This window comes from Mus caroli, unplaced genomic scaffold (genome assembly GCF_978045245.1).
Source record: "Mus caroli unplaced genomic scaffold, Mus_caroli_1 scaffold_5, whole genome shotgun sequence".
NCBI classification, from domain to species: domain Eukaryota; kingdom Metazoa; phylum Chordata; class Mammalia; order Rodentia; family Muridae; genus Mus; species Mus caroli.
Genome location: NW_028227260.1, coordinates 97311761 through 97600118, shown reverse-complemented (window position 1 = coordinate 97600118; position 288358 = coordinate 97311761). Strand labels below are relative to the sequence as shown.

General features: G+C 41.6%; 3 protein-coding genes and 1 pseudogene across 12 annotated transcripts in view; 2 read left to right on the top strand and 2 right to left on the bottom strand.

Moving 5' to 3' along the window:
* Mtm1 (myotubularin 1) overlaps positions 1–88131 on the top strand; it is a 117689-nt gene extending 29558 nt beyond the window's left edge. For all 3 annotated transcript variants that reach the window (XM_021152885.2, XM_021152884.2, XM_021152886.3), the window contains exons 5-15: positions 23383–23493; positions 28452–28553; positions 53115–53198; positions 55675–55824; positions 61885–62073; positions 66282–66467; positions 72239–72445; positions 74395–74487; positions 75142–75255; positions 80516–80692; positions 86474–88131. In XM_021152885.2, the coding sequence (XP_021008544.1) occupies positions 23383–23493; positions 28452–28553; positions 53115–53198; positions 55675–55824; positions 61885–62073; positions 66282–66467; positions 72239–72445; positions 74395–74487; positions 75142–75255; positions 80516–80692; positions 86474–86641 (1581 nt within the window). In that variant the 3' untranslated portion in view covers positions 86642–88131. The remainder of the gene's footprint in view (positions 1–23382; positions 23494–28451; positions 28554–53114; positions 53199–55674; positions 55825–61884; positions 62074–66281; positions 66468–72238; positions 72446–74394; positions 74488–75141; positions 75256–80515; positions 80693–86473) is intronic.
* Positions 88132–136698: 48567 nt separating this feature from the next.
* On the top strand, positions 136699–196438 carry Mtmr1 (myotubularin related protein 1). 7 transcript variants are annotated; one of them, XM_029473180.2, is made up of 18 exons: positions 136699–136999; positions 141730–141835; positions 149576–149599; positions 150288–150314; positions 151700–151750; positions 155896–155971; positions 161786–161880; positions 162216–162323; positions 165276–165377; positions 166082–166165; positions 166965–167114; positions 167930–168118; positions 174519–174704; positions 175700–175906; positions 179469–179561; positions 187830–187943; positions 189294–189470; positions 193648–196438. In XM_029473180.2, the coding sequence occupies exons 1-18, from the start codon at positions 136842–136844 to the stop codon at positions 193810–193812; spliced, it is 2112 nt and encodes a 703-aa protein (XP_029329040.1). In that variant the 5' UTR covers positions 136699–136841; the 3' UTR covers positions 193813–196438. The 7 variants fall into 7 exon arrangements, with proteins under 7 accessions (XP_029329040.1, XP_029329041.1, XP_029329042.1 ...); XM_029473181.2 differs by lacking the exon at positions 150288–150314; XM_029473182.2 differs by lacking the exon at positions 151700–151750.
* Positions 196439–197165: 727 nt separating this feature from the next.
* On the bottom strand, positions 197166–271810 carry Cd99l2 (CD99 molecule like 2). 2 transcript variants are annotated; one of them, XM_021153588.2, is made up of 10 exons: positions 271495–271810; positions 227827–227889; positions 227124–227192; positions 217994–218065; positions 217444–217530; positions 215035–215100; positions 207291–207329; positions 206066–206185; positions 201076–201141; positions 197166–199828 (listed from the first exon to the last, which is right to left on the bottom strand). In XM_021153588.2, the coding sequence occupies exons 1-10, from the start codon at positions 271559–271561 to the stop codon at positions 199764–199766; spliced, it is 714 nt and encodes a 237-aa protein (XP_021009247.1). In that variant the 5' UTR covers positions 271562–271810; the 3' UTR covers positions 197166–199763. The 2 variants fall into 2 exon arrangements, with proteins under 2 accessions (XP_021009247.1, XP_021009248.1); XM_021153589.2 differs by lacking the exon at positions 227124–227192.
* Positions 271811–277096: 5286 nt separating this feature from the next.
* On the bottom strand, positions 277097–277401 carry LOC110287435 (large ribosomal subunit protein eL36 pseudogene; annotated as a pseudogene).
* Positions 277402–288358: the final 10957 nt, after the last annotated feature.

The following is a 288358-nucleotide window of genomic DNA, read 5'->3' as shown; positions in this document are numbered from 1 at the left end:
AGTCTAAACTAAACCAGCAATCATAGGTTCTGTTGCAAAATGGGAAAACTTTTTTGTATGTTTGAAAATGAATTGTCCTTTTATCATGCTTTTCAGTTAATACTTTTCACTGCTCTGAAACCTTTCACACCTGGCTTTGCTACACTTTTAATGTCCCTTTTCCATGGTTAGTTTTTCTCTTGAGTGCTGGTAACTATATTGCTTATATTTCTCTGGTTCATCTTGTTTATTGTTTATTGTTCAGTGATGTTCGTTCTGCTTCCAGAGTAGATCCTAGTGCATTGAAGATGCTTAATCAGTAGTGTTGAGTGAGTGAATTCTGTCTTACTTGCATATTGCTATGTCTATGACTTTAACAAACTTGGAATCCTTTTGATCCTCACTAGTGCAATAGGCAGAGGCAGCACACTGAGTAGGTAAACTCATGTGTTGTTCATGTTCCCTATAAGTTAAAGGCCTTGATACATGTCTTAGTGGTTTGATAACAGTATGTAGCCTACTAAATTGTGGCATCCTGAATACCATTGCCTCTGGAGTTCAGAAGTCCCATAGCCATCATCTGACCTTGAATGTACCAAGGAACTTGTCTTTGGTTAATATTGTGACCACAGCAGGAGCAACTCCATTTAAGCCTATAGACTTTCACAAAGAAGACTGATCCCAGATTGTAACCAGGAGCAAACTGGATTCAGATGCTATTGTGAATGAGAGAGGCAACTTGACCTATTCTTTGTTCAGGTTTTAGACCCAGAACCATTCTCTGTACACTATGGTGAATCTAAAATCATGTGGGTGAATTATTAATAATACAACATTCCTCACAGGATCCATAAATGGAGAAACTGGGAGAAATGTGACACAGTCCATGGCAGCACATGTAATGTTGTTACAGGGCAGAGGGCGATGAGTCATATTTGTTTATAAACTTGAACAGGAAGAATGGAAAGAGAAAAGTTTACTTGGCAAAGGGCTTCCAAATCCACATATTATACTTTCCTAAACCACTATATAGACATCTGTGCTGGGGACAATTGAATGATCTGTGAGAATTGGGCCACCAGCAACAGAGAGAGTAGAGGGGCTAGGAGGATATGTGGTTGGAATAAGAGGTAACCTCAGGATCAGAAGTAATAGTTCAGCAGTATATGTGTTATGTGAAGGGCCACACATCAGATGTGCATTTCTGAAAGAGAATACCAGCTGCAGCATGGACAGTGGGATAAGGGAGCATGAGACTGGAAGTAGGAAGACCCATTAGAAGGTTACTTTTGTTCTGCAGTAAGCAACAAAAGCCTAGTGACAATCATGGTGGACATGGGATGGAAGACACAGGCTGTGGGCAACTTCAGAGGATTTGGGTAGGCCATTATGAGAAGGGAGTTGGATAATCATCCACTCAAGAATGACTCCCACGATTTTCTGCTTGTGTAATCAAAGCTGCTCTTATTCATTGATATGTATCTCACTGGAGAAGGGAGTATCATATGGGTAAAGCTCCGTGGGAGGGATACAAGTAAGGTTTGTACTTAAAGTGTATAGCTGTAATGTGGAAACATGTCCAGTATAGTCGGACTTATATGTTAATACTGCACTGGAAGTGGTGAAAACCATCCAATCTGCGGGATTCCCCAGGAAGAGAGTGTGCCCTGACATGAATTACATGCTCAGTTGAGAAGCACCATGGGTGATAGGAACCTAATGGAAAAACTCTTAAATTCAGCCACTGCTAGAGATCTAGAAGAGAGCAGAATCTTGGGAGGGAGGGAAGGAGGGATGGATGGATGGACGGATGGATGGATGATTGGAGGGACAGACAGATGGATAGATGCTGGCCAAGGTAGGAAATGGTATCTCCATGAGGGACATAGTGTGAGAATAAGTCAGAAATGGATGCCCTGTGGAGTTCATAGGAGCCTCAGTGAGCGGAGATTGTATGAGCGGGGAGTCCTTTATAAAAGTTGGTGTGCTCATGGGGTCTCTTCACAACAGTAAAACAGAAGTTGATACCAGGGGCTGGGATATTGCTGTGATACACTTCCCCGTGGTTTTGTTTGGAGGAATGTAGACTTCAGGACTGTGAATCAGAAAAGCAGTTGAAAGCTTGAAAGCTTTAAGTGGAGCTTAATGGCCCATTCTAGTAGGAGCAAGGAAGACAGTGGTGCTGAGACAGATTTGAACTGTGGGAGCTCAAGAGGTTTCAGAGGAAAAAATTTTAGTATGTTCTAAAAAATTTCATTAGAAATTGTTCTTTTTAAAATTTTTTATTTTATTTTAATTTATTTTTTACACTCCATATTCCATTCCCTGCCCCCTATGTACCCTCTGTCTGCTCCACATCCTTCCCACCCCACCCCACCTGACTTCTAAACTCCCTGGGGCCTCCAGTCTCTTGAGGGTTAGGTGCATCATCTCTGAATGAACACAGACCCATAAGTCCTCTACCCTATGTGTGTTGGGGGCCTCATATCAGCTGGTGTATGCAGTCTGTTTGGTGGTCCAGTGTTTGCGATATCTCGGAGGTCCAGATTAATTGAGACTGCTGGTGTTCCTACAGGATTGCCCTTCTCCTCAGCTTCTTTCAGCCTTCCTAATTCAACAACAGGGATCAGCTGCTTCTGTCTATTAGTTGGGTGCAAATATCTGCATCTGACTCTTTCTTGTTGCTTGTTGGGTCTTTTGGAGGGCAATCATGATAGATCCCTTTTTGTGAGCTCTCCATAGCCTCAGAAATAGTGTCAGGCCTTGGGACCTCTCCTTGAGCTGAATTCCACTTTGGGCCTGTCGCTAGACCTTCTTTTCCTCAGGCTCCACTCCATTTCCATCCCTGTAATTCTTTCAGACAGGAACAATTATGAGTCAGAGTTTGACTGTGGTATGAGAACCCCATCCCTCACTTAATGTCCTATCTCCCTGCCAGAGATGGGCTCTATAAGTTCCCTCTCCCTACTGTCTGGAGGTTCATCTTTGACTCCTGAGAGTCTCTTACTGCCCAGGTTTCTGGTGCATTCTGGAGGGTTCCCCCACCTCCTATTTCCTGAGGTTGCCTGTTTCCATTCTTTCTGCTGGCCCTCAGGGCTTCAGTCCTTTTCTCTCAGCTAGTAACAGATCAGGTTCTCCTCCCCCTCCCTACCCTGCCCACTTTCCCTCCCAGATCCCTCCCTCCCTCCCCACTTCTGATTGCTTTCTTCTCTCTCCCAAGTGGGACTGAGGCATTATCACTTGGGCACTTCAGCTTTTTGACTAATTTGAGTTCTGTGGACTGTATCTTAGGTATCCTGTACTTTTTTTTTTTTTTTTTTGGCTAATCTCCACTTATTAGTGAGTACATATCATGAATGTCCTTTTGGGTCTGAGTTACCTTACTCAGGATGATATTTTCTATTCCATCCATTTGTCTGCAAAACTCAGGATGTCCTCATTCTTAATAGCTGAGTAGTACTCCATTGTGTAAATGAACCACATTTTCTGTATCCATTCTTCTCTTGTGGGACATCTGGGTTGTTTCCAGCTTCTGCCTATCACAAACAAGGGTGCTATGAACATAGTAAAACACGTGTCCCTGTGGCGTCGTGGGGCATCTGTTGGGTATATTCCCAAGAGTGGTATTGCTGAGTCTTCAGGTAGATCTATTTCCAACTTTCTGAAGAACCTTCAGATTGATTTCCAGAGTGGTTGTGCCAGTTTGCAATCCCACCAGCAATGGAGGAGTGTTCCTCTTTCTCCACATCCTCTCCTACATGTGCTGTCACCTGAGGTTTTGATCTTAGCCATTCTGATTGGTGTAAGGTGGAATCTCAGGGTCGATTTGATGCGCATTTCTCTGATTGCTAAGGACTTTGAGCATTTCTTTAGGTGCTTCTCAGCCATTCAAGATTCTTCAGTTGTGAAGTCTCGGTTTAGTTCTATACCCCATTTTTTTTATTGGGTTGTTTGGTTTTTTGGTGATTAACTTCTTGAGTTCTTTATACATTTTGGATATTAGCCTTCTATCAGATGTGGGGTTAGTGAAGATTTTTTTTCCAATCTGTAGGTTGCTGATTTGTCTTATTGACTATGTCCTTTGTCTTACAGAAGCTTTCCAGTTTCATGGGGTTCCATTTATCAATTGATCTTAGAGCATGAGCCATTGGAGTTCTGTTTAGGTAATTTCCCTCTGTGCCAATGAATTCATGGCTCTTTCCCACTTTCTCTTCTATTAGATTCAGTGTATCTGGTTTTATGTTGAGGAGAGATTTCCTATGCTTGTGGATTAGCAGAATTAACATAGTAAAAATGGCCATCCTACCAAAGGAAATCCCCATTTAACACAATCCCCATCAAAATCCCAATACAATCCTTCAAAGACATGGAAAGAGCAATTGTCAAATTCATCTGGAAAGGCAAAACACCCAGAATAGCGAAAACAATTCTTAACAATAAAAGAATAACTGGGGGAATCACCATCTCTGACCTCAAGCTTTACTACAGAGCAGCAGTGATAAAAACTGCATAGTATTGTACAGAGACAGACATGTTTATCAATGTAATAGAATTGAAGACCCAGAAATAAAACCTTACACTTATGGTCACTTGATCTTTGACAAAGACGCCGAAAATATACAATGGAGTAAAGAAAGCATCTTCAATAAATGATGCTGGTCTAACTGGCTTTCTGTATGTAGAAGAATGAAAATAGACTCATATTTGTCACCTTGTAGAAATTGTTCTTGTGATAATTTGATGAAGAATGTGGTGGCTTTTTGCCCTTGTCTGAACATCTGCCTGAGACTAAGGTGAAGGGATTTAGATTAATTGCATTGGCAAAAGAAATCTCAAAACAGCCTAGTATAGACTCTGTGCTACACTCTTATGAAGAGCTTTTTGATGAAATGTAGCAAGCTTAGAAAGGCAAAATACAAAATGTATGGTTCAAGGGTTAAAGGAGCGCCAGGAAGTAGAATGGAGCTGAATCCTATGTTGTGTTGGGAGGGGGGAGGACTTGCATGAGGGGTTTCTGTGAGGAGAGGAAGGGCTGATATTGGGTTGTAAAGTGAATACATAAATTGAATGAATGAATGAATGAATGAATGAGAAAGGAAGAAAGGAAGGAAGGAAAGAAGGAAGAAAGGATGAAATTTCCCTCTGTAGCTAAGGAAATTCATTGAGACCGGACACATGGCAGGGGTTTCCCTGCAAGGAGGTCCTGAGAGGCCATTGTGTGAAGCTGTAAAGGTGAAGCCTGGATTGCCCCAAGAGGTTAAAGATGCCAGAACCATGGGGTACCTGCCAAAGAAAGCTGCTAACAGGAGGGAACTAGCTGAAGAGAAAGAAGTATGTTGCAGTCAACAAAGCTGAAAGGAATAGAAATCTGAAGAGCATTGACATCACACATGGAGATGCAGAGTTTAGTTTGCCCAGCTGGTTTTTAGTCTTGCTTTGGTCCAGTATTTTCTCACTACGCTCCCTTTTCCCCCATTTGGAATGCTAACGTGTATCCAATGCCATTGTATGTTGGAAGTATGTGCTCTGTTTTCCTTTAATTAATTATTTAATTTATTTATATTCCAAATGTTGCCCCTCTTCCTGGTCTCCTCTCCTAAAGTTCTTCACTCCATTCGCCCCTCCACTTTGCCTCTGATAGGGTCCTCCCCCCATCCCACTTTCCTGGGGTATCAAGTTTCTATATGATCAGGTGCATCCTCTCCCACTAAGACCAGACAAGGCAGTCCTCTGCTACATATTTAGCAGAGGTCACAGACCAGCCCATATATGCTCTTTGGTGATGGCTTAGTCTCTGGGAGCTCCCAGGGGTCCAAGTTAGTTGATACTGTTGTTCTTCCTATGGGATTACCATCCCCTTCAGCTCCTTCAGTCCTTCCCTAACTCTTCCATAGGGGTCCCTGACTTCAGTCCAATTGTTAGATGTAAGTATCTGCATCTGTCTTCAGTCAGCTGCTGGTAGAGCCTCTCAGAGGACAGCCATGCTAGGCTCCTGTCTGTAAGCACATCATAGCATCTGTAATAGTGTCAGGGTTTGGTGTCTGTGCATAGGATGGATCCCAAGTTGGGGCAGTCACTAGCCATCCTTTCCTTCAATCTCTGCTCCATTTTTGTCTCTGTATTTCCTTTAGACAGGAACAATTCTGGGTCAGAAAAATTGAAGGGGACCCTATCCTTCCACTGGGGACCCTGTCTACACTGAAAGTGGTCTCTTTGATGTTCTATCTCCCCACTGTTGAGCATTTTAGCTGAGGTCATCCCCACTGAGTCCTGGAAGTCTCTCACAACCCAGATCTCTGGGACTTTCTAAAGGTTCCCTCACCTCCCACAGCTGCAGGTTTCCATTCATTCTCCTGGCCCTCTGGGCTTCTCTCCTGTCTCCCCCAATTCAATTCTCTTGTATTACCATAGCACCCATGTTTGCCTTTAATCAGGGATTCTCCTGCCTCCCCTCTACACTGGGATGATGGTCATTGTACATCACCATTCCCAACAGGAAATCTGTCTTTCCAGAATTACCCCCAAATCCTTGAATGTTGTTCTGTTCAGTTAGTCTCTTGTTGAGTTTTGGTAACAGGAGACTTTTACTCTGAAAGGAACTTTTGTGCAGGCCCAAGTCAATGTTATTGGTTTGTTTCCTCTTGAGTTTCCTTCTGATACAGAGATGGAGTGCAGAAAAGCCAAATGGGTATGCCATCTGCATGGTCTTCATAGCTGTGAAATGATCTTCAGATAGAGGCTGGGTATCAAGCGCTTCCTTCAAGACCATCACTGGAACTGGAAGCTCTGGCAACAGGAAGCAACAGGGTGGGGATTCAAAGTTTACTTGTATTGTGGCCATTTGAAAGCTAGACCCTGGAGAGAAAACTAAACAATTTCATTATAAACAAAAGCAAAAGGTGATTCTGTAAGTGATTCTTCTTTCCCTTACAAACGACATTGGAAGTTGTGCCCAACGAGCTTGTTACGCTCCACCATTTACTTGTCTGTTTGTTTAATTTTTATTTACTTATTTTTTTTGATATACTGTAGCCCAGACCACTGTGAAACTCACTATGTAGCCCCAGCTGGCAACTAACTTGCAGCAACTCTCCAGCCTCAGCCTCCCAAGTACTAAGATTATACATGTAAGACACTGTGCCTGCCTATGTCTTTTCTTTTTCAAGGAAATTATATAATGCTATTTGTGTATGGTCTAATAATGTAGAATGCTAACTGTAGGTTGAGTATCCCAACACAAGGATGTGAATGTTCTGAGAGCCAATATGATGCTCAAACTCTTCACATGTTGGGGATTTTCATGTTATAGATACTTAACCAATAAATTCCATATTCCAAATCCAAAGTATTACAAATCAAAAAAAAATCATTCAAGTCTAAAATGCATCTGATATAAGCATTTTGATAAAAGATAGTCAACATATTCAGGTGTTCTTTTTTCAGCCTTATGTCATCTACTTATATTGCTGCTACCAAATGAATCCTATTTTTAGGTTGAAAATACTCTTGGATTCAGAATATGGATCATATTGTCAAAATATCTGTAGAGGACTTGCATAGACTGCATGAAGACTTGGGCTTGATTCTCAAAACCACAGCAAACAAAAATTCTTCTTACTACCACCAGTTCTTTGTTCCATGTACCATGTACCATGTCAAAACCATGTCCAAAATAGGATGTATTGCCTAATCCTGGTATTGAAAGTTATATAACAGATTTACCTGATGATCCGCTTCAGCCCCCAAAATAAATCTGACTATTGCTTGGGCAGTTCTTTTAGTCTCAGATTGAATTCTTAGCACATCTCTATCAGTCATTTAAATGGCTACATATTTCATGGTTCATACTCCCTTTTTCTCCACTTTTCTTTGGTTTTGGTAGGGAGGTGTTAAGACCGGACGGATCCCTTAAACCTCAAGCTAAGAATGACCTTGAATTTTGCTTTTATAAGACCAGGTCTCATTTGTAATTGTGACTGACCTGGAACTTTCCATGTAGGCCATGCTGGCCATGAACACACAAAGACCCTGCTGTCTCTGTTCCCCTCTTCACTGCTAGAATTAAAGGCATGAGTCACCACACCTTTTCCAATCTTGAACTTCTGATCCTTCTGCCTCTATCTCCCAAGTGCTGGGATTACAGATGTATGCTTGTCATGTTCCATACACTAGCTGACTTTGTTGTTCTGTTGAAAAGATGTCATTGTCTCTGAGCTTCCATACATTACTCTCTCCTAGCCTTTCCTCCCTTCCTTCACACAGGAGAGTAACTACATGTCCACTTGGCCAAAGGGTATACCACTTCTAGAACTTTTCCCTACTTGTTCCTTCTACCTCCTTTGGAGCCTTAGCACTCATTTTGAGGGTAACAATTTTGGTTTTTGTCTTTTGCTTTTTCGAGACAGGGTTTCTCTGTGTAGTCCTGGCTGTCCTGGAACTCAACTCTGTAGACCAGGCTGGCCTCGAACTCAGAAATCTTCCTACCTCTGCTTCCCAAGTGCTGGGATTAAAGGTGTGTGCCACCACTGCCTGGCTTGGTTTTTATTTTTATATCTCTATACTGTGCACAACTGCTCAAGACTCTTTATTGGAAGTTATTTATTTACTTACTTACATGTGGGTATGTGTTTATGAGTATTTTGCCTGTATGTAGATATAAGCACCATGTGAGAGGCTGGTGCCCATGGAGGGGAGAAGAGGGCATTATATCCCCTGGAACTGAAGTCACAGATGGTGGTAAACCACAATTGTTTATTGGGAGCCATGCCTGGGTCCTCTCGAAGAGCATCCAGTCCTCTTAACCACTTAGCTGGCCCCAACAACTCCTCATCTTACTACCATCTTCTTTCCTCCCCTTCTTGAAATGCTGCTTCTACTTTGTGACAATTCAGTTTATTTTTTTTATTTTATCTCATCTTGTTTTATTAGATATTTTCTTTATTTACATTTCCAATGCTATCCCAAAAGTCCCCCACTCCCCTACCCACCCACTCCCACTTCTTGGCCCTGGCATTCCCCTGTACCGAGGCACATAAAGTTTGCAAGACCAACGGACCTCTCTTCCCAGTGATGGCCGACTAGGCCATCTTCTGCTACATATGCAGCTAGAGACATGAGCTCTGGGGGTACTGATTAGTTCATATTGTTGTTCCACCTATAGGGTTGCAGGGCCCTTTATCAAGCATCTGTTTTAACAAAACATCGAATGCCCTTTTTCCAGGCAACTTCCAGAAAGACACCACATATCTGCTTCAGCAAAACATCCTCTCATAAGACAGTCTCCAGAAAAACATCACATGACACAACTGAGTCTTCCAAAAAGCCAAAAATTTCCACTTCACACACTCATAATTTTTTCTTGTAACAAGAACACTAAGAAATTTTCAAGATTCTACTCATTCCCACTCCGGGCCCCATGTAGTACAGTGGCTCTTGAATGGATTCTTTGCCTCTGACTGGACTTTTGCATGCTTTTATCAGTAGCTTCTTGTGCACACCTGCATAGGTTTGGGTTTGCAGTGTTTAGTGTTGAAAAGCTTCTGAAAAGGTCAGCAGAAGACAGCTTTCTTTGTGCTTATATAGAAGTTGGTTCTGGTTGCTGTGTCACTGCAACTCATGAAGAGAACAGAATTGAATGTAATTGGACCAGAATAGTGGCCATCACAGTGACCTAAAGGAGTTTTTAGCAGAGTTGGAAAGATGTTGAGAGATCAAAATTGTTTTAAGAGATACACATGGAAGAATGAGTTAATGCTAGTTAAAACAAAATAAGAACATGTCAAAGATAAATATTTTTTAGCTGGACAGTATTGGCTACTAAGACAAGAAGCATGGGAAGAGGACAGCATTTAGTGTTTTCTACTGGATGTTCTGAATGTGAAGTATCTCTATATTGGTTAAAACTTATTATATTGTCAAATATAGTGTATCAAAAGTCTACTTTCTGCCCCCTCTTCCTCATCCCTATGTTTAGGATATCTTTTGACAGGGCCACCATGTTCCTTCTGAGATCTAGACCTAATTCAGAATCATCTTGGATTCCTACTCAGGCTGGTGATCTCCTCTGTTTTTCCTCTGTCGCCATCTACTTTCAGATCCCCCTGGCCCTACATGTGAACTCAAGCACTAGCTTACATGATGCAGAGAGCAGGGTGCATCGCTCTCCTTGCTAGTCCATCTGGTGCAGTCCTGCTGCCTGGATCTTCATGACATACCAGTTGATCCTGTGCTCTTCTTCTCAAAAAGCATTCTGTAGTTATCTCTCAGGTGAACTAGTCCTACCAGTGTTCCTTGGGGAATTCTGGGTGCTGGCTTGTAAATCCAGGCTACGTATATGATGTCTGGTCTTTCCTACATGGGTACCAGATGCAATCTGAGGAATTTCTGGACAGCCAATCTCTAATCATAGTTATTTCATCCTAAGGACATCATCACCAAAGAGCTTTGACAGAATCCAAGCAATAAGATACCAGCTTGCCCTTCTCTGACATCTCATTCAATTTTGGGTGGACTCTTCTGATGGCTTATGGCACTGACAAACTGGCACCTTGCTGTTTGTGTACCCATGTCTTACCTCCTAGATATGGCTGAGGCCCAAAATTCAGAAGGGCAATTCCATAACTTTACTTCACAGACCCCAGTGCCTAGAACAGTTCTTTGTTCTCTCTCACAAGAAAGGGTGACTACAGTATCTATGCTAGTTTATCATATTTCTTCTCAACTGGTTGAGAAACTTGGCCTAGCAAACACAGAAGTGGATGCTCACAGTCAGCTATTGGATGGATCACAGGGTTCCCAATGGAGGAGCTAAATAAAGTACCCAAGGAGCTAAAGGGGTCTGCAACCCTATAAGTGGAACAACAATATGAACTAACCAGTACCCCCTGGAGCTCGTGTCTCTAGCTGCATATGTATCAGAAGATGGCCTAGTCGGACATCACTGGAAAGAGAGGCCCATTGGGCTTGCAAACTTTATATGCCCCAGTACAGGGGAACGCCAGGGCCAAGAAGTGGGAGTGGGTGGGTGGGGGAGCGTGTGGGGGACTTTTGGGATAGCATTGGAAATGTAAATGAAATAAATTCCCAATTAAAAAAAAGAAACTTGAAGGAACAGAAAGAAGCATATGATTTTTAGTTAGATTGGACCTTTGACACTCTTCTAATATTTAATGATATTTAGATAGTGATGACTCAGGTTTCCTGAGACTTGGGCTAATTTTACTATTCCTGGATCTTCCTGTTTAGCCTGCTAAGTTATCAGACCTGAGCATACCATTCAGGAAGAGCATGGCCAATAGCCTCATTAGACTGGGCTTTCGGTAAGGAGCTGGCTGGTTCTCCTCATTGCCTTGTTTTCTGCTTTCTAGTGGACCAGGGCAGTCTGAGATCTAGAATTTTCTCTATATAATGATTAGAGAAGACCCATGTTGTGTCTCATAGCTGGGCATGGTGGCTCACATCTGTAATCCCAGCACTTGGGAGGTGGAGATAAGAGAATCACAATGAGTTTGATCCTAGAGTGATCTGCATAATGGGCTCCATGCTATTCTGAACTGTTTGATACTTAATGCAGTTCATAGACACTCATAAATCTCAGAATATGAAAGAATAATAGCACACTGCATGGAAATATGCCTTTTAGATAGACTGTAGTAGGAAGTAAATGTATTATAATGTATAGTTATTTATGTTACTAAGTCAGGGTTTTTTTCTCTTTGGGTGCTTTGCTTTCAGTCCTGCTGTAAAATGCATAGTATTTAATAGAATTGCATACAGAGGCTAGCCATGCCTCCTTACAGGTACAGAGACAAAACTCAGTCAGAATATACTGATTGGCTATGTGTACAGAGCACAGTCATGTCTTCTAAATTCTTTTTTTTCCCCAATTTTTTATTATGTATTTTCTTCATTTACGTTTCAAATGCTAACCCAAAAGTCCCCTATAACCTCGCCCCTCCCCTACCTACCCACTCCCACTTCTTGGTCCTGGTGTTCCCCTGTACTGGGGCATATAAAGTTTGCAAGACCAAGGGGCCTCTCTTCCCAGTGATGGCTGACCAGGCCATCTTCTGCTACATAAGCAGATAGAGACATGAGCTCTGGGGATACTGGTTAGTTCATATTGTTGTTCTACCTATAGGGTTGCAGACCCCTTCATTCAGCAACTTGGGTACTTTCTTTAGCTCCTCCATTGGGGGCCCTGTGTTCCATCCAATAGCTGACTGTGAGCATCCACTTCTGTATTTGTCAGGCACTGGCATAGCCTCACAAGAGACAGCTATATCAGGGTCCTTTCAGCAAAATCTTGCTAGCATATGCAATAGTGTCTGCATTTGGTGGCTGATTGTGGGGTGGATCCCCGGGTGTGGCAGACCCTGGATGGTCCATCCTTTTGTCTCAGCTCCAAACTTTGTCTCTATAACTCCTTCCATGGGTGTTTTGTTCCCAATTCTAAGAAGGTGGAAAGTGTCCACACTTTGGTCTTCGTCCTTCTTGAGTTTTATGTGTTTTGCAAATTGTATCTTGGGTATTCTAAGTTTCTGGGCTAATATTCACTTATCAGTGAGTACATATCATTTGAGTTCTTTTGTGATTGGGTTACCTCACTCAGGATGATACCCTTCAGATCCATTCATTTGCCTAGGAATTTCATAAATTCATTGCTTTTAATAACTGAGTAGTACTCCATTGTGTAAATGTACCACATTTTCTGTATCCATTCCTCTGTTGATGGATGTCTGGGTTCCTTCCAGCTTCTGGCTATTATAAATAAGGCTGCTATGAACATAGTGGAGCATGTGTCCTTACCGGTTGGGACATCTTCTGGATATATGCCCAGGAGAGGTATTGCTGGATCCTTCGGTAGTGCTATGTCCAATTTTCTGAGGAACCACCAGACTGATTTCCAGAGTGGTTGTACAAGCTTGCAATCCCACCAACAATAGAGGAGTGTTCCTCTTTCTCCACATCCTCTCCAGCATCTGCTGTCACCTGAATTTTTGATCTTAGCCATTCTGACTGGTGTGAGGTGGAATCTCAGGGTTGTTTTGATTTGCATTTCCCTGATGATTAAGGATGTTGAACATTTTTTCAGGTGCTTCTCAGCCATTCGATATTCCTCTGGTGAGAATTCTTTGTTTACTCCTGTACCCCTTTTAATGGGGTTATTTGATTTTCTGGACTCTACCTTCTTGAGTTCTTTGTATATATTGGATATTAGTCCTCTATCTGATTTAGGATAGGTAAAGATGCTTTCCCAATCTGTTGGTGGCCTTTTTGTCTTATTGACAGTGTCTTTTGCCTTACAGAAGCTTTGCGATTTTATGAGATCTCATTTGTCAATTCTCAATCTTACAGCACAAGCCATTGCTGTTCTATTCAGGAATTTTTCCTCTGTGCCCATATCTTTCAGGCTTTTCCCAACTATCTCCTCTATAAGTTTCAGAGTCTCTGGTTTTATGTGGAGTTCCTTGATCCACTTAGATTTGATCCTAGTACAAGGAGATAAGAATGGATCAACTCACATTCTTCTACATGATAATCACCAGTTGTGCCAGTACCATTTGTTGAAAATGCTGTCTTTTTTCCACTGGATGGTTTTAGCTCCCTTGTCAAAGATCAAGTGACCATAGGTGTGTGGGTTCATTTCTGGGTCTTCAATCCTATTCCATTGGTCTACCTGTCTGTCACTAAGCCAGTACCTTGCAGTTTTTATCATAATTGCTCTGGAGTATAGCTTTAGGTCCGGCATGGTGATTCCACCAGAGATTTTTTTATCCTTGAGAAGAGTTTTTGCTATCCTAGGTTTTTTGTTATTCCAGATGAATTTGCAAATTGCCCTTTCTAACTCAGTGAAGAATTGTGTTAGAATTTTGATGGGGATTGCATTGAATCTGTAGATTGATTTTGGCTAGATAGCTATTTTTACTATATTGATCCAGCCAATCCATGAGCATGGGAGATCTTTCCATCTTCTGAGATCTTTGATTTCTTTCTTCAGAGACTTGAAGTTCTTATTATACAGATCTTTCACTTCCTTAGAGTCACACCAAGGTATTTTATATTATTTGTGACTGTTTCTTCTAAATTCTAAGACACAGTTTAACATCATCAGAATGTTAACAAATACAATCCCCATTGTTTTCTGGTTATCATCAGTGGGCACTGTGCCAACTCCTTTACATCCATTATCACAAATAATCACTGTTGTACAGATAAATGTGACCTAGAGATAGCACTGACATGTCCACGTTCTCTAGCTAATAAATGTCAGGACTCATATTTGAACCACTTTTGTCCATGTTAATAGCTAGTGCTATTTATCTTCACATGATACTTGAACTTAAAGTTTTGAATTTTTATTTCCAAGTAACTACAAATACAAATGATTTTTACAAACAATCGAGAGGGTCTCATGTACCAATCTCCCAGCTGCCTCCAGTAGCTGTATTTGATCACCTAGAAAGTTGCTTAGTGGGTAGGAGTACTTGCTGTGCACCACGAGGGCCTGAATCTGAATCCCAGCCCTTCACCCAGCACTCATGGAAAAAGCCAAGTGTGACTGTGCACACATCTCTAACTCCAGAGCTGCAGGGATGAGGTGACAAGTGATAGAGCAGGAAACCTGAGCTAGAGAAAATACCCAAGGAGCTAAAGGGAACTGCAACCCCATAGGTGGATCATTATTATGAACTAACCAGTACCCCAGAGCTCTTGACTCTAGCTGCATTTGTATCAAAAGATGGCCTAGTAGGCCATCACTGGAAAGAGAGGCCCATTGGACTTGCCAACTTTATATGCCCCAGTACAGGGGAACGCCAGGGCCAAGGGGTGGGGGTGGGTGGGTGGGGGACTGGTGGGGGAGTGTATTGGGGACTTTTTGGATAGCATTGGAAATGTAATTGAGGAAATTACCTAATTAAAAAAAAGAAAGAAAGAAACAGAGGTTATTATGCTAACAACCTCTTTAAAGCATTTTTATGAAGAAGAAACAAATCAAATGACACACACACACACACAAGGAGGTGGGGAGAGAGAGAGAGAGAGAGAGAGAGAGAGAGAGAGAGAGAGAGAGAGAGAAGAAATAGAGTCTCTGTCCCATTATTGTACCTATCTTTGAAATTACACTTGCATGTTTTTACTGTATGCACATGTGTATGGAGGTCAGAGGGCAGCATGCAGGTATCAGGCCTCTCCTAGTACATAGATCCTGAGGAGCAAACTCAGACAGCCAAATTTTGTGACAGGTGCCTTTACCTGCTTAGCTACCTCACCCTCAATATTGTAGCTATTTTTGTTAGTCGCAAAAGTACAGATTAAATTCAAGAAGAAAAGCTAATGTGTTCCCATATTTTTATTTGTCCCAAACAATTGTCAATTTGACTGTGGACTTTCACGAGTAATAACTAATACATAATATTTTATGTTAGGTACATACACACACACTGAAACACACATGCACATGCATGCGCACACACACACACAGCCATTATGGAAAAAAAAAAGAGCAGGAAACCTGCTGTACTCCTGCAGCCTGTACAATAACATACCACTAACACACACACACACACACACACACACACACACACACACACACACACATGCAAACAAACATCCACACATAAAAATAAAAAAGGAAGAGAGGGTGGCAGTGAGAAAGGTACTCAGTGAGCCAGTACTTGAGTGTTGATAGATTAGTGAGTGTCTTTTGTACCTTCTGTGGCAATTGATACCAAGCAACCATCCTCAGTAATAAAGATATAAAGCTGTTAGATCAGCACAAAAGAATCATTCATACCTCTACTCTCTTATCCTCATCTCCTGGCAACCACTTTCATATCCTCAATCCCTGTTAGTCAGGCATGGTAGCACAGGCCCGTAACCTTAGCACTGGGAGGATACGGACAGAAGGATTAGAAGTTCAAGCCCAGCTTAGACTGCAAACCAACTTCAAAGAAAAAGAATGGTATGTAAATAGAAGCAGACAGCATTGTATAGTGAGATTAACTTTACTTATATGGCAGGGTGCTCTAATGGCCCTATACTTCCTAGAGGAACTGTAAGACACTAATGGCTGCTGGTAGTGGAAAAGTTATATTCCTCACTGGTGTAGTCACTGATAAGTTGTCTATGGTCCCATAAATTACCAACATATATACTCATGAAAGCAACCTTAACTAAATTCAGACGTCACAAAAAAAAAAGGGACGTGGAAGTGGGAGAGGGACTTCAAAAAGAAGTATTCGGTGTGAGGGAAGAAGGGCAGAAGAAAATTGATGAAAGTGTGTGCATGCATGCCTATGTGTGTGTACATGTGTAATTGTGAGAGAATGGATGTTAGTGGGTTTGTGGTCCTTTATACCTTCATCCGTTTGACCTCATATTTTTTTAATTGGGTATTTATTTCATTTACATTTCCAATGCTATCCCAAAAGTCCCCCACACGCTCCCCCACCCGCCCACTCCCACTTCTTGGCCTTGGCATTACCCTGTACTGAGGCATATAAAGGTTGCACAACCAATAGGCCTCTCTTTCCATTGATGGCCGAATAGGCCATCTTTTGATACATATGCAGCTAGAGTCAAGAGCTCTGGGGTACTGGCTAGTTCATAATGTTGTTCCAACAATAGGGTTGCAGATCCCTTTAGCTCCTTGGGTACTTTCTCTAGCTTCTCCATTGGGAGCCCTGTGATACATCCAATAGCTGACTGTGAACATCCACTCCTGTGTTTGCTAGGCCCCGGCATCGTCTCACAAGAGACAGCTATATCAGGATCCTTTCAGAAAATCTTGCTAGTGTATGCAATGGTGTCAACTTTTAGAAGCTGATTATGGAATACTTCCCCTGATATGTCAGTCTCTAGATGCTCCATCCTTTTGTCACAGCTCCAAACTTTGTCTCTGTAACTCCTTCCATGGGTGTTTTGTTCCCAATTCTAAGAAGGGGCAAAGTGTCCACACTTTGGTCTTGCTTCTTGTTGAGTTTCATGAATTTAGCAAATTGTATCTTATGTCTTGGGTATCCTACGTTTCTGGGCTAGTATCCACTTATCACTGAGTACATACTGTGTGAGTTCCTTTGTGATTGTGTTACTTCAATCAAGATGATGACCTCCAGGTTCATCCATTTGCCTAGGAATTTCATAAATTCATTCTTTTTAATACCTGAGTAGTACTCCATTGTGTAAATGTACCACATTTTCTGTATCAATTCCTCTGTTGAGGGGCATCTGAATTCTTTCCAGCTTCTGGCTATTATAAATAATGCTGCTATGAACATAGTGGAGCATGTGTCCTGTTACCGGTTGGAACACCTTCTGGATATATTCCCAGGAGAGGTATTGCAGTATCCTCCAGTAGTACTATGTCCAATTTTCTGAGGAACTGCCAGACTGATTTCCAGAGTGGTTGTACAAGCTTGCAATCCCACCAACAATGGAGGAGTGTTCCTCTTTCTCCACATCCTCGCCAGCATCTGCTGTCACCTGAATTTTTCATCTTAGCCATTCTGACTGGTGTGAGGTGGAATCTCAGGGTGGTTTTGATTTGCATTTCCTGATGATTAAGGATGTTGAACATTTTTTTCAGGTGCTTCTCAGCCATTCGGTATTCCTCAGGTGAGAATTCTTTGTTTAGCTCTGAGCCCCATTTTTTAATGGGGTTATTTGATTTTCTGGATTCCACCTTCTTGAGTTCTTTATATATATATATATTGGATATTAGTCCCCTAACTTATTTAGGATAGGTAAAGATCCTTGCCCAATCTGTTGGTGGTCATTTTGTCTTATTGATGGTGTCTTTGCCTTGCAGAAGCTTTGCAACTTTATGAGGTCCCATTTGTCGATTCTCAATCTTACAGCACAAGCCATTGCTGTTCTATTCAGGACTTTTCCCCCTGTAACCATATCTTCGAGGCTTTTCCCTACTTTCTCCTCTATAAGTTTCAGTGTCTCTAGTTTTATGTGGAGTTCCTTAATCCACTTAGATTTGACCTTAGTACAAGGAGATAGGAATGGATCAATTTGCATTCTTCTACATGATAACCGCCAGTTGTGCCAGCACCATTTGTTGAAAATGCTGTCTTTTTTCCACTGGATGGTTTTAGCTCCCTTGTCAAAGATCAAATGACCATAGGTGTGTGGGTTTATCTCTGGGTCTTCAATTCTATTCCATTGGTCTACTTGACTGTCGCTATACCAATACCATGCAGTTTTTATCACAATTGCTCTGTAGTAACGTTTTAGGTCCGGCATGGTGATTCCACCAGAGGTTCTTTTATCCTTGAGAAGAGTTTTTGCTATCCTAGGTTTTTTGTTATTCCAGATGAATCTGCTGATTGCCCTTTCTAATTCGTTGAAGAATTGAATTGGAATTTTGATGGGGATTGCATTGAATCTGTAGATTGCTTTTGGCAAGATAGCCATTTTTACTATATTGATCCTGCCAATCCATGAGCATGGGAGATCTTTCCATCTTCTGAGATCTTCTTTAATTTCTGTCTTCAGAGACTTGAGGTTCTTATCATACAGATCTTTCACTTCCTTAGTTAGAGTCACCCTAAGGTATTTTATATTATTTGTAACTATTGAGAAAGGTGTTGTTTCCCTAATTTCTTTCTCAGCCTGTTTATCCTTTGTGTACAGAAAGGCCATTGACTTGTCTGAGATAATTTTATATCTAGCTACTTCATTGAAGCTGTTTATCAGGCTTAGGAGTTCTCTGGTGGAATTTTTAGGGTCACTTATGTATACTATCATATCATCTGCAAAAAGTGATATTTTGACTTCTTCCTTTCCAATTTGTATCCCCTTGATCTCCTTTTGTTGTCAAATTGCTCTGGCTAGGACTTCAAGTACAATGTTGAATAGGTAGGGAGAGAGTGGGCAGTCTTGTCTAGTTCCTGATTTTAGTGGGATTGCTTCCAGCTTCTCGCCATTTACTTTGATTTTGGCTACTGGTTTGCTGTAATTTTCTTTTATCATGTTTAGGTATGGGCCTTGAATTCCTGATCTTTCCAAGACTTTTATCATGAATGGGTGTTGGATTTTGTCAAATGCTTTCTCTGCATCTAACGAGATGATCATGTGGTTTTTTGTCTTTGAGTTTGTTTATATAGTGGATTACCTTGATGGATTTCCGTGTATTGAACCATCCCTCCATCCCTGGGATGAAACCTACTTGGTCAGGATGGATGATTGTTTTGATGTGTTCTTGGATTCAGTTAGCAAGAACTTTATTGAGGATTTTTTGCATCGATATTCATAAGGGAAATTGGTCTGAAGTTCTCTATCTTTGTTGGGTCTTTTTGTGGTTTAGGTATCAGATTAATTGTGGCTTCATAGAATGAGTTGGGTAGAGTACCTTCTGTTTCTATTTTGTGGAATACTTTGTGAAGAACTGGGATTAGATCTTCTTTGAAGGTCTGATAGTACTCTGCACTAAACTCATCTGGTGCTGGGCTTTTTTTGGTTGGGAGACTGTTAATGACTGCTTCTATTTCTTCAGGGTATATAGGACTGTTTAGATCATTAATCTGATCTTGATTTAACTTTGGTACCTGGTAACTGTCTAGAAACTTGTCAATTTCATCCAGGTTCTCCAGTTTTGTTGAGTATAGCCTTTGGTAGAAGGATCTGATGGTGTTTTGGATTTCTTCAGGATCTGTTGTTATGTCTCCCTTTTCATTTCTGATTTTGTTAATTAGGATGCTTTCCCTGTGCCCTCTAGTGAGTCTGGCTAAGGGTTTATCTATCTTGTTGATTTTCTCAAAGAACCAGCTCCTTGATTGGTTGATTCTTTGAATAGTTTTTCTTGTTTCCACTTGGTTGATTTCGCCCCTGAGTTTGATTATTTCCTGCCGTCTACTCATCTTGGGTGAATTTGCTTCCTTTTGTTCTAGAGCTTTTAGGTGTGTTGTCAAGCTGCTAATGTGTGCTCTCTCTAGTTTATTTTTGGAGGCAATCAGAGCTATGAGTTTTCCTCTTAGAAATGCTTTCAATGTGACCATAAGTTTGGATATGTTGTGGCTTCATTTTCATTAAACCCCAAAACGTCCTTAATTTCTTTCTTTATTCCTTCCTTGACCAAGGTATCATTGAGAAGAGTGTTGTTCAGTTTCCACATGAATGTTGGCTTTCTATTATTTATTTTTGTTATTGAAGATCAGCCTTAGTCCATGGTGATCTGATAGGATGCATGGGACAATTTCAATATTTTTGTATATGTTGAGGCTTGTTTTGTGACCAATTATGTGGTCAATTTTGGAGAAGGTACCATGAGGTGGAGAAGAAGGTATATCCTTTTGTTTTAGGATAAAATGTTTTGTAGATATCTGTTAGATCCATTTGTTTCATAACTTCTGTTAGTTTCACTGTGTCCCTGTTTATTTTCTGTTTCCATGATCTGTCCATTGGTGAAAGTGGTGTGTTGAAGTCTCCCACTATTATTGTGTGAGGTGCAATGTGTCCTTTGAGCTTTACTAAAGTTTCTTTAATGGATGTGGCTGCCTTTGTATTTGGAGCATAGATATTCAGAATTGAGAGTTCCTCTTGGAGGATTTTACCTTTGATGAGTATGAAGTGCCCCTCATTGTCGTTGTTGATGACTTTGGGTTGGAAGTCGATTTTATTAGATATTAGAATGCCTACTCCAGCTTGTTTTTTCAGACCATTTGCTTGGAAAATTGTTTTCCAGATTTTCATTCTGAGGTAGTGTCTATCTTTTTCCCTGAGATGAGTTTCCTGTAAGCAGCAAAATGTTGGGTCCTGTTTGTGTAGCCAGTCTGTTAGTCTATGTCTTTTTATTGGGGAGTTGATTCCATTGATATTAAGAGATATTAAGGAAAAGTAATTGTTGCTTCCTATTATTTTTGTTGTTAAAGTTGGCATTCTGTTCTTGTGGCTGTCTTCTTTTAGGTTTATTGAGGGATTACCTTCTTGCTTTCTCTAGGATGTGGTTTCTCTTCTTGTATTGGTTTTTTTCTGTTATTATCCTTTGAAGGGCTGGATTCGTGGAAAAATAATGTGTGAAATTGGTTCTGTTGTGGAATACTTTCGTTTCTCCATCTAAGGTAATTGAAAATTTGGCTGGATATAGTAGCCTGGGCTGGCATTTGAGTTCTCTTAGTGTCTGTATAACATCTGTCCAGGTTCTTCTGGCTTTCATAGTCTCTGGTGAAAAATCTGGTGTAATTCTGATAGGCTTGCCTTTATATGTTACTTGACCTTTTCCCTTACTGCTTTTAATATTCTATCTTTATTTAGTGCATTTGTTGTTCTGATTATTATGTGTCAGTAGGAATTTCTTTTCTGGTCCAGTCTATTTGGAGTTCTGTAGGCTTCTTGTATGTTCATGGGCATCTCTTTCTTTAGGCTTGGGAAGTTTTCTTCTATAATTTTGTTGAAGATATTTGCTGGCCCTTTAAGTTGAAAATCTTCATTCTCATCTACTCCTATCATCCATAGGTTTGGTCTTCTCATTGTGTCCTGGATTTCCTGGATGTTTTGAGTTAGTATATTTTTGTATTTTCCATTTTCTTTGATTGTTGTGCCGATGTTCTCTATGAATTCTTCTGCACCTGAGATTCTCTCTTCCATCTCTTGTATTCTGTTGCTGATGCTCGCATCTATGGTTCCAGATTTCTTTCCTAGGGTTTCTATCTCCAGCGTTGCCTCACTTTGTGTTTTCTTTATTGTGTCTACTTCCCTTTTTAGGTCTTGGATGGTTTTATTCAATTCCGTCACCTGTTTGGTTGTGTTTTCCTGCAATTCTTTAAGGGATTTTTGTGCTTCCTCTTTAAGGTCTTCTACCTGTTTAGCAGTGTTCTCCTGTATTTCTTTAAGTGTGTTATTAAACTCTTTCTTGATGTCTTCTACCATCATCATGAGATATGCTTTTAAATCCGGGTCTAGCTTTTCGGTTGTGTTGGGGTGCCCTGGACCGGGCGAAGTGGGAGTGCTGGTTTCTGATGATGGTGAGTGGTCTTGGTTTCTGTTAATAAGATTCTTATGTTTACCTTTCGCCATCTGGTAATCTCTGGAGTTAGTTGTTATAGTTGTCTCTGTTTAGAGATTGTTCCTCTGGTAAATATGTTAGCCCCTATCAGCAGACATGGGAGACTAGCTCTCTCCTCTGAGTTTCAGTGGTCAGAGCACTCTCTGTAGGCAAGCTCTCCTCTTACAGGGAAGGTGCACCTATATCTGGCGTTAGGACCTCCCTCCTGGCGGAAGATGAAGGCCCAAAACAGGACCTGTCCCAGAAGCTATGTTGCTTTGGCCTGTCACAGAAGCTGTTAGCTTCTGTAGCCCACACTCTCACCTGTGCAGACTACTTTCTGCGGAGTCCTGGAACCAAGATGTTTCTAGCCGTTGCTGAGGCAAAGCCCTCCTAGGCCAGGCAGAGACATATCCTCTGTCCGGGAAGGTGCCCATATGTCTGGAACCCGAAAAGGGGGCTGCCTCAGAAGCTCTGTGGCTCCCGCCTGTCCTAGAAGCTGTTAGCTTCTGTAGTGCACACTCTCACCTGTGCAGACTACTTTCGGTGGAGTCCTGGATCCAAGATGGCTCCTGCTGATGCTCGACTACATATTTTCTGTTACTTCTTGCATGTTGCTCATTTCCCTTGCCTTAGTTGTCCAGATTTCTTAATTATCCTAATAGCTCCATACCTGACCCATTAGGTTGACCTCTGATCTCTCTGCTAGCCAACCTTTTTCTGGTTGAGCATCTTGATCTATATAGGCTTTTTTCCTCCTGTTGAATGATTGCTATAAATTCTTTATGATTACAGTGGTTGGGTCAAAGGATAGGATATTTGTATGGCTCTTCTTGATGTATATTTCCAGACTTTGGCTTGATCATCAACCCATGAAGCAGTCCTTGGGATCTAGTGAGGAAATCAATTCATGGTGAGAAGTCAGAGAAGCAGATGATATAGTAGGAATCTCTCTTAAGCCCTTCCTCAGAAGAAGAGCTTACTAGTTCTGCTTGATCTGGTTGAAAAAACAAGGCTTGTGGAGCCATAGCTATCAGAAGAAATTTAGTAGTTGGGAAAGATGGGTCATTCTAAGCAACAGGAGTACTTTTAGCAAAGTGCATTGTCCTAACTATAGAGGAAATGTCTGAAGAATAGGGAAAGGATTTGAGTTAGCTCTAGGTCAGAACCATGTAGGAAAGGGCATACAGAAACCACCTGTGAATGACTCCCTAGGCTCATGGAGTTATAGGCAGTTGCCTATTTTAATGATTGATCTTTCATGTTTGACCCATATCCTACTTACATTCTTACGTGGCTAATGCACCAAAGCAGGAAACAATACTTTGAAAGCTTATGATCATTTTTACATGTTTTTGATGTGTTTACTATATAGATATAAATACTGACTTTTGTAATTTTGTTCATTACAGGATTCTGCTCTAATACTTGATGTTCCTCTGGGAGTGATATCAAGAATTGAAAAAATGGGAGGCGCGACAAGTAGAGGAGAAAATTCCTATGGTCTAGATATTACTTGTAAAGTAAGAAATTTGATACTTTCTTACACAAAAGATACAATAGTATTGAATAGTAGAAAGTTTATATGGGCTTAAAAACTCAAAATCCTTTCCGGTGGTAGTGGTACACACCTTTAATCCCAGCATTGGAAGATAGAGGCAGGAAGATCTCTGTGAGTTTAAAATCATTAAAATCTCTTGTTAATCTAAAGTTGTAGACTTGGATCTTCCCCCTGTAGTCAAGTGAGACTTTCTCAAAGAAGTGGTCATCCTATTATCTTGCTGGATCAGAAGAAAAGTGTATAGATAACAGTTCTTAAACCTTCGTTTCACTCTCCACTTCTCAGGTAGGTAGTCAGGGCACTGTAATCATCACAATAGCATGCTGTCCTATGGAGCTGACTGATACTGTCCTCCTAGCTCCCTCTGACCCAATTGACCACCCTCATGTACATCATTTCCCTCCTTTTGAATGAGAGTTATAAGTTTTCCTGAGGAAAATGAGTGAGTTAAAGAGTAAGAGTGTTTTTATGGCACTTTATGGTACTACATGTCACCACCTAGACACCCTCATACTGTGAAAGGAAGGAGGCATAGAAGAGATTTTGCCCTTTGTGCACAGGATGCCTCCTTACCTATAACAACCATTTTCAGTGGCAGTGGCTTAGTATTTTATTTGGAATGGTAAGTGGGAAAATGAGTTGTGACAACATTTAGCCAGTTGTTGTAGGAAACATTTATTGAGCATCTGTGTTCACCCAAGCGTATACTAGGAACTTCACATTCTGTCATTAGCACAAACTTCCTAGACAGAATGCTATAAATGGAGAATTTGAGAAGAATTAGGGAGCTTTGCTGCTATGTTCCAATGAGCGCCAAAGCTGAACTCCAAATAGGAGGAAGTAACTTATCATTTTGTAAACAGCACAGTTAGGTCTTCTGGCAAAGTTACCTGCTTTCTACATACTGGTGCTACAATTTCTAAAAGCCAAACTTTTATACTTACATTTGCACTGGAAACTCAATACTCAGTTTTCTTTTCCAGTTAAAAGATCAACATGAGTATGAACAACCAGAACCTGAGTGGGTACTCTTGCTCTGAGTTTCTCTACTACTCGACATCTCAGCTGCTTTAGTTTCTATTGGAATCTAAGCTGTTTTTCATACTCTGTGTGCCATCCCAGTTACTGGCTAGCATGTGAAACCTAGATGTACGTAGATTTACTTTGAAGAAGGGTCTTTGCATTTTGTGTCAAAGGATTCATGAGGAATGTTATAGTAAACACTCAAGGCAGTGTGGTATAAATATTGGTGCTACTAAAGTGACTGTCTTACCAATAAGGTACTTGCTGCCTCATCAATAGGGGTGTTTATATTTAACTATTAAGCCTCCAAAAGGAATAAAACAAAGTATGCTCTGAAACAGGAAAAAAATTCTCAGATAATATACATCAAAATTTTGAATTGACTTGTACCCAAAATAAAGAAAACTTAGTATTCAATTTTCATATCTTTGGGAATAAAGGAATACATATTTCAATTGGTAAAAAAAAAAAAAAAAAGAAAAGAAAAGAAAACTTAGAGCAATGTTTCAATGTTTCAAAGGAAAAATTTTTGAGGCAGGGTCTTATGTCACTCATGCTGGTTTTGAAACCCTCTGTAGTCTAGGCCAGCTTTGAACTTCTCTTATTGTACCTCTGACACACTGAGACTACGGGCATATGTCACTTAACACAGCCATAGCATAACCTTCTAATAAAATTCCTTCCCAGAAACACTGATTCACAAAAGGTACAGCCCATTTTCTAAGTAGCAGATATAAGAGAAGTGTGCAGCAGCGGGATAAGCACTTGCCATCCTGTCTCCCAGATCACCTTGCACCCATTGTCAGTAATCAGAACATAACATTTCTCTCCCCAGCTAAGGAGCAATCCCTACACTTTGGGCTGCTTTAGATGTGCACATATGGGTTTGACTCAGCAGCAGCAGCAACAATCAATAGACTGGCTCTTGGTTCCAGAGGACCTTGTGTCGCCTGTTATAGACATGGGGTGTTACAGATATGGGAATCAGTACCCTGCAGGCCCTATACTACCACTAATAACAATTTAAAGTCTTTTTGTGAAAGTCAGGGCAAACAGTACTGCCAGAGAATCTTCCTTTTCTTCTCCCCTTTTCTACCTTCTGGGCTTTCTTTAATAATAGTGAAGCCATTGAGTATCACCCTAAGATCCAGCTGGTTAGCCTGTTAGTGTAACAGGGAGACTGTTACACCACAAGGCTCTTTCTCATCTTCCCTTCCTTGATGAGTCAAGCTTGGAGGAGACCATGTATGACTTAGAGTTAGTGTATGTTCCTATTTATGTTTCTGACTAGATGATCTGCTTTGAATCATGTGCCTTGTTCACTTCAGCTTTCTTATTGCAAGATTTTTTTTTACTGTTATTGCATCTGAATCAGATGGCAGAAGTGACTTGCGTCATTCATGCTTTGACATGTGAAAAGCTATTCCTCTGAGCCACTGGTGGATCACAATAAATATTGGTTTGGAAACAGTCTAATTTGGAGCACAGTGGTTTGAGAATGATGTTGTAGCATTACCAGTGCATTATGGCTGTTAGAAGGAAAGTTCCTCACAGGTCCCTGTGGCCTGACAGTGGCAGCTATCCAGTGTTAGGCCTGTGGCTGCTTGTTAACGTGTTGGATGTATCTCGTCCTATTGAGATGACTTTTCCTTTCATCTGATTGCCACAATATTACAACTAATATTGCAATATTTTGGGGGTGGTGAAATAAATTGGGTTTTGGAATTTTTTCAGTACCATGCTTTTAGTATGGGCCTGAAGTGTAGCTGGGTGGTAGAGTGTTCACCTGACATTCATGAAGCTCTACAGTCCATTCCCAGTGTTTTAAAAATCAAAAGAGGAAGCACGAGCTCCTGGAGCTGGCAAGGCTCATTAGATGCCATCTGTATTCAGAGTGATTGCTCTCAGATCATTTGTTAGTAGTCTTGGAGGCTTCTTCAAACCTTACTTGCCTTTTGGGATGTCTTGTATATAGCAAAGCCTTCGTTGGCCCTTTGGACTGAAAAATTGTGAAGCTTAAATTAGGTTGGAAATGGAGCATCCAGAGAAAGACCGCCCCACCGGGGAGTCCATCCCATAATCAGCTACTAAACGCAGACATTATTGCATATGCCAGCAAGATTTTGCTGAAAGGGCCCTGATATAGCTGTCTCTTGTGAGACTATGCCAGTGCCTGGCAAATACAGAAGTGGATGCTCACAGTCAGCTATTGGATGGATCACAGGGCCCCCAATGGAGGAGCTAGAGAAAGTACCCAAGGAGCTAAAGGGGTCTGCAACCCTATTGGTGGAACAACAATATGAACTAACCAGTACCCTGGAGCTCTTGACTCCAGCTGTATATGTATCAAAAGATGGCCTAGTCGGCCATCACTGGAAAGAGAGGCCCATTGGACTTGCCAACTTTATATGCCCCAGTACAGGGGAACGCCAGGGCCAAGAAGTGGGAGTGGGTGGGTAGGAGAGCAGGGCAGGGGAAGGGTATAGGGGACTTTTGGGATAGCATTTTAAACATAAATAAAGAAAATATCTAATAATTATTTTTTTAAATTAGGTTGGAAAGATGGCTCAGCTGTTACCAGTGCTTGCTGCTCTTGTAGAGGATCAGTTCAGTTGTTATACATACTGGGCTACCTATACCACCTCCTCTAAATCCATGGGATCTTATACCCACTTCCAGCCTTTGCAGATACATGTGCACATGTGCATATACCCATAAAAAAGTAAAATAAAGCTTTTGAACAATATTATTAATAAACAAAAAGCACCTATGCAAACTATGAATGTTGTATGTAAGACAGCAGGATCAGAGTCTAGCTCACTCCTTAGATAGTCCCAGACAACCTATAAAACACTCTCTTGGTTTTGGTTATTTTGAGACAGGGTTTCTCTGTGTAGCCCTGCTGGCTGTCCTGGAACTCACTCTGTAGACCAGGATGGCCTCGAACTCAGAAATCCGCCTGCCTCTGCCTCCCAAGTGCTGGGATTAAAGGCATGCACCACCACTGCCCGGGTAAAACACTCTTAAAAATAAGGTAGAATGTTGTGTTTACTACAAACAGATATTAGAGGACCCTATCATTTAGATTCAGTTTAAAAGCCTTTCTTGCCTATTAAAGAAATATGAATAGAGAGCTGCCATTAAAATCTGGTTTTGATCATTAACTTATAGTTCCCAAGGGTAAAATGATATCTAATGTGGAATACATTAATATGGTTAATATAGAACTCTCTGAAAGTAGAGTTGGTAGTAAAAGTTTATGACTTGTATGAGAACATAAAATGCCAATCATTTAGGGGGATAGTGTTTGTATTTTAATGACACATTTAACAATGTCAAAGTTATATTTATAGTAGGTATTCTTTTGAAACATTATATGACTTAACCACTGTTTAATAACTAAAAATTTCTTGCACCAGTCGGTGGTGGCGCATGCCTTTAATCCCAACACTTGGGAGGCAGAGGCAGGTGGATTTCTGAGTTTGAGGCCAGCCTGGTCTACAAAGTGAGTTCCAGGACAGCCAGGGCTACACAGAGAAACCATGACTCGAAAAAAACATAAAAAAATTTTTTTTCTTGCAAAGCAGTGTGCATAGAAGTAGGCAGTAAGCAGATGAAAAGCAAGCCAAGGTTCTTTCTTCCAGAATCGGTTTGCACTGTCTTAGCGTCAGCACTTTAGTTTAGAAACTGACTCACTCTGGTAAAGGGCTTTGTGTTTACTTTCTTGGCTACAGTGGAACTGTGTCCAGGTCTCCTTAAACTGTGTGTGTCAGGATAGCATATAAAAATATAGCTTAAAATAAATTACCCTTGTATGGGTAACTGAAAAAAAATTTTTTTTGCTAATTTTCACGATTTTTCTTAAAGACTCAACTCCACTTTCTCATTTGCCTCTAGGATTTGAGAAACCTGAGGTTTGCATTGAAGCAAGAAGGCCACAGCAGAAGAGATATGTTTGAGATCCTCGTAAAACATGCCTTTCCTCTGGCACACAATCTGGTAATGTCCAGGGCTTACCTAAACATTGGCATTCTCTAAAATGTCTCCTCTGGGAAAACTACCTGTTGGTTGGGCTTCTTTTTGCTTTGCATTTCCTGGTGTGACACATTTTACATATGATTGCTCGCTTCCAGAAGTGAATCCCTGCTAGTGTCCATGAGCCTGGGATCTCTTATGCTCTCCAGCCAGGAGTTTGTCCTTTCTGTGATAGAAAGAGAATAAGGTTGCTTAATACAGTACCGCTAAGTCTTCCCACAATTCATGGCTCCTCACTTTGGTGCTAACAAGGAATGGGAGTCAGACTTTTGTGTCACCAGTTCAAAATGGGAACCGATCCATTGATCCTAAAGATCATTTAAACAAATACCTCCACCTCTGTCTCTCCCTCCTCCTTCCCTTCTTCTCTCCCTCCCTTCCTCTCTCCTTCCCTCCTTCTTTTCTCTCCCCCTCTATGTCTGTCTGTCTGTCTTTTTCTCTGTCTCTGTCCCTCCCTCCCTCCCTCCCTCCCTCCCTCCCTCCCTCCCTCCCTCCCTCCTTCCCTCCCTTGAGACAGAGTTTCATGTATCTCAGGCTGGCCACAAACTCTATGAAGCCAAGGATTACCTTGAACTTGTGATACTCCTGCCTCATCCTCACTGGGCTTGCCAGCATGTACCACCATGACTGGGTGATGTGACGCTGGGCTGGAACCCAGGGCCTTATGCATGCCAAGTGAGCGCTTTACTGACTTAAGCTACATTTGCCTAGGCTAACCTGAAACTCATGATCCTGTTACCTCGACCTCCTGAATGACAAATGCATGTCGCCAGGCCTTGTGGACACCCTCGTACCCCTAGCTCTCAACAAACATAGAGGTGAACTCTCATTAATAGGAGGAAAAGGAAAAGATGTCATTGTTGAAAAATGTATAAATGGTTTTGAAACAGCTCAGGCTGGCCTAAAACTCATTATGTAGCTGAGAGTGACTTTGAATTTCTAATCAATCCTCCTACCTCCACCTCCCCACTGTTGGTCTTAGTGTTTGGTTTATGTGTCATTGAGGATCAAAGCCAGGGCTTAATGCAAGCTAGTGTTGTACTCTTCCAAATGAGCTACATCCCAAAATGGCCCCAGACTGAACAGACTGTGAGAAGGATCGTACCTGGAAACTATCCTGTATTTTCTCTCTCTGTGCTATTTTGGTCTTTTTGTCATGGTAGGTGGTTGTGGTTCTTATTCTTGTTTTAATAAGGAAGTGAGACGTTTTGGGGGGAGTAGGGTTTTTTTGTTTTTGTTTTTGTTTTTGTTTTTTTTTTTTTTACTTTACTCTCTCTGGATCTCACCCCCAGCAGTTGTTTGCCTTACAGGAAACACCCACCTGGTAGAAGGGAGAAGCCATTAGGAGGAGCTAATGAGTACATTATACCCTTACTGTACTGACACCAGATGGAATGTGTTTGGGAAACAACTCTACCAAAAGCTTCTATATTTCTGATCAAATAAGATTTTAAAAATGTTTCTTTATAAATATTTTCAACTTTATTAGGATGAAAGTTTATAGGAATATATCTTTTAAACTATTATAAAGATGAGACTAAAATTTGTTATGATTTAGTCAGGAATAGATCTTTTCAACTATTATGAAGGTGAGGCTGAAATTTATTGAGTTAGTCAGAAAACATGTTTTGCATCATGGTTTATGCATATTTACATCTGTATTATTAGAAATTGAAGCAAATGGATATATCTGGAGGATATCATCCTTAATTAGGTAACCCCATCACAAAAGAAGTCACTTGATATGCACTCACTGATAAGTGGATATTAGCCCAGAAACTTAGTATACCCAAGATACAATTTGCAAAACACAAGAAAATCAAGAAGGAGAAAGACCAACGTGTGGATAATTCATTTCTCCTTAGAATAGGGAACAAAATACCCATGAAAGGGGTTACAGAGACAAAGCTTGGAGCTAAGACGAAAGGTTGGAGTATCCAGAGACTACCCCTCCTGGGGATCCATCCCATAATCAGCCACCAAACTCAGACACTATTGCATACGCCAACAAGATTTTGCTGAAGGGAACCCTGATATAGCTGTCTCCTGTCAGGCTTTGCCAGCGCCTGGTAAATACAGAAGTGGATGCTCACAGTCATCTATAGGATGGAACACAGGGCCCCCAATTTAGGAGCTTGAGAAAGTACCCAAGGAGCTGAAGGGGTCTGCAACCCTATAGGTGGAGCAACAATATGAACTAACCAGTACCCCCAGAGCTCATGTCTCTAGCTGCATATGTATCAGAAGATGGTCTAGTCGGCCATCATTGGGAAGAGAGGCCCCTAGGTCTTGCAAACTTTATATGCTCCAGTACAGGGGAATGCCAGGGCCAAGAAGTGGGAGTGGGTGGGTAGGGGAGCAGGGCAGGGGGAGGGTATAGGGAACTTTAGGGATAGCATTTGAAATGTAAATAAAGAAAATATCTAATAAAATAATAATAATAATAAAAGAAATTGAAGAAGTGCCTCACAAGCATGTTTGAGAAAGCTAAGGTCTTATTCCATGATCCTTCAGTTTTGAGCTGTCAGCTTTTTCTTTTCTCTGGCATCCTCTGGGTCTTTTAAAGCTTATTCCCTTAGAAAAATAGTCAAGTATCAGGCCAGCTTTCTCTTAAACTACTCATCTCTGGAAAGAATTTTTCACTAACTTCACTAACTTGCTCCCTCATTTACTCATTCATTCACTCACCCACTCACTCACTCACTCACTCATTCATTCCTCTAGCTCATGCCAGAATCAAGCTGATATTGGTTAGTGTTGAATGTCAATGTGACAGGAAACAAACTGCTGGAAACATCTATGAGGGACTATGTAGACAAGTGCTTCTGAGGGATTTTTTAAAAATAATAATTATGTGTGCATGTGTGTGTCTGTGTGTGTGCATGCGTGCATTCATGAAGCTCTTCTATGGGAGACCATTTTTCCCACTCTGAACATTTCCTACTTACCCATAGCTCTTCCTTTAGGGTTGAGGCACTGTGAGCTTTCCTGTTTTCATGTTAATGTGATCATTGGTGTAATCCTTGGTCAGGTCTTTTTTGGACAGCCATGTTGATGGGACTTTATAGATTCTCTAGAGACCCAATTTTACAGTAAACTTCTGGTTCCTCTGGCTCTTATAATCTTTCTGCTTCTTCTTCCCAAATAAGCCCTGAGCTACAGGTACAGGCATTGTATTGTAGATGTATCAATTGGATCTGGGTACCACATAATTTCTTGCTGTCTGCATTTTACCAGTTGTGGTTTTCTGTAATATATCTGTTGCAAAGAGAAGTTCCTTTAACAAGGGGTGAAAACTAATCCTTATAGGTGGGTATAAGGATGAATAGTTAGAATATAGATATAAATGACATTGATTTTGAAAGTGGAAGTTCTAGGTTCTCCTCCAAGATCTGTGACCTCTCTGGCTCTGGGTTGTTGGTTCGGTTTCCAGTACCAGGCATGAGTTCTTTTTTGTTGAGCAGGTCTCAAGTCCAACCAGAGAGGTTTTGATTATCACCAAGGTATGTGTACATCATTGTGCCCTTAGGGTTATTATGCCTTGCTGGTGGTTGTTCTGGTTCATAGGTGTCAGAGTTGGATAGGCCTACTGTGTGCTTCCTTTGCTTGGAAGTTTGCATGTGTAAAGGATTATTTTGATCAGATGAATTGGAATTGTGATCTAAAAGTAGGCTGCACCATTCCTTGAGCTTGAGTTCTGGAGGGCACAAGGAGAAAGCTAGATGAGCTTATGCTTATTGTTCTCTGCTTTCTAACTGTGAATGTGATATGACCAGCTGTCTCTAGCTCCCACTGCTGTTACGCCCTGCAATGATGCAATGAACCAAAAAAATCTTTATCCCTTGAGTTGCTTTTGCCTGGATATTTTATCACAGTGTTAGAAAACTAAGTAATACAGAGCTCTTGACCTCTTAGTGGCCAAATCTATCACCTGATTTCCATGTGCATTTGATCAGTGGAATTGAGATCCTTCTTGTGACCTTTGCTCCCCAGTCAATACTGCCCTTGCCTTTTCCTTCACTGTGAATGTCTTGTCAGTGATCCACCCTCAGCGTTCAGTTCCCCTTATGTTCCCAGCTTTGCCATGGTGACTTCATTTATTCCCATAAATGGAGTTGTCACTACTGTGTACTTGGCTTGTAAGTCTAGCCCTTGTAAGTCAGGACATTGCCCTTGAGTGACTCAAACCTCACTAATCCTGCAGAACTCCTTTCCAGAAGACTTGTGCTTTCCAAGTTCATTGATATCCCAATCTCACTTGTCTCTGTAATGCTTGTCCTCCACAGTTATCCTCCACTTAGCATCTTGCTCAGTCTAAGTTGCTGTCCCATGTCATGTGTGGTTCACTTAAAGAACTGATCTTCTGTTTCATTGTTAGGTCTCTCTCGAGTACATACCACAGCTTCCTTGTGTGATAATTATGTTGTAATTTTCTTTACCAGCCCTTCCTGTCCATTATTCTTTGAGCTTATCAGGGCAGACATCACCATTTATCTCTCTAGCCCTAGTATAGTGACTTCTGTACAGGAAGGTTTTTGTTTTGTTTGGGGAAGTTCTGGCTGAGGATAGAACACAACTAATATAGACAGTCTACCACTGTGCTACATCACCAGCTCACACATGGGGGTGTTAAAGTGACAGGATTTTAATTAAACTGTTTCATGAGAAAGTCATGGGAAACATTGTTATATAGAAGTGAGTGGACTAGATCTTTCTGTCAGGACCTAGAATTCTGTGCATGTCTGAAGGAAGGTATCCACAGAGAATTGGATTATTCATGGTTGTGGTACTTGGCTAAATTTTTCATGCCTCCGCTGGAAATCCATGTTACCTTCCTTAGGACATCAGGAATGTAACTACTAAAAATTTCCCTTCAAAATATATAAATCTATCACTCAAACAATGCAATAAACAGATCCCCTGTTGGCACTGCTTCCCTAAGTTAAGTTTATTTCAATGTCCTATGGAGGCTAGCGTTGGGGAATAACCAGGTAAGTTAAGACAAGGTGCAATATGAATCTACTAGAAGTCTAGTAGAAGTGACATGGCAAAAGTGTGTGGTTCCAATATAGGGGAGAGGAATTCAGAAAAAATTCACAAGGCTCTCAGAAAGGAGGCTAGAAGAGCCTGTGTGCCATTGCTCCTGAAAAGATGAAGTTTGTTTTTAGTAGGCCAGGAAAATGGAGGAAGTGAGAATTCAGGCTATAGGCAAGACCTCTTAAATACAGAAGAAAAGCTGGCAACATTTCAAGGTGTTTGAGATGGATCTGGGACCAGCTCTGAAATCTAAGAGATCTGAGGTCATCTGGTGAAGGCTAATGCTAGTGTAGAGAGCCTGTGCTCCAGGGAGTAACAGAAACTTGCTGAAGGTTCTAAAGGAAATGATGATAGAATAAAGATGCACTCAGGCAGAACAGAACCAAAGGCCAGGACTAGAGAATTGCAGAGCCTAGACAAGGACCTGTAGGAAAGACTTCACTGACTTAAGCAGAAGTTTGGCCAGAAAGGGTAGAGACAAGGATGTGCTTACTTTGGTTCTCAAGTGTGAGTGATGGGAAGGATGGCACTTTGATGAGAAATAGCTGAAAGAGAAGGGCAGGGAGGGGAAGCCTCGTCTTATCCTCTATGCCCAGGGACTATCCTAATGCTGCCTTAACAGGTTGACTGTTGAAAGAGAGAGTGGTTTGTAAAAGAAAGAAAAAGGGAGGAGAGAGGAAAGGAGGAAGAGAAAGAGGGAGTCCCTTTCTAGACAAGGATCATCAGAAGGCAGAAGGTTAAGGGTTCAAGCCCCCATTTGTAAGGTGGACTTTAGAAAGGAAAGGGAGCAATTGTTCCTATGCGATGGGAGAGGAACAAAAGTTTCTAAACTGCCACAGAGGGGATGCGACTTCCTTGAAGCTTAATCTACTTATGATTGCATTGAACAATAAAAAGGCCCCCTGCACTACTTTGTATTTCTGAGACTGTTAAACTAGTATGGATGAGCTCAGTGGGTTTTGTCACTATTTGAAGTCTGAATTTGCCGATGAATGCAAGAAATGGTGTCTGGAGGCCAACAGACCTGGGCTACAAGGGCAGCCATGGGGTGAACACACTGTGAGTGGGCGTTCAGACCACCCCTTTAGCCCTTCTGAACCATTACTGTTTTCACCACTCAATGTGTGTAAGTCAGAACTTAAAAACTCATTTGAACTTGAGCTACTATAGCAGCAAAGAATCCACCCCAAGCCATTAACCTGATTGTCTCAGCTCAGTATTATGTGCATGGCTTTAGATGAGATTTTTCTGTTTCAGCCAAAATACTTCTTGTTTGATCCTTGCTTTTCAAACACCAGAAAGTCTCACAAATTTCATGTAGCTCAGCACAAGTTTTAGGTAAGTGATACAGCTTTGTAACAACTGCTGTAATCCTTCTGACACTGTGACAGAATATTTGAAGAGAGAAACCAGTCATGTACCTGTGTGCAAACGTAGCAACACTACAGAAAGCACAACAATGTCAAGATAACAACATATGGCCAATGGCAAAGCTCAGTCATTGATTTCCTTGACTGGTCATTTTATAATGAAATGTGGCAATCAGAAATAATATAATTTTAGATGAGAGTTTAGATGAAAACATCACTTCCAACGTATTAGTGAATCATAAATCAGTGTGTCTCTTTAAATGAAATAGAATAGAAACCATGGAGAACATGACAGAAAAGGGGTATAGTTTGCTAAGATGTTTCTTCTAAGGGTGTGTACATGTGGTGGCAGGGTGCTAGGTTCTTGGCGTTACAGTTAATTCCTTACTTAGAATCATGGCCCAGGAAGTTTGAAGCATAAGGGTCAGGTGCCAAGCTCACAGCAGCCACTGATGCAGAGATCTATGAGGGGACTTGACTTCAACTGCTAGCATAGGCCATGGATTCAGTGACCTTTGTCAGAGTGAGGCTCAGTGAACTTCCTGCTTAGAGACTTTGGAAGTCACATAATATTTATGTGTGTCAGTGTTCTCATCTACAACGGGGATAATAACAGCTCCTACCCCATAGAGTTTTTGTGAAGATTCAATGTAAAGTGCTTATAACACTGCCTGACACTCAGTAAGGGCCCAATAAATGCCAGCTGTTCTGTTATTAGCTCACTATTTTCCCAGCAGATGTAAGAAATAAGGATGACTACTACAACTCCCCACAGACTATTAATAAAGGGATTGTGATAGCGTGTGGGCAACATTAAGCCCTTTAAAAGAAAGATGCTGTATAAAGATTAGTGGTAGTATTATTAACAAAGCATGGGTTGTACTTTGATAAAGGACTCACTAGAAGTCTTCAGAGTATTAAATCAGAAAGCATCCCAACCTGCAGTGCACAATAGGAGAGGTGATGCTATGGAATGAAAGGAATCCTTCAGAGACCGCTTCCCATCCTTCTCTTTCCATCTTTTCAGCCCACACAGACTTAAATGCTTTTAGGGAAACATGGCTCAGATTTATGTTTGCACCTCCCATTTCTTGGGGACATTCTGGATTAAAGTTAAGAACTTCAGTATGAGCTGATGAGCAGTCATGAGGTGCACCCTTTGTTTTCATCTGCGAGCATGGCACATCTGACCTTATATCTATATGTCAAGGAAGGTAGGGGTAAGGGGACTTGCAGTGGCTTTTTCAAATTTCAGGAGCAAAGCAACTAACTGGCTTGCCTTTGCACTTTACATCGAATCCTTACAAAACTATGGGGTAGGAGCTGTTATTATCCCTGTTGTAGATGAGAACACTGACACACATAAATATTATGTGACTTCCAAAGTCTCTATGCAGGAAGTTCACTGAGCCTCACTCTGACAGAGATCATTGAACTCATGGCCTATGCTAGCAGTAGCACACTGGAAGAGCTCTTCACTGTGGCTGCTGTAGTACCTTATTGCTTCCAAAGGATGGGAACAATGCCTTTAAACAGCACTTGCTGGACACTGACAGGCATTGGCCACTACCTTTGGTTTTCATAGTATCTGTGGCTTGTTTCTTCTTGTTAGGCTTTTTCTAAGTATGTGTTTCTATTTTGAACTAACACATAGTAATGCATGTTCTTCTGGGCAGCAGTCAGACATTTTACTTCCCACATACAATGGGTAGGTAACAGGATATTTTGGTCTTTGTTGGGGCTGGGAGGTTCTGGTTTTGATAAGATCAAACCCTGCCATGTGACTTAAGCCTTGGGCCATTTTACTTGAGTTCCCTCCTATTCAACTCTAAATGTGCTTATGAGAATAATTATATAAGAATTAATTATGCGCTCTCTCTCTCTCTCTCTCTCTCTCTCTCTCTCTCTCTCTCTCTCTCTTAAAGACAGGGTTTCTCTGTGTAGCCTTGGCTGTCCTGGAACTCACTCTGTAGACCAGGATGGCCTCGAACTCAGAAATCCGCCTGCCTCTGCCTCTGCCTCCCAAGTGCTGGGATTAAAGGCGTGCGCCACCACGCTGGGCCACACACACTCTCTTGATCATTTGAAAAGTATAAATGAGCCTGTGAATAGAGAATCCATGGGGAGTTTTATTCTCTGTCTTTGTTATTCATCTCAGAAATAGAGAAATATTCTAAATTGTACTAAAATTTTAAATGAGACAAAGAGTTAGTGGACTCTTCTTTTTTAGGTTGATTATAGAATCCACAGATTAAAGGACATAGTGTTTTGAGATAGGAATTGAAATGAGAAGTGCCTGTACACATAGCCCTGTTTTTGGCTTCAAGATTGCTTAAAGACTATAAACTATGTCTTGAATTTTCTATTTCCTTTCTCCCCTTGAATTAGTACAATTAGCTAATTAAAGACCTGATCATGCTTTTCAATATTCTGCCTTGCCTTCTCAAAGTCTTAGCCCTTCATTTGATTTGATCTCTCCCTTCCACTGCTGTCTCTATTCAAAACCTTTGACTCTGCTTAGTTCTTCTCAGCACCATCCAGCTCCTGGAATCGTCTCATCCAGCTCCCCTCAACATCACTGCCTGCTTCCAAAGTGCTGCATTCCCTGGCTGCCTTTGCCTCATCAGGATCCACTCCAGCGTGCTTGTAGCCCTGCTATTTATTCAGAACTATTCTAAAAATGGCACTAGACCAGACACATTATAAAACCTGGGCTGGGCAGATGGTTTGCTCAGTAAAGCATGAGAATCTGAGTTCATCCTCAGAACCTACATGTATAAAACTGAGCATGGTCGTGGTGTGTGCTCACAATCCCATTGCTGAGGAGGTCTAAGGAGGTAGGTAGATCCCTGGAGCCTGGCCTAATTGGTGAACTCCAGGTCAGTAAGTGACTCTGTCTCAAAAAGCAGGGTGAGAGTGGGATGTGGGATTTTTAACTGTAGCTCAATAGTCAAGAGCATTTAGTGACATATATGATCTTTTATCTGTCAAGGCAGTCAAGGGTAAGGGGACTTCCACTGGCTGTCTCAAACTTGAGGAGCAAAGCCTTCACTGTGGCTGGTGTAGTAGCATATTGTACTTAAGGACTCTTAAGGAAGACCCGAGTTTAGTCCTCAGTACCCACATCAGATATCTCACAACTCCCTGTAAGGCTCACTCTGGGAAATCTCTTCTGGCTTCTGTGAGTACTGTGCCCACATACACACCTACACACACATACACACACACACAATTTAAAAAGAAATAATAAAAAAGGTGGATAGCAGCTGAGGAACAAGACCTTGGGCTGTCCTCTGTCACTCATGCGTGGGAGCACGCACCCGGACACTCCACAGCCCTTCCTCTCCAAGAAAATACATATAAAATATAGCCTTTCACACAGGTATACATCCTTTGATCCGGGATTCAGGCAGGGTAATTTCTTCCATTTTTTTCTTATACTTTAACTACCTCTACATTTGATTTGCTGGGCTTTTCTTTCCATTGTGTATGGGGAGTGGTGGGGTTGTTTTATTTCATTATTATGGAAGGTGGTTTTCATTTTGTTTCAAAGCTGTTTGGCCAATGTTTATAATCTCTCCCTCTCACATCTTCCATACCATTTTTATTTATTAATCATATTAAGTATAATTTATAGTGGTATCTGATTATTATAGTTCAAAGTCTCTGGATTTTGTACAAAAGGGCAGTCTTGAAGTCTGTTTCCTGCTGTATTTTCTGAATACTACCTGGAAACTTTCATTCTTTGGAATATTAGTTATGGAAATACTCTGAGCCTGGGATTGAAAGGGTACTGAATTTTTTCTTCCAAGCACCTCAAACAGCTTGAGAAGGTTATAAATTAATTCTCCTTTGATGTTTTGGGAGCCATTCAGTTTTTTATTATAGTACATGCTAGGCTGACCTGTGACTGGAGAGTCTCTGGGTAGACAGTGGTAGATATGAGTTGTCTTCTCTGTTCAGCATCAGTAATTCCAGCTTAGAAGCCAAAAGAGGTTATGTCCCACTTACTTCTGCTTATGTGGAAGTGTTGTGAAGTACAGTCTTTCTTTCTTTTTTTTAATATTTTTATGAGGTATTTTACTCATTTACATTTCTAATGCTATCCCAAAAGTCCCCCATACCCCCCCACTCCCCTACCCACCCATTCCCATTTTTTTGGCCCTGGCATTCCCCTGTACTGGGGCATATAAAGTTTGCAAGTCCAATGGGCCTCTCTTTCCAGTGATGGCCGACTAGGCCATCTTTTGATACATATGCAGCTAGAGTCAAGAGCTCCGGGGTACTGGTTAGTTCATATTGTTGTTCCACCTATAAGGGCTGCAGATCCCTTTAGCTCCTTGGATACTTTCTCTAGCTCCTCCATTGGGGGCCCTGTGATCCATCCAATACTTTCTTGAAAGAGGTTTCAAATATGACTCCATCTTGGATTGGCCTACAGCTTCATTTCCAAGCTCTTAATCAATCATTAAGTTCTTTGATCCTGTTGGTGGCTACTTCTGGACTTCTGGACATTGTTCCTCTCTCATAGGTTCATTGGTACATTAAAAAAAAAACCGTTTCTATTATATATAGTACTCTTTGGTGTGTTTAGCAAAAGTCACATGATCCCATTGTCTAAGCATGTCTGACCTGTGGCCTGTGCAGTGAACATGGCCAAGGATAGCTATAAATGTAGCCCAACACAAAATCATAAGCTTACTTAAACATGTTATAGAAAATTGGTTTTTGAGATTTTGTGGTTTGTGGCAACTCAATTGCACAGTTGTCAAGTATGAACTTTGTAAATTACAACATTGTTTTGCAGTGTCAAAGGGTCAGGCATGGCAGAGTATCACATTTCTAGATAATCCTTCTTGGATTGATGTTTAACTTTCCCTGTAGCTTCTGAGACCTAAGTCTCTTGTCCTCTCTTCCTCCTCCTGCCATTCATTTTTGGGGGTGGGAGAAGGGGGGGTTCTATACGTGAGTTTTCTAGAAAAGTCTGTTTTCTTCTCCAGCTTACTAGGCAAGCTTTCTCTTGTGACCACCAAAATGCATTCTGAGCAGGATTTAAATTTTATAGTGTCATATTTCTCCTTAGTTGACTTGTTTAAGATGACTCTCTCATATTTCCTCCCAATATACCCTCTGTATGCCTTAGACATTCCTGATGCCCTCTCTCCCTTCTTCCCCCTCCTGGTTCAAACTTAAAATCATAGACATTTTCTCTGCTGCTTAGTGGTTACTAAACCTAAATGCCTCTCATCCCCAGCCTGACTTGGTTGAAGACGTTATTCCCTCTGTAAGAAGTGGACTTTGGCTAGTTTTCCTACCTCGCAGCCAGTACGCATGCCTTCTGTGAGTCTGTGCTGTCAGGACACAGGCAGTCCTGGCTTTCTGGTATCCTTGCTCTGGAAATGGCCTCCTCTCTCTATCAGTTTTTATGCAAACCTCTGTCTCCTCCACAGCGTGGCCCATCTCAGTATTTTTGTTTGCTCTTCTACACTCCTGCAGACAGACTAAGTGGCCATGTATTATCTCTGGCCTTTCAGTGCTTCTGCCATTATTGTTTACTGTCTGTCAGACGTCACTACCATCCCCTAGGGAGGTCTGTCACGGAGTCACCCTGCTGTTACCCCTAAATGATCTACAACTGTGAGCCCTTCATCTCTCTCCTGTGGATAATTTCTAACTCCTTCCAGTGATATTGTCCTCCTTGTCATTTTTCCACTTCATACCTTGTTTACAGTGGGTCCTCAGAAACTACAAACCCAGTGAATGTCCTACCATAGACGCTAAATAGGAGTCACCATCAAGCAGCCCATCAGAATAGTCTGTTTATGTTTTTAAAAGAACATAGATGTGTAGGCCCAGTCCCTGGATGGGGCCAGAGGTTGACACTGTGCTGTTTCCCTGGATTGGGTCTCCATTACTTAGTACTTTGAGACAATGTCTCTCACTAAACCTGAGGCTCACCATCTCAGCTAGGCTGACTGCCAATGAACCCCAGACGTGTCTCTGTTTCTCCCAGTTCTTTGGTTATAGACACCTCTGTACCTGCTTTTTACATATATTTTGGGAATATGAACTCAAGTCCCACTGAGCCATTTACCTATCCTTCAATTTAACTCTAATGGTATCAGTATATATTTTCTGTATCTTGCTTTTTTGTTCTCCAATAGAGATTACATAATGATTGGGTTTCTTCTCTGTGTTTAGAACTACATAGTATTCTCTCAACTTTTAACTTTTATTATAATATATTAGTCTTTTCTTGATAGTTATTTAAAGACTTCCGTATTTGGCACAATATAAATACTATACTGAGTAGCCTTGCACATACATAATTTTGTATATATTCACATACATCTTGGGCTAACTGCTTTGAAGTAGAGTTACTGTTTTTGCCAAATTCTGCTTTATAGCAGATATCAGTATGCACTTCTGGTTAGAGTACAGGTTCTTAGCCTCTGCAATGTGTTAGTTTCCTATTATTGATATGTTATGATGGGCTAAATGTGTGTGTGTGTGTGTGTGTGTGTGTGTGTGTGTGTGTGTGTGTGTGTATGAGAGAGAGAGAGCGAGCGAGCGAGCGAGCGAGCGAGCACAGAGACACTACGCTGGATTTTGCTCCATGTCTCATGACCCCTTTGCTTCTATCACCACCTTTCCTACCTCTTCCAGATTAAATTCTAAATTCTTTTAGTAGTATATGAGGCTGTTACAGATAATCCAGGATATTTTCTCCCTGTTTTAAGGTCAGTTATTAGTTATCATCATTCCATCTGGAACATTAATTATTTGTTGTGTATGGTAACATAACAAAGGTTCCAAAGATTAGAACACAACCATTTGGGGACGGCACAACCTCCCCATATACCTACAATATATCAACTCAATGTGTCTTCTCACTTTTTTAACTTTGCAACCCTTTAGGCAAAACTATAGCTTCCCAGTTCTGCTTTGTAGCACATGAAATTGAATGCCCGTTGATATGTACCACTTGTGTTACGTCCTGTCTTCTGCTCTGTTTTCCTTTTTAGAGTATTGAGCACTTTATTTAATAGTTGACTTGTACTGTGAGTTGCAAGTGTTTGCTGCAATAGGACTTTGGACTGTGCTTATAGCTGTTTGCTATTGATAACTTTAAGACATTCATTTGGTAGAATTTCTTGACCATATGGTAGGGATCCCTAAGACCATCTTCAAGTGTATTGATTTCACTAGAAGAACTTGCAAGCCTCAACATTTATTTGTGTGTACAGGTGGGATTTATTACAATCAAAAGATATAGAATAGAACCAACAAATGGAAAAGCTACAGAGCCCATGTTGAAATACCATTTGTTGACTAGTAATAGGTAGGCAGTCTGTGGTGCAATGCATCAGTCATTAGAGCTCTGTACTAGTTATTCTTTGGTAATCTAGGGTCATGTGTATGCTGGGTACGTGCTCTACCTCTGAGCCACAGGAGCAGCCCAGCATTGTCTTAACAGTTGAAGGCATGAGCTTTTACCCCCTAGGGGAGAGAGAGGGCGGTGTTTCACCTAGCCTTGAATATGCTGTAGAACTGCAGCTGTCTATGAAGTTCTGATATTCTTTTTATTAATTGTTTTATTTATTTACATTCCAAATGGTTTCTCCCCTCCCCAGTCCCCCTGCCAAGAGTTCTTCACCCAATACCACCCCCGTTGTCTTTGAGAGGGTGCTGTGCCCCATCCCCTTTCTTTAATTTTAATTTTTTAAACCTTATATTTAATGATGGTTTTTAAATGTCTTAACCTCCCTTCTAGTCCACCACCCACTAGGGTGGACCTGTTTAGAAATGGTTCTTTGGAGCAACTGCCCCCTCTGTGTTGTCTGGAAATCGGCAGTACAGTTCATAAATTAGTGGCAGCAGCTCAATCCACTCACAAACACTTACCCGTATATCAGCAGTTCAGCTCAGTAGAGTCGGGATAGCAAACAAAAATCAGTAGTGGTGGCACTACCTAGCAGACAGCCAAGCCTCAGTCTCAGCACAAGTCAACAGGATGGACCAGGGCCAACAGGAACTCCAGGAAAAGATTTCAGGCTGTGCCTCTCTCAGGGAAGTGAAGATCAGAAAAGGCTCGAGACCAACAAACCTTGCACAGCTAGCTGTACTAGCAAGCCAAGCTCAGCCTCTCACTGTCTATCAAGTTCTATTTAAACATCTTCCAAACATCACATGTCCTCCATGGGTCTTGCCTCAGCACATGTCTTGCCTTAGCATGTGCGTCTGTCTCAGCTGACAACACTCTGCCAATCAGCCCAAGTCCACTGAAGCAGCAAGAAACTGCAGGACACCACCAGAAGTTTGTTGGTGCCTTTTCTCTCTATTAGAGTCCTGACAAATGCAGCTCAACCATACAGTGTAAGGTGGACCAATACATTTGTGTTGTTAGCAAAGAATCCTTTATTACATTTTCTTTCATGTACTTGCTTTATCAGAACATCCTCTCTCCATTTGTCTACTTCAGACAAATGTTCCTTCATGGGTCTGCCTTAGCCTTTCACCTGCGTCCACTTCAGCTAGATGTTTCTTCACGTTTGCCCTAGCCAAACACCATCAGACACAACTGACTTTCCAAAGAACCCTAAAGTTTCCACTTTACCCTTCCCTGGGACATCAAGGCTCTACAGGATTAGGTGCATGCTTTCCAACTCAGGCCAGACAAGGCAGTCCTCTGCTATATGTGTGCTCTTTGGTTGGTGGCTTAGTCTCTGGGAGCTCCCAAGGATTTGGATTAGTTGATACTATTGTTCTTCCTATGGGGTTGCAATCCCCTTCCCTTCCTTCAATCTTTCGCCTAACTCTTCCATAGGGGTTCTTGGGCTCAGTCCAATGGCTGGATGAAAGTATCTGCATCTGGCTCAGTCAGCTGCTGGTAGAGCCTCTCAGAGGACAGACGTGCTAGGCTCCTGTCTGCAAGCACAACATGGCAACAGTAATAGTGTCAGGGATTGGTGTCTGTGCATGGGATGGATCCCAATTTGGGCCGGTCACTGGATGGCCATTCTTCAGTCTCTGCTCCATTTTTGTCCCTGCATTTCCTTTAGACAGGAACAATTCCTGGGTCAGAAATGTGAAGGTAGGTTGATGACTCCATCCTTCCACTGGGGACCCTGTCTACACTGAAAGTGGTCTCTTCAGGTTCCATCTCCCCACTGTTGGGCATTTCTGCCGAGTTCATCTCCATTAAGTCCTGGGAGCCTCTCACAATCCAGGTTTCTGGGACTTTCTAGCGGTCCCCCCTCACCCCCCGCCAGCTGCATATTTCCATTCATACTCCTTGCCCCCTAGGCTTCCTTCTGTCTCCTCTCTTAGAGTTTTACTGCTGTGAACAGACATCATGACCACGGCAACTCTTTTAAGGACATTTAATTGGGGCAGGCTTACAGGTTCAGAGGTTCAGTCCCATATCATCAAGGTGGGAGCATGGCAGTACCTAGTAGGCATGTTGCAGGCTGAGCTGAGTTCTACATCTTCATCTGAAGGCTGCTATAAGGAGACTGACTTGCAGGCAGCTAGGATGAGGGTCTTAAAGTCCACACCTACAGTGACACACCTACTCCAACAAGTCCACACCATCTAATAGTGCCACTCCTTGGGCTGAGTATAAACAGACTATAACACCCCCATACCTAATTCTGCCCGCCTTTTCCCTTCCTTCTCCCCTTTCCCATCCAGTTCCCTCCTTCCCTCTGCTTCCAGTGATTATTTTCTTTCCTCTTCTAAGTGGGATTCAAGCATCCTCACATGGGCCTTCCTTCTTGTTATACTTCAGAGGGTCTGTGAGTTGTATCATGGGCATTCTGTACGTTTTGGCAAATATCCACTTATCAGTGAGTACATACCATGTACCTTTTGGGTCTGAGTTACTTCACTCAGTATGGTATTTTCTATCCATTTGCCCACAAAATTCATGATGCCCTTATTTCTAATAATTGATTATTCAGTATTTTGTTGTGTAAATAAAGCACATTTTCTATATCCATTCTTCTGTTGAGGGACATCTGTGTTGTTCCTAGCTTCTGGCTACTCTGAATAAGGCTTCTATGAACATGGTGGAGCACATGCCTCTGTGGCATGGTGGAGCATCTTTTGGATATATACCTAAGAGTGGAACTGCCAGACTGATTTCCAGAGTAGTTGTACCAGCTTGCAATGCCACCAGCAATGGAAGAGTGTTCCTCTTTCTCCACATTCTTGCCAGCATCTGCTCACCTGAGGTTTTTATCTTAGCCATTCTGATTGGTGTGAGATCGAATCTCAGGGTCATTTTGATTTGCATTTCCCTGATGATTAAGGATGTTGAACATTTCTTTAAGTGCTTCTCAGCCAGTTGAGATTATTCTATTGTGAATTATCTGTTTAACTCTGTACTCCATTTTAAAATTGGGTTATTTGGTTTTTGGAGACTAACTTGTTGAGTTCTTTATATATTTTGGATATTAACCCTCTGTTGCATGTAGGGTTAGTGAAGATCTTTTCCTAATTTGTGGGTTGCCATTTTGTCCTATTGCTATTGTCCTTCGTCTTACAGAAGCTTGGCAATTTTATGAAGTCCCATTTGTTAATTCTTGATCTTAGAGCCTGAACAATTGGTGTTCTTTCAAGGCTTTTAACTTTCATGAGGTCCCATTTGTTGATTCTTGATCTTACAGTACAAGCCATTGGTGTTCTGTTCAGGAATCTTTCTACTGTGCCCATATGCTTGAAGCTCTTCCCCACTTTCTCCTCTATAAGGTTTCAGTGTCTCTGGTTTTATGTGGAGTTCTTTGATCTACTTAGACTTCAGCTTTGTTCAAGGAGATAAGAATGGATCAATTTGCATTCTTCTACATGCTCACTGCCAGTTGAGCTAGCACCATTTGTTGAAAATGCTGTCTTTTCTGCTCCACCCGGGGATCCATCCCATTATCAGCCACCAAACCCAGACACTATTGCATATGCCAGCAAGATATTTTGCTGACAGGACCCTGATATAGCTCTCTCTCTTGTGAGGCTATGCCAGTGCCTGGCAAATACAGAAGGGGATGCTCATAGTAATCAATTGGATGGAACACAGGGCCCCTAATGAAGGAGCTAGAGAAAGTACCCAAGGAGCTAAAGGGGTTTAAACCCTATAGGAAAAACAACAATATGAACTAACCAGCACCCCCAGAGCTGTGTCTCTAGTTGCATATGTAGCAGAGGATGGCCTAGTCGGCCATCAATGGGAGGAGAGGCCCTTGGTCTTGTGAAGATTATATGCCCCAGTACAGGGGAATGCCAGGGCCAGGAAGCGGGAGTGGGTGGGTTGGGGAGCAGGGTGGGAGGGGTATAGAGGACTTTTGGGATAGCATTTGAAATGTAAGTGAAGAAAATATCTAATAAAAACATTTTAAAATCACAAAAAAAAAGAAAAGAAAAGAAAATGCTGTCTTTTTTCCACTGGATGTTTTTAGCTCCCTTTTCAAAGACCATAGGTTTGTGGGTTTGTTTCTGGGCCTTCAATTCTGTTCCATTGATCTACCTGTCTGTCACTGTACCAATACCATGCAGTTTTTATCACAATTGCTCTGTAGTACAGCTTGAGGGCAGGAATGGTGATTCCCCAGAAGTTTTTTTATTGTTGAGAATTGTTTTCACTTTCCTGGGTTTTTTGGTTTTAGTCCTAATATCCTTAGCTCTAACTCTCAAGTGCTAGAAGTAGAAGTATATGCCACCATGTCCAGCTCTTTACCTGCTCAGGATTCATAAGATGTTTGGCTATCTGGGAGAGCCAGCCTTCTTTTGTTCCTCTTCCTTTTTACCCCTTTCTCCTGTAAGCTTATCCACTCAGTGCCTTCTTTTGTGGTAGGGCCTGCAGACCTAAAACTGATCTCCACTGACTGCCTCCAGAACACCATTACCAGGATGGCGTAGACAAGCAGATACATAGAGTGCTTCATGAGATCTCATGGGGCTATTCCTAAAAGGCTTTCCTAGAAGAGGCGAATACTGAAAGATCAGCAGGGCACCAGTCAGGTTAAGCCTAACTAAAGGAGTGGTGTGCAATGTGAAGAAGCCAGATAGACTGCCAATGCAGGGGTGTGTTGCCTCGGGCTATAGTATATGTAAAAGGGTGCTAACCGGAGATAGTACTGGGGTAAAAGGCAAGCCAAAGCTTGCAGAACCTATCCAATCATTTTTCTTTTTAAAAGGTGTGTGTGCCCGTGCATGTGCATGTGTGTGTCTAGTTTTCATAGTACTGGAAGGTGGCATAATCTACCTGCTGCTGGAGGAGAAAAGCCATCATCAGCTCTCCCCAGCTATGACCCCTATGAGCTACAGTAACAACTGCCCTGACAAGGTTTGTCCATTGGAACAATGATGGCACAAATGTTATAGAGTTAACCAGCCATTTTCTGATTGAATCCAAAGTCTACTCCACAAGATAGAACCCATACCTACCACTACTATTGAGCCAGAAACCTGTGATTAGGTAGGTCATAGACCCTAAAGGAGAAACTAAGACTATATTTTGCTAAATGCATAGAGTTGTAGCAGAACAACTCCTAATGAGTTACTGCTAGACTGATAGATTAGTGCATCTTCCAACCCTCACCATAGAAGCTTCTTCCTTTTACAGTAGATGACATTTAACACAGGGACATGTCATTGGTCAACTTACAAAAAACAAAACACTGTCGTATGCTCAGCCCTAAATAGGATGTCTTGACCCTTACCCCTAGGCTCAGGGAGAAAGATTTTAAGAGGCAGAGGTGGTAGATAAACTGTGAGGAAACTGTTTTCCAGGTACAGTGGGACAGCTGCACATATGCACTCTGTGATTGGGATGACATGTAAAAACCCTGCAGAATGAGGCTTGGGATGTAGGCACTTCTAGCTGAGGATGTCTTGGCATTTAATTGCTGCTGGGTGACAGACTGAGGCCGACCTATATTCCAGGGCAGGCCCATACCCAAGAGTATTTGGGCAACACAATTGGTTGTGATGACTTAAAAAATAACAAGAAATTAGGGAGTAGAGAGGTGGGTGTGGATCTGGGAGGAGCTAAGGGGAAAGAATCAATATGATTAAAATACAGCATCTATTTTTTTTAATTCCTTAGACTGCTGTACCTCCTATGATTCTTTAAATTTGTGGGTTCTTCAGATTTTCAAGAAAACATTTTCTGAAATGAAGAAATCTTTTTTGTTAAGTATAATCTAAAAGGTACAAAATGAGGTGACTCTATATCCTAAAATGGTAGATTAGTCGTTTTTACAAAGGTCATCAGTTCAGAAGAATATCAGAAGTTAAAATAAGAACCAAAAGGTCCCTTAAACTCCTGTTAAACTAGTGTGTAGCCTAGGCATAGAGGCATGGACCTGTCATCTAAGTGCTTGAGAGGCTGAAGTAGGAGGCATACCAGGAGCTGAGGCCATTCTGTTCTACATAGAGAATTTCAGGCAAGGTTGGGTTTCAAAGTGTAACAATGTTTGTCTCAAAACAACAACAACAACATATAAATGTCAGAAAAGAACCAGTTAGTAAGTGGTTTCCTAGAGTCTTGATGTTAGATATTCAGAGAAATAAGTCTGTTTACTTTATCAAAAGAGATACTCTTCCTAAAACTCCATGAATATGTTGCTGTGGGATGGCGCTACCATTTGAAGAGACTTCTAAAGGTCCATAGTTCTTCCCTTTATTCCCTGGAATACTTGTTTTTCTCGTGCTAAGGATTTGTACGTAGGCTCTTATGCATGTTTGCAATCAGTCTTATTATCGCACGATACCCAGGCCCCCAAATACTAAAGATGTGATGTTAATGAAACTGTCTCCTTATTTGAGATGCTCCTGAGTCTTCATCAATCTAACTCTCAAACATCCAGTTCTGATAGGACACTACAGAACAACCCCACTCAGTTAGGAAACATTTATACGTCTCAATAAAGTTTTAAACACCCAGTCTAAAATTAAGATAAATGTAGTAAAATACCATAATGAAACCCATTACTTTATATGCTACATGCTAACTTAAAATGAGTTTAAAATTTTTTTATCTAATTCTTTAAGCAATTTTTTTATATATGTGCCATTTTAAAATAACATCTAAGTAAAAGCTAGAATCTGTTGTTATTTTGGAATTTTTCCCCCAAGACACAACAGTGCTAAATATAGCTAAATGAAAATGACAAGCTATATTCTGTATGTCCAAGCTGGTTTTTCCCCTGGTGCAAAATCAGAGATTTTCATTTCAACTTTGTCCTTTAACATTTTTCAAATGTTACATTGTGCTATTTTTAATGTGGAAAAATGTGCACACACTCTTTTTGTTAGTCTCCACAGCTTGACTAGTAGGTATTGAAACTGATGGAATGCCCAAATACCAATACAGAGTAAAACAAGAAAGTCTTGGACAGTTGTTAAATTCTGGGCTAGGTTTGGCTTTTCTAATATCTTGTGCCAGTCTTGACATTTTTCACTTACATAAGATGCTATTGAGAAAAACTGGCTGAAGGGGTACTTGGAATCCCCCTTATGTTCTCTGTAAATATGTGATCCCATAATTATAACTTTAAATACAAATCATTGCCCAAATACCTTGACTACAGATTCCTAAGCATTTTTCTCTAGTCTAGCTGTCCTTCTAGGACCAGTGCAGAAGGGAAGTTAGCTCCTAGAAAGCCTAGAGAGGTTCACTAGAGGTGAGTTAGGACATGGGTATCTTGAAATGGAACCTGCCAAACACCTCAGTTCTGAGGCAGAAGATGTGGCTGGGGAAGGACCAGACCCCAAAAGTAACCTATAAACAGCACACTGAGTAGTGACTCATCACCAATTCCTGGCAAAACATGTCACTGTTCTGACTTTGCTAGGTTAGGGATGAATTTGAGATTCATAGGCAAAAAAAATGGAACCAGTGCTTAATCAGTCAAGAGAGTGGTGGCGTCCTCACCTGGGCATGTGGCAAGTCAGAGTAGGTAGTGTCCTCACTAGATAGGCGAACAGTTCTGCTTGCTTGATGTCCTCTCAATGAGACTTCACTTCTAAGAGAGAGAGGCAAAAACAGGCCCACCCAAGGTTATGTTTGGGAATGTCAGTTCTCTAACAAAATTTAATGACCTGAATGTATTGTCTGAAATGTATTGTCTAGAGGAGAAAATAAAATGCCAGCTGAAACCCTCAGGACAGGTAAGCCATTAACTTCAGGTTACAATGTTTTTCAGCCAGGACCTTCAGTTAGGCTGGGAATAAGTTACCACTTGTGGGCAACTTTATACTTTTTAAGGATGTATGGTATATGGATTTTGTTAACTTTGCTTTGATTTCCTATTTAATATTTGTTTTGTTTTCTATGATTATCCACCTTTGTGTTATCTGGCAGTGAGCTTCCCTTGTAAAATTCTTGCTTCTTTCTCTTATCTAAATCTTTAAGGAAAAAAACAAAAATCCAAAAAACATCTAGAAAAAGTCCCGTTATGTTCTGCTTTGAAAGCTATAAACATCTGTTGCTCTAGAATGGTTGTTTCACTTGAGCCAAATGGTTTCCCTATAATTAAAAGCTAATTTGTTGGAATGGTGAAAATAATGGTTTAAGCTTCAAGCATTTTCCATTCTGCGCTCTGATACAGCATTGTACATGTTGCTATGTTATTTCCTTTTTTTTTTTTTTTTTTTTTTTGGTTTTTTCGAGACAGGGTTTCTCTGTATAGCCCTGGCTGTCCTGGCACTCACTTTGTAGACCAGGTTGGCCTCGAACTCAGAAATCCGCCTGCCTCTGCCTCCCAAGTGCTGGGACTAAAGGCGTGCGCCACCACGCCCGGCTGCTATGTTATTTCCTGAAGAGAAATTTTAGCAATTATGTGATTCAATTTTTTTCCCAAAAATATATGAACTATGAGTCTGGCTTTTAGCCTCAAGAGTGATCCAGGAGCTCTTCCTTTCACTAATTCTTTGCTTCCTTTGCAGGTGAGTGGGGGAATTTACACTGAGATATGATGTCACCTATAAATATGTTAACCAGTTTGAGAGCTATTATTGTAGGACACATGCACAAGCTGCAGGTTGGATGTACTGTGACCAGTTCACCATGTGAAGTGTCACTATGAAAGCAATTTTTTGAGAAAGTCCATCTGATAGTATCTAATGGAGACTTGGTCTTGTCTTTATACTTATGACAAAAAAAAATGTCATTGTCTGTACTTGATTTCTCATTAGTCTAAAGTGTTCAGAAGATGATGATGATTTAGACCATATAGCTTTAATCTTCTGATAATTTTTCAGTAATTTTCATATAAGATATATGAAGGAGTGCTCAAGGCAACAATTAAGTGTTACTATCAAGGATTGAGACATAGTAATGTGCCTAGAAAGTGTCGTTGGCCTTGAGCATTCCAAATCTGTAACCACACATCCTTAGCTCTCAAATTATGTGCTATCTACAACTCTGCTTATGTCATAGCATTTCCCCAGCCTAGGTACTGGTAGAATTAGATGGCCAGAGCAGTGATATATCCCAGATAGACTTTTTCTTTATTAGAGAAGTTACCAAAAGTGTGAGGTGAACATCAGTTAACAGACCTTAGTTCTTCACCTTCTTGACACCAAATAAGCATTAAGTCAGTGTCAGTCTAGGGCCTTGGTCAATTTCTTAGGTCCATGTGTGGCTAATGTGTTAGGCCTCAAGAGTGATGCTATCCACTGTTGAATATAGCATTTGAATCTGATGTCAGACTTGAGACCCACTGAGAGTGCTGTATGCACGCATGGAAAAATTCAGGAAAACAGCATTTTAGTGATCAGTTTTTTACCTTAACTTTCTTGCTATTCAAACATAGAAAACAGTTCCTGCAAAATGAGACTTTTCCAAAAATTCCATGTAATGTAGGGGAAGGGACACTGTCATTCAGTGTAGTATCAGAAGGAAATAGATAAGGAGGAGATAGATGACTGTTGAACAAGTGTCCATCCACAGCATCTCCAGGGTTTGCAGAGGTTTCAGGACTTCAACTGTACCATTTGGTCAAAAACAAAAACAAACAAAAAACCCTCTACGTTCTGGACCAAACTCCAATTTAGCTAATATGTATAGAGTATCTAGAAGTGTCCAGATGGCAGATGGCCATGTGGAGCATTAGACACACTTCAACTTTTGCTCTGAGCCAAATGGGAAGCCTTTTGGTGATTTTGACAGGGCAATGACTTGATCTAAATTAATATTGCAGCATTGTTGCTCTGACCTTAGAGATGTACAGTTGAAAATGGGAATAATCCAGTTACTTTGATAAGCCAAGTGAGAGACCAGAGGGTAAGCAGGTGGTACAAAGACTAGCAGTACAGTACTTGGCTTTTTTATGTATGAAAGCACCTAGGAGCATGGACTTCTTGTTGGGGAAACAGAGGAGACTGGAAAGAAACTGGACTGCTGGATAGAGCCAAGGGTTTGGTTTGTGGTGTTATCCTCAGAGACACCCCTGTCCCCACCTCATGCCTTTGATATACCTGTGGGGATTATGGAGTTAACACATAGCCATATTCAGAGCAAGGAGCTAGAATGGTCACTAGGGGACAGATGATTTTCCAATTTAGGAAATTCATCAATAGTGCCTTGAGAGGTCAGAGTCCTGTTATTTCAGAGGATGGAACATTGATTCAGAATTCACAGAGAGCAGTTAATTAAGTTTTCTAATGTTCTGCCTCTCTTTAAAGAGACAAACATTTCATGATACTCTCTTGAGACAGGTGCACTGTTTAATAATCATTCCTGAATTTCTTCTTTTTCTTAGTGACTTTTAACTAATCAGTTGATAATATTTAATATTCATAGGTACTTTGAGTCTAGAAATCTCGTGTGTGTGTGTGTGTGTAGCATTATTTTTTAAAAAGCACAAAGATGACATTTGTAGCCATAGAAAATCAAGGTTTTAAAAGTAATTATTCCTAAAGATAGAAGTTAATGTAAGGCTTGTCTTAATTTTCCACAGTTGTTTTCTGTTGTTGTTGTTGTTGTAGGTCTAAATGTGGGTTGCAGTTTCATAGTAAATGAATCTATAAAATCTATTGGTGAAAAATTAAAATATGAACTATTTATAGACTATCACTCCACATTGACATTTAAACTCCTGTTTCTGGCCTTTCCTAGCCATTATTTGCATTTGTAAATGAGGAGAAGTTTAACGTGGATGGGTGGACTGTTTATAATCCAGTTGAAGAATATAGAAGGCAGGTAAGTCAGTAAATGCAATTGTCTGGTGTGTGTTGAATTGCAAACATGTATTAGAAAATTATATTGTTGGTCATCTTCTCAAAATAAGTAACAGCCTTGCTTAGTTTGTGTTCATGGCTGTGGCATTATCCACATTTTCTATAATAAAACAATACCTTATTGTTTTCCTCTTGTAACTACCAAGCTCATTCTGTAGCCATATTCAGACTGATCTGAAAACTGAATGACTAAGTTCTGCTTCCTTTCCTAGATGAGGAACTTCCATTTTGTGGTGTTTATGAAATGAGTCAAATACTGAAGGTCTAGAAAAGTCAAACCTTTATATATTACTTTGTGTGTGTGTATGTAAGCTTAAATATTACTAATCTTTTTATTTAAGTTACATATGTTCTGAATTACAGATTCGAATGAGTTAGAACCTTTTTTACAGTTGATATATAATATCCACAAAGAGCTTTATTATTCTTTCACATGAACGTTATCTGCCTGTATGTTCCTTTGTGATGATAAGAGCATGAGGTTTGGAGTATGGGAATGTCTCAGAAGGTAAAGTGCTTGCAACATGAGGATCTGAGTTTGGACCCCCAGAAGCCATGTTAAAGACCAAGTGTGGTGGCCTATATCTGTAATCACATCACTCACTCCAGAGAAATACTAGGAGATCCCAGGGGCTCTCTGGCAAGCCAGTCTGGCCAGACATTAAACTCCCAAGTTCAGTGAGACCCCTGTTTCAAAAGATGAGGTAGAGAAGAATACAGAAGGAAACCTGACATCAGTATTTGGCTTTCACATGTGTGCATACAAGTATAAATATTTGCATATACACATCCATGTACACACACACACACACACACACATGCCATACATACCAAACTTACCCTCTACATAGCAAGAAAAAAGTCTAGAACTTGTACAAGGAATATCACAGGCAAGCATATTATGTAACAAAAACCACAACTTGACCTCTAATATAACAGCTAGGAGTTTTGCAATGGAATGTTTCATATTTCTTCTACAAGGCTTCTAAAATTATTTGGAAATGTTATGAAATGAGCTTTCGAGAATCAAGTTAAGGCCAATTGCTTCATATGAAAAGCAAGTGAACATAGAGTACAATTCCAGAACCTCAAGCTTGTAAAACAACTTCCTAGCTACCCCTTCCACCATCATGACCCCGGTTGACTTCAATTTTCAGTGTTGATCAGTGGTTTACACATTCATAAGCAGATTTTACCCTGGGGTTAGATGAAACACACTTATGATGGATCCTGTGAATCTGCTTTAGGCTACTGAATTTTCAAAGGGTGTGTACCTTTAATTTTAATGGCCTCTGTTGGAGACCTACTACTGAGATGAAAGAAAGGCCATTAGGACATTGTTCATGCTTTAGAAACCTCTCTGACATTATGTATGAAAGCATTTTATCTTGTCTTTAGTTGGCGTTGACAATACTAAGACTTTCCTTCAGTTTGAGCTTCTAGCTTGAAACAAAAACATTTCTTGTTTTTGTTTGTTCGTTTGTTTTGGTTTTTTTTAAGAATTGCATGCATAGATGAACTTTTTAGGTATTTTCTTCTAGACTGCCATTATATTCAATCTTTTTTTCTTGTAACTTTCTGATGGGACTTAAAAACTCTCTAATTGGACTCAGCATCAGACTCAGCATCTGGTTGGCCGTGGTACATAGGGCCAGTCCTAAAGAAAAGGTACAATGTCTATCCCCAAAGCAAACAGCCACCACGCTCACGTTCATGTGTGTGTTTGTGCATTTGTGAGAATGGGGAGAGAATATTCCACCACCTCTGGTTATTGTCCAAAGTGGATATAATTTTATGGGTGAATGATTGGTAGGGGTGGCCTCTGTGTCTCCCTATCCTACTAGCAGTCTGCTTAAAATACTGACTTCACTCCTCACACAATTTGCAGGATGATCCTGAGTCCCCAGGCTCTTGATTTAAATAACTTGTCGGAGGTGGCGAAATGAGCCTCCCCAAAAGGGTTCCCTCCCCCAACCCCCAGTGCCTCTTTCCATGTGGGAGCAGACTACATCATTCTCTCTGTCTGAAGCACGGAGAGGAAGTTGCTAGCTCTCTTGGAACCCTCAAGTAGACACAGGTTAACACTGCCCATGGCACTTTTCTTTGGAATGGAGGGGAAGGGGTGCATGGGTAGGAGATGAACTTGGGCTTATCTGTATTGCACAAAGAATAAAGAATACATCTACAAGAAACAAAATGTCAAATGCCAGAGAACCTATAGTTAGGAGAAATAGTTTAGTTATGGAAACCACTGGTGTTTTGTCCATGTGCTCCTATTGTCTGGATTGTTAATTTGACATCCTTATTGTAAATAGGTAGGCTGCCAATCACTCTGGTCAAAGAGGCATGTGTACATAATGGTAGAAGGAAGACAGAACCCAGATATTACAGATAAGAAGTCATTTCATGTGAACTTAATGCTTTTTTTTATCCTGCAGGGCCTGCCCAATCACCATTGGAGGATAAGTTTTATTAACAAGTGCTATGAGCTCTGTGAGACATACCCTGCTCTTTTGGTGGTTCCCTATCGGACCTCAGATGATGATCTTAGGAGGATCGCAACGTTTAGATCCCGAAATCGGCTTCCTGTGAGTATAGTGTCACATTTCCCTTTTCTTTCATAAGAGTAGTAGTCATGTAGTTGAGAGGAGCACTTGTTTTCTGGTGAGTAATTCCCAAGGACCTACTGCAAATGTAGCATCAGGTGAAATGGGAGAATAAGGAATAGCTGCCTTCTATGAGCTGCAAGTCCAGGGTGCAGAAGGAAGACAAGAAAGCTCTAATGAGAACATCAGTGAGAGGTCACAGCCCACCTCAGTGATGCACAAAAGAAAGGGCAGGCCCTTGGTTGCTGTCAGCATTCTGGTGCAATACCTGATGTTGCAGGCTCGGGCTAACTGTTGGTTAAACTGGGCAGCAAACAAAAGACTAGAATGTGAGAACATGTGTTTGTGGAGGCTTTTCTGCAGATGCTAGGGTGTGCTCATTGCCAGCCTGTTTGCAAGCTGCTTAATCCCCTTAATGAACTGGAGTCAAGTACAGACTATTCCAGTCTTTATGCTACCATGTCACTAAACCTAGCTCACAAAGCTCACAAAGTTCTCTGTTAGTCCTTAAATATTTATGCACATGTCATACTTTCTACTTGGTACATAAATTTTATTGACTAAAAACTTAAGAGATTGTTTTTTCTTCCTCTGTTAATTTTCAAGAGCTGTCGTAATAAGTACATTGGGTTTTGTTTCAAATTTGTAGACTTAAAAAAAAAAACAATGGTAGAAGAAATTAAGATTTAATGTCACTTTGCCTTTGATTTCTAACTGTAGACATTCTTGTCCTTAAAAGGATTTTTTGGAGAGGAAAATTTTGTATATTGTCATCCAATGAGTTCTAATTTTTAAAATCTCTAAGTTCTCTGATTACTGTCTGTTCATATCTTCCTGATAAAATTGTATTTGAAGGTATATTCTTTAGCTCAGTTTGCTAAAATGGAAAGTAGACTTAGACTTTCAGTCGTATGTTTTACTTGGACATGTTTTTCTGTGCTAGAGCCACAGATTACAGTACTATGACACTAGACACTGTTGTCGTGTGTGGCCTTGCTTTTAGCTACTGTGGTATATATCATGTGTTTGCATTACTGTCTGTTCAGCCTTCATTGAACATCTGCTGTATCAAAGATTGTGTGTGCATGTATGGGGGGGGGGGCTGGTGTGTAGCATATGGGACAAAAGCGAAAATGACACAGTTGTGCCTAAACCATTGACCTCAGTTCCTGTTGCTCTTCATGAGTGACAGTCCAATGTAGAAAAAAAATGTAACATGTTATTTAACATGTTTCTCATACTTTGTCAGGGTACCAACTTATTTTTTCTGAAAAAAAAATTAAGGCTAACTTGTCTTTTTATTTTTATAATGACATATATTAGGTATTATAAGCCTGGTAGTATGCTGATTCCAACATACCTTCTGATCATGGGACTCTTAACAATAGGTCACAGAACATTTGTCCAGAAAGTAGATATGCCAGTTATGTGAAAGATGACTAGTACCTAGTGCTTTAAGTTTTTAAATGTAAAAATATAAAAATAGTTGGTAAGAAATATCTCATTTAAACAAAAATCAGGTACACATTGTACTAAAATATCACTGCTTAGTGAACTCAAGCACATGCCTTATGTTTCTGTTCATAAATACACATTCCTTTTCTCAAACAAGCAGGCGTGTCTCCGTTTTATAGAAGGTATTAATGAAGAAGGAATATGTGCTCATTTGAGACATCTAGAAAACCCAGATGAGCAAACACTATTGAGAAGCCCCTATTGCGAAGCAGCACCACCATGCTGCACGCATCCTTCTGGACTTCCTCCTGCGCACTGAACTAACCTTTAATATGGATCCCAATATGCAGTTCTTCCCCAGCAGTGTATCTTAACCGTAACTGTTTGAGATGGGCAATGATTTAATAAGTGCTCTATCGTAAGACTTCTATATCCTTTTTGAATTTTTGCTTTTATAAACAATGCTTTGAGCAGGGAGATTATTCAGTGAATAAAGACTCTTGCTGCTAAACCCGACAGCCTGCATTTATCTCTGATACCAACTTGGTAGAAGGATAGAACTGATTCCCATAATGTATTCTCTGACCTCTGCATATCCTCTGTGAAATGTTCATGCCCAGTCATACACACACACACTAAGTAAATGAAAAATTTAAAAGTAGAACATAATGTTATTGATAAACATTTCTTAATTTTAATTATTTTTATTTTATGTGCATTGTTCTTTTTTTTTTTTTTTTTTTTTTTTTTTTTTTTTTTTTTTTTTTTTTTTTTGCCTGTATGCGTGTCTGTGTAAAAGTGTCAGATCCCATGGAAGTGGAGTTCCAGTTGTAAAGAGCTATGTGGGTGCTAAAAATTGAAAGGAGACTTTTTTTTTTTTAATGGTTTTTCGAGACAGGGTTTCTCTGTAAAGCCCTGGCTGTCCTGGAACTCACTTTGTAGACCAGGCTGGCCTTGAACTCAGAAATCCTCCTGCCTCTGCCTCCCGAGTGCTGGGATTAAAGGCGTGCGCCACCACGCCCGGCTTGAAAGGAGACTTTTAGGAGAGCATTTGAAATATAAATGAAGAAAATATCTAATAAAAAGATTTTTTAAAAAAGAGTTTAACATACTCTTACAGCAGAACAGGGTTCGATTCTTTTTTTTCCCCACATTTTTTATTAGATATTTTCTTCATTTACATTTCAAATGTTCTCACAAAAGTCTCCTATACCCTCCCTGCGCCCTGCTCCCCTACCAACTCACTCCCACTTCTTGGCCCTGGTATTCACCTGTACTGGGGCATATAAAGTTTGCAAGACCAAGGGGCCTCTCTTCCCAATGATGGCCAACTAGGCCATCTTCTGCTACATATGCAGCTTGAGACATGAGCTCTGGGGGTACTGATTAGTGGGGAAAACCCTCAAAGATATGGGCACAGGGGGAAAATTCCTGAACAGAACAGCAATGGCCTGTGCTGTAAGATCAAGAATCTACAAATGGGACCTCATAAAATTGCAAAGCTTCTGTAGAGCAAAAGATATTGTCAATAAGAAAAAGGCCACCAACAGATTGGATAGGAATTTTTACCAGTCCTAAATCTGATAGGGAACTAATATCCAATATATACAAAGAGCTCAAGAAGCTTAACTCCAGAAATTCAAATAACCCCATTAAAAATGGGGTACAGAGCTAAACAAAGAATTCTCACCTGAGGAATACCAAAGGGCTAAGAAGCACTTGAAAAAATGTTCAACATCCCTAATCATCAGAGAAATGCAAATTAAAACAACCCTGAGATTCCATCTCACACCAGTCAGAATGGCTAGGATCAAAAATTCAGGTGACAGCAGATGCTGGCGAGGATGTGGAGAAAGAGGAACACTCCTCCATTGCTGGTGGGATTGCAAGTTGGTACAACCACTCTGGAAGTCAGTCTGGCAGTTCCTCAAAAAACTGGACATCGTACTACCAGTAGATCCAGCAATACCTCTCCTGGGCATATACCAGGAAGATGTTCCAACTGGTAACAAGGACATATGCTCCACTGTGTTCATAGCAGCCCTATTTATAATAACCAGAAGCTGGAAAGAACCCAGATGTCCCTCAACAGAGGAATGGATACAGAAAATGTGGTACATTTACTCAACTATTAAAAACAATGAATTTATGAATTTCTTGGGCAACTGGATGTATCTAGAGGATATCATCCTTAGTGAGGTAACCTAATCACAAAAGAACTCACTTGATATGCACTCATTGATAAATGGATATTAGCCCAGAAACCTAGAATACCCAAGCTACAATTTCCAAAACACAAGAAAATCAAGAAGGAAGGCCAATGCGTGGATACTTCATTCCTCCCTAGAATAGGGAATAAAATATCCATGCAAGGAGTTGCAGAGACAAAGTTTGGAGCTAAGACAAAAGGATGGACCATCCAGAGACTGCCCCACCCGGGGGTCCATCCCATAATCAGCCACCAAACGCAGACACTATTGCATACGCCAGCAAGATTTTGCTGAAGGGAACCCTGATATAGCTGTCTCCTGTCAGACTTTGCCAGCGCCTGGTAAATACAGAAGTGGATGCTCACAGTCATCTATAGGATGGAACACAGGGCCCCCAATATAGGAGCTTGAGAATGTACCCAAGAGCTGAAGGGGTCTGCAACCCTACAGGTGAAACAATGACAGGGTTCAATTCTTAGCACCCGTGTGATGGCTCAGAATAATTTGTAACTTCAATTCCAGGGAATCAATGCCCTCTTCTGGGCTCTGAAGAAACCAGGCATGCATGTGAGTGCACAGACATACATGCAGGAAAAGCACACACACACACACACACACCAAACCACACCACATCACACACAAAATGCCAGAGTCCTTCCCCTACCCTCTCCAAAAATGTAGAATTTAAGAGGTAATACAGCTTTGTAAAGAGTGGCATTTCCTAAGATGACAGTGCAGAGAGAAGGCAGCATTTGCTTTTGGCCTGACTTAATTTTCAAGTCTCTTGCATGTGTAACATTTTGCTTTTTTAAAAGTGATCTTATGTTTGTCATCACTGTTGAAATAAGAGTCAGAGGAAGTGGATGGGCAGATCTGAGTCCACAATGTGGGTTAGAAGGTAAAGGGTTAATGTAGGCCAGTGGATTTCCCAGGACTTCCTAAAGATCTGAGCCTCCTTGGCATGGGCTACCATGTGTTTAACTGGTCTCTAGCATGACACAAGGATTCAGATATTTCTTCTGGGAACAAACACACATTCTTATTATGTGACAATTTCTCTCAGAAGGGAAACACTCATAGCATCATATTAAGCCTGCATGTTCTAAGCATTCATGTTTGTCATGTGCCATTACAGAGGAATAATCTCAAAATTATCAGAATATTTGATTTCCTATTAAGTGAGCCCAAATGGTTATGTTCTTTCATCCTTTTGCCTGTGGTTTATCCGTTTGGGAACTGATTTTGCTGGCTATGGAGCTTGCCTCTAGAAGGTAATGTGAGCTCACGTTTATTGCATACTTTATGGGCATTCTTCCTTTTGTCTTCCCAGCAGTCATCTGAGGTCATTATTATTCTTTCCATCTGACCAGGAAAGGCCATGAGTTCAATGCCTGAGGGTAGCGCTCCAGGAAAGCTGTTTGCTTTCTTCATTTCCTTCATATTCATAAACATTCACAGTTGACTTTTCAGTCCCACACTGTAGTTATGCATATATATATATACATATATATACATATATATATGTATATATATATGGCTCAGTGTACTATATCAGTATATGTATATAATACATACTTGCCAGAGCAAGCTACCTGGTGTATTCATCACCTCAGATAGTTATCATTGCTTTGCGTTAGGAGCACTCAATTCTATTAGCCATTTGAAGTATCAATTACATAGTTCTGTCCACTATAGTTATCCAACTATGCTAAGAAAGCACCTGCTGCATACAGCTCAGTAATTTTCAGGATATATGTTATCAGCAAACATTTATCTGCAGAATTTTTCATATGCTTTGAGAAGCTGAGAAGCTCAGCATCAACAGGCTTGCCAGTCAATTGAAGACTGGCTCTGAGGACAGGCCACATGTGCCCTTCTAGGCATTAGGGATGCAGATTTTACAGTAGAGAGTGTAGCTCTCTTAGCCACTGAAATCCTTCTTTGCTTCCTTTGTGTCTTCTTCCTCCTATGGTGCATTTAGAAAGGGGACTGTTGGGGAAAGAGCCTGTAGAGGTTACCTCCATGGGTAGGGCACTGATTGCTTAGCCCTTCATTTACTGTTCACGTTTTCATATAAGTCCAGTAAAAGCTACCAAATTCCAGTAACAGTATAAACTTTCTATAGGCTTTCAATAATTCAGCTTTGTTCTGGTAAGCATTAATTTATAGTGTTAATTTTAAAAGAAAGGCTGATAAACTGGTTGTTCTTTTTTTCTGAGCAATTGAAAGTGTTAAATGTGTATTCTGATGCAAATCACAAGCAGTGAAAATTACAAATGAGCAAGTATCTTGTTTCAGCACAGATTTGCTTCATCATGATTGTCAGTTTTAATGATTTCTAGAGACTTGCTAGATTAAACTTTCTGAACTACCATAGGTACTGTCGTGGATTCACCCAGAAAACAAAATGGTCATTATGCGCTGCAGTCAGCCTCTTGTCGGTATGAGTGGTAAAAGAAATAAAGATGACGAGAAATACCTGGATGTGATCAGGGAAACTAACAAACAAACTTCTAAGCTCATGATTTATGATGCACGACCCAGTGTAAATGCAGTCGCCAACAAGGTGAGTGTAATCAATGGAGACCTACCTTACATATGAACTACAATGTTCGCCATGAATTATTTTCCAGAATATATCAACCAATATGTGGATTTATTTTGAATTTTCATGTCCCATTTTTTAAGTCCCATTGGATTCTAATCCCAGCAATGGGAAGATGGAGGCAGGAGATAAAAAATTCAAGATCATCCTCAGTTATATAATGAGTTCTAGGCCAACTTGACTTACTTTAGACCTTGTCGAAAGAAAGAAAGAAAGAAAGAAAGAAAGAAAGAAAGAAAGAAAGAAAGAAAGAAAGAAAGAATAAATGAACAATAACAAAAGCCTAATGCGGTCATATATATCTGTAATACTAGTAATGCCAGCACCAAGGAGACAAGGAGACAGACACAGGAGGATCCCAGGTATTTAAGCCTAAAATCTCAGTATTTGAATGGCTAAGGCCAAAGAAAGACTTCCTTAAAAGGCATGTCTAGAACTGTAATGAAAGTGGGTTTTGTCTATAACCTTATGCAAAACATAGTCTTTGACACCCTTGCCACTATGTGTGACCACCCTTATTATGTGAAGTGGTGGGGCATCTTCAGGGACTTGTAGGAAACTGCTGCTATTTAATCTGAAGTTTATCATTTTATTTGAAGACTCCCTCATGCATACTATAAGATAGTTAAATATATAAGTAGGTCAACATATGGGTTTTATAATCATAGACATAGAAGTTGATTTTTGAAAAGCAAATTTCAATTGTCTTTTTACGTTTCTAAGCCTACCTTCCTGTGGGGGCTTTGTGGGGAAGAATTGTTTGCTATGTTTGCTTTGTGTTTTTGTTGGTCAGTTGGTTTTTAGGCAGGGTCTCATGTTTAGTCTAGGCCGTGTTGGAATCTGTTGCAGCCTTCCAGCCTCAGCCTCTCATGAACTGAGATTGTAGGTTTAAGCTACCTTGTATTTTTTGATTCTCTCATCAAAACCTGTGTGGTTTCCAAATGCTCACAAGCAAGCCTGTCCCAAGTTGCTCACTCCCAGATTCTGTCTTTTGGCTTTATTCTCTTCAGCTCCAGGCTTAAATTTCATCATCTTTAATGCTTTGCTCTTCCCAAGGTCATTTATCTGACATCTTTAATTATTCAGAACCCATCACAAGAACCTGAAAGCAAAGCAAGTCGTTGAGCAGTCCAGATAGATATAGCAATTTCCGAAATGGAATGTGTGTGAAGTCTGTCTCCCTTACCGTGTATTAGAGTATGGATGTATGTGGGGCTTAGCTCTTCACCATGTGTGTGTGGCTCAGCAGTCCTACACAGTTATTCCTAGGCTTCCCGCCCTGACCTCATGCATGCTGTAGATGAGCTATTTGTTAACACAGTTGGGGGTTATATAGAAATAATTTCAAACTTCTATGTAAAACAGTCATGAAGTTGAATTGGTAATTCAATTAAGAATTGTAAGTAAAGCATTTAGGAAATTAAATCTAAATATCTTCTTGGGTTATCCTTAATTTTGTATATTTTAAATTCCATTATCCTTCATATATAATTCAAGGTGAACACATGTATAAAATACAATATTTCCATGTACTTACTTAGCCTGAAATAGGTATTATATACCGTTAAAATAAAGTATTTAGAAAGAATACTTTAAAATATTAAAGTGTATGAAATGAATACCTTAGTTATATTAAATTCTAAAGCTCATTATAACAACACAATTCTTGAATGCCTTTTTAATGTTAGGGAAATAAGCCTCTGTTTCTAGTCTGCTTAGGAATGAAAAGAAGGAAAATATTAAGGGAAAAAACCAACCAAACCACCTAAGCCTTCAAGCACGCTAGGTCTGGGCTCTGTCTCTCCACTAGTTGTCTTATATCCATAGCAACGGGCCTCTGGCCCTTTATAGCATTCTAGGTAATTTGGGTTGTTCAGTTTTTTTGAAAAAAGAAAAACCAAAGGGAAGACTTCAAAAGTAACCAGAGATAGAGAATTTGAACTTTAGGGATCTCAGCCTGTGCTTGACTAATTGATTTTTACCCTTGCTGACTTCTGTTCCCTTTGCCCCTCATAATTGTTCCTCCCTTGTGAGTATTTAGATGTAATCGGCAACGTTGAGCACATTGTTTTCAATTAAACAAAACTCAGGGTTGGTAACATCTAGCACCACACGGCTTCTATTTTGGGGCAGAGCACTTTGTTGGGTTAAAGTTGGGCTATGTTAATGTCTTGTTTTGCCAGAAACTTTGGCAATAACTAAAACATGTATTTTTCCTTTTGCTTATTTTTTTTTACACTTCATGCTCAGTTATTTATGAAAGGAACTCCAGTGTCAAGCATCTCTGAAAACCCTAAAATTATGTATCAGCCACAGATGCAGAGGAGCAGACCTTCTGTCTGTGGAGAGCGAGCATGTCACTGCATTATATATAGGCTTGCCGAGGTAGCTAAAAGTAAACCAGCTCGTCCCAGGTCTCGGCCTGCAATTTGCAGAGATACTGCCAGGCAGATGCCAGTAACTCTGGCCATCAACAAAGCATCAACAGCCAGAAAGAGAGGAACATGATACATTTGTCTGCTGACTTACTGGCAAAAAAAGCTCTTTTTAAATGGCAAATATGCACTGGAGAGACTCTTTTGTGATTAAGAGCACTTACAACTCTTTCAAAGCACCCACAGCTACCTGTAGCTCCAGCTCCAGGAGATCTGACAGCATCTAGCTCCAGAATCCATGCCTAAGTATGTTTTCTCCTCGAGAGTGTTTGGAGACTGAGGTCTCTGGCCTTACATGGAGATGTCCAAGTTTGAAGTTCAAATGATAGTCTTATTCTACTACAAGAAACCTCTATAAGTAACCCTGGGGCACAGAGACACTCAGTTGGTTTTGCCTTTCCAACTCTGGCTCCAAGCTTATCTCCCTAACTTTGATATTGTGGGGATGGCACATTTGCCTACCATTTTCCTCTTCAGTCCCCAGTGCAAGTGTTTCCCTGTGCTCCTCCTGGAGGCACTCTAAAGTTGGTACCCTCTTCAAACTCTAAGAAGTGTTTCACTTTTTCCTTAAGGTCCCAACTTCATGTATCCCATGACATTTTAAAAATCTTTAATCGAAGTACAACTGTGTTTTTAAACAAAGCCATAATGTCTTTTTTCATCACTGTGGAAATGGATCCCTTTCACATTGTTGTGGTGGTGAGCACGATTAAGTACTATTGGGGTGCACTACGAAGTGTTTCAGTAATAGGCCACTTACCTAGCATGTACAGTGTCTTGAGTTCCATATGTAGCACTATAAGACAACAGCAGCAAGGTTTTGTGCTTGATACAGTAGGTGGTTGCCATCTTATCTCTCTTAGAACCTTGTGGGCCCACTATGTGCAGGTCTGTTCTTGCTGTTTATATAATGGAAAGATGGTGGGGATATTGTGGAAAGGGTTTCTATGTTGAAATCAAAGCAGACATAAATTCTGTGTATTAATTACATAATTTTGTAATGGATGAACCTCTTAGTTTCTGCTTCCCAATGTGCCAAATGTGGATAGTAACATCTGTTTTGTAGCATTCCTGTAAGAGGTAAAATTACAAAGTATGTCACAGAGTCTCATCAGAAGGTGGTTACTGTTAGCCATTGTATAAGAGTCTGGCTCTTTTCACTCTGTTAGAACTAGGTGGTGAACCCTATTTTACAAGACAGCACACTAGTGCTTTAAGTTTAGTGTCTGGCACTAGATCATTAGGTAAGGAGAGGCTGAAGCTAAGCTGTTGACCTGTGTCTAACTCCAAAAGCTGTTTTCCCCCTAACAGATTATAGCCTATGTGAATGTTCACAATGTTAGAGTGCCCACTGCCACACCAATATGGCTACATCTTCCCCAAACAGTACAATAATAACCATAAATTTTATGAAGGAGGACTTTTCAAAGCCTATTCTTGCTTTTCCAGGTCTAGAAAAGGCAATAATTACAGAACATTGTGAAGGGAATACAGCTGATGAATTCAATTGTCTGCCACTCCCCCCCCCCCCCCCCCCCGCATACACACACCAGGAAATTGCCAGCCTTCCATATTTTTCTCCAGCTCAAAGTACTCAGGTTGTTGAGGATTTGTGCATTAACTACTTAATGAGAGAGGTTTGGGATACAATTTTGAAAGTACATGAGATACTTTGGCTAAGAAGTTACTGACAAACTAAAAAACCTATGTGATTGTAATCTTGTTGTTTCTTAGGCAACAGGAGGAGGATATGAAAGTGATGACGCATATCAAAACTCAGAACTTTCTTTCTTAGACATTCATAATATTCATGTTATGCGAGAATCTTTAAAAAAAGTGAAAGATATTGTTTATCCCAACATAGAAGAATCTCATTGGTTGTCCAGTTTGGAGTCTACTCATTGGTTAGAACATATCAAGGCAAGTATACTTTAAAAATATTTGCAAGTATAGAAGAATTAATATTTTGAAGGTGATATTTTTCCTTAAAAATTTAAAAATTATATGCTCTGAGACTGTAGTAGAAGATTCTATATTTGATAGCTTTATGTTTCTTATAATTTGTTTAGCTAAATTGAAGATTTTACAGCATCATTATATCTTATTTTTAGAGTCTCTTCCAGTCTTGTCAGTCGTAAATAGTTTCATGTGGGTTTATTTAGGAATAGCCAATTTATTATTCAACCATTATTAGGTGTATCCCTCAGAGACCTAGACAGAGGTGCAGTTTCTTTGTCATTTTCCTTTTAACAATTTATTACTGATTAATTTTATAGACTAGGTTTTGCATTTTGATTGCATTCAGTCATTTTTCCCAATAGAAGCATAAAACTCCTCTTTTCAAAGTACAAGTGTTAGAAACTATGTTCGCAGACTGGCACTTTTGAAAAACATATAGTTTTCTAAATAACCAACTGAAAGTATATTTTAAGCAGGTAAATTATTAAGATACAGTGTTCTCTAATGAGATTTTAATTTTTATCTTGCATTTTTAATTTTTTCCTAACTTTTTTTAATTTATCATCCTCAAAAATTGGATTACAAAATAATTAATTGTGGCAACTAAATATAATGTAGTATCCTGAATGGGACTCTAGAAAAGAAAAGGGGCAGTAGGTTAAGAACTAAGGAATAACTAAAAAGGAATTGAAGACTCCCAGAGTCAACATTGGGCCTACAGATACACCTATACCCACATATACCTGCACACACAGGCTGACACTACCCCCCCCAACTCCCAAAAAGGGGTAGATAAAAGAGGAAGCAGTAAAGAGTCATATGATTTTAATAGAAGCTTTTAAGTCTTGGGATACTTCCGCCTGTTTTCAGACAAAGAACTTAGATGTTTTATTCAGGTACAAATCACAATTTTGAAAGTGTAGTAGATTAGAATTTTTATGTTCATAGAAAATCATCATAAATAACCTGACTGTAAAGGAAAAGTTACATATATATAATGAAGTGTTGTGCAGTCACAAAGTAAATCAAGTATTGTGGTTGCTAATAGCATGAGGAAATGCTCAGAAGCATTTCCAAGTAAAGAATCCAGGGGAATTTATAAATGTATTCCAACTTTTTCTTTCTTCATCCTTTCCACAAGGTAGGATATTTTCATGTCTTTTTTTTTCTTTAAGAGAAATAGGGGAAATAGAAAGGGAGAAGAAAGAGGGAGTGAAGAGCAAGAAGGCAGAGAGAATGAATACATGCATATAGACATGTATCAGAAACCTTAGGAAGCCAACCAAGAAAAGCCCAGGACCAGATGGGTTTAGTGCAGAGTTCTATCAAACCTTCAAAGAAGAACTAATCCCAGTTCTTCACAAACTATTCCACAAAATAGAATCAGAAGGTACTCTACCCAACTCATTCTATGAAGCCACAATTACTCTGATACCTAAACCACATAAAGACCCAACAAAAATAGAGGACTTCAGGCCAATTTCCCTTATGAATATTGATGCAAAAATCCTCGATAAAGTTCTAGCTAACCGAATTCAAGAACACATCAAAACAATCATCCATCCTGACCAAGTAGGATTCATCCCAGGGATGCAAGGATGGTTCAATATACGAAAATCCATCAATGTAATCCATTATATAAACAAACTCAAAGACAAAAACCACATGATCATCTCGTTATATGCTGAAAAAGCATTTGACAAAATCCAACACCCATTCATGATAAAAGTCTTGGAAAGATCAGGAATTCAAGGCCCATACCTAACCATGATAAAAGCAATATACAGTAAACCAGTAGCCAACATCAAAGTAAATGGTGAGAAGCTGGAAGCAATCCCACTAAAATCAGGGACTAGACAAGGCTGCCCACTCTCTCCCTACCTATTCAACATTGTACTTGAAGTCCTAGCCAGAGCAATTAGACAACAAAAGGAGATCAAGGGGATACAAATCGGAAAAGAAGAAGTCAAAATATCGCTTTTTGCAGATGATATGATAGTATACATAAGTGACCCTAAAAATTCCACCAGAGAACTCCTAAGCCTGATAAATAGCTTCGGTGAAGTAGCTGGATATAAAATTAACTCAAGCAAGTCAATGGCCTTTCTGTACACAAAGGATAAACAAGCAGAGAAGGAAATTAGGGAAACAACACCCTTCTCAATAGTCACAAACAATATAAAATACCTTGGCGTGACTCTAACTAAGGAAGTGAAAGATCTGTATGACAAGAACTTCAAGTCCCTGAAGAAAGAAATTAAATAAGATCTCAGAAGATGGAAAAACCTCCCATGCTCATGGATTGGCAGGATCAACATTGTAAAAATGGCTATCTTGCCAAAAGCAATCTACAGATTCAATGCAATCCCCATCAAAATTCCAACTCAATTCTTCAACGAATTGGAAAGGGCAATCTGCAAATTCATCTGGAACAACAAAAAACCTAGGATAGCAAAAACTCTTCTCAAGGATAAAAGAACCTCTGGAGGAATCACCATGCCTGACCTAAAGCTGTACTACAGAGCAATTGTGATAAAAACTGCATGGTACTGGTATAGTGACAGACAAATAGACCAATGGAATAGAATTGAAGACCCTGAGATCAACCCACATACCTATGGTCACTTGATCTTTGACAAGGGAGCAAAAACCATCCAGTGGAAAAAAGACAGCATTTTCAACAAATGGGGCTGGCACAACTGGCGGTTATCATGTAGAAGAATGCGAATTGATCCATTCCTATCTCCTTGTACCAAGGTCAAATCTAAGTGGATTAAGGAACTCCACATAAAACTAGAGACACTGAAACTTATAGAGGAGAAAGTAGGGAAAAGCCTCGAAGATATGGGTACAGGGAAAAAATTCCTGATTAGAACAGCAAAGGCTTGCGCTGTAAGATCGAGAATCGATAAATGGGACCTCATAAAGTTGCAAATCTTCTGCAAGGCAAAAGACACCGTCAATAAGACATAAAGACCACCAACAGATTGGGAAAGGATCTTTACCTATCCTAAATCAGATAGGGGACTAATATCCAATATATATAAGGAACTCAAAGAAGGTGGACTCCAGAAAATCAAATAACCCCGTTAAAAAATGGGGCTCAGAACTGAACAAAGAATTCTCACCTGAGGAATACTGAATGGCAGAGAAGCACCTGAAAAAATGTTCAATATCCTTAATCATCAGGGAAATGCAACTCAAAACAACCCTGAGATTCCACCTCACACCAGTCAGAATGGCTAAGATCAAAAATTCAGGTGACAGCAGATGCTGGCGAGGATGTGGAGAAAGAGGAACACTCCTTCATTGTTGGTGGGATTGCAAGCTGGTACAACCACTCTGGAAATCAGTGTGGCGGTTCCTCAGAAAATTGGACATAATACTACCAGAGGATCCAGCAATACCTCTCCTGGGCATATATCTAGAAGATGTTCCAACCGGTAAGAAGGACACATGCTCCACTATGTTCATAGCAGCCTTATTTATAATAGCCAGAAGCTGGAAAGAACCCAGATGCCCCTCAACAGAGGAATGGATACAGAAAATGTGGTACATTTACACAATGGAGTACTACTCAGCTATTAAAAGGAATGAATTTATGAAATTCCTAGGCAAGTGAATGGATCTGGAGGGCATCATTCTGAGTGAGGTAACATATTCACAAAAGAACTCACACAATATGTACTCACTGATAAGTGGATATTAGCTTAGGATACCCAAGATATAAGATACAATTTGTTAAACGCATGAAACTCAAGAAGAACGAAGACCAAAGTGTGGACACTGTGCCCCTTCTTGGAATTGGGAACAAAACACCCATGGAAAGAGTTACAGAGATAAAGTTTGGAGCTGTGAAGAAAGGATGGACCATCTAAAGACTGCCATATCCAGGGATCCATCCCATAATCAGCTTCCAAACGCTGACACCATTGCATACACTAGCAAAATTTTGCTGAAAGGACCCAGATATAGCTGTCTCTTGTGAGACAATGCCGGGGCCTAGCAAACACAGAAGTGGATGCTCACAGTCAGCTATTGGATGGTCACAGGGCCCCCAATGGAGGAGCTAGAGAAAGTACCCAAGGAGCTAAAGGGAACTGCAACCCCATAGGTGGATCATTATTATGAACTAACCAGTACCCCAGATCTCTTGTCTCTAGCTGCATTTGTATCAAAAGATGGCCTAGTAGGCCATCACTGGAAAGAGAGGCCCATTGGATTTGCCAACTTTATATGCCCCAGTACAGGGGAATGCCAGGGCCAAGGGGTGGGGGTGGGTGGGTGGGGGACTGGGGGGGGGAGTGTATTGGGGACTTTTTGGATAGCATTGGAAATGTAATTGAGGAAATTACCTAATTTAAAAAAAAAAAAAAAGAAACCTTAGGAAGGTGGGGAAAGCTCCTAACTGGCAGCAGAAAGAATACTGGTTGGAAGTCCAACTGGTCCCTTGTCTCAGGTGAGGGGGATTCAGAACCAACAGAAGAAATTGGGGCTGTTCTTTCACATGGCCATGCAAAACTCAGGTAACTGTGAGAAGCCCGAGGAGCCGGTGTGGGCATGTGCAAGGGCACACACCTCAGGGTTTCTCACAGCAGTTGAGGGGAGTAGAGCAGGTGCAGCACTTGGGCTATATTCATTCGTCTGGAAGCTCTGAGACATGTCATTTTTATCTCTTCTCAGCTTCTCAAGGCCTTTCAGGAGATTTCTTGTCTATTCCTTGTCTTCATTAGTAAGAACTACTGGCTAGAGCCTGCTGCTTTCTTTTTCATAAAAGTGCCAGATTACTTGTTTTCATGATGGAGTTTTAAGTAGACAATTACAATTGCTCCAAGTCAGAGTGTTTGTGGGAATACATAATCGAAAAGCATATGATATTTTCTAAAATAATTGTCTTTTTATTACAAGTGAGAGATTCATCTTGGGGAAAGCGCCTCTAGAGTGTTCTGGAACCCCAATTTTATTAAATTAGGCTCCAGGAATCTAGAATGTTGGTAATGCTTCTCAGAGGTAGTAGCACTTTCTACAGAAATGCCTCGGGTTAAAACTGCAAACAGAATTGCAAGGAGTAATTTCAGGGGCACTGACACATGTGCTTTTCATGGCCTGCCATCCATTGGTCCCCTAACTTTCTTGTTCACTTGTCTCTTGGGAATGTATATAAAATAACGACCTTTCATATTTTCTATTTGTCAGATGGTTCACATACTCCAATGTTTCTTTGAATAAGTTTCAGTATTTTTTTTCAGTTTCTTTGAATTAGTTAAAATAACCACAATGCATATCTGAGCATGCTGTTAGAATCCCAGGTGCTCCATGGAATACATCTTAAGGAAGCAGCTCAAGGGCCAACACGATGGCTCAGCAGCTAAAGTGATTGCCGTACAAGCCTGGCAACCAGAGTCCAGTCTCCGCAGCACATAGACAGGTGGAAGGAGTTAACAGACTCCATGGAGTTGTCCCTTGACCTCCACAAATGCACTATGGGATCATACCCACATGCACAAGAAGTTATGTACAAATATGCACACAACAATATGTTTTTAAAATCAACTCAAAATGACAAAAAATATGCAAGTAACTGTTAAGCACTTGAGAAGATAGAGCCTTCATACAAGATGGAACGTGAGGTGGTATAACTATTTTCCTTACAAATTTGAGTGTTATTCTACACATTGGAGTATCCATGCCACCTGCTGCTTCCTGCTGACTGGCATGTTTCTCTCTGCCAGCTTGTTCTGACCGGTGCCATTCAAGTGGCAGACCAAGTATCTTCAGGGAAGAGCTCGGTACTTGTGCACTGCAGTGACGGATGGGACAGGACCGCTCAGCTGACATCCTTGGCCATGCTGATGTTGGACAGCTTCTACAGAACTATTGAAGGCTTTGAGATATTGGTACAGAAAGAGTGGATAAGTTTCGGACATAAATTTGCATCTGTAAGTAAACACATTAAAAGCTGCCCTTTTAAATCAGTTGGGATTTTAAAAAATTGGTTTCTATACTGTATAAGAAATTACTGATCAAGGTGGTGCTTGCCTTTAATCCCAGCACTAAAGAGGCAGAGGAGTTCCAAGCTAGCCTGGTCTAAATAGCAAGTTCCAAGTTGGCCAGGGCCACACAGGCCTTGTCTCAAAAAAAAAAAAATCTGAAGAGTATAAATAAAACCACCTTCATGATTTCAAAACCTTGTAAGGCCTTAGGCTAAGATATGTGTTCGTCCATCTGTACTCTTGTAGTTAGACTCAAAAGCAGTATGATAAAGCCTGCAGCCGAGTATATACATTGAGACTCGGATGGCTGAGGCAGGAAGACTGCAGTTAGTTCAAACCAAGGCCACTCAGTAATTCCAGGCCTAGGCTGCAAAGCAAACTTGGTCTCAGAAAAAAGCAAGAAGAAATGTTTAAATTAAAATTTCACAAAAGAAAGAAGATAGGACAACAGTTTTTCTCTGAGCTAATATTACAACTCTCAGGAGCAAATGTACTTCACAGAATGGCAGCGTTTTTACATGAGGGTTTTTATTCTTGGACACACATTTTAAAAAAAATCAAGAGAAACTGTTCCAATTCAAATTCTTAAGTCTTATCAAGAGATCCCCTTTGAATGAGCATCTTTTTAGAAGACTTATTTATTGGTGGTAGGGCTGTCTACATGTTTGTGTACCACATGCATGCAGTGTTCTTTGAAGCCAGAAGGGAGCATCAGGTTTCCTAGGATCACAGTTATAGCTAGTTGTTAGGCACCCTGTGAATGCTGGGAATTGAACCTAGGTTCTCTGCAAGAGTAGCGAGCACTCTTAACTGCTAAATCATCACTTTGTTACCCAGCTCCATGGTGATTCTCAGAGGATGCATATATCATACTAATAAAAATACCACTTGGTCACCTGTTAGCCTTCATCCAAATTTCCCAAATGATATGAGTAGCATCTTCAGGTAGAAGCAGTCACTGTTTAGTAGAGACATTGTGAGGGTTTTGTTTGGGCTCTAGCAAAGGAAGACATTTTAATCATAGGAACTGTGCTTTGGGCATGATTTCAAACTTCCATGTTGCTTCTTACCTGAAAGATCTAATGAAGCTAGAACATACCATGCAGAGTAATCCAGTCACTTCTATCTGTAGTTTTCATTGTTTTGTGTTACAGTGTGGTATGTGGTGTGTGTGTGTGTGTGTTAGTATGTATGTAAATGCACATAGCTGTATGTACATAAGTATACACATAAATGTGGAGGCCAAAGATCAGCCTCAAGTGTCACTCCTCAAGATTTTCTTTTATTAAATAGGGTCTCTCAAAGGGACCTGGGACCTTTTGCTTGGGTTTGGATGACTGGCCAATGAGCCCCAGGGATCCTCCTGTTTGCATCGCCCCAGCTCCAGTGTTACACACCAGGGTTGTGGTTGGTTGGTTGGTTTTGCTATGACTTCTGGAAATTGAACTCAGGTCCTCATGCTTGCCTAGCTAGCAATTTTTTAACTAACTACCCCCACAGCCCCTCCCTCCCACTGAATTGTCACTATTCAGATGGTGAAATGACTCTGTTGTTAAAGGTACTTCTCACCAGGCCTGACAGCAAGAGTTCAATCCTGGTGGCTCACTTTCTAGGAGAGAATCAACCCTTGAAAGTTGGCTTCTGACTTCCAGACACATGTTGTAGGAATCAGGCACATGTGCAAACAAACACACACATACATGTAATTTTTTAAATTGCCATTATTATGAAATCATCTGTTGTTTCTCTGTATTTACATGGCAACATTCATAATTTACTGTCTGAGCTTGGCATTTAGAAGGCAGGTTGCTGAGTTACATTTTAACATTTTGTAAGTTATATCCTTTCTCTATTTTATATCCATGAATTAAATCATCTTCATCAATTTATTTCAGAGAATAGGTCATGGTGATAAAAACCATGCTGATGCTGATCGATCTCCTATTTTTCTTCAGTTTATTGACTGTGTGTGGCAGATGTCGAAACAGGTAAAAATGTATGGATGGATGTACATTCAATGTTTGCATAGTGTTATAACATCCGAAGTTTGTCTACAGAATAATGCAGCACATAAATAAAGATGACACAGGCCAGGCCATGAGTAAAATACTCATTGAATCCCAGCAGTGGGGACATAAGAAGTTATTTCTTTAATTACGACTGCTATGGATGTTTAGAATCCTACTCACTATGGTTTACAAAATTGGATTTTGACCTGGATTATTTGTTCCAGTGGACGGTTGGTCGGCAGCATGACCAGTTCCTTGGCATCTCTGTGGAAGCATGTCTGCTAACTTGTAATACTTTACAGAGTAAACTTGGCCACTTTTTCCTTTTTATTCCTTGACTTTACACTTATGTGTATAGTCTTATATTAAGTAAAAACAAACAGGGTCTGTGCAGACGGCAGCTCTGCTGGCATTCCCAGAGTTGGACTGTGGCAGCACTTAGTCACTCTTGCCATCGATGCAGGCATCTTTTCTTGCCGTGGTGTGCATATGTATTTGCATGTTTCTTTTAATGTAATGGCTTCCTCCTTTGACACTCACCAACCAACATGGTCTGGTAAAAACCATTCATTTTGTCTTCCTTGAGAGAATAGAACCGACTTTTCATGGTCTTCTTGCTTGTTTTGAATCTAGTTCCCCACAGCTTTTGAGTTCAATGAAGGCTTTTTGATTACCGTTTTGGATCATCTGTATAGCTGTCGATTTGGTACTTTCTTATTCAACTGTGACTCGGCTCGAGAAAGACAGGTGAGCAAAACACTACTGCTGATCTAAGATGAGGATTGGGGTTTGAGGCACCGGTTTCGCTCTCAACAAATAGGAGTGATTCTTAAAGTATACAAGTTCTCCCTTGTGAAAAACTATGTAGAGGGACTTTTAAAATGTATTGAGAATTGTATAGAGTATATTTTGATAACATTCTTTCCAATCCCCAGTCCCCCCTGGTTCTTACCTCACTTGAGACTTCCCCACCTGGGATCCATCCCATAGACAACCACCAAACCCAGACACTATTGCATATGCCAGCAAGAGCTTGCTGACATGATCCTGATATAGCTGTCTCCTGTGAAGCTATGCCAGTGCCTGGCGAATACAGAAGTGGATGCTCACAGTCAGCCATAGGATGGGACACAGGGCTCCCAATGGAGGAGCTAGAGAAAGTACCCAAGGAGCTGAAGGGGTCTGCAACCCTATAGGAGGAACAACAATATGAACTAACCAGTACCCCCTGGAACTCGTGTCTCTAGCTGCATATGTATCAGAAGATGGCCTAGTTGGCCTTCATTGGGATGAGAGGCCCTTGGTCTTACAAAGATTATATGCTCTAGTACAGGGGAATGCCAGGGCCAAGAAGCAGGTGTGGGTAGGTAGGGGAGCAGGGCTGGGGGAGGGTATAGGGGATTTTCAGAGAGGAAACTAGGAAAGGGAATAGCATTTGAAGTGTAAATAAAGAAAATATCTAATAAAAAAAAGAACACTCTGTTGAAGAAATTGATTTTCCCTCTCCCAGCAGCTATCACTTTAAAATAGCTTCTTGGTGAGGGCTGGGTCTTTGTATCCACTTCTCCACCTTTCTGGGATTTTGTCTGGAGTTTACTGTTTCCCAGATGTCAGTCACCAACTCTGGCTCTTACAGACTATCTCTCTAGGAGATGTAGAAGTGTTATGCAGATATGCACTGTTAAAGGGAATGGAAAACAATACAGTTTTAAAAGGGAAATATAGAATTAGCATCTAAGTTAGAAATTTCACTTCTTGGTTATGTATATATATATTTTTTAAACAATGAAGGGAGTCGGGGAGAGCCAGACGTGGTAGCTAAAGCCTATAATCCCAGCAGTTGGGAGGCTAAGGCACGAGTATCACAAGTTTCAGGCCAGATGAGTTACAGCCAGAGTTCCAGGGTAGGCTGGCCTGCATATTAAGACCTGTTTCCAAACAAAATAAATACAAAATACAAGCATATTAATGCATAGCCTAAAATTAAATTCAGTATATATGTATACGGCATATATAAAACATAATTTAATCCTATGCTTTGACGGGATTCCATCTCTACGATATCTCATTATCTGTATGCAAATATTCCAAAATCAGAAGAAAAATTCAAAAGGCAAATCCCTTCTGGTCCCAAGAATTTTGGGTATGGGATACTCATCAAGACAACTTGGGAATCTTCGCCGACAATATTGTACAGATGACTTTTAAGGGGAGAGTTTCAAGCTAGCCTTCTACAACTACCAAACGAACAACTCTCTTACAAAGATTATATGCTCCTTGAAAGGAGAACAGAGATCCTCTCAGACACACATAGTATAAATAATGACCTGACTCATGTGCTGAGGAGATAGCTCAGTTGGTAAAATGTTTACCATGTGAACATGAGGACCTGAGTTCAATTCCCAGAACCCACAAAAAACCCTAAGCAAAGGGGAACACACATGGAATCCCAGTACTATGCATGTGGAGTCAGGAGGACCCCTAGATCTAAGTAGCCATTCTAGCACAGTTGGTAAAGTCTAGGCTATTGAGAGAGCCCAAGCCAATGAGAGACCCTGTCTTTAAAGAGATGGACAGCACTTCTTAGAATAACACCTCTGATTGGTGACTACCCTGTACACACATACACATGTGTCTGTGCACCTGTATACACAAACACACATCTGAAAAAAAATGATCTACTTCCCTCATTGTACCCTCCTTGGGAAGTGGCCAAAATATGCACTCCATGAAAACAAAAAGTAAGGCTTCACAGAATCTTCAGTGAGGGCTCCAGCACAGCATTCCTCAACGAGAACTGACCACAAAGCACAGAACAACTTGTGTAGGTTGAAGCCCCTATGATAGAGAGAAGTTGGGGTCATCTGATGTGCTTAAGATTCTTTAGGGGCATGTGATACTCTAAGGAGAACTTGGCATTGAGTTAGTCAGTGCCAAGGAAAGTAAACAGACGGTTGTGAAATCAAGAGACAATCACTGAGTGCAGGAGAAGGAAAGCAATCCCAGGCTGGAGGCTGGAGACTGGAGAGCAAGAGAGAGTGCAGCTGCAAACAGCTGGTGCTTCGTCATCAGAACCAACCTGCTAAATGCTGAGCTAATCAGAGCTCTTCTGTGGATTGGGAATGTGTGGCAGAAAAAAAAAATCGAGTCTGTCCATGGGGCAGGATTGAGGGAAAGTCATTATGCCTGTGTCAGTAGTTAACACCTGCAACTGGATAGCTATGTGGTAGTAATAAAGGCATGCACTTGGGGGATAAGAAGACAAGTACCAGATAAATAAATTAGAAATCCAAGTTGGCTCAGGCTTTATGGAAGACAGTATGAAGATTCCTGAGGAAATTAAAAACAGAACTACTCTATGATCCAACAAGCCTGCTACTACTGGTTGGGTATCCAAAGGAAATCAAAGGCAGGCCTGGTATGTCAGGCCTGTGATCCCAGCTACTATGGTGACTGATGTAGGAGTATCATAAGTTAAAAGACTGGACTATAGAGCAAGATCAAGGCTGGCCTGGTGACTTGGTAAGAACTTGACCTATTTTTTTAAGTAATAGGGGACAGTGAGATGCCTTAGTGAATGGATAAAAGTGCTTTCCTCAGCTAGAGAAAGTATCCAAGGAGCTAGGGAGAGCTGCAACCCTGTAGGTGCAACAACATTATGAACTAACCAGTACCCCGGAGCTCTTGACTCTAGCTGCATATGTATCAAAAGATGGCCTAGTCGGCCATCACTGGAAAGAGAGACCCATTGGACTTGCAAACTTTATATGCCCCAGTACAGGGGAATGCCAGGGCCAAAAAGTGGGAATGGGTGGGTAGGGGAGTGGGGGGAGGGTATGGAGGACTTTTGGGATAGCATTGGAAATGTAATTGAGGAAAATACGTAATAAAAAAAAATATGAAAAAAAAAGTGCTTTCCTCAAAAGCTTGGTAACCTGAGTTCAATCCTGTCTTAGGGTTATTACTACAGCAATGAAACCATGACCAAAGCAAGTTGGGAGGAAAGAATTTATTTGGTTAACACTTCCACATCACTGTTCACCACTAAAGGAAGTCAGGACAGGAACTCACACAGGGCAGGAACCTATAGGCAGGAGCTGGTGCAGAGGCCATGGAGGGTTGCTGTTTACTGGTTTGATCAGCCTGCTTTCTTATAGAACTGAGGACTACCACTCACAAAGGGCTCATTCCTCCCCAATCAATCACTATAATTAAGAAAATGCACCCTGAGCTTATGGAGGTATTTTCTCAAATGAGTTTCCCTCCTCTCAGATGGCTCTAGCTTTTGTCAGGTTGACATGAAAACTAGCCAGCACAGTGGTAGAACCAGGTGATTTTAAGTGGACTGATGCCATGGATGATCAAAACTGTTTAGATGGCCACAAAAAAGAAAATGACCCACAGCCCAATCTTATGAGGCTTTTTCTTAATTGAGGCACCCTCCTCTCTGATGACCCTACACTTCAGCTATGGCATACCTGTGCCTGCACTCACACATTACACTAAGTCCTTTAAAAAAAATAAAGTAAAACACTCTTAAAGTGGACTGGTCCTATCTTTAAACTCCTGTAGCGCAAAAGGTAACAAGGACAGTCCCGCTGGAGTGTAGGAGAGATAAGTGCACTCATACTTACTCTCAGAAGCCAAGAGAGAGAATCTGGAGCCACCCTTCAAAACGAAATTCTGCCACCTGCAGTAACATGGGTGGAATTGGAGAGCTGTATGAGGTAAGCCAGCCGCAAAAACTTTGCAATAAGAGTTTGTATAAGTTGAACATACAATGGACAGTCAGCTGTGTCAGGATGATGGTAAAAAGATGCAAAACTTTGCTTAGAGTATGAAGAGCTCCTGGAAATATGCTAATGTTTGCTTGTGAAATGTTCCCTTATTGGTTCATATGCTGGAACCTTTTGGAAAGTGGAGCCTTACTGGAGGAAGTGGCCTTGTTTTTTTACTGCATGTATTTTCCACATTTTCACTATAAACTATGGAAAAGTCAAAGCTAAGAAATAAAAAAATTCAAGAAATAAATATACCAAAGTCAGAATCTGATTCTTCAATGATAAATCATGATTGTACCATTTGAACCCACCTTTTAAAGTTCATTTGTACTTTTCTTCTGGACAAACTCTGCACTGGGTTGTGCTTATTCTGCACATTTCTGGTTTATATACATAGTTTTAAAAGTCAAACAGTTTTACAGTTAGTTAGGAGAAAAAGCAGCCTCTCGCCCCCCCCCTCAGAAACTATGGTTTGACTTTTTAAAGCTAGTTTAAGATGTGACAACAAATGCAAACCTATGTATCTAAAACTATCATGATTTATCATTTCTATAAATGAATTAAACATGCTACAGGAATTTCCATTTACCTGTTAATGTTGGATTCTTTGTCTTCCTTTTTGAAGTCATTACTAGGAAGTGTCAAAGTTTAACTTTGGTAATTTCATTTTTTTGTGTGTTTTCTATTTCTCAGCTTTGGCTTTTCCATAGTTTATGATGAAATTTTGGTAAAATGTATGCATTATAAAAACTTGTAAATGTTTTATGAGAACATACCAGTTAAAATGGAAAACTTGATGCAATTATTTATCCAGAGTTTTTCAGATATCTGGATATGATTATGCTGCAGATTAAAAATATGGATGGTTGGTTAAAATAACTGTTGAAATACTGTTGTCAAGTAGATATAGGTTAAAATATTTCTAACAAATAGAAAAAGAATTGGAAACTAGGTATGGTCTCCTAATTTTTCTTTGAGTGGAATGAAAAAAGATGGTGTGGCCCATCTGCTCATAAGGAATTGTCTGTAGATCAATGGTACAGCATCCTGCTTCCCTGTATCCCAGCAGAAACAGTGAGTGAATGTAAGTCCTCAGTGATGGTTCTTCTTAGTTATGGAGGCTAATATAAGTAAGTGTGTCAGTGAAGCTAATCTTGAAATGGATTGCCACAGGCTTCAGGATACTTTGTTGAGTGTATTCACATTTCTGCTTTCCCTCCATGTAGAAACTTACAGAAAGAACAGTTTCTGTATGGTCGCTAATTAACAGCAATAAAGACAAATTCAAAAACCCCTTCTATACAAAAGAAATCAATCGGGTTTTGTATCCAGTTGCCAGCATGCGTCACTTGGAACTGTGGGTGAATTATTACATTCGATGGAATCCCAGGGTCAAGCAGCAAGTAAGTGAAGCAGCTCTCACTCTTGCAGGGCTGAATGAGTGGCTCCAGGCCGGCTTCTATGATGCTATTCTCTCACAGTTTGAGGACAAACACGGGAAAGACAATACTTGCTTTTCAACTAACCCTAATTTAAAATTGTTAGGAAATACTAAACCATAAATTTTGAAGTTAAAAATGTCTCTGTCCAGATGAATGCCATAATAATGTAAGTAATTTTAAAGCTCTAGAAAGTTTTAAAGTTTTCCTAGCTAGGGCTTTCCTGTAATCACTTGAAATGCTCAGGCCTCATTAGAAAGCTCTGTACGGATTTCCCTGGCATGGTGGGTCACTGTTGTATTTCTAACACTTAGGAAGTGAAAGGCAGGAGAATCAGAAGTTCAAAGCCAGCCTTTGCTACATAGAGAATTTGAGGCCTACATGAGACCCTGTCTCAAAAGAAAAAGTTCTTTGTACTGACTAGGCAGTCTTAAGTGATCTTTTCTATGCTCTGCTTGACATGTATATATGAGGTGAGCTGGCGTACTCCTTACTGAATATCTCTATATCTAAAATAAAGATACCAGTATACCAGTGGTTAGTAAATTTAGCTAGCCATTTATCAGTCAATATGAAGGCAGATTTTTGAAGTAATAATATGCATATTTTAATAAAGACATTTCCATGTGAGTTTCAAGCAGCCAGGACTAGACAGTGAGAGTCTATCTGAAAAAATAAAGAACAACACACACACACACACACGCACAGAGTGAACAGTGTTTGTCTTCTAAAATAAGCCCTTTCTATCTTTGTCTTTGAGCCATTGGGTGGGAGGAACCATTGGCAGTGTCTGTGTAGATTCTACAATTACATCTCCATTTATTCTTGTAGGAATTTGTGAAGTATAAGGAATTTTGAATTATTCATTTCTGACTATTAAAAGTAACAATGATTATTCGACAAATCATTTGGAACCTTGGTGATTGGTTTTGTTTCATTTGGCTGATAAGGAAAGTTTGAAGGGACATCACCATCATCGAACTTTAAAGTTCCAATGGCTAAGGGTTTAGCAAAATGGTACTTGTACAAATAGAAATGTTTGTCCTTTAGGGGAGCCTTTTACTTTCAAATATTAATTGCTCCATATCATGATCCATTGGCATCTATTCAAAACAGAAAATTACCTTCCCTTTGCAAATTTTTCTGACTTACAATATTCCTATATAAATTGATGTCACTGAGCATTTCACATTTTCTTCTACAAAATGTTGAGTATTCCTATATGTCCTGCAATGGAAGAACACAGGTATTAGAAAGACATGGTCTCTACCCACAAGACTCCCCAGGCTGGTGGAGGCAGCCAGGAACATAAGCTGATGATTGCAGTGCACAGGGACGAAGCTGATAATGAAGGTGTGAATTAAGTATGTGAGATGTCTTTAAAGATTTGCTTATGTAGAACATTATTTCATAAAGAGATTAAAGCCAAATCACATAGGACTTTCTAAATTATATAATGTATATAATGTAAAACTGAAAGAAAGTACTTAACTGCTTAAAAGTTAAGCAATTATTCATTTATGTGATCTAGAAAGCATTCAGTTGCTGGCCACCTACAGTATTCACAACACAATGATCTGCTACCTGTGCTGAAAGATAAAAGAACATACAGCCCCTCCCTATAATGAGCTCTTAGCCTTAATGAAGGCAAGGTGGCCTGTTCTTAAACGCAGACTTTGCCAGTCCTTGCTGTGATATCAAACTTCCTAACTGAAAGTTAACAGCAGGGCCGATGACATATAAACTAGCTGACATGTGTGGTATTTAAGTCATTTCTACGAGAAGGGTTAAAAGCCATATGAATGGAAGAAATCATTTGAGGCTTAAAATGCTTCCATGATGAGCTCTCCTGGGGTGTATATGGCATGCTGAGTTGGCACACACTTTAGCTCACAGCTTGTCGCCAGTCTTTCCATCCTATCAGAAATGGACTCCTCTGCTATATTCTTTAAGGTTTTTTGTGTATCTATAGGTTAATGACGTCTATGTATTTTAGACTCATTATTCCACTGATCTTTTCCATGTGTAAGTTTTTAATCTCTTTTATTGCTAATGGTTTAGAAAACTCACTCTAATCATATATTCATGCCACTGCAAAAAGATTGTTACTATGTCTGATTCCTTTTTCTTAAGTATATGTGCTGATTCTAGTATTCAAACTGACTAAAATTTAATATTCATATGGAAGATGATTTTTAAAATAACCTAAACAGTTTTGGAGAATATCAAGGAAGAACTTGCCCTCCTGTGTATATCAAGGGTTATATATGCTCCAGACTTAGCCATTGATAAGGTATCCACGTTCCTGTAAGCAACCCTAATTAAATTTATCAGGTCACCAGGAAAAGGGGGCAGGAAAGTGGGAAGCAATCTCAAAGCTAAAAAAAAAAAAAAGAAAAGAAAGTGGGAAGCAAAGAGAAAACAAATTAGTGGGAGTGGGGAGCAGACAGCTTTAAAGTACATTATCATGTGTATAAAAAGGTTATGATGAAACTATTTTGTATAATTAGTGCATAATAACATATAAAACAAAACTTGATATGACATAGGAACTGACCACTGTGGCTGTGGAGACTTGGTATAATAAGAACGTGGCATTATTTATTCTGTAAATAATGTCAGGATCCTAAATTAAACATCACACATCCAACCAGAACACCTAAGGCTGCTCTCCAGCTCCTCCTACTGTCATCTTCATTTCAGCTCAGGGCATCACCTCTAGTCACCCTATCAGAAAATCTAGAGTCATCTTTGATTCCTTCCTGTCTCTTCACCCCACGATCAGTGTGCCAAGAGAACCCATTTGACTGTCACAATACATAGGGCATGGGGAAGGAGGGCTGGAGAGATGCTTCAGTGTTTTAGAACACTTGCCGATCTCTCCCAGAGGACCTGGATTCAATTCCCAGGACCCACATGGCAGCTTGCAACTGTCTATAATTCTAGTCCTAGGGAATGTAAAGCCTTCTGCCTCTCTGTGTATACCAGGCTTATACATTGTGCATATGCATGCATGCAGAAAAATACCCATACACATAAAATTAATAGAACACACACACACTCGGTGTGCTTCTGCCACCACCACTTCAGGGTGTTTGATAGCAGTACACTTCTAAATGGACTCGTGGGGATACCCTTGCTTCCTCTGAATCTGTCCTCAGAATAGCAGCCAAAGCAGTCCTTGTAACGTAGACATCTGACTACAACACTTTTTCATACTGGCTAGGAAGTTGCTCACCTCATGCCAGACTCAAGGACTAAGTCTAACAGTGACTTTCTGAGGCCTTAGGTGACCTTGTCCCTTTTCTGTTTTCCCTGTCTCAACCCTTTGTGAACAGTTTTTAGCCATGGTGACCTCTGTTCTTCCTCTATTCCTCTCAAACTTTTCCTCTAAACTCACTTTCTTCTTTAGTGTTCTTCATTCCACAAATCCAAATTAGAGTCCCAGTGACAGCCCATCTGTCCATACTCTCCTAGCTTGTTCTGCTCTCTCCTATCAGTCTTCTTCATGGAATTGGTGTTTCTTGTTGGTCTGTCGCCCCCTGCTGGAAGATATACAGCAGACAGGAAATCAGGCTTTTTTGATCACTGAGCACCTAGACCAGCACCTGGCCCTATTTGAATACAGAGAAAATTAGGCAGAGGATATTTGTGAGCGGCACTGCATGAGTGTTGGTTGCTGCACCGGGTGTTCCTGCTTTCTTGAAGAGGGCACTTTGGTAAATCTGTGGACCCTGAACAAGCAATCCGTATGTTATCAAAAGTAGCATCCCTCCTAGAAACGTGGAGGTGGAACCATTCACAGCTCTATTCAGCTGATTCACTCTTTGGAAGCCTGCAATAGTTGAATGGCACCTGCTCTCTCCCCAAAGGAAGTATATATTCAAACACTACAAATGTGACTATTAGTTATTTTTCTTGTTGCTGTGACAAAACTACCTGACACAAACATCGTAAGGAGAAGGGTGTTTATTTTGGTTCACATGTGTGAACACAGTGCAGCATGTGGGAGCTTAAGGCATTGGGCCCACAGTCAGGAAGGAGAAGGATGAAGGAACACTGAGACCCGGCTCTCTTTCTCCTTTTAATTCATTTTATTCAGTCTGGTTCATACCCGCCGCCCCTCCCACACACACACAGCCTGCTGCCACTCCTATTCACAGTGTGTCCTCCCTCTTCAGTAAAACCTCTTGAATCTCCCAGAGACATACTGTGTGTATCCTAGGTGAGTCCAAATCCAGTCAAGTTGATGTAAAGATCAACCATTGCAGTTACTTCACATTTGCAGTTGTAACTGAGATTGCTTCTCAATCTGCTGATAAGCACTCTCCTGGGACAGGGGAGATTTGCAACATGGGTACAGAGGAGGGGAAAGAGCCATACAAAAGCAGATAGAGAGACCAGTGTGAAATTTTCGTGGGCCAAGGGGGTTAGCTGGAGCCACCAGAAACACAGTTAGAGCAAGGAAGGATTCTCTTCTAGTGCCTCCAAAGTGTGTGTGGCCCTGGTGATACATGACCAATGAGCTTTTACCTTGCAGAAACGAGGTGAATAACTTTCAGTTTTAAGCCACCAAAGTTTCTGTTCACTTGAGATAGTAGCCCCAAGAAACTAAGTCACAGTGTTACTTCTCAAGGCTCAGGCTTGCTGACCTTGAACCCTGGTCATATCAAGTACCTGGTGCTGGCAGGGACCATTCTCCTCAGCCTTTACCAGCAGTACCTGCTGCCGCAGCTTTGTTGGCACTTGGAGCTTGGCTTGACAGTTTAACATGGACAGTTCTGGGAGCCACTATATGTGCTAAAGGAAAACACTTTTATAGACTTTAGCTTTTATTTCTTCCTGTTTCATAGTCACTCCTTTCTCTAAAGCCATCTCTGATGGCTTAGGAACATGAGTCTCCTGCAGAGCTCTTGTCTTGTACATCTTGACTTGGGTGATGATTGCCTAAGTGTATACTTACATAGAGATTCACTGAGCTGGGCATTTTAGGATGTGTACAGTCTGATTTGTGTCTCAGAATAAAGATTTACAGAAATGAACATGCTGGCAAGGATCCCATTGTGGCTTTATCAATCCCCTGTTGACTGCTAAAAGAAATTACAGTGACACAGACTCATGGCACCCTCAGAACACACCTGGAAGGGTTGTGCTGGGCTTTGGACAGTTTGTACAGAGAGCTTGATAGAGACATGCAGAACCTGTTACACATCTGGGAAAGGGCAGAGTAAGAACTGATTCCCTGACCAGAGTTAAGAGCTTTGCTGCTCTCTGCTGTGCCTTCATTCAGGCAGTAAGCTCATGTGAAGATGGTCTTGCAGAGCAGTATGGGCACAGAATAGTAAGATACACCACATTATAGCCCTCAAGTCGGTACAAATTCTTATATCGGTGAGAATATGGAGCAGGAGGGAATGACAGGTGTCACTGCCATGGCCCCACGTTAAGGGCAATCTGATAGCATGTGTTGAAGTCAAAGAGATTGTGCTCTATTCTTCAGAGACCCCATGCCTAGGAACGGTCATCAGATATGTGCGTGAATACATGTGTAGGAAGACACTCATAGACCATTGCATATACCATAGAGGAGCCCTGGATATGAGCTCTGTATTTTAGGACTATGTCCACAGTGCAGTGTATAAGGAAAGTATGTGTGGTTGTCACTTCTTGGGAGCTTAATCTGAAGACAGTAGACAGATGGCATGGCTAACAGAAAAGATGACTTGTGCCTGTGATTCTTTATAGCAGCCCAACCCAGTGGAGCAGCGTTACATGGAGCTTTTGGCCTTGCGTGACGATTATATAAAGAGGCTCGAGGAGTTGCAGCTGGCCAACTCCGCCAAGCTTGCTGATGCCCCCACTTCGACTTCCAGTTCTTCACAGATGCTGCCCCATGTGCAAACTCACTTCTGAGGGGATCTCTGGCACTGCACTTGAACTCTAGATAAGTGAAATAGCTGACTTTCATTCTGGGCATGTGTACAAAGTAGATTTAAAGTATCTGCCTCCATTTAGAAGTTCAACTAACATCTTAGACTTTTGAGTATGTGCCTTCTGTAATACATATTACAAGAAATCGATGGTGTCTGTGTGGCAATCATAAGGAAGGAGTCAAGAGGGGGTTCTGGAAAATCCTCACACTTTTTTTTACAAAGCACTTTTGCAAAGATAAAAGTTAAAATTAATTTACCTCTATATAAATTCTACATATACAGTATGTATCTTGTGGGCTAATTGAAATATTATTTTAAATCCGGGGGGAGATTTGTTTGCAAAATGTATTTTCCTCCAGCTGCTTATAACAGTTGCTTTGGATTATCTAAAATTAATCCAAATATGAAAGATGGGTATTACTGCCAAAGCCAAATTGCACTCTGCTTCTTCAGCAAATTCCAAGAGCAAGGCGTTTAAATAATTGCCAATTTTTATTCTATCATAAGTGGTAAGGTAAAAAGAAAGATGAACATTTCATCATTTTGAATTTTTGAAAATAAAAGATTCTCCCATCATTTTTCAAGAGAAGCACATTTTTATATTAAGAAAAAGTGATAAGGTTTGGTTTTTTTTCCCTCAACATTCTCAGCTTTGCTTTCTAAATTATCCCATGATTTTGTCTAACACTGAGTCATACTCAGGTTGAAGGAAATCCATAAATAGCACTGTGCGAGGAGCTGGCTGGCTTCTGCTGCTTAGAGGAATATGTTCGCAAACATGCCTCTAGTCAATTTGCCTTATCTGCTGAAGTGTAGGGGCACCACCTTGAATGGATGAGCTATGGCTAGGGCATCTTTCTTTACAGGAATGCCCCAGGTGTATTCTGTTTATGTCTCTGTTTAAATGGTGTTGGGGCCCCACCCCGACGTGCGTGCATAAAAACTTGTTCTACACATTATTACTTGAAGTCCTGGGCAATTTGCTTTTTCAGGTTTTTTTTTTCATTTTGTTTTGTAGTATGAAATGAAAATTTAAATGCACAGTTCTATTTGATATCCGAACTAATTCATTTAGTAAATATATTTGTAAAAGCTAAAGTTAAATCAATTAATGTTTTACAGTGATTTGTAAAGGATTATTTATAGCTAATATTGTTTTGTTTTCAGTGAATTAAGAGAGATTACATTTATCTTTGTAAATTATTTTATGTCATAGCTTAATGGCCTACCAAATGAGACATCTCAAATATAATAGTATAATGTATGGATTTTGTAAGTATAAAAATTATTAGATATTCTTTTGCTTTTTGTAAACACTGTAAATATTTCATAAATTAAAATATGTCACTCCATAAGAAGAAAAAAACTAATACTAATAGTTCACAGGAATTGGTGAAATTTCATGAAAATATTTTCATGGCAATAAATATTAAAAGACCTGCTGTAATAAATATATTAACTAAAACCTAACAGTATTTCCAGGGTTATAACTGTGTGTTTAAGATGTGCACGGTGTCCATCTTACTTGCTTACTTGCTTTTTCTGGATCAACTTCACTTTGTTTGTCACAGTAACAATATCTGTTTTCTTTTGTTGTTGTTGTAATTGTTGTCTGACCTGAAGTCTCATATAGCCCAATTGTCATCCAGTGCACTGTGTCACCAAAGCTGACCTGGAAGCCCTGATCCTCCTGCATCTATCTCCTAGTCATGTACTACAGAGCCAGCTTATTTCCACTCTGACTAGTAACTGGTCAAAGGAATGTACTCTTCTTGATGGACAGACCTAGAAACCTTTAGGAAAGTGCACCCCAAGCATGCACAAGCCAGGAAAAGGAGGAGAGAAAACACCTCACCTTGACAAATCGGGCAAAAAAAAAAAAAAAAACAAAAAAAAAACGTAAGGAGTCTCAAGTTGCCAGGCTGTCCTCCATGTAGCTGAGCATGACCTTTGGCTTCTTGGTCCTCCTGTCTCTAGTTCCTAAACAGTAGAAGATGCTACCAGGCCCAGGTTTTATGCAATGCTGGAGGTTGAATGTAGAGACTCTACTGACTAAGCCACATCTCCTACCAACAAAGGACTTGCTAATCATGTACTTATGAGGCATAATAATTCATGGTGATTTAAAAATAACTGGCTATGAAGACAAACATCTAGAACTTGAAATCAGTTTACATTTATACCATAGTGAAGAGAAATAAGCCTGTAGAGTAGATAAATCCAGAAGTCTAATGTACAGCATTAGACTTATTATTTGAATTTTGTTCTTAGAGTAGTAGACTTAGAAGTCTTGTAAAAAAAAAAAAAGCAGGATAATTATGAGATTTTCTTGAATGTGATAACCATCTCATTATAAATCTGTCAAAAACCTACTGTGTGCCATAAATGTATAGTATAGAAGAAATTTCATAAAGACTCTGTTAAAAAGTCAAATGAACTCAAGCAAGCCTTTCATCAAGAGTTTACGTTGAAGCCACAGTGAGGCGCTCTGCCGCACCTTTTATCATAAGCCTTGCTTTGTTCCAGGAATCCACCCTAGGGCCGAGAACTACTTTACCACTGAGCCACAACCCAACTTTTTTTTTTTTTTTTTTTTTGGTTTTTCAAGACAGGGTTTCTCTGTGTAGCCCTGGCTGTCCTGGAACTTACTCTGTAGACCAGGCTGACCTTGAACTCAGAAATCCTCCTGCCTCTGCCTCCTGAGTGCTGGGATTAAAGGCGTGCGCCACCACACCCGACTGCAACTTTTTAATATTTTACTTTGAAATAAGATCTTACTAAGCTGCCTAAGTAAATTTGGGATTTTTATAATCTTTATGCCTCTGCCTCATAAATAACTGGATTATAGTCCCCCCACACCCTTGCCCCAGGCCTTGCCATCTTACAACCATTTAAAAGTCTACCAGTCAGAAGCATTGATGAGTAGGAGCTCTGGTGTAATACCTGGAAAACAGTTGGTATTACCTGATAAGTCAAATGGTTCCCTTTGACATAGTATTTCTACTTTTGAAGAATGAAAAAAGTCCATGCCATGTTTAGAGAAGCATTGTTTGGCATAGCCAGGAACAAGCTAAGAGTAAGAATCCACCTACAGTAGGCCACATAGGCTATGGCACACTCTTAACAACAAAATACTGCACACTAGGATAAAATTGCCATGTGGTAGTGGCCAAATATCATATAGATGCATTCCATAAGCATGGCAACTGAAAGAAACCAGCCACAGAGACTATAATATCATTTTCATCATGTAAGTTCAAAAATAATGCTCAAAAGTAGATGGATAGTAAAACAGAAGCAACTCATCACAAAACAAAGGACAGAGTAGAAGCACCTGGTACGTGAAAATTGACCTGCCTGGATTTCAGTGTGCCCAAGCCGGGCACAAAATGACAAAGAAGTAGCTGAGAAAGGCCATGTGAGAAAGGTGGATTTGAGGGCGCTGGGCTGAACATGAAAAGGTAGCTTGAGGCTACTGTGTATGGGAACTGAAGGTATATGAAGGCAGGTTACAGATTTTAGAAAAGCCTGTGAATAGAAAGATGAGATGGAGAAAAAACAGTGCAGCCTGAGGTCTCAGCTTTTCTAGGTTTGCAGAGTAAGAGTGCTCACTGTAGACTGGGATTTCAGTTTCCTTTCTGACACAGGGCATGTCAATAGTGAATCAACTTGTGGTAGTTCTAAGATGGGTTTGAGACTTTCTGTATTTGATGAAGTGTCTGGTACCTACTTAAATTTAAGTCAGGGCTCACAAAAGAAGAAAAACACATGGGGAAAAAAATCCAAAAATATGGAAAATTGTTCAGGTTGGATGCTAGGGGGTCCCTCACCGACATACTGGAAAGCAGTTTCATTGGGGCAGAAGTCAAATACAAGTCAGTTAAAAGATCAGGCTGTGGCTGTGCACACCTTTAATCCCAGTAGCCTGGGGGCAGAGGCAAGTAGATCTCAGTGTGTTCAAGGCCAGCCTGGTCTACAGAATGAGTTCCAGGACAGCCAGGGCTACACAGAGAAACCCTGTCTCAAGGATGGGAGGAAACCAAGAGGACTCAGAAGCAACTAAGGAGAACAAAACTGAGGGACCTTCAGATGGGAGAATTATTGCTTTCCCATCAGGAACCACATTAGCAACATTAAGACTAGAAGAAACTGAGGTAGCCCATGTTCTAGACTCTGGCAAGGAGCTGTGGTACTAAGGACAAAGAATTTAAAAAGAATTAACACAACTTCCTAAGTGTCATTCAGCAAGTGTCACCTTCCACAAAACTTTCCTTCCACTTGTAACTGGCCAGACTGTTAGTCACACATATCTCTTGCTTTCTATTTAAACCCTACCCTCATGTCAGGACCCCAAAGATAGACTTTGTGGGCATGGGCTCCTGGATGTCTTTGTCCCTATTGTAGTGTGGCCACTTTAAACATCTGCTTTTTCTGCTTTTCACTATGAATTTGGCTCTTTTGTTGGGGATGGGTAGCTGAAACTGACTTGTTGGGATACAGGCTGAGGCCCCTCAATCTGGTAACACCCTCTTTCTCATCTTAGATCTTCTACTCTAAGATCCACTCCCCTATGGTATATGCCATTCTCAATCGAAACTCTGTGCTGTGTGTCTTTCTTCCTCGGCTTCTTGGCTGTAATGCACAACAGGGTTTCTGACATGTGATTAGCATGCAGTCTATATTCATTTGAATCCATGCAAGGGGGAAAGGATGATCAGGAAATGTGAGAGTTGTAAAGAAAGGAGAAAGAATGGATAACTTGTGAGCAATTAGACCAGAAAACAGTGGGCTTTAGGGAGGGAAAGAAGCCCGTGGAGAACAAAGTCACCTATAGGAAAAGTGGGAGCTCATAAGACAAGGCTCCAGAGTGAGGCTGAGCTGCAGAGCACAGGCTGAGAATCAGCAGAATAGCTCAGCAGGCTTTCCCCACTTAAGCCAGTGCACAGGGAGAGGAGTGGAATTTGTTTAATTATTTTTTCTTTTATTGAAAATAGATTTTTTTCCACATAATATATTCTGATTGCCATTTACCCTCCCATCACTCCCCCAGAATTTTCTTCCCTCCCCTCTTATCCAGATCCATACCTTTTCTCTCTCTCATTAAAAACAAGCATGCTTCTAAGGGATAATAATAAAATAAAATAGAGTAAGATAGAACAAAACAAATACATAGAAATAAGACAAAACAAGCAAACAAGGAGAAGAACCCAAGTAAAGGCACAAAAATCAGATAAAGAGCTCTTGTCTCTAGCTGCATTTATATCAAAAGATGGCCTAGTAGGCCATCACTGGAAAGAGAGGCCCATTGGACTTGCCAACTTTATATGCCCCAGTACAGGGGAATGCCAGGGCCAAGGGGGGGGGGGGGGCTGGGGGGCGGAGTGTATTGGGAACTTTTTGGATAGCATTGGAAATGTAATTGAGGAAATTACCTAATAAATAAATAAATAAATAAATAAATAAAGACACAGAGATCCACTTCATCACACACTCGGGAATCCCATAAAAACAAAAATGCAGAAACCATTACATATACACAAAGAACCTGTAGGGTAAAATGAGAAAAAAATCAACAAAAATAACAGCAGCAAGAAATAAAGATTTAAAACAAAAAGACAAAGCTCTGATGTAGCAGTATGCAACAAGGAACCACCAAAGATGCTGCTGGGTTCATTGTCACTGGCATCTCCTGCTGGGCATGCTGTGTACCCTTAAGGGTAGTTTGTCTGCCCAGTGAGATGATGGTGGAGAAAACTAATTTTGATTTTTCCGTTGGACATAGTGTCTGGGTTAGGGATAGTAACATATGTCCACTTCTCCTTTCAGCTCTAGGATCCTATCTGCTTCAGGCCAGTGCAGGCCCTGTGCCTGCTGCCACAGTCTCTGTGAGGTCATGTGTGCCAACCCTGCTGTGTTTAGAAGGCATTGATCCATGGATATCCTCCATCCCCTCTGGCTCTTGTATCCCGTCCCGCGGGATTCAGTTATTTGTGGGTGAGAGGGGGACCGCGAACCTGGAAGGAAATGGGAGGAAAAGAAAGAGAGGCGGAGACCAAGTAGAATTGTACCTATCAAGGTCTCGTTTATTATGCTGAGGTGCCTTCTTTTTAAAGCATACATCGCGGAGAATATGGGAGGGGTCGAGGGAGAATTATACAAAGAACAACGAAGTGGGCATCTGCTGACATGGGGGCTGAGGTCAGGTGCCAAACTTGCGGGCACTCTGCATCTTATCTCTGGAACATAGATCCTCCTTGACAGCCTTGGGTGTCAGGCTGGGCTCAGGCGTAACTCATGTCCTTGAATGTCATGGGAACTCAGAAAGAGATAAGGAAGAGGAGACTATTATTCAACTTTACAGCCTTAGGTGTTAGGAAGGGAATAAGGAGGAAGGGGGGTGGCAACCAGCTCTTAGCACAAGGCCATTTGATTTGTTAAAGAGATTTGTGAAGGGATCACTTTCTCACGGGATGGTCTCTGACACTCTTGTTTTTTTTTTTTCTTTTTCTTTTTATTCTTCTCTCATATATTATCCCAGTTGCAATTTCCCTTCTCTCTCCTTCTCCCAGTCTCCTTCCCCAGATCCACCCTTCCTTCTCACAGAGAAGAGCAAGCCTTCCAGGGACATCAACCAACCATAGAATAATAAGCTACAATACAACCAGCCACATACCATCATGTCAAGGCTGGGCCAGGTAGTCCAGTAGGAGGATAGTGAAAGAGTCATCCCCACTGTTAGGATTTCCATAAGAACACCAACCTACTCAGCTATAACGTATATGCATAGGGCCTAGGTCACAGGCACCTGCAGGCTTTCTGATCTCTGAGAGATCACTTCAGTTCATCAGTTGATTCTGTGGGTTCTATTGTTCTGGTGTTCTTGACTTCTCTGGTGCTTTTCATCCTTCCTCCCTGCCTCTGCAGGACTTCCTGAGCTCCACCTGATGTTTGGCTATGGGACTCTGCATCCAGATGAAGTGTCTCTTGTCTCTTTGATGAGGATTCTGCTAGACATTAGCCAAAACACACTCTGCAGGCAGGACATACTGTAGGTCAAAGTTTTTTTGGCTCAGTTGGTGTCCCAATCACTCCATTTGAGCCCTTGTCTGGTTACAAAAGATGGAAGGTTTAGGCTGTGTCCTGCATTATTCGAAGTCTTTACTAGGGTTCCTATCATAGATTCCATGGATTTCGACTGCACTGGTTTTCCACCTCACTCCTGAAATGTCCCCAGTGCCAGTCGTTTCTCCCAGTATTTTCTCTCTCCCTCCCCCTGATCATATCTGTTCCCACCACCAACAGCCCCATAGTCCACCCATGAAATCTGTTACCCTTTCCCAGAGAGATCTTTTCGTTCTCTCATAAGCTTAACTTACTTAACTTCTTTAGGTCTGTAAATTGTAGCATGGTTGGTTATCCTGTACTTTATGACTAATATCCACTTATAAGTGAGTACATACCATGCATGAATGTCCTTTTGGGTCTGGGTTACCTTGCTAGGGATGGGTTGTGTTTGTTTGTTTGTTTGTTTGTTTGTTTGTTTGTTCTAGCTGCATCCACTTTCCTGAAAATTTTATGATGTCATTATTTTTAATAGCAGTAAATGTTCCACATTTTCTTTATTCTTTGGTTGAGGGACATCTAAGTTGTTTTCAGTTTCTGGCTATTATGAATAAAGCTGCTATGAACATAGTAGAGCAAGTGTCCTTGTAATAGAATGGACCACAGTTTTCTGAGGAACCACCATACTGACGTGCAAAGTGGTTGTTCAAGTATGCACTTCCACCAGCAGTGGAGGAGAGTTCCCCTTGCTCCACATCCTTACCAGCATGAGCTTTCACTTGCATTTTTTATCTTAGCCATCCTGGCAGGTATAAGATGAAATCTCAGTTGTTTTGATTTGGATTTCCTTGATTGCTAAGGATTGAAAGAACAATACTCAAGCTTTGCATGAAAAAAATAAAATTCCAAGATAACTAAAACAATCTAGAACAGTAATAGAACTTCTGGAGGTATCACCATCCCTAAATCTGTACTACAGAGCAAAAATGATTTTTTAAAAAAGCCTACATGGTATTGGCATAAAAATAGACAGGTTGATCATTGGAATTGAATTGAAGACTGAGAAATAAATACACAAATCTATGGACACTTGATTTTTTATCAAAACCAAGAAGCCAGAACCATACAATGGGGGGAAAAGACAGCATCTTCAACAAATGGAGTTGGTGTAACAGGATGTTTGCATGTAGAAGAATGCATATAGATACATATTTATCACCCTTCACAGAACTCAAGTCCAAGTGGATCAAAGACAACGTAAAACCAAATACATAGAAGAGAAAGTGGGGAATAGCCTTAAATGCATTGGCACAGGAGACAGCTTACTGAACAGTATAATAGCTCAAGCACTAAGACCGACAATTAATAAATGGGGCCTTATGAAACTAAAAAGGTTTTAAAAGTCAATAGGAAAAGACAGCAACCTACAGAATAGGAAAGATCTTCACCAATTCTATATCTAACAGGACTAATTTCTAAAATATCTAAAGAACTCAAGAAACTAGACAAAAACAAATCACATGACTCAATTTTAAAAGTGGAGTTCAGATCTAAACAGAGTAATCTCAAATGTCCAAGAAGCACTTAAAGAAATATTCAACACCCTCTGGCTCTTATACTCTTCTGCCTCTTCCTCAGGGTTCCCTGAGCCCTGAGAGAAGGGGTTTGATGGAAAGCATCACATTTAGGGCTGAGTGTTCCAAGGTCTCTGTATATTTTCTGTATATTATTATCTGTATATTGTCTGGATGTGGGGCTCTATATTTGTTCCTATCTGCTACAGGAAGAAGTTTCTTTGTTGATGGCTGAGGAAGACACTGATTTATGAGTATAACAGAATGTCATTAGGAGTCATTTTATTGCTATGTTCTTTAAGTAGAACAGTATTGTTTGGTTTCACCCTAGGTCTCTGCACAATCTAGTCTCGGACTCTTGGTCACCCAAGCAGGGTCAAGCATGGATTCCATCTCATGGAGTGGCCTTGAGTCAGATCAGATATTGGTTAGTTACCCCACAAGCTTTGTGCTGTCATTGCCCTAGCATATCCTTGAATGCAGGAAACCATTTTAAGTGGAAGGGTTTATAGGTGGGTTGGTGTTCATATTTCTCCTTTGGTAGTATGCAGAGTACCTTTTGGTACCAAGAACACTAGCATGTAGGGGTGAACGCTCTAGGTAGGCACCAGCCAGACTTCTCCATGTTTAGGCATTCAGTGGGTTATGTAGGTGTTATCTTCAGCCATGGGACCGTAGTGTCAGTTTGTGGAAAGCAACCTATTGTAGGCATATACATTTTGCAACCTACTTTGAATACGGATTCAACCTCTCCTCTACTCCACCACCCAACAGAGGTAGTGGAAGAGAAATGTTATTAGGATGTCAGGTAAGTGCACCTGTTCAGCAATAGTTCATTGAGGGCAAGCTTGATCTTCTTTGGCAGCAGTTTAGTCCCATAGCAAACACCAAATGTGACTCAGCAGTGGCAGACCAGTCCTCTAGGCAGGCAGACACCAGGCACAAAACAGCTTCAGTCCAGTCCTTTCAGCAGGCAAACAGTAGGCACGAAACAGCAGCCGTAGTTCAATCATGAAGAAACAGCCAGTCTCACCAACTGGCCTGAGGCAGCAAGCTGCTGCAGGAACCTGGAGAGCAGTACTCAGTTGAGTTTTTCTCAGTGACAGCATCATCACAAATTGAATTCACAATGCTATGTAAGGTAAACCAATACATACATGTCAGAAGCAAAAAAATGTGAGATGGAACAAATCAAAGCAAGACTCAGTGCTTGTCTCCCACTGTCTGTAGGGTCATATTCATGGTAATTGCTCAAACACTTGCTGCCATAGAGCAAGGCACCTCTCCTGATATTTGGCTATCCATGCTCAGGACTTGATTGGCATCTGAGCTCTCTGCTCTTACATTCCACGGATCTGCGGATCCATTGCACTGGAATGAGAGAAACTCAATGATCATTGATCAGCCCTTATACATCGCTGAGGTTTCCTCATTGCACGCGATGAGTTGAGCATGATTTCCCCACTAATTCATTTTTTGGCTGGCCTCTTTTGTAGAGTTCGCCCTAGGTCATTTAGCAGTTACTGTCACACAGTACTGCAGTATCCAAAGACGGGCAACTTTCCTCATGCACAGACCAACCTAAGGCACGGGCCCGGTGGCTATAGGGTTTTCCAACGACAGGTAAGGCTGTGATGTTAGAGGAACGACCTAAGACAAGGAGCCACAGTAGATGGACGTAACTGCATAGGCCTAGACCAGCCTTGTTTTATTATAACTAAAAGGGAGAAATGTGGGAAGCCGTGATAACATTTGCCGTCACTAGATGGTGCTAAAGCTCCATTGTGCGCATGTGCAGGAGCAAAGGTCCGCCAAAGTCACCAGTCCACTTCCCAAGACATTAGTCCATCCCCTGGGGCATTAACCAGTCCCTGGGGTGTATGAAACTGTGGGTGATGCTACCAGCCATAGTTTAGACACGTCACTTCAGAGATTATTTAAGCCACACACGTTTCTGAGCCTTCTTTGTTCTACCTCACGATTATGAATAAAGTGTAACCACGGAAAGGTCTTGTGTTCTGTACATGTTTTTCGCGGGCGAGAAACAAAAGTGCAGGACATTTCATCAAGCTTTCTTTCCTGTGTCTGCTCCAGCAAAACATCCTTTCACCATGTCTGCTTCAGGAAAACATTCTTTCACCTGTGTGCTCCAGCAAAACATCACTTGATGTAACTAATTTTCCAAAGAACTAGAAGTTTGCACTTCAACCTATAGTTTTGGCAGTAGCCTTGGCTATTTGGGGTTTCTCATGGGGCCTCTTTATTCAACAACTCAATTAGATGTAACCCATCCTGGTACTGAAATCTTTATTTGGTGACAGGAGATGTCACCCCTGCTATTTGGTGATTTCATTTAGATCGCCTTCATGTATGTATATATCTTAGGAAACTTCTACTGTATTAGGTTTGCATAAGATAGCACTTAGTTATGTCTCTTCCCATATTCCTCCCTCTTCCCTCTCTGCCCTTCCCCTACAGACTTGATCCTCCTGTTCCATTCCAGCACCCTGTCTCATGCACCCATAACTAAGTGCTCTATTTTCCTTTCTTAGGCAGATCCATTTGTCCTTCAACTAGTCCTTTAATTACACTAGAGAGCTGCTCATCTAAAAAAGGAGCAGATTCAGATCTTTCCAAAGCATTCTTCCCTCTTTAGTGTCTAGCCAGTTTATAATATATGGAAAAGGAGGAAGGACAAAGGTAGTTGGGAATTGTGGAGCTCAGGTAGTCAGCCACAGATCTGTGATATCCCATTGTTGCCATCCTTTGCATGCTTCTTTTTTATTAGATATTTTCTTTATTTACATTTCAAATGTTATCCCCTTTCCTCTTCTCCCTATGAGAGCCCCATATCCCATCCTCCTCCCCTTGCTCCCCCACCCACCTACCCACCCACTCCTGATTCCCTATCCTGGCATTTCCCTACACTGGAGCATTGAGCCTTCACAGGGCCAAGGGCCTCTCCTCCCAGTGATGTTCAACAAGAACATCCTCTGCCACATATGCAGCTGGAGTCACAAGTTCCACCACGTGTACTCTTTGGTTGGTGGTTTAGTCCCTGGGAGCTCTGGGCATACTGGTTGGTTCATATTGTTGTTCCTCCTGTGGGGCTGCAAACCCCTTCCGCTCCTTTGGATCCTTTCTCTAGCTCCTTCATTGGGGACCCTGTGCTCATTCCAATGTTTGCCCAAGAGCATTCACCTCTGTATTTGTCAGGTACTGGCAGTGCCTCTCAGGAGACAGCTATATCAGGCCCCTGTCAGCAAGCAGTTGTTGGCATCCACAATAGTGTCTGGGGTTGGTAACTGTATCTGGGATGGATCCTCAGGTGGGACAGTCTCTGGATGGCCTTTCCTTCAGTCTCTGCTCCACACTTTGTCTCTGTATCTCTTCCCAAGGGTATTTTGTTCTCCCTTCTAAGAAAGACGGAAGTATCCACACTTTGGTCTTCCTTCTTCTTGAGCTTCGTGTAGTCTGTGAATTGTGTCTTGGGTATTGCGAGCTTCTGGGCTAATATCCACTTATCAGTGAGTACATACCATGTGTGTTCTTTTGTGATTGGGTTACCTCACTCAGGATGATATCCTCCAGGTCCATCCATTTGCCTAAGAATTTCATAAATTCATTGTTTTTAATAGCTGAGTTGTGTAAATGTACCACATTTTTTGTATCTATTCCTCTGTTGAAGGACATCTGGGTTCTTTCCAGCTTCTGGCTATTATAAATATGGCTGCAATGAACATAGTGGAACATGTGTCCTTATTACATGTTGGAGCATCTTCTGGGTATATGCCCAGGAGTGGTATAGCTGGGTCCTCAGGTAGTACTATGTCCAATTTTCTGAGGAACTGCCAGACTGATTTCCAGAGTGCTATGTTCATAGCAGCCTTACATGCTTCTTATTCAGTGTTTTGGGGCTCAAGCTCTTGTTAAGATGATGAGTTGATTTAATTTCTGCTGTTGTCAGCCTTCTATTCCTCTAGGAGCATCTGAGCTGGGTGAGGGGGTTAATTCAGAACTAACAGTGTGTATACACTGACTCCTTTTCCCAATATGGAGTACGAGGATCTTAGTAATACAGAATATCAATGTGTTCCATCTGTCCCTTCTGTCCACTATCAGAACCATGGATAATGGCCATTTAGAAAAGCGGTTCAGATGAAGAAACATTTGTAGAGGGCTGTGTTAGGCATAAAATGGCTCCCCAAACATGTCTATACAAGTCTTAGTTTGGGTTTTACTGCTGTGAAGAGACATTATGACTGTGGCACTTAATTCATAAAGGAAAACATTTCATTGAAGCTAGTTTACAGTTTCAGAGGTTTAGTCCATTATCACCATGGTGGGAAGCATGGTAGCATGCAGGCAGACATGGTGCCAGAGAAAGGACTGAGATTTCTATGTCTTCAGCAAGCAGGAAGAGACTGAAACACACATAAGTCTGTGTGGGCCATTCCTATTCAAACCACCACAGGGTCCTAGTTTCCAGAACCTAGTGAGAAAATTGGGTTGCAGACAGAGTTAAAGTTGGTTTTATTTGTATCTAAACTCTCCCTACTCCCAACCTCAACCAACCTTGTTTGTGAAAGGCTTGGTCCTCAGTGCAGCATTGCTTAGAGATGGGGAATTGGAAGGTGATAAGACCATCAGGGCTCTGCCATCACCAAGGGATTTACTCTATTCTCAGATTCATGGCTGCATGGGCTACCAGGAGCTTGGGGGAACTTTGGAAGATGGGGGACATTGCAGGAAATAGGTCACTGCCCTCTCTTTTTCCTCCCTTCCTGCCCCCTGCCTCTTCCTCCTTTCTGTCCCTGCTGGCTGCCCTCTCACCATGAACTTTTGCTTCATCACAGGTCAAGATACCAGATACCATTGGGCCTAGTGAGCATGGATTGAACCATGGGCAGGATGAGCCTCAATAAATCATTTCTCCTTTAATTTCTCCAAGTATTTTGTCACAGCTCTGAAAAGCTAACCAAAGCTAATCAACCGACTTTGAGATGAGATTATTCTGCAAGTTTCAAGTGTCCTGACATAGCTGTGTTTTTAAAAGTATAAGAGGGAGACAGTCTGTGTCAATCTTGACACTTGAAAAAGCCTGGCCTGGCCTGTCTATGAGAATGGAAAGGGTGTAATCAGAAAGTTCAGTAGCATCTAGATGTTAGAAAAGGCCAGGGGACAGATTGCCTCTACTACTCCCAAAAGGAGTGTGGCTGTGTAGAATCCTTAACTTTATCTGAGTGGTGTATCTCCCTTCTGCCATCCAGAATACACCATGCTTATATTGCTATGGTGATTTGTTACAGCAACCACAAGTACAAAGCAGAGAGAAGATAGAAAAGGCTTCTGCCTGCTTTGTTCAGTGCTCCATGCACCCCCCCCCCCAAATCCAACTGCAATGTCAGAGGGCCTCAAAGAGATTTGCACTGGTTTAGAGCAGAGGTGGGGAACTTCACACTGTCCCTAGCAACCTCTGTGCTATACAGTTCAAATTTGTATCACCTCAGGCTCACAGTGACATAACATGTTCTTTAGGAAGTCCACCAGAACCTCAGGCTAGGAAAAACAAAAACAAAAACAAAAACAAAAAAACAAACAAACAAAAAGACGTGTCTTATATGTCTGAGACTATTACACAGAGATTGAAATTCCCCTCAACATACACATGAGTTTTGCTATGTAGCCCTTGTTGGCTAGCCCATAACTTGCCATGTGGACCAGGCTGGCCTTGAAGTTGTAACAATCCTCCTTCCTTTGCCTTCCATAAAGTGAGATTATAGGCATGTGCCATCATGTGTGACTTACAAAGAACACTGAAGAATCGAAAATAATCTAACCTGATTTATTTATTTATTCACTTTATGCCCCCAAATCAGCACCCCCCTCCTCCAAGTACCCCTCACACAGATCATCCCCTCATTCCCTCCTCTCCTTCTCCTCTGAGAAGGAGGAAGCCCTTACTCCCAACTTGGCACACCAAGTCACTACAAAACTAGGCACATCCTGTCCCACTGAGGCCAGAAAAGGCTGCCTAGCTAGGAGAATGGGGTCCACACACAGGCAACAGAGTTAGGGATAGCCCCCACTTCAGTTGTTGGGGAACCTGCATGAAGACTAAGAGGCATATCAACTACATATGTGCAGGAGGCCTAAGTCTAGCCTGTGCTTGCTCTTTGGTTTGTGCTTTAGTCTCAGGTTAGTGGATTCTCTTGGTCTTCCTGTAGAGTTCCTCTCCTTTTTGGGTCCTTCAATCCTTCCCCTAACTCTTCCACTAGACTCCCTGAGCTCCATCTAATATTTGACTGTATCTGTATCTGTTTCCCTTGACTTGGGTGGAGCCTCTCAGAGGACAGTTACACTAGACCTGTGTCTGCAAGCATAATAGAATATCATTAATAGTGTCAGGGAGTTGGCTCTCTCACATGAGATGTGTCTCAGGATGGGCCAGACATTGGTTGGTTATTCCCTCAGTCTCTGCTCTATATTTGTCCCTGTACATCTTATATTCAGGACACATTTTGGGTCGAAGGTTTTGTGTGTGGGTTGCTGTCCTTATTTCTCCACTGGGAGTCCTGCCTGGCTACAGGAAGTGGCCACTTCAGGAACCATATCCCCTACTGCCAGGAGTCTCAGAGTCACCTCCATAGGCTCCCCAAGGCCTTCCCTCCTTCTCAAGTCTCTGACCGGAGTTCCATCATAGATTTTAATGGGAGGTGAAAGTATTTCAGGAAGATCACCTGCTAATTATTAGCTTGTCCTATGATGGCTCCTGATAATAGGTCTTAGAGATGCCCTCTGCCCACCCACCGCCAAGTTCTATTCTCTCACCTGTTCTCCCCCCCCCCAGCTTCTCCCCCTTCCCTCTCCCACCCAGTTCCCTCCCTCCATCCACACTAGATATCTTTTTCCCCCCTTTCTGAGAAGGATTCAACCATCTTCCCTTTGACCCTTTTTGTTATCTGGCTTCTTTGGTTCTATGGATTGCAATCTGACTAACCTGATTTTTAAAGTGGAATAAAACAGGTAAAAGATTTGAATGGACACCTTACTAGTGCATGCACGCGTGGGCACACACACACACACACACACACACACATGAACGCAGGGTTGGGATTTATCTATGTCTACTATATATAACCTGTATATGTAATTTCCTAACATTGCAGGTAGAATATAATATACTCCACTCCAGATGCCATCAGGGAAATGAAAATACAATGATATACAGCAGAGCACCTACTAGAGTGAGCAACAGCAATCCTAGTGAGACTATGAAGCAATACCAACTTTGTTTTCATTGTTGCTGAGAAAAAACATGGTGTAAGCACTTGGAGAGACAGTTCAGTAATATCTTATGCAGCTGATCATAGCCTTGGCATATGGATCAGCAATCATACAGTTGGAAGATAACCAGATCTTATGCCCAGGCACAACCCTTACATAAATGTTTGAAGCAGCTGTCACATGTTTATCAGAGAGTTGCCACAATTCAGTTTAAAAAGTATAAGTGAGGAAATGTAAAAGAAACTGTGGTACATCCAGACAATGGAATATTATTCAGTGCTTAAAAGCAATGAGCTCTCTAGCCATGACAGCACATAAAATCCAAATTAGTGCTGCTCATGTGAACTGTTGGACTATCCACTGAAACATGATAAACTAGGGGCCATGCCCCCCATTAACACCACCAACTGCCAATAACTCTTCAACTAGGGGTGAAAGTTTACTCCCTCCCCCCTAACAGCCACCAACTGTCAATAACTCTTCAACTAGGGATGAGGGCTCCTTGCCCCTCCTCGATTCGTGCAGTAATTTTGACTGGCTTGATTGTGTGCAGTCTTGTGCAGGCAATCACAGTGCAGTGTACTTTCTACTCTGTTTTTTTTTTTCTGAAACATGAAACTGTTTAAAGACAAATTAATGATTTTTCTAAAAGGAATGTTATACGTTTAGTCTAAACTGATGTTTAGCAATGACTATTTCATATAATCTTGCTCAAGTTTTTAGTCCAAATGCATCCTTAGGTCAAGGTCACTGAATGGCCTCTGGTTTGGAATCAGTGTTTTAGTTTGCCATTTTCTGTTGTTATACAGACCATGACCAAAAACACGTTGGGGAGGAAAGATTTTGTTTGACTTACCCTTCCATGTAAAAGTCCATAACTGGGGAAAGCTAAGGCAGGAACCATAAAGGCTAGAGGCTGTAAAAAAAAAAAAAAAAAGCGCTTCTCACTGGTTTGCTCTTCAGAGCTTGCTCAGCCTGTTTTTGTATACCATCCATGACCATCTGCCCAGGGGAAGCACTGGCCCCAGTGACCTGGGTCTACCCACCAAACAACCGTTAATTTAAAAAAAAACAAAAAAACAAAAACAAACAAACAAAACAAACAAACGAAAAACCAAAAAACCCTACAGACTTGCCTACAGGCCAATCTGATAGAGGAGAATCTTCCTCTTTCCAGATGACCATGGCCTGTGTCAGGATGACCTGGGTATGGGACTAACTATCACAATCAGCTCCTTCTGCAAACCTTTTATTTGTGGAGTTTGGACAGAAGGACTTTTTATTTGTCCCTATACTTGTAAATGCAGTGCCTAAGAGAAGCAAGTCAGTCATCATGTGGGTTGGAAAATCAAAACATAAACATTTCAGTGTGGCTTCTAAAACCTCTACCTGTGTAAGTGATGCTACACCATGTAATTGCATCTCTTCTCCAAATGTACTTCTTTAAGCACTGTCAATGTTGAAGTAAGGCTTTGTGGTTCCTCTGCCTGACCAGACTCACAATGTAAATCCTTGTCAGTAGAGGGCACGGAAGGTACAATGGAGAAGATTTGTGCAGGGCTCTTCTGAGACAGAGTCTCATTATGTATGCAAACCAGGCTGGCCATAAACTGGTAATCCTCCTACCTTCCTTCCTCCACCTCTCAAGTGCTGGCATTACAGGCTTGAGTCGGGACACTTGGCTTGAACTGAGTTTTATGAGACTCTGATGTACCTCATTGGTTAGACTTCTGCAAAGCCAGTTTTCTCCAGTGCTAGGCTCCTATGAGCAAAGTTGTTGCACATAGAAACAGTGCTGCAGGCATCCCTCTTGTCATTTCCCTTCTCTTCCCATTTCTGGCCTTTTAAGACAGGGTCTTTCATTTTAGCTGACGTTGGCCTCAAACTCATGATCCTCCTGCCTCAGCCTTCAGAACACTGAGATTGCAGTAATTTTTCACTGTGCCTGCACATTATGTCCTTTAATTACTCTGTTCTGATTCCTTGATACCTTCAGCAAAACTCAGTGGGTGAGTGAAATTGCAAACTACATTAGTTACATACAATAAAATATTAATAACACAAAGGAGATGATCTACCAACTTATAGAAAAATATGGAGGAACCAAACTGAGTACTAAGTTTTCTGTAAATCTAAAAGTTCACCTGGGGGTCCATCCCATAAACAACCACCAAACCCAGACACTATTGCAGATGTCAACAAGATTTTGCGGACAGGACCCTGATATAGCTGTCTCCTGACAGGCTATGCCAGTGCCTGGCAAATACAGAAGTAGATACTCACAGTCATCTATTGGATGGATCACAGGGCCCCCAATGGAGGAGCTAGAGAAAGTACCCAAGGAGCTGAAGGGGTCTGCAACAATATAGGTGGAACAACAATGTGAACTAACCAGTAACCCCAGAGCTCCCAGGCACCAAACCACCAACCAAAGAATACACATGGTTGGACTCATGGCTCCAGCTGCATATGTAACAGAGAGAGGATGCCTAGTTGGCCATCAATGGGATGAGAGGCCCTTGGTCTTGCAAAGATTATATGCCGTAGTATAGGGGAATGCCAGAGCCAGGAAGCAGGAGTGGGTGGGTTGGGGAGCAGGGCAGGGGGAGGGTATAGGGGACTTTTGGAGAGAAAACTAGTAAAGGGGATAGCATTTGAAATGTAAATGAAGAAAATAATAAAATATATAAAAATAAATAGATAGATAGATAGATAGATAGATAAATAAATAAATAAATAAATAAAAGTTCACCATTAATGATCAGAGTGAATCTAGGGCTGGAGAGATGGCTTAGTGGTTAAGAGTACTCATTGCTCTTGCAGAGGACCAAAGTTCAACTCCCAGAACCCACATGGCAGGTCACAACTGTAACTCCAATGATCAGATGATCTCAGATGACTGTGTGCACTAGGCATGCACATGGTACACACACACACATGCATATACAGGATAATAAAATAAATCTAGAAAATTTAAACAAATCTAAACCCAAATTTCTTAGTAACTGAACAATTATACTCTTGCCTAGTAATCCCAGAGAACCAGCAACTGATGTTCACAAAAAGTCCTGTGTGTACCAAATGTCCTTCAGTAGTTAGAGAATAGACAAAACCCCATACACACCATCCCTGATCCCTGGGAATATTGCTCGGCAATAAAGAGAAACCAGCTCTTCTTTTATAATTTTATATGCACAGTAAGTCAGATAACCACCCTCACCCCCGTGTGTGTGTGTGTGTGTGTGTGTGTGTGTGTGTGTGTGTGTGAATTAAAATGTACCAGTAGCAAAGACATTACAACATCTGGTGGTCCCTATAAAATGAATAATATTTTTGAAATGACAGAAGTATGAAAATGAAAAACAGATCAAGGGCATGGAGGAGGTTGAGCAGGGTTTGTGGGCAGACTGCGGAGGGTGAGCAAGCAGACTGCAGAAGCAACACAGCTTCTGGGACAGACCACTTTCCAGGCTCCAGACATCCAGGTACCTTCCCCACCAGAGGAGAGTGTCTGAATGGTAGGACTCTGACTGCCGGGGCAGGTGAGGGAGCCATTTTGTGTCCGGGGTCCCTCGGAGACCAGTCTGCACAGGTTGGCTCACAGACTGCAGAGGGTGAGTGAGCAGACTGCAGAAGCAACACAGCTTCTGGGACAGACACCGTTTTGGGCTCCAGACATCCGGGCACCTTTCCCCACCAGAGGAGAGGTGGCCGCCTGGGAGGGCTCTGACCTCCAGAGCAGGTGAGAGAGCCATCTTGTGTCCCAGGTCCATCAGAGACCAGTCTGTGCAGGGGAGCTTGCAGACTGCAGAGGCAACACATCTTCTGGGACAGGCCCTGTTTCAGGCCTTGATCTTCAGCCAGGAGGCAAGTCTGAACTCCAGACCTCTGTGTACCTTCCCTGTAAGAGGAGAGCTTGCCTGCAGAGAGTACTCTGACCATTGGGACTCAGGAGAGAGCTGGACTCCCAGGACTGCTGACAGAGGTTAACAGAATCACAGGAGGAACAATCTCCAACCAGAGACAACTATAACAACTAACTCCAGAGATTACCAGATGGCAAAAGGCAAACGTAAGAATCTTACTAACAGAAACCAAGACCACTCGCCATCATCAGAACCCAGCACTCCCACCTCAGCCAGTCCTGGATACCCCAACACACCTGAATAGCAAGATTTGGATTTGAAATCATATCTCATGATGCTGGTAGAGGACTTTAAGAAGGGCATTAATAACTCACTTAAAGAAATACAGGAGAAAACTGCTAAAGAGGTAGAGGTCCTTAAAGAATTACAGGAAAACACAACCAAACAGATAATGGAATTGAACAAAGCCATCCAAGTCCTAAAAAGGGAAGTAGAAACAATAAAGAAAACCCAAAGTGAGACAACTCTGGAGATAGAAACAGTAGGAAAGAAATCAGGAACCATAGATGCAAGCATCAGCAACAGAATACAAGAGATGGAAGAGAGAATATCAGGTGCAGAAGATTCCATACAAAACATGGGCACAACAATCAAAGAAAATGCAAAATACAAAAATATTCTAACTCAAAGCATCCAGGAAATCCAGGACACGATGAGAAGACCAAACCTACAGATAATAGGTATAGATGAGAATGAAGATTTTCAACTTAAAGGGCCAGCAAATATGTTCAACAAAATTATAGAAGAAAACTTCCCAAACCTAAAGAAAGAGATGCCAATGAACATACAAGAAGCCTACAGAACTCCAAATAGACTGGACCAGAAAAGAAATTCCTCCTGACACATAATAATCAGAAAAACAAATGCACTAAACAAACATAGAATATTAAAAGCAGTAAGGGGAAAAGGTCAAGTAACATATAAAGGCAGGCCTATTAGAATTATACCAGATTTCTCACCAGAGACTATGAAAGGCAGAAGATCCTGGACAGATGTTATGCAGACCCTAAGAGAACACAAATGCCAGCCCAGGCTACTATACCCAGCAAAACTCTCAAATTTCCAAGCAAATGGTCCAAAGAAACAAGCTGGAGTAGCCATTCTAATATCAAATAAAATTGACTTCCAACCCAAAGTTATTAAAAAAGACAAAGACACTTTGCCCCTTCTTAAAATTGGGAACAAAACACCCATTGAAGGAGTTACAGAGACAAAGTTTGGAGCTGTGACAAAAGGATGGACCATCTAGAGACTGCCATATCAGGGGATCCATCCCATAATCAGCTTCCAAACGCTGACACCATTGCATACACTTACAAGATTTTGCTGAAAGGACCCAGATATAGCTGTCTCTTGTGAGACTATGCCGGGGCCTAGCAAACACAGAAGTGGATGCTCACAGTCAGCTATTGGATGGATCACAGGGCCCCCAATGGAGGAGCTAAAGAAAGTACCCAAGGAGCTGGGGGGATCTGCAACCCTATAGGTGGAACAACAATATCAACTAACCAGTACCCCGGAGCTCTTGACTCTAGCTGCATATGTATCAAAAGATGGCCTAGTCGGCCATCAATGGAAAGAGGCCCATTGGACTTGCAAACTTTATATGCCCAAGTACAGGGGAACGCAAGGGCCAAAAAGTGGGAGTGGGTGGGTAGGGGAGTGGGGGGGAGGGTATGGGGAACTTTTGGGATAGCATTGGAAATGTAAATGAGGAAAATACCTAATAAAAATATTTTAAAAAAAGACAAGGAGGGGAACTTCATATTCATCAAAGATAAAACCTACCAAGATGAACTCTCAATTCTGAATATCTATGCTTCAAATACAAGGGTAGCCACATTCATTAAAGAAACTTTAGTAAAGCTCAAAGCACACATTGCAACTCACACAATAATAGTTGGAGACTTCAACACCATACTCTCACCAATGGACAGATTCTGGAAACAAAAACTACAGAGACACATGGACACTAACAGAAGTTATGAAACATATGGATTTAATAGATATCTACAGAACATTTTATCCTAAAACAAAAAGATATACTTTCTTCTCAGCACCACATGGTACCTCCTCCAAAACTGACCTTATAATCGGTCAAAAAACAGGCCTCCACAGATACAAAAATATTGAAATTCAATTCATCCAATCAGATCACCACGGACAAAGGCTGATCTTCAATAACAGCATAAATAATAGAAAGCCAACATTCACGTGGAAACTGAATGGCACTCTACTAAATGATTCCTTGGTTAAGGATGAAATAAAGAAATTGAAGACTTTTTAGAGTTTAATGAAAATGAAGCAAAAAAATACCCAAACTATGGGACACAATGAAGGCATTTCTAAGAGGAAAACTCATAGCCATGAGTGCCTCCAAAAAGAAACTAGAGAGAGCATACACTAGCAGCTTGCCAGCACATCTAGAAGCTCTAGAACAAAAGGAAGCAAATTCAGGCAAGAGGAGTAGACAGCAGGAAATAATCAAACTTAGGGCTGGAATCAACCAAGTGGAAACAAAAAGAACTATTCAAAGAATCAGCCAAACCAGGAGCTGGTTCTTTGAGAAAATCAACAAGATAGATAAACCTTTAGCCAGACTCACTAGAGGGCAAAAGGACAGTATTCTAATTAACAAAATCAGAAGTGTAAAAGGAGACATAACAACAGAACCTATGGAAATCCTATACTCAAAACTGGAAAACCTGGATGGAATGGACAACTTCCTAGACAGATACCAGGTATCAAAGTTAAATTAGGATCAGATTAATGATCTAAACAGTCTCATTTCCCCTAAAGAAATAGAAGCAGTCATCAATAGTCTCCCAACCAAAAAAAAAAAAAAAAAAAAAAAAAGCCCAGGACCAGATGGGTTTAGTGCAGAGTTCTATCAGACCTTCAAAGAAGACCTAATTCCACCTCTCCTGAAAATATTCCACAAAATAGAAGCAGAAGGTACTCTACCCAATTCATTCTATGAAGCCACAATTACTCTGATACCTAAACCACAGAAAGACACAACAAAGATAGGAGAACTTCAAACCAATTTCCCTTATGAATATCGATGCAAAAAATACTCAATAAAATTCTCGCAAACCGAATCCAAGAACACATCAAAATGATCATCCATCATGATCAAGTAGGCTTCATCCCATCGATGCAGGGATGGTTTAATATATGGAAATCCATCAACGTAATCCACTATATAAACAAACTCAAACACAAAAACCACATGATCATCTCCTTAGATGCTGAGAAAGCATTTGACAAAATCCAGCACCCCTTCATGATAAAAGTTTTGGAAAGATCAGGAATTCAAGGGCCATACCTAAACATAATAAAAGCAATCTACAGCAAACCAGTAGCCAACATCAAACTAAATGGAGAGAAACTCGAAACAATCCCACTAAAATCAGGGACTAGACATGCCACCCACTTTCTCCCTACCTATTCAATATATTACTTGAAGTCCTAACCAGAGCAATTCGACAACAAAAGGAGATCAAGGGGATACAAATTAGAAAGGAAGAAGTCAAAATATCACTATTTGCAGATGATATGATAGTGTATATATATATATATATATATATATATATATATATATATATATACATATATATATTTATATATATATGTATATATTTATATATATGACCCTAAAAATTCCAACAGAGAACTCCTAAACCTGATAAACAGCTTCAGTGCAGTAGCTGGATATAAAAATAACTCTCAAACAAATCAATGGCCTTTCTCTACACAAAGGATAGATGGGCTGAGAAAGAAATTAGGGAAACAACACCCTTCACAGTACTCACAAATAATATAAAATACTTTGGCGTGACTCTAACTAAGGAAGTGAAAGATCTGTATGATAAGAACTTCAAGTCTCTGAAGAAAGAAATTGAAGAAGATCTCCGAAGATGGAAAGATCTCCCATGCTCATGGATTGGTAGGATTCATATAGTCAAAATGGCTATCCTGCTGAAAGCAACCTACATATTCAATGCAATCCCCACCAAATTCCAACTCAATTCTTCATTGAGTTAGAAAAGTCAATTTGCAAATTCATCTGGAAAAATAAAAAACCTAGGATAGCAAAAACTATTCTCAACAATAAAATAACCTCTGGTGGAATCACCATGTCTGACATTAAGCTGTACTACAGAACAATTGTGATTAAAAAAAAAAAAAAACTATGCAATCCCCATCAAAATTCCAACTCAATTCTTCAACGAATTAGAAAGTGCAATCTGCAAATTCATCTGGAATAACAAAAAACCTAGGATAAACTCTTCTCAAGGATAAAAGAACCTCTGGTGGAATCACCATGCCGGACCTAAAGCTTTACTACAGAGCAATTGTGATAAAAACTGCGTGGTACTGGTATAGTGACAGACAAGTAGACCAATGGAATAGAATTGAAGACCCAGAAATGAACCCACACACCTACGGTCACTTGATCTTCGACAAGGGAGCTAAAAACATCCAGTGGAAGAAAGACAGCATTTTCAACAAATGGTGCTGGCACAACTGATTGTTATCATGTAGAAGAATGCGAATCGATCCATTCCTATCTCCTTGTACTAAGGTCAAGTCTAAGTGGATCAAGGAACTTCACATAAAACCAGAGACACTGAAACTTATAGAGGAGAAAGTGGGGAAAAGCCTTGAAGATATGGGCACAGGGGAAAAATTCTTGAATAGAACAGCAATGGCTTGTGCTGTAAGATCGAGAATTGACAAGTGGGACCTCATGAAACTGCAAAGCTTCTGCAAGGCAAAAGACACCATCAATAAGACAAAAAAACCACCAACAGATTGGGAAAGGATCTTTACCTATCCTAAATCAGATAAGGGACTAATATCCAATATATATAAAGAACTCAAGAAGGTGGACTCCAGAAAATCAAATAACCCCATTAAAAAATGGGGCTCAGAACTAAACAAAGAACTCTCACCTGAGGAATACCGAATGGCAGAGAAGCACCTGAAAAAATGTTCAACATCCTTAATCATCAGGGAAATGCAAATCAAAACAACCCTGAGATTCCACCTCACACCAGTCAGAATGGCTAAGATCAAAAATTCAGGTGACAGCAGATGCTGGCGAGGATGTGGAGAAAGAGGAACACTCCTCCATTGTTGGTGGGATTGCAAGCTTGTACAACCACTCTGGAAATCAGGCTGGCGGTTCCTCAGAAAATTGGACATAGTACTACCGGAGGATCCAGCAATACCTCTCCTGGGCATATATCCAGAACATGTCCCAACCGGTAAGAAGGACACATGCTCCACTATGTTCATAGCAGCCTTATTTATAATAGCCAGAAGCTGGAAAGAACCCAGATGCCCCTCAACAGAGGAATGGATACAGAAATTTTATGGTACATTTACACAATGGAGTACTACTCAGCTATTAAAAAGAATGAATTTATGAAATTCCTAGCCAAATGGATGGACCTGGAGGGCATCATCTTGAGTGAGGTAACACAATCACAAAGGAACTCACACAATATGTACTCACTGATAAGTGGATACTAGCCCAAAACTTAGGATACCCAAGATACAAGATACAATTTGCTAAACGCATGAAACTCAAGAAGAATGAAGACCAAAGTGTGGACACTATGCCCCTTCTTAGAATTGGGAACAAAACACCCATGGAAGGAGTTACACAGACAAAATTTGGAGCTGTGATGAAAGGATGGACCATCTAGAGACTGCCATATCCAGGGATCCATCCCATAATCAGCTTCCAAACGCTGACACCATTGCATACACTAGCAAGATTTTGCTGAAAGGACCCAGATATAGCTGTCTCTTGTGAGACAATGCCGGGGCCTAGCAAACACAGAAGTGGATGCTCACAGTCAGCTATTGGATGGATCACAGGGCTCCCAATGGAGAAGCTAGAGAAAGTACCCAAGGAGTTAAAGGGATATGCAATCCTATAGGGGGAACAACATTCTGAACTAACCAGTACCCCGGAGCTCTTGTCTCTAGCTGCATATGTATCGAAAGATGGCCTAGTCGACCATCACTGGAAAGAGAGGCCCATTGGACTTGCAAACTTTATATGCCCCAATACAGGGGAATGCCAGGGCCAAAAGAATGGGAATGGGTGGGTAGGGAAGTGGGGGGGGGTATGGAGGACTTTTGGGATAGCATTGGAAATGTAATTGAGGAAAATACGTAATAAAAATTATTTTTAAAAAAACTGCATGGTACTGGTACAGTGACAGACAGGTAGATCAATGGAATACAAATGAAGACCCAGAAATGAACCCACACACCTATGGTCACTTGATCTTTGACAAGTGAGCTAAAACCATCCACTGGAAAAAAAGACAGCATTTTCAACAAATGGTGCTGGCACAACTGGCAGCTATCATGTAGAGGAATGAGAATTGATCCATTCCTATCTCCTTGTACAAACCTACGTCTAAGTGGATCAAAGACCTTCACATAAAACCAGAGACAGTGAAATTATTAGAGGAGAAAGTGGGGGAAAGCCTCGAAGATATGGGCACAGGGGGAAAATTCCTAAACAAGACAGCAATGACTTGTGTTGTAAGATCAAGCATTGACAAATGGGACCTCATAAAATTGCAAAGCTTCTGTAAGGCAAAAGACACTGTCAATAAGACAAAAATGCCACCAACAGATTGGGAAAAGATTTTTACCAATTCTAAATCTGATAGGGGACTAATATCCAATATATACAAAGAGCTCAAGAAGCTGGACTCCAGAAATTCAAATAACCCCATTAAAAATGGGGTACAGAGCTAAACAAAGAATTTTCACCTGAAGAATACCAAAAGGCTGAGAAGCACCTGAAAAAAATGTTCAACATCCTTAATCAACAGGGAAATGCAAATCAAAACAATCTTGAGATTTCACCTCACACCAGTCAGAATAGCTAAGATCAAAATTTTAGGTGACAGAAGATGCTGGCAAAGATGTAGTGAAAGAGGAACACGCCTCCATTGCTGGTGGGATTGAAAGCTTGTACAACCTCTCTGGAAGTCAGTCTGGCAGTTCCTCAGAAAATTGGACATATTACTACTGGAGAATCCCGCAATACCTCTCCTGGGTATATACCCAGAAGATGTTCCAACTGGTAATAAGAACACATGCTCCACTATGTTCATAGCAGCCTTATGTATAATAGCCAGAAGCTGGAAAGAACCTAGATGTCCCTCAACAGAAGAATGGATATAGAAAATGTGGTACATTTACAGAATGGAGTAATACTCAGATACTAAAACAATGAATTTATGAAATTCTTGGACAATTGGATGTATCTAGAGGATATCATCCTTAATGAGGTAACCCAATCACAAAAGAAGTCACTAGATATGCACTCACTGATAAGTGGATATTAGCCCAGAAACTTAGAATACCCAAGAAACAATTTGCAAAACACAAGAAAATCAAGAAGAGGGAAGACCAACGTGTGGATAATTCATTTCTCCTTAGAATAGGGAACAAAACACCCATGAAAGGAGTTAAAGAGACAAAGTTTGGAGCTAAGACGAAAGGATGCACCATCCAGAGACTACCCCACCTGGGGATCCATCCCATAATCAGCCACCAAACCCAGACACTATTGCATATGCCAGCAAGATTTTGCTGAAGGGACCCTGATATAACTCTCATGTGAGGCTATGCCAGTGCCTGGCAAATACAGAAGTGGATGCTCACTGTCATCTATTGGATGGAACACAGGGCCCCCAATGGAGAAGCTAGAGAAAGTACCCAAGGAGCTGAAGGGGTCTGCAACCCTATAGGTGGAACAACAATATGAACTAATCAGTACCCCCAGAGCTCGTGTCTCTAGCTACATATGTAGCAGAAGATGGCCTAGTCAGCCATCACCGAGAAGAGAGGCCCCTAGGTCTTGCAAACTTTATATGCCCCAGTACAGGGGAATGCCAGGGCCAAGAAGTGGGTGTGGGTGGGTAGGGGAGCTAGGCAGGGGGAGGGTATAGGGTACTTTCGGGATAGCATTTGAAATGTAATTAAAGAATGTATCTAATAAAATAAAATAAGATAAAATAAGATAAGATAAGGCAGTGTGAAAAATCCCTGTGGTAATAGAAATGTTCTCTACTTTGTGTCAAGGACAGTATCATAACTAATACTTTAAATATGTTTGCAAATCTTTCAGCTTATCATTGGTGAGAGGCATAGAAAATTTTATAAATGATCTTATGTTGGTTCTTTTTTGTTTGTTTGTTTGTAGAACATGATTTTAATATTTTCAACTGTTAATATTCAACAAACAGAATAATTATTTTATGATATATTTCATTGTTATGTCTCCCTTTTCATTTCTGATTTTGTTGATTAGGATACTGTCTATGTACCCTCTGATTAGTCTGGCTAAGGGTTTATCTATCTTGTTGATTTTCTCAAAGAACCAGCTCCTGATTTTGTTGATTCTTTGTATAGTTCCTTTTGTTTTTATTTGGTTGATTATTTTCTGCTGTCTACTCCTCTTGGGTGTATTGGCTTATTTTTGTTCTAGAGCTTTCAGGAATGCTGTCAAGCTGCTAGTGTAAGCTCTCTTCAGTTTCTTTTTTGAGACACTTAGAGCTTTGAATTTGCCTCTTAGCACTGCTTTCATTGTGTCCCATAAGTTTTGGTTTGATGTGCCTTTATTTTCATTGAATTCTAAAAAGTCTTTAATTTCTTAATTTCTTCCTTGACAAGCTATCATTGAGTAGAGCATTGTTCAGCTTCCGTGCGTATGTGATCTTTTCATTGTTTTTGTTTTTAATGAAGACCAGCCTTAGTCCATGATGATTTGATAGGGGCATGGGATTATTTCAATCTTCTTGTATCTGTTGAGGCCTGTTTTGTGATCAATTATACAGTCAGTTTTGGAGGAGGTACTGTGAGGTGCTGAGAAGAAGGTATATTCTTTTGCTTTTGGATGAAATGTTCTATAGATATCTGTTAAATACCTTTGTTTCATAACTTCTGTTAGTTTCACCATGTCTCTGTTTAATTTCTCTTTCCAGGATCTGTCCATTGCTGAGAGTGGGGTGTTGAGGTCTCCCACAATTATCGCATGGGGTGCAATATGTGCTTTGAGCTTTAGTAAAGTTTCTTTTATGAATGTGGGTGCCCTTGCATTTGGAGCATAGATGCTCAGAACCAAGAGTTCATCTTGGTAGATTTTTACTTTGGCAAGTATGAAGTGTCCTTCCTTATCTTTTTCGATAACTTTTGGTTGAAAGTTGATTTTATTTGATATTAGAATAGCTACTCCAGCTTGTTTTGTGGGACCATTTGCTTGGAAATTTGTTTTCCAACCTTTTATTCTGAGGTAATGTCTGTCTTTGTCACCGAGGTGTGTTTTCCTGTATGCAGCAAAATGCTGGGTCCTGTTTATGTATCCATTCTGTTAGTCTATGTCTATTTTGGGGAATTGAGTCCATTGATGTTAAGAGATATTAAGGAAAAGTGATTGTTACTTCCTGTTAGTTTTGTTGTTAGAGGTGGAATTTGGTTTGTGTGGCTATCTTCTTTTAGACTTGTTGAAAGATTACTTTCTTGCTTTTTCTAGGGTGTAGTTTCCCTCCATGTGTTGGTGTTTTCCAACTATTATCCTTTGTAGGGCTGGATTTGTGGAAAGATATTGTGTAAATTTGTTTTCATCATGGAATATCTTGGTTTCTCTGTCTAGGGTAATTGCTTATGTTGGTTCTTGATGTGAATATGCAAGTGTACTCCTCTCACTGCCTGCACCAAGGATAAAATTGACCACTTCTACTTCCACATTCTTGGAAGCCAGTTTCTCCTATGCAATTTGTCTTACCAAGAAAGTGGCCAAATCAGTGTTGGATATAGAACATCCAAATATTATTTTTGTGCTATTGGAGATGATAATAATAAGATGATGATCCTTCTGAGAGGCTTTCATTGCCTATGATTGTAGTGTTGGATGCAACAAATACAAAATGAGTGTCTTAGAAGCCATTATCCAGTGTATTGCTTTGGGGAAGGCTACTGCTGCGTATACAACTTCCCACCCCAGGGAGCTTCATGGTCCATGATGAACACACAGAAATAGCATCCTCTCTTTCCCCTGCGGAACACAATGTTCCAGTTGACATTTGGCTTCAGTTCCATGTCATCATCATCATCTTCATCATCTGCATCATCGTCATCATCATCATCCACTTAACATCCTGATCAGTATCCTACTTCCCAGTCACCCCCTTTCACAATCCTCCCTCATTCCCCCTTCCCTTCTCCTCTGAGAGGGTGGGCCCCCTTGGTATGCCCCACCCAAGCACATGAAGTCTCTGCCAGCCTAGGAGCATCTTCTCCCACTGAAGCCAGAAAAGGCAGTCCAACTAGAAGAACATATCCCACTAACAGGCAACAGATTTTGGGATAGCCCCTGCTCCAGTTGTTTGAGAGCTCCATGAAGACCAAGCTGTGCATCTGCTACATATGTGCAAGGGGGGGGGGGATGTCTAGGTCCAGCCTGTGCTCCCTCTTTGGTTGGTGGTTCAGACTTTGACAGCCCCAAGCGTCCAGATTAGGTGATTCTGTTGATCTTCATATCCCCTTCAGGGCCCATGATCCTTCCCCCAACTCTTCAATAAGAGTCCCCAAGCTCTATCCACTGTTTGATTGTGGGTGTCTGTATCTATTTCATTCATCTGCTGGGTGGAGCCTCTTAGAGGACAGGCTTGCTAGACTCCTATCTGCAAGCATAGCTAAGTATTATTAATAGTGTCAAGGATTGGTGTTTGCCCATGGTATTAGTTTCAAGTTGGGCCAGCTATTGGTTGCCCTTTCTTTCAGTCTCTGGTCCATCCCCTATCCCTGCATTTCTTTTAGACAGGACAAATTTGGGGTCAAAAGTTTTGTGAGTAAGTTGGTGTCCTTATCTGTCAACTGGTGTTCCTACCTTGCTACACGAAGTGGCTTCTTCAGGTTCCATATCCCCAATGCTGTGTGTCCTAGGTAAGTTCACACCCATTGACTCTCAGGTACCTTCCCTATCTCATGTCTCTGGTACGTCTTCAAGATGTCCCCCAACTCCCCAACCCTGCCAGTTGCAGATTTCCATTCTTTCTTATGGCCATCGCTCCTGGGCTCTTCAAGATCAGCTCCATGTCTTAACCTGACCCTTGTCAAACTGAGTAGACGGATTCAATTGGAACAATCATTCTGACCACTCTGCTGCACACATCCATGTCTCCCTCCTTTCCCACACACTTGTGCCTCCCCCCAAACACACACCATCAGAGAACACAGACGCAAATATTTACTTGTGGGCTTGATTTTATTTTTACCATGTTTGAATATTAGTTGGTGTAATAATTTACTTCATAGTTAACCAGATTTCTTTTTTAGTCTGACTTAGCCGAACTAGCTTTTTATCTACTTCTCCTACCACCCCCAGAGATGGTGGAGTCTTCCTCTGTCTCTTGGTTGTATAAGATTAATTTCTCTTCGAGTGTTGTTGGCTGGATTTTTGGGACCTTCCCCTCTTGGCTTTCGATGTACTTGTGATAGTTCTAGATGGAGGCTTCCTCTCTGATGTACATTTTGCCATTTCTCCTCTCTTCTTCTTTGTAGGATGACTAGATACATAGAAAGGCCACAGAGAGAAAACAGAAAGACTTAGGTTTTGAAGAATAAGAATAAGATGGAGGAGGCACAGAAGCAGGAACTTAATAGGAAATGAAGGGGTCAGGTCAATGTGTGTGTGTGTGTGTGTGTGTGTGTGTGTGTGTGTGTGTGTGTGCTGATCAGGTGAGGGCTAGAGAGAATATTTGAATATTTGATGGCAGGATTCAAAGGCAACAACAGAGAAGACTTGTGTAGCTCAGCTCACCTTAGATTTCTCATTCGGTTTGGTGCTGATCTTCCTTTTGTATGTATTATTTATTCTTCTTTGAGTGCCTGTGCTGTGCTGTCTGATTTCTGCATTTGGTGTTGTCATTTTAGACACTGCCTTCCCCATCTTTGCAGCTAACAGCAGACTACCTTAGCCTTCCTAAACTGACATATGTATACCCCTCCCCAGAAAATGAGTGACCATACCCTTACATTGTTAGGTCAGCAAGCCCAGGAGGGAGAGGTCTTAGAGGCACAGAATATCATCCCGACTACCCTGTGTGGATAAGGAAGATGTGTAGTCTTGTTGGAGAACTAGAAGATCTATTTAGCACTCTTAGAGTCTTCTTAACTAACACTTAACATGCTTCTTATGGTGCGCCATTGCAAGTGATACATTCTATTCACTCGAAATCTTACTCAGAGGCAGGGGGCACATCATCCATGGTGAAATGGCCATAATTAAATAAATCTCTGTGGAGATGTGAATTGTTCTACTTCTCCCTTAATCTTTTTTCTCACATACCTTAATATTGTCATGTCTTACTTACCAGTGGGAAACTTTCTCATACCAATCCTTTGCCCCTCACTCACTGAGGTTCCCTTGCCCTTGTTTCCAGTCTGAGTTGGCCTTTAAGGTGTCAGACTTTGCTGAATTGAGTTGACAGGTTGGAAAATCTAGTCCAGACTGCAATTTGAAGGGCTTGCTTACCTCAGTAAGCCCATCATTGAGGCTTGAGTAGTATGATAGTCACAAGGGAAAAGAGACAAGCTAGAAATCTGTGTGCCAGTTGTGCTGTCTGTTTCCATGCAGGAAATTACAACAGAAAGACTGTTGGGTTCACACTGTTGGGATGGGGTGTTTGACTAACAGTGTACTTACTTGGTAGCAGATGAAACAAGGAAAGAAAAAGGGCAAAGTCAAACTTCCCATAGTCCATGCAGACAACTATGTGACTCTAACAAAGAATACATCTCAAGATAACAATTGAACTCCATAAGAGTCACAAAAGATTAATATATATATATATATATATATATATATATATATATATATATATAGTTCTACTTTTATAGAGCAGCAATAAAACAATCTGAAATTGAAAGCAAAAGGGCCAAAATTTAAAAATGAGATTAAAAACATGATATGCTAAGGAATTGTCTTAGTTTTGTTTCCTGTTCCTATGATTAAACCCCTTAATAAAAGCAACCTAAAGGGGAAAGGGTTTCTTTGGGTTATAGTTCTAGGTTACAGTCCATCATTGTAGGGAAATCAAGGTGGCACAAACTTGAAGCAACTATTCACATAGCACCTACAGTCAAGAGCAGAGTGCAGTCAATTCATGTAGCCATACTCCTGTGCTACTAGATTTCTCCACTCTTACACCATCCAGAATCTCCAGCTCAGGAAATGACACCACCCATAGTGAGCATCTCTTCCCACCTTAATTAAAGTCATCAAGACAATCATTGTCACTTCAACAAGCCAACTTGGACTACAAAACGTTGCACTGAAATACCTTTTCTCATGATTCTTAATCTCAAGTCTACAGTAAACAAACACAGGGATAAACCTAATAAAATACTTAGAAACTCTGGGCATCATAGATTACAAAACATTGTGGAAATGAACTTATGAAGATCTAAATTAAAAGAGACGTGTGCCTCAATGAATTGTACCTCATTCTGTTGTCAGGAAAGTCACACATTCTCCTCATACATGAACCAAATTTAGTCCTAATCAAAATCTCAGAAGTATAAAACACACACAAACAGGAAATTGCAGAAGACAATGTTCACAAAAAGAGCATACCTTTTAAAGGGGACAAAGCTGAAGAAATTACAAAAGTTATTATCAAGTCACCATAATCAGGAGAGTGTGAAAATAACATAATAGAAATGTATCAATACAGTAGAGCCTTGAAATATACCTACATGTAACATATGTAATAGCATACATATGAAGAACTGATTATGAAAAAGATACAAAGGAATATTGCAAGAGAAAGATTAGACTTTGTATCAGCTGAGTCTATAGCTTCTGGGTATCCATATGCAAACTATAAATGTCAATACATACTTTTGATATATCAAAAATGCACTAGAGAAGTGTTTCAGGTTAAGAGCACATACTACTCTTACAGTTCCCAGAGTGGCTCACAGCTATCTATTACTCTAGCTCCAGATGATTCAATGCCCTGCTCAGGTTTCATAGATACATACACTGTACCCTAACTCACACACATGCATACACATATTATTATTATCATCATTATTATTTGTTAAATAACATATGTTTATTTAAGGGCTACATTATGACATGGGAGCACATGGAGAGAATAAGATAATTATTGTGAGGAAGCAGATGAACTGATCCATTTCAGATGGTTCTTTGTTGGGAGGATAGACAGTAGCAGCACACATTTCTTATTCAAACCTTCTACTGTAAGTCCATGTTTGTAGCTTTAGTCTTCTCCTGTTCATTGGCTCCCCAAATTTGGTCACTTCATGCATGTACATGATTTTTTTTTAACTTAAATAAAACTAAGTCTTTGAAAACAAAAGAGTGAGAATGGATCATGGACTCAGGTGACACACCACAACTGAAAGTATAAAGCAGATTTAAAAATGCACAGTAGAAATCTTTGCTTTATTTGGGTTATGTGGTAAGATTTTGAGGATCAGGGAAGAGACAGATCTGTGGAAGGCAGTAACATATAGTAAGCTTTACTTGAACAGCTTAGCTTGTATTAGATCAGAAAGTCCTCCCAGGAAGGCATGTTCCAGAGATAGTGGGACAAGGCTACCACCAAAAGAAGAATAGGCTGAGGGACCTTCCAGAAAAGAAAATGTCATGGATAATTTTTACTGCCACATTGATTTGATTAAGAACCATCAAACACAGTAATAAGGTAAATCTTTGGGTATGTTCATGAAGTTGTTAGAGAATGCTGTCCTCCAGTCACGGCATGACCATTGCCTTCTTGAATTATCAACAGATGTGATTGACTACAGGACCTGCACAAGATTGGGCCCATTTGCTTTCTATCATGAAAGGTGAGGATAGGTCCACAAGGCCCCAACCCCAAGAGATGTATAGGCAATTAGCAGGTGATAGAAGGAGGGACTCACCAGGCTTTCCTGGAGTTTCCTTCAGCTCCCAGCCTGTGAGTCATGATCCCCAAAAGACACTGGAAAACACAGATATCTAAATTATTATTTGTAGTAGTGACAAAATTATATGAAGTAACAACAAAAATAATTTTATGGTTGGGGTCACCATATGAGGAACTGTATTAAAGGGTCACAGCATTAGGAAGGTTGAGAATTGTGCACATTGTTCTAGACAGTTGACAGTTGTTGGAGGGAGGGGCTCATGAGCTCCCCTGTTCCTGAAAATATGTAGGCAGTTAACAGTTGCTAGGAGAGAGTGGGAGACATTTTTTAAACTGAGATAGCCACTCATAAGTCGCCCATAACCCCCATAAGTAATACCAACTAAATTCACTGGTCATTAAGTTAGGCATTATTGGAATCATTTCTCTGTCTGTCATTGGTGCTCTATCTGGGGTAAACAGACATTTGTTCATCTCTCTAGGAAAAGTTAACACAACACTTGGTCCCAAAACAGAGAAACCACAAGTCCATAGATGAGTCTTAAAGGAGTACTTGGATCATTTCTGTTGTGGGTGATGAGACATGTAATTAAAACTAAACTTAGCACATTCAGGAGCAATTGATCCCCATGTGATATAAACTGACATGCCTTACTGCTGCAGTAGGTGTTTGCATTGCCCTTGTAATGGATGAAAAGATTTGCTACTCGGACAACTCCATCTGAAAATGGGAGCGTCTGTTACAAAGAATTCTAGGATGTCTGCCATTGTCTACATGGTATGTGTTGGCTGTTCTTGCCACCTCAAGCTTCCCTGGACTCTTGTTGTAAACTTTATATGCTTTATAAACATTCAATGTAAGCAAGTGGCCAGGCCCTGCCTGAAGAGCTCCAGCAGCCAGGCCATAAAGGCTAAAACAGCTGTAATTACCAAGGCAGGAAAGTGACCTGGACCCATCCCCCAGATTTCTCTAAGGGCTGTAGTTGTCAGACCGCATAATCCCTCCAATCCCAGACCACTCTGGAAAGCTTTTCTCCTCAACCCCCAAGAAACCCTGTGTAAACCCTGTGCTCTGCCCAGTTCTTTGATTTTTTTTTTCTCCCAAGCAGAGGCAGCCATGGGGGGTCTCCTGAGTTTTTCCCTCCCAATAAACCTCTTGTGTAGCATTTGTTGTTCAGTGTGACTTTGTTGTATGCCTTGGCTCCTGACTGCTAAGATACATTTCCAAGCAGAGCTATAATGCTTTCACTGGGGAAACTTTCCCCTGCCTGAGCAGAGCTGTTACACTTGCAGGAGGGAAACTTTCCAGGCAGGTAGAAGACAACTTCTGTAGGGGAAGCCTTTCCCTTCAGGACTGCAACACTTACAGTATGGATGGCAGTCATCCTTGATGAATGGGGTCTGCCATATTAGTGTGGAATTGTCCCTAAAATGTCTAATAAACTAGAGAATATATCATATTCATAGAAACGAGTGTAAAATAGAATTGGAAGCAGGCTATGCCATTGGTTCCATGGCCTTTCAAGTAGCTAGCAAGACTTGCAACTGAGGCTGATGTCTGTCCAGAAAGAGTTTGCCTGAGCAAAGGCGGGGGGATTGCAAGGGAAAGGCATGTGGACGGTATCCTCCACACTACTAGTCTCTGGAGTGGCAGAAAACGTCAGAAAGACATAGTATGAGATGGAGTTTCTGGTCTGCTGTTTCATGCTAGTGGGGTCTGGAGAGCATAATAGAAAAGGGTACATAATAGAAAAGGGTACAATTTTGATCTGTGTCAAAAAGTCCCTCTTGAGATACTAAAACTAGGAACTCTTGGAGGAATCTGGCAATAGTGAGGAAGAGGGCGAGGTAGATGAGCTAGCCCTCAGATACAGCCTTTAGTAAACAGGGAAAGAACAACACCAAATGAGACATCCTATTACACTGTGGCTCATGAAACTGTGGGACATAGACGCAGATGGGTTCAGTCTGAGTGCTATACAAACAGATAAAATACAAACTACCCACCTACCCATACAACAAAGGTTGCGTGACCTTAAGCTATAGGAAGAAAACCAGTCTTTGATGCACTGGCTCATAACAGCCATTAGCAATACGTGCTTATCACCAATCAAAGTCTCCATGGATATGAGGGACTGAAGAACAATACAAGGGCAGGTATTATTACTGAGAGAACTGGAAATGAGAAAAGCAGTGTTTGATTCCCAGTTCACTGGACTGATCAGACTGTGTTCACAGGAGAGCTAAGATTGAGTGAGATACATTCAGTAGGGACCTTGGGACTGGTATAGGGCTTTAGTGGCTTTGCTAAGAATAACATAGGGGAATGTGATCCTTACAAAGTGGGAGAGGCTATGGCAGATATGGTAAAGACTATTTTCCATAGACTGATTTATAAGTCAAGTTTGTAAAGTACTAAGGCAATTAAGAGAATAAGAAAAGGCATGTAAAAAGATCTGTGTGGTCACTTGAAAGCAAATGTGTCCAAAATTTGTGATAAGTCAGAGCTCCAAGGGAAAGGCATCTACAGAAAAGCAAATTCAGTAATTGTGAGCCTCCAGGAGCCTCAAAACCCTAAGTGAACAGTTAATAATAAAACATTCATAATAAAGCAATGTAGGTGAAAAAGACTAAGCTTGTCCCAGAGGCGAATAGTCACCCTCCCCTTAAAGTGTACTAGGAGAAGAAATTGTTCACCAGTGGAGAAGAAGCTACAGCTCAGGTCCAGAGACTGTCAGATGCCTAGAAGCCTGTGAGGATACAAGAGGTCAGAGCATATCCATGTTCCCCCTTCACCCTATTTAAAAGTCTTAATCTCTGCACTGGCAGGATCTTGTTCAAAAAAAAAAATCTTGCCAATTGGTGGTGGCACACACCTTTAATCCCAGCACTTGGGAGGCAGGGGCAGGCGGATTTCTGAGTTCGAGGCCAGCCTGCTCTACTACAGAGTGAGTTTCAGGACAGCTGAACATATACAGAGAAACCCTGTCTCGAAAAACATCTTTCCAGTACAATGAGTTCAAGTCTATTCCTCACCTTCTCTTCTATTTTATTTAGTGTATCAGGTTTTATGCTGAGATCTTTGATCCAATTGGACTAAGGTTTTTGCAGGGTGATAAATTATGGATCTATTTTCATTCTTCTAGAAGCAGACATGCAGATCGACCATCACCATTTACTAAAGATGCTTCCTTTTTTCCATTGTACAGTCTTGGCTTCTTTGTCAAAAAAACCCCCAAGTGTTCATAAGTGTATGGGCATATTTCAGGGTCTTCAATTTGATTCCATTGATCATTATGTCTATTTTCATGCCAATACCATAGTTCTGTAATACGACTTAAGATCTGAGGTAATGCTACCTTCAGAAGTTATTGTATTATTTAGGATTACCTTTTATTTTTTGGGTGATATTTACCAGACGAACAAACCAACCAACCAACTATATACAGAAAACCAAAACAATTCTGAATAAATCCTGATTTTTGTTAAGAGTCAATTTCCCAAATATGGAAATAGAATTATTTTGGTTAAACATAGTTCTTTATAAACCCAGTTGTTTTGAATGTCACTGTGGGCAGTTCAAACTAATGTTAGAGATTTTTAAGATTTTTTCTTTTAAATGTTATTTTTGGTTTATGTTTTGGTTTTTTGGTTTTTTGTTTTTTGTTTTTGTTTTTTCTAGTTCAGTGTGAGTGCTCTGCTGCACATACATCTGCAGGCCAGAAGAGAGCATCAGATCCCCTAATAGATGGTTATGAGTCACCATGTAGTTGCTGGAAATTGAACTCAGGACCTGTGGAAGAGCTGTCAGTGCTCTTATCCACTGAGACAACTCAGCAGCCCCAACGTTAGAGATTCTAATAAACGTTACTTATCACACATGTCTTGTCTTTTAAGTTCCATCTTTTAGAAAACCCTGTGGGGCTTTTGCTTTCCTTCTATTGTATGCTTAAGCCTTTTCTAGTTTTGATCTTATCTTTCCTATTTAATCCTTATGACATATTTTGGCACAAAAAAAATCCTTCCTCTTCTTTTTAATTCCTTATATTCAAACATATTCCCATACTTGTATCTTTCTTCATATCTATCTACCACTCTTTCTTTTTTACTTTGTTTCCTTTCTTAGTATCATGAGATGTAGCAACAGAAACAAGTTCACTTTTTGACACTTGGGTGTTTTTAAAGGCTCGTTTAGAGGTTCCAGAGATAGCTCAGCGGTTAAGAGCACTGTTTGCTCTGACAGAAGGCCTGGGTTTGGTTCTCAGGGACCACATGGTGTCTCACAACCATCCATAACTCCTATACCAAGGGATCTGACACCTTCTTCTGACCTCCAGGCATGCTTGTGGTACACAGATACACATGCAAGGAAAACACATAAAATATTAATTTAAAATATGAAAAATAGGGGGCTGATGGGATGACTCAGCGGGTAAGAGCACTGACTGCTCTTCCAAAGGTCCTGAGTTCAAATCCCAACGACCACATGGTGGCTCACAACCATCTGTAGTGGGAACTAACTCCCTCTTCTGGTGTGTCTAGAGACAGCTACAGTGTACTTAACATGTAATAATAATAAATAAATGTTTGGGCCAGAGAGAGCGGGACCTAACTGAGCAGGGCCAGAGTGAGCAGAGGTCCTGAGTTCAATTCCCAGCAACGACATGATGGCTCACAACCATCTGTACAGCTACAGTGTACTCATATACATAAAATAAATAAAAAATATGAAAAATAAATAACTAATAAATAAAAATGCTCTTCTACATCCTCTCCCCTGCTACGCTTACAAGTTCTAGAGTTAGAGAATATACATTACAGCAAGAACCAACTGGGATACCAATGACTTGGAATACTGAATACTCTTTTGTAAACAAGGAAAGCAGTGTAGCAGGAAGGGGATTAACCAAACCCAGAAGGAACAGAGATCAACAAAAGGTAGAGAGCACTCATTGCTCCCCTCAAAATGGTCATCCCTCCAGAGAGGAGATACTTGGTTTTTGAAAGGACAGCCAGTGACATTTTTAAATTTCAAATCTTAAATTCAAATTTTCCAGAGATGAGCTGTCAGACATGACTAAGAGGGCATGAGTAAAGTAAGGTTCTCTCGCTCATGACATAGTAGTTGAGAGAAACTTGTTAGCTGGGTAATAGTGGCGCATGCCTTCAATCCCAGCACTTGGGGAGTAGAGGCAGGCAAATCTCTTGCGTTTGAGGCCAGCCTGGTCTACAGAACGAGTTCTAGGATAGCCAAGGCTACACAGAGAAACCCTGTCTCAAACAAGCAAACAAACTAATTAATTAATTAAAAGGAATTTTTTGGCTAAGGCCTTTGCAGATATTTCACTTTATGGTAATTTGGGGTGTGAAGGAGAGGGCCAGGTTACACAGAAGGACTGCAATCTGGAAGAAACTCCACAGGCTTTACTTCAACAGTTATGTGCTTACAGCTCATGTCTGGAGATGGCTGTCCAAGATACAGACATTAAAGACATTCCCTGGGCTCCTTGAGTCTATTTGATTTGATTGTTTGTTTGTTTGTTCACCATCACAGGGGCCTAAGCATTTAGAGGGCTTTGGAAATGATAGCATCCGAACCTCCTCCAGTAGTCTTAGTAGATGTTTTAAGGAGGTTATCTAAAATTCATTCAATTCCCATGAATAACATTATATTCATCTAGGATAAATCAAAGAACTGAATAAAACCCTGAAAACATCAATATGTGTACTGTTTAGGTCAGTCTCAGATCTTGTTAGGAAAAGGGAATGCTCAGCAGGGTAGGTTTCCAGTCTGAGAAGGAGGACATGACAAGCATACGGAGGGAATGGGGGGTGGGGGGATAAGAAAACCTTTTCTATTAGAAGGCTTGCTGCATCAGTAAAAGGCTACTACTGATATGGGAGGCTCTTAGGATATGAGCAGTAAGGCCCAGAAATGAGGTCTGCATATAACTTTTTTCTTACAAACAAATCTATTTATTCTCTTAATGTTTTGATTAATACTTCACGCTGGAATTTATTTATTTTTCTCCATCTTCCAGTTTATTTTCAGGCCAGGCTTGAATGCAGAAAAATAGCTAGTGGTTCTGTTTTATGGTTTGAGTGGTCAAATGGACTTCACTGACCTATAATACATCCTAAAGGTTCCTTGTTACCTATACGACAGAAAGAGACATGTTGGGATGACTCCTATCATCTTTTTGGCCTTTTACCAGAGCATCTTTTGGAATTCTCCTATCCCTCTCATCATAGATGACTAAGAGTGGAGGTGAAAATTAGGCCATCAGTTGCTCTCACTAACATGGCTATAATATCTGTCCTTTCCTCCCTCATTAGTGACCATGAGGAGATATAGAACTATGGGGTTAGTCACCCTCTTTGACATGATCCTAATGCCCCATGTTCTTGATTAATTCTTCTTACATTTTGCCTAGTTAACTCTATCCTGTCTGTACTAGAACCTATGAAAAATATCTCTGAAGCAAATATTGACACTTGTTATGTCAAGGGAGTCAGCTAACTTTTATTAATTATATGAATCGGCGAGATTCTTGTATCATTGTGTGTCAATCCTCCAATCTCCAACTTTTACCTTTCTTTGAACTTCTTTTCTCTCAAATTCATAATCTGGCAAATTCATATTATGTCCTTCAGTCTGGAAGAGGACACAAAGATAACAAGGCCTACGGTGAAATCCTCCGTTAAGGCTGCCTGGATCAAGAGAGATAGATTAGAATTTACCATACCTAACTTAATTTAAACCCCTATAATCTAGAGAAATACAAGGACAGAGAAAACAAAGATATCTCCAAAGGCCAGGAAGGAGATGATATACAAATGTCCTTTTTTCTTTAGCCTGTGTATGGCACAATAGCTGGAAAGCAGAAGTGAGGGTCAAAGCTTAGCAATGAAGAGGAAAATAAGATAAAGCAGGAAAGAAATAGATATGTGGTCTATGATACCCTTTTGTAACTGCTTTTCTTAGCCAATTCTCCAAAATTAAATGAGGCTTGGGAGTCAGAATGTTTAACAATGATGGACATTTTATTGTCCTGAATGGGCTTAAGCCAAGGACTAGGATTCTGGGTGTTTACAAGTCACCAAAATCTCCGTGGAGTCAGTGGCTCCTGGTCCTTTGTCTCAAAAACATGACCACAAATGAGGTCTTTAAACTATAAAGAGTTTAAAACTAATACAGAGGCAGATGCTTGAAGCCAACCATTGGACTGAGCATAGGATCCCCAATGTGGTACCCAATTGTGGAGTTAGAGAAAGGACTGAAGGAGCTGAAGGGGTTTGCAGCCCCATAGGAGGAACAATAATATGAACTAACCAGTATCCCCAGAGCTCCCTGGGACTAAACCACCAACAAAGGAGTACACATGGAGGGACCCATGGCTCCAGCTGCATATGTAGCAGAGGATGGCCTTATCTGGCATCAATGGAAGAAGAGGCCTTTGGTCCTGTGAAGGCTGGATATCCCAGTGTAGGGGAATTCGAGGGTAGGGAGGCAGGAGTGGGTGGGTTGGTGGGTGAACACTCTCATAGAATCAGGGGGAGGGTGATAGGATATGGGGTCTTTGGGAGGAGGGTAACCAGGAAAGCGGACATTTGAAATGTAAATAAAGAAAATATCCAATAATTTTTTTAAAAAAAAGGGAAAAAAGGGTGTGTCTAAGAAGTTTTGCTTCTACAAACTAATGCTGGCATTCATAGTGCTGGAAGGTATTATAAATGGTTTTGGAAAAGAAAAGTAACATGCCAGCAAGATAAACCCCTAAGTGCAATGGGAGTAACCAGCCACTTTTGAAATATTAGATTCAAGGCTCATTCTATGAAAGGGAACCCACACCTGGCACTGACAATAAGGCCTACCTAGTATCTGAGAACACGTAGGTCACAGACCTAGGGGAAAACCTAGTACTAGTTCTTATTTTGCTAAAGGAACACAGTCATAAAGTTACTCTAATGGCACATTGCTATACCCATAGAGCACAGCATTGCTCAGCTCTCATCAGAGAAGCTTCTTCCTGCACTAGATGAGAATTAACACTGAGATGCAGAGCTGGACAATGTGCATCAAGGGTGGTACAAGCACAGGCTTGAATGAAATGCTATACTGCTTGCCTTCCTCAGAGATTGGGGACTGATGTGGAAGAGGCTGCAGAGAGAATGTAAGAGCTAGATGTGGTTAAAAAAAAAAAAAAAAAAAAAAGGAAATAAGGAAACAGCATTTTCCAGACATAACAGGGCTGATCCAGTGGATCTACAATGGACTCACAGAGACTGACAGTAAGCACAAGACCTGAACAAGTTCAAACCAAACAAAGTCCCAAGAGAAGGTAAAGAGAGCACAAAGTCCTACCTAACTGAGAGGATATTTGTGATTTATAGCTTCTGAGAGAAGGAAATCATGTTTATTCAATGGGGTGATATTGTATATATCAACCACATTAAAGGTCAGGCCTCATGGTCAGGAGTAGTTGTCTGTAGTTTGTTTGTTTGGGTTTTTTTTAATGTATATTCCTGCTTTAGTTTGATTTGGTTTTTTTTTTAAGGTAGAAAAATAATAAGAAATTAGGTGAGTGGGTTTATCTGGGAGGAGTTGGGGAGGGGGAAAGAGTATGATCAAAATATATTGTACATATATTTTAAACTATAAAATCAATCATTGAAGAAAGTCAGGGTAGGAACACAAACAGGGCAGGAACATGGAGGCAGGAGCCAACCAACCAGACCTCCCAGAGCTCCCAGGGACTAAACCACCAACCAAAGAGTATACATGGAGGGAGCCATGGCTCCAACCGCATGTGTAGCAGAGGATGGCCTTGTTGGATATCAATGGGAGGAGAGGCCCTTGGTCCTGTTGATTCCCCAGTGTAGGGGAATGGCTGGAAAGGCACCATGAAAATTGCTGGCATACAAAAACCAGCAGCAGCTATATTGTTTTAGCTTCTTGTGTGATATCAACTCTATAAACATGACAAGCAAGATGCACCAGTTGGTCTAATAGTGACATGATTATTATTGGCACATAGACTGTTTTCTGTTGGAATTTGAGACCTGTTCCACAGTATGGAAATCACATCTTGTACTATAAGCCTAGTCAAAAGCCCATGGCAGGGGAGAACATGGGTCGGATTGGTAAACTTACTGTTTTACTGAATTGACATTATGTACCTGTTAAATTGTATTTCAAATATTTGTCTTCATACTCAAGATTATTTCTGCTATCTTTTGTCAGAAAAGCTTCCTGTTGCAATAAACAGAGACTCATAACTTGTCAAAGTACTGAGAATAAGTGACATTTTCTTGTAGGTTTTTGTTTGCTTGTTTTTTGAGACAGGGTTTCTAGGTGTAGCACTGGCTGTCCTATAACTTGCTCTGTAGACCAGGCTAGTGTAAAACTCACAGAGATTTTGAGTGCTCAGCCCTAAATGGGACATTCGTATCACTCCATTCAAAAGCCCAGAGAATACTGTGCAATGGCATGAGGGACTAAAACAGTAGAACTGGAGGAAGCGAGGGTACTGTGGAATGATCTCCTCCAAGCATGACATGGCTATGATGCCCATCAAGAGACTTCATAAGATTGAGCCCATTAACTGAAGTTAATGTGTGAGTTCACAAGGCTCCGACCCACCATCAAAATATATAGGAACTTATATAAGGGAGGGGTTTACTATACTTTCCTCACTCACATAGGTAGTTAACAGTTGCTAAGGGAGGATGTGAAACATTTTCCTCAGTGTTGCTGCTGTCTATAACGTGCCCATGCACCTCTAAGTAACCCTAATTAAATTCAATAAGCTTCAGAAAGTGAAATTTGAGCAGAATCATTTCTGCCACCAGCAGCACCCTGAATAGATATTTGTGGTTTTGCAAAGGTTGTGGTTAAGGATGAAAGACCCATCCTTCATGTGGGTGGCACAATTCCATGTGCTCGGCATCTCAGGCTGAATTAAGGAGAAAGCTGGATGAGCAGTGACATTCACCTCTGCTTCTAGACTGTTGAGACACTGGAACCAGTATCCTCACCATCTTAATACTATATCTACCTCCACAATATAGGTGCAATGTGTGCTTTGAGCCTTACTATAATTTCTCTAATGAATGTGGCTGCCCTTTTATTTGGAGAATAGATATTCAGAATTTAGAGTTCATCTTGGTAGATTTTTACCTTTGATGAGTATGAAGTGCCCCTCCTTATCTTTTTTGATAACTTTGAATTGGAAGTCGATTTTATTCGATATTAGAATGGCTACTCCAGCTTGTTTCTTTGGACCATTTGCTTGGAAAATTGTTTTCCAGCCTTTTACTCTGAGGTAGTGTCTGTCTTTGTCCCTGAGATGGGTTTCCTGTAAGCAGCAAAATATTGGGTCCTGTTTGTGTAGCCAGTCTGTTAGTCTATGTCTTTTTATTGGGGAATTGAGTCCATTGATATTAAGAGATATTAAGAAAATGTAATTGTTGCTTCCTGTTATTTTTGTTGTTAGAGTTGGGATTCTGTTCTTGCACCTATCTTCTTTTAGGTTTGTTGAAGGATTACTTTCTTGCTTTTTCTACGGCGTAATTTCCCTCCTTGTGTTGGTATTTTCCCTTTATTATCCTTTGAAGGGCTGGATTTGTGGAAAGATATTGTATGAATTTGGTTTTGTCATGGATTACTTTGGTTTCTCCATCTATGGTTCTTGCTCATGCCCTGGCTCGCCAGCAAAGCACGACGCTGCAACAGGATCCTTCTGCACACATTTATTGGGAGAGCTTGATTGCAGAGGAGAAGAGATCCCAAGCCCAGAACTGGTGCTGCTTATATAGGCCTAGGAGAGGCGTGTCTCACACCCGGATTGGTTGTGCTTGGGTTATGCTTATGACCTCATTTGCATGCCTACATCTGATTGGTTAACTTGTCTCTCATCTGATTGGTTATCTTGTCTCTCATCTGATTGGTTAATTTTGGTTAATTCTCAAAACCTCATCTTGGCAATAGAACCTTTACTGCCTATGTATGCGTGGTGGCCAGCAGAAGCCAGCGCCACCCTGCAATGGCACATGTGGCTTCCCACATATGGTAATTGAGCGTTTTCCTGGGTATAGTAGCCTTGGCTGGCATTTGTATATCTAAGGGTCTGTATAACATCTGTCCAGGATCTTCTGGCTTTCATAGTCTCTGGTGAGAAGTCTGGTGTAATTCTAATAGGTCTGTCTTTATATTTTACTTGACCTTTGTCCTTTACTGCTTTTAATATTCTATCTTCATTTAGTGCATTTGTTGTTCTGATTATTATGCGTCAGGAGGAATTTATTTTCTGGTCCAGTCTATTTGGAGTTCTGTAGGCTTCCTGTATATTTGTGGGCATCTCTTTCTTTAGGTTAGGGAAGTTTTCTTCTATAATTTTGTTGAGATATATAAGCTACGGAAGAAAAAAACTGTGGGGGTTGGAACATTGTTTCTGGTATATGTGTATGTAAGATTTGTGTGAGTGGGAGTTGGAGCACTGTTCCTCCCACCCATGTGTGTATATGTATATGTATGTGTATGTGTATGTGTATGTGTATGTGTATAAGGGTTATGTGATTTGGGAGCTAGATCATTGTTCTTTCCACCCATTAACGTTGAATATGTATATGTAAAGCTTATCTGGGTGTGTATTGGAGCTTGCTCCATCCACCAATTTTGTATGTATGTATGTGTGTGTGTGTGTGTGTGTGTGTGTGTGTGTGTGAAATTCTTGGATCCTGCTTGCTGGAGCTTTGCTCTAACTATTCTATGTGTGAATGTGTATATGTCTGTCTATAGTTCTCTATGTATGTATGCATAGTGAGTGAGTGAGTGTGTGTGTGTGTGTGTGTGTGTGTGTGTGTGTGTGTGTGTGTGTGAATTTTCTCTTTCCTTTTCTTTTGCACTGGCCCCTAAGAGTTAAAAGAGTTCAGAGTTTTCTCTGGCCACAGGGAGTACCAGCCCCAGTAAATTGAGCTTTGTTCCCTCAGAGAAAAATTTGCCGAATAACATCTCTAATCACTGGCTGCCATTGGCAGCATCCCCTGTAGGTATCTGGATACACCCCAATCAGTGGTTCTAAGCACTGACCCCCAACGGCTATCTGCCTCAGTTTACCCACCAACTGGATGCCAAAGATGTTCACGGGCAGGGAGAGTGAGGGGAAATCTAGGTGGAGTTTGAGAGGAGGAATGTGATATGAATATGATTGAAATACATTCTATGCATGAATGGAATTCCCAAAGAACAAAAATATATTTTACATATGTTAATAAAAGTTCATGTTTTGTTCCCTTGGACTGCCTTTATAAAATGCTATAGATGAATGTGTGTGTGTGTGTGTGTGTGTGTGTGTGTGTGTGTGTGTGCATGAGCACGCGTGAGGGGTTTCTATGTGCTCGGCCCAGGGAGTGGCACTATTAGAGGGCATGGCCCTGTTGGAGTAGGTGTGTCACTGGGGGCGTGGGCTTTAAGACCTTCATCCTAGCTGCCTGGAAGTCAGTATTCTGCTAGCAGCCTTCAGATGAAGATGTAGAACTCTCATCTCCTCCTGCACCATGACTGCCTGGATGCTGCCATGCTCCCACCTTGATGATAATGGACTGAACTTCTGAACCTGTAAGTCAGCCCCAATTAAATGTTGGCCTTATAAGACATGGTGTCAACTCACAGCAGTAAAGCCCTAAGACAGAGGTGGGGGAAGGTCATAAACAGCAAATATTGATTTTCTTACAGTTCTGAATAGGAAAGTCTGAAGATCAAGATTCTGACCAAGCTGGTTTCTTTTTATTATTATTAATTATATTTATTTACATTTTAAATGTTACCCCATTCCTGGTCTTACCTCCACAAGCCCTCCATCCTGGGCCCCCTCCCCCTGTTTCTATGAGGGTGCTCCCCTGCCCACCCACCTACTCCCTCCTCACCCCTCTAGCATCCCCCTTCAATGGGGCAACAAGCCTCCACAGGACTAAGTGCCGCCCGTCCCACTGATGGCAGCTGAGGCAGTCCTCAGCTTTAATTTCTCTATTGATTTTCCTACAGTTCTGAATAGGAAAATCTAAGATCAGATTCTGACCAAGCTGATTTCTTACAATGTGTGTCTTCCTAACCTATAGATGGCTGTTTTCTTTTATGTCCTCTGTGGACTTACATGGCATTTTAAAGGGCCTCGTAGATGCTAACTAAGCATTACCTCTCCCAGCAAGTATACCCATAGCCCCTTGTTTTAGTTTGATTGCCTATTGCTGTGAAGAAACACTCTGACCAAAAGAAACTTGAAGAAGAAATGATTTATTTGGCTCACTTCCAGGTCATGCTCCATAATGTTGGAAAATTGAGCTCAGAACCTAAAAGCAGGCTATCTGCTATTGCACACGGAATTACCTCCCAAGTGGGAACTCTGAAGTCTATCAGAATCCATGAAGGTATGATACATGGTAGCTTGCTCATATGATCTTGTTTCACTAGCATTTTTTATATAGCTCAGGCCCACCTGCCCAGGGAATGGTGCTTCCCATAGTGAATTGGGCCCTTCTACATCAACTTATGACCAAGACAATCCCCTACAACAGACATGCGCACAGGTCAGTCTGATCTGGGAAAATCCTTTCAATGTGACAGCCTTCTCAGGCTACTCCAGGCTATGCCAAGTTGACAGTTAACGCTAACTAAGACACTCCTCTTTGGTTTTTTGGTTTGTTGCTGTATGTGTATAGGAGCACAAGCTCAAGTGTGTGTTGTTCTTCTTCACTATGACATTAATCTATTTTGATCAGGGCCTTTTGCCTTCAGGACCAAAATAGCACCCAAAGTCCCCATCATCATAGTCTAGGAAGTCAGAACTCCAACCTGAACATTTGAAGAAAATGTGACCATTTGGTACCTAACAATGAACTAAACATTTGTCTGGGTTGTAGTGATGCATGCTTGTAGTTCCAGCACTTGGCAAATGGAGGAAGATTGTAGCATGTTTGAAGTCAGCTTGGTATACACAGTGAGTTCTAGGTCAATGAGGGTTACATAGTGAGACCCTGTCAAAATAAATAAATAAATAAAACAAAAAATTGGACCCTAGACACTTGCAGATGATTTTCTACTGTATCTGAAGACGTTGCTTTACTCCAAATTACCACCTCTTGGATGCAGGATGATCACTCAAGCTGAGATGGGCATGGGTTACTCTATGTCCAGGTCTGTCGTTATTCAGAGAGCCACCGAATACTGCCTTTATATGTCCTTAGTCAGCTCTGGGTTAGTGGTCTCTTGTTCATGTCTAATGCATCCACAGGCAAAAGCTCTTCTTTTTTATTTGTTTGTTTTCAAGACAGGGTTTCTCTGTGTAGCCCTGGCTGTCCTGGAACTCACTCTGTAGACCAGGCTGGCCTCGAACTCAGAAATCCACCTGCCTCGGCCTCCCAAGTGCTGGGATTAAAGGCGTGCACCACCACTGCCCGGCCCAAGAAGTGCTTCTTGATCCTGTAGCCATGTACAGAGCCAAGAGAAAATAAATTCTGGGTATTGCAACTAAAGCAAAATGAACAGAGTAATACGTCTATCCTAGGAAGTGAATGTTTTAGATTTATCAGATATTGGCTTGATTTTCATAATGATGATTTGCATAACACAAGTTAAATGTTAAACTTAACATAAACCAAGGGCGGAAGTTCTGAGGGCGTGTTTGGAGCATGTGCTTGCCCTACAGATGGCTGGGAGGTGGATTTGTGGAATTGGAGTCGGGGAGAGTAGGATGAGAGAAGAACGGAGTAGGAATTGAAAACACAAAAAAACCAAAAACCAAACCATGGAATTGTTTATATTTTAAAGAAGTGTATCAGCACTTAAGGACCTCGGGTTATCCCCATCCAGAAACGTCCCTGGAACCTGAAACTAAGAGTGGGAAAAATGTTTGTCAAGTAGAGAACTTCCTCAGCCTTTTTTTTTAACCCCCTATGTCCACAGTGTACCGGGTTGTAGAGCAAAGCCTGCCATGCAGGACCAAACCTCAGAGGCTGTACTGTCCCAATTGCTCAGGCTGGGCTGGTTGCGGGTGGGGTGTGGGTTGGCGACCCGCAGGTTCCTGGGCACAGCAGGTGGGCGGGGAATCCGTGGTGGGACCGTGTGGCTAGGGCGCCACGCACCGCCCTCCCCGCACCGACCCCGCCTCCCCCGCCCCCCCGCGCGCGTGGCCTTCTGGGTAACGCGGGGCCGCCAGGTGACAGCTAATGGCGGCGGCCGCTTGATGCGAGCGGTCAAGCAGCGAAGCAGGGCGGCAGGGGGCGCGTCGGGGAGCCTGGCTGCCGCTGCACTCCGGACTGTGGCTCACCGGAGGCGCCGGGCTTGACGCGTCATGGACAGGCCAGTGGCGGCGGCCGCCGCCGCATCTGCGGCGAGCTGCGAGGGCGCTGGGGGCCCGGGGCCAGGGCCGAGCGCTAGCTGGAGACCCTCTCGGGTTGCGGGGGGCGCCTCGGCCAGCTCCAGGCACCCCAGCATTGAGACCCTTGACAGGTAAGTAGGGTCCTGGGTGCCACAGACTCTCGGTGCCCAGCTCAAGGCCCGGCGTCGCCTCCCGGCTCCCGGTTGGGAGCCAAGGCGGGGGTGGGCGGCTCGTCCACAGCCACCTCTAGCCTTCCTGGGACTTAGGGCCGCTGCTCTAGGACCTGCCTGGGGTTGGCCACCTGCTTACTTCCGCCTAGCGAGCCCAACAGTTCTTGGCTTCAGAGCTGTCAAACCCGGGCCAATGCCTACTGCTCCTTGAGGACCCCTTTTGTGTGTGTGTGTGTGTGTTTGCCTGACCAGAGCCAAGGATCCTCCGGGGCCGGGGTGGGGGGCAATGTCAGTTGGCTTCTTTTTAGCTTCAATTTCTGTCTAAATCGTGTGATTTTTAAGATCCAGTTCCACTGCCGCTGCTTGGGGGTGGAGACTGGGAGGTGAGACCCCATAGGCAGCAGATTTGTCACAGATGGTGGTAAAGATACAGATTTGGAAAACTGAGATGGACTACTTCCATAATCACGAGGCAAGAATACTGTTGTGTACTTTCCGTTCTGTACACTTTGAAGGACACAGTATTTTTTTCCTCTTGGGTACATGAGTCCCCTGCTTCTGAGATAGATTTAAATATGTCATTTCAAGGCATACCTGCCGTGTCCAACTGGGAAAGGCCACCACCCAGTCGGGTAATGACAAGAGATGTCTGGAACATCCAGTTTCCCCACTTAGACACTTGGGCAAAAGACAGTTGTTATGTGGCTCAGTGGGTTTGAGCTGTTTATCCCCGCCTGTCTTAGTCATTCCAGTGTGCTGAACTTTTGGGAGTTTCCAAAGACAGGCAGGGGAGCAACAAGCAATACTCTTGTCACCTTTCTAGCTCAGTGTAATTACAGTATGTAATCTCAGATTAATATATTAATCACCTAGCAACAGACTTCACCAAAAACCAACCACAGCTAAGCCATCCCTTGTAAACATGAGGACTTTACTCACCTGAAAGTATTCAGCAACACATGAGTTCTTGTCTATTTACAAAATGCCACACTGTGTATGACTTTATGGCTCTGAGGCTGATGATTGAAACTGCATGTGTTAAGTGCTAGGCTGTTGGTAAAACAGAAAGATGATATTCATGCGGTGGCTTAGGCCTGAATCGTTGAAGTAGCTGAAAGATATAATTTCCAATATGCCTCATTCAGTGTTTATTAGGAACTCCAAGTGACTATGTCCTACTCTCAAGGATTTGGATTTGGGACTTTTAGGGCAGGTGCAAATTTGTTTTTTTTTTCAAAAGCTCTTTATATATTATAGCCTCAGTTGTTACCCACTATGCTTTGGCTGGTAATTCAAGGATATGTTAGTGTTGTGGGCAGTAAGGAAGGAAGTCAGACATTTGAATTGAGGAAAGAATGAAGTTAGCTACAACATGGACATGGAGAGCACTTTGGCCAAGAGATTAGAACTTTTTGCCTTGTAGGGCAATAAGAAAGATGGCCTGGTGCCTGCGAGAATGAGCAGACTACCTTCCTATGAACTTGAGCTTTCACCCCATCTCAGGATGGGAATGGTTCTCTTAACTTTCATCGGAATCATCTCACACCAGTCAAGTGAAAATGCAGGTTCTCGGGGACCACGATAAGTCTAGTCTGTTGAAGACTTAAACCAGGAAGTCTTAGACATCCATCTGGGGCTTCATTCAGTTCATGGAACAGAAGGAGGACACAGAAGGTGGATGCAGTTCAGGGACAAGGAACTAGAATGGTAATAGGACTGGGTGGACTTTCAAGGTACTTAGCACTTACCAGAGAAGCAGGTGCTGGTTTTGCTGTGAGGGGTGTGTGCATTGTGGCCACATGAGGTCAGCTTGGAAAATCAAAGCTGCTGAAGAAGACGCCAAAGAAAAGCATGGAGGGCAGCTGGACAGAACCAGAGGCAGGGAGAAAAGGTCAGGTCAGGTCAGGTCAGGTCAGACATCTCAACATGCATACTTTTCTTTGAGGAGTGACACCCCTAAAGGGAAGTTGCTCTCTGTGAGCTTGTCTTAAATATGGCCCATGAACCCTGAGGCCCTCCTAGTCTTCAGAGTGTTTCACTTCTCTCAGAGAAGCAGCTGTGGTCCTTTGAGAGGATGTGGCTTCCTAAAGGTTACAGATCTAGTTAGTGACAGAAACAGGACTTGAGTCTAGACCTTCTGTTGGCTAGCCATACTACCACTCTGTGTAACTGTTTGGAACCAGGCCGTTTCCTGCTGCAGATGAAAAATAAATCATCAACAATAACCCACCCCTTTCTCAAAACAGCATAATCAACTTTAAGGCACAAAGGAGATATTTTGGTTCACAAACTGTTCTAGAGAGAAAGAGATAGGCATGGACACAACTGGGGCTAAGGACTGCTTTGGAAACAGTGTGCTAGAGCTCTCTATCTCTTGGGTTTGTGATTTTTTTAAAAAATAATATCTCATTTAATTTATCTTGTGTGTTCTTTAAAGTGGTAGAAATAGGCTTCTAGAAAGCCTGTGGTAGATCCATACAGCAAGGATCCAAAAGGAATCCTGGGACTCCCTGAGCAACTCATCTACAAGGAAGGGCAGGAAGCGGTAGGCCAATCCCAGGAAGCAGTGGATTGCAAGTCTGCAAAGTAAAGAGAAGTGTCCTTATTGGAAGAAGGCAGGGCAGGATCTAGTCAGCCGTTAATTTCCTCTGGCTGGCTTTATGTGTTTGTAATCAGGAATGGGTGCTTGTGGTAAAAGGGCAAAAAGGGAAATTTGGTGTGGCAGTCTCTACCAATAAACACTGCACTCAAAACCAGGCAAAACTGGTGCATATACAAGGACAATATAGTGGTAAACAGTGAGTTCTAGGCCAGCCTGTACTAGACAGCCTGAATAAGACTGTCTGAAAAAAGGAAAGGAGCAGTCAAAGGGGGGATATCAGCATTCAGTCCCAGCACAGGAAGATCTCTGAGTTTGAGGTCAGCCTGGAACAGCAAGCTCTGGAACAGCCAGGACTACATAAGTACGTAGAGAGACCCTATTTCAACCCACATGGAAATGCCTTTCTCCTTTCCTCCTGCCACTTAGAAATTGTGATAGAGTTCTAACTTCTACTAAGATCATGGAATCTTAGTGTATCATCGAACTTTAAACCTATTCAGCAAATATTTTACATATATTTTCAACTTTAAAGACTTAACTACCTTAATCAGAGACTACAAATTAGATGGATGTTCTGTCCTTAAAACACATGAGTGTGAATGTAATTTGTGATGGTTTTGTTTTGTTTCCAGACAAAAGCTAACTTTGTGGTAAAAGGTCCTAAGTGAAAGTTTTGTCCTCTTGCTTGATCTTTTTTCCTGTATTGACATATCTGGAAAGGTGCCTGGCTCTTGAGGGCAAGTTTTAAATCCCTGGCCACCTAGTTTGCCTTTGTAGTCTATTGGGTCAGGTGAGCAGAGACCAAGCTCTTACAGTGATATGACCATGGACAAAACTGGAAGCTCAGTTTTCTTTTCTATAAAATGGGTCACTGGCGGGGGCAGGGGGTGGGCAGGTAACGCTGCCTTTTACACTAGCAGAGGGTTCCATCTCCTTTGCAAACTGTTGTATTTCCATATTGAGGCAGTGTCCCAGCTTCAGTGGGTGGTACTGCCTTTAGCTCAGTAAGTCAGTCATTGTCAGCTGTGCTGTTCCCTGGAGTGGTGGCCATGTTCCTGGGTATATTGTGGCTTCAGCACCTCCATTTCCTTATCCAGTCAAGTTGGCTGCTGTCTATTCTGCCGTTTTGTCACAACTGGTTATAAAGCTTTGAGTTATTAGCTGGAAGAAGCTTTTTTCAGTCGTTAGAACATTTACAGAAATGTAATGCAGCATCATTACTTTATACCAAATACCTTTTCTAGTCTGTTCTATATTAACTCACCGTCAGTTTTACTCTAGTAAAAGTACACTGTTTTCTAGATTTGAAACTGTAAACATGAATTTGGTTAAATGTTGTTTGAAAATCATGTTTTAAGGTAAATATTTCACTTTGGAATTAATTTCCTATATATACTATGTTTATATATGTATATATGTGTGTGTGTATGTATGTATATATACACTATATCTTCCATATAGTTTTGATAGAATTCTACAATATGTTAGAGAGTAACATGCTTAACTAAATACCTGTAATCATTTAAAAATTATTTATTTTATGTGTATGGATGCATGTGTGTCTATGTCAATACATGCCTGGTGCCCACAGATGCCAGAAAAGGGCATTGAATCCTTTGGGACTTGAGTTACAGAAAATTGTGAATGGTCACATGGACAATGGGAACATGAACCTAATTCCTTTAAAGAGGTGCTATTGCTCTTAACCACTGAGCTGTCTCTCTGGACCTAACATCTATAATCTTAAAGTTTTAGCAAAAGGTTGATTAACTCATCTAAAACTAACCTAGAACCTAATCTTATTTTCTGTTTTGTCTATTATTGATTCTTACGATAAGTAGAAAGGCAACCAAATAGCTTAAAACATTGTGGTACATATCTATAATTTCAGCACTTGGGAGGTAGAGGCTGGAGCATGGGGAGTTCAAGGCTATCCTCAGCTACATAGTGATTTGAGGCTGTCTGGGCTGTACATGAGAGACTGTTTTTAAAAATGGCATCTATATTATATCTTATATTCCTACCCAGGACACTTCTTTCTCATTAGGAGTCTGTGTTTAAAGGGTTTTAACCACACTGTTTCTTTTAGTCCTACAGGGTCACATGTTGAATGGTGTAAACAGCTTATAGCTGCTACAATTTCTAGTCAGATTTCAGGTTCAGTGACATCAGAAAATGTGTCAAGAGATTACAAGGTAAGCGGCATTGAGTGTTTAATTCATTATTATATAGAATAGCCGATTCGTAGCCAAGAATGTTGTAGTTTTAGTTCATGTGAGCTTTTGACCACTTAATTTTTTATTGCCCTATGGAGGTGGTGAGGACAAAGGTTCTCTAGTGTTCAATCTGAAATCTAGATAGATAGAGATAGAAAGTTCTACCTATTTTTCTTATTTGTGGTTTTATAATTAACAGAAAAAATGTCCTAAGAATTTGATCAATTTTTTTTTAAAAATCAAGCTCTATTTTATGGGAAATGTATAGTGGGCATAATAGTGCATGCTTGTGAGGCCAATACTTACAAGGGAGTTCGAGGCCAGCCCATTGTCCATAGAGAAACTTCAAGGCCAGAGGAGGTTACCAAGTGAGATTTCCCATCTAACAGCAGGCAAACAAAAAGAAACATGTTTGCTTTTTTTTTGTTACTGTTTTATGTAGCAATCAAACCTGGATGCCAGCACTGTACTTCATAAACATGGTTTTGTATTTAGGCATTGCACTTGAATAGTCATCATTAGCAAGGATACTACAATTCTAAACCATTTACAGGGCTCAAAACAGGACAGCCTCATTGTTTTATGCCTTACTGGAGTGATAAACTTTTGTTTTAAAAGTTGGACTCCCTGCATTTTCTAAGGTTTAGAGTGAGGCTTAAAAAAAAAAAAAAGCCGGCCGTGGTGGCGCACGCCTTTAATCTCAGCACTTGGGAGGCAGAGGCAGGCAGATTTCTGAGTTCGAGGCCAGCCTGGTCTACAGAGTGAGTTTCAGGACAGCCAGGGCTACACAGAGAAACCCTGTCTGGAAACAAAACAAAACAAAACAAAACAAACAAACAAACAAAAAGGCTTCTTGTTGGCATAGACTGTTTTCTAGCACTGTTCTAGTTCTTAACAGATAGGTGGCGCGAGCCTTTAATGCCAGCACTCGGGAGGCAGAGGCAGGTGGATTTCTGAGTTTGAGGCCAGCCTGGTCTACAAAGTGAGTTCCAGGACAGCCAGGTCTACACAGAGAAGCCCTGTCTTGAAAAAAACCAAACCAAAAAAAAAAAAATAGTTATTGAATGAATCAACTAGCAAAAATCTCAGATGCTCCATCTTTGTTCAGGCTATAAACTAGAATTTAATTACAGTAAGCTGTTAACAGATACACAGTGAAACTGCTTTGATATGTTCTTTGTGTTTGCTTGAGGGGTTTTTGTTTGGTTTTTTGTTGTTGTTGTTTTTGCCTGGTAGGCATGGTGAATACATTCCCTTTTCAGTGAGTAGCTCTTAGAAGATGACAAATCTCACAAATAGTTCAAGAGCTTCAGCCAACATCCTAAGCTTGCCTAAGATTACCAAAGTTAATAGAAATCCGATAACCTGCTACTCAACAGTGGCCCTACCTTTTGCTTTTCACGCATGGCAACAAGGGGGGGTTGGGGACAGAAGCTCTTGATCTCTAAAACCTAGTTAGGACGCCACTCTAGGGAGATGATTTGCCGGAGCAGCAGGATCCCACAGATCCCCCCACACTTTACTTGCAATGGCCCACTGGATGACCCTTCTCAGAAGAGAATGACACTCACACTCTGGGGTGATTTTTGCCATTATAACTTCACTGTACATTTTTCATTATGGCTTAATGGTGTCCTGTGGGTCCTGGAAAAGAGTAAACAAATGCACTTAGGAAGCTGAAGCAGGAGGATCAATTCTAGTTTAAGGATAATTTGAGCTACATACTGAGTTCACTGCTAATGTGGGCTACAGTATAAGACCACGTCTCAAAATACTAAAACAGATAATAACAAGTAACGATGGAATGCCGACCAGCTTTCTAATGTATTGGTTGGGTGGATCTTTAACATGAAATAACTAAATTTTATCATTTTAACCTATTTAAAATTTTTGTATAGCAGAATCAGCTTATGTTAGAATGGTTTCCTAGGTTCTTTTCATAAAAAGTAAGGTTCTTATATATTTTGGAAATTGAGGTTTAAGTCCCTAGATCAGATCATAGTCAAACCTTTGATGGATTATTCATGTTTTATAACTAAATCTACAAATTTGTCATTAAGTTTATAATTTGTAAGTTATACTTTCTTCAGAGAAGTATATTTTAATCATAAAAGCATAAAATTATCCTAAACTACACAAAAGTGTTTTACCTACTACAAATAAACTTAGAGTAACAGTTTTGGGCCTTGGAGACCCTCTGGCATAGGAGCCATGGTATGGAGCTGAGCATAAATGTCCAGATACAATTTCAAGATAATTGAAGTTATAGCTATTAATAGAAAAGATTTAAAATTATCTATTGTGTAATTATCTTCCTTAAAACACAGAGATATTTAGTGCAGACGTCTCTCCCCTTCCTACTACCATCCCCTCTTGTCCCTTCTCTTCTTTCAAGTGTCCTCCCCTTCTCTAGTTCTTTCCTCTCAAATTTCCTCCCAGTGTTCCCTCCCTCCTTCCTATCTCTTCCCCCCCCTTCCCCCTTTCTCTCTCTACTCCCCTCCTGTCTTTTTCCGTCTACCCTGTCTTCTTTCTGTTCCCAACTTCCCTAGTTTCTCCTTTCTCCCAGTCCTTTTGTCATCTCTTCCCTCTTCTCTTCTTTCCCCTCTCCTTTTCTTCTTTCCCCTTGTGTCCCCTCCCCTCCACTCCCTTCCCCCTTCCCCTTTCCTTCCTTGCCCCTCTTTCCCATCTTCTCCCTTCCTTTCCCCTCCTCTACTCTCCCTGACCTTTCTCTTCTGCTCCTCTTCATCCTTTCTCTTGCCCGCTTCTCTTTTTCCCTCCCATTCCTTTCTTTCCTTCCATTTCCCACTCCACTTACCTCCCTTTCTAGCCCATTTCCTCTTCCATAGGTCTTCTTTCTCCTCCTTTCTCTTTTCTCATTCCTCCTCTCCTGTTTCTCTTCCTCCTCCTTTTGCTTCTCCACTCTTCCTCTACATTCTTCAACACAGTACTCTTCTCATCTCTCCACTCCTTCCCTGCCATTCTTCTCCCCCTGCTTTCTGTGTTAAGTCCCTTCTGCACCTCTCATTTCTCGTTTTTACTTCTCCTCTTTCTCAGGCAGCTGTCCTCTCATGTCTACCTTTCCCCTGGGCTCTCCTCCCTTCCCCACCCTCTTCTCCTTTTCCTCCTCCTCTCTCTTCCTATCATGCTTCCCCTCTCCTTTTTTATACTCTCCTCTCTCTCTCTCCTTTGCTCTCTTATTCCTTCCTCTCCCCTCTACACAAACTCTATATCTTCATGGCTCTTCCCTCTAGATATCTGGGAGTACAGGTGTGCTCTGCCATACAGTTCTCATGCTCATGGAAAGACAAATATTAACACAAATGGTATGCAGTTACAACAAGCTCAACTTGTAGAGGTGGAGGTGTGAAATGACAGGTACTTGCCAGGCATTGTCATAGCTGAAAGCACAGACAGGTAGTACTAGTTAATAATACATCTTTACTTTATTGTTACTTGCTATTAAATACCAAGCCATCCTAAAGATTAACCTGAGAATTAATATCATTAAAAGAAATATAAGAAAAGGTTTTCTTTTGCTTACTCTCTGCTTGCTAACTCAATTGCTTTCATCTAACTAGGCCAACATACAGAAAAAATCATGGGGTTGTTTTATGAATATGATCAAAATACATTGCACGAAGTTCTCAAAGAATAATAAAGACATTGTTTTAAAATTCTTGCCCTTAAATTTATTTTTAAAAATAAGACTGCTATCTTACTGTATTTTTCATAGATTAGATACAATAATATAGTTATAAATTCTACTAAAATATTTCTAGTGACTGAAGAAATGATACAACTAATCCTAGATTCCATTATTTGGAAAGTACAACTTGGTTCGGAAGAGGGAGTTTAGAGAGTAGTACAAACAGTGCTAACTAGCTCTGTGACCTTGTGGAATCCTTCAGTGTGTGACCTTGTATAGTCTTTAGAGTTTCCTTGACTATATAAGGCTAAGAAGATTATGGTCAGATTTTAAGTGTTTAAATGCCTTTGTCTCTAGAATGTTTGTCAGTTATGTTTGACTCTGGTCTGCCTTCTACCAATGAGTCTACTATGGGAGCTGCTTCTTCTGCTCTAGGATTACCATCATTACTTCTCTGTCCCTTTGCTGTATCTTGCTCCCCTTTTCATTGTGTATGCAGTAATAGCTAGATATATTCTTTAAATAGTTTAAACTATAACAGAGGAGAAAATTGGAATGGCAGCATACACATTTTCTTCCTTTTCTTAGTTTGGACTATTTAGATCAGAAATCTAGCTATTATTGAACCAAAAGAATGCTGTATTAATTTCTGGATCCTCAACAGAAATTTCCAGAAGAGCTTTGAAGGAAAGGGGGTAACAGTATATGGGGAATACATTGTTATGCGTGACTTAGGTCTTGGTTTATGTTTCCTGAGTTTGGTGCTAACCTTTGAAAAGGGAAGTTTGAGCATGCCCTTTCAGGATTCACTGTCATAATCTATGGCTGAAAACCCATCTTTATGAGTTACTTATTATTTGTACACTGCAGACTCAGATGCCTACATGAGACAAGCATCTCTTTAATAAGGAGGGCAGATATAAGAGAGAGATGTGGAGAATTGAAGGTATAATATGCCCCCATAGAAGCATTTTTACAAAGTCCCATTGCTATCTGCTTGAGCAATAGCTGTCCAGTTTAAAATCACTTAATCCTGACTTAAAGGCACTGCTCTCTCCTCTGGCTTACATCAGAATCCAGGTCAAGAAGGAAATAAGTGTCTATATGTACTAAAGGGATCATTTCAGGAGAGGAGCAAAGGGAACCAGAAACATACCCACAAGACTTTGAGGCAAGCCCCTGCAAACCTACCACTCTCCTGTCTGGACTGCTGAGGCTTTCCTTAGAGTAGCTTAAGAAGTGTGTGAGCAGAAACACTGGATACTACACTGTCCCTTTCTAAACTGCCCAGCCATTTTCTTCCAATAGCAAAGGCACTGGCAAGAAGTTCTGTCATCTCTTAGACTCAGCCTTGTTATTTTGTTCTGAAGTAGGCATTATTTTCATAAAAACATTATTGTGAATGTTTCTTTCTAGTGTTCATCACTTGCTGTCTGTCCCTTCAACAAGCAACAGGACAAATATAAAAATACTACAGCTTGCTGGAGTAGATGAGTAGAGATAGAGGCAGAAAAGTGGTGGCCAACTATATGCTGTTGGCTTCGTCAACAAACTAAAGAAAGTTAAGACATCCGGAAACTTTAAACCATCAGAGACTAGAAGAGGAAGATTGTAGTTTGTTGGTCTGTTTGTTTTTTCTATTGTAAAGTTTATTTTCTCATCTAAAAGGACAGGTCATTAAACACTGTTTAAAAGTGCTATATCAAAGAAGTAAGGCAAAGTCAGTGATACTGATGCAGACAATGGATAGAAGAATTAGAAATAGGGCTAATCAAGTGGGGGTGGTGGTCTTGGAATGAAGCTCTGAGTAGGGAGCCTTTCAGTTCTGAGGTTTTTAATCACTGGAAGCTACATACTCCTTTATTTACTTTCTGCTAACTTTGTTAAGATATAATTGAGAAGTGATAAACTTTACCTATTTAAAGTAACAACTTAGTAGCTTTTTGATATTGATATACATACCCCAAAAAAGCCAGATGTAAGCTTTTTAATCCAAAAAGTCTCTGCTTAGGAACTCAGGGGCTTTCATTCTTTTTGGGAATAATATCAGTTAATTCAAAACACTATTTTAACTGCAAAGAATATTTTCTTCCTTGTTAAACTTTTCTTTGTTTTTGAGAATTTCGTTGTTTCTTTCCTCACTCCAACTCTCCCCCATGTACTCCCAACCACGTGTCTTTGTTCATGATAAATTATTGTGTGTGGGGCCTGGAGATGATCTTCCACATCTATGTCAGGATTTTCACTGGCTTTACCTTGATAGGTCTTCTGCAGATAACCACAGCTGCTGAGTTCACGAGTGTGATAGCCATGTCATGTGCAAAAACCAGCATGTCACAGCACCCCTTTTCATCCTCTGCTGCTTACGTTCTTTCCACCTATTCGTCACAATGTTCCCTGATGGCAGAAAGGGAGACTGTGGAAATAGATGTCACAGTCAGGGCCAAGCACTTAGTGTCTTATTTTCAGCACTTTGATCAGTTATACATCTTTCCATTGACTATTGTCCACTGCAAACAGAAGCTCCTCCAAGGTTGAGAGCAGCAAACATCTATGAGTATAAATATAAATACATACAAGGCAATTTGATAGCATGAGCACTGAGGAAAAGAACAAGAGTGGTTTCTACCTTTGGCCTTATAAACTCACCAGCCATGTCTTAAGTCTAATAAGAAAGCATTCAGCACTCTAGAGCAGTCATGCCACTATCACACCAGTGGACAAATCTCTTCTAGTAAGTTGATCCTTTAGTGTACAGGGTCCAGTCCTATATAAGAACTTAGATGTCTTCTCTCTGCCATCAGCCTACACTAGGGAGGAAGTTTGCTGGTGAGTTTGAGAATGATTTTTTTTTTATGTGTTGCAGCCAGAGTATGTGGTGTTTTCAACAATCAGGTATTGCTATGTAGTTATGGTGGGTAACCAAAAGCAATGGCAATAGCCTGTGGTAGTTTGGTGACCTGGGACCTACCTGACCAATACTTGTAGGGAGGTATTCCTTGCCTTGTACTGCTATTTGCATTTAATAACTCATGTCTTCTGGGAACAACATTGTCCAACCATATAGGGTAACTCCATTTGGGTTCTTTTATTTAAGTTGTTAATGCTGAAACAGGGAAAGCTTTGTGTTCATGTTCCTGTTAAGGTGATCTTCTGCCTCTTTAGTAAATCCAGTAAATCTGGCAATTGTCCTTTTTGATGAAGTGTTTCTTATTCAATATCTAGTGGTTGGATGGATTCAACAGCCAGTGTTGTATGTAGTACAGAGAGATTAAAGTTCTCCCCAGAATGTAACAATTTGTTTTCCTAGAGTTTTTGTCTCCATGTGCTGTTTCTTCTAACTAGAGCTTTCCCACACAGAGGCTGCATGTTTAGTTAGGATTCTTTGACCACAGACACAGGAATATTACTTCTGAAATTAGTGTTTCTTGCTTAAATAAAGCATGGTTTTACTTTTCCTTCAGCCACTACCTCTTCCTCCTTGGAGCTTCCTCTTTGCTGCCATGTCCATCAGAGAAGGCACCCAGCTTCCAGTAGAGGAACCACATTAGAGAATTTCATCCTGTAGTCCCGATAGGAATTGGAAATGAATTTAAAGAGAAACCAGGTTAAGCTTTGTGATTATCTCACTGTTAGGTTACTGAATTCATACATAGCTAAACTAGGTTCTGGATCCAGTTTGGGGTTTCTGGTTTTGTGGGATGGTCTGAGAGCATAACTCCCTTTTTATATCATTGCTTCTATACTGAAAATACCTTCAGTTTTCTAAACAGAAACATTTGCTTTTGAAATGCAGCCTGTTCACAATAGCTTGTGAAAGCACTTGCCAGAAAAGATTTGTGTTTAAAAGGTTGGAAATGAGGGAGATACATTTCTTTAAAACAGAGACTTCCCTGAAAATTACAGGACAAATGTGTTAGGCATTGATTTGATATTGAATAAAACTTCAAGGGTTAATATATTATAGAGGATTACAATATTTCTTAGGGACTAGGCTGTTGAATTTAATGGCATCTTTCACAGGTCAGTAAGAATATTTCCATGATGATGATGTTCTGTATTTTAACTAACAGGTTTTCAGGAGGCCTGATACCAGGGTAAGGAGATTTGGCTTTTGGCAGATGGGCCTCCTGCTTGTATATGTCTGTGTTTTATGAACACTTGGTTTGTATGAGTCACTCTAATCAGTTTGCTGTGCTGTGTCATAGCTTTAAGTGCTTTCTGGAAATGCTTTCTTTGCTACAGGTTTTTAAATGTGCAGTTTTTTTTAAATGTGTCAAGGCAGGGAAAATTGTTCCCAGTGTGCTATACTGACTTTCCTCAGACCACATGAATTCTGACCCAATGGATGGTCATGGCCAGCGCTATAACTCTAGGGCTATGTTGTCCCTTTTTTTAAAATATGCTTTTAATTGAAACAGAATTATATCACTTTCATCCCTCCTTTCCTTCTTCTGGCCCTTCTAAAAACCCCTCACTCTTTTGGAGTTAATAGACTGTTTCTTTGATTTGTTTCATACATACATATATACATACATACATGTGTGTATGTATGTGCATATTACTCATGCTTGTGTTATTTATGCTGAAGAACTTAGCAACCAAAATAGTGATCATTTTTTGTCCATCCACTCTAAGTATGACTTTAAGTCATGCTTGTGTTTGCATGTTCAATACAAAAAAGCTTAAGTACTAATCTTGAAGCAAGCTTTACAAAAATCAGTATTTTTACAAATACAGATACAGCTCTTCTTTTCCTCATGATTTTCCTTCCCTCTATTTCAGAATATTCACAAAGCAAGACAAAGATTGGTAATTTGCATGCATCTAACTCCTAGTGTTAGACATGAAAAAATTAACCTATTTTCATTAAATGGAAACAATCTGGATTTTCATAGTAGGATTGAATTGCTTCTGTTTGAAAATTGCAAGTTTATTGAAGCCAGTGCAGTCATACAGAAATAGCCAAGTTGAGTGAAACTCTTCCTCTGTTAGTTGGTTTACCATCTTACCTCATTTTCTTTGGCTCGTGAGAATCATTTTCTTTCATTGATTCACACAGTTAAATATTAGTGTTTGGCTTACACTTGCATGAACTTTGAAGTACTGTAAGACTTTGTTTTAAGGAATCACTAACTTTTATGTTTTAACATTTTAAAAACCACACAATGAATGATTCTGTTGTTTATACATGTAAAAATTAGAAATTTCAACAAAACAGGCTGGATGTAAAACATACACCGCCTTTGATATAGGGAGTTATAAATTCCCTCTGAGTATCAAAATGTGTTCTGTACTTACTGAAGTTTATTGACCAGTTTGTAAATGTGTGAAGTAGTAAGTCATTCAAAGCTTTGCAACTTTTGCTGTTGCCATTGGAACTAATTTCATATTAGTTTTCATATTTTCACTGTTAGCACTGTTAGAAACTTGATGCCACTTTAAAAGGGGGTTATAGTCCTGTCACATTGGTTCTGTGAAAAATTAAGAATAGCATGTCTTTAAACAGATAGAATAAAATGAAGACTATGTAAGACTTACTCTTGTCTTTGAAGCATGTTTTTGATATTGTTAGAAATATTTAATGTGATGTTAATTGTAAGTCACAGTATTTAATTGGTAATAAGCAATAAGCCAGTACACATGTATTTATATGTGTGTATATTATATATAAAATCTTGAGCATGTGTTACGTGCATGTATGCAATGAAATTTACCCCTGGGTAATATAATAATCCTTTAGCATATGCAAATCCTTACTCTGGTTAAGCTACTCATGTATGAACTGCCTATGTAGTTTGGCTTGACGTTGCCTTTTATGTGGTTTCTGTGGTGTGCTTTATGAGCACATGATGTGCCTGTTATGTTCTTTGCTATTTGCTATGGTGTTGCTTAGTTTTATAAAAATGGTGCATTGTTTGAAATCCATGATGTTTGTTTGCTTTTCATTTTTCTATCCCAACACAAACACAGAAAATAGACACTACATTTTAGGCTGAGGATGCTATAGATGGTCCACACGTTATTTCCTTAACTCGAAGGGGGCAAGTGTGGTGATTTGCAAAGCCGTAAAAGGTGTGTCAACTTTTACATGCTTACTGTCTCTTAAAGAAATTCTGTCCTTTCACCTGTCTGTTTGCACGTGTTTCTCTTTCTCTTCTCTGCCCTTTCTTGTCCATGCACCTGGTGCTGTGCAGGAGCTAGAGGAAGAACACAATGGCTACCCTTCTGAAGCTGAAGCTGATCAGGTGGCAAGTTCTACATGTTCATCTGTTTGTAGCTACAGACCGTGTATCTAGAAGTCATTTCATACTAGATATCTAGGCAATAAGCAAAGCTTTCCAGTTGCTTTTACCACTATAATAGTGCTCTTCTGTCTGTATTTGGTAGATTCCATTGTGACATTATTTGCAAAAATTGGTTTATCCAACATTTTGTCAACTAGAAATTGGTTCATCCATATGTCTTGGTTCCCCAAGATAGGGTTACATGACCTCCAGCACTATAAGACTATGAAGTGTTTTTAACAAGGACCTAGAGGGGTAAACACAAATGCCACAGGTTCTTTACAAGGCTGTGGATATTTCTGTACTCAAAGCTGCACAGTAGGGCTTAAGGTTAAAAGCACTGGCTGCTCTTCAAATTCCCAGCACCCACATGGCATCTCACAACTGTCTGTAACTCCAGTTCTAGGTGATCCAGTGTCGTCTTCTGGCCATGCGGTGGCAAATATATACACATGAAGGCAAAATACCCATTCACATAAAATAATGTAATATAATTTTTAAAGTTATATTGTGTGTGCCTAACACAGCACCTGGTGTTTCATATTTGTGGAATGAGCATATAAACTTTATTTTTATTAATCAGAATACAGAATCTTGCTGTTTGCTTCATACTTTCAGATGTTCTCCAGATTCATGAAGCAGTGATGTCTTTCCTGCTATTGATATAGAAACCGAATAGGCAAATCCTGTAGAAGAGCAGTTCTGGGGATGCCTTGCAAGCCTCAAGTGCTCAGCCTTGTCTTTGTCCTCTATCATCTGTGTAGAACCACCTTCCTTCATTGACCCCAGAAGCATCTTTTAGGACTCAGTTAGAAAATCACTGTTTGGGCATGCAGCATAAGCTGTCCACCTGGAAGTTTTGATTCACGCTTATGAAAAACCGTGGGAAAGTCAGAGTCATCTAGGTGGGTTGGATCCCTCAGGGACAAAGTCAGGAGGTTGTAGATCTCAGAAACAAAGCACCAAGGTTGAGATGAGGTCATAGGGAATTGCTCAGCTGGGCAACATTGTGAAAAGAGGCACCAAGAGCAGTTGAGTGTGTTTATGAGATCAAATTCACTCCATCTTTTAGTTGTGCTACATATAGGTTGGATAAATCAAGGGTCAAATCATGTCCTGTGCAACCTAGTAGTTGCAGTCAAAGCTTACTTAATACAGCACAAATGTGAGTCCCATCTCCTAACACAGCTTCGTAAAGGGAATCTACTGTACTCACCAAAAAAGGAGCCTTCTACTGTCTCTTGGCTTCCTATGTTTAAGCTAAAAGTATGACTTTCTCTTCTAGAAGAATCTGAAGCATTGGGGCCATTTCTTTGTGTTATTCTGATAGATGCTTTTTCATCTTTTAAAAACATGTCCCATATTTAATAATCATTAGTGAAAGTTTTGTCTCACAGTGTTCATCAACACATTCATGCCTCATGAAATGCACAAATGTTTCTAGTCATATTTGGCTATGAATATGGGACAAGAAGACAACCAGTTGTTCCTTACTCTTTATCTTGAGAGCCTTGTGCATGCTGCCAGGGTTTCATTGGCTAGCCCAGGCTTGAGATCTTGAAAATGGTTGATGTGGCTTGCTCTAAAGCTGAAAAGGCATCTTCTCTTCCCAAATCCCATCCAGATGCTAGTGCTTAGAGAAGCTTGTTTTCATAAACAGATTCCAAAATAATTTCTCCTCTGTTACCTTTAAATATAAGGTATGGATCTCAGTTTATAGTATAATATTTACTCACTAAAGTAAGCCTTAACAATGTAACATTTGAAGTAATTTACAATTCCAACCTCAATTAAAGTAGCTTTTTCACTTGGTAATTATGTTACAAAATTAGTCTCCACTTCAGTTAAAGTAGGCCCTCAAATTAAGACTCCTGCTAAGATTGTTGGTATTTTAGTGTTTATAAAACAAATTGTTGCAGGGTGGTGTGGCACACGTCTTTAATCCCAGCACTCGGGAAGCAGAGGCAGGCGGATTTCTGAGTTCGAGGTACAGAGTGAGTTCGAGGACAGCCAGGGCTATACAGAGAAACCCTGTCTCAAAAACAAAACAAAACAAAACAAAACAAAACAAAAAACAAAAAAAATGTTTAAAAGTATACATATTGTTTTATGCCTCATTGAATAAAAAGCATATTCCCAAATCACATATAGTAAAAAGGAATCTATAAATGGGACTAAGGGTGAAGCTCAGTGATAGACCATACTTACGGCCTTGGGTTTGATATCCAGTTACCAAAACAAGTATAATGAAATGATTGTAAAATTGGACATTACGTGGGAAAAGAAAGTCAAGTTTATATGAAAATCTTAGAAGTAATGTTAAGATAGGAGTATGACTTAGTGATAGCATGCTTGCTTGGCATATCTAGTATCCTGGGTTTGATCCCTGGCACTATAAAATCAAAATTTTACAAGACATTTTTGTTTAAAAATAAGCAATACTAAAAATTCAAATTGACTACATTACTTGTATATATGATTTTAACTATACACTTTTTGATAAGGAACCATGGACTGTGCAGTCTTCTGCCTTTTGGGTAGAAGAGACATACATACCGTAGCCTTGATCAACATAGCACACCCTGTTTTCTGATGAATGTTAACGTTCTCCCAAGTGTTAACAGGTATTTCTTCTCAAGAGGCACTCCCTGATTAAGGAGGTATGAGACATGTGTTGTACTTTAGCGCCCTCTTGCAGATTTAGTGTGCATTAACGCACTGAAGCCTGGCTCACTTTTTTCAAAAGCCTAATTTGTTGTATCACAGCATTTCCCACCCACTCCTTTTAAGCCTGTTTACATGTCTTGGGAAATTAATGTTCTATGAAATTCAGCTTGGTAATTGCTGGAGGTTTTATCACCTTATTCTTATTCATGACACATCATGTCAGACATGCCCAGGAGAAAATGACTGGTTTCCTTGGTAGCAACTCACAGGGTAGCAATACCTTGAAATAGGCCCCAAGTTTAGGCTCCTAGCTTGGTGGTCCAGAAACTCCATTTTCTGCTCTCCTTTGAGTTATCTGGCACCTTACAAGGAAGCTTAGAAGAAGCTGTTTCCTGAGTCCCAGTATCAGCCTGCTCATAGAAGTATGGGCACAAACTGCCTAGCCATCCTAGACAACTTTCTTTTAGTATCAGTGTCAGTGTAGCAAGTCGACCTAGCAACTCTTTAGTTTTCTTGAAGAGTATGAAATTAGTTATAAAAATGAATTGGCCCTAAGAATTCATGATGAATACACCCTACCCCACAGTATATATACAGTGTGATGCAGGTTGAGTATTCTTTGCCTCAAATGTTTGGTACACATGTTCCACATTTTGGAATTTTCCATATTTTGGAGTATTGGATGAAACCCAAATCTAAACATGAATTCTGTGCATCTTCTACATCTTCTACACATAAACTAAAGGAACATTTATATAATACTTTTTAGTGTATATGTGTTCTTGTGCTATCTGCCAGTATAATCTCATAGCCTAGATGAATGAACATTGACATTCCCATTCTTTATGCTCCCTGCTACACACACACACACACACACACACACACAGAGAGAGAGAGAGAGAGAGAGAGAGAGAGAGAGACTCATGTTTGCATGTATCTGGGACTAAGTGCCGAAGTGTAGGGCTTTCCTAAGTTGTGCACTGTTCTGAGACTGTTCTCTGGTCATTTTCATTCAGCCTAAGGGTTTCCCAAACTGTTTCATAGGCTGGATGATTTCTACCCTGACTAAGCACCTCACTTCTAATGTTTCTATTTGTTAGTCTCATATTGAGAAGGTAACATTTCTTTTCTGGCCTTATTTCCAAAATTAATGGCACTTTAAAATAGCTGTCTGTGTAGTGATTGTAGTACCTATCTGTCCCGTCAAGCCATTTCTGTATTAATGCTTTCTAACTGTTAATTGTAAATATGTTGTAACAATTTGCTAGAATATGCAGCATGATGTCCTGTGGTGCTGAGCTTTGAAATTATCTTTTAATGGGAGGGGGCATACACTTTTTGCACGCTTCTGTAGCCTTATCAAGAGATCCCAGAATATTAGCCTTCTCCTCAATATACAGATGGAAAGTGATATTTATTCCTGTTTGCTTTCTTGCCAGGCTCTAAGGGATGGAAATAAACTGGCACAGATGGAAGAAGCTCCACTTTTCCCAGGAGAATCAATTAAGGCCATTGGTAAGTTTAATATGTACCATTTGCTTATAGGGATCCACAAAATGTATTGATACTTTTTGAGCATAGGTTATATGTATGTTAGAGATCAGCTAGAGTGATTTAATTAGGGAGAAAAGAGATCAGGGGACTGGAGCTCTTCATTCCTATTGGTATCATCCTGACCTGAAGCGATGGAAGAAATTAGAGGATCCAGGTGAGTGGCAGTTGAATGTTTACCAAAAGAAATGAGACCTGATTGGATACCCACTACAGTGCTGGCTCACTGCTTTGATGGACTGTTTCACCATAAAGAAATTTATCAGTAGAAAACCTTAATAGCATATCTTAGTAACAGTTTTAAGAACTTCACAAAGAACTTTTGTTGGCTTCTATGATTATCAAAAATATAATGTAGTGGAAGAAAAGGGCACATGTTGCCATTCTGACTTATAAAGGTAATGGCATGAGGGTTACCATACCTCTCAGGGTAAATTGTTACGCATCTCAGAGATAGTTGGTGGGTGAGGGGTCCACTAGGTACCACTTTTTCATCTCAGTTTGCTGGGCTATTTCCTTTCATGGCTCTCTCTCAACATGGGTGTTCAGTCCTAATATAGTCATCTCATATTAGGAGCATTTGAATGGTTGGGCTTTCCTACTAGAGCCTCCAACTAATTACTGCTGCTGAATACCCTAGTTTGTGACTCTGCTATTAACAATCTTCATTATCCATTTGTGGTTTTGAAACTCTTTTCTTTACTTGTGGGTCTTAATTCTCTCCGTTTAGGCCCCTGGCCTTGCTGGCTCTTTCTTCTATGGATGTTTTTCTAGCATTACTCCTTGCTGTCTTCCAAACAGTCTGCTTAACATGACATGCCCTACTTTTCCAGACAGTAAGTTACAGACGTAAAGTGTCCTATATGAAAAGGGCTGGATGGATCACTTAGCTTTTATTAGTAGGCCAGAATTCACTTAGAAGGGATTAGAGCTAGCCTAGGTGATTGATTTATCACTTTGCACTTCAGACTCCCATTTGTAGTAGAAGGAGTGCTGTAAAATCTTGGATTGCAAGCCCACAGATGGACTAGTAAGAAGGCTTTGGCTATATCTATCTGTGGTTCTGGTGACTGTGTCTCTTTTTACTCTGGAAATGGAACATTGGGAGATGGAGGGTCTCACACAGCCCCACTCGTCTCCCAGTTATTGGAAATATTTTACAGTGACATGTTAGGGACACCTGCATAGCCCTAAGGTTATCCTCCAGTAGCTTCCAAAGGGTAGGTAAGTTAACCCCTACTATTAAATAACATATGTTCCCGAGGTGGAATATTAAAGTAGGTCAGTTTAAAGTAAAATACGCCCTACTGAGTAGTATTTTAGAATGGGAAGAGTTTTGACATAGTAGATATAGTATATATTTGGGAAGCCATTGTCTCTCTTATGGTAATGAACATATCCAAACCTCTAACAGTAGTTCTTTTTTCATCTATTCTGTTCATTCCTCTTTCCCCCAAAACTGTAGACTAGTTTATATTTCCTATTACTTTTCCAAAGTGAAGTTGTAGTATATTTTTTGCTGAACCTCTTTTAATCAAATAATTGTTTTGATATTCAACCACATTGTGGCATCAGTTAGCAATCATACCTTTTTGTTGCTGAATAGTATTTCATGTGTTGATGGATGTTTGAGTTGTTTCTGCTGCTTTTGTATTATAAATAAAATTGTTATGAACATTTTTACACAAGCTTGCCTACACGTGTTCACTTCTCTTGGATAAATGTCTAAGGAATAAATCAGACTAGTTAAGAAATTGATGGTACTGCATACATCCAGCAGGGCAGGGGTGTTCTGGTTCTTCCTTCCTGCTCTGGATGCCTTTGCTGTCTTTTTCTTGTGTAACCCTCCAGTAAGAAGTCAAGGAGGAGTGAGAGTAGACATACTTATTCCTATGTGGGGAAAGTGTTCAGATGTTCTCTATGAAATCTGATGTTGGATGCAGGTAGTTGCTATCCTTTATCATCTGAGAAGGCAAGAGTTGGAGTCAGGAATTTCATGAACTGGGGATTATCCTCTCTCAGCTTTTGTTTTGGAAAGAATTATTTATTGTTTACAATTTGTAGTTTACCCATGAAACCACCTGGACTGTGACTTCAGTGGGCAACTGTGGTCATTGATTTGAGATCTTTGCTCTCTTCTAGTTTGGCTGTTTAGATTTCCTCCAATCACTGCTTTCCACCACCTCATGAGTTATGATTTTGCATTTTCATTTTCATGACATTCAATGCTTTTGATTTCTCCTTGACCCATGCATTACTTAAGACTATGTTGTTCATACCAACATTCAGGAGTGGACGCAAGAGGATAGAGTCCAAGTTCATCCATAACTATATATGTATATGTGTGTGTGTTGTTTTTTCATACAAGGCTTCATCTAGCATGAGCTGACCTCAATATATACATGAGGTCCGCATGTTTATGAATTTCTCAAATGCTCTTCTGTTGTTGGTTTCTAAGTTTATTCCATTTGTATTTTGGAACTGAACATGTGCTATGCTATTGGTGATTGGAGTGTTCTATAAATGTCAATTAGGTTGAATTCGTTGGTATCATCTGAACCTTCTGTGTCTTTCCTTACCCTGCCCTTCTCTCCTTTTTTGTGGATATCTGTGTCTCATTGAAGATAAATCTCTTTCCTTTCTGTGTTTTGGAGTTCTAGGCATATAAATGTTTGTAATTATTATGTCCTTCTGACCAATTGACTCTGTGGCTAATCTAAAATTACCTTCTTAAGCCAGGCAGTGGTGGCACATGCCTTTAATCCCAGCACTTGGGAGGCAGAGGCAGGTGGATTTCTGAGTTTGAGGCCAGCCTGGTCTACAGAGTGAGTTCCAGGACAGCCAGGGCTACACAGAGAAACCCTGTCTCAAAAAACAAACAAAAACAAAAAAACAAAACAAAAAAAAAAGAAAATTACCTTCTTTATTCCTGGTTATAGTCTTTGCTCTGAAAGTCTTTGTTTAATATTATAGATAATATAGCTTTCTCCTAATTAACTTAATATACCTATTTTCAATATTAAAATTATTCATGTCTTTTTTTAGCTTTGTAAATTTGCGTACTAAATAATAGGCTTCATTAAGGTGTTTTCATACATACTTATTCTGAGACAGCATCTTATGTAGCCCAGGTTATCCTCAACCATGTAAAAAAGCTGGTCTTGAACTCCTGATCTTTCTACCTCAACCTCTTGAGTGCTGGAATTACAGGGGTATACCACCTCATCTGGTTTATACAGCAGTAGAAGTCAAATCTAGAGCTTTATTCGTGTTAGGCAAGCATCCAAAACCTAACCTTAACTCCAACCCTAACCCATGCTTTGTTCTTATAGACCCTCTTCTGTATATTGCTCTACCATTCCATAGTCCCAGTCCTTTTGGTCAGTGCCTTCCCTACCCACAGTAGGCCCCATTCTGCTTCCAGGTCACATATTTGCTCTCCTTTCCACTCTGGCCCCTCATGACCTCTTTCCCCTACCTTTTATTTTCCCATCTAGTTTCATGGTCTATATCTGTAGACACATGAGCCACACAGATTGTGTCTAGGATTTGCATATTTTAGGACGTATGTGGTATTTGTGTGTTTCTGAATGTGGCTCATTTTATTTATCACTCTCCAGTTGCATTCATTTTCCTATAAATATGATTCTACCTTCTTTATGTTAAATACAGTACTGTTGTGTATATGTACTATATTTTCTTTATTCATTCATTTTGTATGTAAAGTGGGTTTCTTTTGAGCCACATATAGTTGAGATCATGTTTTTGTCTGCAATCTAATAATTCATGTCTTGTGTTTAGATGGTTGGGTTATTAACATGTTATATTAATATAATTAATTTTAAATTCCTCATCTTATTGTTTTCTTTTGTCTCATTTAGTTCTTGCTCTCTTCTTTGTCCTTTTGTTCATGTTTTAGTTGAAATGAGTACTCTTTTTTTTTTCTTTCTTTCTTTCTTTCTTTCTTTCTTTCTTTCTTTCTTTCTTTCTTTCTTTCTTTCTTTCTTCTTGTTACAGTGCTGAGGACCGAACTGAGAGCCTAAATGCTTGTCAGGCAAACACCCTGTCACCAAGTTCTATCCTTGTTAATTAGTACTTTCTCAGGATGTATTTTATCTCTTCTGTCTGTCTAGTTGCCACAATTCTATTTATTACTTACTTTGCATGATTTATGTATGATATTTTCAAATAAATTTATACTTTTTTTGAGACAGGGTCTCGCTGTGTATTTCTGGCTGGCCTAGAACTTTCTATTTTGACTAGGCTGTCCTTGAACTCACAAAGATCCACCCCGGCCTACTTCCCCAGTACCAGGATTGACTGTGTGTGTTACTGCACACCATGCACAGCTTTATACTTCTTTATGTATAGCGTAAGAACTGTTCAAGTGTATATTCTCATGTGTCCCCTCCAGCCTTTGTTATTGTTATCATCCATTTTATTCGTCCATATGCTATAAACCCACTGGATATTGGTTTTGTTTGTATCTTTTAAGGATAGTATACTCACGGTGGCTTGACATTCTATAGATGCATTTATTAGCACATTCCCTGCCGACTTATCTGGCTGGCTTCATGACCCTCACTGCATCCTCTGATGCAGCCATAGTAGCAAACTTCTAACAGCTAGCCAGCCACTTTCCTTCTTCCCTTTTCTTCCCTCCCTCATCTGCTTCTGTGACTTGAGCAAAGGTAATTCTTAATTGAGGACCATCCCTGTGTGTCCATATTATTGTAGAAGCATTAATCAGGCTATAGTATAATGATGATTTTTCTGTGTTGAATCTCACATGTCCTCAGCTTCTTATGAACTGAGACTATGTCTAATTATAGTATACCCAGAACCCCAGCAACAGAAGACAGTCAGTATTAAATTATAGAAAAATAAGGAAAGTGCTTTGACAGCTGAATCATCTTACTATCATGACTTATGTCTGTAACTATGTATGTTCTGGTCACTCCAAGATTGCAGGAGGATGGCACTTTAGGAAAGCCATAAAGATCCACAGTCTTTATGATAGATATGAATCTTTTAACATTCATGGGAATTAAATATGCTGTGAACACTTGATTGATAACAAACAGAAAGTTAACTTTGATAAGGAATTTTTGTTTTGAGGCAGAGTCTCAATATGGCTGTTTTGGAACTCACTCTGTAGACCAGGCTGGCTTGAACTCACAGAGATCCTCCTGCCTCTGCCTCCCAAGTGATGGTTACTTAAGATTAAAGGCATGCACTGCCATGTCTAGCTGATAAAACATTTTAAGCAAACCCTCCTCCTGGTGATAATAACCTAGGGTCTCAGGCACTGAGCTCTACTCTCGGCCTGTGAAAGAGGCTTTTTTCTACTTCAATGAAGGTGTGCAAGTTTGCTTCAACTGCAAAGCAGTTTCTCTTCAAAAAGACAGTGTTTAACTTCTACAAACTTTAGGTTGCATTTTAGAGGATGATAGCCCAGTGCCTTCTGAGTATAATAAATATTTTCAGCATTATCAACTTTTTAACCAGGGAAAATATTAACTACCTGGAAAAAATGACGAAATAAACATCACTATAAGACATTTTACTTAAAGCATCATTAAGTAGCAAATCAGAGTTTTGAACTGTATCAGAAGACTATCCATCTATGTTATTATATAAAGTAATAATTTTTATAATTCCTTAAAGTTTTAAATTCCTAGAAGACTGGATCATCCATATGTATTTAGAAACTCATACTAGATGTTACTAAAGTACAAGTCTATAAGAGTCATCGCTACTTTGGTTTTGTTCTTTCAGTGAAAGACGTCATTTATATCTGCCCATTTATGGGAGCAGTGAGTGGGACCCTGACAGTGACGGACTTTAAAATGTACTTCAAAAATGTAGAAAGGGTGAGTTTTTAAATTATGCTTTGTTTTTAAGATCTTATGAACAGTAAAAGAAGGAAATAAAGTCCCCTGAACTCCTATCACAAAGACACTACAGGGCAGTGAATTTGAAGAGACGTTGGTTCTTAATCAAAATTGTTAAAGTTGCATTTAGACTTGGGGGAGAATTAGCACTGTGGTTTGGGTATAGACCTCCTGAGGTATACTATCTCTCAGATGCCAGCTTCTTAACTGCAAAGATAACTGCAATTCATAGTAAACAAACATCTAAGTCTGGAGCAACTTAAAACATGAAAACTGTTGACTGACTTTGATAGGTGTTTAATTTTAATCCCTAGGACCCACATTTCGTCCTTGATGTTCCTCTTGGAGTGATCAGCAGAGTGGAGAAGATTGGTGCACAGAGCCATGGGGATAATTCTTGTGGTATAGAGATTGTGTGCAAGGTAGGCTGCAAACACCAGTGAACACCAACACGAGGTAGACCATTCTGAACTCTTTCTGACTCATGGCCCTTACAATCTTTGGATCATAGGAATAATTTGTACTGTTTGCAGGGTAAACCTCTTTCAAATCTTATGTCAGTAAATGTAATCCACTGTAGAATTTGATAACCTCTCTCACAGTCTTCTGATTGATTGAAGTTTTTGGCTATGTTGGAACTTTCTATATTGAACTACTAGGCTCATGTTTTTTCTTTTCCCTTCCTTCAAGAAGTTAGATAGGAATGTGTGCAATAATGATGGCCACCAAATAAATTAGCTCAAATGAATAGGTTTTATGCCTAGTGACCTTACCTCATATAAGACAGTTTACTAAAAACTAACCTAATGTGCCAGGAGATGTATCCTGTCTGCAGAATTGTCAAGATCTCTTCCAAACTTAGAATTTGCATTTTTGCTTATTCTATTTGCTTTGCTGGAATCTGAGGACATCTCCACCCCTGGTTGGCTCAAGCACACAGTCTAGACTCACTGTTAGCCTTACATGGCAGATGTTTCCCATTCCTAGACAAGTTCTACCTGTGACACCAGGGCACACAGCTGCATAGGAAGGTAAACAGCTGCCGTGTAGGGCCTATGGTGAATTGAATAGGTCTGTGGTGTTTAAAGCTGTTATTCTCTTGTAACTTCCTCCATACTCACTGAGGGGAGCTTAGAAGGCAGGACCTCGTGAATGCTGGACAAGTGATCTAGCACTGCACTCCATCTCTAGCCCCTTTGCATAATTCTTTAGGAGCTTCCCACTCTCAGGCTATAGGAAGTACTCTTGTGTGGAACTCCCCTCTCTTATCCTTGTCTACCATTGCTGCTGGCTTTCCTGTAGATGTTCTTATTTGGCACATGCCTATTTCCTCACACTCACTGAATTCAATAAATCTCAGCCCCTCCCCCTTCTCTGGGTACATCCCCTTTCCTGGGTACGCAGTACATAGGCTACCCCAGCACATTCTAAGCTACATGCTTCATTCATTGCACATACTTTCTCATGGCTTGGAATGCTTTTCCTCCCCTCTGAGTATTTCTAAACACTCAACAAGTAACTTACCACAGTATGTGCATAGCCAGTATGGCTTGAAAAGCAGGCATGTCAGGAAACGATGCTATTGTAGCTCTTTTATGTATCTTATGGTATTTTAAGGTATTTTATGGCTGGCGTGGGTATTTGCTGACAGCTGATTTAAATACTTGGTAGCCTGGAATTATGAAGACCAGGCTCCCAACTCATGCCTGAGAACCTCACAAGGTATGGGGTTTTATTTTTATAGATTTTTGTTTTGCTTGTTTGTTTGTTTGTTTTCACATCATCAGTTTTCATCAGATCTTAGAAGGCCTGAAGCTCACTATGTAGACAAGGCTGGCCTCAAACTCATAGATTGCTCTCTGCCTCTGCTTTCTGACTGCTTGGATTAAAGGCATGTACTACCACACATGGATTATTTTATTATTTTTAATGTATAGGTGTCTTGACTATATGGATATCTGCCTGGTGCCTGTGAAGGCCAGAAGAGGGCATCAGATCAGATCTCCTGCAACTGGAGTCACAAGACAGTTGTGAGCTGCCATGTGGGTGCTGGGAATTGAATTTGGATACATCTGAAAGAACAGCCAGTACTCTATAAACTACTGAGTCAATTCTCTAGCCTGCATTTTATTTTTTTACAAGATGATTCATAATTCCAAAGTACAAAAGCTTTATATAGTAAAATGTCAAGTATTTCTCTCCCGCATTTTACTTCCTATAGACACAGTTACCAATGCCTAATGTAACACTGCACAGATACCTTCTGCATGGAAACATGTGGTGGCACATACCTCTACTACCAGCAGTTGGGAGACAGGCAGGCAGATCTCTGTGAATTCATGGCTGGCCTAGTCTACATAGCAAGCTCTAGGCCAGCAAAGGTTGTATAGTGAGACTTTGTCTCAAAAAGGCAGGGTAGAGGGTGGAGGGAAGGCAAGGATAGCGTGTATATGTGGTTCTGCCTCTTTCCCCCCTGTGACTGTGTATCTTTGTACTTCTTTTGACCAGTGCATATAGAACTGCAGTTTCTTTCCAGTAGGTCTTCAGCTTCCCTGTACATTATTTAGCCATGACCCCTACAAGCATTTGGCTTATTACCATTCTTTTGCTGTTATAAATATCATAATACGTTTACTTCCCAAGCTGCTGTTTCTTTGTTCATGGTTCTATGTATTTTCAAATTTCTTCTAAGGAAGAGTGTTTTACACACACACACACACACACACACACACACCTTGGTTACTTGATAAGAAAATAGATTTATTAGGAGACAATGCTTAAAGTGCTGCCACAGGAAGAAATCACACTGTTAAGAGCTAGGCTTGATGCAATAGTTTCTGCTAATTTGTGCTTGCTTGGGCATTTGGCCATAAGCTTGCATTGAGATAAGAGAGAACATTTTAAAAAATTGATATTAAGAAATAGCATTCTATTGATACAAGGGCTTGCTGAGAGCTACAGTCTCCACATGGTACAGACTACTTTCGGTGAATACATAGAGGAAAGCATTTCTTTTTCATGGACAAAGTGAATTCTGTAGCTGGCTCATTCAGCAGCTTAACGTGAACAATAAATTCCATGCACGCCTTTGGCTGGTAAGTGCACAGAATGTGGTTGCACATCTTTGGTATGCAAACATTATTTTTAATTCTTCTGTTGACTCTCCTCCCCGACATATACAGTCCCTTTATTCCAGTTGTCTTAAGTTTTAAAATCTCATTGGAAGTATTTTTGTTAACTTGTCTTCTGTGAGTTAAAAAGTGGTAGAGTACAAAATAAAGGATAAATAAAAGTCTTTTATGTAATTATGTCAGGGCATCTGGCTAACAAGTGCTCATATGTTAAATAACTGAGTTTTGTTCATTGTTTACTAGGATATGAGGAACCTGAGACTTGCATATAAGCAGGAAGAACAGCGAAAACTTGGGATATTTGAAAACCTCAACAAGCATGCTTTTCCTCTTTCCAATGGGCAGGTAAGTACAACGAAGTAAACCTTTCCTGCAGATACCTGTGAGTGTCCAACAATTCCATATTTACACATTTCTTTCCTGCATATACCTGTGAGTGTCCAACAATTCCATATTTACACATTTCTTTCCTGCATATACCTGTGAGTGTCCAACAATTCCATATTTACACATTTCTTTAGAGTTTTCTTTACCTCTTTTCTGTGATGTGACTAAATTCAAATGTTTGAATTTTATCTCTTCTGTATAATGATTAAGAAAAGCTTTTTAGCAAGGCAGTGGTGGTTCACGTCTTTAATCTCAGCACTTGTGAGGCAGAGGCAGGCAGCTCTCTGTGAATTTAAGGCCATCTTGGTCTATAGAGTGAGTTCCAGGACAGCCAGAGCTACACAGACAGATCCTGTCTGGAAAAACGAATTGAAAGAAAGAGAGAGAGAGAGAGAGAGAGAGAGAGAGAGAGAGAGAGAGAGAAAGAGAGAGAGAGAGAGAAGAAAGGGTAGAAAAGAAAAGACAGAGAGATAGAGAAAGAAGGAGGGAAAGAAAGAAAGAAAAGAAAAGAAAGAAAGAAAAGGCTTCTAACTTATTACTTTAAAATGTGCAGATTAAAATAGGAGTTCTAACGTGTTCAACTGATAACAGAATGAACAAAGGTTTGCTATCTTTTATATGATAATAAATACTGATATACATTTTCTGGATTTTGTATACAGGTGCTATTTGCATTCAACTATAAAGAAAAGTTTCCAGTTAATGGCTGGAAAGTTTATGATCCAGTGTCTGAATATAAGAGACAGGTAGAGTATGCCACTTGTCAAATGGACTATGATAGCTTAAATGTCTGTACTAAAAGGTTAGATATGTAGTAGTGGTGATGAAGCTGTGCAACAAATTGTACATAGGCCTAGCTTTCGAGCTTGTTGGTTCCTGATTTCCTGGGTGCCCTCTTCTGCTGTGCCAGCCTTTGACTCCATTGTTGTCTAGTCATCATTTTCCAGAGGGATTAGTAGGACGTGTGCACAAAGATTTGAAACTCAGATTTCTGAGGAACAAATCTCCCTCCCTCCCTCCCTCCCTCCCTCCCTCCCTCCCTCCCTCCCTCCCTCCCTTCCTCCCTCATTCATCTTCCTCCCTCCCTCCCTCCCTCCCTCCCTCCCTCATTCATCTTCCTCCCTCCCTCCCTCCCTCCCTCCCTCCCTCCCTCCCTCCCTCCCTTCCTCCCTCATTCATCTTCCTCCTTCCTGCCTTTCTGCTATTTTCTTATATGCCTTTTCTACACCCCTGTCTGTCTTCTTCTTTCCTACCTTCTTTCCTCTCTCCTTCTCCACTCTGACTCCCAGGATTATGCACATACTAGGCAAGTACTCTCTTACTAAGCCATACCCCTATCTGCTTCCAGATGTTTATATCACAGGTCTCATAAAGAATTGATGAATAAGAATCCAGAATGCCATTAATTTGATTTGAGGCACTATTAGTTAAATAACAATAAACAAGTTATAATTTAATAAACATGATTCATACTTTGTTTTTTGGTTTTTTTTTGTCAAAGTAGAGATGAGTGTTTCCCTTTCTTCCTTCTCTAACATCCTACAGGGCTTGCCAAATGAGAGTTGGAAAATATCAAAAATAAACAGTAATTATGAGTTCTGTGATACCTATCCTGCCATCATTGTTGTGCCAACTAGTGTGAAAGATGATGACCTTTCAAAAGTGGCAGCCTTTCGAGCGAAAGGCAGAGTCCCTGTGAGTAATAAACCTTGTCATTTAGACAGGAACAATCACCACATTGGATCTGATAACAAAATGGAAGGTTGAAAACTCAGCTTGTAAACCTGACTGTATCTTTGATTCTTAAGAAATACCTCACTATGTAAGCACTCATTTGATCTGTCTCAGATTTCTAAATGCAAAGGTTCCTCAAGGTTTGCCCTCAGGGTACAGCCAGGAGGGCTAGAGGAATGACAAGAGTGGACGTGCTGGCGCACCACACCTCATCGGTTGCACCATTCACCCTGGAGAAGATACATTCTTTCTTCCCACTCTGTGAATTTTTGTAGCTACATGGGAATAAAATAATTGTGCCCAGAAGGAAGGAGTAACTTTTGCTTAGAGTTTACATCTGAATTATGTGTGTCCTTGGACCACTGTAGAAAAATGTGAGATCTGGAGATAGACTTATAGATTTGTTTTTAATAAGAGAACTCACCCTGCTATTTATGTTATTGTAAAGATATAATTTTTATATTAGAAAGATATGAATGTAGCCAGTTAAATAGAAATGGAACTAGATTTTAGTAATAGTTTGACTTAAGTTTTATTTTATTTAGAGTGATAGAATTTCAAGGGCAGAAAGGGATTTTTAGGGTATCCAGTCAAATTCTTTCAGCATGACACATTAATTCTCTTAGTTACTACAGTACCAGGACTAGCTTACACACTCATAACTGAGGAAACTCTCGAGGAGAGATTGTTCTTTTTACCAATTAATTAGATAATATATTGTATTAGCAATGATATCTATCAGCAGGTATTTATTATTTGTTGCTTTAAAACATTAGGTGTTGTCATGGATTCACCCAGAAAGTCAGGCAACAATTACACGTTGCAGCCAGCCACTAGTGGGTCCCAATGATAAACGCTGCAAAGAAGATGAAAAATACCTGCAGACAATAATGGATGCTAATGCACAGTCACATAAACTTACTATCTTTGATGCCCGACAAAACAGCGTTGCTGATACCAACAAGGTACATGTTTAATAGCCTTGTAGAAAATTTGGGGTTGTTTGCTTGCTTGCTTCATTGTTTGTTTTTACATGCTTTCTATAAGTCTTCATAGTTTTAGAACAGGCCATTGAATTCCTTGTCATGTGAATATTGAGTTTCTTTGATGTAGTGTGTGGCTATCTCTTCCTCTTTAATATTCTATGGACAATGTTTGCCATCCTACATTGGCTCAAATCTTGCCTTTTTCATTACTTCTCCACAGTTTAGTCTGATGGCTCAAATAAGCAAATTCCTAGAAAGAGAACTACATAAATGAATGTGTATTTTCGTGAAACAACTACATGCCCTTAGAAGTCCCTCTAATAAATTTACTGATAATTTAACCACAATTTAATTCATATCTTTTAAAATATATTTTATGTATTACTTTCATATATTCTTAGAATACACTTAGTTATATGAAACTGCAGAAATATAAAGTTTGCTGTCATCATTAATGACCTTTTGGCTTTCATCAACCCCCATGTTGTTCTCACTATTGAGCCAGGCCCTCTTGCTCTCTTTCATTGGTTTTACTTTCTTTTCTGAACTTCCAATGGTAGCGTTACTTGAACTTGGTTTGGGGTCCCCTTTATGGTTCTACAACAATCTCCCAAGGTCATCTACTCAGAGGCAGGACTTTAAACAATGTTTCTATGCTCAGATACACATGGAAGTATCTCTAGCCCTGAACCCTCCTGAAGGTAGCCCAAATCCCCATCCTGTTTTATGTTTGACATCTCTACTTAGCTGTCTCCAGGGTCACAAAACCTCAGTGAACTCCAATCCACCTAAGAGAGACCTTTGGCTTAGACTTGGATACTCCTGAGTTTTGCTGCACCAGTTATTTAACCTGACCCACAAGATGGGAGATGATAGTAGTGCTTTGTGCCAGCATCTGTGTGAGAACAGTACCTGTGAAGGCCTCTACACCCCCAGTACTCCATGCATAAAGCTACGGAGTCAGCCCCTTCTGTGGTCAGGAATGTTACCCAGGATTCTGACTTGAAGTCTAAGTTACGGTGTTGGTTACTAATATGGGAGAAGAATGGGGCAGGGAGGATAGTGGTTTCCTGAGGCTGCCCTTTAAACTATCACAAATCCAAAAACCTCATAAAGTTTTTCTCTTTCTAAAGGTTCCAAGAGAGAGACTGCTTTTTATCACCTCTAGAGTCTCATGGCCAAGCCAGCACTCCTGAGCTTGTAGCCACACCCTGCAATTTACCTCAATTTCACTTGGCTTCCTCACTCTGTGTGTGTTTCTATGTTTCTTCCTCCTTCTTCTAAGGATATTATAATGACCTTCTGGGTCCTCTTAATGTAATCCAGGATTATCCCTGCAGTTTATGGTCTTTAATCACATTTTCAGAGATTTTGTTTTGTTTTTCAAATAAGGTTGCATTCACAGTTGGTAGGGGTTTACTGCAAATGTCTTCAGTGAGGGCTACTTTTCAGCCTATTTTACAAAGGCATCCTTCATCAGGCAGCTGCTTCCACTCCTCCTGACTGCTGGATTATTGCCAATCTATTTCTCTGAATCCTTTCTGTTACCACTGTACTGCTACTCCAAGAACTTAAAAAGTATAAGAAAACTATATAGAAAAGACAGATACACAAAGACAGAAGAGCTTCCTTTTAATTATTTTATTAGTTTAAAATAAATATTTGTCATACTTTTTATCGACTAAAGTTGTATATGGTTGTGCTGTATGTGATTTTTTTTTTAATATTTTTATTAGGTATTTTCCTCATTTACATTTCCAATGCTATCCCAAAAGTCCCCCATACCCTCCCCCCCACTCCCCTACCCACCCACTCCCACTTCTTGGCCCTGGTGTTCCCCTGTACTGGGGCATATAAAGTTTGCAAGTCCAATGGGCCTCTCTTTCCAGTGATGGCCAACTAGGCCATCTTCTGATACATATGCAGCTAGAGTCAAGAGCTCCGGGGTACTGGTTAGTTCATAATGTTGTTGCACCTACAGGGTTGCAGATCTCTTTAGCTCCTTGGATACTTTCTCTAGCTCCTCCATTGGGGGCCCTGTGGTCCATCCAATAGCTGACTGTGAGCATCCACTTTGTAGAGTGGCTAAATTAAGGTAGCAAACACGCATAACCTCACAGACATTTTTTTGAAGTGAAGAAACTTCAAATCTATTCTTAGCAGTTTGAATTATACAATATAATATCATTCTCAATAGTCATCATGTTGTACAGAACATACTCTACACATACTACACGCATGAATCCTTTCCTTTCTCTCACATATCATCTCCTGTAGGATAATTTATTTAGTTCCTCAAGTACATCTCAAGGTCACCACAGAATCTTTGCTGTGCTTACATAGCTAGCCACTTCCCCATTCTTCAGACTGGCGCTTTCTCAGCTCCGGAAACTTAAGAATCTGAGTTCCCCAGCTAGCTGCTTCAAGCCAAGGCATATGCTAATTTCTGTTTCTCAGCAAGCATAGCTGTGGTCCTACCTCTACTGCTCAGATTGCAGACTCAGGCACCTATTTTGCCCATATCATCAGTTTCTCTCAAGAACTCTGGTTGGCCCTGATAGATAAGGTCTGTCTAAAATATTTTTGTTTTTTAGAACTGTCTAAACCTCACACCCTGCTCCTTCTGAAGTATCAGTGGGTTTCCTTTCTCATTGTCTTTCCTTTTTGTCTTGAGACCCCCAGATGACTGATCCCTGTGTTCTGTTATAGAATTGATATGCAGTGTTCTGTTAACTCTATAGCCTTGGTTTAATTAATGAGCCTTTGTCTTCTGTGCATTGTTATAATCAGCTTGTAGGCAGAAAATTGACTTTCATTCCAATTCTAAGTGCATGCACGCTGCCTCTGTGCTGAAATGCTATATAGCTATGAGATTCCGGCTCATCCCCTCACAGAGTTTCCTTCCCATTGGCTACTGGCTCTGCAGAACTGATTTCTATGCTTAGCTTATAGCTTAACACAAAGTAGGTGCCTGAACAAAGTCATCACTACCTTGAAATCCACTTCATCTCTTCTGTGTACCTTTCTCAGAGCTGCTGGGTGCTGGTCCTCTACATTTCTCCAACCACCTCTCGATTCTCAACAAAGGCCATTTCAACCCATTTTATGACAATTCAAGTATATAGTCCTGCCCAGCCCCTCACTTTGAAAAACTGACTGCTTCTTCATAGAGGATAAGCTATATCTAACAGGAACTGCCTTCCCTTCCTGCATCTTGTTAAGGTAGAAGAAGTGGCTTTCTCCCTGAGCCTTGTCTTCCTTCCCTGGCCTCTCCTGCCAACCCAGGGACTTTAGTCCTTCCTATTCTCCTTGCTTCCTCTTCCCTCACCTCTTCTGCCCTCTCCACTCTCTCCTTCCCTGTTTGTGACCCCTACCTTCTTATCTGTTCTCTTCTATTGTCTCTCCTTTCTGCTCTCTTTCTCTCCTTCCTCTCCTTTGTTGTCCTTAAATATTGGTCTTCTTTAGGCTTCTGGACTACTCTTCTGTCCGTGCATTACACATCGTTTTGGAACACCATGCAGCAGTTTTCTGTCTTCCCTTGTCATCCATTCATATGACAAATATTCCACATCGATATTCACAGTTCCGAATTTTTCTGAGTTCCAGACCTTTGCATCCCTTGGCCTAGAAATGACTCCAGCCAAGTCTTATCACAAAGTCATTTGGTCCTCACTGAACTTGACACCAATCTTCCCCATAGAATATATTCTTTCCCCAATAGACTCCTAACACATGATGCCAACACCTCATGTAACCCAGCAGAGAATCATAGGTATCACTTGTCCTATCTATTCTTACAGTTCCAAATTACTACTGTGTGTTGCCTCTTAAATAGTTCAAATCATATGTCCATCTGTGCCCTAGCTCCTTCAACCAGATGATTGCATCTCTGTGCTTAATCCACCTGCAGAATGTCTCACCTCATAGGCCCTTCCCAGTAACTCTGCTCCTCTACTGTCTGATCCCTTTACTCATATCATCTAGTCTCTGCATGCTCTCTGGCTTCATTTATCATTCTTACCAATGACCTCATATAATTTGTGTAGAATTTCTCTTCATTTCAGGAAGCCTTGTCCTTACCTGTCTCTGTGCCCTATTTGTCTTGGCTATTCTTGTCTGTACCCTAATTTGTGCCTTCTTTGCTTTTGGCTGTCCAGGTATCTGGCACCTCCTGTGCTGTCCTAGAGCACATGACCCTCAGCCCTGTGCTGTTCTTGATCTTGTTCTCTTCTCCCTACCCCAGCCTAAAGGACCAAAGTCTCTCCTTACTCATCATTGTCCCCGTACTGAGGTAGAGCAGAACAGTTATTTGTATACACTGGATAGTTAGTTTCAGACTAAATTAATAGTGTGCCTTTGTGTTACACATGTTTACTTCTTTATCAAGATAAAATTCAGGTAACATAAAACTCCTTAGGTTATACTTCAAGGACTTCCAATCTATTCACAATCCTGCAAAAGTAGCTCTACTGTCCCAGTCCATCAGCCCATATGGAACTCTGTATCCATTTGCTGTCACTCCCCATTCCCCTTGCCCAGCCTCTGGCACCAGTTAATATGCTTTTATCTGGATAGATTCCCCTCAGTTGGACACTTCATAAAAATGGAATCATATATTTAAGAACTCTTTTGTGCTTGTCTTCTTTCCCTCATTTTAAAAGTGAATCTATTTTGTAGCATCTCTACTTCATTCCTTTTTCTGGATGAATAATATTCTATTGTATTGAAAGACAAGATTCTATTTGCTCATCTCTCTGTTTGTGGACATTTAAATTGTTTCTCCCTATTGGCTATTGTGATACAGCTCTTCTACTCAAGGGCATATATGCCGAAGAAATCAGAACAGGTACTTAAATAAAACATGCTCACCAATGCTCATAGTGGCTGGATGGTGTGGGAATGCTTTCACCAGGCATAACTTCCACCAGTTGTAACTTTGGAGGACCTGTCGAATTGTCCTCCACAGAAGCTGTAGCTTTTGACTTTGCTGCCAGTTTCTCTGAACTCTCGTCTAAATGTGTTTTGAATATTGACCTCTGTAAAGTGTAAGCTAGCTACAGACCAGGTTTTATTATAAGATCACCTACTCCCTTTTTGTTACATTTATTTTCTCTTATTAAATTGCTAAGATAAATTTTGTGCTTTCAGAACTACAAATTGTCTTCTTATGTAGAAATGTTGTGATAGTATGACATTTTCTAGGTAAATAAATAGCTCTAGCAGAAGGAACCTTGTGTAAAAGTCACTTGGTACTGATTTAAAAACCATAGTTGGTGAAATAGGATTATTAAGGATTAAATTGTGTCCTCAATAAAACAACATGGTGAAGTCCTGACTCTTAGTGCTTATGAGTACATTTTGAAAGAATCCTTATAAATCTAATCAAGTTAAATCAAAGTCATATTAGGTTAGGATGGGCCTTAATTCAGCATGACAGACACATTTTTATTACATGTATTTGTATGCACATGTGCATGCTTCTGTGTACAGGCCAGAGAACAAGCTTGCAGGATTTGCTTCTCTCCTACAGTGATTCTTGGTATCAATCAAACTCAGGTTGTCAGGCTTGGTGCCAAGTGCCTTCTCCACTAAGCCATTTTACTGGAGCAGCAGGTATTTTTATAAAGAAAGCAGAGACAGAGGCAGAGACAAAGGGGGAATCAACTGCAAACATAGAAATGGAGATTAAAGTGTTGAGTATATAAACCTAGACTGTCTGTGGGTACTAGGAACAAAGAGCCAAAGAACAATATTCTCTGTGGTTGTTGGTCTTGTTCAGTAACTGACGGGATTTAGAATCCTATAGCTACAGCCCTAGGCATGACTTTGGGAATGGTTTTAGAGAGGAAACTTAGAAGGAAAGACTCACCCTAAATGTGGATACCCGCACTCCTTAGACTGGGCTCTAAACAGAATAAAAAGGAGAAAGTGATCTAAGCAGCATTCATCAGTGTCACCTTTCACATCTGTCACTACTCTTCCTCTGCTGTAATGGACCGTGTCCTCTCAGACTATGAGCCCCTTTCTTTCCTTAACTTCCTTTTGCCAGATATTTTGTCACAGCAATGAGAAAAGTAAGTGGCACACTCTTCTAGAGACTTCTAAGGAACTCTGACCCTCTGGCACCTATATTTCAGCCTCCTAGACTTGAGATGTGGTGATGATGGTGCACTGCAATGAGATGGTGCATTTCTGCTGGTCTGTGCTGACAGCTCATGGTACCCCTGTTGTGTTCTGGCAGTTCTAAAGCAGCCATACAGTGTATAGAGATTTATTAGCGAGGGAGTTTGATGCATCTTTAGTGGTCTATGTCTAGTTACAGTAGAAACACTACAAAAGTTAATTCAAGAAATAATGTATATCTTTTGCTTTTTTATAGGCAAAGGGTGGTGGATATGAAAATGAAAGTGCTTACCCTAATGCTGAACTCATATTCTTGGAGATCCACAATATTCATGTGATGAGGGAGTCACTTCGTAAATTAAAGGAGATCGTGTACCCTTCAATTGATGAGTCACATTGGCTATCCAATGTGGATGGGACACATTGGCTGGAATATATACGGGTAGACAAGTTCAATCTTTTATCTACTTTCTAATTCACACATCTAACCATCTGCCATAAATATTTCTATTTATAAGTGTTTTCAACATTACATATCAATCCATCTTGACTGTGTAGGAAACCTTTTGGACAATTTTTCTGGAAACAGACTATAGTCTTTGTGGAGGGCTTTTCTGACAAAAATTCACAATGTTTTCATTATAAATCAATCAATAAATAACTTTAAGACAGGGTCATGTAGCCCATGCTAGCCCACAACTTTGCTGTTTAGCTGAAGTTCTTTTGATCTTCTGATCCTCCTGACTCCGCCTTCCTATGCTAGGCTTTCTAAAAAGTTACGCTTCTTTTTTAAAGCTGTGGCTTCATTTGAAATTAGATGCATATGTGGAGATTGGCATATACACATATGAATGGCTGTGCCTGCAGAAGTCACAAGATTGTATTGGATCCCCTGAAGGTGGAGGAGCTACAGGTGGTTGTGACCCGCCTGACTTAAGAGCCCAGAACCAAACACTGCACAAACAATATATGCACTCTCAACTACTGTGACATTTTTCCAGCCCCAAGTTTCTTTGTTTTTCATGACTGGGTCTTTATGTGTAGCTTGAACTGCCTTTGAATTCACCACCTAACCCAGACTGTCCTGAAGTTGCCTCCCCAGTGCTGGGATTACAGTTGTATAATATACGTAGTTAGGTTTTTAACAGAACTTTTGACCCTCCAATAAATGACCCCACTTATTTATATTATTTTTATAATTAAAAAACATGATGCTAACACTTCCTAGTGATTCTTAATTTTGTGTTTGTTGTTGTGCTTTGTTTTGTTTGGGATACTGGGACTGGAACTTAGGAACTTACTGAAATAGAGCCTCAGTCCTAGATAGCATTCTTGTATGGCTTATTGGCCAGAACATCCAAACTTTTGTACAGAATTATCTTATACAACAGTTAAATACTTAATGTAGCCTTATCTGTTTTATCTTCTTTTCTGAAGGTTCTCCTTGCTGGGGCAGTGAGAATTGCTGATAAAATAGAATCTGGGAAAACTTCCGTGGTCATCCACTGCAGTGATGGGTGGGATCGAACATCCCAGCTCACATCTCTGGCAATGCTGATGTTGGACAGTTATTACCGGACCATTAAAGGATTTGAGGCTCTCATAGAAAAAGAGTGGATAAGCTTTGGACACAGGTTTGCCCTGGTATGTTTGTCTGGCTTATGTGTAACTGTTTTATTATTTCACATACATGTGCCTGGCATTTGGTAACATCTATTTACATGCATGAGCAACCTCTTTTCTCTGCACCAGACTTGAAGCCATGTGAAACTGTTGCTTTGAACTTATAATGAGCTTATAGAGAGAAACACTGTTTTGTACAACTGTTTTGTATCAACATCCTTCTATGACTCTCCTTTTGTGTCATATTTTATCTATGAGGTAATTTTCTAAGAACTTTTGTCTATAAAAAGGCCAGAGAAAAGAAATAAAGTTGTTGGGTTGAGGGGGGCTCAGCTCCATCCACCTATCCATCCAAATGTAGATATGTATATGTCTGTCTGTCTATATATACATGTGTGTAGGTATATATGTAAATATGCATGAACACTTGTGGAATAGATAAGACAGGTAGTAGGGCCCAACCAGAATGTGTGTGTGTGTGTGTGTGAGTCAGTCTGTGCACATTGCCTGTGTAAAAGATTGAAATTCTTTTCCTTTCTTCTCTCTCTAGTTCACAAAGAGTTAATGAGTGTAAGGCTCTTGCCCAGCCAGTTAGAGGCTCCCCTACAAGAGAGAAAGGAACGCTAACAATCCTTTACTTAATGCCCTGCTGCTCCCAGCAGGAATTAATTACCAAATGTATATCTGTCTGTCTATAACTATGTACACTTACAAGTTAAAATAGTTCAGAGTTTCTCACTGGGCATTCTTGCCAGTCCCAGATAATTAAGTTTGTTCTGTCAGTAGTATTTACTCTGTAATCACTGTCAAGGAGACCTGTCTGCTATCAGCATGATCCCAATCACCAATGCTGCTCCTCCATTCACTGCCTTCCCCAGGACACCCTGTGATGCCAGGAAGGTCACTGACATATAAACCTTCAAGACATTGCATCGAATGGAATAAGAAAGACACAAAATGTTAAATATTGTTATGTTTTCCATTTACACAAAGTAGCTAGAATAGTACCAAGTAGTATGCTTCTTGCCATGAATTATGGGATATAGGGTAGCCATTTACTATTTAATAGGAACAGAGTTTCAATTTGAGAAGATGAACATTCTAGAATAGATGATACTAATGATTACAAAAAGTATGTAGTTTCATTGAACTGTACAGTTAAGAATTGTTTTAACCTTTAGTAACTTTTATGTTGCACATTTTTATCATAATTAAAAATGTAAAGGAAGAAGGACTGGAAATGTTGCAGCTCAATTATCTGTAACTACAGGTATAGGGAATGCAACTACAGGTATAGGGAATGCAACTACAGGTATAGGGAATGCAACTACAGGTATAGGGAATGCAACCACAGGTATAGGGAATGCAACTACAGGTATAGGGAATGCAACCACAGGTATAGGGAATGCAACTACAGGTATAGGGAATGCAACTACAGGTATAGGGAATGCAACCACAGGTATAGGGAATGCAACTACAGGTATAGGGAATGCAACCACAGGTATAGGGAATGCAACTACAGGTATAGGGAATGCAACTACAGGTATAGGGAATGCAACTACAGGTATAGGGAATGCAACTACAGGTATAGGGAATGCAACTACAGGTATAGGGAATGCAACCACAGGTATAGGGAATGCAACCACAGGTATAGGGAATGCAACCACAGGTATAGGGAATGCAACCACAGGTATAGGGAATGCAACCACAGGTATAGGGAATGCAACCACAGGTATAGGGAATGCAACTACAGGTATAGGGAATGCAACCACAGGTATAGGGAATGCAACTACAGGTATAGGGAATGCAACCACAGGTATAGGGAATGCAACCACAGGTATAGGGAATGCAACCACAGGTATAGGGAATGCAACCACAGGTATAGGGAATGCAACCACAGGTATAGGGAATGCAACCACAGGTATAGGGAATGCAACCACAGGTATAGGGAATGCAACCACAGGTATAGGGAATGCAACTACAGGTATAGGGAATGCAACAGCCTCTGGCCTCACACACATAATGCACATAAATAATAATAGACAAATTTCTAAAGTAAGATAAAACACTCACCCAAAACAAACAAACAAACAAAAACTAAACACCCACCTCACCAAGTGAAAATAAGGTAATATACTCTAAGACGTTTTGTATAGAGGTAGGGGGCACTCCTTGACACAGGGTTTCACTATGTAGCCCTGGCTGGCCTGGAAATAACTATGTAGACTAGGCAAGGCTCAAACTAACAAAGATCTACCTTCCTCTTCCTCATAGGTTCTCTGATTAAAGGCATGTACTACTATGCATGGCATCTCTGAGATTCTTTTTAAAAATATTTTTTTCTTTCAAATGTCTATACATTTACACAATGTTTTTTGATTTAGCCCTTCCTCTCTACATCCCTCCGATTCCTCCTGGGACCCACTACTTGTTCATTTCCTTGTTTTTATATCTTTCCAGGTGGCAGTTTCAGTGATTATTTTCTTCCAAGCTCTCTATGTGGAGATTGAATAATCTGCTTCATAATCATTTCTTTCTTAACCCTTTGCTCATTTGGAAGCTTCTTTTAGAATGCTCATGATATAGATGTCTTTTTAATCATTAAACTTCTAATGCCTCTGGAAAATCTCTTTTAAGGTTATGGGAAGGTGCTACCATACCCACTGTCTTAGTCAGGCTTTCTATTCCTGCACAAACATCATGACCAAGAAGCAAGTTGGGGAGGAAAGGGTTTATTCGGCTTACACTTCCATACTGCTGTTCATCACCAAGGAAGTCAGGACTGGAACTCAAGCAGGTCAGGAAGCAGGAGCTGATGCAGAAGCCATGGAGAGATGTTCTTTACTGGCTTGCCTCCCCTGGCTTGCTCAGCCTGCTCTCTTATAGAACCAAGACTACCAGCCCAGGGATGGTCCCACCCACAAGGGTCCTTTCCCCCTTGATCACTAATTGAGAAAATGCCTTACAGCTGGATCTCATGGAGGCATTTCCTCAACTGAAGCTCCTTTCTCTGTGATAACTCCAGCTCATGTCAAGTTGACACAAAACTAGCCAGGACACCCACCTTCTACATGGGTGCTGGGGTGAGCCATTTACTTAGCTTGCTTCCTGACATTTCTGAAATATGTCCTACTTTGTGAATTACTAATTAATCGTTCTAGAAAGATATTATTTGCTTGACATAGTAGTGGCCCTTGGTCCCATCATTTGAACTAAAAAGTTTGCTGGTCAGTTCTTCATCTTTCTTGGTGTCAACTATATTAAAGAAAAATTATAAAATCACCACCATGTAAATATAGAGTAAACTAAAAATTTGCTTTCTAAAAGAAGTGAAATTTTAGTGAGCTCTTATTTTTAATTATATGGTCATTTATTTTTAAGTCATACAAAGTAGTGCATTTTCTTTGACATTTTAATATAACATGCCATCATGCTCTAATGTTCTAATTCATCCTTCTTATAAACAATTTTGAGTGCCCACAATGAGCAGGAATTCTCTTAGGCAGATAAGACATGACTGGGCAATGTAAGTGACTTTTGAGAGGATCATAGCATGCATATGTGTGTGTTTGCTTCTTTTCAGAGAGTGGGCCATGGTGATGACAACCATGCAGATGCTGACAGATCACCTATATTTCTTCAGTTTATTGATTGTGTTTGGCAGATGACAAGACAGGTAAGAGATTCAAGTATATTTCTCATCTATTATAATCTTTGATTCAAATATATCTCACAGATGAAAATTAAATTTTCATTGCTGCTTCATTCAAAATGTGGGTATATGTGTTAAATATGCCCCCTTCTATTACTCAGTACTGTTTGATTCTCATTCACTCAAAGATGTGAACAGAAAATGAGAAACAGTTTTCTTCTGCCAGTGGTTTTGGTCAATCCTCTTATCTATAGTTAATTCTGCTTCTGCTTTCCACCTTTTGTCAGTCCCCGGCTGGGCTTACTCCAAGATTTGCTTCCACATTAGAACTGCTATATAAGTGACCCTAAAAATTCCACCAGAGAACTCCTAAGCATGATAAACAGCTTCAGTGAAGTAGCTGGATATAAAATTAACTCAAACAAATCAATGGCCTTTCTCTACACAAAGAATAAACAGGCTGAGAAAGAAATTAGGGAAACAACACCCTTCTCAATAGTCACAAATAATATAAAATACCTTGGCGTGACTCTAACTAAGGAAGTGAAAGATCTGTATGATAAGAACTTCAAGTTTCTGAAGAAAGAAATTAAAGAAGATCTCAGAAGATGGAAAGATCTCCCATGCTCATGGATTGGCAGGATCAATATAGTAAAAATGGCTATCTTGCCAAAAGCAATCTACAGATTCAATGCAATCCCCATCAAAATTCCAACTCAATTCTTCAAGGAATTAGAAAGGGCAATCAGCAGATTCATCTGTAATAACAAAAAACCTAGGATAGCAAAAACTCTTCTCAAGGATAAAAGAACTTCTGGTGGAATCACCATGCCTGACATAAAGCTGTACTACAGAGCAATTGTGATAAAAACTGCATGGTACTGGTATAGCGACAGACAAGTAGACCAATGGAACAGAATTGAAGACCCAGAGATGAACCCACACACCTATGGTCACTTGATCTTTGACAAGGGAGCTAAAACCATCCAGTGGAAAAAAAGACAGCATTTTCACCAAATGGTGCTGGCACAACTGGCAGTTATCATGTAGAAGAATGTGAATTGATCCATTCCTATCTCCTTGTACTAAGGTCAAATCTAAGTGGATTAAGGAACTCCACATAAAACCAGAGACAGTGAAACTTATAGAGGAGAAAGTAGGGAAAAGCCTCGAAGATATGGGTACAGGGGAAAAATTCCTGAATAGAACAGCAATGGCTTGTGCTGTAAGATTGAGAATTGACAAATGGGACCTCATGAAACTGCAAAGCTTCTGCAAGGCAAAAGACACCATCAATAAGACAAAAAGACCACCAACAGATTGTGAAAGGATCTTTACCTATCCTAAATCAGATAGGGGACTAATATCCAATATATATAAAGAACTCAAGAAGGTGGACTCCAGAAAATCAAATAACCCCATTAAAAATGGGGCTCAGAGCTGAACAAAGAATTCTCACCTGAGGAATACCAAATGGCAGAGAAGCACCTGAAAAAATGTTCAACATCCTTAATCATCAGGGAAATGCAAATCAAAACAACCCTGAGATTCCACCTCACACCAGTCAGAATGGCTAAGATCAAAAATTCAGGTGACAGCAAATGCTGGCGAGGATGTGGAGAAAGAGGAACACTCCTCCATTATTATTGGTGGGATTGCAAGCTTGTACAACCACTCTGGAAATCAGTCTGGCGTTTCCTAAGAAAATTGGACATAGTACTACCGGAGGATCCCGCAATACCTCTCCTGGGAATCTATCCAGAAGATGTCCCAACCGGTAAGGACACATGCTCCACTATGTTCATAGCAGCCTTATTTATAATAGCCAGAAGCTGGAAAGAACCCAGATGCCCCTCCACAGAGGAATGGATACAGAAAATGTGGTACATTTACACAATGGAGTACTACTCAGCTATTTAAAAGAATGAATTTATGAAATTCCTAGGCAAATGGTTGGACCTGGAGGGCATCATCCTGAGTGAGGTAACCCAATCACAAAGGAACTCACACAGTATGTACTCACTGATAAGTGGATATTAGCCCAGAAACTTAGGATACCCAAGATATAAGATACAATTTGCTAAACACATGAAACTCAAGAAGAACGAAGACCAAAGTGTGGACACTTTGCCCCTTCTTAGAATTGGGAACAAAACACCCATGGAAGGAGTTACAGAGACAAAATTTGGAGCTGTGATAAAAGGATGGACCATCTAGAGACTGCCATATCCAGGGATCCATCCCATAATCAGCTTCCAAACACTGACACCATTGCACACACTAACAAGATTTTGCTGAAAGGACCCAGATATAGCTGTCTCTTGTGAGACTATGCCGGGGCCTAGCAAACACCGAAGTGGATGCTTACAGTCAGCTATTGGATGGATCACAGGGCCCCCAATGGAGGAGCTAGAGAAAGTACCCAAGGAGCTAAAGGGATCTGCAACCCTATCGGTGGAACAACATTATGAACTAACCAGTACCCGGGAGCTCTTGACTCTAGCTGCATATGTATCAGAAGATGGCCTAGTTGACTGGCCATCAGAGAAAAGAGAGGCCCATTGGACTTGCAAACTTTATATTCTCCAGTACAGGCGAACACCAGGGCCAAAAAGTGGGAGTGGGTGGGTAGGGGAGTTGGGGGGAGGGCATGGGGAACTTTTGGGATAGCATTGGAAATGTAAATGAGGAAAATACCTAATTAAAAAAATATTAAAAAAAAAAAAAGAACTGCTAGTAAGCAAGCCAGTCCAGGGCGTCTGAGAATGTTTATACTAAGAGCCAATAACAGGAAACTCGGAACATTTTTGTCCTTAGCTGTTTTTTACTTTCCTAACTCCATTGAGGAGGGCTCTAATAAGCAAGAGAACTTGTAGGGATCCTCCTTCCCTGAGTTAGTGAGGCTCTGCAGTTTCATTTTGAATAAGGCCCACTCAGATTTTCCCCTAATCTCTAATATCCACATCTGAGTTTGGAGTCCTTAGGATAGGAGACTGTGCCAGGAATATGAACTTGGAATCAGAAAGAATGAGGGAGGAGGCCAGAGAGTTTTTCCCAGTGTCTGCTGTTTAGCCTAGCTTGAGTGAGAGTAAGTTGGAGACTGAGAACCAAGGCCTGGAAGCTGTCTTTCTTGTGTATCTGTGAGAAGCTCCTGGACATCTCCAGGGACTCCTCCAAATGCCTTGATGTTTATGATTGATGCTTCAAAAAGCCTTTTCAAACTTGTCAGAGAACATGTATCTTCTCTCTGTGGAAAGCTGTGGATTGCCATCCTTGTTTGCTCATGCTGGGTTACTGTTACTAATGGACAAGAACAAGTGTGCTGACTCTGCTGTCCTTCCCATCACAGTATAGACTACTTCCCAGAAGAATGCCCTGGGAACCTGGTAGCCATACCAGCTCTAGACCTACAACACAACTGCTGGCGTTCAAGAGTTAGAGCCCATGGGGCTCCCAAGCCCTCTAGGCACTTCTGATGTTTGAAAGCACAAGCTAAACCAGCCCATCTGAAACTTGAACCAGCATATGAATCCTCTGAGGTTCTTTTTGAAATACAAGAATATGAGTCAGTAGTTTGCAGAGCTGCCTTGTTGATGCTATGGGTTCCCAGGCTGGCAAGGACAGTGGTTCTCAACCTTCCTAGTGCTCCACCTCCAGCACAGTTCCTCATGTGGTGGCCCCCAACCATAACCTTATTTTCACTGCTACTCCCTTCCTGTAAATTTGCTACTTTTGCAGATCATAATGTAAATATTTTTTGGAGTTACAGATTTGCCAAAAGGGTCACATTCCAACCCACAAGTGGTGAACCTCTGGTCCATAGAATAAAGACCTACTTTTAAAAGAGAAACAAGGGGAGATGGTTTGGAATAGACCTTGAAGGCCATGGCTTAGAATAGACTCCTTTAGATTTAGCATCAGAAAGCTGACTGGGGGTTTATGTTAACTGATTTCCATGTCAGAGAGAGTTAACAATAGGCAGTCTGAGAGGAGCACCCCCAAGTGAAAGGTAACAGAAAAGACAAGCTGAGAAGGCCTAGAGGCTGGCTGGAAGTCCTTTTTTTCATTGTACCCTACTAATAACAGAACTGAGTGCTTGTTACATTCTGATCAAGAAAAGAAATCATGAAACACATTTTAGAAAAATTATCTCGAAAATTCAATGCAAACAAATCTGGTAACGTGACATGAACTAGCTCATCTGGTAACGTGACATGAACTAGCTCATCTGGTAACGTGACATGAACTAGCTCATCTGGTAACGTGACATGAACTAGCTCATCTGGTAACGTGACATGAACTAGCTCATCTGGTAACGTGACATGAACTAGCTCATTTTACTCCCATGCTTCTGAGCAAGTGCACTGCATACACATGTGTGTCTTTCTCTTCAAATTCACTTCCACTCCTCATACTGATTAGTACTTTTTTTTTATACCTCTAGTCTGTTATTTTTGTACTGCTTACTGGTTTTTAAGAAAGAAAATAAGGGATTTGGAAGGGATAGTTTAGGGGCCTTTCACAACTCTGATTCTGTTCATTAAACATGTATAAAATTTTCCTTAAAATAACATTAGTACCTGAGAAGAAGAGATTAGTGATAAGTCTTTGCCTGTAAGTTAATAAATTAATTTTATATATAACAAATTAGTAAAATATATATCCATGTAATACAATTTGCTTATTTTTCATTTGCCTACTGCTAAATCAAGTTCAATCAGTATAAAGTCAGAAAAAAAATCTCAAAATACAATGAGCTATTTCATATATAGACAATGCTACTTTGTATAGAGACAAACTGTGACAAAAGAACTAGGAAAAGGGCTTGAAGCAGTCATTAGCATCTTAGAAACATTTTATAGCATCCGTAGTGTTAAGGGACATTACCTTTGATCCTTCTGTCCCTCAAGCAGTACAGAATCGCAGTGTACATTATGATGGGTTTTGAGACTACATGTTAGGTAACTTATATAGTCTGTGAATAAAGACAAGAAAGAAAACTCTAGCTTGTAGAAACTGATCTTCTGTTTTCAATTCCCTGGCACTTCCACTATCCCTGCTAAACTGCCTCCTAAATTACATTTACTATAACAGTGTTCTTTGAGCAATTGTCATCTTGACACAGCTACCGAGTAGGAGCATTTGGAACTTGGGTTTCTAGTTTTCAGGAGTGCTGTGGGCCTTGAACTGAGCCTTTGCCTACTTTGACCTCTCACACCTAGCATCCAGTTGGCCACACTAAAGCTTGTAGTTATTGGTACTAGAGTACACCCACCCAAACTTTGAAATCTAGAATGTAGACTCACAGAATAGGTATAAATATTCAGTGTCTCATTCTTCTCAGGCTAATGTCCTACTTATTAGCCTGACAATAGTTAAGCAAATGTCAGCGATCCTGGTTGTCACACAGATGTCAAGATTAGACATGAGAGCATGTAAGCATCTTTCTGACTAGATAAAAGTATTTGCTTTAGCAGTGCCCGGGATTGAATCTGGAACCTTGCATATTTTAGGCAAGTGTTTCAAAACTGAACTACATGCTCCCTGCCCAAGAATCAGTCTTTAGTGTAAACTGACTTGTACTTCTGTTTATTTGCTTTTGTTCCAGTTTCCTTTGCTTCATTTAGCAGAGTGTATCTCAGGGTTTTAAATTAGAACTTTAGCACATGGCAGTCACTCCGTACAGGCCTGCTGCTGAGATCATTATTATTTCCAGATGGCTCATGGCTGCTAAATGGCTGTTACTGACTGTAATCTGTTGCCAGTGCTAATAATCTTCATAGACATTCTGAAAAACCACATTATGCATTGCCTAAAACAATTGAGGTGACCATGTGGTTTTTATTCTGTAATCTCTTAATATGATTAATTATAGTAATTAATTTCTTTGTAACATTGATTTTTTTTACTGTTAAACCAGCCTTGCATTCTTATAGAATGAACCAGACTTTATCATGTAATATTATCCTTTATATATATACTGCTAGACTCAGTTTGCTTACAAACTGGTAATAATTTAGAAGTATGAGATCATGGGATTCTATTTGTGGGATAGGTCTTAAGTATGAGTAATCTCTACTATGTATAGAGCTAATCACACATTCTGTTCTTCTTAAATCACTTTTGATAAATCCTGAACCTGGAAAGTCTCTTCCCACTCTGTGGTCTGCAGTATGCCTCCAGGCAGAAAGCAGCTTCAGTAATAGTACTCTCTTCAGAAGTCATAGCAGTTCCATGTTGCCTACTGCCTATTGCTAAGAGGCCTCCTGTAAGAAGGGTAAATCTGGGCTTTGTTCTACCATGTGAGAAACCAGAAGCTACCTGTTTTGGTGTACACAATGAAGAACACAACAAATTTTGTTGGTTCTAGTTGTTTCTTTTTTAAAAAAAAAATTTCTTTTAATTTATTCACTTTACATCCCAATTGCAGCACACCCTCTCCTCCCAGTCCTCTGTCCCCTACCATATAGCTCCTCCCTATCCCCATTCCCTTCTCTGAGAAGGGGAGCTCACCCTTCACAGTCACAGCATACCCTGGTACATCAAGTCACTGGAAGACGAGGTACATCTTCTTCCACTGAGGCCACAGAAGATAGCCCAGTTAGAGAAACAGGATCCACAGGCAGGCAACAGAGTCAGGAACAGCCCCTGCTCCAGTTGTTGGGGGACCCACATGAAGGCCAAGCTGCACATCTGCTATGTATGTGTGGGGGTGGTATAGGTCCATCTTCTGTATGCTCTTTAGTTGGTGGATCAGTCTCTGGGAGCCACCAAGAGTCCAGGTTAGTTGACTCTGCTGGTCTTCCTGTGGAGCTCCTATCCCCTGTGTCCCTCAATCCTTTCCCCAACTCTTCCACGAGTTTCCCTGGGCTCCATCTAATGTCTGACTGTGGGTCTCTGTTTTGGTCAGTTGCTAGGAGGAGCCTCTTGGAGGACAGTTATGCTAGGTTCCTGTCTGCAAGCATAACAGAGTCTCATTAATAGTGTCAAGGATTGGTTCTCTCCCATGGGATGTATCTTGAGTTGCGGTTATTGTTTTCCTCAGTCTCTGCTCTATCTTTGTCTCAGCACATCCTGTGAGCAGGACATATTTTAGGTTGAAGGTTTTGTGGGTGGATTGGTGTCCTTATACCTTCACTAGAAGGCCTACCTGGCTAGAGGATGTGGCCACTTCAGGATGCATATCCCCTACTGCTAGGAGTTTCAGATAGAGTCACCCTCATAGACTCCCTGAGGCTACCCCCACATCCAGGTTTCTGGACAGTTCCTAGAGATGCACTCACCTGCCCGGTGCATTCCATTCTCTCTCCTTCATCTCCTTACATCTGATCCCCCTCCACCCTGCCCTGTTCCCCTCCCAATCCACTTTTCCACCCAGTTCCTTCCCTCCATCTACTTCCAATATCTATTTTATTTCCCCTAATAAGAAAGATTCAAGCATCCTCTCTTTGGCTCTCCTTGTTATTTGTTTTCCTTGATTCAGTGGAGTATAGCATGGTACCTATAATTTATGGCTAATATCAACTTACTAGTGAGTACATACCATGTATGTCCCTTTGGGTCTGGGTTACCTCACTTGGGATGATATTTTCTAGTTCCATCCATTTGTCTGCAAAATTCATGATGTCTTTGTTTTTAATGGCTGAATAGTATTCCATTGTGTAGATGTACTGCATTTTCTTTATCCATTCTTTGGTTGAGAGACATCTCTGTTGTTTCCAGTTTCTGACTATTATGAGTGAAGCTGCTATATATCCTTATTACACGTTGTGGTATGGTAGGGCATATTTTGAGTATATGCCCAGGAGTGGTATACCTGGGTCTTGAGGTAGAACTATTCCCAGTTTTCTGAGAAACCACCAGAGTGATTGTACCAGTTTGCAATCCCACCAGCAATGGAAAAATGTTCCTCTTGCTCCGTATCCTCACCAGAATGTCCTGTCACTTGAGGTTTGGGTTTTTTTTCTGGTTTTGTTTTTGTTTTATCTTAACCATTCTGATTGCTGTAAGATGGAATCTTAGAGCAGTTTTGATTTGCATTTCCCTGATGACAAAGGACATTGAGGTGTTTCTGGGCCATTATAGATATATATATTTTTTTTAAAAAACCCACCAGAGCTACCAGTTTTGTCTTGAAATTCTCAATTAGTTAAATTTTGCATGGACTGTTTGCTTTTTAATCTGACCACATTCCATATTGTAGTCCATCTCTTACATACACAAGTAAGTGACATAACTTTGTTTTAGTAATTAAACTTCATGACTAAACTTTATTTTTCCTCTTCCTTTAAGTTCCCTTCAGCATTTGAGTTTAATGAATTATTCTTGATTACAATTTTGGATCACCTCTATAGTTGTCTTTTCGGAACCTTTTTGTGCAACTGTGAACAACAGCGAATCAAAGAGGTAAGTGTCTCTGCCTCCCTACTGCTCAGGCACCTTTCCTAGTAAACTCAGTCAGAAGAGGCCTGAATAGAGCGAAGACTGCGCTCCTGGCCCTACTGCTGCCTGTAAATGGTACAGGGCAGTGGGAAAGATGCCCTAGACACCTTGCCAGAATTTTAGCAGTCTAAGCATAGCTGTTTAATATAAGCCTCTTACTTGTAGAGTCAGGAACCTAACAAGATCACAGCTTTCCAAGGTGTATGACAAAATTCACACTTCCATACCTCTGTTTGATGAAACTTTATTCACTTTTTTTAAAAGATTTTAATTTATTTTTATTTTCTATGAACAAATATGGTACCTAAGGGAGCTAAAAAAGAACACCATATCTCCTAGAGCTGGGATTCTAGAAAGGATGAGCCACCATGTAGATCCAGGGAATCACACTCCAGTCTTCTGTAAGAGTGGCAAGTGTGTTTAATAGCTGAGCCATTTTTCTAGCCCTCTGCTAACTTTTTAATTTCAAAGGGAGGAAATATAGTAAATATAATGGCATGTGAATTGAATCTCGATAAAGATGTTTAAAGGAAAACAAAATAAACCCACAACAGCAGAATAAAATCCATGAACTGCATCTTTATCAATTTTTGTAAAATAGGGAATACAAAACTAATTAATTCTCCACTTAAATAAATGCTAAATTAACATAGTAAAATTAACTCATCTGAAGTATACAGTTCAGTGCAATCACTGATATTTAATTTCATGAGTATTTTAGCCACCCCTTTGGGAATCTCCATATTACCAGTTACTCCCATTTTCATGGTACCTAGAAATCACCAGTCTGCCTATTCTGGGCATTTCCTATAATGGACTCATATAATAGGTGGATGTTTGTGAGTGGTCTGCTTTACCTAGTGTAACAGTTTCAAGGTTCTTTTTTATGGTTAAGCAATATTTCTTTCTCTCTCTCTCTCTCTCTCTCTCTCTCTCTCTCTCTCTCTCTCTCTCTCTCTCTTTCTCACCACCAACATAAAACTAACAGGAATTAACAGTTATTGGTCATTAATATCCCTCAATATCAATGGACTCAAATCCTCAAAAAGTATATATTTGTTATTGATGAGCCTGCTTATACTGTATAGATACAGTTTCCAGATGTTGCCTAACTTTAGTACTCTTTCCTGGTACAGCACACATATCATCTCCAGCATGAGACTGTGTATAGCTAGAGGGGTGGGGCTTAGTAAATGTGCCTAGATTTTTCAGTGTTTGAATTCAGTTCATTATCTAAAATCTATATTTGTATGAAAAAAATTAATCCTTGAGGCTGTGGAGAACTTAATTCAATGTAATGTTTTTATTTTTTAGGATGTATATACAAATACTATATCTTTATGGTCTTATATCAATAGCCAACTAGATGAATTCTCAAATCCCTTCTTTGTGAATTATGAGAACCATGTGTTATATCCTGTTGCTAGTATGAGTCACTTGGAATTGTGGGTAAATTATTATGTACGGTGGAATCCACGGATGAGACCACAGGTAATTTTTGATTTTCTTGTTTTCATAAGGGTATGCCTTTCTTTCCAAGTGAAGATGGTGTTATAAAATGTATTCATAGTAGATATTGACTTACTGAAGGTATATTGCTGCTAGAAGTCAAGGCTCCATGTTTTGTGTTCCTATTTCAGAAAGTTCCTTCCACATACCAACTCCATACCATTTACTGAGTTAGAGTTTAAACTCTTATATGTCTTTCTTCTACTGGTGAAATGGTAGGAAGTACCTCTTGCTGTGTTTGGTTATCAATCTTCTAAGTTGTTGGGAGATATTTGGCTTGCACAGTACCTCCCTCTGCTAGTATATATATGGAGGTAGTAAAGGCCTGTGAAAAGTGCACCCAAGTTCATTTATAATGTAATAGAAAGAGGGTATGTGATAAGTTGTAAAGCAGATACAGCTTGAAGGAGGAGTAAAATTCTCCCCAAGCTGCTGCATTATTTCACAGTAAAGTAAGATTTTTTTGGGGGGTGGGGGAGAAGGCACAGTGCACAACAGAGACCAGTCAAGCAGGTCTCCTGCCTCCTGGCTGCTGGGTTCAGTGACTGACTTCATTCTGCACATCAAGTACTGCTAGCTAGGGCGCCTTGACCCCATCAGCCAAGCTCTTCCACATAGGGCTAGAGAGGTGACAGGCAGAGTTTAATATTCTGAAGCTTTAAAGAGTGGCCAGCAGGAGCATGTTGCTAGGTCATTCTTTAATAGCACTGATTCCATTAGCCTAGAACATAAACATCTCCTCCTCCTCCTCCTCTTCCTCCTCTATCCCTTTTACCTGGTGTCTTCACAACCTCCACTTGTTTCCTAAGCTGCACTGGCTAGGGTAAAGTTCAAATGTTCCTTCTCCTTTTTATTGGCCAGGATGGAGGTCCAGGCGGTACCATTGCTTTACTAACCCTCCCTCACCTAGAGAGTACTCTCACTCTTAGGCTCAGCTGTGGGCCCCAGCCGGCACGCCCACTGGGGACTGAGTGGCTTCTCAGACACTGCAGGAGTTGCCCTCTGCCCATATTCTGTGCTCAGCATGTTGCAAACTTGAAGTGTGGTGAAGCTAGGTAAAAAGTATCCTCATGGCTATATGGATTCCTTCTGCTAGTCCTTAGTGACACATCTTCACTGTGTACTCCTGGGAATAGGGGGGTGGGAGTAGGAAACAAAGTCATTCATAAAACCTATAGCCTGCAAGAGAGTTTGTCTTTAAATGCAGACAGTTTCCTCTACAGGTAAGCAAAGCAGGTTCAGTATGGTGAGGGCAGTCAGCAGCCATATCATAGCTATTACCCATGAAGAGGAAAAGAGAATGTCAGAACCCAGCACCTCGCTGCCTGCTACATGTCATAGAATGGCCCTGGCCAGGGTCAAATTCCATTCTTATCACTGATTTACCGCCAGATCTAGGACAAGGTCCTGAGCCTCACTGAGCCTTCACAGGGCCATGTAAGCATGATCTGTACCAAGTAGTACCCAGCAAGCACCATGGTGTCGTTCTAGGCAAATGGCAGATAGGGAAGGCAGCATTCCGTGTTGTCCCTATACAGTGCCACACAAAAGGGAAATCTGAGAAAGCTGTCTACAAGCCACAAGTTTTCCCTCTAAATACAGTAACCACATATCAAACAGCTTCTAAGTGTGCTGAGCACACTGTGTTTTGGGAGGCAGGCAGAACCTTGGTGACAGAAACTTCTAGAAGGGCAGGTGGACATTTGTATGACAGGGATGGCTATGTGTACCTCCACTGACAGCATTCCAATGCTGAGAGGGTAGCTGCACTCAAGGCTGTGGTTGGGGAATATGCAGGTAGGTAGTGTAGAGAGAAAATGGTAGGAAAAGAGTGTGGGGAAGAAAGGCAGGCCAGCAGGCCACTGCGGACTTCCATGTCAGCATCCATCAAAGAATGGGTGTGGCATTCTCTTAGTACCTCATACTATGTGTGAGTGCCCTGGGGCAGACATGACTGGCCCTTTTTTTTTGGGGGGGCGGTCGAGACAGGGTTTCTCTGTGTAGCCCTGGCTGTCCTGGAACTCACTTTGTAGACCAGGCTGGCCTCGAACTCAGAAATCCATCTGCCTCTGCCTCTGCCTCTGCCTCTGCCTCTGCCTCTGCCTCCCAAGTGCTGGGATTAAAGGCTTGTGCCACCACTGCCCGGAAGCTGGCTTTTTCCTGCGCATTTTCTTTAACATAACTTAGCCTCAGAGTTTTCTAGACCTTCAGGCATGCCTTTGCATACTTAAAACTGAAATGTGAGAAAATAAACAAAAAGCTCCATGAAGATGTAAGGTGATATCAGTTCCCTAAGCAGCCATGAGTCTCAGACCCTACGTAGTGTTTCGCAGCTCACATATGGGTTACTGATGAAGGCTTGATCGCAAAGTATGTATTACCACCGGCTACTGAGCTGCATGATCCCGTGGGTGTGGCAAATAACAAGAGAACTCCTAAAGGATTACTGGAGCATTTTCCTAGTGCACAGTGGTCTCAAGAGCCAGCCTTTGCTATGTAATTATGGCATTTCTGTCTCTCTTTTCCTGCAGCCTGCCAAATGGAGCATTTTTTTTTTTTTTTTTTGCCTTTCTGTTGTGTTGGAGGCACCTGGCTGCCTTTGCTCCATCTTTCTCCTCCTGTCAGTCTTGTTAGGTCTCTCTCATCCCACTAAGATTGCTAATGAGCAACAACACTCAGGCTTCACTCTAGTTTCATGCGTTTCCTTCTATAGAAGCAGGACCTGGTGATAGGTGGGCTAGAGAGGCAGACTGCGGCTTAGAGGATATTACTATTAGTCCTGAGGAAGTAGCCACTGAGGTGTGTTGTGTGGTGAGCCATACTGGCATCCTGAGGCTTAGGCCAGTCCAATAGCTGCCGTGAATACAATGAATGGGAACAAGGCTCCCCAGACCTGCCCATGTCTCCTTTGTCCCTTCTTTGCTGCTCAGCATTACCCCCAGTCTGAAAATCTATAAGGGAAAATCTGGGTCTTGGATCTCTGGGCTCCTAGTAGGTGCTGAGGAAATCTGCTGTCTTAGAAAGCTGGGTATGATGAACATAAATACTAGGACCTTCCCATCTCTTTGTTGTGCTCCCATACTACCATCAGGGGGTCTAAAAGACAATCAGGGTGAAGCAATGAAGAAGTGCTAAGTGGAAAGCAAAGGGCTGGTCTCTAGGGCACCTGTGCCCTGGCATTGCCCTCTGAGGGCTTTCTGCCAGTTCCTATTCCAGTTGATGAAAACACAGAGCTCTATGGGGAAGAAAGTGCTGACTTAACACAAGTGTTTGCAGTCACTGGAGCTATTTATAAAAACGCACAAGTACAGGGATAATGGAGCAGGGGTCTCATGACCACTACTTAGTCTGGGAAGAAGTTACGTGCATTTCTAACAACTCCAAACCCCGTCTGGCTCGGAATCTGCACATGGCAGCCTTAGTTGGATTATGGCTATACCTGAACCTGTTTGCTCCTTCCTGGGAGCTAAGAGAGTGGAGGGTAAGGGTGACCTGTCTTCCCCAATGCCTTTCCATGCCTACCTTGTCCCTAGGAACTTTACGACAGCCTGGGTAGCTATCAAAAACTCCTAACCTGTGGAAACAAAATGAATCACTTATGTGGGTTAGTTTTACGTTAGCATGACACAGGCTAGAGTTATCTGGGAAGAGGAAAACTCAGTTGAGAAAATGCCTCCATAAAATTGGCTTGTGTCATATTTTTTTGATTGATGACTGATGTGGGAAGGCAGTGTCACCCCTGGGCTGATGGTGCGGGGTACTATAAGTAAGTAGGCTGGCAAGTCATGAGGAGCAAGACAGTGAGCAGCACTCCTCCATGGCCTCTTCCTCAGCTCCTACATCCAGGTTCCTGCTCGGAGTTCCTGCCCTGATCTCCCTCAGTGATTGTGACCTGAGAGTTGTAAGTTGAAATAAGCTCTTTCCACCTTAAGCTGCCTTTGGTCCTGGTGTAATATCACAATAAAAGAAACCCTGACCTTATAAGACAATCTTTGTATACTTGGTGATAGATTGGTCAGCAGTCTATGAGCCTGGGTACATAGGAATCTGGCCAGTGAAAAACCATTAAGCTATGAACCTAAGTACTGAAATGCTGTATTTAGAACAAACAGGACTCCAACAAGAGTAAACTAACACCCTTGTCTCTGTTCACTGCCAGATGCCAATTCATCAGAATCTCAAGGAACTGTTGGCTATCAAGGCTGAGCTGCAGAAGCGTGTGGAGGACTTGCAGCGGGAGATGGCCACACGGACCATCTCATCTTCCTCTGAGAGGGGCTCCTCACCTACCCACTCAGCTACTCCTGTACACACCTCAGTCTGATGAACAAAGCCAGTGCCCCGGGCCATCCGGCTGCTCTACTGTCTTCCAGCAGCTCGGGGACCTGGCCATTGATGTTATGGTTCTAGCTTGTCATCTTAGCTCTTAGGACTCAGCCCAGGGACCATTTGTGGGTGGTGAAAGCTCCTATTATTAACAAGTACTTCTTTTGTGTGAACAGCCTGTGACCCTTTTGCGAGCAGCCTCACCCTGTGAACCACCTGTGTCTTGTACAGGTAGCTTGGGAGAAACTAGATTGAATGCAGTGCGATATTTTAACTTAAGAGAATCTTACACCACTTCTTTCCAAGTTACATCCTTTGTTATGAACAACTCGTTTACTTATAGAACACATCACCAGCCATGTGGCTCCTCACAGCCTTTTGGCACAATTTAAAAACTGTTTTAAATGAAATGTTAGTGTGGCAAATGAACCATTGCCACCTGTTCTACAGTTATCAGTTATCTTCATACAAGAAGTCCTGTACAACTGGTACAATATGTACTGCTATGTACATATAAGGTATTTTTTAAAGAGAAACATGCCTTTATTTTCCTATGTCCTTTTTTATGTTTAGAATAGCCTGAGGAATCATCTGCTAAACTGTGCTGTATGAGAAACTCTTTCCCAATGGAGTCCATGCTGCCTTTTGTGTAGCACATTTGAATTGAGATTCAAGGTGTGTCATCTCAGTGGCAATGTAGTATTGTCCTCAAACTCTGGTACTTGTCTTTTGAGATGGCACAGCCCATTCATTCATTGGTGGTAGCAGCAGGTTCCCTCAGGATGCAGCAAACTATGAATGTTCAGTCCTCTGGCCTTGTCGCAGGTAAACTGAGGGCTCAGGCAGCAACTCTGCATTTGTTGGCCTCCCTCTATGACAGCTCTCTAAAGGAGCAAGTCTTGAAAATTGCTTTGGCATCCTACCACCTGTTAAGACGCCCAGCATCTATGTCAAATCAAGTCGTCTTTCACCTGTTAGACACCTGGACAGCTTGCTTTCATTTACCATGATCTCTTCTCAGTTGATTTACATGGCTGCCTGGCCATACTTTAAGGCAACCAGTGGCTAAAATACTCATGAAATTAAATATCAGTGATTGCACTGAACTGTATACTTCAGATGAGCTAATTTTACTACATTAATTTAGCATTTATTTAAGTGGAGAATTAATTAGTTTTGTATTCCCTATTTTACAAAAATTGATAAAGATGTACTTCATGGATTTTATTCTGCTGTTGTGGGTTTATTTCTATGGGTCTGAAATCATAACATGCTCTTCCTTGCTTTTCCCCTCTTGGAGCCAGCCCTGGCTTGGCAGGCCTCTTTCCACAGTTAACAGCTTTGGGCTCTGATACTCAACCAGTCCTTCTAGGAATGAATCTCCCATCAGCTTCGATGTGTGCAGTGCCAGCATAGCCACCACCACCACCATGTCCATTTCTGTGTGTCACCAGGCCCTTCAGAGTTGGAGATGTGTTTGAGGCTGACCAAGTCAGCCCCTGAGGACAGATGGCTCACATCTTCCTCTTGTCAGTGTCAAACCACTGGATGCTGTGCAGTCCTACACATTAACCTCGGTTTTCAAAAGTGTTCTTAAAAGAGTTTTTACAGCCAAATACATAGAAACTAGATGATTTTTCAACTTACAGAAAACTACCCAACCATAAAATAACCAGAGACATTTATTCAAGGAAGTTTCATAAGTTATGATCAATTCTCCATTTTTATCATCTGGGGGATTTGTTTCTAAACTACAGTTTAAGTGATATTAGCTTTTGATTTGTGTTCATCATAGATATTTGTAGATGTTCATCATCTTATTTGTAGATGGATAAACTGCCATATCTGAGGTAGGAGAAGCTGTGAGTTCAGGGTCAGCTTTGGCTACAGATCAAGTTCCGGGACAGCTGGCCTATATTGTGGAGCCCTGTCTCAAAATCAATACCAAAAAGAAAATAACATGAACTATAATATTTTTTCTTCATATACTTTTTAAAAGTGGGGACATTTACCAATTTTTCCCTAGAAATACTGTGTAATTTCCCAGCAACACTTGAACTATTGAAGACAGAGTGGAGTTGATAATGTTTTGACAGAACCAGAGAAGCCATGGGGACGGCTGCTTGTTGAGGTCAGCCAGCCTGGTACAGATGGCTGGTAAACTGCGGCTCTGGCTCCGGCTCAAGCCATGGCCTCCCAGCTGCCATGCCTGCAGCACCCCTAAAAAATGTCCACTGGATTTTAAAGAAGCACAACAGAGTCTTTCCCTTTGTATGTTTCTAGCACAGAACTGTTTCTAAAACAACTTGAAGTATAGTTTTCTTATCTAAACAATTCTTTCATGTATGTTTTATTTAAGTACTATAATGTAAACCCTTTACGGTTCAGGTTTTTAAACAAGTACAATACTGTCTTTGCCTCATCTGAAGCACTGTATTCCAACATGTAATTAAAATGATAATATGTTTGCTCCCTGGTCTCTGTTGTCTCTGTGTTTTCACCATTTCAGTAGTTTTTCACCCCTGAGGAAAATGAGTACTAAGAAAGTACCATGTGTTAAATGCTTACCCTGTACCTGCCACAGTTAATATTTGTAAAGTGCCCAATAGTAGTTGATTAACTTACTAAGTTGTCAGTAATTTGTTGTGAGTCTTGAGTGGGCTGGAACAGGTAGGTGATCTGATTTTCAAATCTGCAAGTCCCCTTGTTCATAACCTTGAAGAAATGTTGAAGACAGAGAAAGGCCCAGAGTAACAAGAGGCAGTGGGTCTTTCTTATACAAATGTATAAGTCCTTGCTAGCTCTGTGGGACTGTGGACTTTTTCAAGGTTCTAAAAGTTAGTGTGAAATTACACCACCTCCTGTGTATAAGCATTCTTTAAGGGCCTGACATTGCTCATCGTCTTCATGTGAATCAGGGCTGTGTTAGCAAGAAAGCCCGATATTAGGTCTAAGAGGGTTGGACTGTCTCCCAGTATTCCTTCCATAGTAGTGCCCCCACAGTAGAAAGCACACTCATTACTGGATCACTTTTTAGGATTGAGCAGTATATTCTAAAGCTGGTTAGTGGAGCCAGTGCTGATCCTACTAAAGGACTTGATGCTGTGGCAAGAAGGCTCTGCTCCAACCTCCATCTCCTCATCCGAGTATACCAGACATGTCCTGCGGCAGTTCCTGTACTATGGAGGCCCACCAGCAGAAGCCTGGGATCGGGCACTTGGTGGAAGGAATGATGGAAAAAATGCTAACCTGCCCAAGCCACACCTTTAGCTGGGGAGAAGGGGAATGAGGTCAGTACTATATCACAAAGATAGTAGGAAAAGACAGATCACACCAGGACATAAGGAGCTGTTAAGAGTCCACTTTGTTTAATGCAAACACTAGACCATTTACAATTCACACTTGGACACAAGCACGTAAAACGATGTACAGGGATTCTGGCAGTCTCCAACATGTCTTCCTCAGAGAACTGGTACTAACCACAACCCAAGTGGCTGAGGCAGTGGGCCTGCCCTACACCAGGGTAGGAGCCCCTACATCAAGCCACTTGAGAATGTTGAGCATTTCTAAAGTTCTTCCTGTCAAGTTTCACTGATCGAGATCTGATCTTGGCAATTGGCTCTTCTGCTTCATTTGGTTTCTCCCTTCTGTCACCTGGGACTAACCCAAGTTGGCCAACTCAACCTTCAGGGGGGACACAGTTACAGGACCAGTCCCAAGCCTTCTGCAGGCCACAATGCCCCACCAAGTATAAAATGCCAGTGGGAAGGAGGAGCCCGGCCCCTGGGATGAAACTGTATGAACAGGAGGCCGATGGCCCGCCCAGGCCTGTCCAGCCACTTAGCTAGCGCCTGCGGGCTGAGTGATGGGTTTTATGCAGAAGGGCTTTATGCAAAAGGCACCGAGGTAGCTAAGGGAGAGCAAATTAGAGCTCTTTTTCACTGGAACCAGTGCTATTGAGAAAACAGTTTAACAAGAGGGCATTTATTTTACATCATGGCCGTAGGGTTTGAGGGCTTTGCCATCAGACAGGCCTCAGCATAAAGGTAGACAACCCTCCTGAGATTACCCTAGCTACATGTCAACAGACCAGAAATACTAAAATCCTTCCTTTAAGTCACCTATAGCCCAGCACTGGCCAAATGGTGGCACCATCATATCCTGTTGTCCTTGGTGTCGGTAAGGCACAATCCTGACAATGTTGACAGCAATCCGACCAGCAAGTTAAGGGGTTCTAGAAACTGACACATCTTGCAAGTGATGCCTCCTTGGATTATTAACTTCCTGAAGAATAAGGCAGGCTTCCTGAGGCCATGAGCTTTTTTTTTTTTTTCCATCTTAGTGTCATTTTCCCAGTGCTCCAGTTTCCCTATTGGATCCTCAGACCTGGACTGTCTGGGACCAAAGGCCAAGCAAAGGGGGCATCCCATCGCCCACAGGTATACAGTAGGAGTTGGTGTTCAGGCTGCCTGGAAACATGACACCACCAGCAGCCCTCCACCAAGAATAGTCTTTAAACAACAAACACACTCAAGGCATGCATTAGACAGCACAAGAGTTAGGGAGTTTCTTAAGGTGAGTGTTGCCTCTTCCCAGCTCAGCAGAGGTGAAGGAGCCAATTCACAGCTTATGGGATATATGGGGCCAATCATGTCATCCAGAGGAGCTGTAGATCTTGCCTTCACAGTGACACACACTGCTTTCAGAAGTGCCTTTTGACGTGGCAAACTATTAGTTTATATGGGGTGGAAACTAGCTTAGCTTTCACCTGCAGGGTTCACTGTCAAGCTCACTGGAGCCAAAGAAACAATCCAGGAAGCAGGCAGATCCAGCCCAAACTAGGGGTAGCAGTCAGCTCTGGCCCTGGCCCTTGGTTTCCTGTATTTACCACTATGAACATGGTCAGAGCCATTTTCAGAGCAGACATGGAGGACAGCTACACAACTACAAAGGCAGCTAAGCTAGTATCCCTTCCCCTACCTTCCCCTTTTCCCATCCTCTTCTAATAAAACAACAAGCATGCTTCTGGTTTCCACGTTCATTCTCAGGATCTGTAGCTCTTGTTACTTAAATAAGATCATGTACAGGGTAGTGTAAACACCCACCCTGACCTGGGAGAAAGTTCATTTGTAGGTGACTTCCAAGACCTGTTACCAGGCCAGCCGGAGATCCCTACACAATCTGATGGGAATCAAACCGCAAGTCACAGCTCCCACATGCTCCTTATTCCTAATCTTGGGGTAAGACTATTGTGAGACCATGTTTGCACTAAAATCACTGAAGAGCCTTCACCTGGACAAGCTCTCTGGAAGCTGAACAATATGAAACATGAAGTTGGGAAGAACAATCAATTTTTTAAAAGTGCCTAGGTGTTATGTGTGTGTGCGCACACATGTAGGGTGTGTGTGTGTACACATGTATGTGTGTTGCAGCTTGGTGCTGTCTGATTTGTCTTAAAATGGGTTCCATATGCACCAGATGCCCGTTGAGCATGCTCCTCACAGCTCTCAGTGGTCAGCAGCACAACAACCCACTGTAGCATGTAGGTAACGGATTTCATAGTACCTAGAGCCTGCTTAAGCAGAAATGTGCTGCAGTGCTGCCCCAACCATCCTCTGGTCCACCCCCACCTTGGGCATCCTCCTTTTCCCATGCTAAGGCTGAATCCAGCTGTCTCTATCACCCAGAAACTTTCAATGCTGGTGCTAGTAATCTGCTGAATCTGGGTCTCAAGTCTCAGCACCAAGTCTCTTTAGAGGACCCATGGCAGAGCAGTCACCGTAGTCTGCAGGACAGGGCACAGAAACCACACTCATGAACACCTAAGGCTTGTCCAGAAAACTCAATACAATAAGCAGCCAGTGGCATGGGAAGAAACTTGGGGAAAGGATTGGCAAATGAAATCTGGAGCTGGGTCACAAGCGGTGGCTTCCTTCAGATGCACCTGCCTCAAATCCGGGGTGGCTCAGGTGGTGGGGGTTCTGCAGACTGCGTTTCTTGTTTTGAGTATGTCACTAGGAAGAGAAGACATGTGTTAGGAGGGTTTCACCTCTACTCTTCCCAAGTCCTGTTAGAACTTTAGATCTATGCTGTGTGAGCAGTTCAGCACATCCCAGGCCTCCTCACTGTCCTCTGTAGGACTGCCATGGGCCCTGCGTACAAAGTCCAGGGTAGGCCAAGGGAAGCAAAGGCCTGGCAGGCTGCACAAAAGAGCTCTGCCTCCATTCTCTATCACAGAATGGACATGCTTCTGTTGAGACTTCTACATTACTGGATTAAAACAGTCCCAATAGTACATTCCTTGGGTATTCACTCAGTGTTGGTTCCAGTGTTAAAATTGTGACAGACTATCTATCCTCCTTTAGATTCCAAACCTCTACATTTGCATTTAGGATCATTTCCATGCATTTGGACCTGCACTACCAGATAACTTCTATAAGCACTGACCTGGAGACCTCGTTCTCCATTATGGAACAGGTAGAGCCAGAACCTTCCTCAGCACCCAGGCTCCACAGCTGTTGTCCTGTAGCTGTGGTCTCTTCTCATGTCCTTGTCTGAAGGGGAGCAAGCCTACCTCCCTGCCTCTCCATCAGCGTTCCTGGGTCACAGGTATGTCTCCCTCTCATTTGGCCTTACCATATGCAGCCTCTAATTTCTGTTACTCCTTGAACCTCAAAAGTGCTCAATGACCAGAGAGGAGGTAACAGAACATCTAGGTTTTAACTGTCTTCTTGTCTTTGGCCATTTTCTAATAAAAAGCCTAAAGATAGATGTGGACTCACACCTGTAATCCCAGCACTCGGGAGGCAGAAGCAGAGGATCAGGAATCCAAGGGTACCCACAGCTACAATAGTGAGTGGGAGGCCAACCTTGGCTACCTTAGACCCTGTCTAAAACAGACAACAATTAAAAACAGACTACAGGTCTAGAAGCAAAACTTCCCGCAGCCCTGGATGAACAAGCCTAGGATGCAGGTAGGTCTGCTGGCAACGTGCTGAGGGATCTCAGGCTCACATTCAGGTGATTCGATAGTTGAGGCTGAGCAGCAAAAGCTCCCAGAAGTCATCACAATGGCAAAGTGTCCCCATTCTCAACAAACAGTTGATCAGTCACAGGGTACAGGCAGACCTGGATCCCTGAAGGTTTTTATGATGGACATTCCAGAGGCAGATTCTTCTGGGCCACCCTAACTCATTCTATTCAGTGCTGGGGACACTGAATTGAAACCCTTCATCAGGGACAGTGACTGAGAAGTCCTTACCTTGGGGTTCCTCACACACAACAGCTTCCAGGTTCTCCCCCTTCACATAGTCTGCATTGAGGCCCTCTGCAAAGAGCAAGGGCAAAGCTAAAGAAGCACAATGACATGAAGGAGCGCTCCCGACTGAGAGCTGATCACTGTGTCCTCTGTGACATGAAGGAGCCCTCCCGACTGAGAACCGCTCCCTGTGTCCTCTAGGACAGTAAAGGCTGCCAGGATCAGCTCTGGATCACCAGAACATCATCATCTTCATAAAGACTGGCCACTAAGGAGTGCATTGCCCAGGACCTCTGTCACCATCCTTGCAAACAGCATCATGCATCAAAGGCCCAACACCCCATCTGTAAAGAGGACGACTGGGCTCTGGACCATCCATAGGACCACCTGAGTCCCAGAGGCCAGAGAGGTGGAGAGGGAGCCAAGAGCTGAGGGAGTGACTCATGGATGCAGCAGTAGGAAGGGCAGGTGGATGTGCAGGGATCACTCTGGAAATGCCAGTAGATGGCCTTCCCAGGAGCATCTGTACACACAAGGAAGCCAACTGACTTCTCCAGGCTGTAGGATTGACTGTTATCCACATCTGTACTTAGAGGGCCCAGGGTCCACAAACAGCTGTTCTGGTCTAGTGTGTGATCTGAATTCTCCCCACCCCCACCCTCACACTAGTCTCAAATGCTATGCAGCAATTCAATAAGGTATCTCCTTCACTCAGCCAAAGGCCATCAATCAAGGACTCGGAATAGCCCCACACCAATTGTTGCTTAAAAGTCAGTTTTCTGTGTCTTCTGTCTGAATAACCGAGGGCCTCTAGGGAAAATGGGTTCTGATGCTAAGTTATCAATATCAAATCATATTCCTGGCTTTTACCTGACCTGATAGCTGTTGGGCTCAAGGTGAAAGCCAAATGGGCCTGTGAAAATGTAGGTGGTATTCTCCAGCAGGGGGAGTTAACTACCATGCAAAGCCAGCCAGGTGACAGCCCCAGTGCTAATGGGTAGGAGCTGGGAGATGTGCTCTGGGCCTCCAGACTACGGTCCTTATTCCTACTTGGTAAGCAGGAGATAGCCCTTTTCCTTCCATGCTTCTGGGAAGTGTTCACCCATGGATATCTGAGTGTCCCCCTCCCCACTCCTATGGACACCCACAACTCCAGCCATCCTGGACCTGGGAGTTGATGATATAGCATGTGGCACCCTCACAATATATCAGAAAAAGCTCTAAATGATATGGTCACAGGCAAGTTGGTGGATACCAGGGAGAGAGGAGATGTAGCTAGCAGGGAGGGATAATGAGGGGTCCAGGGCCAAAGCACAAGAAACAGGAGTTAATTAAAGCACACTGTTACCTGGACCTTCTGCTGCATCTGAAAGCAAGACAGGAAGCTTAGAAGCCTGGAGTAAGAATTTAGTTCCAGGCAACAAACCTATCGAGTATTTTGTGAGATTCACTGACACTTGGCACTGAGGGCAGGCAGGGAAACCGAGTGTTCCCAAAGTGAAAACCCCTTTGGTAGCAGCAGAGGCTGGAGGCCAAAGAGGTGAGATGGCAGGTCCTCCTAGCAGCCACCTGTCACCTCCTTGGGGTTTTCCATCTGACTTTCTTGACTGCCAATCACTGAAGGCCATAGTTGTCTCTGATCAGCAAGCCAGTCTGACTGTGGAGATTACAAGCAAACACCCCTGCTTCTTATAAAGTTAACCACCCACATGAACACCCTGGGGATCCTTCCTGATTGTGGATCAGCACAGTGCAAGTGGCAGTCACATTGCTGTACAGAATGGAAGTCCAGACAGGTGTGAGCTTGGTGTCTAGTCAGACAAGGAAACTGCAGACTAATCAGACTGGAACGAGGTCAGCAGGGGGCGCTGTGGCAGCACAATGAAGTATGGCTGGGAGACGCCAGAGAGAAGGCTCCTTGAAAGAAGACACAGCGACCTGAACAATAAGAGGAGAGAGGAGCAAGGCAGAGAAGAAACAGCAGTGGCTGTACCCTGAAGAAGGCAGAGGAAAGGAAAATGGGAATATGGGAATATGGGAAAGGAAAATGACTCTGGAGAAGCCAGATGGCTAGGGCTTGGAATGCCACGCTCAGTTCAGGGCCTGTGACCTTGTGGCCAGGTTCAGGGAACCTGGGGAAGTCCAGGTATTTTTAAACAGGTCCCCCTGGAGAAGGTGCAAAGTATAAGAGAGACAGAGTCAGGGAGGTGGGAAAGGCCTACCAGTGGACAGGGAAGCATGTTTGTGACTCATGGAGAGTAGGCACTGCAGGGCTCCCAGACCTCTAGTGTGGAGGACAGACACGGATTAGGAGAGACAGTAAAGTCCAAGCTCCAAGCCCTGTATAAGTGACTCAGCCTGCCTAGCCAGCTTGTTCAACTTGTGAGCTGCCATAACTGTCATGTCTAACAAAGCAAGTGGGCTGGATGAGGGCTGTAGCCAGACTCTCCCCGTCTCCCTCCTTCCTGTGACCCTGTGACTCTACTGAAGCTCTGCTAGGCTTCCCATCCTTATTGACACTCTGTCACCTCATTCATTTAATCTGTAACTGTTACCTTATTTAGGAGAAGGATCTTTGCTGACACCATTAATTAAGGATCTCAAACTGACTATTCAGAATTTAAGCTGGAGACAGCATTAAAGTAATGTAGTCACACGCCAAGGAACACCTGGATTTCCTGAAAGCCGGAAGATGGGCTCTCGGCAGGGAATGTGGTCCTACAGGTTCCTGTTTGTAAGACAAAGCCTTACATTATAGCCCAGGCTGGCTTGGAACCCACACTGTAGCACAAACTGCCATGGGCATCACACAGCAAACCTCTTGCCTCAGCCTTACTAATGCCAGGGTTACAGGTGTGTGCCAGCATTCTGACGCAGAAGACAAATTTCAGTTGTCCTAGAAACCACAGAGCCTTGGCCAGCTGAACCGGGTAAGAGTGCTCACTAATGAAGCTTTCTGTTATAGCCTGGTGGCCCCCAAACTGAGGAACGGAGAGACTTTGGTCTGAAGGGCTCACGACCCTTTCATTATTAAGGCCCAAGTCTAGACTGACTTCCCTAACCACATATGAAGAGCAAAAATGGGAAAACCATGGCACAAATGGCCCTGGGGTACTGCTTCCAGCCAAGCTAACCTTTCAGCAATGTGAAGACAGAACCAGGCTTCTAGCTGTTCTGAAGGCATGCCCATCACTAAGAGCATCGCTGCACAGGACACTGGCTGAACATTATCAAAAAGTATTTACTAAATGGCATTAGTGACTGCGATCAGTCATACAGAGTAGTAGGTTTCTCCTAGTTAATTTCCAGCGTAACCTTTTTAAGTTATCTCTTTATCTTTTTACAAGGCCATCTTGAGAACACTTAGCCAACCTTCTGCTTCCCCCTCTAGCCAGCAGGAAGCAGAGTTGTTCTCCCCAAATACCCTTAGAGCAGGACCATATTCCCTTCCCTGATAAGATTATATAAAGACTGCAGCCCCAAGAGTGGCCACCTGCCTGCTGGGGGAGAGGGCAGGAGAAGAGCTGCCAGGCATCTGGAACAGAAACTCCCCAGTCTTCAAAGGCACCAAGAATGGGGCTGGAGAAGATGGGAACTATAACTATCTTCTTATCTCCTGGTTCCAAACACAGCCTAGGAGAGTGACAGACAGAGTTGTCTCCCAACACCATGTACGACCTGGGCCCTTTGACCAATGTGTCCAAAAGGAGTCTCCCTCAAAATATTCTTCCAGGTCCAGGGTCATTCTTGGCCCAATGTAAGCCATCAGTGGGTGGGGCAGCCATATTTTTCATCAATTAGAAAGTCTCTTTGCTTTATAGTTGAGGGGAGCAGGCAGAGGTAAGAAAATTCTAGACTTCATCCCCAATATTTCCTTGTTCCTAACAACCCTACCACCAAACTTGTAGACTATGTGCATGTGAGTATCCTTGAGGAAGAATATTCTAGAAGAGCAAAAGGAAAAGGCAATAAGATGGTCAGATGAAGACACAGTTGTAATGCTTACACTCAAAGCACGCCAGGATCCAGGTTAATTTTCTGGGAGTCTCAGGTCCAGGTGCCACGAAGAGCAGAGGCTCATAGCCAGGACATGAAGAAACGGAAGAAAATGGTCCTAGGCTTCCCAGAAAAGCAAAGAATCTGAGGAAGGTTACAAGAGGCCAAGTATGGCTGAGTCATGTCCTTTCCCTGGAAGTAAAACTTGTCAGCCCTGAACTAAAGCCATTCCACTGAAGCAATGCCATATTGGTGCTGTGGCACTAGAACCAACAGATTCATCCTTACAGGCTTGCTCCCACAATGCCTCAATAGGCTTCTTAGTAACTATTTGATTTACCCACAGGTGTCCCACTGGTGGCTACAGCCCACGAGAAAAGCCATCTGTTTTCTAGAATTCCAGCACATAGATGGCAGTAATGAAAAATCACTCTATGACTTCTCTTTCATCACTACTCCTTAAAATAACTTATGAGTTCATACAGTTTAAATGATCTGACTGGAGGAGGAGCAGAGAACACCCACCTACTGACATATCAAGAAATCAAGATCAGAAAGGGGCACTGCCAGAATCATAAGGGGCCCAAAGATGCTCACTGCCATGTCAAAGAGACTCTGGGAGACCATAGTACTCTGGTTGGCAGTAAAGGGGGCTGGTGGCACTGGGCCTCTGAAGACCCAACATCCCCTTGGGTGAGGTCTGAGGCCTCCAGGATTTATCTGAATTCCTCCCATTCTAGGGAAATAAAACAGCACAGTGCTCATTGAGCTTTGTCCCAACAGAAGTATGGCCTCTTCTAGCTGGGATGCCTATAAAATCAGGAGCACATAGTATGACCCCATGTGCTCTTCCAGAACAGGATCATCTTTAGTTCGTCCTAAATTTGCCCCTAAGGATGTAAAAGTGTACCTGCTAGGAAACCTACTGGTGTTGAGTAGCCTGGGGAAGGGGTGAGAACTTGCCTGAGCCCCTTCCCCTGCTCAGATGTGTACTTACGCTGAATGCTGAAGCAAAACTTCTTCTGCTGGTAGGAGATATAGCTGGATACAGCTCCAATCAGGGCCATAGCAAGGGCACTGGCCACACCTGCAATGGTGCCAGTTTCTGTCGATATGCCTGGACATGGAAGAATGAATGGAACTGAAGAGACAAGGCCACCAACTCCAGGATTCTGCTGTTCTGTTAGCCCCAAGTTATGCTGACTTAGATGTCTATAACCATCAAGTCCATGTGGAAGAGCTATGCCACCCAAAGCATCATAATGACATGGGCCACCTATCCCACGGCTGAGATCTTCATGGTACTTCCACTCAATGGCTACTCCTCTCTGCTATTTGCCTCATGATATTATTGATAACTATGGTGGTTTGGATGTGAACGATTCTCTCCCCCCCCCCCAAAAAAAAAAAAAAACTTGGGAGTTGAATACTGCCCCTTATGCAGCAGTAGAGACCAGTAGAGCCTTTAAGAAGTAATTGGATCATGAGGTCTCTACCCTCAACAAGGGATGCGATTGCACTGGAATGGATTTCAGGGATTATTATATAAGCAATATTTATTTCTAGGAACCACTGAGGTGAGCAGGCTTTGCAGCCTCAGTGTTGGCCACGATGACCCACCTCTCCGCAGGCACAAAGGCAGCAGGGTCAAGTAACCATGCACTGAACTTCCAAAATCAAGAGCAACCTGTGCTGCCCGGTTTTGTGTGTCAACTTGACACAGGCTGGAGTTATCAGAGAGAGAGGAGCTTCAGTTGGGGAAATGCCTCCAGGAGATCCAGCTGTAAGGCATTTTCTCAATTAGTGATCAAGGGGGAGGTCTTGGGTTCTATAAGAGAACAGGCTGAGCAAGCCAGGGGAAGCAAGCTAGTAAAGAAAATCCCTCCATGGCTTCTGTATCAGCTCCTGCTTTCTGACCTGCTTGAGTTCCAGTCCTCATTTCCTTTGGTGATGAACAGCAATGTGGAAGTGTAAGCTGAATAAACCCTTTCCTCCCCAACTTGCTTCTTGGTCATGATGTTTATACAGGAATAGAAACCCTGACTAAGACACAACCTAAGTTTTATCTTCTTTTAAATTCTATAGCTTTAGTACTTTATGGTGACAGAAAGATTACTAATAGAAACATTTTGGGAAGGGCAGGAAGAGCAGCTCTAAGACCAGGGGGACCAGCATTATTTTTCTTGTTATTCCAACAGAAACTTTGGGCCACAGATACCCACCAGATCCAGGGTCATCGTTGCTGCCATAACCACCACCGCCTGGAGAAAGGACAAAAGCACTTAGTGTCTGCTATGACCCCTATGACCCCTATGGCTCCTATGACCCCTATGACCCCAAGAGCAGCAGGCTTGGACTCCCAGAAAGCCTATTGAAATGAATACAATGAACCCTTGTCACACACAATATTCTCTAGGCTCTGGCTTCAGGTTTAGTTCTTCCTATCACTAGGGGCAGTTGTGCTTAGGGTGGGAGCCAAGGCTCTCATCTGAGAGATGAGCAAAAAGGAGTTAAATCTGACTGCAAATTACACCAAGCACTTCCTACACATCTCTACCAAACAAGAGTTGGAGCATAGACAAATGCAAACATGCAAAACCATAGCTAATATTTCCACCTTTAAAAAGTTCTTATACATCATAGCAAAACCAGTTAATGCTAACAGAGGTTGGGGAGATGGATGCAGGAAAGACATTAGCCCTGCCTATTAAGGATCATAGGAGAGAGATCATTGTGACAGAATGTTTTATCCAATTATGGTGACATACTATCACCACATGGCAAAACTACAGGGTTAACACACACATACACACACACACACACACACATACACACACACACACACACACTTCTCCAGAGCAGCCATTCCTCAACCCATTCCCCAATTCCTGGAGAGAAACTTCATGAGAAACAGCGAGGCCTACCCCAACATGCTAACTGGCCCTGAGTTTATCGCCTTTATACCATCCTTTTTCCTGGTATCTAACACTCACTGGCAGAATTGGTTCGACGGGGCTCTCTTAGGAGAGACTCATCTAAAATGTGGGAAGACGCGAGCACTGATGTGCCCTTCCCCTGAGGGAAGCAAAGAGCCGAGGTTTTGAAGTATAGAAATATTCCCCTGTAGTGAGTACAGTGTGGGGATGAGCAAGTGGGATGTGAGAACTCAGTCCTTTTCATCATTTTTGCTATGAGCTTAAAACTACCCCCCCCCAATCATCTATTTTTGAAGAGTCTTCAGAGAGAAAATGAAGTCTGTTATGTTACTATGTGGAGCTGAATCTTCCAATTAAGCATTTTATAAAAACCTCTAATTTAGTATTTACTGAAAGAGGAGTTTAAGAGAACTGGGTACTCTTTCAGAGGACCTAAGTTCAATTTTCAGCACCCACAAGTTGGTTTGCAATCATGTCACTCCAGTTCCAGGGGATCCAACATCTCTTCTAGCTTCCTGGGCACCAAGCATACAAGTGGTCTACGGACATACAGACAGACAAAATACCCAAACACATAGATAATTAAACAATTAAATAAAAATATAAAAAGAACAGCAGCAGTTTTGGTTTGGTTTGGTTTGGTTTGGTTTGGTTTGGAGGCAGGGGATGTAACTCGAACTCTTCCTGCGCCAGCCTCTAGAGTGAGAAACTTACAAGCATGTATTGCCTTGCCACACCTAGCTGGGCACCAGCATCTAGCACTGACATTTCAGCAGTAAGTTGTGACCAGTACTAGCCTGTCACCAATCCCCTCTGCTTTTCTGGAAGTGGTCACTGATAAGGGTAAAGCTAAGTATCTAGACAGGCACCCTTTGTGGATGTGTTCAAGTCACTAGCTTTCTGAAGTTTAGACTTAGTAATTCAATTTTTGTTCCTTTCATCTTAAGATACAGTATGGAGAGCCAGCCAAATCAGCGAGCTGCAGGCTCAGTGAGAGACCCTGTCTCAAAAACACATCGTAGAAAGTGACGGAGAAAAACACTGAACATTCACATTTAGCTTCCACATATGTGCACACACACACACACACACACACACACACACACACATACACTACTCAGCTTAAATCCTTTTGTCCACCCAGTCATATGAACCTGAACCAAAGTGAGCTACATGGGTCTATCATTGCAATTACTCAGAACAAAATCACGACCTTCATCCTTCTTTGGCTTCTGAGTTCCACTCATTTTTCTCTCAGCATTGGCTGGACCAAGCTATTCTACAAAATGCAGTGTCCAAAAGTGGATATCAGGACAATGACAGAATCAACTTGTATTAAACAATTCAATACAGTCCATGAACCTGAATTTCCAATAAAAATGAAATGGATAAAATCATATGTCCGTAAGACACTTCAGGACAGTATTTATAGTATCTTAGGAGCACTGGGTGGATTTTAACTATGACTATAGAGTCAGAAATGCACAGTAGAAAAAGATTCTATCTAAAGTAAGAGCTTCAATAGTAAAAGCAAGAGCGCAAGAGCGAGCAAGCGAGGGAGAGAACAAGAGAGCCAGAGAAAGAGACAGACACTGAATTCTATCAAAAAACATTATGTAGCAATGCAATGAATTGGATGTGGTAGCACACACATAAATTCCTGCTCAGAGTGGGCTAAAACAGAAGAGTTGTGAGTTCCAGACCAGCCTTGGCTACATGATGAGACAAAAACAAAACCAAAGAGTGAGATGGGGAGAGCCAGTATAGCCATGACGTCAAAGTTCTGCTGGGTACAATGTGCACCTAGTAAAGAGCCAGAAGCCAGCGTGGGCTACAGCATAAGGTCTGCCTGGAAACAAACAAGCAAGAGACAAAGGTGGACCGGTAACTCACGAGATCCTGAGATATGTATGTGAGAAAGGGCTAACTTAATCAGCAGACAAATGCAAATGAAGTCAGAATGGCAACGCCTCCCAACACCTTAGGAGGGGGAGGAAAGGAAAAGAAGGGAAGAGTCTAACAAGAATGTGGAGAAACTAGATCCCTCACTCATTGCTAGAGGGGATATGGAATAGCCCAGCCTCTGTGGAAAAGCTTGGTAGCTCCTGAAAACATGAAACATAAAGTTATGGCATGTACTAACAATATTACTTCTAGATCACTATGGTTTGGATGTATTCCTCAGAATTCACATGTGCAGGAAACTTAATCCTTAGAGTCCTGTGTCAATGATATTTGAAAGTGAGGCCTTTGGGAGATAATTATTATTAAATGAGGTCATGGGGATGGACCTCTCAGACTGACCTCTGGGGTTTTATCAGAAGAGGAAGAGAGACACAAGCCAGCATGTTTGCTCTTGTCTTACAACTGATCCTCCCTACCACGTCTTGACCCAGCACCGAGGCCCTAGCAGATGCTGAGCAGATGCCAATGCCCAGACATACTCAAGACAGTTAAAAACTATGCCTGTGTAAACTCTTCTATGTACTTGTATACAGATGTTCATAGCAACATACTTCATTCATTATGATCTTTGGTCCAGTGGTCCATCAACTGGCAAATAACTAAGTAAAATGTTTGGTAATATATGGAAAAGGACTCGCCAATATAAAATAAATTGTTCAAAACAAGGAAGATAAACTGGGTCAAGGACATGAACATGAGATCACAATATATATTGACTTTCTAAAACCACATACATTCAAGGCAATGAAAATATGACCAGGACAAATGCCTTGTTCTGATTGAATTTGCCAAGATTACAAAACTATAATGCTTGCTGGATTGAGGTTAGTATTGGGAAAAATGGATACCTACTTACTTCCTAGCAGGGGAAATGGAGGCTGGTGCCACCTCAATGGGAAATCACATGGTAATGACACTTAGAGTCACATTTTTAAAGATGTATACATCTTGTGGCTCAGCAATTTTAGTGCCAGGAATTGATCTGACAGAAACAACTGTGGCTTTTCATATTTGGCCTGATGGTTTTCAAAACACTAGGTATAGTTGACAAGCTAGAGGAACCACTACACAAAATAGGAGACAGGATAAAACAAGTGTCACTGTTATATTTTAAAATAATCTACATAACAGAGAAAATAATCTAAATATTATTGAATAGACATTGGTTTTTAAAAGGGTAGCATATGCGGGTATAGGAACACATATATGTAAATCTAGCATACAGTCAAGTTTCCTATGAGGCTCAGGCAAGAGGCCAGCCCTGAGTTTGAGGACAGCCCACATTTTCCTTCTATGGTATATATTAAACTGTAATTGATTTCAGAATACACACCTATTCACACACTACCTAAGTTTTAGGGACCTTGGCTGTAATTACAGTGACTGCCATTGCTATAGAGAGTACCACTACAATGATAGCAAGCACTGCTATAGCAGGCCCCATAGTTATAGAGACCTTGTAGCTATAGCAACCACCTTTACTTGGATGGACCCTGTAGAATAAAAGGAATTACTTCAGTAAGGAAGTTGTGCTCAGTGGTTTGAATAAATCTTGTCCCCATGGAAACTTGTGATGAAAGGTAATTGCCACTGTGGCAGTGTAACGCTTTGTCCTGGGATTGGGTTAGTTGCCACAAGAACAGACTGCTACAAAGAGAGCCTGCCCTTGTGTTTTGTCTTACTGGTCTGTGCCCATTTGCCCTTTTGCTCTTCTGCTATGTTAGGATGCAATGTAAGGTCCTCACCAGATGTAGCCACCAATCTTGGTCTTCCAGCTCCCAGAACTATGAGGTAAATAAACTTCTTTCCTTCATTAATTACTCTGCCTTGGACATACTATTATAGTGAAAGAGAATGGATTAAGACATTGTGAATAAGCTCTGTTGTCAAAAGAGGTGTCAGACAACAATGCACAAATAGACGTCAGCCTTGAGTCCTACAGAGCCACTTAACCGGGAGAGACAGGGACACAAGGCATGTGTTTGCCCTTCTCTGACGGCAGCCCAGCTTGTGGGTCACAGTGAGTGTCTGACGCATCCGGTTGTCAAGGACACAGAGAATCATGGAACAGTAGAGTGATTATGTCTACAACTGTTGGGGAGGTATTCAAGTGCTTAAGGACACTGTGAGTGTCCCAGACTTCCAGCAAGACACAGCAAGAGCTTTAAAATATTTTAAAATGTGCTTTTATTGTCTCAAAAAAGTAGCAAGAAAAGTATATATATATTTTAAAGTCAATAAATAAAGCTATGCATGGTGGTGCCACCCGTGAACCTGGAAGGCTAAGGCAAGAAGCTCATGACATCCAGGCAAGCAGGGGCTATAAAATAAAACCCTTCTAAGAAGAAAATAATAAACAAAACGGGGGAAAGATATTGCTGCAAATGACTTACAATTACTAAATAAAGCCAAACAGAAAAACGATGTCAAAACATAATATCTGGGCTAACAAGCAGGGAATGTATTCTTGCTGTTGCAAAAACTCTCACAGCCATGTTTGTCCATTTCCTACCACAAAAGTTAGACTAGTCTGTAGCTAACATGCTGTTATCTATATGAAAATACCCAATGGTATATATTAAGAATAGCTCAGCAAAACCCCCTATGTTCATTCTGCACTCCCTGATGTGTTGGAGGGACTGTGGGTGTCTGATGTGTCTCTACACTATGGAACAGTAAGACCATCTGGCATGTATTTCCCCATGTTAAAGCCAGAAATATTATGGAAACAACTCCAAAGAAACCTCTTTGGATGTTATTTCATCCGTACTAGCAAAAGAATGAGGCCATTGGAAAAATGGTAACAGTCTGAGTCTAGGAAGGCCAAGGAAAGAGGAAGAATGGAGGGTTTACAAGCTACTCACTTCAAGAGATGCTAGAGGACTCAGTTACAAACTCATTTTGAGCCAGACACAGTCTGTCAAAAATGTTGTCTTGAGGAAAAAATACACAATGGATAATGTATTATTTCAGAAATCCACTCCAGAACAACTGAAGCTATGTCATAAAGACTTGAGTTGGAGAAGTGCGATAATTGAGTTTATAATTTATGGAAATGTGATGCTCCCCCTTCACTCCCCATCATGAGCTTGTTTTGGTAGAAGGGACAGTGTCTGTGAATCTCACCCATGTTCCTGTTTCACCCTTTGATCTTCTTTCCTGACACCTATGGTGATGGAGGGAATAACTGAAGCCAACAATTGATTATTCTTTACAAGACAAGCTCCAATATGAGCCTAATTAAAGAATTTCCTAACACTTCTTCCTTGCTAAAACAAGTACATTTAATGAAGAAAAGCCCCTGGCCTGTCATTCAGGCTTTCGCTCCTGTGTATGCTTACAGACATAACTACTGCCCTCCTCTCCCCATCTGGAAATACCAATTGTCACCCAGGAGTAATTGGCTCATTTGCTGGGTTTGCCCTTTAAATGCTCCATGTTCTCCTGACACCTGGAAGTTTCATTTAGAGGCTTTTAGGGCTTTTTCCTAGAGATGACACCATCTGGGAAGGTGTTTCTGGGGACAAATGTGACTAAGGTACATTTTAAGTAACAGAGAACACTGTTCCTATATGAAAGGCGCAGTGCTTGCAAGAATGAAGCAAATGCTAGACTTCAGCCAGGACTTGGGGACAGGGGTCTTGACACACTCACAACTTGAATTCTTCAGACCCTGCTACATTTTTTCCATCACAACAAGGAATAATAAACAAAGGGTTTCAAACACCACAACTTATCATTCCAACATCTTGTTAGAGGTCACACTTGTAGTATGTTCCAACAGGAACTTATTTTGCCACACCACGAGACTCAGGCTTCTCACCCCATGCTTAAGATCCAACTGACAAATCTATCTATGGGGGACTACAAATGTGGCTTAGGAAGGACATGACTATTCAGAGGCAGCATGCAGAAGAGACTTTACGAGAATCTCTCCCTGGTTGTGGTAATGGCTATTGAAATCTACACATGTGATACTCACATACACACACACACACACACACACACACACACACACAGAGTAGTTCATGTAAAATGAGATTTGACACAATTTCTATAATGTCAATCGGTCACTTTATTGTACAGATATAACTTCATATTTAGGACCACCTACTCTGGTTCTGCAATAGAGGCTCCCAGGGAGGAACTGGATGAAGAACACATAGGAGTTTTCCTGAACCATTTTAAAACTCTTACTAGTATTAAGTTATTTTTTTAATACAAAGGTCTTTTCCATTTTTGGTTGTTTGGTTGTTTTTGTTTTGTGTTTTGTTTTGTCAGTCAGACTAGATCAAAACTTCTCGAGAGTCTGATCCCGTGGTTTAGTTTTCTCACACATTTAGACACAGTCAAACTTTCAATGGCTACATTGAAATTCTGTTGCAAATTCTGCGATCTTTACAGTAAGAATGAACTCCATTGGCTGATAAACAGTGCTCAGGGCTAGAGCCTAGTGAGGAAGGATGTGGGATTTGTTTGTTCGTTTGTTTGTTTGTTTGTTTTGCCTTTTTAAATTGAAAATAGATTCTTCTCTCATACAACACATCCCAAGGACAATTTCCACTGCCTTTAGTCTACCAGGAGGGAAGCATGAATTTTCCTGGGAAGGGGAAATAGAATGCAAAGATATTTTGTAAAAATCTGATTTGCTAGGGGCTTCTTTAAAATGTTTGTCATGTTTGCTTAACATGGCAACCCTCACACTGCATAGAAAACTGGCTCTCCAAGCAGAATGGGCTGTCTCCTTGATACTATGATGCTCCGTGTAACTGTCCTACTACAGGCCACTGTCCTTGCTGCTGCCTTATAAGGTGCACCGAGGTTGTGGGGATACTAGCTCATGAAGTACCTTGGTTTAAAGAACAATGGGGCAAATGGACAACTTCTCCAGGATGGCTTACAAATGGGCTCCCACCCACAGGAATGAGAGCCCACTCCACCTTACAAGTGCAAATGACTAAGCCTGATTTTCCAGAGGCTAAGAATGGCATGTTTTACCTGAAGGCCAAATGGTCAACATTTTAAGGAGAATTTGGTCTGTTATCAGACAAAGTAATACTCCTACCTTTATTCTTGTCAGGTTTGTATCCCCCACCTTCCACGATGTCTTCAAGATCCTTGTCTGACCAACCTATGAAAGAAACCCCATACATTTCACTGGCAAAAAAAATCTTTGCAGCAAACACTTGGATTAGTAAATGTTGTCCATGACACGTGGGTATTCTTCATGGTACCTGGATTCTGGTTCAGTGGTACAGCAGATAGACGGTCCTGAGAGCCAGGCCTTGTGCCCAAACTAAGGAGGGATGCGGGAAGAAGGAAGAGGAAGGGAAGGAGGAGGGGGAAGATGAAAAGGGATGATGGTAGTAGGCAAAAATTCCAACTGGCCCCTCAGATTGCCCACTGCCAGTATATGTGTTCTGTCGAACCTCCAATCACCTTGAGTGTTTGTGTGGTCACAGAGAGGATGAATATGATCCTAGTGATTAAGTTCATTATATGCCAAAAGATAAAGGGATTTTGTCAAAGTAATTAAGGGCCTGAATCAGCCAAGTGAACTCTTTTGAAGCTAGTTTGGGGCATGCCTGAGCTCAGACACTAGACGTTAAAGTCTCTTCTCTTCCTCTCGCTTCTCTTAAAAGAGCCACTCACTGCCTCTATAGCTGAAGGGAAAGATACTCTATCAACAACCACATGACCTTGTTTTGAAGAGAATCTAAGCTCAGATGAGACTCCATCCGAGTATCTTGATTGCAGCGGAGACTCTGACCCTATAGAAAACTCAGCTTCTTAAGTGAACGAAGGAAATCTTAACGCATTTATATAAAAATAAATCTCCTCAACTTTCACATGATTTGTGAATCATAGATAATCAATACAAGAAGCAGAATCACCATTAAATAGTTCAACTATTAAGTACACATCTTTCTGAACATCCTAATGCTTTGTGTGCAAACTGTGCTTAAAGCTTTTCCACTGTATTCCAAAGGACTGGGGGTGATTCACAAAGTCCCTTGTGTCACTGGACCTTTTCTTAGTTGGCTTTAACAGCTTTGTGTCATGAGATCACTTTTGTCAGGCAGAATGGATGCTGTACCGACTTGATTATTTGGGAGGCATTTCTTACAACTGAATGAAATGAGTCCATCAGTTGAGGACAGCCACTGATGGCACTTGTCAACAAGATTTCTACTGAAGCCTTTATAAGCTACCATGACTCTAATAGGATCCTACTAAATACTTTTGCCAGTAGTATTGATGGTATTAACAGCAAATTAGATTTTGGGTTTTTTTTTTTTATTATAGTGTGTGGCATTACACTGAAGTTTGATAAACCTTAGACACGGTTTTCCAAACAACTAGCCTGCAATGTTACACAACAACAAATGGGCACAAGTCCATTGAATGGGTACTGTAGTTCAAATCTGAAATGACCCTCATGCATTGGGACACTTGAGCCCTGCTTTTTGGAAATATGTTACTGGAAGCTGACATTTGAGCTCCACTAGCCCACGTGCTGTCTCTGTGTCGGTGCTGCCTGGTGTGAACAATGTGAACAGCTGAGTCAGATCGGGGCCCTATCACTTCTGAAATGATAGGCTGGATGGATCCTTCCTCTTCCCTTTGCTTGCCAGTCATGTGCTCAGGGCAACCAGAAAAGGAATTAAAGGGGAACTGAGTGAGGTAAGGTTACTAAACATTTGTTAAAGTGTATTTTTCATTCATGTTTGGGCTTTTTGTTTTTTAATATTTTTTAATTAATTATTTTTTACACTCCATATTTTATCCTCCCCCTGTCCACCCTCCAACTCTTCCATATCCCATCCTCCTCCCCACTCCCTTGTCTCCACATGATGTAGCCCACCCCCCATGACACCTGTTTGTTTTAAAACCCTTTTAAATGTAATGGCATTTAAGTGTGTGTGTGTGTCTCTGTGTGTGTGTGTGTGTGTATGTGTGTGTGTGCGCAGGAATGCATATGCCACAATACACATGTGTAGATCAGAGGACAGCTTTCAAGCTACATATCTCAATTGAAAATCCAGGTATCTCCTAGGAAGATTGACATTCTAGAAATTTCTAAGAAATGTAAAATAATGCCACTTTCTCACTAAACTTTTTTATCTTGCCACAAAAAATTTCTCATACAATGTACTATTTATGTTAACATTATTATTTAGTATTAATCATTTTACACTAATAATACTGAATTTTTAAAAAAATATATACAGATGTTAAATTCGGATGGATATGATCCACATAGACAAAAGTTAGTGAGATTCCCAATAATTTAGAGAATCCCAAGATCAAAATATATCAGTATTACTATTGTAGGGCTCTCCTACAGCTTGAAGTGGCCTGTATCTACAGTACTCTGGATGGCTCAGAATTCTATTACAGGTAACAGGACAAACCCTAACAGGAACTGTAGCACTGACCTGTGATATCAAGCATCCAAGCATCTAGAACTTACCTCCTGCTTCTCCTGCACTTGGCTTTTTGGGGCCATCTAGATCATTTCGATCATCCAAGGCATCTTCCAAGTCAAACCCATCTAGTTCTGGGGACCACAGAGCAAAAGAAACAATCACCATTGTGCTGGGTAGTTTTTATGTCAACTCAAGCTAGTGTCATCTAAAAGGAGGGGACCCCGTTTGAGAAAATGCTTCCATACGCTCAGGCTGTCAGGCATTTTCTCAATTATCAACCATTGGGGAAGGACCAGCCTATTGTGGGTGGTGCCATCCCTAGGCTGGTGGTCTTGGGTTCTATAAGGAAGCAAGCTCAGCAAAACAGTAAGCAGTTCCCCTTCGTGGCCTCTGCAACAGGTCCTACCTTAAGATTCCTACTTTGTTGGAGTTCCTGTCCTGATTTCCCACAGTGATGAATAGTGATGTGGAAGCATAAGCCAAATAAGATCTTTCTTTCCCAATCGACCGTGGTTTTTAATGACCACAGTAGGATATCCACACGCTGATATAGAAGATCTTTCCTTCCTTTTCTACTCAGAGAACTTGTCTTACCCATAGGATTTGATGGTGCTCTAGTTGTTCCTGGCCTTCTAGTTGTAGTAGTGGCAACATGGTCCCATCTCTCTAAAAGTGGTAGGGAAAACAACAAGAGTCATGTGCTTAATAAAATGTATATCTACATCATAGTTTAAGGAAATCACACCATGAATAGCCTACTCTTAGTACTTAAAACTCCTATATAACCTCATAATTACTTGGGAAATATGGCAAAGAGATAGAAAAGGTTTAAGTGAAGGAGGTTCTAATCGTTCTCCTTTATAGGTTGGGGACTGAGAGACAAATGCAGCCCCACATCTCACCACTTTACCAGAGCTAGAACATGAGCCCAGATCTGCTGCCTACATTGAGCAGGGAATTATGAGCTTAAGCATGATCCCCAAGACCTCTGACCTATACTTTCCTCCACTATTAATCCAAGAACTGAACAGTAAATAAAAATGCCCAGAGATGAATAAGCTGGCATTTTCTGTAATGTACAGAGAATTGTCTTATAAGCTAGCATTTTATAGCACTTACAAACTGAAAGAAGTTAAAACACACATGCACACAGAGATACATACAGAGAGATACATACACGCACACACACACACACACACTCACACACACACACACACACACACACACACAGATACAGACACACACAGGCACACACACACACAGAAATATACAGAGAGAGAGAGAGAGAGAGAGAGACCCAGACATACACACACACAGATTTTTTGAAAATGGTCTTTGAGTAAAACAAGTTCCCTTTGGAAGTAAGAATTGCCATTGGCTTAGTTACATGGCACTCATGAGTTCCTTCTTTAAACTTTAGGATCTGCCATAATTGTTCCTACTCCTGAAGACATTCAAAGGGAAAGGTAATGACAACGCTAAAGCCAGAACACAAGAAGAAAATACCATGAGCGCACATGCAAAGAAGCAAATTTGGCCATCATGCTATACCATATATAAAACCAGCTAAAAGTGGATCAAAGATCTAAAGAGCTAATTTTTTAACACTAAGCACAAAACATTTTGGAAAATATTTATGACATTATATTTGTAGATATTTCCTGGATATGAAAGTACAAGCATCAAAAGAAATAAATGGATATGAGCCAGAGACCTGGCTCAGGTTAAGCAATGGCTGCTTAGATCCATGTTCAATTCCCAGCACTCACATGGCCACTCACAACTGTCTGCTAACTCCAGTCCCATGAGATCTGACCCCCTCTTCTGTCCTCCTTAGGCACCATGCATTCACAAGGCGCACAGAATTAAAAAGCAAACAAACAAACAAAAAAAGGATGTAGAAAAGAGGAGGGAAACTAGTGTGTGTGTGTGTGTGTGTGTGTGTGTGTGTGTGTGTGTGTGTGTAAGAGAGAGAGACAGAGACAGAGAGACAGAGACAGACAGACAGACAGAGAGAGAGAGAGAGAGAGAGAGAGAGAGAGAGAGATGGCACAGTGAATGAAGGGCAAGGCTTGGGGTTTCAATTGCCAAGGAGGAGGGGCACAGTGAGGGCTATTCAGCCCATGGGAAATATGACACTTTAGCTAGATAAGATCTGAAAATAAATCAATATACAGGCTAAAGAAAAAAATCATATAATTAGGCAACTGGTATGAAAAGATCTTGGAGTTGATGGTGATGTACACCTTTAATCCCAGCGTTCTGAGAAGCAGAGGCAGGAGGATCTCTGAATTTGAAAACTGCCTGGTCCACAGAGTGAGTTCCAGGATAGCCAAGAGAAAACTGTGCCAAAAGAAAACACACACACACACACACACACACACACACAAAAGGAAAGAAAAAAACAAGGTTTTCCAAACAACTAATGTGCAATGTTACACAACAACAAATGGGCACAAGTCCATTGAATGGGTACTGTAGTTCAAATCTGAAATGACCCTCATGCACTGGGACACTTGAGCCCTGCTTTTTGGAAATATGCCACTGGAAGCTGACATTTGAGCTTCGCTAGCCCACTTCCTGTCTCTGTCTTGGTGCTTCCTGAGTGTGGATACAATGTGAGCAGCTGAGTCATGTCTAGGATAAAGGACAACTACTGCAGTTTCAAGACTGTCCTCTAGAAAGCACTTGTCAGTCTTGTTGGCTAAGGACTGGATTTTCTTTCTGTATGATCAGGAGCAAAGTGATCTCACATTGCCACCACTCAAATTTCACAGAGTGCAGTAAGTTCTATTTTGTGAGTGCTGGATTTTGGGTGCCGTATGGTCATCACTATTACATGTTGATGCTATTGGGCTCACTTCAGCAGTGTCTCGGAAAGCAAAGTATTTAACACAGAGGTGCGGGAAATTATTATATTCAGGTAAAGTAAACCAAGGTTGAAAGGTATAAAACAAAGAGGATCCAAATAAACACACACGCACGCACACACACGCGCACACACACTGGAAAATGCACCAGAGTGACAACATCAGCTCCCACACTGCTCTCTATGTTCAATGCAAGCCTATAGAAGTCCCACTGATTGCTTCTTTCCAGAAATAGTCAAATTTGATGTAAAATTTGGAGAGAAGGCAGAACCTTAGATTAGCTTTTTAAAACCTTAAAAAGAATAAAGTGGGATGAATCACTCTATCTAATATTAAGGCTCATTTTATAGTTAACATTTGTCAAAGATGTGGCAGATAGATAGATGCAGGCAACAGAACAGAATGAAGAGCTCAAAAGACCTCAGATCTGCTCAAGTGATTTTTTTATACATATGCAAAGGAACTCAAAGAAGGAACAAATCTTTTCAGAAAAGGTACTGGAATAATTAGACTTCTGAAATGAAAACCAATGGGTTTCATTTTATATAAAATTAACTGCAAATGGATAAATTATATTTGCTTAAATATTAAATCATAAAATTTTCAGAAGGAAGTATTTCAGAATTGAATGCTTGGTAAAGAGTTCACACATTTGATAACAGAAACATGGCCCATAAGAGGAAAAGCTGTTAAGAAGTTAGAAAGGCCGGGCCACCTAGTGTGGGCCAGCACTCAGGAAGCTGAGGTGGGAGGACCTTGCATTTGCGAGTCAGCTAGGACTACTTGCCAAGATAGTAAGACTCAGTCTCAAAAGAGAGAGGAAGAAGTGGCACAGAAGGAGTAGGAGGATGTGGAGAAAGGAGGAAAGACAAAGAATTCTATACAAGAAAATCAACAGGAAGCTTTAATGGATTTAAGGTTTCAGCGGGCTGGAGGTGTAGCTCAGAGGTAAGCATGCATTTACGCAGAGCTCCTAGGTTATTCCACAGAACAAAAGGGGAAAGACAAGGCCAAGGGGCGCAAAGGAAGGAAATCTGGAGTTGGCTTTTTGAAAAAAGTAAACAAGATGGAAAACCTTTATTTCTGCTCTAATGACTCAAAATTATAAATGGGACAGGAGACACTGCAATGAATACTAAATAAATACAAAGAATCATAAGAAACTACAATGGACAACAGGTTCCAACAAATCAGACAAGCTAGAAGAAATGGATAGACTTCTAGCAGCACACAAACTATTAAGATGATTATGAAAAGTCAAAATATCTATAGGTGGAACAACAATATGAACTAACCAGTACCCCGGAGCTCTTGACTCTAGCTGCATATGTATCAAAAGATGGCCTAGTCGGCCATCACTGGAAAGAGAGGCCCATTGGACTTGCAAACTTTATATACCCTAGTACAGGGGAATGCCAGGGCCAAAAAGTGGGAGTGGGTGGGTAGGGGAGTTGGGGGGAGGGTATGGGGGACTTTTGGGATAGCATTAGAAATGTAAATGAGGAAAATACCTAATAAAAATATTAAAAAAGAAAAGTCAAAATATAAATGGATGAATAATAATCAGAATAATCAAAGACCTCCCAACAGAGAAATATCCAGGTAACAGAAGGCTATAAAAAGGAATTATTTGAAAAATTCAAAGAAAAATTAAAGCTAATCCTTCTCAAAATCTTGCAGATTCGAAGAGGAGGAGATCATTCCAAATTGACTTCATGAGAACAGCAGGACCCTCATGTGAGGCAGACCAAAATGCCACAAACAAGCAAGCGTGCATGGACAGTGACGAGCAACCATCAAGGAAGCGTCAGCAACAGAGCTCAACAGCACAGTTCCAAGCCTGCACACTATGACCAAAACTGGATTTATGCCTGGGACACGGGATTGCTCAACATAAAGTAAATCATTAAACATTAAAAGTATGAAGCATAAAAATCATGTGATACTCTCATTAGGTATAGAAAGAGAAATTGACAAAGTTTAACATCTTTTTGATGAAAATTCTCCACCTATTAGCCATAGAAGCTGTGGTGGTTGGCCTGAGTTGTTGACTCAATGTGCTCTAGAGCCACCTGAGAGACAGGCCTCTGGCTATGTGGTAGGAGATTATCTTGACTGGATTAACTGTGTTGAAAAGAACCACCCACAGTAGATGGCATGGTTCTTTGGGATGAGATCCTAGCTTGTACACAAGGAACAGAGTGAGCTGAGCATGCACCGTCATCACTCCAACTGGGCAAAAATAACTGCCTTAAGTGGCTTTTGTCCTGATATTTTCTTACAGCAACTAGAAAAGTAACTAAGATGACAGTAATGTAACTCAACTGAATGATGACCACATAGGATTAGAGAACAGGGAACATCATAGTCAAGGGAGAAACACTGAAAGCTTTTCTTCTAGCCTGAGGAACAAGACAATCATGCCCACTCTACCAATTCTACTCAACGGAGTACCAGCAGTACTAGCAAGAACAAGAAAAGGATGCTGAAAACTTCTGTATGCATAGAAGACCTATAAGAGCCAAGTGTGGTAGTACACACTTATAATCCCAGAATTTGACAGGCAGACTCATGATAACAAGTTTTAAATCAGCCTGGGCTATAAAAAGATACACAAAAACAGACAAACTGAAAAAAGAAAACACTGGCATGTCCATGGTTTTGAAGATGGAAGAAGCCAAAGAATGTAGATGGCAAAACGGGAGAAAACACTCCTTCACAGAGCCTCAAAAGGAATGCAGCCTTGCTTACTGCAGCCTATCCTGCTCGTTCTGCATTTTTTATCTTAATGACTATAAGATGGATCTCTGTTGTTTAAGCAGCAAAGGTTGTGGTCACTCATCCCTATTGGGACCAAAAGGAAGCTCACAGAACCTCTGATTTCAATTTATACCTTGGCATCAACTGATATCTGGACTGCTGTTTTGTAGGAGACACTGAGCCAAGAATGAAGCTAAATTGGACCTATGATAGTAAATCCTGATGGTCAACTTCATTGGATAAAGAAGTATATGGGAAATCAGTAAATCATATTATCAGGTGTGTCTGTGAGGTATCTCTGAGGACCATTAACTAAGAGGGAAAGACCCTAAATGTTAACAGACCCTAAATATATTAACCACCATATAAGCTGGGAGACCCACATAAAATAAAATGGAAGAAAGGAGAGACCCCACTATTATTACAAGTATGTTCTCTATCTGTTCCACTAGGATGGACAGAAATTTCTGATTCATCCTTCTTTAAGCTCACCATAGCACAGGACATTTATATAACCTTCTTGAAATGACATTTCACAAATGGGAAACAGATTAGCGGGATTAGGGAAGGACTGGAGAAAGGCAGCTAGACCTAAGGCGAGCTGCTGTGGTTGTACAAGCGGATCATGGCATGCTTACAGTGATGGCACTATTCAGTATCTGACTAGAATGGCAGATGCACAAACCGCCAAATGCCATTTTCATGTACAAATAAAACTGCAAAATGGACAGACTGCATCTATGTGCCCAGAGAGTACAAGAAGTTATCTGTGGGAACCTGGGTGAAGAGAACATGGGACTTAATCTATGATGAACTACAAATGAAAATGTAATATTGTCAGATATGATTGTATATATGCCTTAACCTCAGTACCGAGGAGGCAGAGGGAGAAGAAAGGCAAATTGGAGGCCAGCTTGCCTACATAGCAAGACTATGAAAAAAGGAAATAAAAAAAATTCCCCATACCAATGCCAAACCAAAATAAGATTTCAACTTTAAAACATAGGATAAAGATAAATTTGAGACCCATCACAGGGAAATGTAAAAGAAAAGTGAATATTATTTTAAACTGTTAAATATATTTAAGGTAGTGTGGTTAGCAGCACTAGAAAATTATTACAAAGTAGAAATATTTTTAGTCAATTATGGCCTGGTTGTTGCGCACACCTTTAATGCCAACATTTAGAAAGTATAGGCAGCCGGATCTCTGTGAATTCAAAGCTATCCTAGTCTACACTGGCATGTTCGACATCAGTTGGGGCTACACAGTAGGACCCTGTCTCAGACTAAGTGAACAAAATAAAAATTCTCTCTGACATAGAAGTGTGTTTACATGGTTTAAAGAACATCCTAAACACAGAGACTGACACACTCTTAGCAGCTCGAGGCGCTTCTCTCGGCAGAGTTTTTCTTGAATTACAGAAAGTAAGACCGCTATCTAAAGATTTAAGTAACAACTGTTAGCCAACTTGAATATCTGTCAGACATTTCCTTGCAAATGAACAGAATTTCCTATTACCTGAACACAAACCCTGATAGGATCTGAGTTTTTCAAAATTGTTTTAGTTTATGTATACAAGTGATTCGCCTGCAAGCGAATCTGTGCTACCCTTTCCTGACTATGAAGTTAGATCTGCTGGAACTGTAGCCGGCTGTGAGCTGCCATGCAGGCGCTCACACACCCAGGTCATCCTCTGAAAGAGCACTTGATGCTTTTCAGCACTAAATCATCCCTCCAGTCTCCCTCATCATATCTGCTTCCAATAACAAAACTTGGAATTTAAATCAAAATATAGGATTTTCAAAAACCTTTCTGGTGACTGATATGAGCAGCTTTTCAACATCTAGCTGATTTTTAAAAGTATTATTTTATTCATCATTTATTTGTTTATTTGTTTTTGGACAAGCGATCCTGTTATTATAACCTTGGCTACCTTGGAACTTGCAATATAGGCAGGATTAGCCTCAAACTTTGGGTATTATTTTTGCCTTTGCCTCCACAGGGCTAGGATTATAGGTGTATGTCACCTCATATGGCTTGCTAAAGGCTTTTTTCAATGAGATAGGTGGCAATAGCAATTGGTGTGATTCTATAATACAACATAGTGAAATATGGGCATTGTGCATTTGTCAGGGTACCAGAGTTTCCAAGTGACCAGTGCGCAGTGCTAGCAAACCATGGATGATCCATTCAAAGAATAGAAGAGTCCAATGGGGCTCAATGGGGCTGAACAAGGAGGGTGCACAGATATGCTTCATGCTCCACACTGCATTATTCTGGGAGAAACAACCACTGGTCAGACTTTGGTGTCCTGTCTGAAAAGAATGTCTCACCTGATCTCAAAGGCACATTAACTGAAACAGATGCAAAGACCCACAATCAAACATTAGATGGAGCTCAGGGAGTCTTGTGGAAGTGTTGGGGGAAGAATTGAGGGACCAGACGAGGGCATGGACTCCAAAGGAAGGCCAACAAAGTAAACTAATCTGGACCCTTGGGGCTCTCAGAGTCTGAACCATCAACCAGGGAGCATACATAAGCTGGTCCTAGGCCCCCTGCACATATGTAGCAGATGTGCAGCTTGGTCATGTGAGTCCCCAAACAACTGGAGTAGGGGCTGTCCCTAAAGCTGTTGCCTGCCTATGAATCCTGATCCCCTGGCTGGGATGCCTTGTCTGGCCTCCATGGAAGAGGATGCATGTAGCCCTGCAGAGGCTTGATGTGCCAGGGGTGGAGGCAGATCCCCTGGGGAGGGAACCCTCTCAGAGAAGAAAGGGAGAAGAGATAGAGGGAGAGACTGTATGAGGAGGGCAGGAAAACTGGAAGCAGTTGGCATACAGAGTGAATACGTGAGTGAATGAGTTAATGAATGAAAGAACAAATAATTTAAATTTTTTTAAAAGTGCATTAAGTTCCTTTTCCTTTTTCTATTGTATATCTGCACGAGCCTGGATTTTCTTCACAGATTGCATTGGACCTCAGGAATTTATAACAGCTCAGTACAGATGCAGATATAAGAATCCAGGTGGAGCCAGGCGTGGTGGCACTCGCCTTTAATCCCAGCACCCGGGAGGCAGAGGCAGGCGGATTTCTGAGTTTGAGGCCAGCCTGGTCTACAGAGTGAGTTCCAGGACAGCCAGGACTACACAGAGAAACCCTGTCTCAAAAGAAAAAACAAAACAAAAAAAAGAATCCAGGGGGAGCCTGGTGTGGTGATGCACATCTTTAATCCCAGCACAGAGGAAGGGGGAGGGGGGTCAGAGTCAGGTAAATAGATTTCTGTGATTTTGAAGCCAGTCTGGTCGATCTAGTAAACTGTGGTTTATATAGTGAGTCCCAGGTCATCCTGGGCTACATAGTAATAGCCTGTCTCACAGCACTACACACACAAAGAATCCAGGTGTATTCTATTCAAGCCAGACATTACAGAAAATTGTAAAATAATATCACTCATCATTCTAAATTGTGTTTTCATCTTTTAAGCACAGTTATTTCTCATAAAAATCTGCCACATATGTTGATGCATATGGCTTTTTATTTTCTTTAGATTAATAACAGTTTTTCAGTTTTAAGTTCTCAGATGAGAAATATTTATAGATGTGACCCACATAAACAAATTCTCTCGAGATCTTCAAAAACTTAGAGCATTTAGAGAAAATGTTTGAGCATTTTTGTTAAAGAGTTCTCCTGTGGCCTGAGGTTGTCCTACTCTGCTAGACTAGAAATGGCTCATTATATACTGTAGTTATGCCACTGGGAAGCTATGGGGATAGCCTGTGGCTTCAGTCAGGTCCAGCCCACCCATTCTGCCTCCTGTACCTGGTTTCTGGCAGCCATCGTCAGCATCCAAAGCAATAGGGAAGAAAAATGTTCTACCTTCACATAAGGCACAGTAAGCAACCAGATAGGATTCTGTTGAATTAAATCTAACATTCAGATGGATGCCTTTGCTGGCTTTTCATATGTGCAGTTAAAAACTCTACATGGCTCCTTCTGATACTGTCCTAGATGGAGTTCCAATGAGTCCTTCCTCACTTCCCTTCTCAGATGAGTCTTGCCTTCCTCACGTCCCATTTCAGGCAAGCCTTGTTACCTGCTGGATTTGCTGGGGCTCTGGTTGTTACTGGCCTCCTAGTCGTGGTGCTGAAGTGGTCCCATCTCTCTGTAAGGAGAAGGGAGGACATGGGGGGGTGCGGGGGGGAAAGACTGTAAAATATCAGCTACTTGGTTTGCAGAGTCACATCATGAGAATAGCCTTAGTATCAGTCCCTGAGGCCACTGTAGATCACACTGAGGAATGATAAAATGACATGAGTTCTGAAACTAGGAAGGCAGATTAGTGGCCAAGAGTCACTGATGCTCTAGCACAGAATCCAAATCAAAGCCAGCCTGGTTGGCACAGAGAAAGAATTTCAGGACAGCCAGGGCTAAATCAAGAGAACCTGTCTCAAAACAGAAAAAACAAACAAACAAACAAACAAACAAAACAAAACAAAACAAAACAAAACAAAAAAACCACGAGAGAAATTAAACAGGCCAAAGTTCTCTTTTTGTACAGTAGGGAAGAGGCTAAGGCAGATGCATATTCTCTCATGGATTCAATATACAATAAATGAAAAAGGAAGATAACACACATATGACTAGATGACACAAGCCTTGCACAAGGAAGCGAAGACAAACAGGTGGATAGAGATACAGCTGTACTATGTATGTCTGTTTTTCTGAAGGCAAGACTGTGACTGTGGTCTATGCTGGACCACTAGTGCTTGCTTTGTGGACTTGTTCGCTTGACTCACGCTTTACTGAGGAAGTTTCTTTCAGTGCATCCTCCAGATTAAAACCATCTGTGTCTCCATATCCTACAAAGAAGAAGACAATTTTAAGTTTAGGTGGTTTTAAAAATAAACAGTAACATTGTAATATTTTTCTTGGTCCTTACTATTATAATCCCTGGCTCTGAGAACTAAACCTAGGACCTAGAATGTACTGGGCAAGTGTTCAACCACTAAGGTAGATGCTAAAATATAATTTTTAAAAATCTTTTTTTAAAGAGTTACTTATTTACTTTATGTATATGAGTACATTGTAGCTGTCCTCAGACACACCAGAAGAGGGCATCGGATCCCATTAAAGATGGTTGTGAGCCACCATGTGGTTGCTAGGAATTGAACTCAGGACCTCTGGAAGAGCAGACAGTGCTCTTAACAGCTGAGCCATCTCTCCAGCCCCTACAATATACTCTTGATATGGTTTTTGTCATTTAAAAAATAAGGGGAAGGGAATGCAAATGGAAAACAAAAATCAAAAGTAACTATACTTATACCAGGAAAAAAATAGGCCAGAAGTCAAACACTCCAACATGATAGAAAGAAGCAGATCATTACATAATTCAAAAGGGCTATTTCATCAACAAGTCAAAATGTGTGTGATATATATGATGTCTCCATCATCAGGCACCCAAACAGATATGGCAATCATTAACACATATGAACAAAGAATGTAACACAGTAAATAGGAAACTTCCATCATCAAATGGATGATCTAAACATAGCAAGAAAACAGCAGGTTTTACAAGTATTTACAGACCATTCTTTGCAAATGCACACACAGGGAATATCACAGATCATGTGTTAATGCACAAAGCCCATCCCAGCAGTGATTACAGAAGACTAGGATCATATCAAGTCTCTTTTCTGACTACAACAGCATGAAACGAAAACTGAATGGTAAGAGATAGCTCACAAACATGTAGAAATTAAACAACACTCTTCTCAACAATCAGTAAGTCAACAAAAAATATTAAGAGGGAAACCAAACAGTATCCTGAGACAAGGGCAAATGGAAGCATGATATATTCAAACTGAAAGCAGTCCTGGCAGGAAAGCCTGCATCAGAACAGACCTCTGTTGCACCTCAGAAAGCTAGAAAATAGAACAAAGGAAAAGCCAAGTTTAGCAAAACATTTTTTTAAAAAAAAATTTAAGGTCAGAATGGAAATAAAATAGAAACTAGAAAATCAGGCTGGCTGCAAAGACAGCTCTGTGGATGGAGTGGCTGTTGTGTGAGTGTAAGAACACACGTGTGCATCCCCAGCCACCCTAGGAAAGTAGCACTGGGAGGCATGAGCTTCTAATACCAGCCCTGGAGACATAGGGGTAAGAATCCCCGAAGCTCTGGCTGGTTGAATCACTGGGATTCAGAGTCTACTCATGTAGTCCAGGCTGGCTTCAAATTCCCTATGTATAGGAGTCTGGCCTTAAATACCTGAGGTTTGGTTTCTTTACAGTAAAAAATCAAAATGAAAGAAAACCCAAACAAACTCAGAAATAAAAAAGGAGACAATGCAGCTGCTATCACAGAAATACGAATGATCTTAAAAGCCTGCTATGAACATTTATTTGTCAAAAAAAGTGGGTAATCTAAAGGAATGATTGAGAAGTATTTGTGTGTGTGTGTGTGTGTGTGTGTGTGTGTGTGTGTGTTTTGGGGTGTATGTGTGTTTGGGCATGGCATGCATGCAGTGCCTTCAGAGGCCAGAAGAGGGTGTCAAATCCTCTAGCCCTGGAGTTAGAGATGATTGTGCTCTGCCATGTGGGTGTTAGGAATGAAACCCAGATCCTGTGGGAAAGCACTCAGTGTTCCTAAGTGCCGGGCCATTTCTGGAGCCCCACAGAAGGAAAGGTTGAATTCATAGAAACATGTAACCTTCCAAGACCAACTCAGGGACACGTTTTCTGATACACACAAAGGCATAATTCTTCAACCAAATAAAACAACATATTAAAAACACCTTTCCCCATTGTCCAATAGGAATCATCCCAGGGACTGTTGAAAGTAGAATCCAGTGCGCTGAGACTGGGGCAGCCAGCACATCAGGTAACCAATGTACCTCAAAGAGATTTGAGTACGGGAACCGAACTCTTCGTATTATATTTACAAGGTTCTAGAAGTCTGTAATTATTTCAACATTTAAATATTTTATATATGCATTTTCAACTTAATCATGCCACTTCTAAATATTTATTAGAGAAAAATAGTAACATGGACATAAAGCAGAGTGCACAAAGACCTCCACTGTAGCTCTGCTTAGAACAGCGAAAACAAATACAGGCAGAACAGTGGTCATCAGAGAGGACTAGCTGTGTGACAGACAGCTCTTCCACACAATGACTTACTACATCACTGTGCTAGAAAATATGGGGAATGCCTGTATACTGACATGGAATATGTTCTGAAATCCAGCAAGTCTTCAACCATAACAATGTTCTAGAAGTTCACAAATGGAAGCTGCTAATAAAGGTTGTCTAGGGAATTAAGAACAGGAGTCAAGAGGAAGAAACTATTTCCTGTCAGGGTTACAGACTGCTTTCTTTCTTTCTTTCTTTTTAATTTTAATGATGTCCATGTCCTTTTCTTACAATAATTCAAGGTTCTGTATCAGTGTCTCCTAAACCATAAGTCTATCATTCCACTGAGTCTTCTTTTCTTTTAACACTCCTGCTTTAACACCCAACAACAAAGGTACACAGTCCACAACAGTATAACATGTAGAACTGGCCATTCCCTGAGCGACTCCTGACATATCTGGCCATGTGTCATTAAGTAAGGGGTTAAGAGCAATAAGACACAATTTTGTAATGTTTATTAATTACTTCCTTATTGACTTTGAACTCAACAGACCCAAACTATCTCTGAATGAAGCACTCACTCTCCAGGTCAATCCTGATCTATTAAGATCTCCTCAAATCATACAAACTAGGGTAAGAGTGTAATCAAATAGTGTGGCCCTTAAGGAACATGCATGAAGCCCTGGGTTTTATTTTCAGCTCCATAAGACAATGCATACCTACAACCCAGCACAGCTAAAAGCCAAACAAGCACAGATGTCTTCACAATGCACCACATATACCAAAGTGTATCACACTGGTGCTACTCACCCATGCTCTAACTCAACTCCATCTGAGCTGACAGCAGGCATCCCATGTGCTCTTTGGAAAGCAGCCGATTCATCTTAGGCCTAGTTCGCAACTCATAAGCTCTGGTATCTGAGAGAGCAGTGTTCCAGCATTCAACAGAAAAGTCACTTCATCCACTGCAGAAGGCCACTAAGAATTTAATAGGAAGACTGCACCACGAGCTGGTAACACCTGTCTGAAGTGGTCGTCTTCAAAGTCAAAGATAGAGATGAATTTTAGACATGTTCCCTGTGAACTTGTGTATGTCCTTGAAAGGCTCTGCTGAATGAAGTGCTGGTTCTAGCCAACACACCAGGATAGCCACGGTCTGTCCTATAGCACTGTTTCCTTTGGGGAGAGAAAATAAACTTGACCCTCCATTGCAACCTAACTTACCAGGAGTGGTGTGGGAAGCTAGGGCAGTATCTTAATGAAGGTTGTAAAACAATGCAAAATGAGCCCTTGTTAGCCATGATGCCATGAGCAGGCTGTATACCTGCACCTGCCAAAGACTTGATGGAATTATGTGATCCTGGAGAGACTACTTGATGGGCCCTTAAGCAGCCGTGCACTTGGGCTTGATTAATTAATCATTCCTGCCTCCATTGTTCCTGCCCACTTCACTATGTTCATCCTGAAAGTACCCTCTTCCAGGTAAATGCGTCTTCTACAGGCATGCCCTGTCAACATGGCAGCCACTCACTACATAAAATAAAGTAAGTGAAACATCAACTAATGTTTAGGCAAGTGTTTTCTCCAATTACCAGTCTGTCCCCTTTCCTCAATTACCAGTGCATAGTGCTGACTATGACTTGGTGAAAATCCATTGGGGGTTTAGACTGAGGGCAAATTCACCTCTACAGAGGGGTGTGTTTCCTGCCTGCTGATTGGCTAACAACTTCAGAGGTTGCTGGATCACCTTCCTTCAAAGGATTTCAGAGGTTATATTGGGACATAAGCAGAGCTCAGTTTCTCTCAAGTGGCCAGTGACAGTCAACACACACACACACACACACACACACACACACACACACACTCTTTAAGGCTAGTTTCTATTCTGTCTCTGATTTGTACATGTAAGCGGTTTCCATGGTTTCTGAAGGAGAGCTCAGTATGAATCCTAATTGAATAAATAGTTGAACTGCTTCAGTTTTCACATTTCAAAATCATGACTATTTTCTGTAGAAGTGAATAAGAAAGAGCACTACAGACACCTTAGTCTGGTAAAGCTAGATGTGTCTGCCTTAATGGAGGTTCCATAAAACCTACCCTGTACTTAAATGTGTCCATGAAAGCCATAATGCCACTCACCTGCCTGGCATCTGGACTAGTGTATATGTCAAAACAACTCCAAGGGCACAAAGCTACTTACAAAAAAGAGACAGACTTGTTCAATGTTGGCTTAGATGTTCAGGGTACTGACTGCTCTTCCAGAAGACCCAGGTTCAATTCCTAGCACCCACATAGTGGCTCAAAGCTGTCTGTGACTACAGTTACTGAGGATCCACCACCCTCACACAGACATGAATGCAAACAAACACCAATGCTCATAAAATAAACCAAAAAAAAATTTTTTTTGAGTTTTTTCGAGACAGGGTTTCTCTGTGTAGCCCTGGCTGTCCTGGAACTCACTTTGTAGACCAGGCTGGCCTCAAACTCAGAAATCCGCCTGCCTCTGCCTCCCGAGTGCTGGGATTAAAGGTGTGCACCACCACACCCGGCAAATTTAAAATTTTAAAATAAATATATAAATAAAATAATCAGAATCTGACACTGGGGACCAAATTTGTGCCAGATGTTTTGCCTGTGGCATAGTTCTTGATCACTTGGACTCAAGAAAGATGGCTCAGTCAACAACATGTTTGCTTTCCAAGCATGAGAAGCTAAGTTTAACTCTCCAGATTCCATACAAAAGAGCCAGACATCGAGGGACATGCTTATCACTCCAGGGCTGGGGGGGGGGGGGGGAACAGATGGATCCCTGGGGCCTGCTGACCAGCCAACCTAGCCTAATTGGTGAACCCTGGGTCCCAGCCAGAGACTGTCTCAGAAAGTAAGGAATGGATCTCCTGAGGAATGATACCTGAAGTTGACCTCTGACCTCCACACATGCACATATTTTCACAGGCACACACACATGAATACTCATGTACCCCCACACACCCACGCACATTTAAAAACAAACTAAACTTGGCCCCTGAAATGAATCATGTATAATACATACTCACCATCAAACACTAAAGGCCTCACCTGCACAGATGCTAGCAAAGCCTTGAGTCCCCAGTTCGCTGGGCAGAAGGCCTCTGGGGCCACAACTAACAAAAGGTAAGGCTGTAGGTCATGAAAATCAATTCACACTTCTGTGATTTCCATGGGAACATTCCTGAAAACTGCTCATGGGAAGTCCATAGGACAAAGCTACTGACTGGTATGCATGATCAAATTCCCAAATGTCTCTGGTGAAAATAATTCATCATTTTTGGTGCAAACAAGTAAGTGCTGTGTCCAGGCTTCATGCCACAGAAGTCCAGAACAAACCAGGGATGATACCTGAAATGTGTGCAGCATTGTAACTCATGGTACTCAATCCAGACCTGAACACATTGTCTTGATAAATGTACGCTTCTCCACCTCAAAGCATGCTGAGCAATTAATATCCTCTGGGTTAGTTAGGCACTGTGCATTGCTAAGGAATGTGAAAATAGCTTGCCTCTTATTCTGATTACTAAATGCATTTTGCTGTTACCACCTGAGCTCCAACTAGTTTCATGAATAAATTTAAACCACTCTCAGAGAGGACAATAATGGCAGGAAGGCAGTGGTTCACTAGAAGCCAGGAGTCAGCTCTATCATCAGTTCAACCGCGGCAGCCACTGAGGATTGGATCTGCCAGCTGATTTCAAAAATGCATCGAGCACCCCATGCTCCAATGTCTACTAGGGAGGGGGAACACTGGGAAACATGGCATTGTTCAAATACAGGCACCAGGGCTGAAAGTCTTTTTGTATATTGCCAGGAAACATCATAGTGTCCTATATAGCAGGCTGTTTGATTTCCAATGTCTTGGAAGGATTTGTACAAATTGTAAATGTCACTTCACTGATGAGTGTGTAATTAAAAGGAGCGTCTCATTCTTCATTTCTACACAGAAAACAACATGTTTACGATGGATGTTCACAGATGAAATCACAAATATGTACTGAATGGCCACAAAGAGAACCTCCTGCATGGGAGTCAGAGCTGAGAGCAAAAGGCAAGTGAAGTGGGTGCCTGGGGCTGGAGGTGAAGTGATTGGACTGCTAACAGGCATGAGGCTTCACTTTAGAGCAGCAGAAATTTTCTGGCACCAGATGGATGACTGCACAGCATCGTGAGTCCATTGAATATACTGAAGTATAGATATTGAAATGGTAGATTTTATGTTCTGTAATCATCTACATCTCAACAAAGACTGGCGGGGTAGCTGTCTCCAGGTACTATCCCAGGGCCTTAGAGATAATATGCCCTTTCTTTAAAATGAGGGCCCATTGGCCACAGTGTCTAATAATTAGACAGCATGGGGACTAGAGAGAAGACTCAGCAGCTAAAAGCTGCTCTTGCAGATGATCTAGATTCAGTTCTCAGCACCCACATGATGGCTCATAGAATTCTGTAGCTGCAGTTCCAAAGCCCTCTCTTTTTGCCTCCATAGGCACCAGGCATGAACGTTGTACATGTATATAAGTCAAAAGACTCTTGCACTCAAAATGAATTAATTAAAAAAAAATAATTAGGTAGCAGAAGTGAAAATGGCCACTGAGATACAAAACATGAGGTATCTAGTCACTGCTTAGGTGTCCATAAACAACCACTTGATCTCACACAGGAGACCTGTTCCTATGTCTCAAAAGATAGTGTCATACCAGATTGCCTGTCCCTCTACAAAAAGTGGAATACACATGATGGAAATAAAACCCCATGCACAAGCTCTGCCTTGAGATGTTAGAATGCTTGAGGTATAAGCACAGTCCTACGGCTTGAGGCATGCTGCTCTTGGGGCTATAGTGCCAACTCCCAAGGGCTTTACTAAATGAAGGTAAAACCATTGTTAAGGCATGGAGGCATGGCTGTTCTGAGACAACACTAGAACTAGCAGTACTGATGACCTGCTTGGGAACCAGTTCAGATGTAGATCCAGCTCTCCCACTCACCACTGTAGACAGCTATGTGATCATGAACATCCAAGTTCAGCATCCATAAAACCCAAACATAGCAGCATATACCTGGAATCCCAGAGGTAGGGATATGGAGAAAGGAAGATTCATGAGCTTTCCTGGACATCCAGTCTAGCCAATCAGAAACCTGCCTTCATTGAGAGACTCTCTCAAATAGTAAGGTAGAGACCTATTAAGGAAGACACCAACGCCAACTTCTCACACACTCACAGACATGTTCACACATATGTGCACATATACATGAATACACACACACCCCATAAACACTAATAAAATTTAAGGGCTGAAGTCCTCAGTTTTCTCATCTGTAAAATGAATATGACAAGAGATAGTCCACTAAAGTAGACTGGCATGAGGAGTTAACTGGTCATTTTACATAAAGTGTTTATCAAAATATCTGACACACAGGAATTTCTCACAGGAATTAACTATCCTTATTATCATATCTGGTGTTAAGTAGAGCCAACTAAACTGACTATAACTTACAGGACAACAAAGAGACAACAAAGCCATGTTCTTATCTAAACTTATCCCCCACCTGATGAACATTTAGATTCTTCTCTTCTGACAAAAGCCTGGGAAAACTTTTTTTTTTTTTTTGGTTTTTTTGAGACAGGGTTTCTCTATATTGCCTTGGCTGTCCTGGAACTCACTTTGTAGACCAGGCTGGCCTCAAACTCAGAAATCTGCCTGCCTCTGCCTCCCAAGTGCTGGGATTAAAGGCGTGTGCCACCATGCCCAGCAAGCCTAGGAAATCAATACACAAGAATGCCACTGTTTCAGACAAGGCCATCTTCAAGCAAGTCTAACCCATATCCTCTACACTAACAATGTGTGTGGCATCTGCTTCTCATGCAGCTGGTCTAGGCAGCAGTGGCCTTCTGTGTAAGTTCAAAGGAGGAGTGGGAAGTTGCATCTGGTTGTGCTTCTTATGTGAACATTTCCAAATCAGAGTCTAGCAGAGAAGATAGACACCTCAGAGATCACAAGGTCCAATCTACTTGCAAGCAACAAGAACCACGGGATGGGGACACTTCTGAGGCTCAACATGCAACCAGTCTAAACTACTTGGGTGAATTTCATGCTAGCTAGAGACCCTGGCTCCTGAGGAATGTAAACCAAAGTTGACCACTGCCCTTCACATCTTATACGCATATACATTGTCCCTCTACACACAAACACTCTCCCACATACTAAATAAATGACTAAGTATGGTTGCTTTTCCTCATTCTGCCTCAAGCTTGCAGCAGTACACTACAAGACTTATAGTGGTAAGACAGCTCAGGAGGCAGTACAAATGTGCTTACCTGAAGCCTGGGTTGCTTACAGCCCCCATGAACCAACCTGGGCAGAACCCAGTGCAATCTACACAGACAGCCCAATGGAGCTCACACAACCTCAGAGGCAAAAGAAAGCAAAGCTATCACGTCATGAGGTGCAGTGTTAGCCATAGGTGTCCCTTCTGTGTTTATAAGCAGGCCTGCATGGAGAATCCCAGTCTGCATTTGCCAGACCCCATCAAGATTTCTGTCTTTCCACCTGGCCAAGCTCAGCAGAGGGAGAATGGCAATGACAGCGGCCCAGCCTGGCCCTGGCCCATCCCTTTCTCTGGAATCCTAATCCTACCGGGGGATGGGGGAATTCTGTCTTCATTACTGTTATAGTAAGTTTCAAAACTGAGAACTGGGAATCCACTAACTTTTCTCTTGTTTGACAAGTCTGCTTGGTTATTTAGGCTCCCTTGAATTTCCATGTGAATTTTAAGAGCATCCTGCCCATGTCCACACAATAAGGCTGCTGAGCTTTTAATAGGATTGAGTGGAATCTATAGATCAATTTGAGGCATATCATTCCATCTATTTTTAACATTTTCCATTTTAAAGTAGAAAGCCATCTTTTGATTTCACTTCTTCATCTCAGTTCTGCTGTCTTATGTCTCTCCTCTCCATGGCTAAACTTATTAAATGTGTATCTAGGCTCTGCTCCCTCCTCTTGAGCCACTTTCCACCGTCTCATAGTCAAATGCTAGTTCTAGGTCCCACATCAGTTTCATTGACTGACTGGCACAGCTGCCCATTGTCTAAATCCAAATCCTACAATCCACCTTGCATATCTCTCTCATGCTCTAAAGTCATGCCATCACCAAGAACTATAAATTCATTTCTATAAAATGCCCAAGGACCACTTGCTTCTCTGCATCTAGCAGAAAGCATCTTTACCTAGAGCCACATGCTGCTTCCCAGGACTTTCAAGACAACACACTTTGTAGAAAATAGGCTTCAAGACAGTCTCCAGATCACAAGTGGGTAGACATCTTTCCTTCTCCTCTCTGAATGCATCCTAGAGCATCACCATTCAAGCTCAAAAGCTCAACATGATGTCAATTCCACAAGTCTAAATATGGTCTTCAAAGCCATGTGGCATGATGTGGCCCTAATCATCTAGGTCTTTCAATGTTTCATGTGTCTTGTACTGGCTAGCTTTGTGTCAACTTGACACAGCTGGAGTTATCACAGAGAAAGGAGCTTCACTTGAGGAAATGCCTCCATGAGATCCAACTGTAAGGCATTTTCTCAATTAGTGATCAAGGGGGAAAGGCCCCTTGTGAGTGGGACCACCTCTGGGCTGGTAGTCTTGAGTTCTATAAGAGAGCAGGCTGAGCAAGCCAGAGGAGGCAAGCCAATAAAGAACATCCCTCCATGGCCTCTGCATCAGCTCCTGCTTTCTGACCTGCTCGAGTTCCAGTCCTGACTTCCTTTGGTGATGAACAGCAATATGGAAGTGTAAGCCGAATAAACCCTTTCCTCCCCAACTTGCTTCTTGGTCATGATGTTTGTGCAGGAATAGAAACCCTGACTAAGACAAATTGGTACCAGCAGAGTGGGGTATTCCTGTGACAACCTGACCATGTTTTGGGGAGGACTGTGGAAGGACTTTGGAACTTTGGGCTTGAAGATCCATTCGTTGTTAAGAGCTCTGTCAGATGTTGTGTAGGAGCTTGGAAGATAATGTTGAGAACAGTGCAGAAGATGGAGGTCTGGTTTGTGAAATTTCAGAGGGAAAATTAAAGACTCTTTTCAGGGCCATTGCTGTTTTGATTGTGAAGATTTTTGTAGTTCTGGTTAGCTGGGGCTGAAGAATCAGCTGTAATTAACAAGATACCAGAACTACCAAAGCAAAAACTTTGCATTACTGGGACTATTGATGCTGGTTAGCTGGAGCTGAGAAATTAGCGGTGATTAAGAAGAGACCAGCATCATTGAGGTGACATCTTCTGGGAAGTGTTTTCTGAAAGCACAAAGAGGCTGTGTTCCAGAGATGGCCAAGGTTGTACTCCTGCTGCAGCGGGACTTGGTAATATGTAAGGGTCACCCAGGTGGTACTGGTTTTGAAGGCATGAAGGGGTCACGCAAAGCAGCTGAGGCTCTGCACTGTGAGAGGCCATGGAAGGCCATTGGTGAAGGTGCAGCCTCAGTTGCAATAGAAAGCCCAGGACTGAAGGGGTCATGCAGTGTTTTGGAGATGCCAGTACCATGAGATGACCACCAAGAGCAGCAGCAGCAGTGGAGTACAGGCATCTGGAGTCTAGAGGATGACGCATGTGCTACAAAGGGCATGGCTAGAGAAGTGACCCAAGCCCTTGGAGGAGCCCAGAAGATCGTGAGTTGGATCCCAGACATTGGACGGTTGGAGATTGACTTTTGCTTTTGATTGTGACTGTGCCCTGATATTTCCCTCTTGAAGGAAGAAACTATTTTAGTGGAGCCCACAGTTAAGAGACTTTTAATTGTAAAAAGGCTTTGGATTTTAAAAGAGATGATATTTTAAAGAGATTGAAAATTTAAGAATATGTAAAGACTGTGGGATGTTTAAAGTTATTTAGACCTTGGGGATGAATAAGAATGGAAGGGTTGAGGCTTACTAGTGATGTGTTTGTGTGTCAAGTTGACAAGAGGTCAATTGTACTGGCTAGCTTTGTGTCAACTTGACACAGCTGGAGTTATCACAGAGAAAAGAGCTTCACTTGAGGAAATGCCTCCATGAGATCCAACTGTAAGGCATTTTCTCAATTAGTGATCAAGGGGGAAAGGCCCCTTGTGAGTGGGACCACCTCTGGGCTGGTAGTCTTGAGTTCTATAAGAGAGCAGGCTGAGCAAACCAGAGGAGGCAAGCCAATAAAGGACATCCCTCCATGGCCTCTGCATCAGCTCCTGCTTTCTGACCTGCTCGAGTTCCAGTCCTGACTTCCTTTGGTGATGAACAGCAATATGGAAGTGTAAGCCGAATAAACCCTTTCCTCCCCAACTTGCTTCTTGGTCATGATGTTTGTGCAGGAATAGAAACCCTGACTAAGACATGTCTTTAAAGACTATTTTCAAGTTGTTCATGCTAGCTGTGCAATTTTTTTTTAGAAAATATAAGCAGAAATTAGAAGTAAAATGACAGCAAGAAGGTTGAGGGTATAAGTTAGTGGTAGAGTGCTTATTAGCAGCTATGAGACCCATGTTTCAAGATCTAGCTACAAATATATAAATCAGCAAGTGATTACATGATAAGCCTTTCTAAAGAAAGTATACTAAATGAATTAAACAAGTCGTAGAATATACATACTAAACGGTAGCACTCACACAAGGTCCCTGGAATAATGGTGTTTTCAGAGACAGAAAATGGAATAGGAGATACGTAGGGCAAATAGGAGGACTAGGGGCAAAAATATGGGAGGTGGCTTAAGGGGAAAAGGTTTCAATTCTACAACACATTAAAATTGATCAAGATTCCAGTTGCATAAAAAGGTGGATATAAGAATTGGAGAAGGCTGAAGAGATGGCTCAGTAGTTAACAACATTTGCTGTTCTTCTAGTGGACATGAGTTCAGTTCCCAGCACTCTGGCACGTATTCACAACCATCTCTAACTCCAGATCCAAGGGATCTGATGTCACTGGACACCCACATACTTATGACACACAGAGACACACATACAGTCATATAAATAAAACTACAATCTAAAAGTAAATACAACTGGGAGATGGCTAAGTGAGTAAAGTGTTCACCACAAGCAAAACTAGCTCAGTTCACTTCTCCAGTCTGAGTGTAAATGCCAGTGTTCTTCAGTGAGATGGAAAGCAGAGGCAGAAGAATCTCTGGTAACTCAAAAGCTAGCCTGGTGGACAGAGCAGTGAACAACAACAACTCCTAACTCAATCGAGGTAGAAGGCAAGGGTGCCAACTGAGGTTGTCTTCTGACAACTCTTGCATGCATGCACTTACACAAACAAACATGCATACACATCACACTCAAAAATAAGAACTTGGGCAGCTGCATCATCCAAAGGCTCACATAAGACTTCCTGAGTCTTGGGTATTTGCTGTATCTTTTAAGTTTCATGAGCTTCCTGAGCCTTTTAACCTTTGTTAGGCACCAGAGGGGGAATGTTCATTTTGATTAGGAGTGAGTGGCTAAGCACCACTACCCTTAGGACAAGAGCAATGATCAACTCTTGCAGAAACTTTGTGATAAGGGGGGCAGGTGACATTTTATCTGGACCAAGTTGCTGACCAGAGAATGGAGTTCATGTGGGCAAAGGAAGGGAAGAGAGACTCATCTGAATCACACTTCTGCTGCCATCCAAGCATTCTGTGGTGGTGGTCAGAGTGGAGGATGCCAAGGCAAGGATTGGGTACACAATAGGAATTCTATTCACTTAGCCACAGACCTATTGCGGATCAAGTTCTTCCGGAAATCATTGCTACTGGTGACAAGTAGTTGATATCCAAGCCAGTTTCTCACATTCTCCAGATAGTTTGATGTTTAATTTGTCCAAAGCACAATGCTCACATGATCCCAATAAAAGCCATAATGAAATACTACATTTTAGCTTTGGATGGCTTCACAGAGATCACCAGAGCAGTGCCAACAAAGCAGGAAATTCCAATATGGGCCCATTTAAAAGCACTAACTATACACTTTAAAATAGTCAAAGAGCCAGGTGTGAAGATTCCCACTTCTAGTCTTAACACTTGGGATGCTATGGTACAAGGACTGCCATGATTTTGAGGTCTGTCAGGAATACACAGTATGTTCCAAGCCAGCCTGAGCTAGACACTGAGTTCCTATCTCAAAAGAAAGAAGGAAGGAAGGAAGGAAGGAAGGAAGGAAGGAAGGAAGGAAGGAAGGAAAGAAAGAAAGAAAGAAAGAAAGAAAGAAAGAAAGAAAGAAAGAAAGAGAAAGAGAGAGAGAGAGAAAGAAAGAGAGAGAGAGAAAGAAAGAGAGAGAGAGAGAAAGAAAGAAAGAAAGAAAGAAAGAAAGAAAGAAAGAAAGAAAGAAAGAAAAGAAAAGAAAGAAAAAAAGGGGGGGAAGAAATTATTAAAGATGGTAAGGTTGGCCAGAAGGAAGGAAGGAAGGAAGGAAGGAAGGAAGGAAGGAAGGAAGGAAGGAAGGTAGGTAGGGAGGGAGGAAAAGAAAGAAAGAAAAAAAGAAAGAAAGAAAGAAAGAAAGGAAGGAAGGAAGGAAGGAAGGAAGGAAGGAAGGAAGAAAGGAAGAAAACAAAGGAGGAAAATAAATGACTAAAGATGGTAAAGTTGGTTGGCCAGGTCTGGTGGTCTGGTGGCTCCTGCCTTTTTGCGATCAGGCTATGCCTGCTTCAGTCACTCCACAGTAATTTTCAGGTTGTACCCTACCCTGAGAGACTTAGTTAGGAGGACAGAGGTTAAGTATGCACCCAGGTAGGCATGTCATGGGCACCATCTGTCCAGTACCACCCATACAATATAGACTGATAAATGACTTCTTATTGGGAGCACAATAAAATGTCACCCCAGAAATTTATCAGGGTTCATTAAAACTATAGGGATACATGAACATAGCAAAATCATGTCAAGGAAACCAGGCCTGATAATTTATCAGACAAACTACACCAACAGGAGAGTTCAGCTGGCTCACCCATGCCCATGAAGAGGTAGACAACTAGCAATTTGATACTCACCATCCCAGTGAGCACCTGCTATAAGTGTCAAGGGACCTAGAGACAGAGAAGTCCTGACTGTGAGTGGCCTCAGCTCAGCTCAGCTCAGTTCATATAGCCTTCTTGAGTTGCTGTCTGCCCATCATCCTCCTGTTCCCAATCTGGATTGGCTGTGTGTCTGATGTCCATTCATCCTGCATCGTGCCTTTTCTTTTTTTTTTTTTTTTTGGGGGGGGGGGTCTCTGTATAGTCCTGGCTATCCTGGAACTCACTTTGTAGACCAGGCTGGCCTCAAACTCAGAAATCTGCCTGTCTCTGCCTGCCAAGTGCTGGGATCAAAGGTGTGCGCCACCACCGCTCAGCTCATCCTGCCTTTTCATGTCTGCATCTGGACTCAAATGTACAGTTGCACTCACACCTCTGATCCAGAACTCACACCTTTGGACAGCAGGCAGAAGCCCCAGTGCCTCTTCAAAAAATATCTAGCTAGTTCACTACCTTGCCCCCACAGAGACTACTGTGTATTTCAGGCAGTTTCTCAGCTGTGGTTGTTCAGGCTTCTTTGAAACTCTGCCTCTTTTAACCATTTACAGTCACAATATGTCATATAGAGGCACAGACAGACATACACACAGAGAGATCTTTGCTGTATGATATATAATGTGTGATTTAAAACTTACTATTGGAAATTAAGATTTAAATAAAAGAACCCACATTTGCCTCAGCCAGGCCTATGGAGGAAAGTACAGGAATCTGGCAAACTCTGCCAATGAAACTGGATTGTTGTTCAGTAGATTCTGATATTGTGAAAAGGCACAAATGCTTCCCTCTTTGTTTCTGGGACAGCAAGCTTACAACATGCTTCCAATCTCAGCACCCAGGAGGCTAAAGCAGGAGGACTGGCACAAGTTTAAGGCCAACTCAGACTACTTAGTAAAATCCCAGACCAGTGTCACCTGCAGAGTGAGATTCTATCTCAAAGAAAGAGAAGAAAAGGAAGGGAGAGGAAGAGAGAAGAGGATGATTCGCTGCAGTAAGCTTGGATAGGCATTTGTTGCACACGTGTTATTTTAACACTCAGAGGCTGAAGCAGGAGAATTTGAGTCTGAATGTAACTGAGACTACATAGATCACCATGCATGCATGCATGCATGCATGCACAGTGCATTCACGCACACATGCCCGCACACACAGAGGAGAAAGAGAGACAGACACGCTCAGAGAGAGACAAAAACAGACATTGAGAAAGACAGAGACAGACACAGAGTGGGGGGAGGAGAGCTTTTACAATGACTCACACATACTTTTGAAGTTAGAAGCATAGTGTGTTTTGACTCCAGAAGCATCCAAGCACTATTCGGGCTCTGTTGAGGGTCACTGCCTGCTAGCACTAAAAGACATCTCCCCACCATAACCAAGTTCTTCTCTGTCCCTTCCTCAATTCAATTTATACAGCTTTTCTACATGAACTTATTCATAAGTGTCATACTGCCTGTAAGTGGCTTGCTCAAATCCTCTTGTCACTGACATTCAATGGCAGACTGTGGCTTCTGTTACACCCACTCAAAATCAGTATTTGTGTACAGTCAGAGCCTTGGCTGCTGGTGTGGCACTCTACAGTGACTGAGCATTATAAGCAGCAGCGTTAAAGACAGAATGAGCCGGTCCTTGGCAATAAATACATGGTAAACTTTAACCTTCTCCTGAGAGTTTGTGCCATCCAGCCCGCTGTCAGTCTGGCTGCTCTCACAAACACAAATCCTTTAAAAGCAAGAAGACACCATGGTTTGTGCTTTGGCAGAAAATGGGAGATTTCTGTCTTTGGCTACATGGTAATTTCAATGAATATGACCTGGCCTGAATCTGCCTGACTTAGCCAACTAAATCTGAAAATCACCCAGTTTTGTAATGGAAGCAAATCAAACAAACTACTTAATACTATGGAAAATAAAAGTGCAGTTTCTCACCTGGCCTTTCCCCTGTTACCACTCTGAATTGGTTCTGCACACACAACACAAGCCCTTGGATTATATGGGGACACTAGGTATATAGACGTTTTAAGAGTACAAGGCAAGAAAAAAATTCACTAGAAATGACAGATCTGGATTGTGGCACATGTTTAATCAGTCTGGAGAGGAAGGAAGAAGAGCCCAAAAAACGTTTCCTGAGGCTGTGGTGTGGCTCAGTAGGTAGAGAGCTTGTCTACCTTGCACAAAGACCAGAATTTGAACCATAACACAGCATCAACCCAGGGTGTTACTGCACATCTAAAATCTCAGCCTTTTGGAGATGAAGACCGCCTTTGGGAGTTGGCTAGGTCATTCTTGGCTATATAGTCAGTTTGAGGCTATCCTGAGGTACACAAGACTCTATCTCAAACAAACAAACAAACCAACCCAATCCGTTGTCTTAAGGTGGAATTGTAGAATTCACCTCATCAACTTCCTAAGCCTTTCCTTAGTTCAGCTGCCTCCCTGAGACAGGAATCAAGCCAGGCACTTCACTATTAAGGCCAGCTCAGCAGTAGGCATGTGCAGCAACTAAGCACAATATGCTTATCTCCAAACACACGGGACTCAGATGCCTAGACACAGAGCTCATATTTGCTATTCTGTAACCAGCACATTCATTGACAGAATGCAGAAATCCACATAGACACAAAAGCACTAGAGCAAATACTACTCACTGTGATCTCACGGCTCTGGAAGCCACAAGTCTAAAGTGAGTGAAAATCTGACCACCAGCAAGTCATATAGAATCTTCCTCAGGGCTCCTCTGAAGAACACTGTTTTCACACATAGTCCATGTTTTTTTTAAATATAAAATATTTATATATAATATAAATAAAAGCAATATACAATAAGCTAATACCCAACATCAAGATAAATGGAGAGAAACTTGAAACAATCTCACTAAAATCAGGGACAAGACAAGGTTGCCCACTGTCTCTCTATTTATTGAATATAGTACTTGAAATTCTAGCCAGAGCAATTGGGCAACAAGAGGAAGTCAAAAGGATAAAAATTGGAAAGGTAGAAGTCAAGATATCACTATTAGCAGATAATATGATAGTATATAGAAGTGACCCAAAAAATTCTAGAGAGATCTCCTACAGCTAATAAAAAACCTCAGCAAAGCAGCTGGATACAAAACTAACTCAAACAAATCAGTTGCTTTTCTCTACTCAAAGGATGAATGTGCTGAGAAAGAAATTAGGGAAACCACACCCCTTCAATGGTCATAAATTTCCATTTCTTTTGCCTAAAATGATGACAGGAATTCATTATATTGCTGTATTTCAATTTCCTGATATCATTCTTTTTTTTAATTATTTTTTATTAGGTATTTTCCTCGTTTACATTTTCAATGCTATCCCAAAAGTCCCCCATACCCACCCCCCCAATCCCCTACCCACCCACTCCCACTTTTTGGCCCTGGGGTTCCCCTGTACTGGGGCATATAAAGTTTGCAAGTCCAATGGGCCTCTCTTTGCAGTGATGGCCGACTAGGCCATCTTTTGATACATATACAGCTAGAGACAAGAGCTCCGGGGTACTGGTTAGTTCATATTGTTGTTCCACCTATAGGGTTGCAGTTCCCTTTAGCTCCTTGGGTAATTTCTCTAGCTCCTCCATTGGGGGCCGTGTGATCCATCCAATAGCTGACTGTGAGCATCCACTTCTGTGTTTGCTAGGCCCCGGCATAGTCTCACAAGAGACAGCTATATCTGGGTCCTTTCAGCAAAATCTTGCTAGTGTATGCAATGGTGTCAGTGTTTGGAAGCTGATTATAGGATGGATCCCTGCATATGGCAATCACTAGATGGTCCATCCTTTCGTCACAGTTCCAAATTTTGTCTCTGTAACTCCTTCCATGGGTGTTTTGTTCCCATTTCTAAGAAGGGGCAAAGTGTCCACACTTTGGTCTTCGTTCTTCTTGAGTTTCATGCATTTAGCAAATTGTATCTTATATCTTGGGTATCCTAAGTTTCTGGGCTAATATCCACTTATCAGTGAGTATATATTGTGCGAGTTCCTTTGTGATTGGGTTACCTCACTCAGGATGATGCCCTCCAGGTCCATCCATTTGCCTAGGAATTTCATAAATTCATTTTTTAATAGCTGAGTAGTACTCCATTGTGTAAATGTATCACATTTTCTGTATCCATTCCTCTGTTGAGGGGCATCTGGGTTCTTTCCAGCTTCTGGCTATTATAAATAAGGCTGCATAGTCCATGTTTTAAAAGCTACCTGCATCCCATGGTCTTTTATCCTCAGTGAGCCCCGCTCCACCCTCTGCTCCTGCCCTGACTGATAACCTCTCCTGATGCCACTGGCACTGCCGGATAATTCAAGCAGTCTTCTCATTTCAAGACCTATAAATTAAGTTTGTCTGTAAGACTCCTTGAGCCATGCAAAGCAACGGTTGTAGAAAATTACCCTGACTGGAGAGAAGCACTGTTGCTGACTGCAAGCTACCAACTAAAGGTTTTCTTTCATAAGTTGTCTTGGTCATGACGTTTTGTCAGGGTGATAGAAAAATAACTAAGCAAGCAGTAAAATAAAGCCAGGCATCATCAAGTCTATCTCTGATGTCTGGACCTTCTCCCTCTGAGGACTGCCTTGTCTAACCTCAGTGGGAGAGGATGTGTTTAATCCCCTAGAGACTTAATGCCCCAGGGTGGGAGTATACTGGGGGGAAGCACCCTCTCAGAGGTGAAAGGGAGCGGGGAGGGAGTCTTTGAGGGGGGAATCAGGAAAGGGACAATATTTGAGATGTAAATAAATAAAATAATTACTTAATTAAAATAAATAAATAATATGCAATAAGGCAATGAAATGGCTTCAGGAAGACTAACCAGAGGGGATGAGCCTTTTACTTAATCTTGTATATTTTCAATTTTTAAAGTTTATTTTATTTTGTTGTTTCCAGGGCCTCTCCTATGTCAGACAATGCTTTACCACTGACTTACATCCTAATCCCTGAATGACCCTAATTCTTTATTTTTGAAATTATAATTGCAATACTTCTCCCTTTCCTCCCTCCAAATCCTCCCATATACCACTTCCAAGCAGGACTGCCAGCCCCACTTAAATGGAACAGCCCAGTATACCATACTCAACCTGCCCAAAGCTACCAGGTCATGTGGGCCCTGTCCACAACCTGGCAATTACTGCTACTGCCAAGCTTGCAAATGCACCTAAAAATTGAATAAGCCAAAGGCTTATAGCCCAGGGGTCAATGCATGCTTCCTTTCAGCATCCTTTATGTATTCCTTCCAAATCCTGAACACAGGGTTCAGTATTATCAAGGTTAACTCTTATAGTCTTCCTCTCATAGTGATACAGGGGAGATCAAGGTCCCCTTTGGGGAACCTAGTCACATTGATAAAAAGAACTTATAAATAGACTCAAATGGAACCACAAGGACAATTTATTAGAGTTTAAAAGAAAAAAACACAAGACTGGCAAGCTGTAAAACCCTAGCAGTTCCCCAGAGGAAGAGAAAGGAGAGGGACAAGCCATGTTGTTTAAGCTGCCATGGGGGTCAGGCACATGGCCAGCAAACAGCCACATGGTGGGGATAGAAGTTTTAGGGAAAGAGTAGGGACACCCAAAATGCTGGGACTAAAACCCCAAGTACTAAGAAAAGAACACTTAGAAAAAAGATAGAAAAACATGAAAGAAAATGTATGTTTTTTCTGAATCGTTCATAAGGTAGACTTACTACCTTTGACATGACTATAGTCTGTGAGCTTCTGAACTATGGGGGCAGGGATTTGGGAAAGGAGAAGTAGAGTGTCTCATTTTAGAGAACAATTGTTCTCCCTATGTGTTCAGTAAGGTTGTAGTTGGTGGGCCAGCCCTCCTATGGGTGATTCCTTAGCCGAAGTGATTGAACCAGTCTCCACTCAGGCCAGAGATCTTATCCTCTTGACCTATACTAACAGTACCAGAAACCAGTACAGATGGCCAGTTCTGTCTCTAGCCCTGGGCCCAAAGTAGTGTGCTCTGGAGACACACACTTGAATGCTCGCCCAACTTACAGAGCAAGCAGCACAGTAAGCAGTTCTCCCATGAGATCCCGCTCTGGAAAGAATGCAAAATGACTTTGCCTGTTTTATTGTTCCACTCCCCTTGTCACATTCTGGTTCATCTAATTACTGCTACTCAGAACAAGATGCAATACTTGCTGGGAATTCCCAGTGTGTGATCTGGATGATGACTTAGGGGCAGCTAATTTGAAAAGGAAAACCTTTCCTCAGCAAAGACAAAGAGTGGTACTCTTCACCTATGTAGGCAAAGGATTATTTATTTTAGATATATTTCCCATTTGCTTAATTATATCATTTAATATGGTGTGTGTGTGTGTGTGTGTGTGTGTGTGTGTGTGTGTGTGTAATGTGTGTGCAAGAATCCTTGGAGATCAGAAGAGGGCATCAGATCCCCTAAAACTGGACTTAGAGACATGTGTGAGCCATCATATGGATGCTGGGAACTGAATCCAGGTCCTCCACAAGAGCCAAAGTACTTTTAACCACTGTGCTGTCTCCAGAGAAACAATGTTAAGAGGAGTAATAAAGTTAAAATGAGCTCAGTAGTGTGGTCCTAATCTAATGACACGGTATCCTTATAAGAAGATGAGAAGATAGACAATTCCATGGCACATCTCTCTACTCCCAGCAACTGGGAGTCAGCAGCAGGCGAACAACCACAGGTGCAAGGCTGGCCTGGTATACATGGCGATTTCAAGTATAGCTTGGTACAACAGTCAAGTTCTAGGCCAGCCAGGGCTACACACGGAAACCCTACCTCAAAGAAGAAGAGGAGGAAGATATATACTGAAGGAGGCCTTGTGAAGATGGAAATGGACTGGAGAGAGGCAGCTATAGCCAAGGTATGACAGGGATTTTACTTCCAGTCTAGCTCCAACCTGCCACTTCTCCACCTTGCCCCGTGACTCTTTACTGCACAGTGTTTTCTTTAAGGACTTGTGCCACTTCTATGGCTGAAAGTACTGTTTTTCATAAAGCCAGTTACTGCTAATCCCTTCCTGGGATAAGAAGGTAGGCTCACAGGACTCATGAAACTTAACAAAATGCCTCTGGCTCCTCTGCAAGGTCACCAACTTCCTAGGATCTACCTGCAAGTTGTTCAGAGAGCTCCATGGTTACAGCTTTAGCTGAGTCATCACCCATGCTGGGGTAGAACTTCAAAACAAAACTTTGTAGATGTATGTATGTTTCTGTGTTTGGGTACACATGCACCTTGGTGAGTATTTGAAGGCCAGATGCCAACCTTGCATGTTTTCTTTTTTGAGACAGTCTTTCATACATACTTAGAGCATAGCAATTAAGTCAAGTCAAGTCAGCTTGCTAGTCAGTGCCAGGGATCTGCTTGTCTCCCTTTCCCCAACAGAGAGCACAAGTGTGTGCCACCAGCCTTGGCTTTGCACTTGGGTGTTCGGTATTGAGCCATTTCCTGTGTTTGTGCAGCAAGCACTTTATGGACTGAGCCATCCATCTCCCCAGCCTCTGTGGTGAGCTTTTGGTGATGCAGCTGCCTTTGAGTCCCACATGTTCTTTCTAAGTAACTAAACCTCAATGAATTAACTGATTCACCAAAGTGAATCCTTGGAGATCAGAAGAGGGCATCAGATCCCCTAAAACTGGACTTAGAGACATGTGTGAGCCATCATATGGATGCTGGGAACTGAATCCAGGTCCTCCACAAGAGCCAAAGTACTTTTAACCACTGTGCTGTCTCCAGAGAAACAATGTTAAGAGGAGTAATAAAGTTAAAATGAGCTCAGTAGTGTGGACAAAGTGGATGAAAGCCCATGAAGCCTCAACTCTACACAAAGAACTACATGCAACTAAGAAATGCTGAGAGAAAAAAAGTCTTCCCCAGGGAAGAGTACATTAATTTTTACCCAATACCAAGTAGTCAGCCCTGAAAACATAAACAGACAAGTATCATCATATAGACTGAGTAGGCTGTATTTATGTGTGTAGGAAAATCCATGTGTATATTCATACACACGGATGCATGTAACAACAATTAATGAAAAAGGTGGTCATGGATTTGAAAGAGAGCAAGCAAGAGTAGATGGGAGGCATTTTTAACATTTATTTTATTTTCATCCTGTGTATGTGTATGAAAGAATGCCCAAAGAATGCTAAGAGGAGTCAGAGCCTGTGGAGCTAATTCCAGGCAGTTGTGAGCCATCTGACATGGGAGCTGGGCACCACACTCAGTTCTTCTGGACGAGTACTATATACTTCCAAACACTGAGCCATCTCTCCAGCCCACACGGAAGGATTTGGAGGGAGGACAGGGAATGGAGAAATGTTGCAATTATAATTTCAAAAATAAAAGGCATAATTTTAAAAACACACTTAAGTTAAGCACCATGTCCCTTTCCCCCTTACAAAGCTCAGTTCACAGCAGAAATCAGGGACTATTTGCCCCTTTCTCCTATGTATGTGACAATCCAGATACCATCCTGGGCCTGGAGAATAGTAAGAACATTGTATTCGGTGCCCAAGAGAAGTTTCCAAAGCAGGTGACATCTGTTTAAACTAAACCCTGTGCTCACCTTTGTTCTTCAGAGGGCTGCAGGATTCATTTGGAAATCTTTCCAGACTCTATTCTGCTAACTCTTTAATGTCACACTTTCAACAAGCAATTATTCTTTAAAAAGAAATGGAGTCCTACTTACAATTATGTATATTCTAATTGGGCAATATGACTGGCAAAGGCCTTAATTATGGTCCATAATTCACACCTAGTGTATTATTAGGCCTTTGCTACACATTGGCATTTGTGAACACTGTACCATGGCCCTGTCATCAGCACAGCTTCTTCCAATTATTGTGATTGCAGAGAACTTGTGAGAGGTGAGGTGGCAAATGATGGCATTCCACTCACCTGAGGGACAACATCTTTTGGTCATATGAACCTAAAACCCAGAAAGAGGGGCTTCCAAGAGTTTCCAAGAGATCACATCTATCCACAGGGAACCAGTTAGAGAGATACAAGGTGATTAAGAGCAGCAAGTCAGGGAGGGAGAGCACGGTAGGCTCCTCGCATGCTTCTCCAAGTGGGTCACACAGCAACAAGTCATGCTCAGGTGGTTGTGTTCTTTGGTGGGTTGCTAAGGGTTTTTGAAGGCTTTATATGGTTCTATTTACTGGAGTGAAATTTGTACACCTCCCCCACCCCTCCAAAGCCCATTTTTAACCAGAACCTAAGGAAGTGAGCATATTTGGAATAGGAGTCTTTGAAAATCAACTTGTTAAGATGCTGACGCTCCATAGGCCATCACTTGAAAGAGAGGCCCATTGGACTTGCAAACTTTATATGCCCCAGTACAGGGGAACGCCAGGGCCAAAAAGGGGGAGTGGGTGGGTAGGGGAGTGGGGGGGTGGATATGGTGGACTTTTGGTATAGCATTGGAAATGAGCTAAATACCTAATAAAAAATGGAAAAAAAAAAAAAAAGATGCTGACGCTCCGGATTGAAGAGATACATACCTACATAATCCTACCAGTCAAGTCGATAAGACTGGATGATCAGGGGTTCAAGGTCAGCCTGGGCAATACAAGACACACTCTCAAAATAATGTGGTTCCTAATCCAATGTGTTCTTACATCAAAAGAAATATGGACTGATTCAGAGGAGAGAACTTCATGTGAGGATGAGGCTGGTACACACTCAGGGATGCTCAATGAATGGATAACTTAAAAATTGAAAAGAAACAATTTTCTCACAATTCTGGTAAGTAGAATTCCCCAGAGTTTAAAATATCAGCACAACCATGCTCCCGAGTTCTCTTGGCTTCTGGATGGAATCCTTCCTTGGATCCCCCTAGCTTCTAGAAGCCAAGAACTGTGAGAAAATTGTCTTTTCAAATTTTAAGTTATCCAGTTTATTGTTCAACTATCTTCTGCATAAAGAGCAGAAAGCCTGACAACCTAAGCTTGATGCCTTGAACCCACGTAAAGGTGAGAGAGCATCAACTCTGTAGCTTTTCTCAGACTTCCACACATGTGCCATGGTACATAGCTAATTCATTCTCTCTCTCTCTCTCTCTCTCTCTCTCTCTCTCTCTCTCTCTCTCTCTCTCTCTCTCTTTCTCCCTCCCTCCCTCCCTCCCTCCCTCCCTCCCTACACACACACATACACACTAAATTAACCAAAATGTAAGCTCTCAGCTGTTCCTGACACCATATCTTCACCATGCCATCATTGACTCTAACCCTCTGGAACCATAATCCCAATTTTCTTTTTAATTTCCTTTGGTCATGGTGTCTTTCAAAGCAGTAGAGAAGTAACTGATACATACTGTCATATATTCAGTCTTTTATTGACCAAATGTTGCAGTGTGTCCAATTATTAATGTAGTACACTGTGTTATAATAGCCTTAAGAAAGTAGTGCAGCCAGGCGGTGGTGGTGCATGCCTTTAATCCCAGGGTAGATTTCTGAGTTCCAGGCCAGCCTTGTCTACAGAGTGAGTTCCAGGACTGCCAGGGCTATACAGAGAAACCCTGTCTCAAATTAAAAAAGAAAGAAAGAAAGAAAGAAAGAAAGAAAGAAAGAAAGAAAGAAAGAAAGTGCAATACACATTAATTACCTACAGTGTCCAAAGATAGTCAAGAGTAAGAAATAGTCTGGCAAGACTTCCTGGAAGCTGCCTGGAAACCACTCTTCTATTTCCCTTTGGAATGAGATGTAGAACTCTCAGCTCCTTCCTGTACCATGCCTGCCTGGACAATGCCATGGTCTCATCTTGATGATAATGGACTGAACCTCTGAACCTGTAAGCTAGCACCATTTTCTTTTTACTAAAAGCAGGAAGAATAGAGGTTGGCAAAGAAAAAGACAATGGGACCAAGGGCATCTGCCTTTTGATTAGAATACTGAACACTTCTAGGAGCTGGGAGATAATGAAGACATACTACTTTATACCTATCCTGTGAGCGAAAATTATTACACAGAGGAATAAAGAAGCAACACAGAAACTCACAGGTCCTGATGGTGGGAAATGAAGCTAGTACAGACTTTCTTGTTTTTATTAGATATTTTCTTTATTTACATTTCAAATGTTGTCCCCTTTCCTAGTTTCCCCTCTGAAAATCACCTATCCTCTCCTCCCTCCCCCTGCTCCCCAACCCACCCATTCCTGCTTCCTGGCCCAAGCATTCCCCTGTACTGGGGCATAGAACCTTCACAGGACCTAGGGCCTCTCCTTATCATTTATATTTTTATTAGATATTTTCTTCACTTACATTTTAAATGCTATCCCCAAAGCCCCCTATACCCTCCCCACCCACCCAGCCCTGCCCCCCAACACACTCACTCCTGCTTCCTGGCCCTGGCATTCCCCTGTACTTCACAAGATCTTCACAAGACCAAAGGCCTCTCCTCCCATTGATGGCTGACTAGGCCATCCTCTCTGCTACATATGCAACTAGAGACACAAGCTCTGGGGGGTTACTGGTTAGTTCATATCGTTGTTCCTCCTAGGGGGCTGCAAAACCCTTCAACTCCTGGGTCCTTTCTCTAGCTCCTTCACTGGGGACCCTTAGTACAGACTTTCTAAGAACAGCATGGCAACACCAAGGTGGTTCCTCCAGTGTGTGTCTATGTGTATGTGTGTGTGTGTGTGTGTGTGTGTGTGTATGTGTGTGTGTCCTCTATGACTGGAAATCTCACTCCTTGGTCCCCAAAGGAAGATGTTCCTGTGTTAGTAATCTTTCCATCAATGTAAGAAGGAAAACTTAATAGTACTGAAGTCATGGTCACTTAGTTTCATCACCTTGGGCTTGTAGTAAGGCTTACAATCATAGCAGAAAGTCATGGCAGAGGAAAGCTTCTCATGTTATGGCGGTCAGGAAGCAAAGGGAGAGGGAGCCAAGGATCAGACATAAATGTATCCTTCAAAGGTGTGATGGTTCAAATATGCGTGGCCCAGGAAGTAGCACTATTAGGAGGTGTAGCTTTGTTGCACAAAGTGTGGCAATGTTGGGGTGGGTAATGAGACCCTCCTTTTAACCACGTGGAGGCCAATCTTCTCCTAGCAGCCTTCAGATGAAAATGTAGAATTCTTAGCTTTTCCTGTAACATGCCTGCCTGGATGCTGCCATGTTCCCGCCTCCATGATACTGAACTTAACCTCTGAACCTGTAAGCTAACCCCAACTAAATATTGTCCTTATAAGAGTTGCCTTGGTCATGATGTCTGCTCACAGCAATAAAACCCTAACTAAGACAGAAGTCACAACCTGAAGGTATACTTCATTGATAGAGTGCTTGTCTATTATGCACCAGGTCATCTAGCCTCAGCACTCAGAATGGAAAGGATGGAAAGGAAGGAAGGAAAATGGAGGAGGGAGTCATTGGAACAAGCTGCAAGAAACTATGGCATTACCAAATGACTATCTTTCCAGCATCTTTTTCTCCTGCAATGACACGCTCACTCCTCTCCACACTATACACAGAATACTAAGAACAGATAGTAAGCTCACAAACACATGTGTCAAACTATGCTTTGAGACAAAGCAAGTTATAATGTGGGGTGGCTGAATATATCTGCTTTCTGAAAACAAAGATAGACCACCTTCGGGGCTGGAGAGATGGCTCAGCGGTTAACTGCTCTTCCGAAGATCCTGAGTTCAATTCCCAGCAACCACATGGTGGCTCACAACCATCCATAACGAGATCTGGTGCCCTCTTCTGGAGTGTCTGAAGGCAGCTACAGTGTACTTACATAAGATAAACAAATAAAAATAAATAAAAAATAAAAAGATAGACCACCTTCAACTAGTCCTCATGTACTACCAGGCCTTACCTCTGAGAGTTGCTACCATTTCCCGGTAACACCATCAGCCCAAGAGGAAGACCTCAGATCAACACTCATTGCTCCAGCCATGGAGTGGGGAGCTGCAGACAGCTGGGGGATTATAGAATGAGATTCTCCAGGACACGAAGATGAGGTCTTGGAAATGAAATTGTCCTGAGTGTCCTGAGTATGTGAATGGTCTCTGGGAAACATGGCTCCTTGTAATGTGATATGTGAAGGTTTCCAGCCTAAGTCACCACACCTATGACACCTCCTATCTACCACCAACCACCCCACATCTGTCAAAGATAAGTAGGGCCTTCTGTCACACCACCAGCCACCCCTTTGGGCCTCTGCCTAAGCACTGTGGACTTGCTCACACTCTAGTTGATTTCCCTTTTGTTTTTATCGCATACCTGTCTGTAATTTTAATGTCCTCCTTACATGGGTATCTTATCTTCATCTTCTTCTAGATTTTTCCCAGCATACTCTGCTGACCTAACAGTCAGCCTGTAAGAGAGGGGGTGCCACTGTTTGTTGTCAGCCAAGGCAGCATGGTGTGCCTGTGTGTTCTCTCTCTCTCTCTCTCTCTCTCTCTCCCTCTCCTCCCTCTTCTTCTCCCTCTCCCTTTCCCTTTCCCTCTCCCCCCCCCCTCTCTCTCTCTTCTTTCTGCCTTCCTCAAAAGCTATTCTATACCCTTCACACTCAAGACAGAGGAAAATGGACTCCCATTTTGGAGTGTTTTCCTTAAAAATGACTATCTGTAAAAGCAAATAGACTCTTCAAATCCCTTCAGATGCATGTGTATCTTTGGCCTTTTGCAGGGAGGGGAGGGAAGGAAGAGAAAGGATGGCTGACTGAGAAGGTTGTACTCATTCCCACTGCTGGTGAGGCGTTTGATTTCCTAAGTATTAATCAAAATCACTCTTGATTATAGCAAAAACAACCTTTGCTATAATTTTAATGCAATTAACGAGAATATATGGTAATTCTGAGCAATCTTGCTCTTGAGATTAAAGAACAGCCTGCCAGGAAACATACGAATAAAGCTTTAAGATCAAAATTTGCATAATTAGGTTTCTTCCCTACACTGCCCACCCCCACCCCCATCCCCACCCCCAGCTTCACTGGCTGTGATAAGCTCTACTGAAAAAGATGTTTAAAGTCAAGTTGGCAAGCCTCTAGCCTGGGCTTCCCCCTGAGCTGGAACATCCTTTTCTAATACAGTTTTTGTGTTTTTACAACTCATGGCTGCCAGACTAACAGACAATGATGACTGACCAAATTACAGAGTACAGAGCTTTTGATCCCTACTCTTAAATGTAAGGAGAAAAAAAACCCAGCTAGACAGACCTTCTCCTTTAGGAAACTGCTTCCTGCCACTCTGGTACCATACAAATCTGTGCATCCTTCTAGACTAGAAACAGTAGCCTCAGCAATAGATCAAAGCCCCAAATGACAAGCACTATTTAAGAATACCAGACAGAAAGGCTCCACCTGCTGTCCCCCTCCCTCAATAGGGCCACTGCCTCACCCCATTCTACCACACCTCCCGTCTATCAGCACAACAAACCCCAGTCCTTTAGGGAGGGTGTGTGTTGTTCCAAGAGTACAGACAAAAGCAGCAGCCAGCTGCTTCCTGAGAATGTAAGAAGCAGGACTATACATACATTACAGGTGCTGCAAATGGTGGAGATGCTACTTGCACCCACCAGGCTGAGCACTGAAGGACCCAGGCAAACAATTCTCACCTCCTGCCTCCCACCCTGCATCTCAAATAGAATTCTTTGTGTTCTTGGCCCCACCTTCAAAAGATCTTTAACATTTCAAATCCTGTAAAACATCAACAGGCCCAAGGGGAAACCTTCAATAAGTTGTTCTTGGCTTTGTGGTAAGGTTGTGACTGAAAAGTTAACAGTCTTTGACCAAAAAGAACAGAAACCAAGTGAGCTACAGCCCAGTCCCATCTCTCCATTTTGTCATTCCTAGTTTTTTTGTTTTTTTTTTTGTTTGTTTTTTTTTTTTTTTTTTTTTTTTTTGGCTTTTCGAGACAGGGTTCCTCTGTGTAGCCCTGGCTGTCCTGGAACTCACTTTGTAGACCAGGCTGGCCTCGAACTCAGAAATCCGCCTGCCTCTGCCTCCCAAGTGCTGGGATTAAAGGCATGCGCCACCACCCCTGGCTTAGTGTCTAGTCTTATAGCTGGGATGAATACTTGACAGAAGCAACTTCAGCAGGAAGGTCTTCTACTGTCTTCAAGAATCAAGTGCATCCTGGTAAAGGAAGCGTAACAGAGCAGCTGGATCAAGGACTACAGGAGTTTGCAGGTGCCATGTCTCACATCTTAGTGGATCAGGAGTTCTGCAACTCCCATCTGGATCAGTGATGACCCATACATATAAAGTGGGCTGAGAAAAAGGACGAGAAATGGCCAAGTACTCAGAGTGTGAAATGGAAAAGAGACAGGTCTTATGTCTACAAACCATAAATATACCTGGCTTCCAACCAAACCTAAACCTGATTGCCCAAGCATGAAACAAGGTGTGCTTCCAAATGCCAGCACAGAAGCACAAGAGACAGGGTGCTATGATTCTAATCTCAGGAAACCTCATTTTATTTACAACAGTCAAACAGGATTAGGAAGATGGCTCAGTAAAGTTCTTGCTGCACAATCATAAGGGCCTGATTTCAGACGAGCAGCAGCCATGTAAAAGCTGGATGTGGTGGCACTCATCTGTACATCTAGCACTGGGTATATAGAGAAAGGGCAGTCCTTTCAACTCCTTAGTAACTCTACCTAGTCAATTGGTAAACTTTAGTTTTGGTAACAGATTCTGTCAAAAACTAAGGAGGCCCAGACTAGAGAGATGGCTCTGTGGTTCAGATCACTCACTGCTCTTTCATAAGACCCAAGGTCAGTTCCCAGAACCCCATGTTAGGTGGCTTACAACCACTTGTATCTCCAGGTCCAGGAAATCTGGCGCCCTCTTCTGACCTATTTAGGCACTGCACACAGTGATGCACTTAAATATGAGCTGCCAAAACAGACATAAAAGGTAAATAAATAAAATTATTATTTAAAAACTAGAGAGCAATTGAAAACACATGTTGTTGTTGCCCTCTATCCATGACATATATACAAATGTGCACAAAATACACAAACATACATATAAGACACATATACACACAATATCTAAGGAGCTTTATTCAGTTAACAGAAAACCTGTGGTGAATAGGCTTCATGGGATTTTTGAACCAGAATATCAGCATGAGATGAATTAGTCACCAAAAACTAAGTACCTATCAATTACCAGGTACTAAGGATGAGAAAGGATTAGTAAATATGGGTTTGATAGAGACATTGGAACAAAGGAGGCAGGTTCTCTGCCTTGCATGCAAAGGAACAGAAGAAAGGGGTCTGAGGGCAGAGGAAGCATCCTGACTCAGGCCAATCATACAAACCAGCCTACAGAGAACCTATGGATACAGAATATGTGGCGGGTGTTGGCCAGAGAAAGAAAAGAAGGCAGAGGAGGAATGCCACATTGGAGAGGGGTAGGAGGTTTTCCAGGAGGGGTCCAGGGTAAGAGCATGATAAGAACGAACCTTGGCATTTCAGACAAGATGGTGATACCATCCACTGAGCCGGGAATATAGCAGAGGCTGGCTTAAGGAAGGATGCACATGGAAAGATGGAAGCTTTATCCTCCTAATTCCTTTAGTGGATTTGAGGCCACTGAGCTAGATTCTCTCTGTCCTTTGTCTCTGAGATAAAATCTTCCTCTTGTCTGACTCATCCTGTGTCACTTCAGTGACCTTCATAGATATGACTACTTGCTATTGTAGGTATGCCACAGAATGCTATCTTTCATGGTCATCCAACCTCCAAAGTGCCTTTCTACCTGTTTCTAATGATCTCAGCTATGTTCCTCCAAATCTATGTGGTCACATTCACAGAGGCTGCTGAACTCTGCACCTGGGGCTTCCTGCCAGGCATCTCTCTTGACCCAACTAAACTTCCAGAGAATTGTTTAAATACTACAGAGTTCATGGCAAACTCCTTCCTCCTTTTCCCTTGGCTGCCTCCTTTCTGAACACATTATTGTTTGAACTGCCTCTTGCTTTATGTATCTAGCAGATGTCTCCAGAATTCCTGAGTAACATAACCTCAAAAATTTAACAAAATAACTACAGATTCACAGAGTTGTAAGAAGCGACATAAAGAGGTTTCTTGTGCTTTGCTCAGTTTCCTCAAAAGGTCACATTACGGCAAAACATAGTATATTATCACAAGAAAGATACTGAAATGCATACAATCCTATACTGGGTTTGAACTTCTGCCGTTCTACGTGCATTCATTTGATAGTGTTTGTTCATTTCCATACACTTTTATCAAATGTGTAGAGTCATGTGATATTACCACAGTCCAGACAAAGAACAGTTCCATCACCATAATGACCCCTTCTCCTCACCTCTGATAACACGCATACTTGTCTCTACCTCTCATATGTCTCCATCCTGCACCGTCTCAAACCCCAAATAACCACTAATTTGTTCTTTGTCTCCATAGTGATGTAATTCCAAGAAAGTCATACACATGGAATTCTACTGATGGCAGTGTTTAACACTGCCTGACTCCATTCACCCCAACTTTTAGGCCATCCCTCCCAGTGGAATGTACCAAAAGGTTGTTATCTTGTATTTCATAGTGTGGGACATATGAGCTCATTCAAATAAAGCAGTTATGAAAATTCATGAACAAGAAGCCTTGTGAGGCAGACAGCTACAACGTAAAAGGAATCAAGAGAAAAAGAAGACAAAATTGTTTATTCTCCAACCATTTTCTTACCTCAACTTCCCCACTATGCCTGCTTCAAAGCAAAATCTCTATAGCTCTATGCTTATGAATGGAAATTTGTGGAATTATTTATCCGTTCTTCCTTCCATTGAACTGAAAAATGTTAATATTAAGTACCCACCCTCTTACATGTCCTAGGGATATAAAACTAAATAAAACAGGCCATAAAACCCCTATTTTTACATAAATTATATATTTGACTGGATTTAATGGATATTATTCTATAACTATATACATTTCAAAAACTTAGTTAAAACCAAGCATCCTGGCACATGCCCAGGCTACACAGTGGGGAAAACAATGGGTCTGGGAATTTAGCTCAGTCAGTGAAGTGTTCTCTGTCCTTATCTCTCTATCTCTCTGTCTCTCTGTCTCTCTCGGTCTCTCTATGTCTCTCTGTGTCTCTCTGTCTTTGTCTATCTGTCACTCTGTTTCTCTTTGTCTCTCTGTCATTCTGTCTCTGTCTTTGTCTCTCTCGGTCTCTCTATGTCTTTCTGTCTATGTCTCTGTCTCTGTCTCTGTCTCTGTCTCTCTCTCTCTCTCTCTCTCTCTCCCTCCCTCCCTCTCTCTCAACCAGAGGGTATGGGTCATCATTGGAAGCTGTTGATATTAAACATGTGCACACACACACACACACAGTTAAGTGTGTTACTGCTAATTTCAGATATATTTAAAAAATCATTATCTTTCTCAAACAACAATATTTATGAGTTAGAGAAATAGAGAAGGGAGAAAAGATCCTATTCATAACACGAATCTATACTATGAAATGCTTGGCAACAGCACTGTGAGAAACAAAGATGAATAAGATTATGAAAATAAACACAAAGATAAAAAACTACATAGATCACATGTGAATGGGAAATCTCAATAATGTAAAAGAAAATGATATCTTTCTAAGATTTTTTAAATGATGTGTATAGGGGCTGAGAGGTTGCCCATGTATTAGTACAGTGCTTACAGAGAGGGCCTCGGATCCTCTGGACCTGGAGTTACAGGTGGTTGTAAGTGACCTGACCTGGGTCATGGACAGACTAGGCTACACAGGAAGATTTTTGTCTGAAACAAACAAACAAACAAACAAACAAACAAAAAACAATGGGAGTGGTAGGAATCCTAATAGCATTTAATACTTTGAAATTTTTATTCTCAGCTGTACGTGACAGAAACCTGCAGGTAGATTGATTTCAAAAACAAAGAATAATTTTAGAAAGACCAGGTTTCGGCTGTCCATAGAGCTCAGAAGCATGTGGCTACTAAGTGACGATGCTAGGTTCAATCCCTTGTATGTGAAAAGAGAAAAAGAGAGAGGAAGGAAGGAAGGAAGGAAGGAAGGAAGGAAGGAAGGAAGGGAGGGAGGGAGGGAGGGAGGGAGGGAGGGAGGGAGGGAGGGAGGGAGGAAGGAAGGAAGGAAGGAAGGAAGGAAGGAAGGAAGGAAGGAAGGAAGGAAGGAAGGAAGGATCAAGAAGGAGATGGTAAAATTTCTAAATGTATTTTTTAATTGCAGAATACAAATAACCAAGCTATATCATTAACTGTGTTCCTAGACAATGCTTGATCCCAAGTTCAAGTCAAAGGTTATGGGGTTCACTATTCAGATGCCATTTGCCTAGACATCTGCCACAAATTCAAGTAATGAGTGCTATCTATGCCTTTGTATTTCCGTTGTCTGCTTTGTACTAAGTTAACTCAACACCTTCCCAAATAACAAAAAATGAGAGCCACACCTTTTTTTCTCCAGTTCTGCTTCCTAGAGAATTCACTGAAGACAATAGTGTCAGAACTATTACTTTAAAAATGAACTCAAACCTACAAGACATAAGTTGGGAATGTAACACAGTTGGTAGTATGTGCATAACATTCACAGGCCCTGAGTTCCATCCCTACTATCACATAAACCAGAGTGCCTGCCTGTAATCTTGGCAGTTCAGGGGTGCAGTCAAAAAGTTCAAGGTCATCCTCACCTACACAGGCAGTTAAGTGTAATCCTGTAATACAGGAGACACTGTCTTAAAGAAAATAGCAAGAATAGACTAGAGAAGTGGCTCAACAGTCAAGAAGATGCACTGCTCTTGCTGAATTTGGTTCCCAGCACTCAGATCAGGTGGCTTATGGCTGCTTGTAACTCTTGCTCATGGGGATCTGATACCTTCTTTTAAAAACCCCAAATGTTGGGCCAGTAAGATGGCTCAGAGGGTAAAGATGATTGCTACCTGACCTCAATCCCTGGAACCCACATGGAAGAGAGAACTGACTCCCATAAATTGTCCTCTGACCTCCACATTCGCACACACACTCACTCACTCACTCACACACAAATATATATAATTTTTGGTTAGGGACAGGTCAGTCCTTTAATCCCAACACTCAAGAGGCAGAGGTGGTTGGTGCTTTGTGTCCACTACAGAGTTTTTTAGGACAGTCAGGGCTACATAGAGAGATCCTGTCTAAAAAACAAGCAAACTCTGGGTGGTTGTGGCAAACACGTTTAATCCTAGCACTCAGAAGGCAGAGGCAGGTGGAAATCTGAGAATTCAAGGCCAGCCTGTGCTACACAGGCTAGCCAGGGTTATACAGAGAACCCCTGTCTTGAAAAACCCAAACCAAAACAAACAAAATGAGATGCTCAGGAGACCACTGGGGAGATGGGTCAAGTACCTGAGTTTGGATCTGCAGCTTCCACATAGAAGCCAGGCATGGCAGCGTGAATCTAGGACCCTGGCAGTGTGGAATAGAAACATGCAGATGCTGAGGGTTTGCTAGCTGTACAATCTACAACTGTCCAGGTTCAGTGAGAAATTATTTCAACAAAGGTAGAGTGCTAAAGAAAGATACCTAAAGAGAAATGGATGTCTCCCTCCCCCTCCCGCCCTCCCCCCCAACACACACACACACAAGCTCAAAAACTGACAAAACAGGCTAGATGTGTTGACAGTGCACGTTTAGAATCCTAATGACTATTGAGAGTCACTCTCCTGTGGGGATGTGGCTACTGTAGTTTGTTCATGCCTCAGTGGGCAGCCACATTCTCATGTATATATGTGCAGTACTAATTTGATTTAAGAGAATATTAATAACAATTAAAAAGACATGAAGTTGGAAGGGACATGGGATAGGGCCGGGGGGGGGGGGGCGTTGGAGGGAGAGAGTCGTACATGGATATGCTCAATATGCATTGTATAAATATATAAAACATTCAAAAATAAAAACGTTTTTAAAAATAAATAAGGAAGCAAATAAACAAAACTGATAAAGCTTATGAGACAACAAGAAATCCAGAGCTGTGGGAGCCCACACACATGCCTCTGAGGCATTAGAAACTTTCCAAGGCAGGCAAAGCACCAAAGTCAAGCTTCTGCATAGTAAGTTAAGAAATGTAATAAAAACTCTCCTCAAATCAAATTGTGAAGCCAAAATGTTAGAGCCAAGGAATAAGACTGACTCAAAAGCAAAAGTGCTTTTCCTAAATTAAGCCCTGAAGACTGAAAGGATCTAAGAGCTGGTGACACCAAGCAAAGCAAAACAAAAACTCAAAGAAATCATGTATTTTAGACTTCGAAGCTATATGTGTGTGTGTGTGTGTGTGTGTGTGTATAACCCTGATATAATATATATATTCTTTAGTGCTACAACTACAACCTTTCATTTGATTATATTATAGTTTATTCTCTTGGTTTTGCTGTACAAGATTATAAACTGAGAGCAAAGACTAATATTTTATTTCCATATCTGTTAACACAAAACACCTGCCTTGATAAACAAAAGATACTGACTTTTTTAAATGACTCAATAAAGAAGTTATCAGTCCTTTCATGTATGACTTAAGATTAGGGCAAACAATGGTGATGACTTGGAGAGATCAATAGATGGATAGACAGACAGACAGACAGACAGACAGACAGACAGAGATATATTGCAATGATAATGAAGAAAAATACAGCCAAGAAAACAGGAAATGGAGCATTGTGAGCAGGAGCCAGGAGAAAATCATAAAGAGGGAACTGATCCGAAGGTAATTCATTAAAGAAGAAACCAACTTAGACGGCCCCACAGTAATCAGAGTAATATAAATGTGTAAATCTTGTAGGTTTCTATCATGGTAAAGTTGACAAGGCCAAGTGCTGGCAAGGCTGTTACACAATGGCTACTATAGAACCACACCTGCTTCTTTGGGAGATCATTGGGCACCACTTCATAACAATGAAGTGATAAGCACTGTGCACAGCAGAAACTACACTCCTGGGTATAATTTTGGAATAGGAGGCATCAAACGTTTTGGTCTTACAACTCTAGATGCTAAAACCCTTGATGACCTTCATGTGCATTTTAAATATGGTTTCTCACTATTGGTATTTACCATATTACAGGTAAAAAAATTAAGGCACAGGACAGACTGCACACTCCATTAGTCATCAAAGCACATTTTTGCTAAAACTTTTGTTATAAAAGTTTTTCAAATTAAACCACAACAAACAAACAACAACAAAAACCCAAAACCAAAACTCTTCAGGCATTGAGGTTGGAGAGACCTACCGTCTATCCATCTTATTTAATTCCTATACAGTTAGAACAGCCAAAGCTCAGCAGAGTCCAGGGTGGATCTGAGATCAGTGGAGCTGACACCAACCCACAAAGATGTCCCCTGACCTCAAGTCTTCCAACACATCTATCCTGAGGCAGTAAGGAAAACAGAAAATTTGGTGACTCATTGGAGTATTGAAATCAGAGAGGGAACTCAAAACATACATCTGCAAGCTGTCTGAAACCTTTTATCCTAGCATTTGGGAGCAAAAGCAGGAGAAACATGTGAAATCAAGGCTAGCCTGAGCTACATATAGAGATCCTGTCTCAGAAAAAAATAATCTGTCAAGGTCTGGGGTGTGTCTTGGCTTTCATTCCTATACCTAGTACCACACACATACAGAGACATCTTGAGAGTCATGAGATATACATCTTTGCCAAAATCAGTGGTACTCCACCTGTAGAGATCCATGCTCCAGCACACACTGGGCACTATCTGCAGTCCTCTTCTGGTTGCAAGACAGAAGGGTGCTACCTGGATCTGCTAGGTAAAAGCAAGAGATTGTGTGCCAAACATCTTTACACTGCACAGGATAGCACCCACTTTTCCCTTGCCAACAAAATATCCATTCTCAATCAACCAACTTTCCTTTTCCTCTTATTGCCCCACCACCAATTCCTGGAACCCAGAAGCTCAAATATGCTAGACAGGTTTTAACACTATGCTACCCCAACCACACATACAACTTCCAGGCTAAAATTCAGAGTCATCGTGGTAAGGAACTGCTCTGTAGTCTGTATGTAGACACAGGTAAACCTAAGTAACTCTTCTCTGGCATAGACAAGGGCCCCAGGATGCCGCAGCTCGTGGCTTAATCTAGACTTCTGAAGACTGATGCGCTGCCAATTCCACTAAGGGAGCTGTCCTACTGGACATTGTGCTCTCTGTATGAAGCCTCAACCATAGAACCATAGAGAAAATTCTAGAAAAAACCTTTGGATCCAACTAGCTTACCCCCTTTCATTGGAGAGAGAATGTGACAACTGGCAACTAACAGACACATCATGGCATCATTCAAAGGCCTAGAAATAAAGAGATACACAGAACACCAAATACCTCTAATGATCATTGCTACTCAAGAGAACTAAAGGGACCAGCTTTGTGCTAGAGGTATACACAGTCACTGCCAATAGGAAAACTGGGGAAAGCATTAGGGGATGGAACATTTCAGCAGGACATTACAACTCAGTGAGTTTGTGCCACAGTTTTGAAACTGGGGCTAAAAATCATTGGACACTTCTCCACTTGCAAGGTAGAATATGTATTGTTACCTGGAATCTCAACTATACTATGTGACTTATAATGTATATAATTCAATGAAAGCAACACTTTGTGACTTCAGAGGCCAGTTGACTAAAGCGCAGATATGCAGACCTATGGAAGAGTGGCCTCTAATTTGCTGTATAGCTGAGGCTAGCCTTGGATTCCTGATTCTCCTGAGGGTTGGGATTACAGACATGTACCAGCAAATCCAATGGTGATCTTATCTACCTACTTTAGAACAACAAATCCTCAGTCAATGGACCTCTGAGCAGGCCTCTGGAAGAACTGAGTCTACAATAAAGAAAGGTTCAGGAGCCTCTGAGCCAAGCTTCCCAGTCACTCAAGAGCAGTAGAGGAAGGACATTCACATTGTACAAAGTGACAGTAAACACAAAGTTGGAAAATCAAACCATCAGATAGGAAACACACCTGGAGACAGGAAAGTCAGTGCATCTAGAAAGTATAATTCCTGGAGCCCAGTGAAGCTCTCGGTCGTTAGGCCTCTCTGAGCGGCCAGAACAGGCCTTTCATTGTCATCTCTCTCAAGCAGTGGCTCTCAAGCTTTCTAAAGCTATGACCCTTTAACACAGTTCCTCATGCTTTGAAGACCCCCAATCATAACATTATTTTCGTTGCTACCCGCAAATACCCGTTTGAATGGCTTCTGTGCATTTGTTACAGTTACTTGCTGTCTGTCTTGTGCTGAGAAATGACGGCCTGTAACATCAAAAGTGGGGCTGATAACTTATTAAACCTCTCAAGACTCAGTCTCCAGACCCTGTAAAGGACTAATTAACACACAAAATGGTAACCTCAGAACCACTCAGGGAAAAAAAATTCTCCCCATCCTCATGATACCCAATTCCCACGACTAAGGAAGGCAGAGTCAAGGAGCTTAACGCCAATCTTGCATACTTTCTGGGGCACATCTATAAAGCCTGATCCCCCAAGTCAGTGTCCAGATTGCTGTTAGGATCCCAGCATGGCCACTCAGTGCTTAGCACCTGGGGTCACTGTGCTCTTGTGCACCTAGTTCTGCTGGCTGTTTGCTGAGGCAGAAGGCTAGCCCCAAATTCAAGATCCTCCTGACTCCACTTATGGAACACTGAAAATAAAAGGCTTGTGTCACCACATGTGGCATAATTAGCAGAGTGGTTGTTTTCTTTTGGTGTGATGTGGCATTTTGGATTCCTTTTCTTTCCTTAGGCTAGTAGTAGTCTAGACTATAGTCTAGACTGCTCTCTAACTCACAGCAATCCTTCTGCATCAACCCCAAATGCTGGGATTAGGCATAGGTCAGCACATCCAGTTTCCTTTTGTTCTTTTTTAAAAGATTACATTTATTTATTCATTCTTTCTTTTTTGTGGTAATTAAGATAGAACCCAGGTCCTTGCACATGTCAAATAAGTATTCCACCAATGAGCTACGTCTTCAGCTTTTTGAATTATTTGAAATGAAGATTTAATTCACATAACACAAATAAACTTTTCAATGTGTCTAACCCAATCATTTTTATGGTACTTTAAGAATGTACAGCATCACCTTTCTCTATTTCATTATTCCCCAAAGCCTTTACCGTCTAAGCAGTGACTTACCATCATCTCCTTCCCCTACTCCTCAGCAACCACTAATCTAATTTTTGTTTGCATAGATGTGAGACCTCTGACCATTTCATGTAAACAACACAGTCAGGATGTGCAAAGTGCATTTTTTAAAATGTTGCTTGGAACATCAAAGAAGTCGGATTAATATGTACTAATCTGAAAAGGGATTCTGGAAGGTAGGTCCTGTGCTGAGCACTTTAGACACTTAAATGTATTTAATCCTAGTAAATACCACGCCAGGAAGAAAGGGCTACTGTCCCCATGGTATAACTGAAGAAACTAACAGTATCGGCTCCAGAAGGCTGCTAAACTCCGTGGAGCTACATGTTTCTCATGGAGGAAGTTGGTTACTGTCCACTCCTTTTATTTCATTTTTAAAATTAACATACAAAGTAATGAGCTTCATTATATGTCATATATATACTGTTGTACTTCACTCATGTTCACTGTCCCCATTATCCACTACGTATTCTCCCTTCTGCCACCATCTTGATTTCGTATATTCACATAATCACATCTGAGAAAATGTTATATTTATCTCTCCCCCATTCACCTCCTCCTTTTCTTGTTACATTACTACTTCCCTACCTCTTCTCAATAGCCCTGCTTTATCTTCATTCAAGCAAATATAAATATACACATGGATACACATATAGACTTAGCATATGAGAAAAGACATTTGGGTATTTGCCTTTCTGGGTGACATATTTTTACTTAACATGATCATCTCCAGTTCTACCCATTTGCCAGCATGGAATATAATTTTTCTTGTTCACAGAGGAATGAAACTCCATTGTGAGGCTGGTTCAGTAGGGAGAGGCATGTGCCATCAAGCCTGATAACCTGAGTTTGATCCCTGGAACCTATATGGTGGAAGAAGACAACAACGAAAGAAAGTTGTCCTCTGACCTCCATGTGTTCCCTGCAGTGTGGCATGGTGCCTACACATACACACCCCAATAATAATAACATTAACAATAATAATAACAATAATAATAATTTAAATTATTTCAAAACTCCATTGTGTACATGTACATTTTCATTAGCCACCTGTCAATTGATGGGAGTCTAGACTAATTCCATAATCCTGACTATCAGGAATAGTGACAAACATGGTCCACAGCTATCTTCATGGTCTGTTAACTTAAGGTTCTTTAGGTATGTGTGCAGGAGTGGTAGAGCTGAATCATAACATGAGCTCTATTTGCAGTTTTTGAGGAACCTCATACTGATTTCCAGTGGCTGTACCAGTGGTGAGTAAGGCCCCCTGCATCCTCATCAGCACCATTCTAACCTCAAGCAATTTTAATTTGCATTTCCACAAAGACCTAGGAGGTTGAACATTTCCTCAAATATTTATTAGCCATTTATATTTTGTCCTTTGAGAGCTGTCTATTTACTGACTGGATGGTCCTGGCTGTGGTAAAATGGAATTGCAAAGCAGTTTGAATTGCATGGACCCTATTTGTCCCTTATTTTTCAAGACTGAAACAGGTCACTATGTATGTCGAGGGGTAAAGCAGATCACAGTGGCAACCTTCCCAGGTTGGTACATGGGATACATGTGTGTGATGTACTAAGAGTCTGTCTCATGGAAGGCCTTCTTGAAGTATAGGTACCATTAGGACTCTTAGACACACAAATACACACACACACACACACACACCTGAGGTCCTTCTCCCTGGCGCTCAGAAGAACAACTTGCCACTCAGGGAACCTTCAGATGACACACCTGTCCTCAGAAAATGTTTCAGAAGCAGTAGAACATACATTAATGTTAACTCCCCCTATGTTTCTATAGAGCAACTTCTTAATCACCCTTTCAACTTTTCAGAACTAAGATCTATCTCTGCTTCCTAGATCCTGGAGGGATTTTACATCTTATCCCCAGAAGTGCTTCTGGGACCTTCCGCCTGCCTTCTATGGTTGCTCAGGTACAACCCATTACTGAGGACCAGTAATGGGACCAGTAAAGGGACACTGAGGTAGAGCTCTCTGGACCCCACTACAGAAAAATTAGGTCCCTACCTTCAAAACAAAGATACTTCTGGCTTAGTACTCTTAGGTCAAACAAAGAAAAACAGAAAGATCACAGAGCGGTGTGCTTATCTGGATTGAACCCTGCTATTCCTTCTGATGATGTCACCTCAGTTCCCTTACCTGGAAGTGAGGATCCTAACCTGAACAGTTGTTGTGATGTTTCACTCAAAACAAGATACACGTTAGGCATGGTGCCACATAAGTATAACCCCAGGTCTCAGGAGGTAGAGGCAAGAGAACCAGAAATCTAAGCCACAGTCTCAGTAAGCAGAGGCAGGAGGATCAAGAGTTCAAGACCAGCTTTGAACACAGCAAATTTGAGGCTACCAAATTGGGCTACATGAATATCTGTCTTAAAAAAAAAAAAAAAAAAAAAAGCAAACAAGGAAAGAAGACATATGATATACATGGCACACAGAAAACACCCAGGAAGTGGTAGCTGATCTAAGACGGTTACATTCCTGCACCAAAGACATCTTTGTGACTTTAGTCATTATATGCACTGATTAAACAGGTTTAGAGAACTCATTTTCAGGAAGCCAAGGAAGGTTAGAAGTGGGGCAGCCTCCAGGTCTAAATGAATGATGCCTAGTGTTTTAAGATGGTTACTGTGGAGTCATAGAAGCCTGGGAGCAAACCCTAGCTGCCAATTAATCACTGTATGACTTCACCTCTACCAGCTTCCCCAATCTGTCTCAACTCAAAGCAGGAAAACCTGAGGCCATTTATAGTCTAGTTTAAAAACCTCCACGCTATAAGATGCAATTATCTACCATGCACAGGGCTTCATGTTCCAATTCAGCAAAGGAAAAAAAAAAAGTCCACATTTATAGTCTCAGGCATCTCCCGCAGTGTTTGGAACACAACCCTCAAGGATAAGGTGGGCTACTGGATGCTTTACAAAAGCCCATCAGACAATAAAAATTTTATCACCAAAGGGAGACTAAAACTGTGAGCCACTCTTTATCCCTGTGACTGTTTGCTTTCCTCCCTCCATAGCATCTATGACATAGATCTGATGTTCATGCTGGGGTTCTTCCTCTACCAGATTGTCATCGCAGAGATACAAGTCTTAGCTGTCTTCACCCTCTGCAGCATCAGCTCCTAGAACCCAGAACCGAGACTTTGTAGCTCACTGAAAGGTTCTGTAAGTGACATAAGCTTACTAAAAGTCAGTGCTAAGACCAAGTTTTGTTTGCCTAAGCCTATGTTTCTTACTGGTTGGGTTTGCCTTCATTTTCAGAAAGCTCAAAGCATAATCTTGCTTTGAATCAATTATAATTGCAGTGTTTTCTTGAAGCCATTTTCTCCTCCTGATGTGGAAACGGGACATAAATAAATGAAAGAAGACTCTACTGGTACATGCTTAAGATGCTATGCTCAATCACAGATTGTATTTATTATAGGAAGATGTTACTCAGACTTGAATGTGCCTGCAAATTCCTGGAGGATCTGATTATTTCGCTAAATAAAACACAGAATCTGACTCAGTAGGTCATGAGCTACTTACTGCATTTCTAACATTAGACCCCAGGTGATGCCACTGCGGCCTGGTCCACAAATTGAGTTGCACACAGTGGAAGAAACTTGTTCCCTTGATTCAGCACAATTTCTGTGTCCACCTCCTTCACAAAATATGACCAAAGTCTCTAGAAGTGTAGGGACAGACACCAAAAGCATGTAGGACGCTGTTAAGACCTCCAAGTTGCCCCCACCCTATTTTTGCTTGGCCTCACGCCAAACCCTCCGAGATCCTGATGAAAGTGGCCAGAAAGTCTCCTGGGAAGCTCTCCAGATGCTTTTGCTGCAGGTGGCCTCACAGTCAATTTTCAAAATGACTGCTTTTTCCAAGGTTTTTCCCAAGGTACACTCCTAGGGACAGCTGTTGTCACCAATGCTTGGCTAGGATTTTGAATATCCTAGTATTTTAATACCAGCCCTAAGAAGGTCCCATCCCTCATCTTCAATTCACAGTGGGTTCAGTTCCAAAAGTCTCAGACCCTCACCCCTTGGCCTAGAGCTCAGGTCGCCCGATGCCCCCCCCCTCGGGTCAGCCAGGCGGAGACAGGGCCGCTCATGCGCAGAGCGACCCCCAGGCCACAGGGCGGGGTCCCTGAGTGCCCCAGCCCGCACCCACCTTACCTCTCTGGACCAGGGTGGCCAAGGAGAAAACGAGGCAAACGAGGAAAGCGGTGAGCCTGGCTACCATGGCTGGGAGCAGGCGCAGGGGCCTGGAGGAGCACAGTTAGCGCAGGAGGGCCCTGGGGGAGGGGAAGAGCCGGGGAGGAGGAGCCTAGCACAACCGCAGGACCCCGCCCAGAGCTGGCACTACTAGCTCAGCCTAGGAGGGCGGTGGCGAGGCGCGACTAGATGCCTGCGGGGGGCGGGGGGAGTTGAGAGGCTGACTCTGCTGGGCCCACTGCAGGAGACGGGGGAAACACTGCTGTCTCCGAGATTTGGCCGCAGTCTGGAGGCGGGACATGGGGAAGAGGGCGGGGACGGGGCTCACAGACACCTATTGGGTCTCCTGATCTGGATTGGGTGGCATGTGTACTTGCTGCTCACAGGCCCCTTCCCATCCCGCTGTCGCTATGGGAATGTCAGAAGTGGCCTGCTAGCCCCTAGCAGTGTGTCACCAGAAGCCAAGGGGTGGGAAACAGCTGTGGAAGTGATGTTCAGAAAAGGCCACCTGTGAGACCACTACACCCTGCCCAGAGGTTGTGACCTTGGGTCGCACCTTCCTCCTCTAGCTCAGTTCTCCCAGCTTTGAGGACCTCAGTGCCTCAGCAGCACTTGCTACTCCAGGCTGAAAACTGCAACAAAATCCCAGTCCCGGACTAAAAGAACGGATCTGTTTGTGTAGCTGCTAGGAACCAGGTGGAAGCTGGCGAAGCCATGGCAGGCAACAGGGAGGGTGAGCTCAGCCCAGAGTAAAAGCTCTGGGGAACAGTTCCCCGAGACTTGCGTTAGAGACAGGGTTAGTACTGCGAAAGTTCACAGCTGCTCAATCTATTGTGACCAACAAACGCGCTGCAGTCTTTTCCCATGAATCTCTGCAAATGGAGTCCGCCTCCCTGGCGGCGAGAATGCAGATATTCTCTGCTGCTGACAACCAAAAGCCTACTTACTGCAGCCTGGAAGTGAAAGCTCCCAAGATGAGCCGGGCTGCAGCCAGCTCTCAGGACAAAGAAACACTGCTCAGGGTGGCAGCATGGAACCTGTCCATGCCATCATCATCATGCGGCTGCCCTGGAATCACTTCCAAGGACTGCTCCTACTCCTATCCCCAGGGTTCGTGTGTAGAAAGAACACATATGCACAAGCAGGCGCACACACACACACATACACCCCTCTGTGTCTGTCTGTCTGTCTGTCTCTGCCTTTCCTCTCCCTCCCTCTGTTTACTCCCTCTCTGTCCCCCTTTCTCTGTTTCTATTCTATCCATTGCACTAAACATGAGACTGGGAAAGACAAACACAAAGTGTTAGAGTAGACCTTCCCATGGACAAAAAAAAAAAAAAAAAAAATCCCGGCTGGAGCTGAAGAGTAGAAATAGCCGATAAATCTTTATTTCTTATAATGACCTTATGTATCCCCTCAGTAATCAAGGAGAGGAAATGAATGAGTGGGAGTGTCTTGACTTTGAGGGAATTACCATGGGACTATGCAATCAAAGGGGCCAAGAACAATGGCTTTCAGAAGCCCATGGAACAGACCTTGCTGAACAACAACAACAAAGTTGATGGGGTGATGGAGTGGTAGGATGGACTATAGTGCGGACTCTAAGAAACTGAGCTATCACAGTGGAGGTACTGGCAGGCAATGATGCAGGACCTAACTTCTATGCTTCTCTACAACACAAGTTAAGCATAAAAGATGACCTGCCTTGATAAAGTAGCAAGAACCAAGAAAAAAAAGAGTGGTGTATTATAATATGTCAAATGATACCAGATAAACAAAAAACCTAGTTAATCAAAGTGCCTGAATAAGGCTATGAGATAGCACCCCCTTTGTAAGATGATGTCTCTGGGGCCTAGTGTGTCTCTCAGTCTCTTTTAAGTGGGGTTAATTTGAGTGTGGGAAGCATGGTGCATCTTTCAGTTGGAGAGAAGTGCTTACCTGGAACTTGCTGAGCAACTCAGATAATTGAAGTCCTGCTGAATGCCAAGTGAACATGGAACTGTTTACACACAGGAAATCCAACACTTACAAGCCATAATCCTTGTACCCTTCACTGTGCACAACTTCCTTAGTATCAATGCTTCTGAGTTCTGGGACCAATGGCTGACCAAGCATCTTGTAGACACACTATGTCCTTCTCCTTACCCTGTACACCTAGCTCTTCCCTGAACTTCTCATGCCCTGAATATTGCCACCAACTGGAAAAAAGCATTTGGGTTCTTCAAGCTTTCCTCCTAAAATGCTGACCTTTTTCACAAGACAGAAAAATGTATCATGATCCTAGGAGCACAGCAGTTGTCCAGAGTATGCCAAGAACACTGCCAATGACCCTTTGTCTTTCTGTGAGTCAGCCTGGTGTTCAACCACTCCCCGGCTTTCTTCTCCTGTTAAGCCATGATCTCTTGGAGGTCTTGGGTTTCAGCATCTTGCCAGGACCATGAAGTTCTATTGCTACCCAACTGAACAGCTGCCAAACCTTTCTCACAAAATGGTCACCCTCAAATTTTATGTGCCATCCACCTTTCCATGGGGACCTCCTTCAGCCTTGGCCAAAGCAACCGAAGTAGGTGGCATCTACCAACCAGGACTTAATACTGCTTAAGGTGCCCATCAAGAGAGTACCATTGTCCCTGTTGAAATGGCTCTTCTCTGACAGTTGTGGTGGGTCATCCCTTCAATCCCAACCATCCAGATGCTGAGGCAGGAGAACTACCACAATATCAGAGCCAGCGAAGGCTACACAGGAAAATGCTGCATACTTGTCATTCCCTGATGCTTCACCTCTGCATTAGCTGCCTCCCATGAGCTTCTGCCACATCTCTCAGGCTTGGGCCCTAACACCAAGTCTTTACTGAACCCTACACACACACACACACACACACACACACACACACACACACACTGGTGCTGCAGGAAGAGGGAGCATTGGGAAAGGAAGGTCTCCTGTCCATCAACCTAGCTCCCCACTGAGTCCCATCCTCCATGGCTGACTTCATACTAAAGGTTCCGGCCAGTTATGTGCAGAGAAGCAAAAAGAAGCTCCAACCCCCAGAGTCTTGACCTTTATTCTGTAACCATGAACTTTGTTGCTGTACAAAAGTCCTTTATTTAATGGAACGTTGCAGTGTTTTGTTTAAAGTGCTTGCTGCAGAAAATTAAAAAATTGCAAGCCTACTACTTCCCGAATTGAAAAAAGAAAAAGAAAACAAAATCTAGCAGGCAAAATTGACACATCTTTGAGCCTTTAGCCCACAAGGACACAGATGTATGAAAACTGGCAGAGCATGTCCCATAAGTGGACAGAAGCTCTGGAAAAGGCACCCCTCTTCTTTTATAACTTGCAAGCACATTATCACCAGACTCCCCACAGCACTCCTCGTCTCTGGTTTTGAGGATTTGGTCATATGGCAAGGTCAGACAAGGTCTTGGATGCCAAGTCAACAGCAAAGGTTTGATCCTGAGAACACAGGAAAAGCATTAAAGGCTTCTAAAGAACCTGCAGCCTGACAAGGCCTGTGGCTAATGGAAGAATGACCAGCATAATGCAAGAGGAAAGACTAGGTCTGGATTCGAAAGGCCACATTAGAGGGTAGCAGGAGTTGTCTGGGCCTGGTTAGAAGGCAGGGGAAAGGAGGAACTTCAAGGACACGGGAATTGAGCCAGGAGAGGGAAGCAGTTAGAGTCAAGGCCCTGTGTAGGAGCTGGAGGCTTCTGCCTACAGACCATTGTCCTGTAGAATTGATGTAATGGGAAAATAACAGTGGACCCAGCCAAGAAGAAAGGAGTTCCCAGAAAAAAAAAAAAAAAAAAAAAAACACAACAACAACAAAAACGACTGAGGAGAATGCCAGAGGGACTGGAGAAGAGACACATGAAATAGGAGTTGACAGAACTACCTCAGGCAAAACTTGGGGAGCAAGGGAAGGCGCTGAAGAGGTTTAAGCAGAAGTGGGTAACGCTGCAAAGAGCACAGGATCAGATTATTGGAGTTTTGTAGATCAGTTTCTCCAAGGAACCTCAGAACTGGACTGTAAAAGCCAGTATTTTCCTTCGAAAACCCTAGCACTAGAGTGTGTGTGTGTGTGTGTGTGTGTGTGTGTGTGTGTGTGTGTGTAGGGTTCAGTAAAGACTTCTGCCTGTGTTGTATCCCTGGCAAAGAAAGAAGAGGGGAGAGGAGGAGGAGAGAGATGGAAAGAAAAAATGGAAAAGGAGGGGAGGGGGAAGAGGGAAATAGAGGGAGGGAGGATGGAGGGGACATGAAGGATTGAATCCAGAGCCTCACACATGCAAGGCATGTACTCAACCACAGAGCTGCATGGCCTTCCCTTGGGGTGGGAGGGGCTTTCTCAGCCCCTCAAGGACCACACCATGGTGAAGACAGGGGCAGTACTAGTTGTGCAGCAATGGTCCAGAAGGAAAACAAGGTGCAAAAGGCCACTTGGTCCTTACTCCTTGTTGAGGCTCATTATGATGAGAAGGAGCCCTCCTCTCTGTCTATCCATATGCAGAGTACCCAGCCACTTTGGGAATCCTGCGTGCTAAGTCAGGCAGGACAAAACCTTCCACCTGCTTGTTTTCCTAATGTGAGAGGCCCTCTGCCACTGTTCATTTCAGGGCTCAGTCGAGTTAATATGGAATTTGCATACGCACTTGGCAATAAATAACTAATATCTCCAGAATATTTCCGAGGCAGCATTTTCTACTCTGAATCCTGACCTCAGTAGGAACAAGAATGAATATTTGTTGGACTTTATTGAACTTAGCTGGTGAAATCTCTCCCTGCAAGCACTTGAGAGACTCAAATCACAGAATCAGCATCTGGGCTCTTTCTGTTGTCTTTTCTGTCAGTGAAGCTGCCTAAGAAACCTCACAGGAAAGTCGTGAGACATAAATGTTAACAGAGCTCTAATTAGAAGCTGTGCCATGTTGTTCCACTAGGACTTTCAAGAGGCATTGCTATGTCTAAACCACAGTGTCCACTGATGTCACCAGAATCTCTGTTCCTTCTCCACCAGTATGCTTTCTCAGCAAATGGCATCACTGCTCTCCCAATCCTAAAAGCAGCCATGAGCTTCTCCTGGTCAGTTCTATCCATCCCTCTATCCACAGCAGACTCCACCAGAGCATTCTCCATCCAGCATACAGAGGAAGCCTCAAAGGCAGCTAGCCTCATGTTAAAGGCTCTGCATCTCACCAAGAAGTCTAAACTCCTGTCCCTGACCAACAAATTCCTCCCAGACCTACACATCCCACTGAGATTTGGTTCAGCTCCTGCCTTCCTGCAAAACTTATCAGTTCATGGGTCATTTACTAGCATCTGCCTTTTCTGACAACACAACTCTCCCATCACACCTGTATGCAATGACTTGCTTGCCTTTATCCATCACTGCTTCTACTTTAACCAGGCGATCATGCTAGAACCTACTAATGCCTCCTAGGCCAACAAAATATATCCTTTTCTTCCTCCCTCCCCCCTCCCTCCTTCCATCCTTCCTTCCTTCCTCCCTTCCTCTCTTCCTTTCTTTCCTTTTGTAGGAACGATCTTTTATTGGGGGATTGTTCATCAATCCTTCCTGGCCACCACCTTCCTCATGGCTGCTAGCACATTGCTCAGCTGCTCCTGCTTTCTCTTGGCACGGATGTGCATGCCCACTCTCTTCTTGAGGAACTTGAGTGTGCGCTTGTCCTTGGACACTGAGCAACTCCATGGCGCGCTGCTCATAGGGCATGAAGCTGAACACCTCCCAGACCATGTCCCACATGAACTTGGTGTGCTTGGTAAGGTGCCCAAGGCGCAGGCTTGCTGAAGTTCTTCATCACCTGGTGGCCCATGTTGAGGTCCACAGCCATGGGGCAGTGCAGGGCCATGGCTGCTGGTCTCCAGTGGCGGCTGGGACAGGAAAAAATGTATCCTTTTCACTGGGAATGTATCCTTTCCACTCTCATGGCCCCTGTGCTTGATTCTAACACCAAGCTTTTAAGACAGCTTTTGTTTGTTTTCATAAAAGAGAGAAGGCAAAGAGATGGCTTAGTCAATGAAGTGTACGCCATCGTATCATGAGGACCTGAGTCCAGATTCCTGGAATCCACATAAAAAGCTAGGTGTGGTGGGAGGCAGGCAGAGTTGAATCCCTGAAGCTACTTGGCCAGCCAACAGCCAAATTATAAGTGTCTGGTTCAGAGAAAGACGCTATTTAAAAACAATGAAGGAAGAGAGCAATCAAAGAAAGACACTGGTGTAGACCCTAAGCCCACCCCAACTCCTCCACACACAAAAACAGGTTTAGGAACAAATTGCTGTGAGATGTGCTGTCCCCTGCTACTGGCTCCATGCCCCTCAGCCCTAGCTGGATGATGATAGCATGAGGGCTGAAGTATCAGTCATAAAGCACAAATCACCCTTGTGCTGGTTAGTTTTGATATTTGAGTTTATTTGATTGTGAAGTGCTTAAGATGTCTGGAGGCATCGCTGGATAGAGCACTTGCCTAGCACATGTGAAGCCCTGGCTTTCACACACACACACACACACACACACACACACACACGCCATATCCTCTTACCCCACCTGCCCATTGTACCTCCATCACCCTCCAAAACAATAACAAACAAGGATCAAAAAAAAAAAAAAAAAGCAAGCAGAGATAGAGCTAGGGCATCCATGAAGCACACCTTTAGGTGGGTCTCTGGGGTGTTTCTGAAGAATATCAAATAAGGGGGGGCCTCCAGTACGCTACAGATAAAGGACAGACAGACCATTGTAATTCCTAGGTCAGCCTTCTCTACAAAGCAAGTTGTAAGCCAGCCAAGGCTATATAGCAAGAGCCTGTCTTTAAAACTAAATGACTCTCCATGAATGAATGTAGACAGCTGGTGGCTCAAAAGGAATAAAAGTAGGGAAGGAAAAAGACTTTAGACATAGGCGTATTCTCTTCCTCCCCTTCCCCCAGGATGGACTGAAACTATGAGCCAAAATGACCTTTCCCAACTCTAGCTGTGGTGGTGCCTCTGCCTGCATCTTCAGTGCTGTGGAGAGTGCATCGCTGGGGCTAAGTGACTGCCAGCCTAGCACCAAGTTCAGTGACAGACCATAATCAAAAGAAATAAGACAGAAAGTGACAGATCAGGACACCTGATGCTCTCCTCTGCTTTCTGCATGCACAAGCATGTGCACCACACACAGACATGCACATATAACACGGACATGCAGAAAGACATACATAGGATTAAATAAATAATAAATGTTTACTTTCACCTGATGTGTTATATAAGTTTCTTGTCAAGCAAATCTAATGCAAATCTTTTATAAGGGTTCAATTAGTGCAAAACAATCACTTCTATATAGTTCTAGAACATTTTCATCACTCCCAGATCAAACAAAGCCTATACCCACTTAAACAGTCATTCTCCATTTCTCCTGTCCCTAACCCCTGGAAACTACTAATCTCATTTCTGTCTCCAAAATTTGCTTTTTGTTGGTTAGTTGTTTTCTTCTGTTTTGGTTTTTTGTTTGTGTCATCCTGGCTATCCTGGAACTCCCTCTGTAGACCAGGCTGTGGGTGCTGAAATTAAAGGCATGTGCCACAAGAACCCAGGTTCAAAATTTGCATACCCTAAACTTTTCATATGAAGACAGTCATATACTATGTAATCTCTATTTTCTACCTTTTTTCATGGATTGTTTCTGAGGCTCATCCACATTGTACCATGTATTAGTCCATGTCTATAATAGAGTACTAAAGGCTGGGAAATGTATAAAGAAAAGAGGTTTATTTGGCCCACAGTCTTGGAGATTGAAATCTTCAAGATCTGTAGAAACATGAGGAAGGGATTACACAGTAAGACAGGATTTTTAAGTCTCTGGTGCCTCTCTCTCTCTCTCTCTCTCTCTCTCTCTCTCTCTCTCTCTCTCTCTCTTCACTTTCTTTGAGACATGGTCTCAAACTCACTATGTAATCAAAGCTAGCCGTGAACTCCTGGTCCTCTAGACTCTACCTACCAAGTGCCAGGATTGCAGGCATGTGATACTATAATTATTTTCCCTGTTATTGATCTAACAAAAATATCTGAGCAATTTAAGAAAGGAAGGATTGATTTTGGTCCACAGTTTGAATATACAGTTCATTGTGGTGGGGAAGGCATGGTGGCTGTACTGCTATGTGGCTTCATATGTGGTTAGAAAGCAAGCAGAGATGGATGCTGGTGCTCAGCTCACTTTCTCCTTTTTATAAAGCCCAGGAGCCCATGGGATGCTGCTGAGCACATTCAGAGCTACTTTGCCCTCCTCAGCCAAAGCTCGCTGAAAATGCCCTCATATATACAACCTGAGGTATGTCTCCTAGGTGATTCAATGGCTGAAGAACATTCTGTGATATAAATTTTGTTTACTCAGTTGATTTTTTCATAATTTGAGACTATTATAAATAATGATGCTACATGCATGCTTCTACAAGTCTTTGAGTGGACATATGTTTTAATTTCTCTTAGCTACATATGTGGAATTCTGGAAATCAGGGAAGCTATTAAATTACAATGTTGATGCTCAACTCAAGTTTCCAAAGTACTCAGCCTGGGGAGATTAGGCATGTGTATGTATATAGCTAATGGATGTGCCCATGACTTAGGCACTGACTAGTGGACCAAGCTCCACTCGCTACCTGTTTTTACTTGGTATTCAAACAAGAGATACTTAAGACAAATTATAAAGACTATTTCGTGAGATGCAAAGATTGTATGTCATGGAATTTCAGTGTTGATAAACATGTTTTGGCGCATAACCATAACTATCCACTTGTGTCTCATCTACTATGGATTTGGTATAGCTCCCAAAGATGGCCTCTGCCTTTACCCACTCAAAGTCACCTGGTCTCTTGAGATTTCAGCAGCAGTGGGCACAGCTGAGCACTGACATTTTTTACTTGAGTCCTAGAAAGCCAGTCTCTCTGGCAGCTGCTTTTCTGAAGCTTGAAGAAGCCACATTGTGGGTAGATCTGTGGAGATCAGTCGGCACTCAAGCGCTGACTTCTGCTCCTCATACCGGCATTGCTTTCAGGGGAGAGGAATTGGGAGATCACTTTGTAGCATTGGGAAGGTTATTCTCCTTTCTCTGCGCCTTGTTTTTCTCTTCTATAAAATGAGTTGGTTGAGCAAGACTATTTCTGAGGCCGCTAACCATTTCAGGTACTCTGATAAGCATGGTACTGTCATCAGCAGAAGCCACGGAACAACACAATATTTATCATCTGAAGTAACTTTAAGTGCAAAAATCACTGGCCATTCATCTGAGCATTCATCTGTGGATAAAGGAGGGGGGCACTGAGTCTACTAATCTAATAATCTTAAAGATGACACAATTAATCTCAGCCAGCAAATCTACAGCAACCGAAGTACACATTGAACAGAGCCAGGTGCCTGCTATGTAATCTGACAAGGCCACCAGGGGACCTGTGGGACTTAGGAGGGGACACTGCACACTCATAAGTAGGGGTTGAGTCTGCTTTGTGTTATGGATGAGGGTATCTGAGATGGGGAAGAAGTATCACTTCTTGGCAAGCTGTCCTAGTTTGCTTTCCATTGCTATGATAAATCCTGTAACTCAAAAACAACTTGAGGAGGAAAGGATTTATATATGGCTGATCCCTCCACATCACAGTCCACCACAAAGGGAAGTCAGGGCAGTAACTCAGTCAGGAATCTGGAGACAGAAACTGAAGCAGAGTCCATGGAGACACGCTGCTAAATGGCTTGTGCGGTTGACTTTCTTATAGAACCCAGGACCACCTGTCCAGAGGCAGGATCACCTACAGTGGACTAGCCCTCTCATATCAATCATTAATTAAGAAAAGTCCTCATGGACTTGTCTACTGGACAATCTAATGGAGGCAATCCCTCAGCGGAGGTACCCTCTTCCTGCATAACTCGGAGTCTGTGCTAAATTGTGTCAAATAGACAAAAAACCAAGCAGTGCACTTGATCCCTTGTCAACCTCCTGAGCAAACACAACACTCTTATACCTTTTCCTTTTTTTTTTTTTTTTTTTTGCCTCCAGGACGTCACATTAATGTCATAAAATAATATATAGTGTAACTTGAAAATGCTCAGTCTTTAAAATTTTAACCCATTGTGACTTTGGTCCTTTCTCTGAGCCTTGTTTTTTTTTTCTCTTCTGTAAAGTGCTTCAAATAATGTGATTTTAAGATCCCTCACAAGAGGGCCCAGCAGCTTGTGTTTTAGTTGATTCCAGATTTGGCGAAGTTGACAAGCAAGACCAGCCAGCACAGAAGTGTTAAGCAATGTGCTCAGTGTGTGATAAGCACTTAGCTCCCTTGGACTTAACAATTTTGGTACTCCCATTAGGGCCCACATTAGTTGTCTGTGTCTGCCATAACTACTGAAAACTTGGTGCCTTAGAAAACTGGTAATTTTCTTTCCTGTACTTCTGGAGGTCAAAAGTCTCCAGTCAATGGTAGGACTCTTCTCATGCTCTTTGCAGCTTTGAGTGAGCATTAGGCATTCACTGGCGTTTTCGTCCTGTATGTGCATCCTTCCAACCTTTGTCTCCGTCTTTGCAAGACCTCCCTGGCAGAACAGCAAGGTTCGGATTTAAGTTAGAGCCTTTGCAAATCCAATACAATATCATGTTAAGATACTGAATTAGATCCATGAAGACCCATTTACAAAGACACATTTTGTAGTTTCCAGCAGATGTGGATTTCAGGAGACAGTATTCAACTTACCACAAGTGACAGTTGCCAATAATTTGAATTGTTCATATATGTATGTGTGTGTATATATGTATGTATGTATATATATACATATATATATATATACACACACACACGCGCGTGTGTGTGTGTGTGTGTGTGTGTGTGTGTGTGTCTCATAGATGGAGAAGATGGTAGTGTAGCAGTAGATCTGCCCAATCTAGGCACATAGCATTTATTCATATAAATTAAGTTGTGTTTTCATTGTCAGGGCATATTTGGGTTGGAGATTTACCACAACAAACATGAAATAAGAATAAATAAATTATAAAGCTAAAAGAAGAAGGAAGCTTAGTTTGCTTGCCTTCAAAAGGTATGTTTTCACAGGGACACTCCCCTCTCCGTTTCTGTTCCCTCCAGCCACCATGAACTGAGCATTCTGTTCTGCTGTACCCTCTCCTTCCTGGTGCTGAGCCTCACCACTGGCCCAGAAAACAATGTGGTAAGCCTACTGTGAACTACAATTTGTTAACCCGTGAGCTAAAACAAACCATTCCACCCTTAGAAAGCTCGTGTTGGGTTCAATTCCAAAGCTTTAGATAAAACACACAACTGTAATGAGCACACAACACTGGGAGTATAATTAGTGCCAGTAAATGTGCTCTTACAGAAACTTAAATGGTACGTATATTATGTCTGCTTTAGCACAATAAAAAAAAATGCTATTAAAATGTGATGTGGGAAAAAATAAAATAAAATAAAATAAAATTTTAAAACTGTGATGTGGGGCTGGTGAGATGGCTTCTTAGATAGAGGTGCTTGCCTCCTGGCTTAGGTTACTGTTGCTGTGATAAAACACCATGGCCAAAAGGCAAGCTGGGGAGGAAAGGGTTTCTTTGGCTTTCACTTCCATACCGCTGTTCATCATGGAAGAAAGTCAGGACAGGAACTCAAACAGGGCAGGAAGCTGGAGGCAGGAGCTAATGCAAATGCCATGGAGGGTTCTGTGTACTGGCTTCTTTAGCCTGCTTTCTTATAGAACCCGGGACCACTGGCCCAGGGGTGGTCTCACTCACAATGAGCTGGGCCCTCCCCCACCAATCACTAATGAAGAAAATACCTTTAAGTAACAAGGAGGGCTTAAGAAGGGATGGAGAGCCAGGCGGTGGTGGGGTGGTGGTGTACGCCTTTAATCCCAGCACTTTGGAGGCAGAGGCAGGCAGATTTCTGAGTTCGAGGCCAGCCTGGTTTACAAAGTGAGTTCCAGGACAGCCAGGGATATACAGAGAAACTCTGTCTCGAAAAATAAAAACAAAAACAAAAACAAGAGGGGATAGAGGGATTTCCCTGGAAAGGGGAAATAAAATAGATTTTGCCAGTGGACTGGGGATGGGTGGGGTTAGGAACAGGGGATCTCAGATGAAGGGGTGGGAGAAAATACTGGGAGAAACGACTGGCATTGGGTGCATTTCAGGAGTGAGATAGAAACTTCATGCAGTGAAAACGCCACAGAATCTCTGAGAGGAACCCTAGCAAAGACGCCTAGTAATGGAGGACACAGAACCTGAACCTTCCATCTTCTGTACCCAGACAAGGGTTCAGTGGATTGGGACACCAACCCAATCTGGGACTGAAGCCTAGTATAATCCTTATCAAAGTGACCATAGAAACTTTACCCAGCAACTGATAGGAACAGATGCAGAGTCGCACAGCCAAGTGTTAGGCAGATAACCTGGGGGTGGGAGGGGGATGAGAGGAACCAAAGGGATCAGGGACACACCAGAAGAACATGACCCACAGAATCAACTGACCAGGATTCATGGAAATTTACAGAGATCAGGGAGCCTGTAAGAGTTAGACCTAGGTCCTCTGCATATATGTTATGGCCGAGTAGCTTGGTGTTCTTGTAGAAATCCTAATACTGGGAGCAAGAGCTGTCCCTGACTCTTTTGCCTACTTATGAGACCCCTTTCCCCCTGCTAGGCCTTGTCCAGCCTTGATGGTATGTGCCTGGTCTTGTTTTTTTTAAATTGGATATTTTATTTGTTTACATTTCAAACGTTATCCTCTTTCTCAGTTTCCCCTCTGCAAACACCCTATCCTATCCCCCCTTACCCTGCTTCTATGAGGGTGCTCCCCCACCTACCTACCCACTCCTTCCTTACTGCCCTAGCATTCCTCTACATCCTTCACAGGACCAAGGGCCTCCCCTCCCATTGATGCCAGACAAGGCCCCTTCAACTCCTTCAGTCCTTTAACTCCTCCGTTGGGGACCCTGTGCTCAGTCTAATGGTTGGCTGCAAACATCCGTCTCTATACTTGTCAGGCTCTGGCAGAGCCTCTTAGGAGACAGCTATATCAGGTTCCTGTCACTATGCACTTCTTGGCATCCACAATAGAGTCTGGGTTTGGTGACTGCATGTGAGATGAATCCCCAGGTAGGGAAGTCTCTGAATGGCCTTTCCTTCAGTCTCTGCTCCACACTTTGTCCCCATATTTCCTTTAGACAGGAACCGCTCTGGGTTAAGAATTTGGAAGTGAGTAGGTAGCCCCATCCCTCAATCAGGGGGCCATGCCTAACCTCTGGATATGGTCTTGACAGGTCCTCCCTCACCGTTATGGGATATTTCAGCTAATGTCATCCCAGTGGGGTTCTGGGAGGCTCTTGCTTTCCTGGCACCTGGGACTTTCTGGTTGCTACCCCCGTTCCCCATCCCCCTATTGCTCTACACCTCTGTTCAATTTCCTAACCCTCTGCACATCTCCCCCCTGTCTCCTCCCATACCTGATTCTTCCCCTCTTTTTCCCCTGCCCCTCCTCTCCTCCTCCCAAGTCCCTCCCACCCTCTATTTCCCTTGATTATATTGTTCCCCTTTCTAAATAGGACTGAAGCATCCACTCTTTGGTCTTCCTTCCTCTTGAGCTTCATGTGGTCCATGAGTTGTATCATGGGTATTCCATGCTCTTTGCCTAATATCCACTTGTCAGTGAGTACATACCACGTGTGTTCTTTTGTGATTGAGTTACCTCACGATGATATTTTTTAGATCTATCCATTTGCCTGCGAATTTTGTGAAATCATTTTTTTTAATAGCTGAGTAGTACTCCATTGTTTAAATGTACCACATTTTCTGTATCCATTCATCTGTTGAGGGACATCTGGGTTCTTTCCAGCTCTGGCTATTATAAATAAGGCTGCTATGAACATAGTGGAGCATGTGTCCTTATTACAAGTTGGAGCATCTTCTGGATATATAACCAGGAGTGGTATAGCTGGGTCCTCAGGTAGTAAGTACTATGTAAAATTTTTGGAGGAATCGTCAAACTGATTTCCAGAGTGGTTGTACCAGCTTGCAATTCCACCAGCAATGGAGCAGTGTTCCTCTTTCCCCACATCCTTGCCAGCATCTGCTCTCATCTGAATTTTGATCTTAGCCATTCTGACTGGTGTGAGGTGGAGTCTCAGTGTCATTTTGATTTGCATTACCCTGATGACTAAGGATGTCGAACATTTCTTTAGGTGCTTCTCGGCCATTAAGAGACATTAAGCAGTAGTGATTGTTGCTTCCTGTTATTTTTGTTGTTAGAGGTGGAATTATGTTTGTGTGTCTATCTTCTATTGGGTTTGTTGAAAGATCACTTTCTTGCTTTGGGTGTAGTTTCCCTCCTTGTGTTGGCGTTTTCCATATATTATCCTTTGTAGGACTGGATTTATGGAAAGATATTGTGTAAATTTGGTTTTGTCATGGAATATCTTGGTTTTTCATCTAGGGCAATTGAGAGTTTTTCTGGGTATAGTAGCCTGAGCTAGCACTTGTGTTCTCTTAGGGTCTGTATAACATCTGCCCAAGATCTTCTGCCTTTCATAGTCTCTGGTGAGAAGTCTGGCGTAATTCTTATAGAGTAAAGATCTGCCTTTATATGTTACTTGACCCTTTTCCCTTATTCTTTCTTTGTTTTGTGCATTTGGTGTTTTGATTATTATGTGACAGAAGGAATTTCTTTTCTGATTCAGTCTATTTGGAGTTCTATAGGCTTCTTGTATGTTCATGGGCATCTCTTTCTTTAGGTTGGGGATGTTTTCTTCTATAATTTTGTTGAAGATACTTACTGACCCTTTGAGTTGGGAATCTTTGCTCTCTTCTATATGTGTTGTCCCTAGGTTTAGTCTTCTCATTGTGTCCTGGATTTCCTGGATGTTTTGGGTTAGAAGCTTTTTGCATTTTGCATTTTGCATTTTCTTTCACTGTTGTGTCAGTGTTTTCTATGGTATCTTCTGCACCTGAGAGCCTCTCTTCTATCTCTTGTAGTCTATTGGTGATGCTTGCATCTATGACTCCTGATCTCTTTCCTAGGTTTTCTAATTCCAGGGTTTCCTCCTTTTGTGATTTCTTTATTCTTTCTAGTTCCATATTTAGATCCTGGATGGTTTTGTTCAATTCCTCTACCTGTTTGGTTGTTTTCCTATAATTCTTTAAGGGATTTTTGTGTTTCCTCTTTAAGGGCTTCTAGCTGTTTACCTGTGTTCTCCTGTATTTCTTTTAGGGATTTATTTATGTCCTTCTTAAATTCCTCTATCATCATCATGAGATGTGATTTTAAATCAGAATCTTGCTTTTCTGATATGTTAGGGTATCCAAGGCGTGCTGTGGTACGAGAACTGGGTTCTGATGATGCCAAGTCCCCTTGGTTTCTGTTGCTTATGTTCTTGCCCTTGCCTTTCGCCATACGGTTATCTCTGGTGTTAGCTGATCTTGCTGTCTCTGACTGTGGCTTATCCCTCCTATAAGTCTGTGTGTCAGCACTCCTGGGAGACAGCTCTCTTTGGGCGGAATTTGGATATGGAGAGATGTGGCACAGGGTCTGCTCCAGGGGCAGATGGAATTACAAAGGATCCTGTCCCAGGCTGCTCCTTGGTTTCTGTGTCCTGAGGGCTCTTGGTGGGTCCCTCTTGGGCCAGGTATTTATTTGAGCAGAAGTGGTGGTCTCATCTGTGCTCTCAGGTGTGTCAGCACTCATGGGAGACCAGCTCTCTCCCAGTGGGATTTGGGTACGGAGCACTATGGCACAGGGTCAGCTCCAGGAGCAGATGGAAACCAGAAACCTAAGTTGCTCCATGGTTCCTGTGCCCTGAGGGTTCCAGGCGGGTCTCTCGGTGCAGAAGTGGTGGTCTTACCTGTGCTCACAGGTGTGTCAGCACTCCTGGGAGACCAGCTCTCTCCCGGCTGGATTTGGGTATGGAAAGTTTGGCACAGGGTCAGCTCTGGGGCTCAAATGAAAACACTCTTTCTTTCTTTCTTTCTTTCTTTCTTTCTTTCTTTCTTTCTTGCTTGCTTGCTTGCTTGCTTGCTTGCTTGCTTGCTTGCTTGCTTGCTTGCTTGCTTTCTTCCTTTCTTGCTTTCTTTCTTGCTTTCTTTCCAAGACAGTGTTTCTCTGTGTAGCCCTGGCTGTCCTGGAACTCACTCTGCCAGGCTGGTCTCAAACTGCCTGGTCCTATTGTAGCTTGTTATTCTGTGTTTGGTTGATGTCCCTGGAAGACCTGCTCTTTCCTGAGGTGCAGAGGAGGGGTGTGGATCTGGGGAAGTAGACCTGGGAGAATCTGGAGGGGGGAGGGGGGAAACTGAAGTCAGGATGTAATATATGAGAGAAGACAAAAAAAATGCCTTTCAGTTTTTCTAACAGCCTGATGTTATGGAGGTGTTCTCTCAGCTAAAGTTCCCTTCTCTTTGATGACTCTCACTTATGTTAAATTGACATAAAACTAGCCAGCACATCACCCAAACTGGCAAAATGAGTTTGCTCCCCAGGACTCACATAGTGGAAGCAGAGTACCAATTTCTGTAATTTATTCTCTGACTTCCACACTCAAGCAAATGTGGTATATGCCCCCCCCCAAAATTAAAGTGAGCAAGTAAGTGTAAAAAAATTAAAAACAGCTGGACAGTGGAGGCTCACACCTTTAATCCCAGCCCTTGAGAGGCAGAGACAGGCAGATCTCTGAGTTCAAGTCCAGCCTGGTCTAAAACAGGAGTTCCAGGACAGCCAGAGTTGCACAGAGAAACCCTGCTTTGAAAAGAAAACGTAAATAAATAAATAAATAAATAAATAAATAAATAAATAAATA

What these genes read in the sequence shown, in the direction of transcription:
- Cd99l2 (XM_021153588.2), bottom strand. Translation starts at nt 271,561, where the DNA reads ATGGTAGCCAGGCTCACCGCTTTCCTCGTTTGCCTCGTTTTCTCCTTG. An exon ending in AGCCCCAGCAAATCCAGCAG is followed by an intron (nt 218,066 to 227,123) that starts GTAACAAGGCTT and finishes TACCACTTTTAG; the next exon opens with AGAGATGGGACCATGTTGCC. An exon ending in CAACGATGACCCTGGATCTG is followed by an intron (nt 206,186 to 207,290) that starts GTGGGTATCTGT and finishes TTCCATGTCCAG; the next exon opens with GCATATCGACAGAAACTGGC.
- Mtmr1 (XM_029473180.2), top strand. Translation starts at nt 136,842, where the DNA reads ATGGACAGGCCAGTGGCGGCGGCCGCCGCCGCATCTGCGGCGAGCTGC. An exon ending in CTGAAGCTGAAGCTGATCAG is followed by an intron (nt 151,751 to 155,895) that starts GTGGCAAGTTCT and finishes CTTTCTTGCCAG; the next exon opens with GCTCTAAGGGATGGAAATAA. An exon ending in GAGCGAAAGGCAGAGTCCCT is followed by an intron (nt 167,115 to 167,929) that starts GTGAGTAATAAA and finishes TTAAAACATTAG; the next exon opens with GTGTTGTCATGGATTCACCC.